Source organism: Cricetulus griseus, chromosome 4 (assembly GCF_003668045.3).
Source record: "Cricetulus griseus strain 17A/GY chromosome 4, alternate assembly CriGri-PICRH-1.0, whole genome shotgun sequence".
Classification (NCBI taxonomy): Eukaryota; Metazoa; Chordata; class Mammalia; order Rodentia; family Cricetidae; genus Cricetulus; species Cricetulus griseus.
The window spans coordinates 153097070-153385427 of record NC_048597.1 but is presented as its reverse complement, the minus strand read 5'-3'; the positions used below and the strand labels follow the sequence as shown (position 1 = coordinate 153385427).

Genomic DNA, 288358 nt, shown 5'->3' with positions numbered 1-288358 from the left:
ACTTGAAGCACATAGTCACACCCACAGGCAAGATCAGAGAGAAAGAGAGTGTGTGTAGCTACTACTCAGCTCACATTTTCTCCTCTCAATCAACCCAGGAATAAAATCTAGGAGAGGTACTGCCCAATTTTAGGTGGAATCTTCCCACATCAATTAATATAATCGACACAATCCTCCATAGACTTGGCCACAGGTCAACTTGGTCTACACAATCCCCCATTGAGACTCTCTTCCTGGGAGGGTCCATATTGTGTAACATTGACAATTAAAACTAACCATCATGGATCAGGTATTTTTTTCTGGCTATGTTAAATTGGCTATAACTGATTCTCATTGTTCTCTACAAAGGTGAGGCAGTTTGGAAATGTAGTTCAGGACCCCAAACAAAAGATAATAGTCTGTGAAAATGACAATGTCTTCTAGACAGCTTGAGTTCAGATCTCACTAGTTCCTTACTCTGAGTAAATAACAGCCTGTTCACATGTTATTATGTCTTTTTCATCTAGGAACTTCCTTAGAACACCTGCTGGTAGCTACGCCCCATCTCCACAACTAGATTTTTTTTTCTTCAATGCATGTGGTGGTTTTAAAGATACATCAGAATTCTTTTAGTTTCTCTTTCCCCTCACTGAGTGTCAGATAATTCATCTCCCCTTGATTTTAAAGACTACTTTTAGTGATTAACTTCTGGTGAGGAGAGTAGAATGGAATGATGTGATGTTGTTTGCAATACATACATACATACATACATACATACATACATACATACATACATTAGAGAGGTGATTGGATCTGTGTGGTGGAACATTCTCCCCCCCCCTTCCTCTTTTTATTCATTTTCTCTGAGAGGAGCCAGAAATGATGTCATGAGCCCTCCTGAGGAAATGACAGCCAGTTACAACTGTGTGAAGACATGTAAGTAGCCAACAAGAAATAGCTGTGAAGTCTTTTAGCCACTATAAGCTGAGCTTGCAAGTGGACCTCCTCCCAGGTGAGTTTGTAGAAAACTGAAAGTCCAATTAACAACTTGACTTCAATTTCAGGAGACTCCCTGACCCCAAGTTGACTAAGCCATTCCTTGATTTCAGAACCGTAGGGCCCATGAGATGCTAAAGCATTTACTGTTCCAGTCTCTGAATGTGTAATCATTTATTACAGAGAAATAGATTACTGAGGCAATCTAGTTTCTTTTGCATGGTAACTCCTTTGCCATCATGTGGTTTCTGGATTTTCTTTTAGAAGCACATAAAGGCTAGTAAATTATCGTAGGCTATTTCTCTGCATGCCCCTCAGAGCTGGTGATCATTATTGGTGATGGGCTCCAGGATTGTGATATGTCCTGGAAGCATGTGGAAGTGCAGTCAGATGCATGTGGATCGTGTTTCTCTGCCTTCTGTATACAGAGCTAGCATTTACACTATGTCCCCTATGCCACCATACAGCACACTTCATTCATCCCTTAAAGCAAGTCACAGAGAAAATAAATCCATCCTGGTTTCAGACTTTGTAGATGGAAACTACCATTTTCCTCGTTGTAGCCTGAGTGCAATTGATTTATATCTGTTATCACATTTAGAGCATGGGGTATCCATGCCAAGGTCATATTAATTGTGTCTATTTTAGATTAAAAGGTGGAGTGATGATGTGAATGATAAATGTCTCATATAGGCACAGGTATGTGAATACTTGGTCTCTAGTTTGTGGCACTGTTTGGGGATGGTTAGGTGTTGCAGCCTTACTGGAGGAAATATGTCACTGGTGATGTGGGCTTTGAGATTAAAAGCCTCGTTCTACTTCCATCTACTTCCATTTTTCTCTTTGTGCTTTGTGTTTGAAGTAAAAGATGTAATCTCTAAGCTTCCTGCTCCTTCTGCCTTGCCAGTTGCTGGCTGTCTTGCCCTCCGATGACAATGAACTCAATCTTCTGGAACAGTAAGACAAGATAAACTCAACCATAGGTCACTTTTGGTCCTGGTGTTTTATTATAACAACAGAAGAGTGACCAGGATATATGGAGAAAGGAGGAGAACTTCAGGTAGGCAGAGTTTTATTGGAGGTTGGTGACTCCAAACCCAAGTTCTATTATGAACTCTCGCAGATTTTGATGGGCCTTGAGCTCCTTTATTCCTTGACAAGAGAGGTGTTATATACTCCAGAGGAGAAATACTCAAGTACTAATGTTGGCAGGGCAGAACACAGACTTCTGCAAACACAATAGTAGAGCTGAAACAACTGGAACTTGGCATTTTTTTCAGTGTCTGTTCAGTCATTTTCTAAATGAATGTTTATGAGTTTCTTACTGTTTTTGTCTGAGAAGAGACTTCAAAGATAGTTTCCTTTAAGGTTACAAGTAGCACATTCGTTACTTGGCCTAACTTTAAGACTGGAGAGTGATCCCCTCTTCAAGTCACATAGATCTGGGCTAAGTCCTTCCTTTTGAAAGCTGCCCGAGGGGCTGATTTGCTGTAAGGAAAGTCAAATGGGGGCTATGTGGATGCCTACACTTCATTTCAGTCCTTAGACTCATGCCTGCCTCGGGGTGGCACATTGCAAATGCTGCTGCTGCCTTTAGCTTAACCCAGTGCACACCCTCAGTTTCCCCTAGCATTAGGGGAGCATATAAGCCCAAGTCAACAGAAGTATTCCACCAAGAGGTTTCTCAAGAGCTTTGCTTGGCAGGCTCAGTACAGGGCTCACTAGATCCTCATTCTGAGATGCAAGCCTGAACTTTGTCAAAGACCTCTCAGTTGGGGACATGTTGATCCAGCCTAATTCTAACCTTTCTTGCCAGCTTTTGCTTTTTATTTTTTATGTTTAACCTTTACTGTCATGTTATGTGTATGGGTTTTTGCCTTTAAGTATGTCTGTGCATCACATGAGTGCAATGACCACGGAAAAGGGTATCAGATCCTCTGGAAATAGAGTCATGGATGGTTGTGAGCTGCTATGCAGGTGCTGGAAAATGAATTTGGGTCCTTTGGAGGAGCAGCCACTCCTATTAGCTGATAAGCTGTTTCTCCATCCCAGCTCTCCAGCTTTAACACTCATTTTCTTGTAGAATGGACTTAGAATAATTTTAAGCTGTGAATAAAAATAACCAACACATATTTAATGACATCCAATCGGAATAAGTATATTAGTATTGATTTTTGAAGAAAACAGTTATTGATTAGGTCTCCAGCTGTGCAAGCAGCCTTGTCTACCAACTGCAGAGTGTTTCCTTGTTCTAGATAAAATCAAGTTCCAAAAGCCTTAGCTCAGAATAACACTCCCGATGTAGTTTTCTTGAAGGAAAATTCTGTTGAAGTCAGAATAAGTCCAAAGAAAGGATGGGATGCAGATGAGCTTCAGCTTTGAACCAGGCTGGCAGACCTGGGAAGCCATCAGCAAGGTCTACAACAGTTTCCATGCACAGAAGTCTCCTGTTTAAGTAGCATCTTCTAACCTTGGGGCTGGACCATTGATTGTGTCTGCAAGCTCTCTCTCTCTCTCTCTCTCTCTCTCTCTCTCTCTCTCTCTCTCTGTCTGTGTGTGTGTGTGTGTGTGTGTGTGTGTGTGTGTGTGTACACTTGTAGGCTTTGTTGTAATTCCGTGGACAACATTAAATAAAAGATTGCTGCAAATAGGAGCCTGCAGTATGATGTGATTGATGGCCTTAGGATCAGGTAGGTGACAATGTTGTCTTTTGTTTTGTTTTGCTTTCTCTTTTCTTTTGTGATGGTAGGTCGACCTAAAAGCGCATTCCTAATACATCAGGAAACCTGCACATGCCCAAACCCACTAAGCAGAGAGGAGGTGCAGTCTTTAGAAATGACCTCACTACACTTTCATTCATTCTAGTTTTAACATGTCCTCCTTCTGAGGGGTGTGTGCCAGGCTCAGACTGTCGCCTCTGCTACATTTGCCTTGTGGCAGATATAAAAATATGCTCCTTGGGCCTTCTGGAGAGTCTCTGAAAGGTGTGTGGGTTGGCTAAAGTTCCCTACGTGCTGTCCTTTGGACTTGGAACCAGATCATGTTCTCTAAGGGCGTTCCAAAGCAGTGACAGACTGAGGAGGTCATGAAGCTGGGCTCTTCTTATCCATAGCAGGGCTCTTAGGAAGCCTGTGCTTGCCTCTCTATTACACACAGCTCAAGCTTCCTCGGAGTTGTGCTAATGACCTAACCAGCCCCCTTTCACTTTTGCTTTTTTCTCTTAACATGAGTCTCTCCGTTATTATGGTTGAAGACTTCTTCTGCCTACTCCTATTCTCCCTTTTCTCCATCATTTCCTAGGATTTTTCTACTGCAATCTCTTGAAGGTTTGTCTCTGCCTTCACTTCTGCTGCTTGGGGCCTATGCTAACGAAACTCCTCCCACAAGTCCCTGCTCTCTGGGTATTTTCTGCAATGCTGGTCAACCCTTCATGGTTAGAGCAAATATCCAGATAATCAATATATGAAAAAGAAAATAAAGGTTCATATTGGCTCAATGCTTTGGAGGTGGCCTCAGTTTGTGATTCATTTGCGTTGTTTCTTTGTGCCTGTGGTAAGGAGACACATGATAGTATGAAGATATAGTGAAGTCAAACTGCCTACCTTACGGCCAGCATACTAGCGCCATTTGTGTTGCTGTGATAAAATACTCTGACAGAAAGCATTTCAAGGGAGAAAGGATTTATTTGGCTTTCAAGTTCAGGTTATAGTCTGCAAGGCAGGAACTCAAGGTCGCTGCTAGTCACATCACATCTCTAACCAAAAGCTGAGAGAAATGAGTGCATACATGATTACTTTTGCCTAACTTGATGTCTCCCTTTTTACAGAGTTCAGGACCTAAGCCCAGGGAATGGTGCTGCCCACAGTGGTCTTGGTCTTCCCCTGTCAATTAATTCAATTGAACAGTCCCCCAAAGAAGTGCTCACAGGCCAACCCTTGTAGCTCATCCCTCAAGACTGTCTTCCCAGGTTGTTTCAATGTTGACAATTTAGCTAATCATCATTGTCAAGTAACAAGAGCAAATAATAAGCACCTTGTATCTGGGGTCCCAGAATCTCCTCCAAGGCTCAGCTTCACCACTTAAAAGGCTCTATTGCTTCTCACTAATGCTGCCTGGGGACAAAGCCTTCAACACACAACCATTCAGGGAGGGGAGATACTTAAAAATCCCCAACCCCATTTTCTCTAGCTTGCAAAACTTACTTCTCACCAAAATAACTTACCTATATCCATGTCCATGTAGTTAGTTACTTTTCCAGTTTTTGTGAGCATTATCTGACAAGAAGCAACTTCATGGAAGAAAAGTTTGCTTGGGCTCATGGGTTCTGTTACAGTGGGGAAGTCACAGTGGCAGAAATGAGTCCCGGTTCTAATGGTAGGAATGTGCTTGGATCCAAGGCAGATCAAGAAACAGAGAGAGGGGATTGCCAATGCTCATCTCACTGTCTCCTACTTCCTTTTATTTAGCCCAGCCTATGGTAGGGTGACATCTGTTTTCATTCCTAGTCTTACCCACTCAGTTCATGATCTCTAGAAAAGTCCCCACAAAATAATTAAAGTGTACTTCACTTAGTTGTCAGTCTTAGAAGGCTGACAACTGAAGTTAACTGTGACAGTATAGCCAGCCCTCTGCACATTTCCATGACACAGCATGTGGATGGAGTACAGAGGACAACTTGCAGGACTCTGTTCTCTCCCACCACGTGGGTCCTCATGATTGACAGCAGGTGGCCAAGCTTGGTGGGAGGTTCCTTTACCTACTGAGCAATCTGGCCAGCCTGGCTGTGAATTACAGACATTGAATATCACGTTAACTCACCTGATGGGAACTTTGAGAGGAAAAGCAACAGTAGAAGTTCTCTGGAAGAAAGTGTATGAATGTTCATGCTCAGTCCCATACACAGACATTTACAAAGCTCTGCATGTTAAGAAATGCAAAATTGGCTTCAGATCCATGTAGGCCAGGCTCCCCCATAAGTTACTTGAATTGTTTTATCTTCAGAGTTTTTCATGTAGTTGAAGAAGGCTGTAAAGTGTCCTTTTTGCAAGAAAAGGACCCTCACTTATTAATCTTTTGCCTTGTTTCTAGCATCATCCAGCCCTTCAGTACTCCAAAGGTATTGCTTGATTCTGTTCTATCTTCAGCAGCATAGGTAGACTTTTTAGCTCAATTTATATGGGAGGAAAAGTGTATTTCAATTAAAAATGTGTCCAAGACCCAGCATATAGCAAAGATGTGAATCTTAGGATTTTTTTGAGTAATTTTGTCTGTCTCAAAAATTATTGTTCCTAACCACCACATCACATTGCTTGCCTGTGTATGGTGTTACACAGTCCTGACCACATGCAGCGTGATGTAATGGGACAAGTATGGCCTAAAAGTCAGGAGGCTTGGAAGGTAGCACAGGTTCGAACTTACAGAGTTGGACTCCTTTGAACTTCTAGATCATCACACATAACGTGAGTTTAGCCCAATCTAACTCACCCGATGAATTAAATAAGAATCAAAGTGCAAGGGAACATTTTGTGATCACACTTTGAAGAGCAAAGGACAGTGAGTGATATAATGGTGGTGATGGTAATGATAAGAGTCATTATCATCACTGGTCCTTCAGAAAAGTCTTAGAATTCTCAGTAATTGCTCCCTTGTCAATGATAAGGGTAGATACTTCATCTTCCTTGGGAAGCTTTGTGCTTGACCTACAGAGAAGGTATGGGGCATTAAGCTGATGGAGGAAAACAGGGCACTAGACCATTGAACTTAGGAAGGCAGAGCTGTCAGTTCTGAATGTGAATGTTTCTCTTAAGACTCCATTTGCTTGTTCAAATAGATAGTTATACAGATAGGCAAATATACACATATACATAGACACACACACACACACACACACACACACACACACACACACACACAGACAGACACATACCTATATAGGCTTCCAGCAGAAGGTGTGGCCTAGAATAAAGGTGTGTCTTCCCACCTCAAGATCCAGATCAAAGGTGTGTATGTCTTCCTACCTCAAAGTTCTGAACTAGAATTGAACCCATCCACTTCAAGCCATGCAAAAATAATCTCTCATGGATGTACCCTCCATTTCTGGGTTGTAGTTCATTCCAGATGTAGTCAAGTTGACTACCAAAATAGCCATCACACCAGAAAAGACAGACTTTGAATTCTTCAAATTTAAGTAGCTGTAGTCCTTGGAAGTGAAGCCATTGTCTCTCTGACACAGTGTTGCTTACAACTGTGGGTCAAAGTAATTTTTTCTCAAATGGCTGCAGTTTTATTTCTCTTTACACTGCTGTCCAAACTCTGTCATTAGTCTTTGGTCCAGTAAGGGGCACTTGATGAATGAGACAAAAGGAAGATTTTTGTATCATGAAGGGTGTGTTGCATGGGCCATAGGACAGAAAGCTTGCTGGGCAGTAGGATTCATGTAAAAAGGGGTGCTGGGTGATCCTCTGGTTTCAGAGATGAGACTCAAGTCAACACTTTTTTTAAATTATTTTTTATTTGAATTAGAAACAAGATTATTTTACATGACAATCCCAGTTCCCTTCTCCCTTTCGTCCTTCCCTACCACGCCCCCCCAAAACTAAAACCCTACCTACCACATACCCTTTCTTCTATTCTTCACCTGACTCAACCTTTCTGCTCCCTCATGACCTCTGCATCCTTCCTCTTCTTCCCTTCTCATTCTCGTAGCTCCTTCCCCCATCTTCCCATGCTATCAATTTGCCCAGGGGATCTTGACCTGTTTTTGCCTCTTAATGCTACAACCCTAAGTTAAATTATACCTTAGAAATGAAAGACATTAGTTATTAATATTATCTTAATAATCATTCTTAATACATGTAGAGTAGGTCTACTAGATTTTGAATTTTACTGTTTATTGCTATTGTATACACAGTAATCCTCAACAAGAACTGGAAACTTAACAGAGATATTTGACAAACTTATATATTTGTATATATATATGTGTGTGTGTGTGTGTGTGTGTGTGTGTATACATATATATCATCTTACATGTATTACAGCTATTTATAAAACTTCGTACTCAACATTTGCATACTAAGAATATTCTTGTAAAAGAAATAAGACCTAGCAATTAGTCCAACAAGGATTTACAGTACACATTATGCAGAGGCATGCCAACTAACATCAAACACCTTTATGCCCCATTATATTTGTTGCTCATGAATGCTGCACATGAACTAATTAAAAATTAAATTTAAATGTAATAATTTTAAGAAGCTGTTTGGGAAAGAAATCATCATTAAATCTCTGTGTCCAATGTCAAATCTTATAATCTAATAAAACTTTTATCTTATTACCCCAGTGAATTTTGTTTTATATAAACAAATAGCATCTTAAGATTTTTAAGAAACATTTAATGGATCCACAAATACCATTCTCATAGGTCTTAAGAAGGTATCTCTGTTTCTAAGTATATAATTAGGCTTTTTTTCAATTTTTTATTTGAATTAGAAACAGGATTGATTAACATGACAATCCCAGTTCCCTTCTCCCTCCGGTCCTCCCCTGCCCCCCCCCAACTAAAACCCTATTTATCACATATCCTTTCTGCTCCCCCTGGATGGTGAGACCTTCCATAGGGTGTCATCAGAGTCTATTGTATCCTTTGGAATAGGACCAAGGCCCACCCCCGTTGGCTCAAGGGGTATTCCTCTATATGGAATGGGCTCCCAAAGTCCACACCTATGCTAGGGATAAGTACTGAACTTCTACAGGAGGTCCCATAGATTTCCAAGGTTTCCTCACAGAAACCCATGTTCCTGGGGTCTGGATCGGTCCCATGCTGGTATTCCAGCTATCAGTCAAGAGTTCCCTGATGTTCAGTTCAACGGTTTCTGTGGGTTTCACCAGCCTGGTCTGGACCCCTGTGCTCTTCACTCGTCCTTCTCTGAATCTGGGTTCCAGTTCAGTTCAGTGATTAGTTGTGGGCGTCTGCTTCTACTTCCACCAGCTGCTGGATGAAGGCTATAGGATGGCATATAAGTTAGTCATCTCTCCCCAAACCTTCCCTTCCAATCCCTCCTATACCTCTCATTCCTTTTTCCCTTCCAAGATCACATACACTTTTAAAAAAAATCCAGAGTCCAGTTAGTGCTAGCAGTTTATGCATAGGCATAGGATTGGATCTTGGGCAACCTATCAGGGGATGTAGTACCTAAATCTCAAAAGAAATGTCTTATATCATGAATCATCTCTGTGTTACATGGACATAATTGTCTACAGTAAAATGAAGAGCAAAGACCTGAAAGTAGTTAGAATACAATAACCCTAAGAAAATAAAAAAGCATTGTTTTAGCCTGATGTGAATTCTTTGTTTCTCAGAGTTTACCCTTCAGGCAGAGGAACAGGACATTACTTATTAAATATAGTCCAGCTCTCCTGTTTCTGTGATCCTGGTAGATGTCTTGGAATACAAAGAGAAACAAAGGAAAAATCGGGAAAAAACTGGGATGTGCCAATGAAGGCTAGTGTCCTAGTAAGTTCTAGGTCTAATGAGACACATAATTCAGCAGCGTCTAGAAACTTAGGCCGTTGTGTGAGTATAGTAGTTCCTTTTGTTTTAATGTATTAAAATATCTTAACAAAAAGCAACTTAGAGGAAATTTATTTTGACTTACAGTTTCAATGAAATCCATCATGGCAGAAAAGACATGACAACAGGATCATGGAAACACCCTGGAAGCCGGGCAGCAAGGAGATCAAATTCTGTCTTCATATAGGAAACAGACAGAAAGCAAAGGACATGGGGCCAGGCTATTAAACCAAAAGTCCAGCCCCTATTTATATACTTCTTCAATCAAGACTCAACCTCCTAAGAGTCCCATAGCCTTCCAATCAGGGTCACCAGCTGAAGACCAAATGTTGAAACGTATGAATCTATGGGGACATTTCTCATTTGAATCACCAGAGTGGGCATTGCCATTTTGGCTAGTCACATAATTGCTTCTATCTTGGGTAGTGATGTCATCATCAGCATCCTGGTTAGGGATGCCAGGGTCACCGTTTTGGCTAGTCATGTGTTGCATTTTAGCTAGTCCTGTATTCTTCTGTCTCAGGAGATGGCAACTATTAGGTAACATGGTCCTGTCTTCCATAAGGGCATAAGTCCCCATTGGATCCATGAACCTCACAGATGAAATGAATATAGTCATTCCTTTGTAAGAAAATGGGCAGCTGATTTAGGTTAGCATAAATATAGCCAGAGATGTTACATGTGTGGCCAGAAAAAATGGCCTGAGGCACATAGGTACAAAATAGCAAAGCAAGGAGACAGAAAATAGCAAAGGATTTCACGGTCCCAATCCAAAAGAAGGGATTCCATATATCATACTACCCATTGTAACCAGGGACAGCAAACTTCTATCTGGATCTCATTTTGATCTTCTGTGGCTGATGGGTCTAAGGTCCTGGATAGGGTCCCTTCCTGTGTCCTCAGAGGAGTTTCTTTAGTAGCACTTTGTAATTGCCACAGATCGTGAGGAAAGCCAGGGTTTCCTTTAATGTGTTCATAGCCTTGTTAATAAGATGATTTAGAAATTGATCTGGAAAACTCAAGGACAATAATATTAGAATTTGGGAGACGAATAAGTCAGACTTTAAATCTGTAAATCTCCACAGCTACCCAGAATAGGGAGCTCAAGGAGGAGCGAGAAAGCCAAACTCCTTTTGCAGGGAAGGTTAGCAGGCAGCAGCATGGTGGAAGATGGCTGGAGTGAGAGGAATTACTTCAAATGAGCAACAAAGTGTCCTCAGGCTTAGGTCAGGATCTGAAAGAAAAACAGAGAGAAAAGGAGGAAAGGAGAAAGACATCTTTTTGAGTGTGGCTCATAATAGCAGACAGTCCACATAGCCAAGACTCCATGATGTTAGCTGATGGACACTCCACAAGCAGATGTGTCTCCTGCAAGAGAAAGCATTAGCTCATTAAGAGTGTAAGTCCTCTCTCTCCTCAGCAAGTCTTCAGGTGGCTCTGGGTTTCCTCAAAGCATGAACTCCTATCCAGGTAATTGAAAGGCTTTTCAGTGGCTCTAAATTAGCCACTAAAAAGGAAGCAGAAATATGTAATGATTTGGATCACCATGCAGGGCCAGAAGTAGAACATAGATTCAGTCTTTGGACAGGAAGGAACTAGCTTTTCCTTGAGGATGTACCTTTGCCTCAATGGGCCTCAAAGAAGCCCAGACACCCCCACCTTTTCCTACAATGATTTAAACTCTAAAGAGGGGCAAAGCTGATGCTTGCTTTTCTAGTGTTACTGAAGAAACAGAGGTGGAGTCTAAAGCCTAGCATCTAAAACAGCCCAGATGGAACCATTTCAGATCCAAGACAAAACATCCTGTCCCTCTCTCCAAGTCCCATGCCCACCTCACATGAAAAACCAAATAAACCTGTGTTTAGCCAAACTTCAAAAATTCCCATGATCTTAGCAGGTCCAATGCTGTTCAAGAGTTCAAAGTTGGAAGTCCATTCTGAGACAAGTGAAGCAAACTCTTAATTGTGAGTGTTTGTAAAATAAAAATCAAAGTTATATACTTCCATTATTCAATGGCAAAGAGTAAATATTCCCATTCCCAAAGGAAAGAACAAGAAGCTAGCAGGAGAAGATTAGAAAACAGTGGATGGAGATAATAACAAGCAGTGCAAACAAGGAATCCTGGAGTTCTGTGTCAGCATGTGGGATGCATGGCAGCACCAGCTGAATTTGAATGGGCTTGAGCAGCCCTGCCCCTATGTTCTTGCCATTTGTAGCATACTCATTCTCTCTCTTAGGCCAGCCCCATTCCTCGCCTGTGTATTGGCTCAGCAGATGTTCCACTTTGCTGGCATCTCTAACATCCTGAGCTAGCCAGTATAACTCACGCCTCATCGGCAAAAGCTCACACATTGCCCTGTCAGTGTCTGTGTTTCTCCAAAGGAAGTCCAACCCTGCCACACAGTCTCTAACTTCCCAGACCTTCCTCACAAATCTGGGAGAAAGCTTCCATGATCTCCAAACTTGTGTATTAATCTTACCTTAGTAGTCAACACCAAGTAGATACCATCAGTTTCAACGGTGAGTTCCTTGGGCCATGGAGGCAGAAGTTTATGAATGCCTGGGTGGGGTAGCTAATGTGGGGAGATAGCTCCCTAGGTGGCCTTGTACAAAAGCAGGGCAGGCTTCATGCTCCCTCTTTCTAGTGTGCTTTCAGCTTTAGCCCCTGGAGCCTGCAATAGATGAGGTGGCACTGCTACCGAAAGTATTCCAACTCATCTTTCTCATTGTCCAAGTGGCAATTGTTTGGCATTAAAAAATGATGCTAATTTCTTTAACAATTATGGCGTTTTAGGCTACAGCTTTCAACTTGCTGGCAGTTCTTACTTGGCCAGACTACACATTTGCCATGTCTTTCTGATCCAGTTTTTGTTCTGTATTCTCACTCTGATCCCATTACTATTGCTAAGATTAATCAGCAATGACCATGCCACTGTCTTAATACTCTTCTGTTTTGACATTTCCTCTACTGAATTAATTCTTCACTTTTATTTCAATTTCACTCCAATTTTTAGAACATGGGTAAAATACAAACAAATTCATCCCCAGATTGTAACATTAGTGGCCCTTTATTCCACTTACCAGTAAACCAGTTTTTCCCACTTGAAATTTCAAACCTTCCTTTCATTGTCTGCATTATTATTCATATTCTTATCTTCCAAAAGTCTGTCAAAATTAGCCATTAAGTTGTTTAAAACATTCTAAGACTTCTCTAGCTTGCTCTAAACTTCCAAATTCTTACCACAAACCAGTTTCAAAGGCCAAAGAATCATTCAGTCAGATTTAGTCAAAGCAGTGATGACACCTCTCCGAAACAAATTTTGTGTATTAATTATTTTTTATTGGTATGACCAAAGTACATGATAGAAACAACTTAGGAGGGAGATTCTACAATTTCAGAACATTCTAGTCCACTGTGGAGAGCAAGGACAGCAGAGTTCATGGTGGGGGTGGATTGGGAGAGGCTCTTACATTATGGTAGGCCAGCAAGGAGAGAATAAACCCCAGAGAAGGGGCTGAATGAACTATGGTTTACAAAGGCTCATCTATAGTGACCCTACTTCTACCAACTGGGTTCTGCCTCCTTAATGTTGTGCAGCTTACCAAAAAAAAAAAAGAAAAGAAAAAGAAAAAGAAAAAGAAAAAGAAAAGGAAACATCAGCTAGAGAATAAGACTTCAAATGTGAGCTTCCATGGAGCATTCAAATTCAAATAGTAAGAATGCTATTCCAAATATTGGATATTTCTATCTGGAGAGCTTATTGCAATTTGTTTTGCATCTTCTTAGGAAGTTTTCTAAAGTCATGGATGATATCTTACTCATATGTGGATCCCTAATAACTTTATCAATGAATAAGGTTCAGAAGGGGGACTTAATAGATGAATGATTGCATGAGTGAGTAAATGGGTTGGGGGAATGAATGGGAATAAGTGAATTCAGAAACAAAAAAGATGGCTCATAAATGCTTTGGGGTGGGTCTGGTATGGGAGTGTCTACCTAGTCCCTGCTGCAGCTCTTCGCTGCTCAGAACTTGGAAGTTTCTGAATTGTATTTCTATGTCTGTTGCTTTTTCCCAAATGGGATGTAGCATTGGTATGAAGGGAAAAGTCATATTGATTCTGAAATGAGAGGAGGACACACATGTACAAATGAGGACTTGCATGTCAAATGCTAAGGATATTAGCAGTAATGAAGAACATGTACTCCATCAAAAAGTCAAAACACAAGATAGAGATTTGGGATTATCTGAAAGCAGTGATGGTTAGAGCCATAAAAAAGCAAGAGGGTGCTGAGCCTGAAATGTAAAATCAGAGCTCAGGATGGAATTTTGGGGGAACATTTGAGAAAATAGCAACAAGACAAAGGTGGTCAGTGAAAAAGTTGGAACTTCTGACCTAGAAGCCATTGATAAGATACTTTCGGTGAGGGATAATTAGCAAAGTCCAATGCTAGGAGGAAATAGGGTAGGGTAAGGGCCAGAAGCATGCACCTGGACTTAACAGGTGATTATCTATGAAGCTAGGTCCTCGTGTGAACGTGTGGATAGTGGAAAAGTGAATAAAGCAAAAATGTAGAGCCTTTAAAATAATATCGCCTATGGAAAACAAGGGTCAGACTTTTACATAGACAAGAAAGGAGAAACATGCTCTGAGAAAGAGTGAGGGGAAGGGACTGAACATCAAAGAGTTAGAGATTGTAGTACAGCAAGATCTCATTGACAAGTGGAAAGGGCCCAATTGCCCAAGATGGAGGAGAGAACAGACTCTTTAGAAAATCAGAGGGTTGAGGATATGGAAACCACTCCAGCCTATAAAAAATTAGCCCCATGCTGGCAGAACAAAACATCTCATTTCTGGCTGAGCTAAGTGTAGACTTTGAGCAAAGCTCTCCCTTTCACTGTCTCCAATATAGATCCATTCTTATGGAAGAGAAAGAGTTACAAAACTATTAAGACTATTGTTCAAAAAATATCAAGGCAGCATTTTTTGTTCATCAATTCCGATTTGAAATTTAATTTCATGCTACAATGAGCCCACACACAGTTATATCTATTAAGGTCACCCATTCTGAGTTCACAAGCTCACTCTGGGCACTGATGAGTGGGAAACTCTTTAGGCGATAAGGATCATGGTTTCCTCTTTCTCAGTGGTCACGGTTTTCATGTGACTCCAGACTTTCTGATTCTGACATACCTATGGTGAGGTTTGTCACCCCAGCCACTGGTCCTGTCACTGCTCCTTGACCCACCATCTTAACAAAACAAACACAAACATTCTACAAGAGCCTCTCCAAGCTTTGAAGCAAGGTGAGGGGAAAGGGAATAATTGAGGCTGGCTTTGTTTCAGAGAGAGGCACATGTACTTTGTTTGAGTTATTTGCTTAGTTCTTCACTTCTTTTTTTAAAGTCACCATTTCCTCTTTGTGCTACTCATAACACGATGGCCAGAACCCACTTAGCTTTTATAGTACTTATTGTTATTGCAATAATGGATGGTTAATTGGTTAAATTCATTTTTTGTCTACTATCCAGTGTGAGTCTAGAATTTTCCTTGAGGGCAATGTAGTAATTAGGAGGTTGAATTTTAATTGACCTGAAAATGCATTCACATCTGAAGTTAAATGAATATGGGCACACACACAAATGATACCAATATATACGTATTATGATATATATCTATACCACACACATATGAATTACCACAGATATTTACTAGTCTTTGTGGCACATGCTATTTATATATTTATGTAAAAAAAGTTATACAGAAACTGTCTGCTCACCTCCTTACAAAGTGCACCTGTAATTTAATTATCTAAAATGCAGTACTTGCAGAGACTGGACTTGGGTTAGCAACAAGACTTAATAGAGTAGGAGGGAAACCAGAACTGGGAAAGTTCTAAAAAAAATCCATGAATGAAAACAAGGGAGCTGTTGAGAAATGACCAACACTCTCTCATCTGCTTCCACCGCACCTTAACTCTCTCTGGGTAGCTGGCCTTTCTACTTCACCTCTGCAACAGCACAGTGAGTGTGTGTGTGTGTGTGTGTGTGTGTGTGTGTGTGTGTGTGTGTGTATGGTGTGTGTGTTTGTGGTATGTATGTGTGTATGGTGTGTGTGTGTGTGTGTGTGTGTGTGTGTGTGTGTGTTCACACCAATGCACACTGATCAGAAGCTGAAGTCAGTTGTCTTTCTTCAACTGCTCCATACCTTCAGTTAATTCATTTGCAGTGCTGGGAACTGAACTTGGGGCCTCAAACAGGCTAGGCAAGCACTCTAGCCCTGAACTGTATTTCCAACTCCAGCTTTTGTTTTTTTGTTTTTTTTTTTTTTTTGAGACAGGAGTCTTTTATTGAACCTGAAGCTTCTTGATCCAGCTAGGCCAGCTAGCCAATTTCAAGGTTCTACCTGTCTATGATCCCCCCATCCCATCCTGGGTTTGCACACATGGGCCACCATACCTGTTTGTTAGTTAGTTTTAAATGTAGGTTCTAGAGTTCCAAACTTGAGTCCTCATGCTTGCATAGCAGGCACCTTGCCAACTAAGGCACCTCTCCTACCTTACAACAGTATTCTTCCTATGTTTTAAAAAACTAATTTGAAACAGGAAAAAAGAAGCTAATTCTGATGTTTTTGTTATATGTAAAACTATGAGTCCCAGTTCTCCAGCCAGACCATTTATATTTTTCTTCATATATTGTAGAAAAGATACACAGATACAGTGAAGATACAGCAAAATTATAGGGTTAGAATAGTGGAAATATGATAGTGATTCTGCAATGTCATTTAGTCATGTGAAAGCTCACCTATTTATTCAGCCAGTCAGCAGGGATTGGAGACTTGGTGATGAGACAGAAATAAGAACAAAGAAAGCCTGTTCTCTGCCCAAATGCATTGGAGATTACCCTGCATGTAAAGATCTGTAATGTCAAGAAGTAAATGCTCACACAGTGTGCATAAGGCCTAGTGGGAACACAGAGGTAAAGTGTACAACTGAAGAGGAACCAGAGGGTAGGAACTTTCAGCAGAGGTGGGTGATGGACTCCAGATGAAACTTTGCAGAGCTGGAGAGCTACACTTACAAAGGAGCAGAAGCAGGCATGATTGGGGAATTACCAGTGCTTTGGTTCTGAGGGAGAGAGATTAAAACAATAAGAAAGCGAGAGGAGGGATAGTTATGAGTATTCAAGATGTTTTGAAACCAGAGTCTAAAATTCCTTTTTCTTATCAGCTACAAATGAGACATTAAGGGCTGAAGTCTGTTTTGTGGCAGAGAAAAGGATTAAGTGTCAGTGACAAGAGTAGGTGACTGAGGAAATGTTGGACTCTTTGGCTGCAACTCTCCAGTTTTCTTGAAAGAAACATGTCTTGTTTGGATGGCTGGGTGTTGTGGTTTAACTTGGCAAGCCAAAATCTGAAAAGGGAAATGGAAGCTATGTTTGGAGGACTTTTGATTGAAGCCAAGAGTGAGAAGACATTTCTCTTGGGGACCTTACCATATCCCCAAAGAGAGTACACAGTTTCTTCCTTTGAGGTATAAGCCATAGGAAAGAGCCTTTTTCCTTGGGAAGGAAAATATGATTTCAAGAGTTTGAACATCAAGTGATTCATTCCAACCATATTTTGATGAGGTAAGTATGCTCAAATGAGAAACACATGGATCCATTTCCCTGAAGGTCCGTTCAGATTTCCAATTAGGGAACAAGGAGCTAGGGGCAAATCGTGCCTTGGACTTAATCCAAATGTAAATGTTTCAGAAATTGTTTGGCATTTCCATGAGTCTGTGTGGAAATCCAGTTGTGGAATTCTGTTATATATCCTGGGAAGTTCTCCCAGAATTGTGATCTTTTGTGTGCATTTTTTTTTAAATGTATGTTCAGGTGTGCTGCATGTGTGTGGAAATCGGAAGAAAACCTCTGGTTTATTCACTCAGACAGTTTTCTTTTTCTTTTCTTCCTTTTGTTCTTCTTCTTTTTTCTCTTAAAGGAAGAATCTCACTGGCCTTAAACTACCTAAGAACACCAGGCTGGCTGTCCCGCAAGCCCCAGAGATCCATCCATCTCTGCTTTGCCAGCACTGTAAATCCAAGTACACACCACCATGCCTATTTTTTGTTTGTTTGTTAGTTAGTTAGTTTTTTAACATGGCTTGAACTCAGGTCCTTGGGCTTGCAAGGCAGGCACTTTAGCTACTGTGCCACTTCCCCATCGTGAATCTGACTCTTTTGTGAACAGTCGAGTGAGGAAAAGAAGTACAAATAGGCTTGGGGAAACTTACCATGTCGAATACACAAGGCCCTCACATGGGTCTTTAAAAATGTCAGCTCCTGAGACAAACTCCCAATGATTCTCTGGAATCCTCTTTTATTCCCTGTGACAACATACAGTCATATGTATGGGAGTCAGGCCTCCCTAGGTTATACTGCTCCCAGGGTAGGAGTTTGGAAGAACAAAGGATTTATTTCTTGTTTGTATTTTATTGCATTGTCTGTGGGGAGTCTGCGGTCTTCTCCACATAGGTAGGATACAGAGAAGAACAAAAGCCTTACTCGGGGTCACTTCATTCTAGAGGTAAAGGAAAAGAAATCACTCACAAAAACTGTACACTGCTTCTCCAAGTAGTAAAAGCAACTTCAGCTTGTAGTTGATTGGTCAAAGAAAGTCATGTATCTGAGTCTGGAGTTAGAGAAGAAAATAATCCCACAGGGAGTGAGTTGCATCAGAGGGCTGTCCTATACTATATCTCTATAGAAACAAAGATCCCATCACATAGTAAGTGTTGTCACATAGTAAGTGTTGGAATTTAGTAGGTAAGCAACAGAGATTGAAGGGATGAATAATAAGTATATTTTCTGCTCTTCTTTTTTTAAAAATAAGCCTGTTGATATTAGTTCTTTATAGGGATTCTAAAGAGATCAAATTTTAATTAGCTCAGTTAAATCTTTGTATATTTTATTAAGATAATTGATCCTATAAATACAAGCAAACATAATTTCTCAATAAAAGAAAAGAAGAGGTCAAACGAGACAATGGGATTTCCCCCTAATGATCATTACTGATTCTGGTTTTTGAGGCTTAGGTAGGTTAGACTGCTCTGTAGACAGCCACAGATGACCTTGAACTTCTGATGTTCCTATCTTCATCTTCGAAGTGCTGGGACGACAGAGATGGCTCATGATACCCTGATTCTTCCCTTATTCCATGGCACAAGACTGAATGTTTTGTGGGAGTCATGATGTGAGCACTTTCCAGGTTGCTCAGAAAAGCTCATACCCTAGCAAGGATGCCTCAGGCTCCTCCCTAGCTTCCAGTCATCTCCCTGCCATCTGCATTATCAAGGAGCCCCCTCATCATCAGTACCTGATCTCTTCCTGAATGTTCTCCTGAGGTGAACTTGTTCTGGGATATCCAGATGTGCAGATCTGGGGTGATTTATCAAGGCTCCAAGCTCTTGTATTAGCAGGACAAGGATACTCTTTGTCTACAACCTTTAGATACCTCAGTTGCAGACAATAATGCAACTGTGTTACTTGCAAATACTTCTCTGGGAGCCAGACTTGGTGGAGCAAGCCTGAAATCCCAGCCCACTGGAAGTAGAGCCAGGCGGATTGTTTGAGGCCAGCCTGAGCTACATAGAGAGATGGCTTTACAAACAAACCTCTGTGGGAGCTTCCTCTAGTTTAAGTGACTAATCAGCCCCATGAGGACATCTGACCTGTTTGTGGAGACTCAAGAAATTTCCAATAAATGTTTGCAGATAGGAGATACAAAGGCAACCCACACTGTGTTCTCAGATTTCTCAGGGCAACAACATACTGTCAATCAGCTCTAAAGCAGGGAACTCAGAAGTATCTGCAGTCCATTTAGTTAGCATACTGCTTCTTCCACATTCTGGAGTTTGAAAGCAATGTTCATCATTAATCAGTCATCTTAGTCATCACACTGTTAATTCAAACAATGAATAATTTGGAAGCCTTTCTGAGCCTCTTATGTTTCTGGGCATTCTCATTACAATTACACATTTTTGTCTTGATGCTTTCTTTTTTTCTTCCTTGCTGGATATAGATCACACATTTTTTTTGTAGTTCCCAAACACAGACTCTGGAGTGAATCCTTTACTAATTAGGCTACTTGAAGGTCCTCATTGTATCCTAAGTTCTTGGGAAACATGGACATTTACCAGCTGTCACCCATTCACCTGACCTGGTGATCTTCTGGGGAACCTATTTCTGGGGAGCACAGAGTGCTTCGACCAGCTGCTACAGGATGAGGAATGTCACATCCCTGCATCATGGGGGGACAATGGGGTGAAATCCACTCAGGGACTGTGAATGTGTATCCCCGTGCCGTGATTGAAAAAGGCCACCATGTGTGACTTTCTTATTCTTTTCCTGGCCCTTATATCAGCAGAGTATACTACAGGAAGACAGCCAAGGAGCAGGATTTGACCAAGAGGAAAGAGTTCATTATTGACTAGGTAACTAGTGGCCATTCCCAGGTTCTCCTCTTGGGGCATAGTCAGGAGATGCTTTCTCGACCTCTTATAATCCCAACCTTATGCCAGGCTGAGGTGAGAGATGGGCATGGGCTCTGCAAAGAAGAAAGGGGTGGGGGCTGGGTTACTGTTGGCTGTGGAGTCAAAGTCAACCCTTTTCTTGCTTCTTCTTCTCCTTTCAAACATGTCAAATCCTGCCTGTCCTTACATGACCCAGAAAGCCTGTTTCTTGGGGCTGCCAGTTGACAACTAAGATTGCCAACACAAGCCAGTTGCTCTCTTCTGACATGGGAACTTACAAACTGTCATCTTTTGTTGTCTGTGGAGCAGAGAACACAGCCAAGCCAGCAGGGAGAGTCTGTCATTGAAGTCTAGATCTCGTTGAAATGATGTAATGTATTCATACACATCAAGGAAAGGTAATGAATCCTTACCCCTGCTACCCTTGCTCAGCTCCCAAATAGCCAGGGAAAATCACAAGGGCAGTGACAAGGAGAGGAAGGACCCAAGGCACTGTTTGTTTTTCCTTAGGTCAAAATCCAAACAAAGAAATGGAGAACAGTGGTCATATTGTGGGCTATTCATCCATCTGTGCATTTACCAGCATCCTTAACATCACACCCTGACTTAGGGGAGAGCAAAGCCCCTAGCTACACTGGAAGTAGGATGCAAGAAAGTAATTGATTGAGAAGGTTACAAACAACTTGAGACAGAGAGTAAGTGCAAAGAATGCAATAATTAGAGGGGGGAAGGATGAAAATGAAGATCCCGCAAAAATCAAGTACAAATTAAAAGTCCCCTCAGAGAGTTGTTGCATCGACACTGGACTGAATATTCAACAAATAACCAGGAAACTCAGCAAGAAAGTTTGAATTATCCTAAATTGAGGTGGGCTGCACAGCTGCCTGACATTTCAGTGTACATTTGTTTAGGTAGCTCTGGGTTATTTCCTTCTTCTTACCTTCTGGCTGTAAGATTCTTTTTGACTGGGCAGTGACAAGAAACTCTCGGTGGCATCAGTTGGAGATACCTGGACACATGATACATTTTCGTTCAAGAAAGCAATGGAAAATATGCTGACTCAAGGGCAAAGTGAACAGGCTTGGGAGTATCAAGCCACCAAGGGGGACCAGTGAAAAGAGGACTCCCTGAAGGATGAGGACAGGCTAGAGCAACATAGCTGAGGTTTTCACACAATCTGCAGAGAAACTGTGGGATAACAAGACACAATCTAGTTCAGGAAGAATAAGCCAGGATTACACCTGGACACTTGTAGGCATCTGTACACCTTGGGACTCTGAGTACCACCTCTCAAAGGAAAGGGAAACTTGCCCTGGTAGTGTATCACACAGGAGTGTTTTGAGGCTCAATGACAATGGTATACCAAAGCTACAATCATAATTGTTGGACAGGTAAGATACCTCTGACCTTCACCAAAAACAATTCCATCTATCTTTGACCTCTGAGCTGATCCCATCAGTTGTGAGAGTGAGTGAACCGATGTTTTACTTTCACTGTTATATGCGAAGGTCGCACTTCCCCTTTTAATTTGATCACATTACAGTCATTTGGGTGACTAGTGGGACTGGTGGCAATGGCGTCTTGGCGGTGAAATTCCTATTGATATTTCACCATCGATCTCTCTTCCCACATCCATCACAATTGCTTTAAAGTGCCTACAAATTGACCAAAACTCCCTGCTCGACAGTTCTCCTTACCCATAATTCACTTGTTTTAGTGTCAGTGTCTTGAAGCAGTCAGTGAAGGATTATCACTATATCTATCCACCTTTGTCTGTACACATATATGCACGCAGTACCTGCCTCCATGGAATACCAAACCTTCTGGAAATAATGCACAATTCATTCTCTTGGCTGCACTTCAAAAAAGCACAAAAGGGATATTTCCCCTGTTTTATGGATGAAAGGCAGAGGCCTGTTCGCTCACGGAATGAATACTACAAGGGTTCACACTGATTTCTCTGGCAGCCCAGGCCTCTCACATGTTATAGTGCTGTCTTTCTTACTCCCCTATGAAAGAATTAACCACATTTCCTTCTGCTTTCTACAATCGACTGTGGAAAGCTGCAGTCTCTGTGCTAAAGGACAGTATACAATGGGGCTGTGGGAATTGAGGGAGACAAGAGAGGAGTCTTAATCTACTGCAGGTCTCGTCTCTTTTTCTCAAGTTGGCTTATTTGACTAGTAAATTGACACTGCGATGATCTCAGTTCCATGCATTTATCTGTGACTCCCCAGCCACTAGAGAAGGAACCCAGTGCTTGGCAATTCTATCATCTACCTTGAAGGCATGGGGCTAGGCCAGAAGAATAGATTTGAAGAGCTCAGGGAAAGAGATTGTGCCTGCAACCTGTTTTCAGCCCAAGAGTCAGAGGTAGATGATTAGATGTCATTAGAAGAGACTCTCTAAGCCCCGGGACATAATTAACAGAATGGTGGCCACCTGCTGTCAGGTGCCAGCATTGGGGGTAATTAGTAAACCCAGTACCTAAGGATCACAAGGTCTAAGAAAGAAAAGAAGCAGAAAAAAAAAGAGCATTCAAAAAGGCAGAGTGAAATCCCAGAAAGAAAAAAAAAAGAGTTTAGAGTAGCCATGGGAGGGGATGCCAATTGGTTACTTTAGGAGCTGCTGATGTCATACCAGCCAAGCCTGGTGAAGTATCTCTGAACCTGTGCGCCTAGGGACACTGGCTGACCTACTCACTGCCCAAAGCCACTGTCACTGTGCAGCAGGGTCTGTCCTTTAGCATCTTACAAATAATGGAAAGGAGAGCAATCAATACACGACATGACGAAAGCCTGGGAGAGCCAGATCCACTTGGCAGGTCACGGGCAGAGAGAGGCGGGAGAGACAGAAAGGGCCCGGAGATGTCAGCCTCAGATTTCTCAAGCAACACAAAGGCTGTTGGCTTTCAATGCACACTGCTTGCCTCTGTTCACGGGCGAAAAGGGAACAAGGTGGTCAGTGTTAAAGGAAAGAGGGGGACAAATGGCTGACGACAGTCTTGGAGCTGAATTTAAAAACATCAAATTAGAGGCATGTGTACTGAAATGAGGCTCTGCGGCCTGGGAATGCACCCCCCTCCCAAACAAATGCTGCAATTACCATGGCTGGTGCTTTGGCTCCAGGGTAGCACATTGAACACTGATGGGGGCCAGGGAGCCCACTCGTTTCCCAAATCGCCTCTTTCATAACATCTCCACGGGAAAGTTAAGCCTGTCAGCTCACTGCTTTGATGGCCACTAATATGACACTGTTCCAGGAGGACAAAAGCTTAGTGTATGTTTCAGAACAGTTCACCTAGCATATTCCACAGGAAGAGTCACTAATAGACATCTTCACCATCTTTCACCTTTAAATTTTTAAAGACCCTGATCAACTTACTAATATTACTAACCTAGTCTTCACAGTGGGATCAATGAGTGAATGAATGAATGAATGAATCAATCAATCATTATATACAGATGTTCCTAAGAGTAGAGTCTAATGGTGACCCTGAATCCATACATACCAGCCCAGATTTTCTTTGAAATTCAGAACCACCTCTGTTCCAAGCACTTACTCACAGGGCATTGGAGTTGGATCTGTAACTACTGGGCTAGATTCTTGACTTCCTTCCTAGCCTAGAGTTTACAGAGACTTTGCTGTTGTTGTCCTGTTTCTGGATCTCTGGGTTTCTTCGAACATCCAGCTTCTAAGAGCCCTAGGTCTGCCTTACGCCTGCCCTGCTCTTACTCAATGTCTCCTGGTTTGTCTGATCTCCTCAGTGGAGGCTTGCAATTGCTTTTTGTCAGTATGCATTGTTCAGGGTCTTGGTGTGACCTGCATACATTAGGAAGGTGGCAGGAGATCAGTGAAAGAGAAAAGAAAAAAAAAGAGAAAACAGCAAAGCAGAAACTACAATCTGAGTGGGCCCTTTCCCAATAGAAAGCAAGATTTCTTCTGGAGTTAATAGTGAAGTGTGTTGCATGATTTTTAATGTGTTCTAGCCTTAGCGTCTTGTTTCAAAAGACTTCAAAGCCAATATAATTGAGGATACTCTAAAACAGTGCTAGAAAAGAATTGGATATACTACATTAAATTATATTTATGAAGGAGTTAGAGATTCCCACTAAATATCTTAATATTTGCTCCTTTCAATAACTGAGATTTTTTTTTTTTTTTTGCCCTGAGTAGATCTGGGTTATAGTTCTGCTTTTAATACTAACAAAATTCCCAGCCTTATCTATCACAAATATTTTTTCATACCAAAATCAAAGAAAAATATACCTGTCAATCCATCAGAGATATAGGGAAGAAGCCTATAGATATTAGGAAAAGATCAGAAGGCTGGGAGTTATAGGAAAACAACAACAACAGAAACAATCCCAGGAGAGGTAGATTCCTTCAAATGTGTGTATGAACAAATAAGTCTCTGCTACTTTCCAGTGGTCCCAATGTAACCAGACTCCTTACGCTCCTGCTACCATTCATCCCCTGCCAACATGGACTGTATCCTCCCCTCAAATTGTAAGCCTAAATAAACTCTTCCTCCCTCAAAAAAGTGGGGGTCGGAGGGATGGCTCCTCAGTTAAGAGTACTTATACCACGTGGTTCCTAGCACCAACATGGTGGCTCACAAACATCTGTAACTCTAGTTTCAGAGCATCTGGTATCCTCTTCTGACCTCTGTAGACATCTACACACAACTATCCAGGAAATAAATATTTTTAGAACATTTTTAAAGAAGTAAGTAACAGTAAAAGCATCGAAAGAGCGATGTTTTGATAAAAAATGGAAAGGAGACATTACATCTCACTGAAACAAATCACAAACCTTCTTATGAATGGAGAGGAATGCCACAATGGAGAGGAATGCCTAATGAACTCCCTAGGCTGCTTTGTGGATTGAGCACAGACTGATTAAAAACCCCATAGTATCATTTTGTGTGTGGAAATCAGATTTTAAATTTAATATATAAATGCAAGAAAGCATGGAGAGCCAAATATATCTCAAAATAAGGACAAATGGTGGGGCATGGTACTGTTTGGTGAAAGACACCATGGGAGGTACAGAAGACAGTGGGAAATTGCAGAGTCCCAGAAAGAGACCCAAGGATGCAGATGCATGAGAGTTTTTGATGGCAGTTCTAAGGCAACTAGGTGAAGGTAAAGGAAGTCTTGTTAATAAATGGTGCTGTTTTGTGAGGAAAAATAATAAGGAAATAAGACCCACCCCTTGTTCTATTAAAAATTAAATTCAATAGAGATTATGTAAACCACAACAGAAATATAACTTATGTACAGACAAGAGTAATAGAAGACACTGAAATAGAGGTGATGAATGGGATCCTTGAACCAGCAAGATGCCTTAGCAATTAAAAGCACTTGTCACAGAAACCGGGCAACCAGATCCCATGGTGGAAGGAAAGAACTGATTTATAAAAGTTGTCCTCTGATTTTTACTTGTGTGCCATGGCACCTATGCCCACATTCACTAATACACACACATCATACATACAGATATACAGATATCAATAATAATTTTTTTAAAAAAGAATGTGTCCATGAATTTAAAGTGATTAAACCAATTAAAAAGAACTATTTGCTCATTCAACAAGAGGGAATTTATGCTTGGTACTGGAAACCCAGTCAACTACGCAGGGCTAATGGAATCATGACTCTTGAAGGAATTATAAGTGTAGTTCTCACTCCTCAGCAAGGAAACTTGTCTTAGCAACAGATAGAGACCATTACAGGAAACCACAGTAGATCAAAATGCAGAGTTGTGGAGCACAGTCCTAACTGACACATCTACGACTCCAGCACCTAGGGCTTAGGAATCATTTCAGGAGATGAGGCTGAAAGATCATAAGATCCAGAGGAACTAGAAGATGCTGTGAGATTGTGTCTCCTAGAAATGTCAGGGAAGCTACTCCCACGAAGTCTCACCAACATGGCTGTCTAACCAAAATCTGAAAAAATACAAAAATAATAGACATGATAATATGGAAGCTGCAGAGCTCATGAAACCTCAGCTAAAAGCAAAGAACTACAGGCAACTAAGGGATGAGATCAGGAGAAACAGTATTCCCCAAGGAGGATTACAGCAACTGGTCAGCCCTGAAAACATATACAGGCACAAGGCTCTTTCTCTCTCTCTCTCTCTCTCTCTCTCTCTCTCTCTCTCTCTCTCTCACACACACACACACACACACACACACACGAATAATTATACACACATGATATATATATATATATATATATATATATATATTATATATATATATATATGTCAACAAGAGGCCATGAATTTGAAAGAGAAACAGGGTGGTGTGGGGAAGGTAAATGGGAGATTCAAAGGGATGAAAAGAAGAAGAAAATGATGTAGTTAAAATCTCAACAAATAGAAAAATTATTATTTTGTGGGGGATGTTGAGAGACAGTTTCTCTGTGTAGTCCTGGCTGTCCTGGAATTCACTCTGTAGACCAGGCTGTCCTTGAACTCAGAGATCTGCCTGCCTCTGCCTCCTGAAGCCTGGAGCTAAAGGTGTGCATCACTACTGCCTACCAGAAAAGTTATTTTTTAAAAAAGAACTATTGTGATACCCTCTCCCAACCACAAGCCAGAAATATAAGAACCAAGAAAAGAAACACAAAGGGAGTAGAATTAGCACAAACATGGATTTAACTACAGAGTAAGGGGGGGGGAATGTCTTCACAGAAATCAAAATTCAAAATCCAAGAAACACAACAAAAAATACTACTCCCACAATATAAATAAAAGGTATAGAAAAGATAATTAAACATGAAAATAAAACACAAATCCAAGCAGATCATTCAAATGACACAACATAAATTTAAACAAGCAGAAGAATATAATTTTAAGAGCAAAGTGGGTTTTAAGCAGAGTTAATGATTTAGGAAACAGCATCACAGAAAAACAAGTTAATAAAAATTTAACACATTGAAAGCAAGATTAACACAACTGATCAACTGTAATTCAGTTCACTTAGTGAAGATGAGAGAACACAAAAACAGAAGTGAAAAGTGTCAATTGCAATGGACAGTAACACAAAATACTCTGATGAAATGGATCTGTTTAATTTTATATGACTTTGACATATCTGGTGAGAAGAAATGATTGTGTGGAATCTATGATTTATCAATACTGATCCTAAAGTTAAAATTAAAATCTAGAGGAATCACTCTTCTTTGAAAAGACACACCAATGAAAAAAAGTACTAGGTCCCACAAGTTTTATGGGTGAGTAGCTTCAAAACTTTGAGAGACATACAATTCCAATATTATTTAAGCTGTCTCAAAGAACAGTAGAAATAATAAATCTTTCAAATGTGCTTATGAAACTCAATATTTGCTACCAAGTTACTCTTAAGATAACTGGGTTGAAAAATGATGATGGAATCTCATGATCTCTAAGCAAAATATTTGCAAGTGGTGCTGGCATAAATATTGAAAATGACCAGGGGGATTTAGTAAATGAATGAAACATGTTCTGTATTGGAAAGTTCTCTGGTATATTTAATTACATTCATAGCTTTAGGGAGAAGAGAATAGAATCTTGTGAGCATGCTCATTGATGCTTCAACATCAGGTATGACCAGACCTGAAGAACAGCTCCCTGGCCCACGATGTATCCAACAGACAGGAGCTGGAAGATTTACTCTACCACACACTCATAGATGGCTGAAGCATAAGGATGGAATTGGATGAGGAAGGCCTACCCACACATCCCAGAAGGGAATAGAAGCCCACATCTGGTGAAATACAATTCCTGGCATACACTAAGGGTTATACAGAAAAACATAAAACCTAACTTGGCTCAATTATATAGTTTAGAAAATACAGCTTAATCACTGCTTCCTTAGGAGCAAGGATCATGGTTGGGAGGTAGGGTCTGTGCTGGCTAGTTTTATGTCAATTTGACACAAAATAAAGTCATTTGAGAGGAGGGAACCTCAATTAAGAAAATGCCTTCATAAGATCAGGCAAGCCTGTAGGGCATTTTTCTTAATTAATTAGCGATTAGTGGAGGAGGGCCCAGCCCATTGTGAGTACTGCCACCCGTGGGCTGGTGATCAGGGGTTCTATAAGAAAGCAGACTGAGCAAGCCATTAGTGAACAAGCCTGGAAGTAGAACTCTGCCTCAGCTCCTGCCTCCAGGCTCCTGCCCTGTTTAAGTTCCTGTTCTGACTTCCTTTGATGATGAACTGTGATGTGGAAGAGCAGCCAGTGCTCTTAACCACCGAGTCAACTCTCCAGGCCCCAAAAGATGATTTTTAAGATCGATATATGAATTAACAATATTTAGCAAAAGTATGAAGCAAAGAGCAAGAAAAATAAGTGTAACATTTGATTTTTAAAGTCTTAACAATGTAAAGAGTGTGACCTTGTGCATAAAGAGATCATCAGTTCCTAGAAAAAGAAATAGAACTTTCAGAAAATTAAATAGATATATCAGCAGCACTACCTCAAACCAAAGGGGGAAAATAAGTTATTAAATAAAATTCATTAGATCTAGCAGGTCTCAAACCAGGATAAATTCCAAATGGATCAAAGCTTAAACATAACCACAAAAACACTGAAAGAAAATATGGAAAGATTCCATTATAAGCTTGGATGGGAAGAAAGTTTCTAAATATAACTCTAAATTTTAAAAAAAATTTAAATTGTTATGCTTGAGTACATGAAACTCAAAGGAAAAGTTGAGCATGAGGACATACTATTCAACAAAGAAAAATAAAGATGTTAAATTAAATTTAAATCCTTGCAATGAGTATCCAGAAAAGGAGTTTATTTCCCTAAAGAAAGTGAAGAGGCCTTAAATTTTTATAGCACCCAAACATGAAAATAAGCAAAAAATGTTTTTAAAATTCAAAAAATTTGCATATGTGGAATGGAAGCTTTAAACTATACTGCTACAGTTGATGACGGAGGACACATTTTAGGTGGTGTCATCAACAAGGTGTGCATGGTCCTGTAAACTGCCACTATCATTACAGCAAACAACCGTAGGGAAACTCCTTGGGTCGCACTGAACAGAGAAGAGGAGGGCAGCTGGGAAGAAGAAGGGTCAACTGATCAACAACACTGGGAACAGACCAAGAGCGGGGCAGGGAATGAATAGGATTGAATTCCATGCATGAAAATGCCATAATGAAACCCATTATTATATACAATTAGTACATACCAATAAAGGCATTAAAACAGTATACTGATACCACCAGGATCCCAGAGTACATTATAATCTGATGGTGACTCTTTTTCCTGAACAGCCACTTTTATACATTGCTGGTAGAAATATTAATTTTTGCAGTCCCTGAAGAAGGCAACCTAGTAATATGTATTAAAATTACAAGTGCATACAGCCTTTGCCCCAGCTCTTCTACTTCTATAAATGGATCATAGAGTGATATTAGGACATATGCATATATATATGTATATATATATATATATATATATATATATATATATATTCTTAATCTTACATTGTTAGCAACAGCAAAGGATTGGAAGCAACCCAGCTCTTCCATAGATGGGAAGCTGCATTTTCTTTTCACTTACTTTTATAGTCTCAAAGTGGAAAATAAAACATGATCCCTGTTTCTGAGCCCCGCACACCATAGATATACTCTTGTCCTTCTTCTGCTAAAGCACCCTCTGGACCTGGCAAGGCTGGAACCCTTTCCAGTGGGACATGGCTTTAGGCAATTTGGGGACACCAGCACAACCACTGGGATGCACAAAAGAGGAAGCAATGTAAAGCACAATGTCCCTGTTAGTCACTAAAGCAGAACTTATCTCAGCTGGGTAACTCCTACTGAAAGAATGAAAGTACTGTGAACTTTCCCTAGATACAGGAGGCATCATGAATAACTGTTGTTTTCATCTCACTCATGTTTTAATTGGGGTGAGATATTGCTGATTTACCCTTGTCTATTTTAATAAACTTATCCCTTCTGCTAAAACTATATAATCAGGATGATAATTTTGCCAAGATACCAATGTTTATGGGCACTCTGTGAGACCATAAACAGTGATAATGTCCTTCCACTGGCAGCTAGCTACCCTCAGATGAAATAGCTAGAAGATTCAGTGTTCTGAATGAGGGCTATAAAAACTGAAAGTATGCAATGATAGGAAAGACTAACAGTAGATGGTCTCCATTTCTGGGTTTTTACCTCAGCTTCCTTTGAAAGTATACCATCAATTTTAGTGCATTTGTTGTTGTTGAGAGTCTTTTGAGCTTGAATTTTTGTTGAACACAAACTGTTCAAATGCCATTCATAGAAAAAGAGGAATCTTACTGGACAGTAGACAGGAAGGACTCTGAAGAATGGTCCTGGTTTCAAATCCACTTTGTGTGAGAAGGATCACATTAAGTGGGTCAACCTGTGTTAGTTGCACCACTTGAAGCTCTGAAGATACACTTTGGTGAATACTGTGTTTGAGACCTTTGGGGACACACTATATTTATACTCTGTTAAACTAGGTCAACTCCTTTTGTTGGGACAATCCCAATGGGAGCTCTACATTTCACCTAAAGATAGCAGGAAAAGCATGGGTACTTACTGGCTTTTCTAACTCAACTCATTCCAATAAACTCCAATCCAGTTCTGTCCCCTGTCCAAAGTTACAACTTCTGCCTTTTTCGTGTAAAACTATTTGTTTAGTGCCTAGTGTAAATTCTCCATTGTGCTAGGAAATATGAATCCCTGCTGCCAGGAGGAGACAAAGGAAGGGAAGCACTTGCATGCATGCCGTGAACAAACACAAAGACAGTGGGTGTAGGGCTTTGAGATGGTGTCACTTGAGCCAGAAGAAAGCTTCCTACAGGCAAGTGGAATCTGAGACTTACAATGGAGTGAACACAGGGCACCTGCTGGAACATATTTAATTTTCAATGGTAGCAATGTTCTTTCCAGAAAAGTTAGCATGGCTCAGACATAGTTTTTCATGATTAAAAGCAATGCACAACACATAGGTAGTGTAGTTTAACTCTTTGTGGAACCACCACCCAGCTCTCAAATAAATATATAGAGATTTATCCTTACTTATGAATGCTTGGCCTTAGCTTGGCTTGTTTCTAGACAACTTTTCTAACTTAAAATTATCCCATTTCTCTTTAACTACATGTTGACGCTGAGGTTTTTACCTTTCTTTATTCTATATACCTTTCTTTCTTTCTTACTCTGTGGCTGACTGTGCGGCTTTGTGGCTGGTCCCTGGCCTCCTACTCTCCTCCCTTTCTTGCTCCTCTCTTGAGCCCAGATTTCTCCTTCTATTTTTTCTTTCTGCCTGGCGGCCCTGCCTACCCGTATCTCCTGCTTAGCTCTTGGCCATTCAGCTCTTTATTAGAACAATCAGGTGTTTTTGGCAGGCAAAGTTACACAGCTTTACAGAGTTCAACAAGTGCAACATAAGAGAATGCAACACATTTTTTTGCAGCATAAAACTAATATTCCATGGCACAAATGAATGTGATGCATCTTAAAGTAATATTCCACAACAGGTAATTGGCTAGTTTTACAATTCTAGGTATAAAGTCCCTCCCTTTGAGCCAGCCTTGAGAGTTCAATAATCGGCTGGTGGGTAATCCCAATATGTAGGTGCCACTGTTGCACCATTGCATCTATCTTGCTATGTGAGTCTTTGTTGTAGTTCTTAGTTTTGCAGCCAGGTAGAACTATTGATTGCTTTTTTTTCTTATCTTGGCAGCTTGTAAAGCACTTTGACCATATCAATTAGTCTTCAGGGAGGAGGCTTCCAGGTCAATTCCAAATCAACACTACTCTCTGTGTCTGAAGGGTGTGGTGTCTTCAGTAATAGAGCCTTACTTTCAAGTTCTGGAGACAAGGGCACTGGAAATAGCCTGTATTATTTTGGGAGTCTCTTGGAGTTCCCTGATCAAAAATTCAGAAGGATGTTTTCCATGCTTGACACTAGGGTTTGATTAGCTACTCCCTGGTTCTTGGAGGGAGTATTATCACTACAATGGCACAATGTAGTTTAAACACTATCTATACATATACTTACATATACTAATTTATTATGTATGTATCATTAAGTAAACTTAAATGTTTCCTATGGCTTTTACAAGCCCATGAACCCTAGAGGAGAACCTACTATGTTACTTTCCTAAGCCAGTATAATTTCTAACTGCATTATAGACACTTATTCTTACACTCATAGGTAAGTGCAGCCCTCACCCCTCATCAAACAAGCTTCTTTTTACAGCAGGTGAAATTACAGAAACCCTAGCTGGGCAGTAGTGGCGCACGCCTTTGATCCCAGCACTCGGGAGGCAGAGGCAGGTGGATCTCTGTGAGTTTGAGACCAGCCTGGTCTACAAGAGCTAGTTCCAGGACAGCCTCCAAACCCTGTCTCGAAAAACCAAAAAAGAAATTACAGAAATCCACAACTAGTCAAAGTACAGATAACTGCTGACTGTGGAGCACTCAACCCCAGTAGATGCACAAACAGCACAACCCTTAAATGCAAGGCTCGGGGAACTTTGTAGAAAAGAGGGGCAGGAAGATCACAGGAACAAGAGGACCAGGATATCTGCTGCAAGATAGTGTCTTCTGTGTGTGACAGGGAAGTTGCACCCATGCAATGGCAACAATGTGGGAACCTAAACATGGCACATGCAATGACAACATCAGCTGGCATATAAATATGATATCTCATGGGGACCCACTCCAGATGAAGAGCCACAGGCAATTAATGGCTGCCAAAAGAGGAAAGAAGGAGAACAAGCCTTCTTCTTGAACAAGCCCTCAGATAGTTATCTAATCCTGAACACTAAATGGTAACACTAAGTGGACTCAGCACGTGTGTGTGTGTGTGTGTGTGTGTGTGTGTGTGTGTGTGTGTGTGTGTGTGTGTGTGTGTGTGAAGGAATAATAATTTAAGAAGTCATGAATTTGAAAAGGTGTGGGAACAAAAGATGAGTTGTCGAGAAGGAAAAGAGGAAATTATGTAAATACAATACTCATGTATGAAAAATCACTAAAAGGTTTTCTTGAAGTACAGGAAACTGAGGGCAATGGAATGTACTATAACCAATCCCCCCAGGAACCCAAGACTGATGAATGACTTGAGTTCAGGATATTGAGGTCAGCCTGGCTAACATAGTGAAGCCTCCATTCCTCAAATAAAGCAAAAGCAAATATATCAGCAAACAAGTTGTGATTTCTCTTATTAAATGTTTTCAATGTAACCTAAATGGTTTTAAAAGGGATTTTATAATATTTAAATAAAGTGGCGTTAATGATGAGAATAACATCAAAACTACAGTGATGAATCAACATTTACATGTAAAACATTGTATATGAGTCTGCTGTGTTGGGAAATCTAGTGTTGTTCACTTGGTAAATATAATATTAAATTGCAAATTTGTATTCTAATCAGGATACTAACAATTTAGTATGCATTAGAAGAAGATGAAATCTCTGAAAATCAGAGTATGTGAAGAATGCCAATTAAGTGAGTCATTCGCCTTTGAAAAGAGAAGGCTGAGAACCATGATAGGTACCTTCAAATAATTAGGGTGAATCACTGTGTTAGTCAGCTTTTCATTGCTGTGACAAAAAACTTGAGCAAAACAACTTAAAAGACAGAAGAATTATTTGGACTCATGACTAAGAGCATTCAATCACTAGGCTCCATTGCTTCTGGGTTTACACTGAGGAAATACATTGTGGCCAACAACAAGCTGAACAAGATGAAAGCTGCTCACCTTGTAGCACTAAGGAACAATGGTGGAGCTGGGAACAAAGTGGGCCCTTCTAGGCACACTCTCAGGACTTACTTTCTCTAACTAGGTCTCTCATCATACAGTTTGCTCCACCTCCTACTAATCCATTAAGCCCTGAACCCACCACTCTCTATATAATCGTATATAGAGTGGAAACTCTTACGACATAATCACCTATAACTATTACTGCACTGGGGACCAAGCTCCAGGAGGATATTCTCAATGAAAATTCTGTCAAAATACTTGTAATTATTCTACAGACTAGAGGCAGAAAAGTCCTTGGTAAAAGGAAAGCAATTTTTAGCTTATTAATGGAATGACTTGCTGATTATTCTATCTATACAAGAACTGCTTGGGGTGCTTTGAGTATTTGTGAGCAGCCCATTCAACTATTGACAGACATTTAATTAGAGTACCTCTCAAACTTTAAGATGCATTGGATCACCTGGGGTCTTGTAAAAATGCTGTTACTTGTCAATCATTCTTGAGTATTCTCATGGGTAACATTGATTATCAACTTGAAAAGATCTAGAATCATCCAGGAGCCAACCATAAAGACATACCTGTAAGGGACTATTTAAGTTAGTTCCTGTGAATTACTGTGAAGGACTTTCTCCATCAGGTGAATTGAGATGGGAAGACCTGCCATACATGTGGGCAGTATCATTCCCTAGGCTGGGATCCTGAACTGTATAAATGCAGAAAGTGAGCTCTGCACTAGCATCTACCACTTTATGCTTCTTGAGTGACTGCAAGGGGGCCACCTGTTGCAAGCTTCTGTTGCTATGACTCCCTTGCTATGAACACTGTAATCTTGAACTGTGAGCCAAAGTAAACCTTTTCTTCCTTTATTTGCTTTTTATGGGGTATTTTTTTCCATAGAGCCATAGAACAAGTACCTAATGTAAGTATCAAGGACAGAAAGTGTTTTCTTTCATTGTATAGAAATTTGGGTTAACAGAATATTTGAATTCCCTTCCATCTTGAAAAGTCCATTGCTCTATTATTCAGTTAAGTCACAGAGCAAGGTATTTGCTAGATGCTCTGGGATAACTGAAACATCGCAGCACCTGGGAAACTGTGGCAAATTTTGGAACCAGGAGACTACTTAGCACATTTGGAGAGTATTAACTTGATTAAAGAAATGTTTCTGGACAAGAAAAAGCTGTAACAATAGCCTCAGAAGCAGAAGGAATTTCTATTGTAAACATCAACTTGAGAACTTCAGGCAGCCTCCAGTGGAAATGTGTGCAGTTGGCAACAGACCAGACTTGCCATTGTCTGAACTAATATCCCCTCAGGATAATGGTTTGACCATACAAATGTTTATTTCTCTATGTAAATATAAACAGCACCTAATTGAACAGCCCAGGGTTAGTGTGACAGCTGGGAGGAATCACAGGGATATATTCTCCTTTCTTCCAGCTTGGTCATCCTCAGAGCTTTCACCCCCAAGTTTATCTCCCCTTCAAGGCTCTTATGGGAGCTCCCACACATTCCAGGACTGGGAAGAAAGGAGAGGATGAAGCAATTCCTTGTTATTTTTGACAAACCATTCACAAGAAAACTGTTTCTTTTTTTTTCTTCTTTTTTATTTTTTATCATTTTTCATTTGAATTAGAAACAAGATTGATTTACATGACAATCCCAATTCCCTTCTCCCTCCCATCGTCCTCCCCACCACCCTCCCACCTATCACAAACCCTTTCTTCTATTCTTCACCTGACTCAACCTTTCTGCTCCCTCATGACCTCTGCATCCTCCCTCTTCTTCCCTTCTCATTCTCCAGCTCCCTCCCCCCTCTTCCCATGCTCTCAATTTGCTCAGGGGATCTTGACCCTTCCCCCTTCTCCAGGGGACAATGTTTGTCTATTTTAGGGTCCTCCTTGTTTACTAGCTTCTCTGGGAGTGTGGAATGTAGGCTGGTAATCCTTTACTCTATGTCTAAAAACCACATATGAGTGAGTACATATCATGTTAGTCTTTTTGTGATTGGGTTACCTCGCTCAGAATGGTTTCTTCTAGTTCCATCCATTTTTTCTGCAAATTTCAAGATTCAATTGTTTTTTTCCTGCTGAATAGTACTCCATTGTGTAAATGTACCACATTTTCTCTACTACAGATAGACCCAAGCCTTTTGCCCTGCAAAAACTTAAGTCAAAATGGATCAAAGACCTCAACATAAACCCAGCCACACTGAACCTATTAGAAGATAAAGTGGGAAATACTCTTGAATTAATTGGTACAGGAGACCGCTTCCTGAACATTATACCAGCTTGTATTAGCACAAACACTGAGATCAACAATTGATAAATGGGACCTCCTGAAACGGAGAAGCTTCTGTAAGGCAAAGGACACAGTCAGCAAGACAAAATGGCAGCCCACAGACTAGGAAAAGATATTCATCAACCCCATATCTGACAGAGGGCTGATCTCCAAAATATACAAAGAACTCAAGAAGCTAGTCTCCAAAACACCAAACAATTCAATTAGAAAGTGGGGTACAGAATTAATAGACAATTCTCAATAGAGGAATCTAAAATGGTTGAAAGACACATAAGAAAGTGTTCAACATCCTTAGCCATCAGGGAAATGCAAATCAAAACAATTCTGAGATACCATCTTACTTATGTTAGAATGGTCAAAATCAAAAACACCAATGACAGTTCATGCTGGAGAGGATGTGGAGAAAGGGGAACACTTCTCCACTGCTGGTAGGAGTGCCAACTTGTACAGCCACTTTGGAAATCAGTATGGTGACTCCTCAAGAAAATGGGAATCAGTCTACCTTAAGATCCAGCAATTCCACTCCTAGGCATATACCCAAAAGATGCACATTCATACAACAAGGACAGCTGTTCAACCATGTTCATAGCAGCATTATTTGTAATAGCCAGAAACTGGAAGCAACCTAGATGCCCCTCAACCCAAGAATGGATAGAGAAAATGTGGTACATTTACACAAAGACAACTGTTTCTTACGTCCTGTTGGTCGGAGCTTGATCAGGAAAACCGAATGTAGTTGGAAAGAAACCTGAGAAGGTTTCCTTAACTAAACAAATTGCTCATGCTTGTTTTCCTAATCAAGAATTGGTGGCTTAATGCATTCTGGGAATCATCTAATAGTCTCTACCATTAATGATTAGTCGAACTGAATTCAGAATTAAAAGGAACCATGTACACAAGACTGGTTTTTTGAAAGACAAATGTGAAAGGAACACAAAGAATAAATTGAATGCCGGAGACTCCGTAATCAAGCTGAATAGTTTTTCAACATCAAGGAACTGTGAGGATGTTGGACTAGGCAAGCATAATAATAGGTTAAATGAATAGGGGAGGTTACAGGATGGCCAGGATTATGATTGGCAGGAACTGGACAGACAGGGGAAGGGGAGAATCCTAGCTTATTTATGAGATATGCTAGTTTATTTTAAAGACTCACTGTGTTTCTGATATATTGTTGTGTTTGTTGCAATGGCAGGGTTTTCAGGAGGTTTGGAAGTATCTAAACATTCCATGGGTAACACTGAGCAGTGGTTCTCAACCAAGTGGGTCATGAACACTATGGGGGTCACAAAACCCTTTCACAGGGGTAGCCCAAGACTGTCAGAAAGCACAGATAATTACATTATGATTGATAACAGTAGCAAAATTACAGTTATGAAATAGCAATGGAAATAACTATGGTTGGAGGTCACCACAACATGAATAGCCGTATTAAAGGGGTGAGAACCACTGCTGTCGGGCTTTGTGCCTCATTGACTTTCTCTACACTGGCACTTGGAGATCTGTTAGTCATCTCATACCCTGTGTTTGCAAAACGAACCCCCACCTACCCCACCCTAGTTTATTTGTTGAGGTTCCAGAGACTATTGGTCCATTTTAATATTAATCCACACAAAACACTAAAGCACAAGCAAATGCTCTGCTGAAATGGGTTAGGATATATCCTGAAGCTAGATATAAATTATTTGTTATTGTCTAGTGTTTGAAAAATATTCCCCTCTGGATATTGAATTATTTTCTTTAGCCCACTATTTGAATGCCTTCCAGTTCAATTTAGCTATGTGCTCAAGGGGTGATATAACCCCCCCCCACCAACATGTCCCTATTTAACCAGCTTCCACAGCACTCTTCTGAAAGAGAGACTCCATTTCTCAATACTGATCCTATGTGCATTTATTAATCAAATTGTCGACAAACTTTCTTACATTTTTCTCTGGGCTAAGAATCCAATTTTTCCTTGACAACATACTCCCAGTGCCAGGAGTCAAACTTTTCTTTACCCGTTCTAAATCCACCCTCAAGTGGCTAATGAAATATCCCTAGAGTGCAGCTTTGACCTCAGTCTGGGCTGCAGTTTCTTTAATTGGGTTGGAGTTTTCCCTTTCCTCTTTCAGTCCTTTAGGCTCCAATCAGAGATGGAAGCCAGTGAGCGCTTGGGATATATTAATTACACATCTTTTACTGACCATGCCTTGGTTTTCCACTACGTTCCTGTCATCTCTTTATTGCTCTCTACCATAAAACAGCTCATGGACCCACCCACTCTCTGAGACTTTTCTATTTTCCAGCAGTGGGGAGAGGACAACCTATCCCAATGCATGGGGAAATTCCTATGATATCACATGATGAGGAAAAGGTTCCTGTTCCATATTCATAGTGCTGCCCTGAGTACAGGACATCCCTCAGGCACCTGAGTAAATGCTAGAGAATTCTCTATGGAGGGTTCTGGCCTTTTGAGAAAGGACTACAGTCTCCTGCTAAACAAGATACCCTGGAAAGTTTTTAGTAAGAATGATCATGAAAGTATAAGACATGTATGAGCTCTTTATGGTGTGGTACAGACAGAGCTTTGTGACTAGCAGGGTGTCACCCACGCTCTCACTCCTTTATCACAAGCATGGTGAATGTTGTGTTCATCCCAGAGAACAGGATGCTGAGAGACCTCAGGGGCTTGTTCAATACTTCGAAACTGACTGCACAAAGAAAGCTAAGTGTCTCCTCAGCTTTATTTTCTTTTCCTTCTAGTAAAATCATCCACTCCTGTTTACTTGCATAATAAGTGGTGCAACAGAAAATCCAGGGTGCTAGGCATGTGGAATGTAACCATGAGTCTGAACCCATTTTCTTCCTTGCTCTCAACCCTACAAACAGCACTCCTTCCTCCCAACACGTTAAGACTTTGCTGGACTCTCTCCCCAAATGTAGCAGGCATTTGGGCATTTGCACATGGTTACTGTTCATGACATCCCTTTCCCTGAATTGTTCCTCCTGACTTTATCTGCTCCCAAGCCTATTTTGCTCCATTCAGTCTTTAAATTTTGCACTCCTTCTCTCCATTGTTCCTCATAACATTGGATCATACCTTTAAACTCTTAAATCAGTAATGAATTGAATCTGAAGGGCAGGCAGGGCCCGAGACACTGTGTCTTCAGTGCCCACTGTTGATGACCATGATGAGGATGACAGCTGTCACTTCTATTTTTGGACTTAGCACAATATATGTCACATGCTGATCAACCAATAAATATTTGTATAAACCTATGATTTAATGAAGACGTATGATATTAGATAATAAAATCTTTAACAGATTGTGGTAGAGTAGATACAAATAACTGTATAGGCCATTGCTAAGAAGTGTAGTTGAGTCACAAACACAGAGTATTATAAATGTGAAGCAAACTTGAAGAACATCTGGTCCAGTTGTTTTTGAAGTATATGTCACCTATCAGTAGCACCACCCAAAAGTTGGAGATGCTTTGTGACTTACTCTAGAGACAGGTTAAGATGTCTACAGACCCCAGAAGGATGCTGACTACACACCAGTGAAACATTTCCACCCTCATCAAGCTTTGAGATATAGTCAGTTTTTTTTAGTGTTATTTCCAGGAGCATGGATAAAGCAGACACTTGCATCATTAAAATGCAGCCTGCCCCCACCCCCATAACTGACAGTTCACAAAGGTTGCATCCACTACCCCATGAGCTCCTGCATGACTTGCACGTAGGAAGGCCCATCAGAGAAGTTCTTCTCCAAGCTATTGGTTTTTTTTTTGTTTGTTTTCAGGGAGTGGGAGGTGGGGGAGGGCTTGTGAATCCTGTAATCTTCCTGAGACTTCTGAATTGTTAACCTTTTGGATCCTGTAAGTTTTGTTTATTTCTTAGTCATACCGGATGGAATCTTCCAGTTTGAAGGAAATTGCTGTAGAATCAACACACTCAGGTTTACTGAGCCAGAAACTGGGCTTTGTAAAGACAGAAATCCCTGCCTTCCCAAGCTTTCCAAGAAGTGTGATAAAGTTTAGAATGACTGAGCAAATCCACCAATCATCTAATATAGGGAAGAGAGAACTAAGGAGCAGAGGGTGGGTGGTCCTATAGCTTGTCTAAAACAGACATGAGTTGGTAACTCTCAGTTCCTGACTGTATAAACTTGCTGGGTAGTGGTGGCACACGCTTTAATCCCAGCACTTGGGAGGTAGAGGCAGGTGGATCTCTGTGACTTCAAGGCCAGCCTGATCTACAGAGCGAGTTTCAGGACAGGCTCCAAAAGCTACAGAGACACCCTGTCTCAAAACACAAAACAAAAAAAAAATCATTCTTTTCTCAGTTTAGTTACATTAAACAGTTTACTGCAGCCAGCATGCAGCCTGGAGTTTTAGTAGCATGATATGGGACTCTGTAGGTGTTCATCAAGTGACAGTGGGAACGTTGCCTGCTAAATCCACTGGCACATTGAAAATGTCATAAGTCAAAAAGTCAAAATTCGGTACCCTTACTTACGGACCACCATATCTTAGTAACAGTATAGCACAGTGTACTAGTGCTTATCCTCATGATTGCCTGGATGATGAGGAACTGTGGCTGACCAGCATCCCAATAGATGCTGCAAGCCCTGAAAGAGTCTGAGTTTAAATTTTCAAGTATGGTTTCCACTGCATGTATATCACTTTCACACCAGCCGTCATCACAAATTTCAAAACTCAAGAGTCAAACCATTATATATTGGGGACCTTCTGTATTCTCACTCCCACTTCTTCTCTGTGTCACTGTTGCAAGACAAAGCCTGATGGGATAAATGCAATCAGCCAGCATCCTCAGGCAGAATCTTAGGGATCTGTATCAATGTGAGAGCCAAGCACATGTCATCAGAGCCAGTAATGGGACCATGCAAGGACACCAGCACATGGGAAACAGGGTACGAGGTCCAGTGCATGGGTATTAGTGCATCAGTACCAGTGTGCAGCCATTTCTAAATACAGGGCTCCTCTGGTATGCATCTTTCCTTTGTGCTCTGTTGGGCTGGTATCTTTTCAGAGCTGTTCAACAGTCACAGGCTGGCTCTTCCTTCCCTCTATCTTTTCAGTGTGGTGCCAGGGTGTAGAGTCAGTCTGTGTTTACCTTCACTCGCTCCCCTGAACCTCTCAGGAGGGATGCCCCCAATTAATCTCTTCCAGCTCTCACTGCAGCATGGCAGCTGCTTCTGGAATGAGTATAAGTGACAAACTACCCTCCAGGAGCTTCAGTTTTCAGATGAACAACACAGGTCTCAAGAGTCCATTTCTGGTACAGAGCTGAAAGTGACAAATGGCTGGGACACAGTTATTAGTAAGATTATAAATATGCCAAGGCTATTATGCATAAAGTAGTCAGAGACATCTGTTGCTAGAGGAACATATCATTCATCCTTCTAGCCTGGGTGGGACCATATGACAAATTCAGACCAGAACACAGGGAACAGAAGTGATGTGTTTCCAACCTAGCACTAAAAGAGAGAAAATGTCTTTTTAAGGTGGTTACAGCATGAATTTAAGATGAAGGAGTCTCAACTGGGCAGTGGTGGCACAAGCCTTTAATCTCAGTACTCAGGAGGCAGAGGCAGGAAGATCTCTGTGAGTTCAAGGCCAGCCTAGTGTATTAGGGTTGTTACAGAGAAACCATATCTTGAATAAAACAAACAAAACAAAACAAAACTGATGAAGGAGTCTCCATAGACTGTGATTTCTGAGCTAACATGGAAGCCAGAGCAGGCTAAACCGTGCTAAAAGTGCCAGTGATAGGATACACATCAGATTTTCTTCAAATGACTGATTGCTGTCTGTTTATAAGCCCAAGGATTGGATTTCTAGCTTGGGTTCTACTTTTCTTCTGTCTTTGGAATACGACATCTTTGTGTAGACACATGCCATTAAGAAGACCACCATGAGTCCAAGGAGATGGCTAAAACATGTGTGGTGCTAGCCAGAGGACTGGAGCTCAGATCCTCAGGATCCACACAAAAAGTTGTGGCAAACATGGAGGTCAGAGAATTAATTTGTTACCATGGATAAACTTCCCTTACCAAAACATTATGTTCCACAAATGCAATATCTTCATTAAAGCCTGAGGTATTTTCATTTTAACAATTCAAGCATTTTGCAGTCTTCCTTTCTTATTTATTTACTTATTTTGTGTATAGTGGGGGGAGGGATACACATATGAAAACCAGAGTTTGATGCTGGGTAGATGTCCTCCTGAACTGTCTCAGCTTTATTTATGGAGGCATGATGTCTCTGTGAGCTGGAAGCTCAGAGATTCAGCAAGGCTAACTAGCCAGCTTGCCCTTGGGATGCCCTGTCACGGCCTTGTCTGGAACTGGGTTAGAGGTGAGCTGTTCTAACTACTCAACTTTTTGTTTGGATGCTGAGGATCTGAGCTCCTGTCCTCTGGACCTCATGTTTGCACAGCACACCCTTTAGCCACTGAGACATCCCCATGAACCCATGGTGGTCTTCTCTAGTTCCTGCATCAGCACAGAGATGAAACTGTATTTCAAAGATAGAAGAAAAATGGAACCCTTGAGTTAGAAATAAAATCCTCAAGCTTAACACAGGCAAAAACCAATTGTTTGAAAAAAAAAGTTAATTTAAAAAATTGTCACCTAGAAAAATAAAACTGGCCTTGGAAATCTATGGGGCCTCTGGTAGTAGATCAGTACTTATCCCTAGCATAGGAATGGACTTTGGGAGCCCACTCCACATAGAGGGATACTCTCTCAGCCTAGACACATGGGGGAGGGCCTAGGCCCTATTCCAAAGGATATGACAGACTCTGAAGATCTTCATGGAAGGCCTCACCCTCTGGGGAGCAGAAAGGGTATGGGATAGGGTGTTAGTGGGGGTCAGGGGAGGGAGAGGGAACTGGGATTGACATATAAAACAATCTTTTTTCTAATTTAAATTAAAAAATGAAAGAAAAAGAAAAACTGCAATTTAACTTCAGTGACTGCAGGCACAAGACTTGTGCAAGATCAAGGCAGGCAAAATCCCGGCAAGGATATAGGGGATGGGCTCATGCAATCTCAGGGTAAAGTAGCAGGAAGGGCAGAGAAGGAACTAGAGGGATTGGGGGTAGATTTGATCAAAACACATTATATGTGTGTATAAAATTAAACAAATATGCAACAAAAGGACTTTCAGAGCACAGTATTGCTCTCCATGATCTAGGCAACTGACCTATATAGCAGGAAAGATTGTACCCCACATTAGTCTGCACAGCGGTGTAGTTATATTGTTCCATTTCTTCATTTTGTTATCACAGTAAACTCGGAGTAAGGGGGCTCCTTGTTACCATTCATACACACACTGGGGGTGACTTGGCACACAGCTGTAGTGAGAACGGGCTTGTGCTGACCTTTTCAATGTTGGCATGCTGGTAAACTGGTGAGTCCTTTCTTCCAGCTCTTAGCACACAACCAACCTGCAGAAGGGCTGGCTGCTGGCCAGTCAGCCAGAGCAGGAAGTAGTGAAAGGTCAAAACAGAAGCAGACGTGAGCCCAGATTTCCCAGCCCAGATAACACTGGAAATTTCATTGCTGTCAGGCAAATGGCAAGGCAGGCTTGGTCCAAGTGCTGTCTTTTCAGGGATGGAGCTCTGCCAGAGGTATAGTGCAGAGAGCTGACACCTTGAATTCGACAGTTCAGAAGGGAGTGACTCTGTCTCTTTGTATGGAAATAGAATCAAAATGTGTAGAACTTAGTGCTTCTCAGTGACACTACTCTGCAATGTTTTCTACAGGTTTTTCCTTTTGGTTGCTCCTGGGTACTTATAACTCAACCCTGCAATCAGGGACACTCTGTCTTCTCTTGGGTTGGGTCATACATTAATGAAGGTACTATAGCTTCTTTATGGGGGAACTGGAGAAATGTTGAACTCAAGAACCTTAAAAGCAGACAACACTACATAAGGATTTTACCAAATAGAGACATTGGCACAGAGTTTACATCATAAAATGAGAGTAGGACAGGGTGATTTGAAGTCCATCATTTTTTGTGTGTGTGTTACAAATCTACATTTGATCTTTCTCTTGCTAGTATCTAGCAGTTTCATATGAAATGTGTAGCATCTCCTCTAGATACATGATGATCCATAGTATTATATTTTAGGAGACAATTGCTCTTAGCATCCCAATTCGTCCATTCCCTCCCTCACCTCCTTTTGGTACTTCCTCCCCTCCTGCAGAAATGATCGGTCTACACAGTTTTCTAGTGATGCATTTCTGTCTTAATAAGCTAATTTGGTCAAGCTACAAAAATGGATAGTTTGGTTAATTTATAAAATTGGATGATGATAGGTTCTGCTATTATAGAGACACAACAATATAAAAAAGTAAACAAAGGTTAAAAAAAAAACTAATGACTTGCTATTCTGTGTTTTAATTTGTGACGTTTGGTGCTAATGATCCTAACCTTCACAGTTAGAAGATGTGAACTTTATCACATCTCTTCCATGAATGCTCTGGGCAACTGGGCTTTGAGATAGAGTTAATCAAAAAATATTAGACATGTTCTTGAGTCTATATCCCAGGCACTCATTCCATTGTTATTGTGGTGGTTTGAATGAGAATGGTGCCATAGACTAAGAAGTTTGAATACTGGGTCCCCAGTTAGTGAAACTGTTTGGAAGAAATTAGGAGCCATGGCCTTGTTGAATAAAGTATGTCACTGGGGGTGGACTTTGAGGTTTCAAAGAGGCACATCATTCCCAGTATGCTCCATTATAACAGACAGTTTCTTTGCCTCAGCTGGTCCTGCCACCCTTCAGCCTCAAATGAACACACAGAGACATATTAATTATAAAATGGTTTGCCAGTGACTTGGGCTTCTTATTGGCTATCTTTGTCTTAATTATTAACCCATTTCTATTAATCTATGTATTTTCATGTGGTCTTATCTTACCAGAGAACACCTGGTACATCCTTTCTTACTGGTCCTAACATGGCGACTCCATCTGCCTACATTTCCCAGAATTCTCCTTATCTCCTAGCCCTAACTATACTTCCTGCCAGGCCAATTAGCCAATCAGTGTTTTATTCATCAACCAATAAGAGAAACATATATATAGAAGGACATCCCTCATTACTCCATCTGCTCGTGGTTTGAGCTGTGAGCTGTGAGCTATTCCTCCCACCATGCATTTGCTCCACCTCATGGACTGTAATCTTCTGGAACTAGAAGTTTAATTCAGTATTTCCTTTTAAGTTGCCTTGGTTATGGTGTTTTAGTCAATAGCAATAGAAGTAACTATTTTTCAAAAAGTGATACAGCTTTTAAAGGTCAAAGAGACTAAAACAATTGCATGCCCTGGTTTCCCAGGACAGCTCTGGTGTCATTCCCTACTCCCGTGTACTGTTAACACTTTCTTTAACTTTCAAAAGTGTCTTAATCTGGAAAAACCAATAACAAAGTCATGCCACATAGAGAAGGCATGGTTTTAATACTTTGTTTATAGATTTACCTGAATCTTTGTTTCCTCCCTGGTAAAAATGGGCTGCTTATTCTGGTGCATTGGTTCATGCTTATAATTCTAGTACTCAGAAAACTGAGGCAGGAGAATCACCATGAGCTTCAGGCTAACCTATGTTGCATAGCAAGAGTCTGTATGGCAATGGGGAAGGGAACAAGACACTTGGGTAAATAATCATAACAATTCCTCATACTTCTAATGTCTATTATTTCTTACACACTTACAGGAGCATTTCTGTCTGCTCTACAAGGACTGTACTGCTGTGCCACCATGGAAAAGGAGAAGGAGAATCCATTACTCTGTTTCAAGAAGAAAGATTTTCTATGGCAAAAAAGGAGGTGAAAAGAATGGCTAATACATTTACAGGCACTCATGACACAAAGCTGTCTGTTCAGGCACTAAGAGTTTGTAAGACACACAAAGCAGAGAAAGCAGACAAGGGCCACAAGACAACAGGTACATGGAATAAGTCATTGAAACCTGATTAGCAGTATCAATGCTAAGTACTGCAAGTTACACAACATTGCATTTTGAATCTTTGTATAAATGAAGAATCATGAACTCTCCATCATAGCATATTCCTTTTGCATGCTGTTTTTCTCTGCATACACAAATGTGTTTGTAAGTGCTTTGTCTAGAATATAGTTTTCACTTCCCACAGGCAAACTTCTGGGAAGCATGTCATGATAGAAAAGTGGTGAGCTTTAGGCTAGATGGGCTCAGTATTAATTTTTGCTCTGACAGTTATTAAAAACGCATGCTACTTCATCTTTATCTGAACCTGGAAAAGGAAGAAGGGAAAAATCTCATCATGGAAGCTGCATTGTGACACGGTGAGTCACGCAGTAAACCCCTTAGCCATACATTTTTACATGCAAGCATTCATCACAAAGAATCATTGGTCTGGTTCAAGGCCCCTGATCTCTGCTACACCATTGACTCTGGGTCCTCACTAAAACTCTTCCTGGACATCCTGTTGCTGCTCTGTGTTGTGGAGATCCTGCAACCCTGGGTCCCCAGAACCTACACCCTGACTCCCATCTCAACCTTGCTCCAGCAGATCACAGATGGGATGGATGTTGGGGTAGGCCAACATATAACCCAGGTTCTAGGCCTGAGTAGTGGCAGGGTTGGTTAGCCCGCCAGCTCTCCCTGTCCTCATTGTCAGGGAGCTCACCAGCATTGCCCTGACTAGATCACCCCTTGCCGTGATGAGCAAGAGGAAGGGCCAGGTTTCTGGCTTTCACATCCTCAGGATTGGATCTCTCACACGTACACATTCAGGACCAGCTCTAATGTGTTGCTCAGGTGAGGTGTAGGGGCCACTCTCCAGAGTGTCCCAGTTCGTAAGAGAGAGGGTCAGCTCCCTCACCCACCACAGGTGGCGGGCGCAAAGTGTGTGTAGAGGGGTGACTTGATTCTTGATTCTACCATACATTGATGTTTTAAGGTAGGAGGTTTTTGTCTTCTGTTTGCTGAGCTGAAAGTTTGTTAATCTTCAAAGCAGGAATGTACTTTTCAGGCAATGCTTAATCAAGAGGTCTGTCACAGCTTTGAAGTCTGAGGTACCCACCCACACCTACACCCCCTTGCACACACACACACTCACACACACACACACTCACACACACACACACACACACACACACACACACACACACACACACACACACACTGGGGTTCACATGTGTTTCATCCTAAGAGGAAGCTAGATCCACTCTCAGCTATAGCATGGGTTCTGCTCTGGATTCCACACTTTAAATGTCACCTGTGTAGTCTTGTGGAATCTGAAATGACCAGAGAAAAACATTCTGAGCAGCTGCAGCCAGGTGGAATGCTTGACAGCATTTTGGATTAATGTCTTTGATTGGAGCATCTTTTTTTTTTTTAATTCTGAGAATGCTGGTCTTTGACCTCAAAGGAGAACAGTCTTTCCTTCTGGAAACACAATATAGATAAAACAGAGGAATGAGAGGAAGACACAGACACAGTTACAGGGCAAATTGGAAACACTTAGGGAAAACAGTGATTGAGAGAATAAAAGACAATTGGTAGAAGACACTTCGAAACATCATATCCCCTCAGGGATATGTAGCACTAAAAATAAAAGACCCAGGGACTGATATTGTGATTCAAGTTCAAGTTGAAGATCAGAGAAGCAAATCGGCCAAGTGAGTAGATATTACCTCTACCCAGCTGAAGTGGTAATCCTGTCTCCACTAGTCATCAGAGGCAAAAGCTCTTAGTTCTTGTCTCCTCCACCTTTTATTTCTTTCTCTGTCCAGCTATATCACTCCTGTATTCACCTCCCTACTACTGGGATTAAAGGTATGTGATCCCAGGTGCTGAGATCACCTTTGTGTGAGCTGTTTCTTTTAGGACTAGATCAATTTCGTGTAGTCAGTGTGGCCCTGAACTAACAGAGATTGGTCTACCTCTTAATCCTGAGTCCTGGGATTAAAGGTGTGTACCACCACTGCCTGACCTCTACAGCTTGTGGATGGCTTTACATCCTGAACCCTCAGGCAATCTTTATTAAATCATAAATAATATATCACCACAATTCCCCTCTTTTGTCTAATACAAAAGAATAAGCCTACAACTAACATAAGAAAAAATATATATAATAATTATATATAATATATGCAGACAACAAGTTTATCAACAATGTCTAGTCCAACATTAAAGAACAAATTCACAAAAAAGCTACTTTGAAGCACTGGTAAAGAGAATCCAAATGATGTTTGGTGATGGATAGCAGCATAAACTGGAGACATTTACCCAGAGTACCTTGGATACTATGGAAGACAGTGCATTAATGGCATGGGAGAAGTATGATTGTTCCAGAAGTCAAATTTCAGTAGGGTCATAAACCCACCCCAATGCTGAGGGGTAATGAATGGCTGCACAGGAGTAGAATGAAAATGAAGAGCAGAGCAAAGTTCAAGTCCAATGCTGTCCTAGTTTGCTTCTCTGTTACTAGGATAACATGTTTACCAAAAACAACATGGGGAAGAAAATGGTTACTTGGCTTATAGATTCAAACCCATCACTGAGGAAAGCCATGGCAGGAACCTGGAGGCATGAACTGAAGCAGACACCACGGAGGAGTGCTTCTGACTGGCATGTTTCCAAGCTCATGCTCAGCTACCTCTCTTCTACAGTCAGGTCCACCTGCTGAAGTCTTCAGAGGGCATGGCATTCTCACGTCAATTAGGAATCAAGAAAATTGCCCACCAACATGCCCATGGGCCAATCTGATGAAGGGCATTCCTCAATGAACATTCTTTCTTTCCAGGTGTGTTGAGTTGACAAGTAAAGCTAACTGTGATACCCAAAAGTCACAGAAGCTGGAGGGGTAGCATGTCTAAAGAAGAAAATCCATGGATCTGCACAAGGGTCTTCCAAAGAACACAGACATCCCATAAAAAAGAGAAGGATAAAGTCCTCATCGAAGAAGGCCAATCACTGAGGGCAGAAAGCCCAATCCCTGACATTATATAAGCTAAAGGTAATTTAATACTAAGCAAGACATATACATAACAGCCAAATAATATAAAATCTGAATACTTTACTATTTATGCTCATTAATAGCATAAATTTACTATTTATGCTATTAATATTATGGCTTAGGTGTCAAATGAGTTGACAGAAGCTATTGCCAAAATAAGGATATGAATCTTTTTGAAATATCAACAGAAGGATTATGAATGATAACAGTTCTATCTAAAATAGACCATGTAGATACCATGCAATCAACATAGACAAAGATGAGGAACAGAAGTATAGACTAGAGTGTTATAATGTATATTGATATTTTTCCCTCCTAAGTTTTTCTTTGATTTTATTTGGCTTGGTGATAAGGCCTCAACTTGGGACTTCAAACTTATGTGCTACCCAGGAATATACTTTTGGCCTTCCCTTGAGAATTTTTGATGAGTTAGCAAATAATATACCTTCTTCAACCCTAAGTATAATAACAAATATCTGCCTTTTTAAGAGAAATGGGATATACCAGGGTTCCTTTCTACCTACATTATGGCTAACAAGGTGTGAAACAATGGCTAAATTAAAAGTTAAGTGAGACTATATTTGATGTCTGGAGTTGGAAATGAAGTTATTGCTACTGTCTTATTGGCAGTCTTAGGCAGGGTTAGTATGTCTTTTCGCTGGATCAGTGCAATCTGATTGTACATTTTCATAAATGCCTTCAAGAAGCAAGACATATTTCCCATTCTCTAGTGACTCCATCATGATATTACTACAACCTAAGGATGTAGCTCTGTGTTAGAGTACAGGAAGCCATGTGTTGAATTGTCAACACACACACACACACACACACACACACACACACACACACACACACACACTCCAGAAGGGGGTGAGACTTTGCTGAAATGCATCCCTTTCCATAAGCTAATAGCAAACAAAGAGTTAAACTTCTCACTTTGAAACTCTCATGTAGATTTTAGGCAATCTGAAGCTATGAAAATAATCTTTAAACATCATGCCTTTTATTCCAAGAATCAACTACTTGAAATAGAAAATAACTTTTTCACTTCCTGACTTGAAATGCAGAAGTGCCAAGACCTAGATGATTCCAAACACAGTGAAGAAAGAACAGATGGGGGATGTAAGCAGCACTGGGAAACTCTGAGAAAAGGAGCAGGGGAAATGCTAGAAACCCCAGATATTGTTACCAAAATGAAGACTGTCTTTGATGGGCTCATCTGTAGACTGGATATGGCCGAGGAAAGAAGCAGTGAGATTCAGTCCTGAGTGGGGCATTTGCATCACCACCTCCCAGGCTCAGAGAACATCAAGGAAGATGGGGAGGAAAGAATGTAACAGCCCAAGTATGGGAAGTTTGATAAAATGCTGTATTCTGGCTGTATTCTGACTGTTGCACTTAGTAACTCACAGCAAAACCTGCACAAGATCAACCACTCGACATTCCAGCATGAACTAGGAAGGCATTCATGAACCCCCAGCCATAGCTGAGAAGGTGTTGCCAATGCTGATTTTTCTTCTCTACATGATTCCATAGACATGGCATGCACAGTATGAGCAATGACAAGAGCCCTACTATGTGTTAACGTTTTGGTGGGTGCAATTAATTTTCTAACCTAAAGTACTGGTATTTAAGATAAATACTAACATTTTATACCACTGTTGAGAAAATCAGAAACTGGGAAATAAGTCTATACATTATTCTTCTGCTCATTGGACATAAACTTGGCATATGATGCTTTCCTTACAAAATATTCTTGGTTGTACATGGGAAGAAAACCACTGTCACAGAATAAGGTGAAAGATAAGGAAAATGGTTAAGTTATTAATATAATAAGAAGAAAGACATATTAGATGTAGAATTTATAATAAGCAAGATGGGATTAAAATCTTGGTTTGTAGGAGGAATCAGTTCATTGGAACTGGAGAAGCTGGGCTATTGCCTGGTTCTATTCTCAGTGGTTCTGCCTAGTGCAGAACCTTGACCAAATCCTATCATTTTTTTCTACTATCACCAGCACAGCCACAAGAAGACCTCACCCAAAGTGTGTGTAAATATGAAATACTAGATGGGAAGGATTGTAAAGATGTGGTGAACAAGCAAGCTGGAGTCCAGAGAGCAAGCCTTGTGCCTCCAGAGAGATGACAGGATTCAAAAGAATAAATGGTCCCAGTAAGTCCTCCAGGAGTCACCAATCAGCATAATGGAGACACATGCAAGGATAACCAATACATGGCATATCATATATTTTCAGTGAACGCCTAAAAGAGTGGGGCTGATGCCTCTTTTCCCTACTTGGCCCATTGGTAAAGGCACAGTGCCCATTCTCTGTACCAAATCTCATTAATTGTTACTCTCATTAATTGTTAGCAGCCTGGACTGGGTCTTGTTTGGAGGTGTCTGAGATACCTGCACAGGAAAGAGACCTGTGAGTTATTACTATCTAAAATGGACATAGGACACAAAGAGCAGGGGCATAGGTAAAACAACCCTTCAAACTCCCAAACCCTTTGATGTTTCTAAGAACCGTATTAAAAATCTTCCTCTTTGATGGGGTGATCCTTCTGTGTATGTTTATCTTATTGGTTATTGAATAAAGTACTGTTGGCCAATGAGAAGCAAGTTAGGCGAGATTAGGAGTCAAGGAGGATTCTGGGAAATGTAGTAAAAAGAAGTCTTGTGATACAGGAAGGAAGTGACATAGCAGGCAGACTCATATATAAGCAGGGACAAACAGAAAGTTATTCATTTTCCCTTGCTCTTCCTCCTAGTCTCTGCTCTGGAGTCGCCATGTGATCCACCAGCAAGAGAGGGCACCCATGTAAGGCATCCTCGATAAGATAATTCTTATAAAATATATAGATTTATGATAATTAAGACTGAGTTAGCAGATGAGAAATCCTAGTCATTGGCCAGGTAGCATTTCTACCTAAAATAAGTTTCTGTGTGTTACTTGGTGGCAGGCAGAACTTGGGTGGCCTGGCAGAAAGTGCCCACGTGGCGGCATGACTCCCGTGGCTATGGCGAAAAGACTTCTTGTTACACCTCTCTTTCTGGACCATATACCCATGGAAAACCCAAGTCTCAGTCTTCTTTGTGTACATATCAAACAATCTAAATACAGAGTGTTTGTGTTATATGACATGGACTAGTGGCATTATAGCTATCTTAGCTTTAAGCATTCTCTGATTGTACAATAAAATTGCCTAATGACACATTTATCAGAAGTAATGCCTGATATGATATGTTAGCCTCCTTGACAGCAATCCCACCTTTTCAGACACTTACATGGTTGACAAGAAGTTTTCATCATAGTCATGATTGGAAATGAGTGTCTAGAAGTCACATACCAGTGAGGACTCCAGACTCCCCTCATCCTTGAAGATACTCCTCTGTACTTCCATTTAACTGTCTCATTTCTATTGCAACCCTACACTTTATATTTATGTGTTTTCTTACGGTTTTCCTCTGTCTCTCTTTCCACTAGTTTCTTCTGCTCTTGACTTACCCACAATGGTGACCAGCACCCCCATTTATCTAGACACTCTTGAAAGCTGAGGATAAAGGATACCTTCCAAACTCCCATTTTGATTAGACTATTGTAAATATAGAGTCAGAAAAATTTGCCATGAGGTGGCACACTGGAGATAACGCCATGTTCTGTGGCGAACCTATGTCCACATTCCCTATAGTTGAGCTAGCTGTAACTCCCAAATCAGCATGAATGTCTCTGGGGACTTTGGAACAGCAATTTCCAGTTTAACTTTAGTGTATAGCCAAAAAGAAACAAAGAAAAAAAAAAGGAAGCCACCACAAGTTTCTTTGCCTTTCTTTTGTATGATGGTTGCCCTAGACTCCCTGGCCTCTCTGTGACCTTTGCTGCATGCATGAAGAGAAGCTGCCTCTTAGGACAGGTCTGCAAAAGAGTGCTCTGGCTGAGGCAGCTGCGCTCACAACTACAGTCTGAAGGGATGGGGTGCTTGAAATATAGGTATCTCACTTGGACTGGCCTCGGACATTCAGCTGAACAATAACTGTAACTGGTAAGAGAAAGAACAAAGCCACTTCCCAAATCTGCCTCCCTCCCTTTTCCCTCTCTCACCCAGTGTGCCATGCTTCCTGTTTCCCGAGTTATGAAAATGTGTTCATCTGTCAAGGGGAAAGCTGCCCCACTGTCTTAGGTGCAGAGAACTCCAATCACAGCAGCTGCTGGGACCAGACCGAGAGCCAAGCTCCTCATTTGTTTTGGCTAACACTGAAGAATCAGTTTAGGCATCCCCTAGAACAAAATGGTGCATGGGAACAGAGCCAAGCCATGAAAGAGAAGCGGCAAAGTTGCAACAGATTATTTGTCTGCTAAAACAGAAGGAGAAAGAGAGCTAAACCTGGATCCATTTGAGTCCAGCCTCCCCAACATATTCTCCACTTGCAACACAGATGATTTCCTCTAATATCGCTCAACAGGTGCTAAACTGTAGCTTTGCTAAAGATTAATCATGCAGCCTTGGAAACAGAATTAAAGAATAACAAGGCAGCTCCCAGGATTTGTAGGCTATTTCTGCAGAGTACTCAGCATGGAGTATATATAAACAACATGCATATTATTACATATATGTATGCTAAGTGCTTGCCAATGGCAATCCTAAGGAAAATATCATTGCCCTCTCTATCCATTAAGCACTGTGCATGTATGAAGTACACAGCATTCCAACAGGAAATTATACTTGCATTTTTGACTCTTCTTAGGCTATGAGTTCTTTATTCTATATTTTTCACTCAACTCTCATTTTCTGAAATGGGCACTCCATATATATATGTTGGATACTGCATTTGCTGACTCAAGCTGCTCCAATGTGTAAAGTGTCAATCTCTCAGCATCTTTAAGTAGGATGAATTGAGCATGGTCATTCTACTGAAAATGTACTAGCACTGTTTATATTAAATGCTTCTTTGAGATTTCTGTTTTCATATATTACAAACAAAACCCAAGGCTATGCAGTTTTAAATTATTTAGACAGTTTATTAAGTCCAAATCCAAGCTGTAGTTCATTTGACTAAGTGATCAGTGAAGAAAGTAGAGGCTAGAACTAAGATATGGCTTTACTTTTTCCATGAATTTGCCAAAATATGGTTAACCTGGAACTTCTGGTTCGATGCTGTAAATCTGATTAGAGAGAGGGAAATAGGAAGGCAAACTCTGGACAAGACAGAGAGACAAAGAAACATCTTAGGATCCTTAAATGATTCAACAACTTTGAGGAGAGATCCCAAATCTATTTTGATTTTACAAGATTGCCCTCATTGTGGCCAATATGGTATTTCTCAAGAAATAACCAAATTAGGTGATTTTCTAGGATAAATAAATCACAACCCAGAAGCAATGGATTGTGGGAGTTTTAAGGTACACAGTCTGAATTTCCAGGTCTTACACTAAGGTTGTCTGGAAAGAATGGATGAGTGTGCCCATTGTTCAGAGTCCACTCTGAACAAGTCCTAGCCTGGGGAACAGGGCGAAGGGAGTCTAGCCTGGAAGTCTTCCATGGCTGGATGTTCCACCTTGAATGCCTCCCATTCTAGAACAAGAGTGTTGTCCTAGATGAAGCTCTTACAAGAGCAGCTTCATGTTTTGATGAAAAGTGAGGATGTACCTGTAGCTGGAGACAGCCAATCCTGCCCAGACCCACCAAGAAGAGGGAAGAGAAAATTTTGTCATCTTGAACTTGTCCTATGTGTCTCCTATGTATTTCCCTAGACTCTTCCTTCCACATTATTTCGACAGTAAAAATGGGCAGTTTTTTTTTTTCTGATTGGTAATTTGTGTTCTATCCACAAAGTGATCTGATCTCATTTGGTTGGAATTATTAAATGCAGTAAAAATAGTGGAATAAGATTGTGTGATTTCAGGTTTTATTTAGTTTTCTCCCATACTATGACATCTCAGTATTGATGAAAATAATTCTATGTTCAGGTCATTGAATTCCATCTTCCTAAATGTCAGATTTGGAAGCAGGACGCTAGAGCAAAGTTTTGTTACTTCAAGATGGCCACTTGGCACTCCCTTGTCAGAGACAGTCTGTGGTAATATCTCAAAGATCAGCATTACTGGATTAGAAACAGAAGAGCGATAGCGTTATTCAGCATAAATGTGACATTTATGTCAAACAAGTGTGGATTGAAATAACCTAATTCATTTACAAGAAGCCCACTGCATTTAGCAGAAAATTCTGCATAATGCATGCAAACCTGTGCCATCGCCCCAGAAGCCAAGCTCCAAATTACCACCGAAGAGTACAACCCAACCCAACCAAATGCATTATAAATGCATGTATAATTTATAAATGTATGTATGTGCAGAAAACCTAAGTCTCCAAGACAAAAGGCCTTAAATAATGTGGCAGGTGTCAATGTGGCACCAAGGTAATGGTGGGAACCCACAGTCAGAATGTTGCCTGCTTAAAACTGATTTGTTCCAGTGATGTGCTCAAATATCAAATGCTTGCTTTTGCAAAAACATAGCCTGTTTGTTTTCCTTCTTTACGCATGCCCTTGTAGCTCTAAGTATTTCCTTGAGGCTGAAATTTAGCCCTCTGTGATGAGAGGACAAGACTTGGAAGAACTTGACCTAGTTGCATAAGGAATGGATTTTGAATTTCTGAAAACATATTCAAAATGACTATTAACAGGTGATAATTCTTGCTTGACATTGGATACTGAAAATCTGGGATGGAAATTGGTTTGGGCTTTGAAACAAGGACTTAAGTGTATTAATCCCAGGCACCTTGTCTTGGTAACCAAACAACGTTGTGTGAATTTGGTACTTCAGTGATGGGTCATGAAGGATAAAACTGAGGGAAATGACTGTTAGTCTTGAAAAACATGTTAAGAGGGGAGTTTTTCTAAGGCCTTTTTATATAGGGCCCTCTAACAGTGCCAAACTTTTAAAGGGAGTACTGACCACTAGCCCCACTCCCATATGAATGTGCCAAGGCTCTTGGGGAAGGTATATTAATTACAGTGACCACTGGGTATGTTACAAACAACTTTGTCTAGAAACTTGAAACTGTCCATTTTGCATCTCCAGCTGGTAACTTTGAGCATGACCACAGTTCTGATGCTCAATGGGGCTAAGACAGTTTTTTTCTAAACTTTGCTGCCTCAGCACCCATTCTTACTCTGGGTTTCCAGTGAACTTCTGTGGATTTTCTCTGTTGTATTTTCCACATTAGAAATTAAAATGAATTCTTTGTTTAAAAATAGTGCCAATACACTCCACAAATTTGTTGTATGCACACACATGCAGGGTAACTGAGACAGGGCCTCACCATAGCTCTCAGGTTGGCTTTTAATTTGCTGTGTAGCTGATAATGGTCTTGAACTTCTAAACCTCCTGTGTCTACCTTCCAAGTGCTGGAATTATTGGCATGCACCACCACATCCAGCTTACAGAGCACAGTTTTATAAAAATAATTGTATTTTGCAAAACACTAGAGAGGAACATTTTTACAAATCTTCCAGAAGAAGCTGGAGTCAGACGGTTCTCTCTGTAGTGGTACCACATTCATGAATCCATTGTAGTGAAACAGAAACACTGCACTTCAGCGTGTTGAAAGAAATCGTTCTGGTCTCCATGAACTACTTGATAAAGAGGCCACTAAGGGTCTCACAACACTATTGGAGAACTGCTTTTAGATATAAAACAGAGGCCCAAACAAACAATTATATCATTATGATCAATGTTTGTTGTGATGGATGAGCTATGGATGAGCTATCCTGATTTGATTATGCCACAGTGTATGAGTTTCTTAGAACATCATAGCACATTCCATAAACAATATGTAAGTAGCATGTGCTAAGTAAAAACTAAGGGGCTGGTGAGATGCCTCAGCAGGTAAGGGTACTTAGTGCTCAGCCTGATGACCTGAGCTTGATCCACAGAACCCATATGGTAGAAGAAGACTCATTTGCACAGGTTGTTCTCTGCCTTCTGCATATACTCTGTGTCATGTGCACACGTACACACACACACACACACACACACACACACACACACACACACACACACACACACACACACGCCCGTAAATGCAAAAAATTATTATTAGAAGAATAATTAGAGTTAGTGTTGCTTGAATGCTTACTCCTCTCTTGTCCCTGTTTTCTATGATGGATTGATAGATAGATAGATAGATAGATAGATAGATAGATAGATAGATAGATAGATATTAGATTGTAAAACATAGCATGCAGATAGATGAATAGGTGATAGACATAAAAGATTGCTAGTAGGTAGAAGATAGGTAAACAGATAAGTAGATGGTAGATAGAAAGGAGATAGAAAATAAATATATAGATGCAAGTATACAGCATTAAGTTTACTTTCTAAGTAGGAGTACTGAGGAAAATGACTTTCCCAAAGCTATACAGATTACAAATGATAAGGCAGCTTTGGGCCCTACAAGCAGCCTTATCGGGGAGTGTAGACCATTTATGGCAGTGGTATAAGCAAAGCTGATGGTGATGACTGTATTTGCAGGGTCTTATTTAACACTTAGAAAATAGGACCCTGTAAAGCTGTGGGTCTGTTTTTGTCCTTACAACAGGTCTATGATACTCTTCATATCAACACTGTCACCACCATCACCATTGCCAGCAGCAGTGGCACTTGATTGACAAGGAGCCTGTCTTGCTTAGAATTGCAATGTATACATAAGTTCATAATTATAAAGTTGTATTGTCACAGTAGTGAAATGTGTAATATGCTAACAGAGCATGATATAGTCTGATACTTCACTTAAGTAGTATGGTGACCAAAGAAGACACATTGGCTTTTGCAGAAGAAACCATTCCAGAGGGCTCATTTTTATTACTTTGTGGCTCAGGTGTTCAAAATGTAACTGCCCTGAAGGATGGGAGCACTGGGAACCTCAGTGTGGACTCTGTGCCTCACTCTGGGGATGCCTTCAGGGGTGTGGAAGCAAGTCATTCTATTTCCTTATTAAATAATTCAGCCATACTCTGTATTTGGACAGGTTTCTTTTCATAGTTTGTGGAATTTTCTTTCATATGTTTTCTATCTACTCTGTATAAAAGCAACAGTTTATCTTATACCCTTAGAACTTACATTCCATCCTGCTCTCTGAGGAGGCAGGCCACTACAATGCCATGCACTGTGTGTGAAATAAGAACAAATCCTACTTGAGTTTATAGACTGTGGACAGATGCTGTGATGCATTGCTCAATTCCATCTGAGTAGCCTTACCCATGTTAAGTGAGGAGGATGAATAAGTACTGGTCCTCTAAGCAACTTTGCGAACAGAAACAAGCTTTGTATAGTGTGAAGGCCTCAAGTCCATGGACTAGGAAGAGGACCTGCTTGCCACAATTCCCCCCCTGTGTTTTTATATTCCAGATCTCTGTTCTTAACTATACTTTGAAAACTCCTTTGGAGGAAACCAAGTACAACTTGTACCAGGGTTGCTTTGAATGTTTTGAGCTTGTAGTCATGGTTGACATGACCTAATTCAAAACATATTTGAAGCACAATAGCACCAAACCTGGGTAGGTAGCCTCAATATTTTCTTGAATGAGTTCACTTATTGTCTTTTTGGTTGTAATTTTTTCTCTAAATTCACAACCAGTGTTTATGACCTCTATCTGAGATACAACTTTAAGAAAAATAGGAATGCTGCCAAATTTACACTGAAGGAGGTAAGGAGGAAAAAAAAAAAACAAGAAAAAGAGCAGAAGAAAAAAATCGTAATTGAAAGAGAGGGGTAGAAAAAATGCAACAAGAAAAGAGGCCCTAGTGAGAAGGTCTAGTTGAGTAAGGGCTTGCCGTGCAAGCCCGGAGACCTGAGTTCAATACCTGGAACCCATGCAAAGATGCAAGGAAAGAACTGAACCTGCATAGCTGTCATCTGACCTTCACACACCAGCTGTGGTGTGCGTGACTACACACATTCATTAAACTCTCTCCTCTCCTCTGGCTCTCTCTCTCTCTCTCTCTCTCTCTCTCTCTCTCTCTCTCTCTCTCTCTCACACACACACACACACACACACACACACACACACACACACAAGAAAAAAAAACAGGTTTACCAGAGTAAAATTGATCCAAGAAACAATTTCATGTACTGCCCAAGGTCACTGATGGACAAGTAATGCCTTCCATTCATATTCATAAGGACATTGAGATGGTAGAGCTGGCTCTTGTGTGTCCATCTGAGATTCTACTCCTACATGTCACCATTCCAAAAAGTCTAGTATTTATAGATAATAGTGCAGTGAGTCTTTGAAAAAAATTAAAAATAGAATTTTCATGTGATCCCAAATTTCATTTTGGGATATATATCCAGAATATTTGAAAGCAACATTAGAATGGATCACTGTTCAAAGAAGTGTTATTCACAATAGCTAAGAGGTAAACAAAAAGCTAAATATAATCAAGAAATGATGGATAAATAAAATATGGTATATAAACACATTGGACTACTATTCAGTCTTGCAAAAGAAGAAAAGTTTGAAGCATACTGCGGCATGGATGAATACTAAGTGGAGCAAACAACCACCAAATCGTAAATGCTATACTAGTCCACTTATGTGAAACACCTAGACTAGTCAAATTCATAAGAAAGTAGAGGAGAGTTGGAGGAAAGGGAAAGAGAACTAGCATTCAATGGGCACAGTTTTTGTTTTGCAAGATGAAAAGTTTTGGAGATGTATAGTGACACAAACCCATGACACTGAACATAGTACTACAGCCTTATACATTTGACATTGCTTGGCTTATTTTCTGCTGTGAATGTTTTACTACAATTATAGTAAATTGTTTAAAATCAGGCATATTAAATGGAGTCAATAGAATGTATATATATATATATATATATATATATATATATATATAATATGTGTGTGTGTGTGTGTGTGTGTGTGTGTGTGTGTGTAGATCTAGATAAACAGATATGTATGTATATGTAACAACAATAATTAAAGGAGTGGTAAATTACCTTACTTAGACTGCGTTAAGCAGGGCAGGAAGCAAGTATACAGCTTACTACTACTAACAAGTTACAGGTTTGTTGTCAAAGCCCTGTGCCCTGGCTTCTGGTCCTGCACAAATACTTTGCTCTTTAAGACATATTCCTCAGGCAAGCCTGAGAGTGAAAAAGGGACGACTCAGAGAAGAGCTGGAACACATTGCTTTCCCCAGAGATAGAACTTTTGTGCTGTGCCTGGTCATGGCGGTGGCTCCCTGGCTCATGGCTGAGCATCTACACTTGCTGTTTGCCTGTTAACAGCGCTAATACTACACATGAGAAAAGATCAATTCATAAAGGACCTCCCTTCCCCATCTGGCCACGTCCTCCAGCTTTCTTGGTCCACTCAAAAAATGACAGTTGACTGCTGTGATGACCCATCTTCTGCCACCATCGATCTTGGAGTGGCTGCCAATCCCAGAGAAAATTTGAGAGAGGAGCTTGCATCTAGTGGGGTTAAGGGTGTTACTGATTCAGGCCTAATGGCTCCCCAATTTTCTATGTATCAAAGATTTACTGCTATACCAGGAAAACTCTTCTGGAAGGGCAGAATCAATTAGGCTTTGTGGTTTTTCTCACAAGTGTTCAGTCTTCTCTTGTAAGGCAAAAAGTAGGACAGAAGATAAATTAAGGAACAGAGGTGTTGGTGTTCTGATAAAACTTTATTGATAGGCACAAGAATTTGAACTTCACATAATTGTTACACAACTCAAAATACTAGGTTAAAATTTTTCTTTACCACTTAAAGTACAACATCATTCTTAGCTTGCAAACTATATACAACAAACAGGCCAGACCATGTGAAGGAACTTTTATTTGCTGACCTTTGGTTCAATCTACATAAAGTTAAAAAAATTGACCTCACTCATTCTTAAGAAGGAAGGGAATGCATTCACTGACAATTTGTTCAATAAAATTTAGCACAAGATGTGAATCAAGTTTGTCACATCTATGAGTAGGCATGCTACCTTTAAAACTTCCATGTTACTCATAAGCTAGGTGACCTTGAACTCCTGGAGCCTGTATCTTTTCATCTATATGTAAGCTGACTCCAATGGGAGCTAGTCAACAGTCATTGCATTACATGAGTTAATACTGTTGGGTGGGACAGTTATTGTCTGGGACCTTATACTATTAGCTGTTGTTGGGGCCTTCACACCATTATCACATTGGTTCCTGCCAAATTTGATAATTAGATTGCTGCTGCTTTAGACGACTTGTTTGTTAGGAATCAGAAAATACTTCAAAGTACTTTGAAATGAAATAGATTGAGAGGGACTCAGAAGCAAGAAGGACAATCTGGCTCCCCTGCCCCCATGCATACAAGAATTAGACCTAAGAGGAAGAAGCTCTCTGATGGAGCCTTCTTTAGACTGGCTAGGGATGGACTTTGTGTTTAAGAGCCAAGGAATATAAAGAAGGTAATTCAAGAGGCCAATAGCAACTGGATCCTTTCTGAGTCATTCCCCCGCCCTGCTTCCAGCTCATTCCATACATATATTCCAATCCCGTTCTTCCCCTTCAGTTGACATTTACTTATGTATGTATTTATTTATTTGGGGTGGTGAGTGTGTGTGTGTGTGTGTGTGTGTGTGTGTGTGTGTGTGTGTGTGTGTGTGTGTGTGTGTGTTTGTGTGTTTGAGCACATGCAAGCCACATCATGTGTGTGGTGGTCAGAGGACAATGTGTGGGAGTCAGTGTCTTCTTCCACAATATAGGTTCCTAAGATTGAACTCTGGTCATAGTTTTCCCTGGTCTACAGATTTTCTGAGGCTTCTGTATTATGTAAAACTTTGTTGTATAGACCTTCTCTCTTTCCCCTTTATCTGTCTTTGATTATAGGACAGTCAGCCTTAGACTTCACAAGACGGAAGGAGAGGTACTATGTTCTCTTCTCTTCCTTTGGTGCCCAAGGTGAACAGGAGGCTGGCTCTAGCTAGGAAACCATCAGCTGTTCTCTAGCTCCTTCCTTCCCTTCACACCGTGCTTTCTCACTGCCTCCTGTAAAGAATGAGGAACTTTCTACAGCTTCTGATAGTGTCAATCAATATATGTGGGCAAAACTCCTGTCCAGTTTTCCTCTCCTTTCCCTATAAACTTTCTCTTCCTGCACTTGTCTCTAAGATGTTGGCATTTTCCATGGCATTTTTTCTTTTTCTTTTTTTGTCTCTCACATTGCTCTGCTTTCTCATTAATGGCTATAATTCTGACCGTGAGCTATCACCTCGCACAGTGAAGCCATCAGCTATTTCTCTGATCCTTTTAACTTACCCACAAGACAGGACTGAAGGGTGGAAAATTAAATGGGGTGGGGGCTTCTTAGGAAGACAAGGAACCCCTTACCATAGAGCCTGATTGAAATCTCATCTGAAAGTTGAGAATATTTATAGAGTTAACAAAATTCACTGTGAAGATACCCTATATTGAAAAAAAACTAGATAATTCTTATAGAGCTATTTCAAATAAGAAAATTAAACATAGCAATCATGTTTATAGCCAAAACATACATGACTTGTGAGTATCCATATCCCTTTCCCAGCAGTAAGCCTATGATTTTTGAGACTCTCACAAACAAATTTCAAACCATATTTGCAGTCAAAGCTTGTCTTCATTTCATTGCAGCTTACACACAGCGAGGATTCCTCAGAACCTTTGAAGTTTTGTGTTTTCATCTTATCAGTCTGTTCTCTGGTCCAAGGTTCTGCAGAAACCACACTATGATCTCACTTGCTAAAGAACAAGAGGATCCTTAGAAACCCTTTGAACAATGGAAGCTGCAGAAACCACCAAAACTGTCCATACAGCTCTGTTTAGTCATTCAAAGGTGACTCACTTCTATGTTGAATGCTGTCTTTTACTTAAGCAACCTCCCCTCCATTAATGCCCATGCTTAGATCTGTTAAAACCTTCTCTTGGGGCTGGCAACATAGTTTAGGAGATTGCTCGGTCAGTAATGTGATTGCCACCTGTAAAAATATTAAATATTAGCCTTTCCTATCAAACACTAAAACTTACTATTCTTTGTGTGTGCAGTGAACTTTATTGATGGTATTCACTTCTTGAGGGCTGTCTGGGTTGGAAACTCTGAGGGGGGATGCTCAGTGTTAAGGATTAAGTTGGAACAGGGACTCCTCAGCAGCCTAGCGCTTCTCATTGCTCTCCTGTTCTTGTTGGTGTTGTGGTCCAGGGCTTTTTACTCCTTGGAGTCTATGAAGGTCTTGAGGTCTACCATCCTCTTGATGTAGCCACATTCATTGTCATATCAGGAAATGAGCTTTCAGAGCTTTCATTGAGAGCAATGCCAGCCCCAGCATTGAAAGTGGAAGAGTGGGGAGAAAACCTGATCCTCAGTGTAGCCCAGAATGCCCTTTAATGGGCCCTCAGATGCCTGTTTCACCACATTTTAAAGTCATCATGCTTGGCAGCTTTCTCCATGTGGCATGTCAGATCCATGGTGCACACATTGGGAATAGGAACACAGAAGTCCATACCAGTGAGCTTCCCGTTCAGCTCTGGGATGACCTTGTCCACAGCCTTGGGAGCACCAGTGGATGCTGGGATGATATTCTGGGTAGGTCCACACTCATCATTCCACAGCTTCCCAGAGAGGCCATCCACAGTCTTCTAAGTGGCAGTGATGGCATGGACTGTGGTCATGAGTTCTTCCACAATGACAAAGTTGTTATGGATGACCTTGGTCAGGGGCAGGGGGGGAGGTCTAAGAAGTTTGTGATGCAAGAATCATTGCTGACAATCTTGAGTGAGTTGTCAATCTTTTCATGGTCCACACCCATCAAAAACATGGGGACATTAGCAGAAGGGGCAGAGATGGTGACCCTCTTGGCCCCATCCTTCAGATGGACCCTGGCCCTTTCCATGGTGGTGAAGACACCAGTAGACTCCACAACATACTTGACACAAGCATCACTCCACTTGATATTTATGGTGTCTTCATCCTGGAGTATGGTGACAGCCTTCCCATTGATAACAAGGTCCCCATTCTCAAATTTGACTGTGCCATTGAACTTGCCATGGGTAAAGTCATACTGAAACATGTAGACCATGTAGTTAGGTCAATGATGGGGTCATTGGTGGTAACAATATCCACTTTGCCAGACATGAAGGAAGTCCTGGTAACTAGATGCCCAATATGACCAAATCTATTCACTCCAACTTCACCACTGTGTCTCAGGTATAAAGCTAGCATTGCACAAGAAGATGCCACTCTCTCTGGAACTGGAAGAACAGGGAGCCAAAACTTGTATTTATTACAAGGAATTTAAATCTTTTTATTGGCCCTACCTTGTAAGATTTCTCATACAAATGGTTTAATTCCCCACCACCACCACCACCACCACCACCACCACCACCACCACCACCACTACCACCATCACCACTTTGTTTATACAAAGGTCCTGCTGCGTTCTCGCAACCTACATGATTAAAGTTGCCTGGTTTTCCAATCTTGAAAGATGGTGAGGTCAGACAGATCACAGCCAATGGGGGAAAGACACAGTTACCACCTATGCTAGTATTCACTACGCTGTGTGCCTGTTCTTTCTAGTGCTCCCTCATGTTCAGAAGTTCTGCCATGTTGAGATGTTCTCATTTGTTTGGGTATTCCTTTGTAGGTCTTTAGGAATAAGCCTAACACACACACACATACACACACACACACACACACACACACACACACACACTAAGTACCAAGTAAGATTCTTAGCAAGCATTCAAATGATAGTTATCCAAATAGGCAAGAATACATATGAATGCACAGAGAGGGGTGGGGAGAGAAAAATAGAAACAAGATGTCAATGCCTGGTGAGTACTGGCCATGCAGACAAACAAAATAGGTGAGTCCAGGTCCCAGGAAAGATTGTGTCCCAGAAAAGTAGATCATTTTGAGAAACAACACATAAGGTTAACCTTTAGCCTTTACCCTCCCCCACATACACCAATCCCTGCCCTGGTACTTTCCTTTAATAAACTCCAACTTTGCTTCACATGGATTTGTCTTAAAATTCTTTTCTTTGGTGAAGACAGAAACTCCAGCTTCACTCGAGGAAGAAGTCTCTGAAATAACTCCTCAGCCTGCAGTAGGCAGCTGTGTTAGACTGGCTTCCACTGGCCCTGACACTCACAGGTGCACTCCAATATGTATTACACTATTGGATGTTTAGAAGACAGCATGATGGATGGATTTCTATGTCATGCTGACTTAGCTTCAGGTTCTGGAGCTACCAGTCATTGTTTGTGGGGTGCTGGGAGAATGATGCAATTGCCTTGACTCCTTGCTCACACATCAAGAAAATGGAAGGCCTTAGTGATAGCACCTAAACACTTAGAGGCAAGTTTTTAGTGTGTTTCATTTTTGTTTTAAAGCATTGACTTCTTACTTTTAGTCCACAGGTAACTAAAAGGAGAAGACGGTAAGCCTATTCAGTCTTCTTTATTTGGGCTGAAGGTACAGACTTAAGTCATTGTCCTTAACCTTTCCTATTTAGCCACCTTATATCCCCAGACAGTAGAACTTTGTTGGACAGAACATGCTTCCTACACCAAATTATGGCAATTGTGCATGAGGGCAAGACAGCCTCCTGGCAGAAGTGACCATTTCTTGAGAATCATTGTCCCCTCAAGCAGTAAGAACTTCTGGGGATCACCTTGCAGTACCTACACTGAGATGATGATCAACACACCTCACCTAGACCAGAACTTCTTAATCAACAGTACACTCCTTGTGTCCCTGTCCCAGTTCTTCTTCTATTTAAAATCAGAGCTCATGTCAATGTCTTGAAAATGGACTTGTGGTAACTGGACTCCTTCATCTGTTATACTTCTCAGTGTGGCCACATTGAATCAGTCTCTTCCTTTTCCTTTACACCACTACTTGCCCTCCATCATTGATATATTCGGGACAAAGGAGCTAACCTGTTGAGGCTGTATTATCCTACAAACAGATTATAGGGCTGTGGTAAACACAAAATGAACTGGCAGGTCTAATGGAAATAATAGGCTTACTTATTCATTTGTTCACTCATATGTTCAACAGATATCCACTGAGCACTTCTCTCTTCCATGAAGTGCATGTCAAGCAGCACATCTACAGAGAAAGTCCTACACCCTCCCCTTTCCTGCTCTGCACACCTGCTCTTCCTCCACATTTGCCTTTCACCATCCTCAGAGTCTTCCAGGTCCAACCCATAGTTCTCAGGAATATCAACTTCTGTACATGCCAGAACACCAAGTCTTACTTGAACTTAAGTTTTTCCATCCTGGGATGGAACCCATACCATCTCTGTCTTAGCTACATTTTTTGTTGTTGTTGTGATAAAATACCCTTACAAGAGCAACTTAATGGGGGAAACCCTTACAAGAGCAACTTAATGGAGGAAATAACTGGTCCAAAGGTGTAATCCATCTGGCAGGGAAGTCAAAGTAGCTGGAGTTTGAAACAGCTGATGAGATTGTGTCTGGAGTCAAGAAGCAATAGGCTGGATGCCAGTATTTAGTGGCTTTCTCCTTTTTTTCATGGATCCCAGTACCTGAGCCCATGGGCGGGAGTTGCCTCTTTTGGAGTGAGTCTTTCCACTTCAATTAACCAGATCAAGATAACCCCTCATTAGCATACCTACTGGTTGAGCTAATCTAAACAACCCCTCAGGGATGTACCTGGAGGCTTGTCTCCTAGGTGATCCCAGATGCTGTCCAGATGACAGCCAACAGTAACCACAGCAACCTCAAACTGTATTCTACTTTCAAGCCACTTATCAGGGTTCGATTAATCAGAAAGGAGCATCCCGGAAGGTTTGTGCACCGAGAAGGAAGAGATCAAAGCAGAGCTTCCAGAGTTTTAATATGTGCTCTGGGGAGTCCAGCCACAGTAGGAAGCGGCCTATGGCAAGGAACAAGTGGAGAATTTTTTAAATTTAAATACAAATGGATAAAGACTTAAATAAGGTGATGGCATTAGTCATGAGAAGAAGAAAAAGAGCCCATGAGAAGCATGGACTCTTTTTCAATATGAAGGAGGCTGTGTGGGAATGAAGGAGGAATGGGATTTGAGGCTAGAGGCACAACCATTGTCTCCAACTGGGAGACTGAGGCTATCATTTTATACATTTTATGGTGGTGCTACTCAAATACATCTTTTAAAATTTATTATTATTGTTACATGTATATATCTGCAACCAACTGTATCCAGTTGCACACACACACACACACACACACACACACACACACACACACACACACACACACACGTTTTTAGGACTAACCACATGACTTTTGATAGCCATTTATGGAGCATATCCCTGACGAAGACTGAGTCTCCTTCTTTGAGCAGTCATTAATTGTCTATAGCTCTTCATCTAGGTGTGAACACCTGTGAAACTTCCCCCATCTACGCTGGCATATCACATGCTGTTGTCATTATTCAGGTCTTCTCTAGGCAATCATCCTAGGGTGAAACTTCCTCGACCATTATGGAAAACTATACTGGTAAAAACACAGAACCATGACTGTGGGATGCCTAGTCCCAGTCGATACATCTACAACACATCTCCTACAGCTAAGGTTTTGGGAACGTCTCACAAGAGAGGATGTGATTATTGTAAGAGCTAGAGAACTTCATCTGCTGCAAGACTGTACTATCTATATCTGTCATGTTAGTCTTTTACTTACTGCTGTGGTATGTGATTTCTTTTTTGTTGATTACTGTTTACTTCTCTAACTTGGTTATGAATTCCAGCAAGTATGGCCTACCTCCTGTCCTTCTTTGTATGTAAAATTTTGTTTGTATAGAAAGCAGAAAGAAACTTCCATTGGCCTGTGCTTACTGTCAGACAGGTCCATTCTTACTGTGAATATGTAGGTGTTGTTTTGGAAATAGGAGGGGAAAGCTCTTTTTCTTGATGGAGTGGGCTCCTCTTAGCTGTCTTTCCCATACTCATGCCTGTTTAATACAGATGGAACATAATGGGAAGAGAATTAGAAGGCTAGAGATGATGTGTCATTATATTGAATTCTAATTGCTGAGAGCTAGATGGAATAGCATAGCCATATAGGAAATAGTTATAGGGCTAACATCTTTAGATGTTTTAAAATCCAGTGAAAATACTACCAGTGGCTAGATGCTTAATTGAATTAATTAGGAGGGCAGCATTTTGTTGAAATAAATTGAAGTTGAAAAGCAAGGTTGTTCCAGGAGTGCAAAGAAAATAATTGGAGTACTACAGACCCTCTTAATTAGAAAACAAACAGGTACTACATGGAAAAGAGGTCATTCCTTGCCTCATTTCCCACAAGGCAAGGTCAGTTTTATACTGCATTTAGGTTGAGTAGTTGGGCTAGGGAAATGTTTTTCTGTAATTTCTTGAAGCACAGCTTTATGCAGTGTGGCACAGGTATAAAGTCCCTAGGGATAGTAGCAGCAGGTAGAGCTGGCTGGCCTGTCACAGGAAGATTGGGGGGGGGGAATTTCTGAGCAGCAGATGGTGAGTCTAAGCTAATCACTGTAGTCATTTCTGAAAACTGAACACGATTCTTCACAACTTTAAAGCTATTACTTCTGGGGCAGAATCTCAGAATGCATTCTACTTTTTTTTTTCATATAGGAAACAAACAAACAAACAAACACAACCCAGGGTAATAGGCAGGACCAAGAAGGCCAAGGCTAAGCAATTAGAATGACACTGGCTGGGGATTGAGAATATCAAAAGGGGAAGGTAGAGAGAGCAGACAGGATTTTAGGAAAATGGAAGCTTCCTGTTGAGCTGGGAACCAGGAATACATCCAAGAAGAGGGCTGTGGAAACTCATAAAGCAGATAATCGCATGGTAGAGGCATTTATTTCATGCTTGGTAGCTTGTCAGGAAGTCAGTCTTAGACAGACCACCTTCTCAGTACTTGGAAAGGGCTGAGTCTCCAGGCTGAGTCTCAACACATTGGCTTTCATTAAGTTCTGAACCCTGTGTGACCTCAGAAGGTCACTTTACCTGCATGGCCTAGGACTCCTTATCTATTTTTGAAAAGGTAGAATAATGTATTCTCCTAGGGCTGTCGTGAGAACTAAATGAGACAATGTGTCCAGCACATCTCTGCAAACAAGGAACATTCAATAGAAACACGCTGTTTCTCCCTCTTCTTTTTTATCCTTTCCCCATAGGTAGGATTCCCCCAATTCCAGAAAGGCTGAATTGTTTCACAAGATGCATTTAGTCTAAGAGGACGGAGCTTTGTCAAGAACTGTTAGAAACTTGAAGCTGGTGATATAACCTCATGGTTTCACACATGGTGACAGGCCCAAGATGCTTGGGTCTGAGATAATGCTGAATTCCTCAGCACAGCAAGCAAGACGAACATCAATACTTTTACTGCTTCCCTGACCCCAGTTCCTGCAGCATAACGAGGAGAGAATCTGTGATGTTTATATCCACTGTGAGGTGTGTGGCTAGAGAGGGGCCCCGGATTTAGGGAACACAAGATTTGTATGAAAAACAGAAAGCATATCTGGCCCCTACTTTAGACTAGCCTTTTCTCTCAAGCCGATTCGCTATGGGACATCCTTGAAATAGAAGCCCAGAACAAAGGCATGCAGTACCTCTGCTTGTCAGACACACAAATGTGAGCCACATGGAAAGTTGGCCTCAAAAAAGGCAGAGCAGCAACACTCCATATCCTTCCTATCCTCTTCCCAAGCTGATCACCAGAGATCATGTGCCTCTAACGCATGAAGATGGCATTGCACACACCTGACATCTGCTGGCTCTTCCTCCTTTTCATCTTTTGTGTGTGTGTGTGTGTGTGTGTGTGTGTGTGTGTGTGTTTGTGTGTGTGTGTGTGTGTGTGTTGGTGCTCTAGCCCCTTGTCAGGAACTTGACATCCTCATTTTTTTCTATTTAAAGAAATGACACAGCCCACAGTTGTGGAGGTTGCTGGCTGGCCACGGAACAGGCTTTGTCTCTTGGGAATCCCATGTAAGCTAAGCCTCCATGAAAACTATTCGACAGGATGATGCAAAGGGGAGGATATAGCACCTTTATTGTTTCCTCCACAGTTGGGGAAAATTTGGTCCCAGCTTGGAAACTTGAGCCAAACTGGTGTCACTAAGATGGATTAGGAAATATAGTGCTTCAGATGTGAAACTTCAGGTGTGTGGGCTCAGGACCAGCTGGATGTCTGGAGAGAACAATAGGTCACCTACATAGAGCTATTTGATGGATGCCAAAATGTCTTCTTATTCCTGAGATTTTCATTATCATCTCTCCTCTAGTCAAGACATGGTCTAAAATGATGCTCTCCCAATATAAATATGTCATGTTGGAAAAAATACCACTACCATTTACAAACACTTCCAGAGGTGGTCCATTTATTCCGTATCAATTGGTTCTAGACATTGCAATCAACACTGGACTTCAGAAGTGATCAGTTACAGTCTTTGTCACCCAGGAAATTTTAGTGTGACTTGGAAAGTAATTAAGAAATTAGAATGCAGAGTTATAAGCTTTATGTTAAGGGAATGACAAACAGACACAGTGTGGGGAATGGGGGGGGTTAATCCTAATTTGGAAAATTGAGACGTTTACTGGCTTATTTATAGAAATTAAATTTAAGATGAAACTCTGTAAGTTAATCATTTTATATCTGCATTTAAGAGGTGAAGGACCTGAAACATAGAGTCTAAATGTCTTATCTGATGCTCGATGTCCTGTAAAGATAAAACCAAGACTCAAGCATACTTTATGTTTAAATTTCCCCGTAGATGAATTTACTGTGCTGTCTCTAAGCATGTAGGATTTTTAGAAAATACGATCTATGAGAAATAAATCCTAGACTGTAGGAGTGGGGTGATTACAGGATTCAGTTGTGAACTTTCTGAAGCAGGGGTAGAAATACAAAGCATACAACAACTGCTTTAAAAAGGCTGGAAGTAGAAGGCTGGGATAGAGGGAGATTTTGGAGAAACATTAAGTGGAGCTTGAAAATAATACAAATCATGCCATAACTTCTTAGGAGCTATTGTGGTTTAAATAACAATGTCCCCCATAGGCTTAAATATTTGAATGCTAGTCATTAAACAGTGAACTTTTTGAAAGGATTAGAAGGATTAGGAGGCATAGCCTTGTTGTAGGAAGTGTGTCATTTGTCCCATGCCAGGCCCAGTCCCCCTACCCACCATGGACTAGTCTGTAGCTTTCAAACTACTATAGCACATGCCAACTACTGTGCTCCCCACCATGATTATAAAGGACCAAACCTCTGAAACTGGAAGCAAGTCCACAATTAAAGGCTTTCTTTTGTAAAAGTTATCCTTGGTCATGGTTTGATTTCACAACAATCAAACACGGACTAAGACAGGAGGTAATGAAGATGGAGAGGGACAAGAAGAGAAACAGAGGATGACAAGGCAAAAGGAAAGGACAGAAGAGGGAGGAAGGAGTCTGTTAGTTGGCTTTCTGTTGATGTGACAAAATACCTGCTATAATCAACTTACAGAGTAAGATTATTTGGGATCATGGTTTCATAGCTTTCAGTCCATGATTAATTGGCTCCATTATTTTAGAACTTTGCCAAAAAGAACATCATAGTGACATGACGAGTATAAAATGTGTCAGTTTTTTTTTTTCACTCCTTGGTAGTTGAGAATTGAAAGAATGAAGAAGAAGAAGAGGGACCAGGAATCTCCAACCCCTCCAAGACGTGTTCTCAATGACCTAACTTCCTCCCACTGTAGGCCTCACCTCCTGAAGCTTCCATCACCTCCTAAGAACCCCTCAGACTGATGACCGAGCCTTTAGTGTAAGGGCATTGGAGCATAGTATCTGAAGCCATAGAGATGGAAAAGGATACATAGTAGCAAGAAACATAATCATTTAGGAACTCGTGCAACAGAACTTCATGTTGTCGTCAAACTTAATTCACTCTGGTTTTTTTTTGTTTGTTTGTTTGTTTGTTTGTTTTTTTGTTTTTCGAGACAGGGTTTCTCTGTGTAGCTTTGGAGCCTATCCTGGCACTCTCTCTGGAGACCAGGCTGGCCTCGAACTCACAGAGATCCGCCGGCCTCTGCCTCCCGAGTGCTGGGATTAAAGGCGTGCGCCACCAACGCCCCGCTAATTCACTCTGTTTTATAATTACACCTAACCCAATGCTCCATCTGAGACAAAGCCACTGCTCCTGGAAGAAGCCAAAACATCCTCTAAACCCCCAGGAGAAAAAGGGAGATTTCATCCAGAGCACAGATCCCCAGATACCCTGCTTATTGGGTTCTTCACAGGGTCCAGACTAGTGGGCTCACCCAGTCCTTGTCAAATACTAAAGCCTTCCCTTTGTCTAAGGGATAAGTACTGGGAATTGAAGTAACAGACAATGAGAAATGGCTTCCCCTCTCTACTTGGTTCCTATAGGAGTCCAGAGTTTCCTCCAACTGACCTTGACATCTGGAATAAGTATAGTGTGTAGGAGTAGAGTCAGATGCAACACTGAAACAATCACCCACAAATTAGGAACTGTTTTGAATTGGGCCAGGGTTTATATCCTATGCTGTGGTTCGAAACTTCCCTCCTAGCCCTAAAGCAAAGCCAAACTCCTTTGAGTTTCAAATATCACCATTTAGCAGTTGGTTGGCCTGGACTCTCCTCTTCTGACTGAACTCTCAGCCAACTCAGGCAACATTTGGATCCAATTTGATGGAAAAATTGCGTGAGCTCCTTGCCAAATTCCTATGAATCTGTGTCAAACTTGGGGATTTAGGCTAAGATTTGGGGTGTGGCTATGTCCCCAGAGGAATTCTGTGGTTGCATAGTCCACAAAATGACAAGCAAAGGCCATGTGCAGAGCTACCTCCAAGGAAGTAATCTCATCTATGGAACTCTAGATGGAGAGGATTTGACCACAGAATTTGTATTCTCATAGTGCTCTGTGGTCATCTAGGAGATCTCAACTTCTGTTCATTTTCCTTTCCCATCATTCCATCATACACCTCATTATCCATGTAAACCAAAGCAGAGAAATGCAGAGGAAAGATAAATCAATCATTCAAGATCAAAAAGCAAGACAATTGTCAAACTGGGCTATCAGTTTGAGTCAGTGACTTCTTCTGTGTAGAATGGTCCAGAACCTGGACCTTGGATGCTTTCAAAGTCTCATAATTTTTCTTTTGTGATAAGATAGTCTTCTATATCAACAACATAGAAGGCATGGTAGATGCATTTTCTGAGAATTTTCCTATAAGTTGGAGATTTGCATGCAGGGATTCATTAAGAATGCTTTTAGGAGCGACACAGGAGGTAATAAGAGAAGCAGGACAAGGCAAAAGAATTCATGAGAGGAACAAAGTGATCTCTGGGGCAGCTTTGGCAATGAGGTCATGGGTTTGTACAGTCTTTGTGGAACTACATCTTGGAAATAGAAATGACCTTGGGCAGGAATGTTCCCTTTAGTAGAGAGCAATTTCCAGGGAAGTTCTTCAGAGAGCTTAGAAGCCAATGTTCCTGGGAACTAGAGAACTTTGGTCCAGAAATAGGTAGTGTGCTACAGAGCTGCATCAGGAAGAATAGTAAAATTCTATGCTGAAAACTCAAGTACTTTTGCCAGTTGATGATTACATTGATATGTTGCTTTTCATAGGACTGAAGAGTAGGACACCCAAGGCTCAAGACAGTAAAAAGAGGCAATCTCAGGAGATAGAAAGCATTCATAGAGGTGAATAACTCTGTGTCTTCTGCAATATATATATATATATATATATATATATATATATGTAATATACATGTACATTTGTAATATAACAATATTATATTACATGTACATTTGGTGTGGGTAAAATCAGATTTGAGACAGTGACAGATGGTTGTGGGGTTAGAGGAGAAAGAAATATTCCAGGTAAGACAAAAATGGTCTGCAAGTAAAAGAAATGTACTATTGCTGAAATGGCTGTGGAACTTTTTAAGAGCTCATTGAAGTCTATAAGCTTTGAGCAGTGTCTAGAATCTAGTACAAGAATTCTAGTATCCCTAGTTTCTTTCCAAATGCTAATTTGAATCTTTTCCAAACCTTGGCTTTGGTGATAACATGTCCCAAAGTCAGGGTGACTAACAGCAGGTCACCGAGTCAGCAGACATGAATTTCAGGGTCCACTTCCAATGGGGTGATCAGTTCTATGTGTCTAGTCTTCTCATCTCCTTTCAGTACCTAAATCAGTCATTGTCATGAGATGAATGACAATGTGAGCATTTGTTTTTCTTAAACTATCTAAAAACATGAAGAGTTATTTTATTCCCCACATCAGTGGTGGAGATGGAACCTAGGACCTTGCATGTGCTACACAAGTGCTCTACCATTGAGCTACAAGCATGGATGGGTTTTAATGATTTCCTTTCTCCTTTCTTGCCTCTCTTTATATTTTCTCCCAACATGATGCCTTTTATGTCAAAAACAGGCTGTGTACTCATCTTTGCCATTGAAATTCTTTTAATTCTTTCTTGTGTTTATTCTTCTGGGGTAAATTCATTTTCATATCATTCCATGTTCTCTGAACACACGTAAAGTTTTCTTGCCTGCACCTGTGGTCTTCCCACCACCTAGAATCCTGTTTGTGGGTGATTAGTTGTAATTGTTAACTTGACACAATCTAGAACCTGTAGGAATGTGTGTGAGGGAGTTACCTTAGTTACAGTGATGGATGTGGAAGGGATAACATCCAATTCCACCCACATCAGAGGCCACGATAAGATGATCTCCAATTGTTATGGCCTATATCAGCATCACTGTGTGTTTGGTAACTTGTGGAACATTGTACATGTGACATTCTAACTGCCTACTGACTTGCATCTATTCATTTATTAACCCCTTTTGAAGTCCTTTCTGCTTTTTGTTCCATCTCAATGGGACTTGACTCTCCCTGTCATTTCTTGTATGTAACTGTCTTATACTGTCTTTTTCTCTTCTTTCTTCCTCCTCTCCTGTCTTTTCTTTTTCCCCTTCCCTCCCCTTCTTACCCACTTTCCCACTTAGGTTCTTGTCCCTTCTTTTCCTTTTCCTTCTCCTCCATTTGTCTCTCCATTCCATTCTAGTCTAGTCTATCCTGTTCTCGACTGAAATCTCCCAGATGAAAGAGATTATATGTAACCATTATTAAGTTTTAGGTCATAATACAATGCCAATAACATCTGCCATCTAGTTTACTAGCCCATCAACGTATTTATATGAGCAACCTATTTAATTGATTTAACTCCTAAAGACATTGAGAAATGAATCAGGTAAACATCAAAACAATGATTAAAATTCTATTAAAAGTTTCATTCTGATCAGAACAATGGAGCTTCTTAACCTTTGATCATAACTTAATTACCCAAACCAGAAAAGTAGTCCTAACTTCAAAGTTAGTATCTCTAGTGACCAGCTTTGTGAATTAGTTTTTTTTTTTTTTTTTTTTTTTTTTGTGTGTGTGTGTGTGTGAGAATGAGTTTTCTCACACATAAAATAGGAATAACTATCAATAAAGACAATGGTATAAGCTGGTTTGTGATAAAGCTACAAACGTCCAAATGCAGAAGGCTGTAGGGTGACATGAGGCTGTGCTGGCCGTGAACTAACCCCAAGGCCTTAGTGATAGGTCTTGACTCCACAGAGCACCAGCATCAGTGAACTATGAGAATTTGAGAACTTTGAGATCACTTTTACTGACCAGTCTCCTAGTTCTAAGGAAGATATCCTAACATTTTAAGTAACCTAAGCTAGAAAAATACCCCTTGCTAATTTACAAGGCTGGTTTACATTCCAGTCAGCACTTAATTATTCATATAGGCATTTTCCACATCTCCAGTCTCAATGGAATGCTTTCCCTCAGATTTCAGGCTGCCTTCTCCCTGCCACCCAGCATGTGGCTGCCCCACATTCTCCCTTAGTTATTTGCTGTGGGTTTAGGGAATGCAAACTCATTTTGACTTTTTCCTGAGCACAACATCACTGGGAAGGAAAGCCTGAATCCCCAAAAGCCATACAAAGCATTCCAGAGTAAATGTAAGAAACATTTTGATTGTTTTTCTGTTTTGGATTATCTGTGCCACTACTCATTTCCTCTTTTGCAGATAATCAAGAACTAGCTGTATTATGCTCAACAAGACTCTAAAAATCACAGAGAACTCTGCAGGATTGAAACATTTAGGGGGTAAAACTCATAACCCTCAATATTTGGGCCTGATAAGGCTTTAGACTAGGTGGGGGCATCCCAACAGCTCCAGTTTAGGATAGGGATTTTAAAAGGGAAGCTCAGCGTCAGCTGTTTTGAATCATACCAAACCAATGCTGATTAAAATCAGATAGAGCCTCCAAGACGAGAGGGAACAGAAAGTATGCCTGCATTGCAAAGTTGCTTAATTGTTTTAGATCAACTTATACAAACTTTAAAAGAAAAGAGAAAACAGGAAAGAGAGAGATTTTCCTTTTCAGCTAAGAAATATCTTCAGTACATTTAGCCAAATGCAGCACTCTTACTCCTTTGTTCCTTGTACCTCCAGCCATCTGAATGTTCTGATAAGTGCATTGTAGAATTGAGATAAATGGAATATTTATATTCTCATTGCCTAGTGATTTAAAAAAAATCTCCCAAGACCTAGGGAAACTATAATAATTTTTACTTCAATTAAGTTTTTCATTGAATGAAATGTAAACTCCCCAAGGTTGTAGGCATGCCACCATACAAAGCTTACGTACAGACACATACAGTGTATGTAATTGCCCCCTTCCTTCTGCTCATGTGACAGCTTGCCATTCCATTTTCAACTTCTGCGAAATCAACCCTTAAGAGAATATGTATTTATTTTTATGGGTATGAGTATCTTGCCTCCATGCATGTATGTACACTCCATGTGTGCTTGGTGGCTGCGGAGGCAAAAAAGGGACATTGGATCCCTTGGAACTGGAGTTACAGAAGGTTGTGGACCACCATATGGGTGCTGGGAAATAACCCCAGGTTTGCTGCAAGAGCAGCAAATGATCTTACTGCTGAGCCACCTCTCTAGCCCTGAGACCAACCTTCCTGTATACCACATATGAATAAGATTATATGAAACTTTTCTTTTTGTATCCAGTTTATTTCAGTTACTGTAATACATGCTGTGTCTAATGAGAGGGTTTTATTCTTTTTCTGGCTGAATCATATTCCACTGTGCATATGTATTGTATTTTACCTGTTGTTTCGCTAACAGTTACTTAAGTTGCTCCATTTTACAGCTGGTGTGAACAGTGCTGTCCCAACAATGGGATGCAGATTGTTCTCAACATAGGGATTTCACTGACTTTTTTAACCTATAAAGTGTGGTTCCTAGAAGTTAGTTCCATTTCTAATTTGCATCAATGTATCAATTTGCATTCCTGAGGACAGCATTCAAGCCTCCCCTTCTCTGCCAGAGTCATTGTCTCTGACAATATTCACTGTTACTAGAAGAGGAAGAGAGTATCTCAGTGTGGTTTTAGTCTGCACTTTCTGGTTTCTAAGGGACATTAAAACCAGTTTTCATCCATCAATTGGCCAGTTCCCTGTTTTCTTTTGAGCACTGTCTTCTTAGTTTTATTGCCCATTTAAAAACTGGGGTTATTTGACATTTTTGCTCTTGAAGTGTTAGAGTGCCTTGTATAGTCTAGATACTGACCTCTTGTCAGCTATATAGCTTGTGAGCTTTCTCTCTCTATCCCAGGCTGTCTCCTCCCCCTGATGACCGTCCCCTTTGCTGGAATCCTGTGTGTCCATTTTTCTTGTTTCCTGTGCTTTGGAGAATTAAAAAGATCCTTGCTCATTTCAGTGTCCTGTGATATTTCTTCTGCTTTTTTCTTCTTCTAGGACTTTTGTAGCTTCAGTTCTAATACTTACATTTTAATACAATTTGAGTTGATCTCTGTAACAGGTGAGGGATAGAGGTCTGCTTTCATTCTTTTGCAAGTGGACACCTAATTTTCCAAGCACCTCTCTGTTCACTCAACAACACATTAGTTTTTCACACATTTGTCAAAATTAGTTATCTATATGCTTATAGCTTTACTTCTAAAATAACTGTTTTGCTTCATTTTTCTTTGTGCCTGTTTTAAATGCCACTTTCCAGGCTGTTCTCATGATTATAGTTCAATAGCATTATTCAAGGCAGGCAGTCTACTATGTCCTGTCTTATTATTTTACCAAAATGGCTTTTGGCTTTTAACAGATTTTGTGGTTCATATTCAATGTAAGTTTAATGTTGTTTTTCTTGTGTTAATAATGTCACTGATATTTTGACAGGGGTTACATGGAATTTAATAGGGTTCTCTGGACAGTGCCATGGTCATCTTAGCAATATTGGTTCTCCCAGGCCACAAACATGGGATGTCTTTGTCATCTATGTGTGTCCTTTTCAGTTTCTCTCATTTGTGTTTTCACTTTGCATGGTAGAGATTTTTCGACTTGTTCAGTAAATCTTTGGGTAACTTTGTTTTACTTTTTATAGTTATGGAAGCCAAAGAGCAGATGAGTAATCCCGTGCTTGCTTTGATGAAGAACCGACATTCAATATAGAAGTGTGAGTGGACAAGAAGGGTGTGGGACTTCACAACCAGAAGAGACTTGACAAGGCCTGTTCATTCAGGGTCTTCTAGCCTCTTGCATTACATCCTTATCTTCTGGCACAGAGCACTGCACCAACCACCTAAGTTCTTAAGAGAGAGGACCAGAAGGTGCTGCTGTGGCTGTGGCTTCAGTTTGAGAGTGTGTCAAGATGCCATATTTGACTTTCCTTCACTGCATCAAAAGGCAGGAATAAACAGGGTGGGGGCGGGTGAGCGATAGAGTCCCACAAGGCGTGCATGAGAAGAGTATGAGTAGTGCATGAGGAAGGAGCATTGAGTAACAAGCGTACCGTGAGGACAGCGAGGGTAAGAAAGGTAACAGGGATGAGGAATTCGTCCACATAGGAAGGGAGGAGGTTAGTGGTTGTTTAGTTCACTAGAGACCTTCTGAAGAGTATTCTTCTTCCTGCCCCAGTACGTCCTTCATTGGGATTTCCTGATGGTGAAATTATTATACAAATAGAGCTTTTTCTTCTTATTTTTTCTCTCTCTTTTTTAGCTCAGAAGCTGAGAGTGTTTACTGCTCTTCCAGAAGATATGAGCTTGCCTATTTCATCCACTTCCTGTGCGCGTCCGCATACACACACACACACACACACACACACACACAGAGAGAGAGAGAGAGAGAGAGAGAGAGAGAGAGAGAGAGAGATGCACAGACACTGGGGGGATTTTTAAAAATTAGGACAGATGGGCAGTAAAGAATATGCTATATGGGGAAGAATCTAGAGGTTACCCAAGGAGACAGTGCTGTGTTTGCAACATCTACTCTTCCTCACACCTTCCTCAAGGAGTGATGCTGCTGTCCCATTGAGAGAGGAGTGTTTGCTTGGATTTGAACCTGCCATAACTACCCTTTTACAAACTTTTCAACCTGAAAATTCACTTGTTCTAAAATACTAGTAATATAAATGTTAATCTTGGAAACACTGCCTAAGTGTATCCTTTTTGCCCTGCACTTTTCTCATTTAGGGCATTTCCCTATTGTATGTGTTGCTATTGTATGTTTATAAAATCATTCATTGGAATAACTGTATAAAATGTTTTTGTAAGTAATTCCCAGCTAAGAAGCAGAAGGCTTTAGAGGTCCCACCACGAGGATGAAGAGGAAGACAGCAATGATAGTAACCAGGATGGTAGGTGATAGAATTGCAATAATCTTGGAGAGGATGGCTGAGAGGAAGCTACTTCTTACAGTTTAAGTTAGATGTGGTAGAGAGGGGAAAGGCTAGGCTTGGGAGTAGGAAATTGCTTTGAATTCCAGCTTGTTTCCAACACAGAATAGGGCTTATGCCATGGATTATAACAAGATTAAGAACCATTATAGCATATAGAATTATATCCACTACAGATGGGTTTATTTAATATTGCCTTGGAAAAATCTCAGACAAAAAGGATAACAAGAGAAAGAAAAAGGGAAAAGGGAAGGGAGGAAGGAAGGAAGGAAGGAAGGAAGGAAGGAAGGAAGGAAGGAAGGAAGGAAGGAAGTGCAAATAGCAAATGGTAGCTAACTTCAGGGAAAACTAAATAACAACAAAACAACCTATAGAGTTTGTGCAAAAGACTCTTTCTCCACCAGTCTTGGGAAGCGATAGCTGGTGCTCACTGAGAGACATCACTTTAATCGAGGTACAGAAACCAGGCTTCTATTATACAATGTGTGTTCTTTCTAACAAAAGTGTTCCGGGCTTGCCCTATCCATGGCACATTTTCTGAAAATCAATCAAGTTCTCTCATTCAGCTGAAGTCCAATGGCATTGTCTGTCCCTTCCTCCAGGAGCTGATCTCTGCCAGGTAGAAAATTAAGTTTCCTTCACTCTTCTTTTTAGACACAATGCTTCAGCATCACAGAACTCTGGCTCTGTGTGGGAAACCGACTTCCTGTCTCAATAAACAAGCACACACAGGCTTTTTCTGGACACATAATGGAGCCTTTTTTATTTTATACAAAAATCATTCCACACTTAACACATCAATGAAGCCACTTAAGCTCTACTGCATTTGAATTAAAGAGGAATTGTGTGATCAAAGGGTGTGAAAAGAACCACACAGGGCGTTCTTCAGATCCTCAACTTTTGTTACATTTGATACATAACAAGCCCGATAAATATGCTTATCCCAGGAACTAGGTTCATTATCTCATACCCTTAAGCCCAGAGAAAGGACCCCATATTCCTCTTCATCCTAGTGTTCTTTAGCTTCTTTTGCTGGATTTTGATGAAGAAATGAAAAATACTTGAATGTTTTAAGGGGTTGTGGGTGAGGTTGCGGGATGAAGTAATTTTCTCTTGGGATTTTTCTTGCTAATTTTTCTTAGAAATAAACATGTATATACATATTTTATAGGGATATGCATAGCTCTTCCCCATTGATGAATATACATACAAAATAATATGCACACTTCAGATGTATGCACTGCTAGAGTCACAGTCATACATACACACAAACAATAACTTGGGGAGTTTCTTATCAAGAGGTGGAGTATTAAGAAAAAAAAAGACAAGAGAATTCTCAAATGTTTAGAATTGGGTTGGTGGATGGACATTCAGTATCTTTGACAAGCATAACTTCTGGGAATGTTACTAAGGATTTAACATTTGTAGTGATCTTTTTTGGTACAATGCCTCCTAGAGAGATTTGGAGATGCTCTACAGAGAACTCAGGATTTCACAGCTCACAAGCAGGGTTTCACAGCTACACATGTATAGAAATGTAGTTTTTGAATCATAACCAAAGTACTAGGAAAGTATGTCTTATATAACTGCATAAAAACCCAAAATGCTAACCATGTAGCCAGTGAATTTGAGTTGATAGAATAAATACATGTAATCCAATCAGAATTAGGTTGAGATTAATTCCTATATGAACATTGGGTAAAAACTCTGAATTGTTCAAATTAAAAAAAAAAAACAAACAACTTTCTTATCCAAGAAGTTTAAATTGGAATTAATTAACTCAAATATAATAGAACAGCAATTGCAAGCCAATCACTATTCTCTACGCAAGGAAGTCAGAGCTGTGAAAGGCTCACCTTCTGTTCTATAGAGGAAGAGATGTGGAGATCGATGACGACAGTGTGGGTGTGGGAGCAAATCTCAAATGGTACCTGTAAGAGGAAAGTAGACCCCAGCACCTCATAGTCAGATAAAATGTACATAAGAAGAGGCATGGTTGACATTGTGGAAACCTGTTAAGTGTTCTTGAGTACTCAGATGGTGTATATGATCTCCAATGGGCTGGTTCACTGAGTGAAGGGTAGCCCAGCTGAGGTAGGAGTGACAGGCTGTGTATCTCTAAACAGCAGGGGGCCTTAAGGATTTCAATTAGTCATCCTTGTTCCACTCAGTTGTCTATCCAAGCCATCCTCTGGATGAGTACTCCAACCTGGTGCCTTTCATAGCTCTAAATAACTCAGCTAGTTGCATTTTGTCTTCCTAACGTTTGACTTTTTAGTACTGTGTGTGCCAGTCATGTGGATGATGGACTGGAAGATTTGTTTACATCCAGATGTTTTCATTGCTGTGTAGACAATCACAATCATTGAAAGAAAGAAAAAGAATTCCTTGGGGCTGAAAGCCTCTATGCCATGCTTCCTACATAAATAGCTGTTGATGGTGTCACTAATGGCAGCCCAGCTCTGTTTAAACACTGTTATTAAGAGCAGATGACCGTCTGTTTCTGCTACAGCTTGGGTCAGGCCAACCTTTCCCATGGATCTTATGGACTTTTCTCTGTGGCAGAGATGAGAAAAACTCAGTGAGGAACCATAAAAACAACAGGAGATGCAGTTGTCTATTTCTTCTTAATAGAAGAAATAGGTTAATTCTGTGCATGTATAAATTCAAGGTTCAAGCATGCCTTATTTCTTCACATTTTGGCTTTGTCTGAAAAAAAGAATAATTCAATAAGACCCCTGTCCTCTTGCACAGATGCTGCCCCAAACTGCCTGTCCAGTTCCACTTAAAGTCTCAGAACAAAGGGATGCCCCTTCTGCTTTGCGATGAAGTATTCCTTGTTTTCACTTGGAGTTTATTTATTCTTGAATTGTATGGTAGCCTGTGCTTGATGCTATAATTCAAATGAGGTCAGAGATGGGCACTTTCACTCAGGAGAGCACAATGTTTGACAACATGGAGAAGGGAATGTTTGAGTAAACAAATGCTTATAAATATGCTATGTTGATATAATAAGCATAGAAAAGAAAATAGGAAGGAAGGAAGGAAGGAAGGAAGGAAGGAAGGAAGGAAGAGGAAAGATGAAGGGACTCATATATATTAAAATAGGGACTGGAACTTACAAAATAAAAGAAACTATGTCTACTGTTCACTTAAAAAGAAATGACCCCACCTTAGATTTTTCAAGTTCTGAGCATGAAGAGATCTATACATTCATTCTAATGAGCACATTTAAAGGGCAAGATGACAAAAGAAGGGTTTTCAGAGGAAAAAAAATGAAAGCGAAGAAATTGGAAGTTATACCATGTGAGGAAGAGCATAAAAGTCTTCTGTAAAATTTTTTCAACTAGGGGAAAGAGTGATAGACCTCTTAGCAGCTGTGTCCTAATACTCAGAGTGCTGTGAGGTAAAGAATTCAAATTCCTATGGATATCTGTGACAGGAAGATATAAGAAAGGCAGAGACAACACTGATTCAATGTAGCAAGCAAAACTTCCACAGTCAGAGCTCACTTGTACAATGGCTATTTCAAAAAGCAAAGAAGCTCATGTGTGGTGAAGTGTTGGAGTAGATGTTGGTGTGCCATGAGGTGCTGACTGGAGTCTTAGGATCCCAGCAATCATAGGGTATAATCTGCGTGCATCTCAATTCCCATCTTCCTTTGGGTTATCACAGGATTATGAACTGTGGTGCATTCTCTCCTTCTGCAGTTTAATGTCCATGCCCATCCCAAAAATTGAAACTCCAAGATGATAATATTCAGAAGTTGGAGAGGTCAGGTCACAGAATCTTTGCCTTCATGAGGGAGGTTTAAAACCTTATAAAAAGTTTGGAGAGAACTAGCTAGACCCTCTTTGTCACTCATTCCCCTCATCTAAACTATGATGCAATATCAAAACACCTTCTGAGAGAGAAGCAGAGGCCATACCCTCATGAGCTCACAAACTCTCTTGAACTTATCAGTCTCTAGAAATAGGGGACAGGAAGTTTTGTGCCTTAGGAATCACTCTGACTCAAGTGTATTGTTATAGCAACTCAAGTGGATAAAGATGAATGAATCTGGCATGCTCTGCTCCTGAGTTCATCAGCCCTACAAGTCACTGAAGGAAGTCGTACTCACTTTATAAGTCTTGGCCCTATTTTTGAGTCTTGTATTTGGTTGCTTTTGTGTTTGCTTGGGTTTTCTAGTCAAGACACAAAGCTGACACCAGCTTCTTCTGCCTTGAACAAAGAAACAAAAGATAAGCCAGCCACCCTCTGATACAGGGTCATCACAGGCCATTACCATTTCAGTAGGGAAGAGTGTTGTAGATTCCTGAAATGCTGGTAATAGCTCTACATTATGAAAGTATTTAATGCCACTGACCCATATATTTAAAAGTGAGTAAGGTGCTAAATTTTGTATGTCTAACTTCATGTGACTGTGTGTGTGTGTATTTATGTGTACCGTTTTACATGCAAGAACCCAAAGAGACCAGAAGAAAGTGTTGATCACCTAGAACTGAAGTTTGGGGTGGTTGTAAGGCAACGTGTAGGTGCTGAGAACCAAACTCAGGACCTCTGTAAGAGCAGCAAAGGCTCTTAACCTCTGAGCCACATCTACAGCTGTGCATTTTATTTTAATTATGCTCACCAGAAGTTCCTAAAAAGCAGAAGAACAGAAGTTTATCATGGGAATTTTACATGGAGAATAACACAATCCATTCATTCAACCATGCATTTAAGCTCCAGTCCTTCACAGGAACTGATAGCCTAGTGAGAAAGATGGACACAACAATAGATGATGGTAGCTGTGTGAGATGGGAGGTGCTATCTCAATTTCTTTTCTGTTGTTTTTGTGATAAATTACCCTAGCAAAAGCGACTTATGGGAGAAAGGCTTATTTATCTCACAATTCTAGATTACAGTCAATCACTGCAGGGAAGTCAAGGCACAGAAACTTGCAGTAGCTAGTCACATTACATGCCCAGTCAATAGCAGAGATCAATGAATCCCTGGATGCATGCTACTGCTCAGCTTACATTCTCCAATTTTATGTAGTCCAAGACCCAAACCAAAGGAATGGCACTGCCCACAATGAATGAGTCTTCTCATCTTCACATAATCCCACCAGATATGCTCACAGACCAACCTGATCTAGAAAATCCCTCATGGAGACTCCCTTTTTGGGTGATTCTAGACTGTGTAAAGCTGGGAATGAAAATTGACCAGCAGAGATGCTCTCTATGACTGTCATAGTCATCTCATACTGGGTACCTAAAGAGGGATGAAAAAGGATGAATAGTATTCCTGGATGAATGGATGCTTGGACCAAAGAATTAAGAAATAAGGTGGGAAGATAAGAGAGTTGGAGTCTGTTGGGGACCAAAAAAGTTCCATTATGGAATGTCTTAATGTCCAGCCTCTGGTTTCAGTAAATGGGAGCTCCGGCCCACTATTGTATTACTAATTCGAGCAGGTCTGCTATTGTATAGCATAGCCTCAGTGTAGAATACCTCCTAGTTTGCATCTCTATAGGAGATGCATTTGAATAGGCCTGCTCCTGGGCAGGAGGTTAGGTGTGTAAGTTACAAGTGAGGAGAGAGAGTTAGGAGCCAAAGAGCAGAGAGGGGTCAGGAGGATAGAAATGGCCTCCTAGTGGCCATGGAAGCATGGTTAAGAAACAGCCAAGAAGATGCTAAATAAACAAGAGACTCCAGTTTTGCAACATGGAACTGAGAGCTCTCTGAAGATGACAATATGCTTGTGTTTGGTCTTTATCGCCGTTGGGTTGCTAGGAGTTTCCAAGTCCACACTCCTCCACTCAGGTCAAACCTCATGGCTTCTGAGCCTTGGGACTGAGACAGGTCATGACAGGAGTCAATGGTAGAGATACAGGGTTGGAGAGAGTTTAGTAAGAATATTTCTGGAGGTTTCAGTTTTCAGTTGGAGAGTAGGTGGGTCAGCTAATACTGGCAAAGTTGAGTGAACTGGGTCACAAAAGGTCATGCATGCCAAGTTAGGAAACTAAGGATAGACACTGGACTTAGCTTACACTTGGACGTCTGTTGGTAAAGTAGCAGCTGAATATGAGCACAGTTGGGTTAATAAAAGTCCTTGTACATGTGTTTTCCTTCCACCTGTGCACGTTTCTTAAAAATAAACTCATGCATCCTACAGGAAATTAGGGACAGGAAAGTGGGTGGGTAGAGATTTACTACTCAGTTTCCAGCCCTGTGTTAGCATTTAATGTTACATTCCTCATTGCTTACTCAGTGCTGCTCAATCATTGTGCTTTCCCAGGCCCTTGTCCTCCATCTGCAAGCGAGAGCATCCTGATCTGTTTCAGATGTGTGGCTCATCATTTGGAGACAAGCTATTTGACTACAAACGCTCTCGATGTCCTCATCACAGTGTATGAATAATTCATGGTGAACATCATGTGGGACTGGATTATATTTGGATATTTTATGTTGATCATTCTTTAGCCTGGCTGCTGTGACTCATCACAACCTTTGGTAGCACTTTTCAAGGGTGAAGAACATGAAACACAAGGGTTCATTTTAAAGAAAAGAAAAAGCAGTGTTAAGGAACTGAAGACACAGACCAAAAACACAGTGGTTGGTCCCATATTTGTTTAAAGATCGTTAGTCATAAAAAGAGTCTGGAACAAATACAGAGAAAGCACTTCTTAATTCCCCTCCCTGAGTCTATAGTAACTACTATTCTACTTTGTTTGCATGAGTTCAACCTTTCCATAATTTGCATAGGAGTGAGATTTATACTGTATTTGTCACTCTGTGTGTTACTTATTTCACCAAGCGTAATGTTCTCCAGATTCATCAATGTAGTCACTGATATTGCGATTTCCTTCTTTTGTAAAATCTGAATAGTATTCAATTGTGTGTTTGCAGTACAGTTTCCACATGGCTTCATCTGCTGATTAAACACTCAGGTCAACTCTGTGTCTTGGCTACTATGAAGAGTGATGCAGAAAACCTTGGAGGATAAGTATCCCGTAGATGTCCTGATTTCAAGCCCCTTCAGATACTTATTACATAGTGACATGCCAAACCATATGGTAGAACTCTTTTTAATTTTTGAGACCTCTACACATTTTTTTTTCTATAATGGTTGTATTACATTTCCATCAACAACATTTTTAATATGACCTTCTCTGCCTATATTTTCCTACTGGGGCCACAATCTTAATGAATATATGTTAACAAAAATGGGATACTTTATACAAAGTGAGTGTAGTGGCAGACAGCAGGACTCCATATACAAGAATGGGGCAAGCCTCTATGAGGCTGGAGGGTAAAATCCCTATTTTCCATAAAGGACGTTTTCTTGTGGGGACTGGAGAAATGACTCAGCAGTTAAGAGCAAGTTGATGCTCCTGCAGAGATCCTGAGCTTGGTTCCAGTATCCAGTCTCTTTCTGCACTTCAAGGTCACCTGTACTCAGACATGCACAAACACACACATAAATGAATATTATGTGTAAAATTAAATATGCATAAATAATTCTTAATTTTTTTCTTGCCCGCCTAGCTACCCAGTTAAGTAGTCATCTATAACAGTAGTTCTCAACCTATGGGTCTCGTGACTCATTTGGAAAAACTCTATCTCTAAAAATATTTATGTTATGGTTCATAACAGTAGCAAAAAAGAATTATGAAGTTGCAACAAAAATAATTTTATGGTTGGGGTCACCACAACATGAGGAACTGTATTGAAGGGTTGCAGCATTATAAGGGTTGAAAACCATTCATGGAGAATAATTCATAACCCACAGCATTAGGTTCTTGGTTGTCAAGCTAAAACATGAGCTCCTGCTAGCTCTTACTCTTGAGAAGCTGAACAGCTGAGGAGCTGGCTCACAGCATCCTAACTCCGGAAGCACTGGGCCTGTGAACTGCAGAGGAGCACACACACTTCTGCCCTCAGCCTACTATTCTCCTCCAGTCTTCCGCTGTTCCTTTTCACCACTTGCAAGTCTTACTTCCGTGACTCACTGCACCTGATTTCTCTTCCCACCATGCACCGTATCCTCTCCTCATGAAAGGTGCAGCACAAAGAACAATAAAACACATGGTTGGAATTTTGTCATTCTCTTGCCTTCAAGTAAATGTTTTCATAAGGGCTGCAACTTCTATGTTGTGGATTGACTCGAATTTCTTTAAAACAGAAAGTTGATTTCACTTTTTAGTGGAAGGACTTATTTTAGGCATATACCTATCTTTTTTCATGCCTTCAGACAAGGGCATCAAATGCCCTGGAGCTGGAGGCATAGATAGTTGTGAGCCACCCAACCTGAGTTCCTTTGCAACCAGGTCCTCTGCAAAAGTAGCAAAAGGCTCTTAACCTCTGAATCATCTCCCCAGCCTTCACTTTCACTCATCTTCATTTCATAAGGATAGTCAATTTTACTGGAGTAAAGGGATGTTATTATGTAGGCTGGCCCTTCCCTTTGGCAACAGTTATCCTTAAAATTTGCCTTTTGCTCACTTATCAAGCCTGTTATAAAATGATACTACATAGGTTTTGCTATAGCAAGAGTCTAAGACAAACAAATATACTATAAGGACATATATTATGGCTTATTTGATGTACACTTGTTAGTTAAATCTGTGTTATGTTAACTGTGCTTCAATTTATATATTGATCTCTAAAATGAAGACAGTTAAGCACCTACCACCAGGAACTGTCATGAGGATTAAACAAGAAAGGCAGACGTTGAATGTTGGATACTATGTCTAAGGTTGAAGCACTCAGTAAGCATGGCTGCATCTGTATCACGCACTCCAGGTAGCATCCTTCACTCAGGAGTATCCACTCCCCGTCTATCCTGATTTGTTAAGAACCTCCAAATTTCACACTCCTAGCCACACATACAGAAGATTTCTCAGTTCCAGGCAAATGTGGATGGCTGGTCATCCCTCTCTGTATATGAATATCCACAAATACTGATAATAGCACTATGTTTTAACACTTATTGAGTAGCTCATAAAAGTGAGAAGGTAGAAATTAATTGAAAACTATTATTTATAGATACTGTCTGTGTGGTAACAGTAAGTAAAATACTTCAGTTGAGCTGAAACAATGTTTGCTATGGACTGTGGATGAAATAAAAGGACCCTGATAATATGTCTTCATAGCTTCTCTGTGAATTAAAGTGCCATATAGGCTAGCATATAATTTATGATAAGTAATATTTTTAAATGTTTATTATTGTTTGTCTTGGTATGTGAATGCTACAGGTATAACTGTATATATGTTTCTGTATGTGTATGCTACATGTATACGGGCACTCTTGGAGGTTAGAAGACGGTGTCAGATACCCTAGAGTTAGAATTACAGCAAGTTTTGAGGAAACCAATATGGGCTATGCGATACAAACTCAGATTTTCTGGAAGAACAAGAAGTGTTATTAACCACTGAGCCATTCATCCAGCCCTAAGGGGTATATACTTTTGACAATCAAAGAACATTATCAAAATGTTTATTTTCAAGACAAGTGAAGGAAATCTAAATTGACATAACATGTCTTCTGTGTGTTTGGGCACTGTTTTAGTGTGTGCCACTCTTGAAGTTACATTCAGGTATTCTCAAAGATGTTTATGTTTTCCTGTCAGCTTCCTCCTTTCATTTTATCAGAAGTACCTTTATGTTTCTGAATAAAGTATCTCAAAAGGAAAACGTTATGCTTATTTGCTTTCAATGTTTTTACATAGCTCTTACCTACTTAGGAGGTTCTGTGGAGCTCTTGAATCTCAAGGATACTCTCTTCTGTACGTCAAATTGTAATAATTCTCTTGTTCATTTTCCTAAAGACCTGTGCTTCTGCCATCTTGCTGAAGCTGATTCCAGTAAGTCCTTATTCAACAGCAGCATGCATAACTTCACAGGTTGTCTTTTAAGAGTCCAGAATTTTTAAAATATAAAATTAACATATGTTACTAACAAATTAATCACTTAACAATTATAAGCAAACACATTTCTTCAAAATGTCTATCTGATGTCAAAACAATTGGTCAATTTTATGAAAAAATAGCTAAATAAGATCATACAAATGAAACTGTCTACTAAAATTTCTACGTTTCACTTAACTATTTCTTTCAATTTGTGATAACATATCTTGAATATATGGAGCTTCAAGAACAAACAAATATTTGGCAGAATTTTAAAACACATCCATTTATATTTTCATGCATATATGCATGCACTTTAACTATATATGTATATATAATGGAATTATTTCAGAAAGAACATATATTTATTCCTAATGTTGTTATATTTAATATAAAAGGAAATCATGTATTACATCTATAGTTGTATTTACTATAAAAGAGAAGGATATATATTTTATCTATACTGGTTATATTTAACATACCTATGGCTATATTTGAAAAATCTGAACACAATTTTCCATAAAGAAAGTGTTAAATACCCAAGACACATGTTCATTTTGTCTGTAATATGCCATCTGTTAAAAGTTTCCTTCAGACCAGACATACATGCAACTTGAGAAGGTCTATTTTCTTGCTATAATCTTAGATGAAGGAGGATGTCTGCACTGAGAACACTACTTGATTCCAACTTGGATTTTATTTAGCTTTGTGAGGATCACAAAAATGACCAGCGTTTGCTCCTTACTTGAGTTTCAGCTGCTCCATCAGGGAGGCCTGAGACTATGAGGCAGTGTATCTTACTTCCTGTCTACAGGAAGGCAGAGGTTCCAGTGCTAAGAGAATAAATGTTCTCATTTAATTTTGAGAATCCCCTCAACATATTAAGAACCGGACAAATGCTTCAGATGAGAAATCTTCAGTGTCTTGTAGTCTGCTGTTCAGATCTTTAGGTGCATGTGATGCCATACACTACCCACTGAAGTGGAAAATTAACCAGGTGCTTAGCAAGGAGTCTTAGGAGGTACATAGTGACTGAGAGTCAATCTATGTGTTATCAATGGGAAATATTCCTGAGAGCAAAACTTCTTCATCCAGTACATAGGTAGAAGAAGTTAGGACTGGAGGAATTGGAGGAGGAAGAGGGAAACAAAAAGGAGGAGGTAGAGGAGGAGAAGGGTTGGACCAAACCCATAGTGTTCACTAACAGCCAAGGTTCACTTTAAGGCCAACAGGTACAGTATGCAGCAACACTACTATTAATCTTCATCTCCTCTCTCTATGCTGCTACTTGAGGCCCAATCTTGGAATCTTCTAGGAAAGCACTCTATCACTGAGCTACATCCCCATCCCTAGTTTATCTTTTAGAGGAAAATGTTTCCTAATTGGCCAGGTGATACATTTCCATGGGATGAGTAACTGCTTCTGTGTTTCTAAAAGAGAAGATTAAAAGGCAGTTCCTCAAACTCTTCATTTATGCTCTGCTTAATGAATATGGTTGTTTATATTTACATCATGGCAAGGCATAGGTTGTCTCTAAAATATGCTCCATTCAGTGCCAAGTATAGTTCACCTACCATATTACTTGGTCCTGAACACACAGTTGGGCTGCAGGCATAGCTCAGTAGTAGCGTGCTTGTCTATTATGTCCTAGGCTTTAATGAATTCCTGGTCCACCAAAATTAAAAATGCATCAGCTGCATGACTAGAAAATTTAACAGTACTAAATAAATGTTCATGTTTATATTATTAATAAAGTCACAGGTAAAGAACCTTGATTTTGAGCATAGATTCTAAGAAATCTAGGCTACTACTAGGCACTCAACACTTACAAAGCTTAAGTGAAACCTATACCAAAAAAAACCCTTAAGGAACATTGCTAATAGGTTCTACTTATTTGATGTATTTGTCTAGACTCATGATAGAAATTAGGTCCAAAATAGTACCAGGTAATGTGTGGTTCAAAATAATGGCCTCTGTCGTCGTTCTGGTTGCTTACAAGTTAATTATTCAGCAACATGAATGAATACAGGTGAATGAAAGAGATTCACTTGTTCCATTGATCTGGATACTCCAGCTGGTGTCTCAAATACTGAGAATAGGGCCCTTTGTAAATCAACCTTATGAATTCAAAGAGAAAACTCACTTCACATTGCATTTCATGTAAAGCCTGTCAGGTCTATTAGGGTCTGATTGACTCTACTTAGTCCTCCCACCAACAGAATTATAACAACCTTGTGAAGAGAAAAGGAGTTTTTTGTTGAGAAAAAATAGCACAAGTCTAAATGATGGCTAAGTGAAACTTCATTTTTTTTCCTACTTACATGCACATAATTGTATTCTTATCTTCAAACTAGGCTCCCCGTTACAAATGCGACTGAACAAAATATATTAAATGGGTATTTTAAGATTTTTGAACAATAGGCAATGTAGGCTGGTGATTAATAGATGCAAAAAAAAATGGGAAGCATCTTCCGGAGATGTTTTCTACTGTGCAAAGCAAGAAAACATATCATGGTCAACCTTGACTAAAGAGATAGAGGCCAGTATGAAACTGCCATATTGATGAGAATTTAAGGGTCAGCATCCCCAAATCAAAGAAGAGGTTGAGAAATCTATATAGGGGAATCCTTGGGTCTGTGGCTGAGCACATGGCTTCACCTATGTAGAGATGGAAGCCAAAAGCCCCACACAAAACTAAACAATGAACACAGTCAATTGGAAGGAAAACAGACTAGTGAGGAGCCGTAAATAGAACAAGTGCTAGGGGTGCAAGGAGGGTGAGAGGCATTCCAGGTTCAACCATCCATAGAGTAGAGGTCACACTAAGCCCCCACAGTGTTGATTAGGGAACTCAGAAAAGCCATTCCTTAGGAGAAAAACTGTTTCTAAAGAAGATTCTAGAGAATCCTTAATGAAACTTAAAAAAAAAAAAAAGATTCAGAATGAAAATGACTCCCCTTCTCTGCCTTCCAGAATACAACTCAAAACCATTAAAGAAGATAACAAAATCCATACACTGAGCAACATTCAGACCTATAACCCTCAGCATCAAATCAGAAATTATTTGATGTGTACAGACTGTAGCCAAAAGGAAAATCAGTCAGTAGAAACAGACCCAGAAGTGACAAAAAAGAGTGGAATTAAGAGACATGAACATTAAAACTGTCAATATGTTCAGGTACCAAGGAAAACACAAAGTAAAATAACAAGTAGAGAAATATAATGCAGAATGTAAGTATTATAAAAAGAATATGAAGGCATCAAAGACAAAGCCTTCTGGCAAAGAGTGATTTGACTGTGTGCACATGCTCGCGCGCGCGCGCGCGCGCGCGCGCACACACACACACACACACACACACACACACACACACACACACACACACACGAAAATATCCAAATTGGCATGTGTGACAAGTGGGAGAAGGGCAGGGGGAGGCTAAAATGTTAGCTATCACCGGCCCCCTGAAAATATTTAATTTTACTCTTAAATTGCAGCACCAGGAAAGGAGATGTTTTCTCAAAGCAAAATCATTGAGGGTTCTCTAAATTTGAGAAAAAATATCAATTCTGAGATCTTACAGGCTTAATTAATCCCATAGTGGATAAATTCCAAGGAAAACTACTTTAAGACCCATCATCATTCATCGGCAAAGATCAGTAATGTTAGAAATTTCTAAAAGGCCAGAGAAAATGACTACATCCTAAAAAAACCTAATGACTTCATGTCCAATTGAAGCTAGAAGACAATAGACTGTACGAAAAATCTTGAACAGTTCCAGAGATGGACATAACTTGGGTAGCTAAAGTAAGGAAAGTAAAACAAACAGATGAACATACAGAAAAGCTCCAATAGGATGAACTCAGATAAGAAACAACGGCACCCTAGAAATTCAGTGTGTTTATTAGAGACATGGCTACTGCATACAGTTGAACAAGTGGATGGGGTTATTACATATAGAAAAGCAAGAAGGTTTATGGTATGCAGCTGGATCAAGGAGACAGATTTAGTTAATCTTGGTAGGAGCAGGGTCTACATGGGAACAGTCTTTAAGTCATGGATATACAGAGGGGAGAAAGCTGTGATGGACATTTTTTTGCACATACTGTCAACACTCACAATTGTTCCTCTGAGAAAGACTTTGCTATTTACCTCTGAGCATCACCGCAAGGGGAAGGATTTCTCATTCATTTTCTGCATGTGTCTGAGTCTATGGGGTCCCAGACATCCTCATGCCTACCTATGTCAATAGCATTCACTCAGGACTTGACTCACTTATGACTTCCTCCACTTCCTAAAATTGACAAACTTTAAATGACAGAAGGAAAAACAGCCAACAGAGTTCTATATGGAGTGGGAAATATTTTTAAAAAATAAAGATAAGCTAATTCTAGTCTTGATAAAAAGCTAAGAATGTGTCGCCAGCACATCTGCTCTACAGTAGAAGAAATGATAAAGGAAGCTTTTAAGCTGTAAAAAAAAGAAATAAACACCTGATTTCAGATTAAAATTCATATTTACACAAAGAAATGGAAATCTCTGAGAACACTAATGACATGGCTAAATATAAGCTATGCTTTGTTCTTTAATTTCTTATAAAATCATGTATTGTTTAAAGAAAAAATAGTAACAATAAATTGGATGTTTTGTAAGATGTAGAGATGAAACTTGTGAAGACTAGGAGACAAAAACATGATAAATATTTGCGTTCCTTGTGATGGGTGGACTGATTTCAATTCAAGGCAGCCCATACTAAGGTAAGGTACCTGATAATGCACAATTACTCAGAGGACCAGGGCATCTGCTGTGAGAGACTGTGTCTTCTATATATGACAGACAAGCTACATCATGAAATCTGAGCAATATGGTTGCCTAAACAAGATCTGCAGAAATGGCAACTCCATTTGGAATGCCAACGTCAGTGGGAGAACTCTCACAGGGCCACACCCCTAAATGAAGAGCTAGAGGCAATTAATTAATGGCTGCTGAGAGAGGTAGGATCAATCCTTAGGGATGAGTCCCCTGGTGGGTTATGAAATCCCAACTGGTCAGCCCTGAAAACATACACATATGAGCAACAGTAAATGTACTCACTCAGTGGGGCTGTGTGTATGTGTGTGTGTGTGTGTGTGTGTGTGTGTGTGTTTGAGTGAGAGAGAGTCTGTATGTGTGCCTGTGTGTAACTATAGTGATTAAAGAAGAAGAGATCATAAGTTTGAGAGGGAGTGGAGAGAGCATTGGAAGAGTTGGAGGGGGAGAGGGTGAAGTAAAAATGATATAAGCACAGTACTAATGAATGAAGTTATCAAAAATAAAACTTATAAAGGTCGACTTAAACATTGCAAGCTTTTCCAAAAAGACTTCAAATAGCTGGTAAATTCCATCAAATAATTAAGGAAGAAATAATTGTATATACTGTGAACTTTATCAGACATACCAAGGATGGCAACATTTCTAAATATAAGTACCATGTTGATACCAAAGCATTCAAAAATATTATGAACACTACCAATTAATATCTCTCATTAACACAAACACAGAGAAAAAACCAATCAGCTCAAATTCAGCAATACATAAACAGATCAATGCAACAAGGGATTCTCCCAGAAATATGTTTTTAACATTTGAAATAAAATCTATGTTTATCTATAGACTGAAAAGATAAAATTCAAATCATTTCATTATCTTGTCAGTTGAACTGAATTCAGTGCTGGGCTATTATAAAAACAGCAACTATCGGACTATCGGGGAATTAGACATGGATACAAACTTTAACCTGATGAAGGACACTGATTATCAAAACTACAGGTGACATCACATTTAATCAAAATACTGAACTGAATTACTTCCCTTCACATAGGACTCAACAGCGCTAGATGCTCATCCTCTCACTCTCCCCACCATCTTTGCTCTGGAGATCCTAGCTGCTGCAGGAAGACAACATCAGGAAATGAAGGACACCCAAGGTGGTGGTGCACACCTTTTACCCCAACACTTTGAGGCAAAGACAGCTGAATCTCTGTGAATTGGAGGTCAGCATGGTCTACAGAATGAGTTATAGGATAGCTAGAACTACAGAGAGAGACGCTGTTTCAAGTAAAGCAAAGCAAAACAAAACCCCCAAAAAAGGCAAAAAGAAAGAAAGAAAGGGTGCAAGAACTGACTGAAAAGACAAAAGCAAAACTGTCTTGCATTGTATACAGAATGTACAGAGATTTCTAAGAAATCCAAAATAAAAAAACATGAAGTTGATAAATTACCATGAAATGCACAAAATCAGTTACATTTCTAACATTAGTAATCAAAGGTTGAAAGACAGCATGGTCTTAAAGATTAAAATATATACTGATAGGTAGAAAATGAACCCATTTTGCATGATTTCATTTACAAGGAGTCAAAATAACTGAATGGGAAAGGCATTATTTTCCACAAATAATACCACAATAACTGGCTGTCTGTACAAGGATGAGGAAGTGGGAGGAACACAAACTTAGGCTTTATATTATATATAGACGTTAACTAGTGTCATTAGGATCTCACAATCCAATTCTGATAAGTATAGACTTTATAAAGGATAGCCCAGTGGGAGAAGCACTTCCTATGTTCCTATCCCCAGAAACCACCTAAAGCTGGAGAGAGTGGTGTCCTATGACAAAATAGGAAGCAGAGAGCAGAGAAAGGATAATCCACAGAAGCTTATGGGCTAATTAGCATGGTATACACAGTATCGAGCAACAAGAGGTTCTAATACAATGAAAAATGAAGAGGACACTGTGTGTGCTCCCTGGCATTCATGTACACACACACACACACACACACACACACACACACACTAAGCAACCAATAAAATGAATGCAAGTTACCTTATAAGGGAAACTATATGAATGGTCACTAGGCACAGGAAAAGTATTCAATGACATTATTATGCAAGAAATGCAAATTGCAATCACAGTGCACCTAGTAGGAGAGCTGGAAGATCAATCACACTGGGTAGTGGAACAACTACTGGTGAAAGTATAAAGAGATGTGTATTCTTCTGAAACCTGCCTGGCCATTTATTACATAAAATTATCCATATGCTTCCTCTATAATCCGGCCCCTTCACTTCTAGGTATTTGCCAAAGAGAAATGAAACTATATCACACAATCAGAAGTACGAGCATCATTCATTGGAGCTTTTAATAGGATAGTCTCAAACTGAAAACTGCCGTAATGAGCACCGATGAGAAATATGGGAACACAGTGATTGTATATTTACACAGCAGAATGCTCCTAGGCTGTCAAAAGAGTTACTAAAGACAGCAGTAAGAAGGAACCTCAAAGACATTGGAGTAGAAGAAGCCAGGTCCCAGTTGTAGGAGACTGCATGACTCCATGCAGCGTAGGAGGCCCAGAAAGGGTGATAGTAGAAACCAGGGAAGTGCATGTTCTTGCAATTAAGAGTTGTTGATGCAGACAAAAGCAAGGAGGATCTTGGGGAGCAATAGAAATGCCCTAGGGAGTCCCCCTCCTCCACCACTGTTGCATTGGCTGTGAAATGTCAACCTGTTCTAATGCAGCTGATAGAAATTTGAGCTTGATGCAGGGTTTTTCATTTGCTCATACATGATTTTATCTGCAAGAAGTATTAAGAGACGCAGGAAACTGCACCCAGCTGAACACAACTGTGCAGAAATGTAAAATCTCTCTCTCACACAATACCTCAAATCTATGCTAGCTCTCTGCTCACCAATGTTGTTATGAAATAACCTCCCCCTTCAGCTCTCACTTCCTTACAACAGCAGGTCTTTCTTAAGGTAAAGTAGATTCTGATTTTTGAGACAGCATCTGTTAGCCCAGGTTGGCCTTGAACTTGCTATGTAGCTGGGAATGACCTTGGTCTCCAAATCCTTCTGCCACCACCTGCCAGGGAGCACTGCCACCACCCTGGTTTGGGGGAGTGCTGGGTGGAACCAGAGCATCATGCATGCTAAGTATCCCCAGCCTCAACAAGGATATTTAGTAAGGTAATTTTTAAAATTCTTAATCATCTATGAATCTATGAAACTCACTTTTTCAAAACCAGGCTCCTATTTAATTTTGTGTCATTGAGTATTTTGCACCAACTTTATTCTTTCTTCCATAAGCCTGATATGACATTCTTGCTGCTTGATTTTGCATGACAAGCGTGATTTTTTAGGAATAAACATTCAGGCTGAGATGTAGCTCAATTGGTAGAGTGTGGGAAGCCCTGGCTTTGACCCCCAGCTCCACACGAAACCAGGTATGATAGTACATGTCAGTAACCCCAGACTCAGAAGACGGAGACAGGAGGATCAGAAGTTGAAGATCATCCTTGGCTACAGAGCAAGTCCCAGGCCAGCCTGGGCTACATGAGACTCTTAATCACAATTAATTAATTAATTAGTAAATTAATTAAAACATCCCCTCCACAAAATATATATTCACTCTAAAGCAAAACTGGTGGGTCCTGCTTAGGTGAATACATTTGTCCAATTGAGTAAACTTTTCCAAATTGTATCCCTGAAGTCTGCACTTTATGACAGGTAAGAGATGATGGTGGTAGCATTAAATCAGTGTTAATGCTCTCATTTTTTTTCTAAGGCCATTCGTCATCCACATGTAGATATTAAGCTTCTGGTGCATCTTATTTTACTTCCCAGTGAGTCCCGAACTACTCACAATTCTCTGGCTATGTCAAGTTTGTTCATGACTCTCTGACCTTGACATTACTTATGTTTACAACATTACACTCTCATCTTTGTCAGGGTAATTATTAACAGTCATTAAATTTTAGTTAAAATATCACTCCCTTTGGGACTTTTCCTGACTGCCTCCTCCTCAGTCTGATTAAACACCCCTTGCTTAAGGCCTCACAGCTTTTGTACTTACTTTTAATTGTAGATTTTTGACTCATTTTGAAGATGATAAATATTAGTCATTTCTTTGAGATCATAGTTTTCAAGTTGAAGACTGTGTTTAACTCAGAGTCTCCACTCCAAGCTCAGTGCCTGGCATGTGTGAACCCCACAGTATAATGTTATCTGAAAACTGTCTGGCCAATAGAGTGAATGTACTATTTATTGAGTTTGTTCCCTAGCTTCCTATTATAGAACAGTCTAACACAAACACGGTGGCCTAAAATAATCCACATGTGTCACCTTACATTCTAGCAGTCAGGAGCCTCACATGGGTCTCAGAGGGCTCAGTCAAGGTGTCCTCTGGGCTGTGCTTCTGTGGAAATGTTGGTTGGAAAGTCCACCTCATTGCTTTCACTGTTTTCTTGAGTCCCATGTTTCTGTTTGCATCTCCTTTCCATCTACAAAGACAATAGCCACATCTCTTCAGTTCCCTTAACTGTTTCTCCTGCATCCTTACCTCTTCCTCTGGACCAAAGGACTGATGCCCAGTGGATTTTATCTGGAGGAAGGTACGATGGAATTCAAAATTAAGAAGAAAATCCCATATTATCATGTCTGGATTCTATAGACTCCAGCCACTGTCCATGATAAATGGCTGGTGCATTTCTGTTGTCTTAAGGAGAGCTATCATTTTTCTTCTCCATCCATATTTTTTAGCAGAAGGATGCTTGTGATGATTTTAGACTGACCTGGCTGATCCAGAGTGACCTCCCTAGTGTAACATCTTTAACCTTACCCTATCTCAATGTCGCTTTACAGGATAAAGTACTCTATTCATGGGTCCCAGGAATTGGGATATGGGTCTACAAAAATGCTCACTATCTTTTGTGTTTTGCAGTGGCTGTTCCAGCTGCCTGGAATACCCCTTCTATGTATTCAACTGTCAGACTTCCTCTCAGACCTCAAGTCTTTGCTCTGTTATTGAGATTATCTCTCATCAATCTTATTTTAAATCCCGAAAGATTATATGAGTCAGTTAACTTTGCATTCTGCAAGCATATACCCCAAGTACCTAGGCTACAACCTGGAGCGGTAGTGAGTTTGAAGGCACCTAATGCATGCCAATGAAGGAGTGACTGACTGTATGGCCACACCTCTAAGGTGTGCAAACATGATCCTTACTGCACATATAACCAGAGATGATGATCTACAGCAAAAATAAAATCCGATGATCTACAGCAAAAATAAAATCAGAACTATATCCATTTTGCAGAGGCTATTGTAAAAAAGTAAATTCTTTAAAATTCTAGATACTGAATTTCTGTATTTATGAAATCTAAGATATTGTATTGAGATATTGCAGAACCAGAGGTTGGAGCTTCTCAGAAAGGCTCAGATCAGGGGGTCACTCTAACACAGACTGTCCCAGACCAACATCAGCAAGGGACATTGCAGAAAAGAATTGTTAACAAAAGCAAAATACTTCAGAGTTAGTCAAACAGTAGTGGGGCTGCTGTGTGGATGTTTGTCATTTCAAAACTTAGAAAGATTTGGAATTTAATAATCAAATTCATAGATGGAATTAGTCATGATTTTTGAGAGTACAATGGCCCCAATTCCTTTTTTTCTTAAGTATCCTGTCATACCATTGTGTTCATTTCAACTGTTCCTTCTGTTGGCTGCATTCACACAGTCCAATGATAAAGAAAACTAATGTTGAGCTATTCCTACAAATGCAGGAAATAGACTCACGCTTATATTAGTCATTTAAAGCAAGATGACTATGAGAATGGGGCCTTTCAAATGCATACTCTCTTTATAGCAATGCACACACTATAAGTGATGTGTGTGTACAGATAAGTGTTTGTACGTTTGTACAACTAACATATAGTGTGTGTGTGTGTGTGTGTGTGTGTGTGTGTGTGTGTGTGTGTGTGTGTGTCCTCAGTTCTGATCATGGAATTTTGAAGAAATGAGATCTTTCTGGTCCACTGCAATCTGAAAGTATAGTTGATCTTATCGAGACTTTAAAATGTAAACACTGAGCACCATGTTGATATTATAAAGTTTAGAAAATGAGCTGGATTGTAGCTGCCACACACAGTGGGGGTTGCTCTTATTTGGACTAACTCTGGCTTGCAGAAAGTATACTTTTTTTTTTCTTTTTCTTCATTACAAAACTGAGCCAAGTAGTTCCTTTCCAAATATCGGTACATAATGAGAGAAAGCAAAAGGAAAATAAACAGAGTGGTAGTGGTGGCAGAGGAATTAAAAGAAATCAGCTTAAAAGTTAAAGGGCTCTGATCCCACCCCAGTTTCTTTGTCTGTATTCTAAATGCTGTCTCAAAATAATTGACTCCCATAAGTTCCAGAAAAAGCCATATGATGCAGACACTTAACTGGTCCCTCATCTCCCACTCCCAATCCATTGCTTTGAAATTAAAAAAAAAAATCTTTATCCTGTGTCATTATCAAACCTAAAGTCCAACATTGTTATTTGTTCTAAGGGTGATGCTTTTTCCTTATTTGAGTGACGGCTTCCAAATTATACCTCATTTTATATCCACAGAAAATGGAACAGATCCTGTAAAATAACAAAGAAACACTAATCTGGTAGTTGAGTAACCCAAATTCCTGTCCTGGTTTTCTCACAAGCTTAAAACTTGAAATCTCATCTGTGAAAATAAAGCAACTGACCCTGTCTGTCTCTTGTGTCTACTCAAGCTCTGTGTATTTATGATCACACTTACCTAACATTACTGATATTCTTCTAGGTGCAAGATACTTAACAAACAATGACTCCATCTTTATTTATTTATTTTATTCCCACCCCATCTTAATTTTGAGACAGAGTGCCCAGTCTGGCCTAGAATTCTCTGTGTTATCCCATCTGACCTTGAACTCATAACCCTCCTGCCTTAGCCTCCTAAATGCTGGATTTCCACTATCACATCTGCTTCTGTCTTTGTTGTTGTTGTTTTGTTCAGTGCTGGGAACTGAACCTAATAACCTCACACTAGCTAGTGTTTGGCAAACACTAGCATTGAGCTATAGTTCCAGTCATTTCTATCTCTATTTTTTAAAAAAATTAAGATAAAGAAGCTTTGCAAGGTCTAGTGATTTTCTAGTGCCATACCACCCATAAATGACATAGCTCAGACTGCCTTGCAAATCTTATCTGTGCAATGTTATGCCAATTTTCTCCAGAAAGACAGCTCTATATTTACAGATGGAAAATAAACCAGGTGATGGACATCTGGTACCCCTTATATCCACCATTCATCTGACCTTCTCAGGAATGGTCATATTTGAAACGATCTTGGTGGCTTAATCTTTGCTGGTTAGTTTATGGGTAGACATGACCTCATTGGCATTGTAGAATCATTCCATGGGGTTTGTAAATATGGGTGGAGATACATCCTTATGAAGTAACAGAAACTGGAAAATGGAAAACTCAGGTGCTGGCAGAGAGTATTTCTTACCAAGTGAAGAAAGTTGACTTTCCATTAGAATTGGTGAAGTAGATAGAGAGAAAGGATGCAATAGCTAAAACTGGTCCCTGAATTTTGGTTGTTCATGAGATATACTTCCATGCATCACCTTCTAAGAGTTCAGTCACTCTGTCTTTCCTTGAACTCTGTCAATTTGCTTCTTTTTACTCTCATTGTCAAATAACCCCATATTGCTTTCTTAGGGCTATTGTAAATATGTGTGGTAAAATAAGAGTACTTCCTTGTCACACAGTTCTGAAAGCCTGAAATCCAAAAGCAAGGTGGTTTCTGCTGGAGGCACTCATCCTGAACCCACCCCACGTGTCTCCTCTAATTTTTTGTGGCTAGTGTCAATTCTTGCCTCTGGGCCCATATGACCTCCCCAATGTATGTGTTGTCTCCCTTTGCAGTATCTTAAAATAAATTGTGTTATTGGATTTAAGACCCATCATTATTAATGATGCTCCTGGCTTGAGAGTTTCTTAGCATTGTAAATCCATAAAAATCTTCCCCAACAAGGTCTCATCATGGGTTCAGCATAGATGCTTAGGTGAGTCACCGTGGACTCACAGGTTCTGTGAAATCTACTTCAGTAGATTCATTTTTGCCATTATATTTTAATCTCATACATATAATTGTGACATTATAGACATCTTCAGTAGGTTCTTTCACAGATTTAATGATCCTTTACCTACTGCCACCCTTCCCTATCTCTTATTCTTTTGTTTCTGTCTAGTCATTTTGGCTTTTAATTTTATGCTGAAATATCCATTCAGAGACATTTTAGATTTTCCTCTTTTGTGTGTGTTGAAAAGACAAGCGTGATGATCAAATCTGCCTGGTAGAAAAATCCTATTTTGCTTACGTCCTCCACAGACAGCCTAAAACTCATTTATTTAAATGATTCTGGACTGGTTTATAAATCCCAGAAGAATGCCTTACTGGAGAGCTTCATATAACCACAGTCCTTAGGTGTTTTGTTTGTAGATTTTTAAAAATTAAATAACTAAGAGGAGGTAGTATGTCTGTATTTGGTCTTTTGAGTGATATAAAGTGTTTTGTTCAGGGAAATGTTTCATGTTATATGAAGTCAATTTCCATGGAACCAGCCATTTGCTGGAGTGAGAAATTTCCCCTATTCTGAAATCTCAAATTAAAAAAAAATCAATTGTAATGCTGGTATACAGCTGTTTTTGTGTTTACTGGCAGCTGTCTTCAGCTCTTCACTGTTGCAGAGTTAAACTATTACATGGCATTAAAAATATATTCCCATCACAACAGCAGCAAAATACAAAGACCCTGTTTTACAAGAGAGGTGTTTCATTGAGAAAATTCTGAAGGATGGATTCAATTTTTAAAAGAAAATTAGAAAAAGAAACCATGCCTTCCACTCAGCTTAATCTTATGGGTGCCTTCCACCTTCCCCATTGAGGAAGGAGGTGTAGCATTGCTTTACAGGGGATATCTGCCAGGTTTGAGCTTTATGGGGCTTGCATTCTGCCTCTATTATAGACACCTCCCCATTGTATTGCATCTGGACTAAAGAAATAAAAGCCTGAATTCATACTGAACCAGTCCCACAGGCCTCCTCTCAGATAAGAAGTCTTCTGAGATGTACACAAGGAGACTCCATCTTCAGCATGATCAACTTGCAGAGGTGTGTACCCAGTCTCTCATATCACAGCTCAGCATCTGAACAAAGTAAACCCACACTGGGAATGCTGAGCTCCTGCCACATAAAATCTCTCGGTGTGGCTCCAGAAAAAGTGACAGCTCTCATAGAGCAACAGGGCTGCCCTCAACACACACTGGCAGATCTGTTTGGGGAAAGTTCATTGCTACCTTGTTAATTCCTTATAGAACTTTGAAGGCTCTTAACCAGCTTACTTTTGGTTGTTGAAATATCTTTTAATATCAAGAACCATATATTATTTTTGTAAAAAAACAAAAAACCACACTTCTCTTTGTGGGTAACAGTCCCAATTTTAACAATTTTCCCTCCCTAAACTGACTAGATCCTTTTTAATGGCTCTCATGCCCTCAATCAGGGCTATGTAAACAATTCATATTACAGATTTCATGAAGACACATGTGAACATTTAACAGGCTTTGGGAGACATTCAGAGTTTAAAATGTCTAGGTGGATTTTCTTTCTTGGAGATTATCCGTTCCTGTAACAGGCAGAGAAAATATTTCCCATGCCTGCGAGTATTTAGGCCTTTCTTTGTATGCCTAGATCTTTTTCTTCCATAAAGGGGAAGTGGTGTGCATTGGGGGGTGGGCAACAGAAAAATGATGAGGGAGGTGAAAACTCTGTGGCCGGAGGATCAGATTCCAAGCAGAATTCCTTCATACACTTCCAGTTGTGTGAGAGCACCGGGCGGTGTTCATTTTCACTGTATCTGCTCGCTTAATTGTTTCTGCCTGTTCATTTCATTCTTCAGTGAAAACACTAGCCTAAGGGATATTTGAAAATCAAAAGGTAGGTTTGAAGTTTAACAGGAAATGAACAGCGGCATTACTGCAGCATTAAAGGGAAAGCCCAGAACCAGAAAGAAACAGGCACAATCCTAAGTCCAACATATCTGTTTTCTTTTTTGTTGTTGTTGCTTTTTAGTCTCTAAAAGTCAAGATAAGAAACAAACCGAACAAAACACATTGCATGGGCCCTGTGTTTTACATGGCTGGATATCTAACAGCACTGTGAGGTATGCCCTAATGGACTTAGCTTATATGAAAGGAAAATCAAGGGATTTTGAACTGTTTTGCAGGAATTTATAAAAATCCTGGATGGATTTCCTGACAGCTATAATTATTTAATTCTTTCAGAATTAGCCCTCTCCACCCCCAAACCTCCTCTTGCCAAAATTATCAAGATAATTAAGGAAGTAGTGGGAAGGCTAGAATCTGAACCATCTCAACACCAAACTGACCAAATAACTGCGCGTCCTGCTTTATTTGCAAAGGGATGGTGCCTCTGCTTGCTCCATGCATGTACTAGCTGCATCCGACCTCTAGTAGGGAAACTACCTTCAGAACAGAATTGGGACTTCGGGTATCAATGTTCCTCATTCCAACTGCCCACACACACCCAAGGCAGTGTGGTTTAATCTCTGCTCTGCCAGTATTGCATATGCTAACTGCTGCACTGTTGCCCACTCAATATGACTATAGACATTGTCCATCTTCCTCCTGATCACAGACACAAAAGAGGAGATACTCAAACCCCACCCTTCGAGGTCACATTTTAGAATACTGCCTGTTTTACAACATTCTTCACCTTAACAAGGAAACTAAACATTTCCCGGAGAGCAAAGCAAGCCATCAGCAAACTTGTTTAAAACGGCCCAGCCGGATACAGACATTTTAAGAGTTGAATAATGAGGTGGAAAATATCAGACTTGAAAAAAAATAAACAAAAGCCTAGGTGTTTCAACATACAGAAGTCATGAGACCACTTAGTTTTGGAAGTACTTTGGATTCATTCAGGTGGCCGTAATGAGGACCAGCCAGATAATAAGCAAGAGCCCTTTCCTGCCTTTGAAGAACAATCGGTTCCATGTAGGTCCAAATTTGTCAAAGAAAGAACCATGATTTTATGTGTGATTATCTCATGAAAAGACCGCCAGAGTTTGGAATTCTTTGGCTGGCACTGTATTTCATAGACACGGCACACCTGGAGAAATAATTTAATCAGTAGTTAGATTCAATTATTCATTGGTCATGCACTGCACTCATCAGTTTTAGGAGCAGCAAGACACGGAACTGTTGATTATGAAAGGGAGGGGGGAAGCTGGCTCGGCTAGCTACCTTCACAGCGACCATTCTCCGTGGAGAATGTAATCCTTCGGCGGTTTCTATTCCTGGAATGGACTCAGTATTTGCGGTGGGAGAGAGTGGGGGTGCAACACTAGTCATGGGTCTGAAATGGGAAAAGCAAAGCAAATGGACAAATTGCACGTTAAATACGTTGAAGGGAGGGGCTGTATTTTTTACAGGTATCAATTATCACCGTTACAAGTAATAAATAATGCTAAATAAAACATGTAACTAAACGGGCATTAAAGGGCCTTTACGTATATAGAAGACAAGAAAAGCTTTCCCCCCCCTTCCTATGCTGCAGACTGCAGGCATTTCCCTCTGCCTCTGTCAAGTGCAATTCTTTCTTGATGAATGACAAGGCAGGATAATAGGCTGTGGTCACCATAGCAACCAGACAGCAGCCCTGTGTGCCTAGCATTTTTTCATCTGAAAATGAAACCAGAAGCAAAGAAAAGCTGAAAATGTAACCAACAGATTAACTGATACAAAAAAAGAAGAAGAAAAGAAAGAAAGGAAGAAAATAGGAACAAAAAGCCAAGTTAGATTACAAGCAATTAAATTATAGTACCTAGTCTTCATACCCTACCCGCTCACTCTCTCACACATCATCCAGAAATCTGAAAACACTATTTGATGAACATGAAAAATGTGTCTTATCTCTTTTCCCCAAAAGGCTTCATTTCTTTTAAAATCTAAAAATCACTGGATTTTTGTTGTTGTTTCTGTTTTAAGGCAGTTAATTCCATTAAATATGGCAGTTCATTAAGTGTCATGTGTTGGTTTATTCTGGAATTTCTAAATTCTTCCCCATGATCCCTTCCCTGGACTCTCCAGAGACCATAGGCTTCATGTGCAACAGTTTTATCTGGGGCCTGGATGTGGTGGGCAAGGAGGGATACTTGGAGCTGAGCAGTAGATAACTGTCTGTCAACCCTCATGGATATTGTAGACTCCAGACACTGGATGCCATCTAAGAGTGTTTGTTAGTCAGGGTTGGTCCTATCTGCAGCTCTTCTGCTCCATCTCCATTCCTGCTCAGGGAAGGCAGATGAGCTCCAGAGCATTGTACATTCTGATCATTTGCTCCATCTCAAAATTCTTCATTGCAGTTTTTCTCAGAGATGTTTCCAGTCTCTACTAGACACCGATGAACAAGAGAGCAGACCTAGAGAGGAGACCTAAAGGAGTGTGTCCTGAGAGTGATTGCCCTTGCACTGGATATCTGGTACAGGTAAAGAATTTACAGCTGGTGCTTAGAGGACAAATACCCCATCAGGAGCTCAGCCCTGCAACTCCAGAAAGATGAAGCACAAGACAAACATGTCTCTGGGCCAAGATGCCTTGTGTGAGTCTTAACTCAGCTTTTCCTTTGGTGATATGATAATGCATATCAACACTTAACGTCAAGGAACCAGTTATTAACCTCTGTGACTTACAGCATTTTTAAGTCTCTAAAACTGGGCAAATCTCACCTACTTTGCAGGAATGAGAGGATTTCTTAGGTCATATGGCAAGAGTCATTCAGAGATTCCCCTTCTCATGATCAGAACCTAGAAATGCCCAGGTAGTATATGTGCATGCTGTGGGTTAGGTAGATAATGAAGAAAGAGATTATGCATGCATAACTTTTAGAAGGGTGTGGCTCAAATAAGTTATCTCACACAAGTGCTTTGAAGATATGAGGTCAATTGTGAAAAGGCAAGTGGATCACCCAGTGATGTCGTAAACCTTTATAGGAGAGTCCTAAGACTGGACACTTCCACCTGTCCTGAGGCTCAGAAAGGGACTGATCAACTCTGGACTCCCTTTTGGAAACTTGCCCTTGATGGGAAAGAAGGCTGAAATAAAGAAAGAGGCCCTCAGAGCAGTTGACAGATGCTAGGGAAAGCACCAGGCATCCGGATACTGACAAGTGGCCCAAATGTGCCGGTACAGAGTCCTCCCAATTTCCCTCTCCATGCCCAGTGGTTGCACTGGCCACCCACAGCAAGGCCTAATAAATCCTTCCTTTGTCCCCACTTCCCCAACAGACACAAATGCAAAGTAAACAGTTGGATCAAAGCTTTTAATGTGCTTTGTACTGTTTTATTTGAAAAGATCAGGTCTGATATTTGAGAGGAAGAGTCCATCTGGCTGGGCTGAGCTCAAGAAGCCTCAGACAAATTGTAAACAAGACCAGGGCACAAAGTCCTCACGGCCCACAGCCTGCTGCTGCCACACCAGAGCTTGTGAGCTGGATTTCCCTTACCTCACATGCAAAGCGAACTCAGTAGGATTGAAACTGACCCTCACAAGCTTCCTCTACAAGTCTTTAGCTCATATATTGCATGATACCATTGGTGGCTAGTTCTTTCTAAACTCCTACAGGCCTAACATGGTACACATCAATAGTTTCAGAGTTTGTAGTTAGAACAATTACATGTTTTACACACCATTAAAAACCTTAGTTCTTCAAATAAACTCCTTAATAGTGAGAGTAAAAAAAAAAAAAAAAAAGACAAGGAACAAAGATGAGGGCAAAGAAATAATTGCTTTATCAAGTGTGACATATATTTCTAAAGAAGGTTTTTTTATTATTTATCACTTCTGGAATATGGGAGCACACTTACCTCATCTTTTTTTTTTCTGGACATTTATCACAATTAGTGTTCTCACTAGTCATGTGTCTTCCTGCAGCGCCTGAGCTCTCCACAGATTGCTCATGGTCATCTTATTGCACTGACACATCCTTAGGTCTTAAGAGAAGGCTTGGCTCATAGCAGGTAATTAAAATATCTGCTAATAAAATGGATGATCATTCAAGTCATACTACAGAGTTTGCCTTGATAATGCAGTATTTCCACAAACATGATTGGAGGAAACTTCACTTTCTGAGCTTGAGTAATCCTCCATAAAATGAGAAGAAAACTACCCCATCCTTCTTTGTGTGTGTGTGTGTGTGTGTGTGTGTGTGTGTGTGTGTGTGTGTGTGTGTGTGTGTGTGTGTACAGGTACACACCTGTGTCAGTGCATTACATATGTGTATAGAGGACACCCTGGGTGCTGTTCCTCAGGAACATCCACCTATTTAATTTTTGAGACAAGGTCTCTCTATGAGTTGGAACTTGCCAAGTAAGCAAGGCACACTCACCTGGGTACCTCAGGAACCATCCTGTCTCTGTGTCCCAGTCCTGGGATTAAAAGAGTATGCCAAGGCACCTAATTCTTTCACTTGACTTCTGGGGATCAAATACAATAGCCAGGTCTCCCTAGACGCAGGAGGAATAGTCTTAGCTAGATTGTTGTGACTCCTAAATAGGCCACATGTGAAAGGCTTAGCACCTGACACAACAATATCAGTCTACACTGGCTATTCCTTTTGTTTTTTAAACTCAGTGCTTGACATTCCAAAAGATTTTTCCTGAGTCTTTGGAGGTCATAGACAAGTTCATGAAAGGCTTGTTCCCCAGAGCGTAGCAATGCCGACCTATTTGCTGAGTATAAGCACAGAAGAGCAAAGGCTGTCTGTAATTATCCAGAACAGGGAAGGTGGGCCATGATGGGAAACAGAACAGAAAGAAAGCATAGAACCACAGCATTGCAAGGGTTAATAGACAAAACATAGATGCATGGTAGAGTAGACATCAGTCAAGAGATGTCCTACATTTGAGCATCTACTGAATAAACCATAGATGGCAAATCTAGAATACAGCTGACATCAAAGAAAGAACTGGTATTTGGATATTTATTTAGTAGCTATTGCACATATGACAATGAATGAGTGTGAGTGTGTGTGTGTGTGTGTGTGTGTGTGTGTGTGTGTGTGTGTTGTCACATAGTACATCTCAGGCACTATTAAGACTAGGTTTCTACCCAGCTTCTTCTGCTTACCTGCTCCATGAAAAGGCATACTGCTTAAAATTTCTTGTAGCTGTTTTCTCATCTATAACCTAAAAGGCAGCAGTAGTTATGTCTCACAAATTTTTGTGGTCATGGAGCTGTTCAGTGTATACAATAACACTTAGAAGATGACTCAGTGGCTAAAAGCACTTGATGTGACAGCAAGAGGACCTGAGTTCAACCCCCATTATTCATGTCAAGCTACACATGACTGCATGTCCCTGCAACTCCAGCATTTGGGGAGGTATCACAGTTCTGGGGAGCTTGCTAGCCAGGTGAAATGATGAGCTGGTGGCGTAGTGATAGGCCCTGTCTCAAAGACAAAAGTGTGCTGTGGAATATTATTTGAACTATGTAAAGATATTTTACATTTGTTCATGCTTCAGAAAATGATTTTAACTGTATAGAGCTATGTTACATTTGTTTATGCTGCATTTGTTCAATTATGTAAGGATGTGTTCCATTTGTTTCACCTTGCCTGCCCACAGATCCTGATTGATCTAATAAAAAACTGAATGGTCAATTTCTTGACAGAGAAAAGGATAAGTGCCTCTGGAAGACAAAGAGAATAAATAGGGAAAATCCAGGCTCAGGAGGAATGAGAGAAGAAGAAGAAGAGAGGATAGAATGAGGGAGACACCCAGGACCAGCCAGGAAGCTGTCTGCCAGCAGACACAGAGTAGTACATACAGAAAGAAGAATAAAAAGCCCCAAAGCAAAATGTAGATGAGTCAAAACAGGTTAATTTAAGTTGAAGAGAAAAAGCTTGCCAGAAAGGAGCATAAGCTAAGGCCAAGCATTCATAACTAATAATAAATCTCTGTGTTATGATTTGGGAGCTGGTTATTGGCCCTAAAGAAAAAGCCTGGTACAAAGGAGGAAAACAATAGTGGAAGACTCACTATATCATCCTTCCAGCTTCTGCGTACATGAGCATGGGTGTTCACTCCTGCATACAAACATACACATACACATAACACACACACACACACACACACACACACACACACACACACACACACACACACACACACACACACACACACACAATGTGGCATACATACATGGTCAGGACTCATTAAGTTTTTACCACTGTAGTAAAACTAAAAGTGAATGAGATAATGAACCAAATGCCAGTTCCATCTTTGACAGAAAAGAGTAAGGTTTGGAAATTGGTTCTGTCACTTACAAGTTTTATTGGTCTCATCTGAAAATAGAAGTCGGAAGTCCCAGCTCCAAAAGATGTGTGACAAGCCACCCATTCATTTCAAAAGATCAAGACCAAGTATCAACAGTGACCATGCAAATGGCAAATCTCTACCCATAGGCAATGAGAATCTAGGAGACTCATCAGCTAATGCCGAGCCAGGGCAGCAGAGGTTAGGGTCCCTATTCTGGGAAATGGGGAACAAGCATGGATATAGCTTAGTCCGTAAAGTGGTTTCATATTAACACAAGGACCCAGTCTACAGTCATGCCACCCCAAACACTAGATCTCCTCAGAAACAGGGATCATTGAAAATATCTGTGCTGATACGATCAACACAGTGGAAAATTTCTAATGAAACTAGGGAGCTGAGTGAATCTTCCAAACTAACCTTTCAGATTAATTATTCCCACAGACCACCTATGACCAGACTGGCCTAAGAATAAAACACCTGAGCTCCTGCAACCAGCATCTAACTCTTATCAGTCTCTGTTTTCATCCTTCCCTCTTTGCACTGTCCAGTCACATGTGTGTGACACTCTAGGGAGAATGCTGTTCCTTCCACCTCCACCTGACAAATTCTCTCTAATCTGCATGCCAGCCACAGGCTACCTCCTCTGTGCAGACTCCCCTCCTCCTCCCGGCTGTAAGCCAACTTCACTTCTCTTAGGCAGCAGGCAGTTTCTGCTTTGAATTAGAATCATGTACTATCTGCCTTTTGTCCTCCACACAGTGGCACATTTCCTTTATGAGACCATAGTTCCATTTCATTCTTGTTTTCTTAATCCAATCATCATCATTTTATGTGTGTGTTGGTGGTGGTGCTGCTGCTGTTGTTGACAGATGTGTGGAATAAAAATGCATGAAGGAATGAACAAGTCAATTTATAAATGTCTTTCCAATAGTCAGGCTTGGTTTTATAATAAAGGCCAAGCTGACCATAGGTTAGCATTAGTAATAGTGAGTATGAATTAGCATTTATCAATCTATGAGCCAAGAATGAATTAAGACCTAGCAGAATGAGTGGTGAATGAAAGACTCATATCTGCACCCACCCCTGAGCCAATATAGCCAGTGCACAGACATGCATTTGTCAAATCCCAGCCCAAATATATAATTGCAAACCATGAATGATAGAGGGAAAGACATTACAGTAAGTTGTGAGAACACAAACAAAGGGACAAGATCTAATTGGGGGCAGGTCATGGAAGGCTTCCTCAGGGAACCGATGTTTCAATTCAGATTTGAAATGATGATAGCAGTAGCTCAGACAGTTCTGAGGCTTGATGGCAGGGAACGGAACAGAGTGGCCATTAATGGCATCTTGCCCTGCAATCAGTTTCTAGGACTGTGTGTGGATGAGCGGTGGCCTGCCATCCGTGCTAATAATTCTGAGTGTGTGTCGGGGGGAAAAAAAAAGGAGGCAGGTCATAAGAGGAATGGTTGAGAGAAGAATGTGATAAAGGAGGAGAGAGATAAGACTCAAGGGTGGGGGCGGGGAATAGCTCAATGAATTAATAATAAACCTGAGTATGTAGAGAAAAAAATCACAAGTAAAAATGAAGCGATGTTGAGGATGTCATTAGTCTCTGTTGTGGATGTGCCAAATAAATCCTTTAAACCTTCAACTGTGACTATTCTGTTTTTGCAGTTAAACTTTCTGTATTTGAATTGAAGGTTAAAAAAAATCCTACAGTGCCTTACATTCGAATAGGCACCTCTGTATCCACATCCACAGCCCGTGTGAGTTAACTGCCTATGGGGCGGATGGAATGACAGGATCCAGTGAGTAAAAAGGTTAGATGGGATCAAACGTGAGAGGTGAGGCCAACGTCTTGATGTCTTGGGCTCAGGCTAGATTTTATTTATAAGCACTGTTGCCATTGAACTTGGGGAAATAACTGGGATGGTGGGTTGCACCTGGACAAGGAGAGGGGAGGTAGAGTTGTATTGATGGTTTCTAGAGTTCTTTTCCAATGGTTAATAGGTTAAGAATCAAAAAAGGGGGCCAGCAAAGGCACAACAAGACTTCTGAATCAAAGCACTAAGGGTTTGCTATGTGTGGTGAACTGTGTACAGAGTGGTGTCCTGGGCTCCAGAAGACTTCAGGTATGCTTAGAAGACCTGGCTAATCATTGGATTTCCTCCATGCGATCAGATGAACTTGTCTAGCTTTGCTGGCATGATAGCACGGAGCTGCCTACAGCAAAGAGAATTCTGGTCTGGGTATACCTGTGCATTTAGACTCCAGTGGGTTTGGACTTGAAGATCGGTAGAATAAGAGGGAGAGTGCTGAGTGTCTAGACTAATGAGAACACAGAGTAGAGAAAGTGGAAGCTCTGTGAACAAAAGAGGAACATTGTCTGCTTAACCATTTCTCAAAGCTAAACGGTGTTAGGAAACATGAATAAAAGTGATTTATCCAGGTGCCTCCCTTCACCTTCACATCTTCCACAGTGTCAAAAGATCTGTCTTGGGAGAACTCTTCTCTAAGCTGTTAAGTCTTTACAGTTTATAAGGCTCCTTTATTAAAGCATTGACACCCATGGGAGGAACCCACCTTATTAAATAATATCTCAGAGAAGGATTAATCCATCAGTTATTCTCATAGGTACCGAGAGGAACCCTGAGGCCCTAAAGGGAGGCAAAGTGAGGGAGCTGGGGGCTGGGCAGAGACACTAAGGTGAGGAGTGGGAGAGCACTGTGGGAAATCCCCTCTAAGTTCAACCTTGTGGGAGAGCATCCATTGGCTCCCAGAAAACAGCTTGCATCCTGACACAAAGTTGCTGTGTGCACAAATGATTATCACAAAGGTGCCGTGTGCATCAATTACACAATAAAAATATACCCTATTAAAGGCATTTGTTCTGTAGTACTCATGGAACTTCACATGGTTGGATATTTAGCCAGAGGCAAGAAAAGTAAAAGCTACTAACTGAATGAAGAGGGTATGGGAGACCCACTTAGTGCATGCATGACTGCCTCACCTACTGTTTACCATTGTGAATGGGTTCTGCTGACTGGCATTAGAACCAATTGCAGATTGGTAAATCCCAGTCAGTAATGCTTTTATTTCAAGCTTCACCTCTCTGTGTCTGTTTCTCACTTTCTGTTGCCCCCCCTCTCTCTCTCTCTGTGTGTGTGTGTGTGTGTTTGTGTGTGTCCTCCTTCCTTTTATTGCTCCCTCACATACTGTCTTCACACATATATACACACACAAAACATATATACAACACACATATAAGCTAGGATTCAGAAGATGGTAAAACTTTGAAAGTTATTCATGGCATAACTTTATAAACAACAGCAATAAATATTCATCTGGAAGGAGGACTTGCTTACTCATCAAGAAGAAGCCTGTCATCACAGCAAATCATTCTAGGAGGGCTGAAAATGGAGATCAGCTCTCATAGAGAAAATACAGGTGACTGATTATGACTTGCTTTTGTATGACTTTTAAAGCTTTCAAAACCTACTTTTATATGTTGCATGGCTTTGGGTCAACAGGGATTATTCTTTGACCTCTGGAGTCCAGGGGACACACTTAACAAATCACAGGTTACATACTCTGTGTTGTTTTAAATGGGAAATGTCCCCAATAGGCTTAGGCACTTGAACATTTGGCCTCCAGTTGGTGGTATTGTTTGGAAAGATTTGACTTTGCTGGAGGAAGTACATTGTTAGGGGTGGACACTGAGGGTTTAAGGCCTTGCTCCACTTCCAGTTTGTTTTCTAAAATGATGTGATCTCTTAGCTTGCTTCTCCTGCTGCCGTGCCTGATTCTTCCTGTCATGATTCCCCAATATGAGGGCCTCTTATTCCTCTAGAACCATATGCCTAAATAACATTCTCTGAAAGTTCTTGGTCATGGTGTTTTATCATAGCAAGAGAAATGTAATGAAAACAGACCCTCTTCTCCAAAGGCCTGCAGAACATTTCTGTGATCCACCTTGGGAGAGTATCTCAACATTAATTCAATATGTTGGGCTGGTAGTATGCCTTTTGTTCATTTACAATTAGGTGAGTTTGTTTTGTTTTGTTTTCTTCAGATCAGATCTCTCTATGTTGCTTAAGTTGACCTTAAATTCAACCTACAAAGGTTGCCTCAACCTCACCAAGGCTAAGATTACAGGTGTGAGTTACACAACTGGCATGGAGGTGTGTGTCTTTTTAAAAGACATTGAAAAATTTCAAAACATGAAGACACCCTTTTCTGTCACCATAGTACTTTACAATTGACTGATATAACCTTGGTATTCAGGGGGTCAAGTTTGATCCCTGCACAATCAAATCATTTCAACTGCACTGACACTTGTCTGTCCTCATTATATACTGTGATATTAACTAGGAGCTGCTGAGAAATGCCATTGTTTAAAAGAAATGAGGGTTCCATGCATAGACTCCCATTACATTTCAGTGTACACATCTTTGATGTATCTATTTAGCCAGATGATTCAACAGCAAAACATCCTATTACATCAAGGAATGAGCATTCTACCAAGTGAATTCATTTTATTGGGAAAAGAAAGACAACTCAAATATTGTGCATGTTTTCTCCACCCAGTGACTCTTTTGCAAATGTGTTTTAATGCACTTGACATAATTAGGTACAAGAACAGATGGAATGGAGTCAGAGGTAACAAAGTTTCCTAGAGCATCCGAGAGCCATTTTGATTTGACTTTGGAATGCAAAATTCACCATTTATGCTTGCTCACCACATTCATTAACTTGCTAGAGAAAGCACTGGGCAGCCATTCTTCAGTAGACTCTCTCAAATCTGTCTTTTACCATTCTCTAGATATTGCTTCTCTTTTCGGTCAGGTAGAAACCTACACTATTAATTTTCCTGGCATGTCTTTACATTCCTTCTTACTCCTACTGGGTTAGCATTTTGTGGCTAGGTTATGTATTATTCATTGTTATAGTTCCAGAATATAGTAAGTCTTCAATTAATCTTCACTGAATGAGTTAAATACAACATACATAACAAACAATTGAAGTATTATAGAGCCAGTTGGCACTATAATTTTTTAAACTGTTGGCTTAACACAAACTACATTGCTTTGGACAAGCAAGTAAGTAGCTGTTTACAAAGCAGACTTATATATAATTCTGTGCATTGCATTACAATGACGTTAATTGATTAGGTTAGCCTAATTTGGATGAAAGACATTCAGGCCATTGGTGCTACTAATGTTCTTTATGACATTTCTTGAAATACTTTGTGTGTCAGTAGAATACTTAAAGCCTTGACTTTTACAACAGTGGTTTATGGTCCAAACAATAGGACCCATAAAAAATTATCCAATCCAGCTTTGAAGTTTCATAAGCTTTTCATAAGCTGTTTCATAAGTTTCAGAAGAATATTGATTTGTTTTGTCATGGTGGCATGGGATGTGACAAAGTGGAGAGAACCATGGAGGCAAAAGAGTAAGACACATTGAGAGTATATGAATAGTAAAATTGATATGTTGAGGAATGTCTTTCCCTTGAATTCTTGTATTCATTTCTGGAAGTGTGCATAAAATCTCAATTCCTGTTCCAAAAATTCCAAACCATCATTATGCATCATCATTTTGTAAAACAATCATTATCAAGTTGTAGGATAAATTAGAAACTGTCTTACCACAAGGTAAAATCTTTGGACAAACTGCCCTGGTTATTAATTTTAGTAAACTAAAATCCAGTGGCAGGATCCTAATTAAAATAGTTCTTTGCAAATATAAGATACAAGTCAAAGGAAATTCATCTTGGTTTTATATATACAACCAATAGCAAAATTAAGGAATTATATGACTTTAAAACAATTTATGCATATGGTAAACACGTGTTTTGTGGGTATTTGTGTCCGTATGTGACCTGGCACACCTATGTGCAAGTGAACATGCCTATCTGTGCTCCTCTATGTGAGACTAGAAGTTGGTTTTGGATGTCTTCCTTAATCACTCTCCAGCTTATCTCATGAGGCAAGTTCTGTCCCTGAACCCAGATCTAGCTGTCCTTGCTAGTCACCCTGGCCTCCTGGCTCTGTGGGGCCCTAGTCTCTGCCTGTAGAGAGTGCTGGAGATCAATGGGATGCCATGTCCACCTGGCTTTTATGTGGCACTTATAATCAGAACACTGCCCATCAGGCTCACTCAGCAAGCATTTTATCCACTGAAACATCTCTTCAGCTCTCAGGTTTGGTTTTCTTTTTTTTGCAGGGTGGGGGGCAGGGAGTGTAATGCAGCATTAAAAGATCAAGACATTTGATCTTAATTCTGTGATTTGCACTCTATTTAGGATTCAAAAAATTAAAAACAAATTCTCCAAGATCTCAGCTAGACCTTGAAATCAGAGTCAAAAGAGCAGAGTCCTAATGTAGTCTTATACATCTTCATGCTGCCTGTTCCTTTCTTCAGCATCCCCTTTATCAAGATGAGATAGTATCTCATGGGTGTTATGCACACAAGGTAATAAGTCACCCTGATCTTTGGTCTTTGGAAGTCAATTATAGAGGATGCATTTGGAGCTGTGTGTGTGTGTGTGTGTGTGTGTGTGTGTGTGTGTGTGTGTGTGTGTGTTTAGAAAAATTCATAGAACCCCTGATGACGAGATTATGCATCTGGGAGTGGTGACTCATGCCTGTGATCCCAGAATATGAGAGGTTGATGTAGGATTGCTGTGAGTCAAAACCCCCAAAAGCAAACAAACAGAAGGGTCCTAGAAATTTGTGTCATTGAAGAAGGGGAAAAGAACAGTCTTTGTTTATCCTATTGAGGAAAAATTCAAAGAGGATGAAATGATGGTTTTGAACTGGAGCAGCAGTTCCCAGGATCTGCAGTAGCAGCCTGGCAAACTGTGAGAAATGCCAGCCCTGGTTTCACTCCCACATGTAAGGAGTGAAAAGGTCTGGGTGGGTCCAGGCAAACAGTGTCTAGTTGCCCTTTAAGGTCACTTCCTGATCCCAGTGCTGGTTGTGAGGAAAGCAGTGGTAATGAGACAGTAAGCAGTACTGTCCTTTGGAAGAGAAAAGATTAGGTACCGGGAGCAAAAAGATGGAGGATGTCCTTCTGTATGCTGTGAATATGTGTTCCTCTTATTGTTCGATGAATAAAGCTGTTTTGGCCAATGGACAGACAGGATATAGCCAGGCAGGAAGAATAGGCAGAGCTGCCAGACTAGGAGAATACTGGGAAGAGGAACACAGGGCTTGAGTTTCAAAGGAGAAACCATGTAGCTGCCAAGAAAGCAAGAGGCTCAGGTATCCCCACTAAGCCAAGACCACATGGAGATACACAGATTAATAGAAATGGGTTAATAATTAAGGCAAAGCAAGCTAATAAGAAACCTGAGCCATCGGCCAAATAGTTGGTAATTAACACAAGCCTCTGTGTGTTTATTTGGGACCAAATGGCTGTGGGACTGGATGGGACAGAAACTTTCATACACAGCAAAAGAGAGAAAGATGAGCAAAGGAATTCAAACAAAAGGACAGTTTAGGATCCATCTTGGGAAGCCTCCCCTTCCCTTCTCTTCTCTCCCTCCTGTCTTTCCTTTCCCTATTTTTCTCTCTTTTCATGTTTTCTTCTTAGATGAAGCACAGGTAGAGTCAGATGATTTTTTCCACACATGCTTGTATCTTGATATGACATATATACACTGTATAAAGGTGAACTCTCAAGGGAGTAGTAGAAGAATAAGAAATGAAGCCACACAAACACCACACTCAAATGGTTGTAGCCTTTCTTTATATTGGTGTGCAGTTCTGGAGATCTCATCAGTAACTACAGCTCCAGGGACCCAATGCTTTCTTCAGGCTTCTGTGGGTACCAGACATACATGAGGTGCACACATATATGCAGGCATTCACACATACACATAAATGAACAAATAAATCTTTTTTAAAAAGAGAAAATAAGGGATGAAGACAGGAAGCAAGAAGATTGGGAGAGGGAAAGAGGGAAGGAGGGATGGAGGGATGGAGGAGGGCAGAAAAAAATAAAGATTACTAGCAAATGGAAAAGTAGAGGGAAGTTGCCAAGTCTCAATACAGGAAGGACAGGGGAAAACATGGAGAGGGGCTTTTGAAGGTTCTAGCTGCCTCTGGCACCTGATAGCCTAGACAGACCCTTGGAGCCTTGGAAGAATTTTGTCCTCTCGGACCAGACTGTTTAACAGCTTTTACATGGAGTTCCAATTATTTAGAGAATCTGAAGTGAGTTAAACTGCCTTCACATGAGCTCCTTTGTAACTAAGTCACCTGGGTCAGTACCAGCCCACAGCCACTTCCCATTATTCTCCATCTCACATGGAGAATCCTTACTCAGAGAGAAACCAGAAAGATGTACTCTGAAGGCTTATTTGCTTACACTCATTTTTTTTTTTTTGAGATCACAAGAATCCCAGTGCCAGTTGCCCTGCAACTCTTCTTTCAAAAAGGGGCAATAAACCTGAAAGAGAAGAATAAAGAGGCAGGCACAGTTACTAAAAACACCATCTCATGAAGTGGCCACCTCCATTCCTCAGAGATGGAGTTTTCCCTCTTTTGATTAACTGAAGCCAAGTGCGAATCCAACCAACTTTCCTTTGTCACTGTCGGCAACCTACACATCTGCTCCCTAGCCTGACGAAGGGAATACTCTGAAAGGGACAACATTTTTTTTCCTTTAACTTTTTGAAAAACACACCTGTAGTTTTGTGTGCCCATGTACTCACACACACAAATATTGGCATGAGCTATTCTGATATAGTTTTGTGGCAGAATAATTATTGACATGAGTTATTCTGATACAGTTTGTGGCAGAATAATATCTCAACTTTAATTTCCAAGAGTCACTTATTATTTTGCTTCTTTGGTATAATTTTGAATGAATCTTGTCAATTAGAAAACTTAGAGAAATATTTAGCATATCTAATATACTTATTTTGGGGGAAAAAGAAGACCTGAGTTTAATCTGAGTGGCACATAGCTTAAAAGCAGGCATGGTGATGAATGCTTTTAATACCATCTCTGAGGAGGAGGAGAAAGGTGAATCCCTAGGGCTTGCTGGCCAGCCAGTCTAGCCTAGTTGGCAAGCTCCAGACTGGTGAGAGACCACATCTAAGAAAGAAGAAAAGACAATGGTGCCTGAGAAATGATACTCATGTTTGTCCTCTGTCCTCCACACACAGACTGTGTGCAGGTCCCCTCACACACTCAAACACATTGCCGTTGTGCACACACAATAAAGTAAAAAATATATATATATATATATATATATTTTTTTTTTTAAAGGAGACTGATCTGAGCTGAATATAAGGATGAAGAAGTGGGTATTTGGCAGGGCCATGTGTAAAATATAAAAGACTCACATAGTAAGGTTATGTGCATTAATGCTGTTAAATGTTTTCTAAGAAGATGACTGTTAATCTTTGTTCATAAATGTAAGACTGCCACCATTATTCTCCCCTCTCTATTTATGAATGCATTTCTATAAAACTTTGTTTGATTCAAAGAAACACATTTCAGGGGGCAGGTAGACACACAGTTGTGAAGCCCACAAGGATGATGAAGAAGTTTGCTTTAGTGCTGTGTTGTCTGATGAAGGGAAAACATTGGAAGGGACATCCTTTGTCCCTTTAACTCTCTGAAGAATTGATGAACAGAGGGGAGATCAGACACTAGGTATCATAAGGGCATATTGAAGAGGCCTCTGTGGTTTAATCTAGGGAACATGTATTTAAACCATCAGTGCAGGACTTCCTAATCAGGGAGGTGAATTTCGGGGGTGGCTTCCTCACCTCTGAAAGTCTGTGAACCTGTACTTAAAAAGGAAATTTGACTAAAACATCTGCATTCCGTTCTGAACATTGTTGCCTTTTGTAGTGTCTGTCTTTGTTAACTGGGTATCTAAAAGCCAGGGGTGTGTGTGTTTTAAGGGTCTCCTCAAAAATGCAGCTATACTTACTTCTAAAATCTTTGCAAGATTAATCTGTTAACTACTGTGTTTCTCATTGTAGGTAAAAGCCAAGTCAAGTCCAGAATGCTTTGAAAAATATTAGTTACAGATAAATGGGGAAGTCTGTTTTTAGAAATTATGACAACACAGTATTTAAGAAGAAATGTGGTTTATTTGCACCATGGGGATGGAGGCTGAAGGTTCCTTCCAACTACAAACTGCAAGGTGTTATGGAGACCTTCTCTTGGTTAAATCACTTTCTGGCAGAAGCATGTGTGGGAAGAAGAGGTGAACACCTGAAACAGGAGAGATTAGGCAGGCCCAGGCTCGGGCTTTTGTTATAATCTTTTGAGAACTAATCAGGTTTCCACAAGAAATACCTTCATGCTTCTAAGGGCATTCACCCAAATAGCTTAAGGATATTAAATAGGGCCACATCTTGAAAGTTCCAAGCCACCTCCCTAAGTCACCTTGGAGAACACATGAATCCTGGGGCAAACAAGCCATACTCAAACTATAGCAATAGAATTGGATCTAGAACCTGGGGCCTTTCATTCATGAAGATCATGTTTTCAACACGCCCCTTGGCTTTCATGATATGGTATGTGATTCAAAATTCTCCCCCATTGAGGGGTAGGATAGTTCATGTATTCAAGTTCCTTGAGTATCTCCTGTACTTGTAACCCACTTGTCCTATAAACACGGTAATATTTTGTTTGAGTTCATGTACTGATGATACTTCAGGTAGACCAGGAAGTTGAGAGGGTTCTGCTCTCAGGGTCTACATGATACTGTGGCTATTCTGCTGTTGGCTAGGTCATGCTTTCCCGATGCTTATCACACTCTGGTAAGAGTGAGAGCATCTGCAGGACCCAAGAAATACTCGTGAGCTTGTGTGTTATAGTGTAACTGGCCTTTATTTTTTCTCCTCTGTATCAGTCCCTGCCCCCTCCACATAGCATCTGACTCTATGTAGCATTAGTGGGCTGTTCATAATCCACATGGGACACATTTATTTTTACTTTTCAGCTTTCTTTTTTTAATTCTTTAATTACTCATATTTACATATCCATGCCCCCAATTCTCTTGCCCTCCCATCCTCCCATGTTCCCCACCAACCCCCCGCCAATGCATCCCCCAACTACTCCCCAGGGATAGTGAGGCCCTCCATGGGGGACCTTCAAAGTACATCATATCATTCAGGGGAGGGCCTAGGCCTTCCTTGTTGTATCTGGACTGCATTCCCTCCATAGGGAATGGGCTCCCAAAATCCATTTGTGTTCTACGGATAAACAGTGGCTCCACTGTTAGAGATCCCATAGACTGCCTTGGCATGGGAAGATTTTAACCAAACCAATAAGAAAATAGATTCCTCCAAGGGTCCCTTTAGGGCTTGAATTTATCTCAGATTCAAAATTGAGCAGTTTCAGAGATGTTGGAAACAACACTGGTCTTTTGGCAATTATTACCCCACACAGTAATCAGAAAGTTGAGAGGAAAAGCCTACAGTGAGAGTTTTCTGGTGGGCAAGATTAATGATATAACCAAAATTGGGCTTAAATCTCATGCCTGAGATGTAGTATATACATTATATACTAGCATGCATACACATTACTAGTATATATAATATATACTACTAATATATAATATACTGCTACATAGTATATACAACTCTACTCTATTAGATAGTAATACATAGTTATATATAATATATTATAATAGTATATAATATATTATATAATGTATATTAATCTTTTATGTAATTATACTTAATATATAACATATGGTTATAATTGATATGTAATGGTAATATGTTACTCTATATAGTACTATATCTTATATATAGCTATGTATTACTATTCAATGTATTTATTAGAGTAGAGATTATTCTAGAGTTCCATCCTCTTTAAGATATGCCACTTGACAATCTTCAACAGGCTGAGGTTCACTGCATCACTATAGCTCTGTTGCATCATAAAAACTCACCAGGCTCTGTTAAGCCAGAAAAACAAATGTCTCAAAGCATTGAAGCAGCTGGTGGCCAATATATGCATGAACTAAGTTATGCATATAGATTAATAGAAGTAATTACACACATACATGCAAACTCATGCACACACATATACACATCTGTTAAGGCTGGCTTGCCTGACATTTTTGGCAATGTGGAATGTGAGATGACTTAAAATGTGGTTATATAAGCTTTAGTGGTGAACAGAAAAGAAAGTGGCAAAGAAATAGGTATATGTCTCTCCCCTCCTCTTGCCATATGTTGAATCTTTCTTGGAATTCACAGGCACTACAATTCTAAGATCACCTAATGGCACACTCACCCTCTCCCACAGTTTCCTTTACTTACGAAATCTGAATATTCTAATGAGATGCTAGTGGATGACAGCAATAATATTGAAAAACATTAATTTTTAATTTGGGAGTGTCTCTCTGTAACATGGAAAGACCTGGAAAAATACATGCAAAGCAAGTGTTGACACATTATAGGAGTTTCGTGTTTGGATTCCCTAGCTGCATATGGTAAACTACATGTGGTTAGCCACACGTGTGCAACCCAGGACAGCTTGATGTATTCTGGGATTTATTAAAATGTAAATGACAAAGCAGAGAAGAATGTTCAGACAATGGGATTACTCCATTGACTGAATGCCCTATACTGTATCTATTTTTGTCCAAGCAGTGGTGGCTCCTGCTGTGGAATGCCAAATGGCGTATTCCATTGTAGGGCAAGGGGTGGGGGGTACTCCCTTTTAGGAAATTGAAAACTGATCATTTAATTTTTAATTTGCCTCTCCAAAAGCATCAGCTTGTCAATACCTTGTACAAGAAAATATGGTAAAGTTTGGCCTGTGACTATTAGAAGACAATCATTCTTAACTATTTATTCAGTGTCCATTATTTAACCTGTAACTTCATTCATGAAAAATAATGTTTGGTGTGCTTGTTTTCATGCTGGGCCTTGGCTTGGTGGAAATAAGAATGTTATGCAGTGAGCATGCATACACATGACACAGCCACAAGTATGCACACCCCAAGAGATAATTTCCTGATGGGGAATTACTATTCATTCCAGAAAGGAGAGGGTAGAGATGTAGGTGTCTTTATGAAAAGATTGAATTTAGAAAGAATGGGAGCCAGCTGTTTTTTCTCTCCATTGGGAACAAGAGAAAATGGGATTCGACAACAGTGTGAGGAATTTGAAACAGAAATATGAATTTCCCAACTCTATAGATGCTCAAACACCAAAATACGCATCAAGGGAAGTGTGTGGACACTGACTTGACTTTTGATGGCTTTAGAACAGTGGTTCTCAACATGTGGATCATGACTCCTTAGGGGCCAAACGAACCTTTTATAAGGGTCACCTAAGACCATCAGAAAACACAGATATTTACATTATGATTCATAACAGTAGCAAAATTACTGTTTTGAAGTAGCAATGAAAATAGTTTTATGACTGGGGTCACCACAACACGAAGTACTGTATTAAAGGGTCGCAGCATTACGAAGGTTGAGAACCACTAGGCTAGACAAAGGAAAGGCACATTTCCATGTGTGGACTTACATGCTGTGATAATGGGGCCTAGAGGACAGGTGTCCAGGATTCTCTTCATCTCTAAGAGGAATCTGAAAGTTGGGCATGGTGGGCAGGTCACAGAAGCTATTTTTAAAATAGTAGTTATTTGTTAATGCCAACTTTTCTCTTGGAGACAGACTGACAAATTTCACCTGTACTGTGAAAAGTTAAACTGAACAGAATGTCATGAAATAAGGTAGGTGAGAACCAAGTACACTAGAGCACAATGCACTTTTTCATTTTCTCTTCCCACTGTGATTTCTGCTATTCCAAGGCAGAATGTCCTTCCTAGTCCAGAGTGGAGTTAAACATAGGCACATTTATCTTTATAAGAATGTTGTTAGAACTCCTAATCTTCCTCTTCCTGGAGAGGAGGGGGAGAAGGAGGGTGTGTGTGTGTGGGGGGGTGTTACACATATGTACATGTGTGGGTTATGTTTTAACAAAGAGAATTTACAATGCTCACATTTGATGATTAGCTTTTAAAAACTATGATGGCAGTGGATACTGGTTCTTTCCTGGTTTGAAGATAATTTTATTTCCTGGGGCAGTTTACTAAAGCAAAAAGATAATTTGTTAAAATTAGAAACTAAGTTTGGCTCTTATCTGAGTCATTATTTTGCTGATCTGGTCAACTCAGTGATTAAGTATTGATTTGTCTTCTTAGGTAATTTGACAAATAAAAATGAAATGAAAGATATGTTAAATAAATGATTTTTAATGTTCTCCTTTTGGCTCTAACTTGATAGCAACTGCCAATACCAGATTCTTAGTTTTCTTTGTAATTTTTATTTATTTACTCATTGTACAGAAGAGTGAATCTAGGGCCTACCACATGCTAGACAAGTACTTTACCATTGGGCTTCATCCATACCTTGCCTTTCTTAATGTTTTATTTTGAGATGAGGGCTCACTTAGTTTCATAAGCTGAGCCTGAACTCACTGTACTCCAGGTAGCACTTGCATTTGTAATTCTCCCACCTAAGCCCCCTAGGCCTGACATCAGAGCTCATTTTAATATTATATTCCCATAGGTCAAGAGTTTTCAGCATTATCTGCGTATTCAAAGCTTTATACAGGCTTTGGAAAATAAAAATCTCAATTCCCAGATTATTTTTTGAAGAGACCTGGGTATCAGTATTTTAACAGCCTAAGTAGTTACCAAGGACAACTGAAGTGAGAACTTACGTATCGGGTGCTGCCAAGAAACTAAAATAGTTACATTCATATTATTCACTGCAGTTGTAAGGACCACATTTGTCCTATTTCCTGCTGCATCCCTAAGACCCAATAAGTACCTGGCCAGTATATGCCATACATACGATAAGCATGTTTCCTATAAATAATCAATATTTTAATAAAATCTAGCTAATCTTTCACTAAACTGGGACTGATCAAATTTATTGTCTACTTGAGTCATTCTCATTTCGACCTCACTGACTAAGTAAGAGTCCAATTTTCTTCTTTTGTTTGCTTGTGGATACATAAAAACAAAGTCATTGGTAAACCTATTGGGTAATACCACTCAGCTATCCTTGGGATGAAAGGAAGGGAATCATCTGTGATTACGTATCCTCAAGACAAGCAGTCTGTACATGTCCAAAGACACATCTCCTACATAGCACCATGGCTCAGGTGAAAAGAAATCACACTACATCTTGCTACGGAGCCAGATGAGCCACTGATTAAGCAGATATTCTGGGAGAACTAACACCACACTGTGAATGGCTGTTGCGGACTTTCTCAACCATACTTTTATGCTAGTGCCCTGAATATCTTTACCTATAGTGAGTTAATGTCCTTTGTATATAGTCCTGTTTTGCTATATTTCAATCATGGGGTAATTCAGAGTATAGTCATACAAGTCATGTTTTTGTGCTCGCAGTTCAAATGAAAAATCCTAGTTTTGAAATCATCACTGATAGAGAGTGAAACAACCAACAAATCAGAGTGCTTATCTTCTAGAACTGGGCTGGACAGGAAGCCCATATCAATGAGAAGTGTGTAGCCATGCTGCTGATGGGGGGTGGGCACTGGGAACATGTGGCCACCATTCATTACTTCTATTGTAGTCGATACAGATGATGAACTGAAATTCATTTAATATTAATTCACCTAAGTTAAATAACTACCTATGCTGAATGGCTACCATGCTGGACAATACAGGTTTAGATCTCTGACAGAGAGAGGAGTCTGGCATGGAAGCCATCATAATACTCGGTAGAGTGTCTAACCAGATGCTATGAAAGCCCCTTGGTGAGGAAGCCAGCATACCATTGGTGATGTTTGGGATGGAGTCTTCTGAGAGGAAATGGCTACTGGGATAAGACTTGAAGGACAGATGATAGAATTTGCAAGAGATGGTAGAGAGGTATAGACAAAAGGTTACATGTGTGAAAAACTGAGGAGATGAAGGGAATAAGAGGAGATGGAGATAATGGCATGTGCCCAGGAGGGAAAAGGTAGATGGTGACTTCATGAGTCTAGAAAGCTCTGCTGGAGGAAGAAGCCAGAACATCCGGTTCTCTTGGTGCCATGCTATCTCAAGATCAATGGTAATTATAAAGAGTTTTAGTCCCTGTAGAATGATGTTTGTAATTTTAACAATTCTCTGGATTCCACTTGACACTCTGCAGGGAATCCTGGCAGGATGAGGCAGTACTCCAGGTGGGGAAAGACAACATTTTCTTACTAAATTAGCATAGGAAATGGGAAGAAGCTCCCTTATCTGAGTAGAAGAAAAGGGGGAAAGCCAAAGGCGAACACTGAACACCCTGCCGTGGTGTGTGGAAAGGAAAGACTGAACTTGGACTTCTGACTTGGGTAGATAACCATAGCATTTAAAGGTGATAGGGGATCATTTGGAAATTGTCTCTAACTTAACAATTTTTTTATCCCATTAGATATTTGGTCAGTATGAACCACACACTAGTTTTTATTTATACATATACAAGTGAAATCAAGCTATGATAGCTGTCTTTTCCAATAAATCAACACAAGTTCACAGTTAATGCAACATTTCTTTTATTGTGAGTCAGGGAAAAGAAAGTCTCATAAAATGTCAACACAGTCACACTCTGTCCTTGGGCTACTTGTTAACAACAAACCTGTTTGTTTATGAACTCAGTGAGAACAGAGTAAGACAGAACCAACAAGCACTTTGAAAAAACAAGACAGCTAGTGCCATGATGGGGGCTACATATGATGTCAAACAGCTAAGTAGAAAGTTACAAAAGTTAAATATCCAGATCTCTCAAAAAGTTACATGTCTGTCCCTTAGCAGACCTAGCTTAACTGTCTCCTTTAAGACAAAAATCACAATTTGGATATCTATGTTATCTAGATGGCCATTTTATTAAACACTGTTAAATGCCAATCAAGTACAGAGTGACTGGAAGTGAATAAACAAGGATTACAACACAAAATGACTAGTGGTAATTCTTAATACTGAATTGCATTACTGAAAAAGTCATGGATAAGCATTCTCAGCATTCACAAAAGTTGGTCATTTCCCAAAGGCATTGATAAGATGTACAATGGGAGATTGGATCAGTACAAGTGAAGCAATGACTTCATGATTGGGGATATCATTAAAGATATAATATACATACAACTGTGGCTATTCTATATTCTTTGGGGACAGATCATTGACAACTTCTTGACCCAAATACACTAATCCATAGCTGTATTTCATATTGACATGAAGTGCCAGAGAGGGGAAGGAAATGGTGAGATCTACTAGATCCAGTCTGTGAAGCATTCCTTAATCACATAGACAGAATACCTCTTTTAATCAAATAAAAGTTCATGTTTCTTTAGGGCACAGGTAGGGTGGAGTAGTTTAAAAACTACTGAAAGATAACTGAGGGCCTAGTTTCTAGTCCTTGCTGGGATATTTCCAAATATGTGGTTTGTTTTATTTTGTTTGTTTGGGTTGGTTATTTTTCTAAGTAACTCTGCTTTCAGACTATAGATTTATGTTTTCCATCAAAAAGATATTGTAAAAGGTAACGTAAGGCCCACTGCTCTTAAAACTTTGAGTTTTCTTACAGAACTAAGTAAAAAAAATCTCATGATGTCTAACCAAAATGAAAAGGAAATGTCTAAAATACTGGCTGGCTTGCCACCATTAACTTTTCAATTTGCTGTCATAAAATACATTTTATCATTCTGATGTAGTTAAAATACAAAAGTATTTGAGTAGACCATTGAGGCCATAAGTAAGCAGAAGAGCTATTTGTTTCCAAAGAAAGACTTTAAGGTCTGTAGGGAAAGTGACAAAAGTGTTGGTACTGATCACAAAATTCTGACTTTAGGCTTCAGCTCATGAACTTTGTTACCACAATCTTGAATGTTCACAGCTGCACAAAGCACCTTGCCCAGGCACTTGACCTCATCAAAATCAGTTTCATCACCTGGGAAGTATGGATAATGTGTAATTTTCATGGTTGTCATGAGATTTATTAGGCAAAATACATTCTACATGGAATAAACTTGGTAGCTAGCAATTATGAACAGAAGAATCATGAGTTCTGCACAGGTGCTACCAATCACCTTCATCTTTCCAGTGACAGAGAACTGGAACTTTAGTTGTAGTTTGGTTTAGGTGACTTCTGGGGTGCTGAGTATTGGGTGGAATCAAGTTGACCTGAGTATTTGCAACCTCCAAAACTCACCCAGTGGATTTCCTCTGCCATGTCCTGGCGTACTATTATGCTCACCTTAAAGACTCTATTTTCTTCTACCTTCCCATTTATCTATTTTTTTTTACATCCTTTATGAGTCATTTCATATTTCTCTTTAGGGCAACATTCTCCCTTAGGCAAGCCATTGTCTTTCATTTTATTTCTACTCTATTGTCTACTGACTCAGTTTATCACTACATTTTAGGTAGCTTATATACCCTTGTCCAGTTTGATTTTCACCCTTGGAAGCAGCTGCCATATGTCACAGAGGCAAGCTTGCTGCTCAGAGTCTGGGGGCATGATGTGGTGTTTCTGCATGATGGCATGAGCATCTCTGTGGGTCACCTGTGACAACACTGTTTTTCATTTTCTAGATCTTTCTCAAGAACAAATACTATGTGTTGATAAAAATTAGTCTCCACAGAAAATTCAGTCTTTTCATGCATGAACACACATGTGCAAAGTTGCCTTTACACAAGCACACTAACAAGCATATCCATACTAGTATAAAAAATAGAAGGCAAGTGAATCTGAACACAGACAGACAAATACACACAAGAAAGCAAGTTTTTGACTCATTAATCATCTGGGTCTTCCTGTTCTTGCAAAGATTAGTATTGGCTGCAACTGCACCACATGGGTGGCTGCTGGGGTATCTTCAGGTGGTCACTTGCTTTGTTTCAACTTCACAGTTGGTATGAATGTCCATCAGTCTAGCAGTCTCTGTAGTCTTTGTTCTTTCACTGGGGAGATATTCCTGAGGAAGGGGACTATAGGACCAGCTGAAAGGAACATCAGTACAACTACAAAGATAATAGAACATGTCACAGACAGTTATCACATTGTTTAATGGAGATGAATTTGTGACACCTTAGGGACAATGCTATTTCTAACTACATCAGAAATGTTACATCACTTGAACAACAAAAAAGTAGCTTTCTTTCATTGTTCCCCTTGATCAAGGATCAGTCAAGCAGTGGTCTTGTCCCAGTGTGGATGAGAGAGCTCTACCAAGAAGAATGCTTCAAATCTACCCTCACTGAAACAGGACACACAGGCAGATAGCAAAAGACAACAGGACATATTCAAGTAAGTCCTAGGAATGATGATAAACTAAGTTGGCTGTAGGTGCTTAACTGTTTAGCAATTCAGAAGTGAATGAAGGCAGTGGAATGATCGAGCATTAATTATCTTGGTATTTCCAGAGCCTGGCATTGATACTTAACTTGAACTTGGCAATGATACTTAAAGAAAAAGAGAGTGGGAGAAAGGGAAGGAGGGAGAGAAGGGGGAGGTGGCAGAGTAGTAAGAAAGAGAAAGGAAGGGGAAAGAAGAAGAAAGAAAGGTGCATGAATGGAAGGAGGGAGGGGAAAGGGAGGGAAGACGAGAGAAAGTAGGAGAAAGGAAAAGAGGGCAAACGTAATGAAAGAGTGTATGAGTTACTGGAATACTGAGGCACACGGGAAGAAAATTTGTCAGATGTAAGCATATTAAAGGTGTCAAGACTGAGGAATGAAGTCTGGCTTAATAAAAGAAGGGGTTCTACATTCCAGGTGGTTTGAGAAAAATGAGGTGGGGCCATTTTCAGGAGGCTCTGAACATGTCAGTGTTTCATTTGGGAAGTGTGTTTTGGTCAACTGACCATTGTAGGCCCCTGAAAGAAACATTACCACAATTCAAATGAACCAAGAAGAACAAGAAACACAAAACTTAAAGGCATCAATCCAATGGAGAAAACAAACCACGCTACAAGCAATGACAGGAGAACAGAAGGGCTGGTGGATAGGGTGTGGCCTAAAACAGAAAAGCAGGTGTCTGTTTGGGTACTTTCCAAGTCAATATTGAATGATGTGGGTTTATAACTGGGATCAAGAATTTACTTCTCCCACTGGGTAGCTTTATTTTTATTTTCATATTCTTTTATTTTGTCCCTAGGCTGTTGCTTTTTCAGTCACATCCCTTCCTGAATATGAACTCCAATCTTCAGTGCTTTCTCAACAGGGCAAAACGGATTAATAAATACTGAACCCAGAGGTGTAACTTTGAAGGACAACTGATGATTCCAACAGACTCTGGGTTCATGGGTTCTGGCTTCCTATTACCCCTATACTGTAAAATGGCTTCAACAATTATGAGAGCTGTAAAAGAACTAGGAACCTACCTAGTCTGACACACTCACTTCACAGATAAGGATATTTGAGAAGAGGTGCATTAATGTTACTCTCTTACTCTGAAGGAGTTGTTGTGAATGAGATGTACTTTGCAGGTGGTTTTAATTTAACTAAAGCCTTTGACATCAGCTTTTCCATTATACTCATACAATGAAAATGCATCAATGAGCTAGGCACACTGAATGGGATATACCAGGACACATCAGTGAACTAAATACTGAGTACACTGAGGATGCTGGTTCTCCAGAGGCCAGATCTAACTAGTAGAATGACTTAGTTTTAAATATTGTGAATGTGCACTGCATTTTATAAACAATGATATCGAGAATGGGGCACTAAGCTTTTTGAATCCATGCAATAATCATTTGTGAATAAATTAGCATGATATTGTAATAAGGAAAGGCATTGTATATAATACTTTTATGATTCATATAGGTAGTAAATAATGGAAAGTCCAAGAATATGTAAGAAGATAAAAACTAAGCTATACATTGCTTTGGAGTTACATACATCTACCCCATGCAAAAATGGCTTTTATATAGTATAAACACTATTAAAAGGAATTTTGAGGATTGAATAGGCAGCAGACAGTAGGAGAATGGGCAGGTTTCGAATGTTTGTCACATGTTAAGATTTTATGGACCAGTTTTACTTTTTGGTTTTATACCTACCAACTTGCATTGAGTAGTAGAATAGGGTCTTTTACTCAACACAAGGTTCTCTTGGGATCCTTTTTGTAATTTGAATGCAGAAGGAAAAAGTGAGACCCTCAGATTACCTTGCCCAGTAATAATCATTCTCCAAGTTTGTCTTGACAATCTCATCACCTACTGCACATAGCCAAGTACCAGGCTGGCCAGCCAACTCACTGTGCTTCTGCCTGGCTTTTTTTTTTTTTTTTTCTTGATAGGTAGATCTTCAGAGGGCAGCTTGCTGGAAGGGGCTCCCCAGTGGAGCCATCAGTAGGTCTCTGGAATCACAATGAGGCCCCAAAAGGGAACTGAAGTTAATGCATAAGAGTTTCATTTACTCATCATGTGACATGCAAAATGGAAGGGAAAAGAGAAAAGGAATTGTTTATTATTTATAATGGCTTGATTATTTTGATTAAGTTAAAAACTATTATCTTTGCCTAATGTCATTTCTCTAATTCCAACAAAGGAAATGTATTTCTTATGAGTAATATTTACTACTCTGATGTTCTCCATGCTTCCAAGTTATCCAAAGTCAGGATAAAGAACAAATCCACAAAGAATTGCAAATATTTTGCAAAGAATTCAAGTGTCTCCAGTGACAGTCCTTCGAGAGATCATTAGTTTTCAATATCTAGGTTTTATACTTTCATTCTCACACAAGCACACAGGCTGCAAAGTCCTTTTATTCTTATATTAATTAACAAGGAATTAAAAAAAATAAGCTGGCTTAAAAAGCATTCTACTCAGGGGCAATTTCAAGTGATGAAACATGCCCAAGGGTGGGGGTGGTCGACAAACTCAAGTAGGCTACATGTAAAGCAACGCCCAGCTATATGCACATTAGGATAATTACAGATTGCAAATTATATCGGATGTATCTAATATCTAATTTTTTGAAAGCTGATTCCACTTGAGACTTCAATAACAGCATCAACATTTTGCAGGTGGCTCCTTCTGTACAGTATCCAAGGGGAATTAGTCTTCTAATGTGCTTATAGCCCTCAAGTTAAAACTAGATCTCCTGCTTAAAGGACCAATGAACAATGAACACTGAGAATAACACCTTGACAAAGGAAATGGGGAGGGGTGTTACCCTGGATAACACTGAGTACAGTTACTTATTCTTTCTGTACTGTGAACATGATACTTGCTTCAAGCAATAAGGAACTTCAACATGAATCATTAGGAAATGTGGGAGAGGCTACATACACGCTGAGGAAGCCAACTGAACAGCTAAGGGTTGGCCATCTATTAGATCTATAGATAAAAGAGACATACATCTGAGTGGCATGTTATGCCTTTGACTGCAAAGGGAAACTCTTACATTAAATTCAGATCATTTAAGACAGACGTTCAGTTTGTGTGTCTAAAGAAGATCCAAGCTTTGCGTTGAGGAATTGGCTTTTGTCCTCACACCCTACATGAATCAATCCCCAAACAACTAAAATATATTTTCGGTCTCGGAGAATAAAACATATTCTTCGAGTTGATTGGATCCATTTTCTTGATTCCCCTTTAAAGATCTTTCTGCTAATTAGTCGGGTTTGCTGTTGAATTATTTAATTATCTGCACTTTTGTGCAATGAAATATGTTGTCATAGCACACACTTTACTGTGCAGTGACTGTTCACATCTAATGATGCCTCTATAGTTAGTACTTTCCTTTGTTCTGCTCATAAGTGGTTTTAGAAAAAGGGGTGGGCTCTGAAGGAGGAGCCTCGGGGTTTGCAAAATAAAATCATACATTCCCGGTGATGTGCAGACATTGATGCATTTATATGAATTCCATCTTAGAAATCAAAGTGGAAGTTCCATTCCGAATAAGCCAGGGCACATGTTGGTGACCTCAAATGCAGCCACGAAGCTGTGAGTGCACCTTGAACATCTTTCCAGTGAATACTCACTGTAATACCATGGGGAAGGGACGACTTTTTTTTTTTTTTTTTTTTTAAATCAGCAAGGAATGTCTTTAACGAGGAAGAAGTAAATTATGATAATTACTCTGAATGGTCGGATCCTTGAGCATTACTAATTAGCATTTATTGCCTGGATTATAGAACAATACAAGTGAAACCAAACTGCGATTGCTCTTTTACCTTGAAGACTTGAAAAGGCAATGGAGGAAGAAGTGGGCAGCCACCTCCCTGGTGCAGACTGTAGTCAGTCCACCTCTCCTCAGCCTGGAGACTCCCTCCTTGTGGAAACACACCCATATGGTTCTCAGCACTTCCGGCCCATTCATCTTTTTGTGTTAGGCTCATATTTGCATGGGCTATCATAGTTTCAGGAGACTGATGACAGGCGAAACATTTTGGCTATAATACCATCTGAGGACAATATTATCAGTTGGGAGAGCTTAGCAATAAAGAGCTGAAACGCCATGCTCCATAAAAATATGGAATTCTTCCAGAGAAATATTTGACTTAAAAATAGAACAAAGAACTCAGCTCTTGGCGAATACAATTTTACATTCCTTTTCTCACTTGCCCTTAGGACTAAAGGTTAAAAAAAACAGCTGAGAAAAGATGATGGGTTTCTGGTCTAAGGACCATTTATTTATTTATTTATTTATTTATTTATTTATTTATTTATTTATTTTTCCATTAGGAATCTGTGATAACATGGGTTCTGAATTAGAAAACAAAAATTAGATGTTGATGGTCAGGCTGACAGCACAGAATCAATGCTGTTCATATAATTTGGCAACTTAATTTTTTAAATAAGGCAGCAGGTAGAAGAAAAAGGGGAAAAAATTCCCTGAGCCATTTATCATTCTGCAATCCCCGCTGTTCTCCACAACCCATTATATCGAGTAAGGAGAAAATACTATGTGCAGCCAGAAAACGGGCCCAAAATACAGTCACTAGTCTTCCAAATACCTTCCGAGGTTTAACCACCCTGCTCCCTTCTAGTTTGAAAGAATAAGTTTGACTAAATCTGTGAGGAGATTTAATAGAATGGTGGAAGAAATTAATTCTGCCGAATGAGCAAAAGCATTCAAGTTGCCCAGATGCAAATAAGACAGATAATACTTTTCTTTGCCTTTGACATGCTAGGCGGATTAGTTTAGAATGTTAAATCTGATTTTATTAGAATATATTAGCAGTGTTTTAATTAATACCAATCAAACGTTTTCTTTCCCTGGGGCTTGATATGTTCCTAACACTTTCTAAATCATCTGTTTTTCTCCCCCATAAAAGAAGAGAGAGAGAGAAAAAAAAAACTACCAAATCACTAAAGCCTTCTGTTACATTCTTCTTACTTTACTGTATTCAATGGAAAACTGTAAACTTTTTCTAAAATGGTGTTTTGCCCATAAAATTGGTTCCAGGTGCCAGATTTTAAAATGAGTACTCCTCTCTAGCATGTTTCCTTAAAACAAAGCAAAAATCATTAGAGATTTGAAAATTAAGCATTTTCTATATTTTTCTCTGGGGTAAATATTGCAAAAGGAGTTTCAGCTGGTTCCTCCTGTTATCAGTGAGGCTTTTAAAGGCTGTTGGATTTCAGCTGCAATGGTTTTGAGCCAGCCAAAAAGAAGAACCTTTTAAAAGAAGGAAAAGAAGGTGGATATGTTAGTGAAGGAGTGTGTGTGTGTGTGTGTTTGTGTGTGTAAGCTAGTTGAAAATACGGTGAGCCACTGCGCCCTGTGAACCCAATTGTAACTGTGCTCCAAGGAGGTACAGGACTGCATTCCACTCATTATCCCCCCCTTTCTCTCCAGCTTCCTGTCCTTCTGGGCCAGAGCTCCAGTTCCCTCCTCTCTTTTCTTCCCCTAGTGCACCCCCACTGCAGCTCTCCGCCTTATTTTTTTTTATCTGCCAGGCTGGATTTGTGCTTTTAAAGATCAGTATCAATAATAGCCTGCTTGTTTCGGTTACACTCTCCCTTTAAAAGACAGTCCCCTCTAATTGATGCGTCTGGGCTAGTCTAGACTGGTAGTGATTGAACCAACCACCAATTATGTTATTCATTTCACTGAACTGCACTGATGGGCTCCATGAGGAAGAGGGGCTGTTGAGAAACCTGCCCTTGCACTGAAGCAGTTGCCTGCTGAAATACAAAAATCTGTGTGTCACACGCACTACTGAATGCCTGGGCAACTAGCTTTACAGTAGCAGCCCGAGAGCAGGAGCAATCCACTTGAAAACATGGAAAAAGCAGTAGTGCCTCCTAGCACAAACTGAAACATTTGTATTGAATCGTGTCCCTCTATCATTTGAAATCAGAGAAAAGACGTCTATCATATCTTTATTGATCCATGCTTACATTCCTGTCACATCAGCTGCATTCATATCTTGCCTTCAAAAAGCACCAAATGTTTGCCAGTCTTTCATATGTATGATGTAATAATATATTACCCATAAGTTAAACTGATGCACCACCATAATTTCCACATAGCTATGCATGCACATTAGCTGAAATGGGATGGGGAATCATTAATCATTTTATATGTACAAGAATGGAAAATCTCTTAAATAAGTGTAAGTTTCGAAGCACATTCTACCAAAGGCTGCCAAGTAATAGTAAAATTACAGCTGTACAAGAGGTTCCAACAAAAGACGTAGCACAATTGTTGCACGCTTCTCAATTCAGTGTTTTAATGCAAAATGCTTTCTTGACTGCAATTTGGAGTAAATGGGTAAAATTGAGATCAGCACTTAAAAATAGGACAAGAGCAGTTTCCTTCAGCTTCCACTCCGTATGTACAATGAGGCTTCAACCATTACAAAATCTTTCAAAGGTGAAAGCATTTGGAGTCTGGGTTGATTTAGGTATTTTCCAAAAGTGGAGAGAAATATTGGGCTGAGAAGAGCAAAAAACTGTTTCAAGGAAACAGTACGCCCGAATTTTCTGCAACAAAGGGAAGGTAAGCCTCGTCCTTCTTCCCAATATGAAGCAGACCTGAACCACTGAAATTACCCTTCCATGAAAAGTTATAATCCCAGAAAACTGAAAACTAGAAAATGCTAACAATTTCCTCAAGAGAAGATTATTTTAAAATGTGGTTTGGAATTACCAATAACTTTGTCGAGTTGAATTAGAATCCTGATTAAAAAATCTTTCCAGTTTATAAAGGAGAATCTAGGCATTTATTTTCCCCCAAGAAATGCAAATATCAATGGATCCAGTTATTTCTTTCATTCCACAATATTTAGAAAATCCATTTCTATCCTTATCACCTTTAAATTCATCAAGCATAATATTTTTAAAGAAGTATCAAACCAAGGAGGTTGGATTCCTCCTACAATTTTTTTTTAGAGAAATCTCGCAAAGAAACATATGTTATCTTTCTTAGTCCCTTAATTTCCTTTCTTTGTATTAAATACAAGAGTTGAATATTTAACCTATTAATTTATTCCAAACCAGTGATTCTAGCATACTTATGTCAGAGAAACCACTCTCTAGCCACATACGATACTTGTGCAGACAATGCAGATATAATATATTCTCATACCATTTTAATTGAGCAGAATTTTGAAATTAACTGTTGAGTTTAAAAGTTGGAGGCATGGGGCATGCTGGGACTTCAGCTGAGATGTTCTGAGGTCAACCACCAGGTACTGAGCTGTTGGTGTTACGCTCTGGTAGTACTGCGTGTTGCTCTCAAGGAATAGACCCTGCCGATGAGTTTCCACCAGCCTCCGTGTCAGCCATGTACACAGGCGTCCATAGCAGCCAACACAGGATGCTAACAGTCTATGCCTACTTCAACAGAAGCCAGGAGCTGCCACACTCTGGTCACCTGATCCCATCTAACAATGGAAGCCTCAGAGGTGTACTCTCATCACTTCTGACAAACTTTCTTTTCTTTTCTTTCTTTCTTTCCTTTTTTTTTCCCCTTTAAAAGACAAAAAGTTCCTTCGGGCGACGCAAAGGCACCACTCGCAGCTCCCAAGAGCCTAACCCGTGGATTTAAACGGTAAACATCACAAGTTAGGGTCTCAGGGACTGAGGGGAGCGCAGCACTTTTTTTCCCTTTCTTGAGACAAAACAAAGCAAAACAAGAATGACAGTCAATTTTGGTTGCAGACTCCGGACTAAAATGCAGCAAACAGGTGGTCCAGTGTGGCGATATCCTGGCTTTCTAACCCTCGTCCCTTCACAAAATTTAGATCATTTCTGACTCCATACAGCCCTGCATACGCAATACATAGACCTGAACATGCAAATGCCAGTTATATCAAAGAAAACTTTAAAGCTTTGGACAAATAGTTTACTAAATTGGGAAATAATATGAATAGACTCAGAAATGTCTATTTCTATTTGGTTAATAAAACAAAAAAAAAACCGTAATCTACGATCGGGAATAAGCATCTTTTCAAGGCTTTCATTTGTAACTTGCTCGAATGACTAAGGAGAAGAAAATAACCCTCTGCCTTCCCCCAGGGCAAGCGTGCCACATGCAACAATCCTAAGAGGGTTTGGGGGAAGCAGGATTCGGAGGTTAGAAAGGTTTTTGAACTCACCCATTTGAAGTGGAGCCCGGCTGCAGAGCTTCCAGGAGCGCCATCCGGACCCGGGGGGAGAATGTGAGCTCGCAATGCGCTAGGCTGGGCGAGGTGTTCAATAGGACAGAGAATGGGGCGGGGAGGGAAGGCGGGGGCAGGAAGCGATACTCCAAAATCGAGAGAAGACCGTAACTCTGTGGTTTATGCTTTGACCGAGAGTGGGGGTGGGGGGAGAGGCAGTTGGGTGGGAGTAGAGGGAGGGGCTGGGGCTGATCAAATTTGGAAAACAGTCGGTTAAAAATTAAAATTGAATAAATCGAGAGAGAAAGAGAAAATTTCCCAAGGATTGCTTGTAAAAAAAAAATTTTTTTTTTCCTTCTTTCTCTAGCATGCAGAGTTCTGTCAGTCTTGCAAACCCGGCCCTCCTCTCCATCAGCTGCTTGGCTGAGGCCAAGGCCAAAATCACCCAGAGCGAGCACCAGCCTGTCATTTGGTAGACGCAAAGTGGGAAGGGGTGGGTGCAAGCTGGGGAGATGCTCCCCCACCTCGCCTCCCGCTGCGGATCCTTTGAAGCCTTTGGCCAATATTTCAGAGGAATCCGAGGCATAATCCCCCTCCATCTTCGCAGACAGCCACTAGTGCTGTACCTGATAGAGTCGCTTTCCCCAACCTCCTCTGCTTAGAAGCTGAGCTTTCCTGTGCAGACTCAAAAAAAAAAAAAAAAAAAAAAAAAAGAACCGAAAGGGAGGGGAAGCCGACCAGGAAGATGCTTCTTTAAAAAAAATTTCTTTCCCCTCACCCCTCCTTTCTTTCTTTTATCCCAGGCCTGAGCAAAGTAGATGGCTGGCTGGGCACACAGAGTAACAAAGCACCGGCCCTAAGGAAGACACTGGAGGGGGCCCTTCTATCCGAGTTAAAAAAAAAAAAAAAAAGGAAAAGAAAAAAGCCAACTATTTTTAATATACTTTCATATACAACTAGGAACAGTGAAGAGCTCCAGGCTTGCCTCCTCCCCGCCAGAAGAACTAGAATCATGCCAGCCAGCCCTCTAAACCCTGTCTCTTTCCCCCAGCACAGGGTCTGTTTAGAACACCCACACACAACTTTTTTTTCTCACCTCTGTAGGTTCTGCTCATGTACAGTCCACCGTTCAGCTCTCCGTCTGCCTCTCCTTTTTTCGCCTTTCCCTTTTCCTCTCCAAAGAGCCAGTCCGTCATCATCATACCTAGTCTCTCTCTCTCTCTCTCTCTCTCTCTCTCTCTCTCTCTCTCTCTCTCTCTCTCTCTCATTTTATTAATAATAATAGCCCTTTCGACATAGCAGCATGAAGTGGCTGCCTTTGAGAAAGCACATTTAATCTTTACTGGCTCCCCTAGGCTTCACTGAAGAAGAAGGCAAGGGGAGAAAAAAAGGAGAGAAAGGAAAAAAGCATGTAAGGGAGGCTGCTGACGGACAGCAAGCATCAGGCACAAATCAGCGACAAGTTGAATTTTCCTAGACCACACTGCCCCCTTTCTTCTCGGCTTTCTCCCTGGGCTCCTGGAAAGCCCCAGTGTCTGGTTACAGGAGGCAATGGGTCTCTCTCTGCCAACCGTGGTGCAGGCAGATTCCTCACATGCCTGCTTAAACCTCTGGCAGAGTAAGGAATCGATATCCTCCTCTAATCACCTTTAGCTCTTTGATGGCTTCCCCCCTTTTCTGAGAACCCACTTGGCTTCCCTTGCCTCTCCCCCGCCCTGCCAGGCTCCTGCATACAAAGCTTGCAGCACTGTCATCTCTCACTTCCTTCCATATCTTGAAGACAAGCCTCTTCTAATATTCTCTCGCGCTTGCTCTCTCTGTGTTGTAGCGTGTCTCCTCCCGGACTAGCAACACCGGATGCAGGGAGATAGCTCCCTGACTACTAATGAGATCAAAAATACACCATCAGGTTGGGGAAACTAGACGTTGTACTCTACAGATTCAAACATGTGTGTGTGCACATATGCATGCATGTATTCTTTTGCTAGACCTACAGTTCAGGTAGCTCATTTTCTTAAGTGTGCGTGGGGGGGGGGGGGGGACGGGAATCCAGGTGGAGATTGTGAAGAAGTGAAACCTCGGGCGCAATGTGGTTATTTGGCCAATTGTCTGGCATCCACACACATTCGTGAATGAACGCAGGTGAGGCTCCTTGTGAAATTTTTCCCCCTTTATTTTTTTTAAATGGACAGATGGTCAACAATGCCCAAAACATTTCTTTGAAATTGTTGTGTGAAAGCATAAAAGAGCAACAACTCAAGTCTATATTTAAGATACATAGAGACTCTTCAGGCACATAATGATCACAATACTAACCTCATGCCTTTCAATGACTGGGTTTTGCTGGTTGCCTCCGGTTGCAGCATGCACCAATTTGCCACTTAGGTTCCTGGGATTTGGAAAGCCACTCTATCAGTCTCCTCAGCTCAGACTAACCCTTGGCTTCCACTGCAGGCATTCTCCTGATTCCTGAAGCGTTTGTAGCCTCCCATGCCCATCAGATACATGCATACTTTATTGATCAGCCTAATGTTCTTCCATAATGATAAGCAATACTTCAGATGGCAAAAAAAAAAAAGAAAGAAAGAGAGATAGGGAAGGAGGGAGAAGCACCAGGAAAAAAAGGCATCTCCGAAAGATGAAGGGAGCAGTGTGCAGTGTTTCTGTTGTCACCCATTTTAAATACTTGCTTTCTATACAGTGTCCTCTCAAAGAGGGCACCACCCCCAAAATTAGGGTCTCTACCTAGCTATAAACACAGTGGGTATATTGCTATCTTAACCCAATTTTCCCAATGAGGCTAGAATCCTAGAGACAACAGACAGGGCTGTGTTAAAATAGAATACGGGGTTCTGCAAATAGCAGGAAAGGAGGGGAAGACAGCCAAGGACGCAGGTTCCCTGCAAGTGGGTGTTTTAAAAGGTAGTTTCTTTGTGCTCATCACAGACATTCATTGTGCTTTGTCTCTGATGGTGAGACTTCAAGCACGGCTGGATGCCAAAGGAAGGAGAAGGAGGAGAGGAAAAGCACATATGAGATGAAGCAGAAGAAGGGGGAGAGGAGAAGGGGAGGCAGGGAAAGGAGGAGAGAAGGAAAAGGAAGAGAAAGGGGGAGGAGGAGGACAAGCAGGCAGAAGAGAAGTAACAGAATGTTGGAGTTATCTTTAGCACATTTTTTCCTTATTGTCATGACTGGGAAGGAGGAAGGCATGTGCCAGGAGTTGGTGACTGGGTCAGAATCTTTTTCAGATTTGGCTAATAGCGTGTGTGATGAGAGAAGAGAGAGAGAGAGAGAGAGAGAGAGGCTAAAATAATCAAAAAGGGTGTAGCTGTCAAAAATCTTTGACTCATTGGGTGCCTCCCTGTTAGACCAAGATGAACCATCACTGAGGAGAGTCCTTGATCGTCTTGGTGTACTTGTATATATGAAGGAACAGGCCACTGTATCCAACTGGAAAGGAAAGAGAGATGGAGAATTTCATTCTCCTAACCCCTCTGATTTGTGATAGCAGTTTAGCATGACTTCCACACACTAAGCTAATTCATACTTGTCTGTGCTCACTCTGCTTACAAAGATACACAAATCTGTGACTTATGAAAGTTAGGCTAAGGAACACATCATTTTCTCCATACAACTCAGTGAGGTCTTTGGAGGATACTTATTTGAAGCAGTTAACACCTGACCCCAATTTCTGTGGGTAATTAGTGAGCTAGATAACCACACAAAGTGGGTAATTATTTAGTACCCAAGGGTACGCTAGAAGTGGGTAGTGGCTTTGTTAACAAAAGCATATCTCTAATTATTGTATCTATGATGGGTGTTTTAAAAATACCAGTTACTCTATCAAGTGAACCATGACAGATAAGTAACGGTTTTACTGTCCTCAGCATATACATACATGTCTTCCATCATAGTTCAGAATATGTCCCTCTAATGTCCAGAGTGTAGAGAAGATTAATTAGTTAACGTCTGTCAGACTCTCAGAAGGTGAGATGAACTAGAGGGCTCCTAACTACAGTGTTAGTATTGTTATGGGTACTTTGGCTACATTATCCCTGGCTGAGAGAAGCTGAGGGAGTAGATGCTATTGTTCAGCCTATGCCTTGGTCTGATGGTAATGCTGAGACCACAGAAACAATAATTGTGATCATGGGAAGTGGGCAACTGCCTGACAGTCTAACCCGGTTGCAAAGGTGAGGTTGACAGTATTGAACTGTTGGTTGACTCAGGTTAGGTCTGAGGAGCTGGGCTGAGAGGTGGGAAGAGGGAGGGGCAAGGAGTCTAAGGGGAATTGAATCAGCTGGACCACACCCTCCTTCTAAACTCTCCCTATCAGTCCTCCTTTGAGGGAGCACAAATACATCCAGAAATCCCTCAAGGAAGACATCTGTGCAAGTTCTGGGATAAACTTAGTATAATGACATCAGTTATATAGTATTTATTGTGAAGAAGAATTTCTGTATACATCTTGTATGCTGGTGCAAATGTTTTTTAAAATATTTCTGTGTTGAGGATAGGCACATATAGACCAACCTCGGATATCTTTAGCCCAAGATTGGAACAGTGAGGAAGAAGCAGTTTATTGCTTTTATAAATCATTCCTAGGATGAGAAGGGTACTATTTATTTTTACTGAGAAGGAAAAAGAAGAAGGGGGAGGAGGAGGGGAGGAGAGGGAAAGGGGGAGGGAGAGAGATAGAGATGATAGAGAGAGACAGAGAGAGAGTCCTGCATGCTTCTTTGGGGACCCTGATATGGAGATCAACCAAGCTTGGAAAAAAAATAAACAAGAACAGCAAAAACGAAAACTTACTACTTTCTCTGTGAATGTCCATCACATTGAGTCTGTTTTCTGGCAGAGGCAGGGCAGACAGAGACCCCTGGAGTCCACATCTTCAAGTAGGTTCCCCACACTTTCTTTCAAAAAGATCAACCTGGGGATCAACCCTAGAGGTCTGAGAGATGCAAGTATGTGGGAAGGGTTTAAAAAATATGCTAAGATGTTGTATTCCATGCAGTGAATGATTCTAGGGAACTGGGAAGAAAGTCGACCCATCCTTCAGGCAACAGGTATCACTGCCGAAATCTGAATCTTCGCTGGCCAATGCTCCCAGGACTCAAGGCTGAAGCTGCGATTGGAGGCTAACTTTGGGGTAAATATATTTGAAGAGCTAAGAGGAAATTTCTCCAAAAGCCATCCAAGCCAGTCTTGTGACCCGAGGCCCAGTGCTTGTCACCCCCTCTCTGAGCTCAGAACTACAAAGGCTAACTGGCATTCTCCAACCCGCCCAGCTCCTTTCAAACCCACAGACTGTGCCAGACTTGGCCCCACCTCCCCCTGCAACAGATTCTGTAGCCCTGCTCCACACTATGCTGCAGGGAGCCAGATTTCCATTTTAATTGTCCTACCTGGCTAGTCCCTCTGTCACTTGTCCTGGTTCTTGGTTCTTGGCAAGATTTCAAAGGCCCAATCAATTGTTTTGTCTCCCACAATCTTAATCTTCAACACCTCCGGTTCCTACTTCCCCCAAATGTGATCCTTTCAAACGCAAAAATGTGACTCTTCTGCAGTTTCTTGCATGTATGGACACCACTACCTCCTTTCTTTGGCCCTTTTTCACTCTTGTTTAACTTTATTTTTTCTGCCTCATGTAATGGAGGAGCCTGAAGGAAAGACAGAGCTAGCACTTCTCCTTTGCCTCTCCCTGGACTAGAGAATTTCAGGCAGCCCAAAGCAGCCCAGGGCATTTCCTAAAAATTTACCTAAAAAGAGTCAGAACCAGCCAAAGAACAGGTGTGTGTGTGTGTGTGTGTGTGTGTGTGTGTGTGTGTGTGTGTGTGTGTGTACAGAGAGATACAGACAGAGCTACATTTAGAGAAAACTGCCCTAACTATAAGAATGCAGTAGCAAAGGCTTTCAGGCTGATGAGTTACCTGTGGCAAGAACATACAGATCTCTCTCTGTCTCTGTCTCTGTCTCTGTCTCTGTCTCTGTCTCTCTCTGTCTCTCTGTCTCTCTCTCTGTCTCTCTGTCTCTCTCTCTCTCTCTCTGTGTGTGTGTGTGTGTGTGTGTGTGTGTGTGTGTGTGTGTGTGTGTCACACACAGTGAGAAAGGGAGAGAGAGAGAATCAGCACCTGCAGTAAGCAGTTCTATCACAGTTCCCTTACACTGGATGACTCTGATAAAGTATTTGCCTTTCTGTGGACAGGTGGGGTCAGCTAGAAACTGAGCCACAGCAGCCTCTGAGATGGAATGGAATAGAAAAGAAAGACTAACTTCTTTAATCCACTACCCCTCTCTACCTCTGTCTCAGCTTGGGAGCTAAGACTAGAATGGCACCCCTATTCATCTCCAAGATGTCATGACCCTGGAAATTGCTCTTTCTTCCTTGGTTCCTGCCTACTCTTACTACTTAAGTCCTTATGCTTCACTGTTGCCAACTTCTTTTCATGGTTCCTCTAATAGTGATCATGGGGGTGGGGGTTCTGCATCCTAGATGCAGAGAACTTGCCTTAAAGTCCTTGCCTTTAAAGACATCATGAATGTTTTATAGATGAAGAGAATAGCATCCAGAATAAGCATCTCTGCCACAATAGTGCGGGACAGTGCCAGGATTTGAACCAGGTACATTTGCTTAAGTATAATTTTGCCTTTGCATTGTTACAGCCTTTTGTTGTGTGTTAGTGTAATCAAGCTTTCTGATTGGTCTCTGCACACTCCCTTGGTTTCTCCTGTGTATTTTGCACTTTACCCCATCCTCACAGTGTTTTCAGTTTGATGATTTTATCCAATTCATTATTGTCTTGCACTTAAGAATGTGGCAGGCATTGTGCTGGGCTGTCTCATTTTTGTAACTGGGAGACAAGCAATGGCTTCTCTGCCCTGTTGTCTTTACCGCCGAACTCTAGGGCCATGATGGAAGGGGCTGTGACAAGTTTCCGAGGTGCTCCCAGGAAAGGACATAACACCTAGATGCATAAGGAGTGCACCAAAAGTTTGAATAAATTTTTATGTTAATATGTTTTATATTGAAGCTTTACTTTTTTTTCCTTTGTTGTTTACTGTGGGGGATGTCAGAGAATTTCTTGAAAGGGCCAGTTCTTTCATTCTACCCTGTAGGTTCTAAGAAGGAAACTCATCAAGCTTGGCAGCGGATACCAATAACTGCTGAGCCATCTCGTCAACCCTACTATGGTTTTTTGAAAGAACTGAGCTCTTGTTTAAAATAACCTTTAGAGGAAAAAAAAACACATAGCAAGCTACCATATAAAACTAGCATGTAAGAAATCATAAGTCTCAGCCTGAAGTTTTAAAGACTATATACACTGTCGGATGTCCCATATACAGTCACAGTCATAGTTCGTTCTACAAGCTCTGAGGCCATGTGGTTTCTTGTGTGAAGCCACTGCACTGTGGCTTAGGAGGTCTTTTCAAGTGATAAATTGTGTAGGGTGATGTGGTAGTGAAGGAATATTCTGGGCTGTATGTGAGGAAGGAAAGGGCTCATACAAGAGTGTGTACAGAAATCCGGGTCTGCAGTAGGCGATCCAGCTAGAATGCCCTCATTTCAGAAAAAGGGTGAGGCACTTCAAGTGTTTCATGGCCATCTGGCCTGAGTGTCTCCAGGGTTTCATAATGTGTACTCTGAAGAAAGATTAGACAATTCCTTCTTTTGCCTAAGGAAAGAATATTTTAAGTACGTCTAATTGCTGTCTTTGCAGGCTAAAATCTATTCTGGTCTTAAAACAAAACAAAAGGTTTCACGTATTTTTCACTTGAACCCATCTACCAGTATAGAGCACAGTGATAGAGAAAAACCAAAATTCCCAGAAAAGCAAATCCAAGCAGTGAAGACATTATCAGGTTAGTATGGCTGGCTGATGCAGACCTTGATAGAGAACACACGTGTAAGGCACCTTAGGTATAGTTTCCCATAACTCCTGCCTGGTTCTTTGACAATGTGTCTCCTCCTGGAGTTCTTTCTTACTCTATTACCACCTCCTCTCTGAATCCAGTGGGTTCTTTTATTTTTGTTTTTTGGAAAGGAATATCTTGTCCCTAATAGGCTTCTGAAAAGACATGACGAGGTCCAGAGTCAAATGCATAAACCACCGTGGCAGGCAAGAGAAGGGGTGAAAATGGGCAAAAAGCATGATCAACGGGTATTGCTTAGCAGTGGGGTGGATTAGACTGTTGGTCATCCATTGTCTGCCTCTGAATAGAGGTGTGGGGGTGTGTGACTAGGATGACGTTCATTCTGTCCTTCTCTATCATATGGATTATTCTGACGTCACTGAATTTAGTTACAAGCTTGCTGCTATCTTCACTGACTGGGAAAATTTTCATGCTATCAATCCAGAACACAGTTTGTAAAGTTGTATCCTTTGGGCTGCTGGCAAGGTTCCTCAAGTGAGAGCTGAGTGGGACGCTACAGTCATTCTATCCCAAATGCACTCATGATATAGATTGTGCAAATTCTTCTAGCGGGAGTCCCCCAGGAATTGGCTGCTCTTCACAGAAAGATGAAGAATAGAAAGATATTTGCATACTGCATGGTCAGCAGAGCCGCTTTCCTTATGCAATGAGACTGAGTTGAGCGAATAGGGTGTGGCATGTGGCTCAGGTTATATGTGGCAGAGGTTGAATGTGGTTCAAGTGTACTTAAGGCCTGTTGTTTTACACTCAAAACTGTACATCAGTTCCAAGTATCAGTTCCAAGTGTCAGGCTGAAAAATCGGGAGTTTTTCTTCATAAGGAAAATTGACTTCTTTTTGTTTGGGGAGTATGTTATGGTTTAATAGAAGATGTCCCCGTAAAAGGTTTGTGTATTGAAGACTAAGGTGTTATTGAATGATGATTGGGTCATGCTTTCCTCATTAAGGGATTAACTCATTGAGAAATCCATAGGCTGAATGGCCTATTAGGAGGTGGGGCTGGACAGAAGTGTGTGATGCTTATGTGTGTGTGTGTGTGTGTGTGTGTGTGTGTGTGTGTGTGTGTAGGTGTGTAGGTGTATTTGAAGAGCATACTATGTCCCTTGCCTTCCTATCACTTTGAGCTGAGCAGCTTTGCTATGACAAACCCTCCTTGTCATGATGTTCTACTTCAGGACAAAGGGCCATAAACCGAAACTTCTTAACTCTTGAGACAATATTTCCTCCTTTAAAATGGTTTTCTTCTGGTATTTTGGCATGGAGACTGAAAAACCAACACACTAGGTATTAGGGAAACTCAATAATCCTCCGGTATATAAATGTCATACTATTTGTTGCTATGAATTTAGAAAATGATTCTGTTGCCCCCTTCTGCCTCAGTGGGTGAGGTTGGAAGACTCTTGCTACCTTCTAACCTAACCCTGCAGAAGACCTGCTGCTTCTCAGATGGCACTGCACCAAGCCTGCAGCTTCCAGAAAGTAATGTACAACAGGTCCATGGATTGTACTGGGCTCCAGTGAGACCCATTTAGACAAGAAAGGTGAGAGAGAAAATGTCTCCATCTCCAGGATAATGAGGAGAGAAAAGAGAGTATCCTCCCAAAGTTGGATGCCTATTACCTATCCACTAAAAGGATGATGTGTGACATAAAACCCATTTTTCTTGGCCAAAGGGTGCCATCTGGGAGCCAAGTTCTATTTCTGCCTAGTTTCCCTGCCATTCATTCAGTCATTAGGTTCAAGCTGCTAAGCCAAGAGATGCAGATCCACCCTTGGGGCTTTGGAAGGTAGAGATTACTGGGCCAAGATCCAAGAGAGGATAACCAAATAAAGACACAGGCCAAAGATTTGGTCTGGAGTCATTCCTATCCTTCTGAAACTGCCACGGACATACTGAGAGTTGGGAGACAAAAGAGACAAGAGGAAGGGGAAGGCTAGGGAAGCTGAGAGTATTCATATACTCTCAAGCTTATGGCTGGTGTGGCTTCTAGAGAGATCATGACTGGTCAAATTAATGCTCCTTAGAAAACTGGGCCCTTTATGGTAGCCATCACCCATGGCTCTCTAAGCACTTTTCAACAGAGGCAGAGAAAGAGAGTTCTATGACCCATCAAGAGGGGGAAGTTAGACTATGACTGCTCTTCACAGTTTCCAGTCAAATTCTCAGTAACATATCTCATAGCAAGTGTTCGTACTCAAAAGAGTCAAGGTAGGGGCTCAGGGGATGGACTTTGGGGGGGGGGATAGTGTGTTTGTTGTGCAATATTGAAGACCTGAATTTGGATCCTGCACTTGCATAAAACCCAGCCTTAGTGATATGTGAGTGCAACATCAGGGTCGGGAGGAAACGGGTGGATTTGAGTAGTTGGCTGTCCAGAAAGTACAACAGAAAAGGGGCACTCAAGGTTAGTGAGAGAGCTTTCTTCAAAAAAAGTAAATTAAGGTACAGACTGACAGAGGATAATACCAGGGGCTTACCTCTGGTCTCCACAAATGCAGGCTGGAGCAAATGCACCCCCTTCCACCACACACACACACACACCCAATACATATGGTAATTTCCTCACATATATCCTTTTCATATTGTCCAGCCTTTGCAGGTCTCCTGCTCTTTCTCTTTTCAGCCATTTAAATTCTAATAGTTTAGGACAGAAAGGGATGGAAGTGAGTGTCCCATGTCACCCTCCTGTCTCACCAATGGGAACCAAGACTAAGGGCTTTGCTCAACAGGGCTGTGAGAGCACTGGCTGTCAAATCTAGGTCTCATCCCAGCCCTTTGTGAGCTAGCATGTGTAAGTTGCACCAAATTCATTCAAAGAGTGGGTTTGCATGAATCCGAGGTGTCTTTAATAATAACCACACTCCAAGCATCTTGGTTCCCCCTGTTATTAATAAATGACAGTGTGGTGAGGAAGGGCTTTCAATAAGACACAATTAAATTTACTCAAGCATTTGTAAAATAGATGAGTCTCCAAAGTGCTGAGCATGCAGAATTTTTAAAAATTAAAAGAATATAGAAGCATAATTTGAGATACATTCTCGGTCCAAAGCTCTGTGGTGGACTCAGAATTCCTACAGAGATTCAAATGGCAAGGGAGGAATAGGAAGCACTTGGGGGAGAAGCTGAGGAATATTTTAAAGGCAGAAACTGCTACCTCGGAGATTTTAAATTTGGCACATTTGACACTTCTCAAGGAGTCTCTCTCTGCTAAAATAGCAAGGGCATGAATACCAAAGAGAGCTATGTCACAGGAGCCAGGCCTGTTTAATGGGATCCAATGATTTGACCTCCTTGGAGGTTGGACTCCGATCTAATACAGGACAGCACATGGCAAACTAGCTGTAGCCTGTGACACCACACCCTCCAAAATCTGTGGAAGGTGAAACCATTTCTATTCTTCTCTTTGTTTTCATTCTCAAGACTTTAAAGACTGGCTGTGATATTTTGATTACCTACTCCAAGTCTGGACAGCTCAATTAGGTCTGTGGGTCTACAAGCTTCACAGGTGTGTGTGTGTGTGTGTGTGTGTGTGTGTGTGTGTGTGTGTGTGTAAGTGAGGAAGCCAGAGCAGAGCATCAGTGTCTTGCTCTATGGTTTTTATACTTATCCTCCTTGAGACAGGTCTCCCACTGTACATGAAGCTCCTAGATTTCAGCTAGGCAGCTAGGCTTCCCCACCAGTGAACCAGAGCAATTGTTTCATCTATACATCCTCATCCTGGGATTCTGCTATTACAGGTGTACACAGCCAGATCAACTATTTTGATGAGGGTTCTGGATATCTGAACTTATGTCTTCATGCTTGTGCAGCAAGCATGAAGCAACTGTAGCAAATGAGACAACTCTCCAGCACCTTGACAGGATTCTTCTATGTATGGAATGAGGATATGTTATGTTACTTTTTGGTCCTACTGAGGTTTAGCACTGTGCCAGCTTTCTGATAAGAATTTTATAGATGATTTTTTTATTCTCTCTTCTAGGATGTTAGCAAAATCCAGAGTCATGAAGTGAGGAAGAAATACTGACCAATCAGCTGATTAAATACAGATTAGCCCTCTTAAATTTTTCTTTTGATTTTAATTTTCTGGGGGTTTTGTTCATTGGTTATGTGTTTATTTAAAGACCAGATCTTTCAATGCAGTACAATCTATCCAGAACCTGATATGTAGTCCAGGAAAACAAGCTAGCCTTAGACTTGCACTCTGCCTCAGCCTCCCGAGTGTTAGAATTATAGTCATGTGCCACTATTTCCCATCCAGAAGAAGCAATCTTTAATTGATCATTTTCCTTTCCAGTTATGATCTCAATTACCCATATACATATACATGTATATATATATATATATATATATATATATCAAAATTTATGAAAGAGAGATGGAGAAAGACAGAGAGAGAAGTTAAGAAAGGAGGCAAGTACTTTGAACATAAAATAGTTCTGCTGACATTAACATTACATTGGATGATCCCAGGGCCCTACCCATCAATAGCTTTAAAGATAAAATAACAGGAAAATTGAACTTGAAAAGATAAACAAGAAAAAAAGATAATCCCCCCAATCTACATGCACATATATGTCTATGCTCAGATGTCTTGTTTTCCACTGTGTAGAAAGAACTCATCAAAATGCCAGGAAATCCATTTTGTTCAACAGATTTATGGAGAACTGCTGAGGTATATACAGACTGGATAGAGGGCATGTGGGTAGGGGAAGAATCCTATAGATTGTTTTAATGAAACAGAGTTGTGTTTTTATAAAGTTTTTTTTTATTTTATACATTTTAAACAATTCTTAATACAACTTGTTTTTGGTTTTTCGAGACAGGAATTCTCTGTGTAGCTTTGGAACCTATCCTGGCACTCGCTCTGTAGACCAGGCTGACCTCGAACTCATAGAAATTTGCCTGCCTCTACCTCCCAAGTGCTGGGATTAAAGGCATGCACCACCAATGCCTGGCTATACAATATATTTTTATCACATTCTTCCCCCGAAAACTCCTCCAAAATCCTCCCTACCTAATGAACATATTTTGCATGGGATCAAGCACAAAAGTTAAGAGAAAGAGAGGCTCTCTGAAGAAGTATGGGTGTGGGACTCACTGACTCTCAGGAAGTAGCACATAGCCAAAAGTACAGGGATGGTCTCCTCATGGAAGTGCTGCCAGAATCCTGCATAGGCTGTCTCTTCTTTTGGAAGCAGGTGGAGATTACACTGGAAGTTATTCATGCATAATATAAGCTTCTCTCTCCTGCTTGGGCTTAATTATAGCTGCTTGACTGATGTCTCAGGCTTCTTATTGGCTAGCTCTCTCTTAATTATTAACCCATTTCTATTAAACTATGTATCTCCATGTAGCCTTGGCTTACCAGAGAATGCCCAGACCTGTAACTCCTTCGGAGGCTACATGGCTTCCCCCTGGTGGCTGTTTTCTGCCTCCTTTCCCCAGAATTCTCCTGCTCTAGTAGCACTACCTATATTTCTTGCCTGGCTACTAGCCAATCAGTGTTTTATTCATTAACCAATAAGAGAAACATATGTACAGAAGGACATCCTCCATCACTTAGGACAGGGCAGAGAAACAGGAGAATTATCATAAGAGCTCCAGAGTCTTTTCCCACTACTCTGTGGTCTCAGTCTTGAAGTCTTCCCTGAAGTCTTCACACTGTAAGCCTACCTTAAGCAGGGTATGTGACACCAAGATAGATTACAGTCAATTGTCTGTGAGTGTTGTAATTAAGTCAACTTACAGATACATTGACAACTACAAGATGAAGTGAGACCATTTCCATGATAAACAAGGAAAAGTAGGGGTTCAATCAGATCTAGATAGGGGCTAGATCTCTAAAAGGGAAGGAACTTCAGCAAGAATGAATCTTCCTTCTTCTGTGAAGATGCCAATGTCTTGTCTGCTGAGTTATGTATACTTGGAATCTGGCCCTGGGGAAAACTGTCTGATCTGCTTGCTTGAACTTCTGGTTCTATTTTGGTCCCTATTGGTCCCAAGACACATGACCCAGTAGAAGAAATAAAGAACTGAAATTCATGAGATTCTGAATTCTCTGCTTAGTTTGTCATATGACCTTGGATAAGACATCTCACCTCTAAGATCATGAAAAACACTCGATAAGCATAAAATGAGAAGACTGAACTGGACAAACTCCATCCTTCAAGAGAACTTTAGGATTGCATCATCCCTCTTTCTGTGTTCTCTCGTCTTACAAGGACACTTTCTGAACACCTATAGTACAGATGGGATTTGTATTTTAAAACTAGAAGAATGAGGAGATGGCCCATAGTTAAGAGTGTCTACCACACAAGCATCAGGACATGAGTTTGAATGGCCAGGGCCTCTGTACTTGCTGGGCATGGCGACTTCTATGTTTTTAACTACAGAGGTGTGGGAACTAGGGGCTGAGCCAGATGGATCCGAGGAGCATTTTGGTTACCCAACCTACTTGAAATGAGGAGCTTTAATTTTAGTGAGAGACCCTGTCTCAAGGGAATAATGCAGAGAATAAAGAACATAGTCAGTGTCCTTCACCCACCTCCACATTTGTGACAGAGGTCCCTGTGCACCTGAACACACATGTGTACACACCACACACACACACACACACACACACACACACACACACACTCACACACACACACAAATAAATAAATATAATCAACAAACCACATTTTCTGACATGAAAAACAATTTAGGGTCTTAATATACTAAGGAAGAGGAGAAAAATGTTCAGATTCTCCTCAGGGTGGGATCCATCGTAGCAGATGGGGTGATGAAAAGGGACCACAACTTGGCTGTCTATAAAATCTCCTGATACTTGAGTGGAACTGCAAAAGCCTATCTTGACAAGATTCATAGGCAGGAAAAATAGCTTATTAAGAAAGGACAAGCATTATTTCTCATTTGTAATATTGAAGTCTAGAAAGAATAGCTGACTAATCAAAACTGTGCTGTGAAGATGAAGTCTGGCCTCATGCAGAGTCATCAGCCTGACTTCTATTTAAGTACACTGTCTGCATTTGTAACTGAGAGAAAGAGCAGTGCTCCATGGGAGCAAAACACCCCTGCCTACAGTGAAGAGCAGTGCTGCATGGGAGCAAAACACCCCTGCCCACAGTGAAGAACAGTGTTCCATGGGAGCACAACACCTCTGCTCACAGTGAAGAACAGTCTTCCATGGGAGCACAACACCCACTGCCCACTACAAATGGGCATTCCTGACCCAAGTTCATCATTGTGATCTAAGTTGAAATTCCACCTGCTAACAATGCTGGTTATGCCAGTAGCTAGAGAATGCAAGCATAGCCTTCCTAGAAAATTCCAGTGGTCAGACACTTGTAGTGGCAGTGGATCAGGGAACTTGTCTTTCATTCCAGCTTTTCCACTGCATTCTGTCTGTCAATTTCCTTCTTCATGAGCTAAAATATTTTATAAAACTCAGAAACGCAAAATAATCCCAGGTCAATATATGAAATCTTCTCTTTTTATTTTTTTTTACCGTTTTAAGATAGTATTTTCTTTTTTTAATTTTAAAAACAATCTTATTTTACATACTAATCCCAGGTAATACATGAAATCTTATCATAAGAATTTTTGTGTAGCATGTTTATTGTAAGGAAATTGCTGTTATCTGATTTTTTAAATGTGCACATATGTTTACTTAAAATGTATTGATACATAGGTTTTTAGTTTATTTTTAAAATTAGCATAGAAGTGTCAGGTTTTGTTACGGTATTTTCATATACATATGTCATCATTCTTTGTTGTTATTTATCTCCCTCCGCGCACTAACATCACCTCCACTGTTACTTTAAAAAACATGTTCATGAGTCCACTATCATTGCAAAATTATCTATGTGCATATATGTATTTACAACCATGTATACATGTATGTATGAGACTGCATAATTATTCATGCATATGCTAGATAAGCCTGTCTCCCCTCCTCCTCCTCTTCTAGTCCACCTATGAAATCTGTTTGGAGATCAGCCGCCGAAGCTGCCCTCTCCTTGGACTTGATATACAGCCTAGCAAGCCATCCTCGATTAACACAGCTCTCTCCCGGGAAAAGCCACAGAATAACTTTATTGATTTCCCCTTCCCTTTTTCCACATTTCTCTGCTGAAACATTGCCTTAACTCTTAAACATTAGACGACAAAGAAACAAGAGAAAAATGAAAACCTTTAGATCCCTGGGATGAGGTTGATTTTTTTATAGTCTCATTTGAAAGAAAGAAAGACCATGAAAATTTGAAAAAACAAAACAAAACAAAACATAAAGACAACAGTTATCCCTGTGGGCTATCTGTGCAGCAAGGAGACAGTGCTTAATTTCCTGCTCTGCTCACACTGCTGAACGGAGCTCCCTGCCTCATCCTCTGTGAGCACACCGCCATCTTTGAAAAACACCATGATTTTACAAACACCATTTTCTCCCACACTTCCAGGCACACATCCAGCACACCAGAGGGTGGGAAAACAGGATATGTTTCCACTGGTCAAGTTTTTCTTTTTACCGCTCTTTGGGCAGATTAAGAACTCTTTTTTCATTTTTAATTGTCGGATGTTGTTGTCTTTAAACACACACAAAAAAAAATATATACAAAGGCTTCAGGATCCGTGGTGCAGTTTAGAAGTTTCTCTGGTACAATTTTATTCAGAGTTCTGAATTGCCAGGTTTTGGTGTTGGGGTGTTGGGGTGTTGGGGTGTTGGGGTGTTGGGGTGTTGGGGTGTTGGGGATCCAGGCCTAGACAAACACACTACCTCCCACCACCCAGCTCTCTGATGCAATTTTAGAAACAGAAAATGCTTGGGTTGCCAGTGGTATCCTTCTGCCTCCAGTTCATTAGATAGCAGGGGAAGAATGGCCCAGCACCTCATTCCTCCTTTCTTTCCAGTTTCTGAGCCATTCTGTGGGATATGTTCTGAGAGTGGGCAGGGAAGGGTCAAGGCAATGGAGAGAGGCAGAGAAAAGAGGACACTTAAGAAGGCAAAGCAAAAATTTCTAAAAACATCCCTTTCTGACCATTCATTTACTTCTGCTCCCTCTAATAACAGAGTTCATAAAAATCTAGTGGAGTTTCTATAGCTATCAAGTTCAGTGCTTTCAGCACGCACAGTTTTTGTTTGTTTGTTTTAGATATTTTGCTCCCATTGTTTACAGTAAATCACAATAAGCAAATAAAGGTGACAAGTCAAACAGATTCTGTCATTTAAAATTGAAAACTTGGCTGGGCCAGCTACTTGAGAGGTTGAAGCAGGAGGATGGCAAGTTCAAGATCAGCCTCATCAACTTAGTGAGGCTCTGTCTCAAAATAAAAAGCTAAAGGGATGGGCTTCTCAATGGTAGTGCACTACCCTCCAATGGGCAAGACCCTGGGTTTGTTCCTCAGTGCTGTAAAAATCAAATCAAATCAAACCAAGAGCTCCCATGAACCACTCACTACTCAGAAACAAGGTTAAGAAAATCACAGAAAGGAAATAGAGACCTTGCAACCAAGCAAGATTACTATAATGCCCAATGCTGGATATATACTTTAGTACTAACAATATGTCACAAACTTTTAAATATGCAAATAGAAACACTCTGAGCAAGGACAGCAGCTCACCATCATGCTCAAGGTATAGGCTTTCTGTCTTCCTGGACTTATAAACTTAGTTTTAATTAAATCTATATAGATTTTAGCTAGCATGTTTGTCTTCTTTTTTTCTTTGCAAAATTTGAATGAAAAGATTGCCATTTATAAATACTATGGGCAAAAAAAATGGGTGGGAAAACATGCTAAGAGTAAAGCCATCTTGTTGAAATCAAGTTCAGTCTGTGATGTAGAGCAGGTAGAATCTGTTCTAACCACCAGCTGCACTGCCTCAGCTCTCTCTGTATTGTCATTGAACTGTAGGGGATCTAGAGCCCTACATTTTCAAGAAAGACCCCTTCATGTTGCAGGACTGAAGACTGCCATTTTTTCTGGGCAACAGAAGTCTTCTCTTAGACCCCACAAGTGAATTCCAATTGTAACATCTGTTTGCCTTTGGATTCATGGGACTACCAGGCATTTATCTTCCCAGGAAGACAACAGCACTCTTTCAGCTTCTAATGGAAGGGCTTTCTGTGGCATAGATAAAGAACACAAAAAATCTACCATCCTTTGAAGCTACTTATGAAAAAGTTCAGAATTTAACATCCATGTATCTATTTATCATTAACACATGATTTTTATAAGGTAACTCTCACACTTACTGTGTCTGCCTAGGCTCATTGCTAGCTGGTACTACAGTTTGGGTTTTAAATGTCTCCCCATAGGCTCATGTCTGAAATTCTTAGTCCAAAGTTTGGGACATTATTTTGAAAGCTATTGAACCTATAGGAGATGCATCTTGGCTGGCAGAAGTGGGTTCCTAGAGGCAGGATTCTGAAGGTTGTTCTTCTTGGTTCTGCTCTCTCTCTCTCTGCTTTCTGGTTTGTCACCCTGTGAAGACATACCATCACAGGCTGTAGATACACAGAAGGAACTGCTCCAGCCAACCTTTGATTTCCAAGTGACTAATCATTGGGTCAGGAGAGATAGTTCCGTGGTTAAGAGCACTGTAAGAGTTCTTACAGGGGACCAGAGTTTTGATCGACCCTAGTGATTCACAATTGCTTATAACTCCAGATCCAGGAGATCTGATACCCTTTTCTGGCCTCTGAGTACAACTGTACTCACATGCACATACCACCACAGAGACATACATGCTTACACGTGATTAAAAGTAAAAATGAATATTTTTTAAAATTACAAAATAAAATAGCAACTCAGTAATCTTCAACAATACAGCCCCCCCCACACTTGTTATATGTTTACTTCATTCTGTCCTCGGACATATTCATATGATCTCAATAATGTTTTTCTCTTACAAGATTGATGTAGACACTGCAATGAAGTTAAATCTACTGTATACACTAGGAAAAGATTCTAATGTTAATTCTTAAAGCTGATTAAACAAGGATGGTTTTTAGATTTTATTTTCCCTTTAATGTGGACGAACATAAGAGTACTTGCTTTGTTTCTTAGAAAGAACCCAGAGCTTTGGATCCTAAGAGAATTTATTCCAGTGGAGACCACAATATCCAAGAAAGACCAAACCTTGATCCAGCCCTCACTTGCTTCATATGTCCAGACTATTAAGTATCACCCTTCCTGCAGCAGGTCAACAGAATGACCACTGTGAATTCTAAAGCCTCCTTTCAATGATGTGTTGTAAACAATGCCCAGGAGAGGCACCAAGTTCCCAACCACATTGTAAGCAAATAAATAAACACAATGCAATTACTTTTTCTTTCCCTCAGGAAGATTTCAGGAACATGTTGTTTAATTGAGAGTCTGGTATCATTGAAAGACTTTAGTCTGATGTTTCCTTCCTGATGCTTGCTCTACAATGCATTGGGAAGATGGTGCATCAGTTGTATTGCCAATTGGGAAAAGCCCACTAATTATAAGCAACAGACACCCAGACAACATAAAATACTCTTGTGCCAAGAGAGACAAGAGACCAAATGTACAAGTTTCTTAGTAGCCACACATACTACGATAGACTCTGTCATTTCACATGGTCAAGCCAGAAAAAAGAAGGAAGTATCTCATATAAATTAGTTCACAGACCCTTCCTTCCAAACAAGTATATGTAACATATACAAAGTTAAGATGTCTCCTTTCACACCAAGGTATGGAGATGCTTGAGTCAGCATAGCAATGTCCCGGAGCTTCCTTTTGTCATTTCAATAATATCTCAGTGATGCCTCAAACTGCCTATGACTATGATGATAGCATATGACAGCCAAGGAAGAATGCTAATGTTGTAGACAAAAGGCTGATGTGAATCATGGACTAGAATAATACAGTGTAACTGGAGATCAATGTCTGTTTCTATGCTCCTTTTATGCTAAGGGCAGAACTGCCCGGGGAATGCATTGGAACATTCCTGAACCCACAGAAATTCCAAGACTCAATTAGAGGGATGCCAGAAGGTTTCAGTCTAAGGAGTTTAAAGATAACTTGGAAAAATCCACTAAGTAGGTTCTAGAAAACTAGATGAACAAAGTAGAATTGAAAGAAAAAAGTGGGTGATGACTGGGCTGGAGAAATGGCTCAGCTGGGAAAAAAATTTGCAGCCAAGCCCAGCAACCTGAGTTCAATCCCCAAGACCCATGTGATAGAAGGAGAGAACTGACTCCTGCAAGTTGTCCTCTGACCACAGCACTTGTGACGTGCCCGCACATCCATAGACATATATACAAAACCAAAATAAATGTAGAAACATGTAAAAATGGAAGTAGATGAGGAAAACATTTGGGCATGGGTTTGTAATCTGAGTCTGCCACACATAATAACTCTGTCAGCCTGGAGAGACTACTTACTATGACTGAACCTCTGATCTGTGATCTGTGAAATAGATATATAATATTCTCTATGCTAATTACTGTTTTATGTTTATGTCATATGCACACATGTGTAGGGGTGTACACACACCATGATGCAAGTGTGGCTGTGAGAATAACATGTGAGAGTTGATTCTTTCATTCCACTATGTGTATCCTGGGGATCAATTCAAGTCATCAGACCTGATGGCAAGCACCAGTACCCACTGAGCCATCTTGCTCACCCTTCTATGCCAATTATTTTGGGTTTTATTAAGATGGGAATGTAAATCAACATAGTTGATTCTGTCCCAATTTCCATTTTACTTCTCTTCCATGAGTTAATAAGATACACATTTTTTGTACTGTTTGGCAAATCTACTAGATATATTGGTTGAAAAGTTATTCTAACTGAAACACAAAAGGAATATGAACCTTAAATTATACCCCCCAATTTTTCTTTTGTTGTGAATACACTTTAAATCTATTGCAGAAGTTAGAAAAATTCTTGATGTTATAATAAACTACACAATGTTAAGTGGAATGATTTAGTTATTTAACCATTTGGAGAGAATATTATCCATTCTGAGGCAGGCACAAACAAGCTAGTAGGTACTTAAAAATGTATGGGGTATAACCAATTGAACTTCAGATTTCAGGTGAAGATCCTTAGGTGAACTTCATCAGCAGGGAGAGGTGTGAGTAACACTGACAAAGCAGAAACACAAAGATTAGGAAATCACTTCTGTTGGAAGTGTTGGGGAAAATTTTATAGAAGAGAGGCTATCTTGGCAAGGTATATAAAAGGAAGTAGGTGGGTGTCAGAGAAAATGAACCAATTTCCTGAAAAATTCAATTTACTAAAACTGACACAACTGCAACAGAAAAAAATAAGCAGGTCTACATTTATTAGAGAAATGGATTATCTACATTTCCCATCCGGAAAATTATATGAATCTTCTCATTGGGAAATTTTGCAAACTTTCTATTTAGTATTGCTGATGATTTCTAGCAAACAGTCAAGTGATGAGTGGCACAACTCAAATATTGAAGGATTTTAGACAATAAGGAAGCAGGAAGAAGGGTTGGAAAGATGGCTTGCTGGTTAAGAGCATTTCCTGTCCTATTCAGAGGACCTGAATTCAGATGCTAGCACCCACATGAGGTGGTTCACAACCACTTATTACTCCAATTCTAAAGGATCCAACCCCCTCTTCTGGCCTTCATGGGCTCCTGCATGTGTATAAAATACATTCACACAGGCAAAGTATATAGACATAAATTGAAAGAATAAGAGCGAGAACAACAAAATACCTAGTGATCTAACTTAAAGAATGTCTTTCTAAATTCCCTTCTTGGACATAACACCAATGGAAACAACTCTCCTTTATTTCCAAGGCAAAAATATCTATTTCAATGGAATGAATTCTTAATTAGTAAAGTATGCTCAGTTCTAGACCTTGTTAAAGTATAATGAGGCCCTCTCAAGAAAAGGTGTGGTCCTTTGGCTTTGAAAGGAGAGGATGAAGTACTGTAACCTTAGGAATGAGATGTCATGTGATATGAAGATGCTTAATGTCACAAACCCATGGCTTCCTCATCTGTTAAGTGAACATAAGTAACATTTTTTTTCAGTTCTATAGTGGTTGGAGAAGCTAAACATGGAATGCAAACAAACACAGAACAGTGACTCTACAAACATGATTTCCCTTCACCACCACTACGGTGGTAGTGATGTTAGTTGAGACTGATTTTATTTCAGTATCCCCAAGGAGTGTTGATTGCCACTGTTCTCTAATAAGCATTTTGAGTTATTTATTTGGAGTAAGAAATTAATTGATTTATAGTTTGGGATGCCATGTCTTTGATAGTTAGAACCTCTCCTTTCCAAACAAAGTTCGTGGTGCTTCTCAGTACTATCAAATACCTACAGCATCCCGCTAAAAGCTCTGTATTTCTTATACAATTCTTTTGGGAGTGAACTTAGCAACCGTTTGTTCCGAGGAAGAGTTTTCTTGCAAGTGTTCTCTTCTCACTATGTTTCCAGAATCCTGGTGGAGACCTGAATTCTCCCATCTTCTTGAAACCTTTTCTTCCAGCACATGAGGAAGGAAAGGGCCTTTCAAATTCTGCAACCCATTTCATAAACTTATGGGAGAAATTGTGCAGTGCATTTAGGAATATTACATCATCTTCTGCATGCCATTTCAATAGGCTCAGTGACGAAACCATTCTCATGTCTCTGTTCTTGCCTCATTGAGTGTCATGACCTATCTTTAGGTTTCTGTGCATTTGAACAATCCTAAGGCCCACAGCCATTTGTACCAGCAAACAGCAGAAAGCTGAGTGGAGGGAAGTTTTGTCACTGTTATCCAGTGCTGCCCACCCCAGTATACCCATCCTCACCTGCCTTCCCCAGTACACCCATCCTCACCTGCCTGTCCCAGTACACCCTCCTCACCAGCCCGTCCCAGTACACCCTTCCTCACCTGCCTGACCCAGTACACCCATCCTCACCTGCTTGTAGAGCCAGGACCTTATCTACTTGTGTAGGTTTGTTCTTCTCTTGAAAGTTGATGCCCTGTGCTTCAGTCTTAGACTTCTGTTGTGGGAACTCACTTAGTCAATAGTCAATGAGGTCTTGGCCCCTTCTGGGTGGAATCTCAGATGCTATGGACTGGGAGGTGAGTTTTCTCTCTTGGGTAGTGGTCACAGATTGGATTGCAGCTTTTACTACTCTGAGAAGAAGACTTTGGCAGTTTTTTTTATCTTATTTTTGTTATTTGTGAGTGATTTTTAAATAAATATCTAACTTTTTTATTTGTGTTTTTGTGTGGACTTTATTACAATAGTCCATTACATTCTGATGCCCAACATGGCCAGAACACTATAGGTAGATTAGTGTACCTACTTGTGTGCGATTTTAGCAACTATTAGTTATAGACAATTTACATTGATTTCAGATTCTTGTATATTGATACATATGTAAAATTAATTTTATATTCCTAAGATAATTTGTATATTGATACAAACTTAAAATTATATTTTTTTGTGTATGTTCCCTTTTGTGTTTACAATGTTTTTATATGCTAATGTAAAATTATTTTTGCCATATTCTATGTTTGCATGTTTCTACATATTCTTAAGATATTTTGTATATTTGAGGCAATTTTAGGATATTTTTATATATTGCATACAGATTTCTAACTCTGAAATTTCAAGGTCAAGGTCAATGAGGATTGCTTCACATCTGTTTTTATTTGTGAAGCCTTAATCTTTATAGGTTGTAGTCACTCATGCTTTTCATACCTAGTTGTGTTAGTCAGGTTCTCTAATTGCACAGAGATGTACTGTACATGGTTAATCTTCAAACTCTTCAAAGACCTACAGAATATGGCATTTAAATGTTTTGATAATTTGGAACTTTGTTGACATGAGACACAATTGCTCCTGGCAGAACCAAACTATTACCAAGAGTATGACGGGTACCAGAGACACTCCATTTGGAGTTTATTTTCTTCTTGGCAAAACTGGCCTATTGGGCAAAAACCTGCATTGGCCTTAACTGCTGACAATGGACATGCTGTCCTAACAGTACAAGCAGGAAATAAACAAAAAGAAACTACTAAACCTTGCCAAGACAGGATAGGACAGTCTTTTAAATCTTTCTGGTTCTAAAACTGGTCTGACAGATATTCTAGGTCTTAGCCAAAGTTGGTTGCTCCAACATTTCTGTGAGACTTTGGGTCATTTTCTGGGTAGCCAGCTCTTTCTGTCATTTCTTATACCTTTGGGAAGTTGCCCACTTACACTTCCTGCTTACTCAGGTAATATTATTTTCCTTCTCAGGTCTTTGATGGGATTCAAGACTAGATAGTCTCAACTACTATCCTCTTGTAGTTTAGCTAAGACATTTTAGGTACAAGACTTAGTCTCCTCAGGATGGAATACTCTCTATTATTTGACATTTACCCATAGCCTGGACATTTAGTACGTGTTTCTTGCTTGGTAATGTTCTTGTTGGTTATAGTTCTAATTTTGTGCATGTTTCTCACTCTTTTCCTGGACATTACTCGGTATTTGTTATTATATATAGTTTTGTATTAGGTTTAGAACCCTTGTATATAGACCAAAAGGGGAATTGTTGTAGAAACTCATTTAACCAATAGTCTTTGAGGAACTGGCCCCTTCAGGTGCTAAATGCAGGCTGGGAGGTGAGTTCTCTCTCTTGGGTGGTGGTCACAGATAGGGTCACAACTTCCAGTGCTATAATGAGAAGACTTCAGTGGTTCCCTACCTTATTTTTGTCATTTGTGAGTGATTCCCAAATAAATACCTAACTTCCCTTTATTCAGGCTTTTGTGGACTTTATTACAATAATCCATCACAGACTGCTGCCACAAAACTGCTCCTTAATTGTACTTCTGGTTTTGTTCCATCCAGACCCCTCTAGCCTGTTGCTATCTATATCCCAGGCTGGCCCTGAGCCCATGGTTCTGTCCAGGTTCTAGTTTAGCCACATTTGAAATGGGAGTGCTGGGCTCTCAGGGACTCTGTACAGACACACTAAAGTCAATTAAAGGGAATACAGACATTACTCATGTGTTTAAGCAGAACATGGTCTCATTGCTGTTATTAATACAGGAAGCCTAAGTGGTTTCTTAGGTGGGGCACACTGTCTCTGGTAATGTAATTCCAACTCATATGTGGAGTGGATGGAACAAGTTCTTATTTCATCTACTGGCTCAAAAATTCTACTCAATATATCATCCTCAGACAGAGGATATACAAGCTATTAAAACAATAAAATAGATACTGGCTTCATCTCAGCCTAAATGATGATTTTAATAGAACAAGTGCAGTATCATTTTTAAACTAGACAATCTAGAGGTTATTGTACATTTAAAATCCTGAAGTGCATTTTCTTTAAAATAGTGCATGCCTTGCAGAAACACTAACATACCTAGAAGAAGCTAGTAATAGCAAATGTAGAACAGAAAGCTATACGTCACTGGACGCATGACCGAGCTCACAAGCATACTGATAGGGACCCACAGGTATCTATCAGAAGGCTTGACAGAAGGTCTGAAACTCAGAGCCAATCATGGCTTTTCTTGATCTTCAAAGCCCCTTTTCTGCACCTCCCACACAGGCCTGTGTAGCTCCCCACCCCGCACTTGGCTCTCTTCAGCACTCTTCTGTAACTCACAAGGAGCAAGTATTTTCTAAAGCCTTGAAAGTGAGAGTTGCCAGTTCCATGGAATGAACACTGATTTGCTCTAAGTAAATGGCTTCCTGTCATGTGACTCCTGTCTGTACACACATGCATTTGAGAAACTGTGTTTGTGAGAGTTCAGTTCCTTAATCACAATGACAAAAATACCTAAGAAAACCAATTTAAAAGAGAAGGAGGATTTATTTATGTCTTGGCTTCAGAATATTCAGCACACAGTCAGTGGTTTCCATTGTTCTAAGAAAGCACACCATGGCAGAACAAAGTAGCTCACCTCACCAGATCCAGGAAGCAGAGAAAGCCAGCAACAAAAGGCCCAGGACCAGATACATGCTTCAAAAGTATCCTCCCAGTTACCTACTTCTTCCAGTTAGGCCACACCTCTTCACAGCCCATTTAGCTCTTAACTCATCATGAGAATTGATTCCCTGATAAACTTAATATACTCAGGAACCAACCCTCACCAGCTGGGACCAAGCCTTCAACATGTGAGCCTTTGGGTAGATACCTAATATCTAAACCATAATAGCATTCAAAACAACAGTGGTTATCTTTATATTTATATTAATAGGTTAAAAAGTCAGGATGATTATGCAAATGTATATAATTTCTCTCCTTCACAGACATCAGATTTTGCTTTCTACCACTAAACTGGGACTAATATAGAACTTGATAATCTATAGTGTGAATGACTAAAAAGCCTTTTTGTACCCAGAGGTCAGTATTTCATCAGACTCAACTTCCTGAAGTTCAGCCTTGAATGTACAGGTGATCAAATCAGACACTTTTGAACCAAGTAGAGCTCAGTATACATACAACGTAATAATGCTTTCTTCTCATAGGCTGCTCAGAACTGTCCTCTGACACCATCTTATAATTTATCACATGTCTGATTATGTTTAGGAACAATCAACTTCAAGTGATGTTGGAGTCAGATGAAGTATGTTCATAAAAAGGTTCAAAAAGGCAACCATCACTGCTAAAGACTAGAATGGCTGAAAAGCAAAAGGCAGAGAAAAGCATCATGAGCGCAAGATTCATCTGCAATATTCACAAGGATAACCTTTGGCACTTGTTGCACCATTCACAAGGGTGACCCTTAACACTGTTCACAAGGATGACCCTATCTCCATTCATAAAGATGACTGCAACAACATTCACAAGGGTAACCCTTAACACCATTCATTAGGATGGCCCTTATCTCAATTTGGAAGGGTGACCTGTAGTACTATTCACAAGGATGTTCTACAATCATCAAGGAGGTGAGATACTGGAAATTTAAAGAGATGGAATCTGAGCCCTATGGCACAAACCTGGGAAGGCAGAGGGAAGTGAATCTCTGTGAGCTCAAGACCAGCCTGCTCTATATAGTAAGCTCTAGGACAGATAGGGCTACATAGTGCAACCGAGTCTCAAAAACAAAGAATTAAGCCTCTTATAGAAGATCAGTACTTATCCCTAGCATAGGAATGGACCTTGGGAGCCCACTTCACATAGAGTGATACTCCCTCAGCCTAGACACAAGGGGGATGGCCGAGTCCTTATCCCAAAGGATATGAACGAGTCTGAAGACCCACCCCATGGAAGGCCTCACCCTCCCTAGGGAACAGAAATGGTATGGGATAGGTAGGGCGTTATTGGGGGTAGGGGAGGGAGAGGGAACTGGGATTGACATGTAAAACAATCTTGTTTCTAATTTAAATTAAAAATGGAGAAAAAACAAAGAATTTAAAAAGAGAGGGAAAGGGGGCAGAGAGATGGTTCCATGGATTAAAGTGCTAGCCCTGTAAGCCTAATAACCTGAATTTGATCCTTAGGACACATCTGAAAAAGCAAAATGGAGTGGCACAAATCTGTAAGTGCAGCATTCCTATGGCAAGATAGGAGGCACATACAGGAAGCTTACAAGCCAGCTAGCCTGGAGTATGCAGCATTTGAAACAATAGTGAGACCATCTCAATAAAGTGTAAGGCAAGCACTGACTCCTGAAAATCTGTCCCATGATTTTCATGCATGTGCTGCACTCACCCCTATACACTAAACAAACAAAACATGTCTTTTGAAAGTGGAGTGAAAGGTAGAGGTTGATGTGGTGCACAGACATCTGAGCTTTTGCTTTTATAAAACAAGAAGTTTGCTCACATAAGAAGGGTGATTGCTATAATAGCTGGTGCTTTTGCTATGTAAACGAAGAGGCATCATTCAAGCACTCATCTAATCACTGTCTTCATGCTTTCTCTTTCAGGTATGATCCATATGCCCAAAGATGACACTGCATGTGACATTTGCCTTGTGAGTGTATATAATTTACAAAAAACACAAGCAGTTGCTTAACGTATACATACGAGGAACATTGGCTAAGCCAGTAATAATGGTCTTCTCCATGACTGATCAATAAGGCTTTAAGTCGATATCCTTCAGTGCCCTCCTTGTCTTCATTGCAGAGCAGAAGGTCTACAAATTGAGTATCCATTGAAAGAAAACAGCAATACTGTTCTACTCAGGAGCAGGAAACGTTGGCAGGAAAATTGCTGATGGGATATCCAAAATTTTACTTCAGTGACTCATCCTGTGATTTGGACATATTTCATCTTAGCCAGTATCCCTTTCCAAGATTTTCCTAACCACATTTGCTGTTTGCAACATCTGAAATGGATCTGCAAAGAAAAGGTCCCTGGTTTCACCAGGAAGAATGCACTCTTGCAATCACCCACCTTTGTGCTGGAAAATCCAGGGGTGCTGGCAGTGGCTGGGACCCTACAGTTCTGCCTTGCCAAACTGGAGGGTACCTAAGTTGCTTCTTGACTTTTAGTCCACAGAAAAGCTTCTTTGCATGCAGAGTAAAGACTATTCAGTCTCAGGCTCATGTCTTCTCATTGCCATTAAGCAAGCAGAAAAACTACAAAATGAGCCTTATTCCATTCACTGTATCTCCAGACTTCCAGATTGAAAAGGTGTGTGTGTGTGTGTGGGGGGGGGTGATTTCACTCCTTCCCTCCCTCTCAAATACGATTTTAATTACAAAGTCCCATTCATTGCTTCTCTGTGCAGTTTTCATTTTTTATCCATCCCTTCCTCTCATCTTCTGTCATCTCCCCTCAAGCACTTTGACTTTATTCCTTGGGTAACTACAGAAGCCTACTACCACTAGAAAGCAGGCTCTAGACACTACCAGTCCATCTAGAATTTCAATAACAAAATCATCTTAAATTCTGCTTTGGGTTTGTCATGCCCAAGCCCCAAATCTTTCTTAACAATTGATCTGGTACTATTTTGTATCTATGAGACCATGAGTTTTAGGAAACCCCATCAGCTATAAAACAATGTAGACCTGTCATTCATAGTACTAACTCTTTCTGGATATGAACTACTTTTCTGAAGTATAACATGCCACAGTAAAGAGGTTACTGCTCATGAGTGTGCCACATTCTCCCTGCCCCTTGTTCTCTCCAGAGAAGAGCATCAAGACCACCCAAAAAGCAGAAAAGTGCTTTTCATACTATAAAATGAGCAGACCTACCAGGCTTGCCCAAGAGCTCTGTTCTTGACCCCCTGTCTTGTTCATCTTATTAGAATCTAGAGTGAAAATAGATCACATTCTTGTCTGCAGACCTTAAAAGTAAGGAAAATACAAGTGACAGATTAAAGTTCATGGAGAACTCCAAAAGAGGGCAAAATAAAGAGCATAGAATGTGACATAAATGAATAAGTTTTGAATGTGAGGTTCCAAATTCTAAGGGGATTCGATGAGGGAGACCCCACAAATTTATTATACTAAACACATTCCAGGGTAGGAGGTCGGGATGAGGGGGAAGGTCATAAATTATTTATAAGGAAAATATTAACTGCCAACAGTTTTCTTCCAAGCCAGCAAATGCATATTTAAGTTACATTAATGGACTTACATTGCCTAAAACAAATGATGAGCTGTTACATGGTGTTCACTGGTTTGAGAGCACAAGGATATTTTCAGTTCTTGTTGAGATATCAAGTGAAAGTGAAAACACAATCATGAAGAACTATGATGGATCTAGAAATTACATGCAATTCATAGACTTCCTTATGTTACTTGAAAAGATGGACATTAAGGAAATAGAGTGTCTGGTTTGGAATTTTCTGTTTGTTTGATTTCTATAATATCTCAGTATTTAGCCCAGGCTGGCCTGGACCTTGCTAGGTAGCCCAAGTTGACAGTGAACTTAAGATCTTCCTGCCTAAGCCCCCATCAAAGTGCTGAGATTATGGGTGTGCATTATCATGTCTGGATGTAATGTACATTTTAAGGACAACCATGAAGAAGGAGTAGATTTATTCCCTGTACTGAGGAGAAGAACAAGAGCCATTGGTGTAAGTTTATGGAAGAGGTAAATCAGTAGAAAACAATTATTTACTTTTGGTACAAAATGAAATGGAATGGTGACTTGAGAAATAAACTTCCTATGACTAGAGATGTCAGTATAAACTAAGTGACATTATTATAGGAAATTTTTATGACAGTGTCATTCTTTGAGTATATAACATTTAGTTACCTTCCTCTAACTTCCCTGGGAAGTTCCCAGCCCTTGTAATCCCTTCTCCCCTGATACCTATGTAGATGCTGGTTGTGTTTGCTCCATTGGCAGGTGCCTTTTTAGACTGTACATTCTCTAAGAGTAGAGACACTTAGTGCTGTATTCATATATACTGACTTCCAACACACTTCCTTTAGGAACTGGGATACAAAATATATTTGAGAGCACTAAGGAAATCATGAAGTTCTATCAAGAAAGACCCTATCTGTTCATGAAAGTCCAGAACAAGTTTCTCAACACCATTCCCTTGACTTTTGAATAGCTTGTGCCCTGTGTCACATGATTTGACACAGCATGATTTTTCTCTTGTACAATAATGCTTAATATGTGTCCCTGACATCTCCCTAACTAGACTAAGCTCTGATTGCCTTTGTAAAACTACGTCAATGGCATTATCGCATTCAGCATAGAATAGGACAATGTTAATGTGTTTACTGGCTGGAAAAGTAACACATTTTAGCATGAAAAATAATCCCTTTTGGGCTGGCAAGATGACACAGTCTGCAAAGTGCCTTCTGTATAAGTGTGAGGACCTGACTTCAGATTGCTAGCACTCGTGTAGAAAAGTGGTATGGCTGCTTGTGTGTTTGTAATACTAGCAAGGGAACTGGGGGGCAATGGGTGGATCCACAAAGTTCAGAGGCCAGCCAGTTTAGTCAATTGCTAAGTGCTGGGTACAGTCAGAGATCTTATCTCAAGACAAGATGAAGGGCACTTGAGGAGGATACCTGACACCAACTTCTGGTCTCCATTCACATGTACACATGACTCTGAATGCACACACACACACACACACACACACACACACACACACACACACAGGCGTGCACACGCGTGCGCGCAAAAAACATTAGTAACCTTTTAGGGAAAAACACATGTCAACTTAACCAAGAGACAGAAACACATAACACATGTTTGTAAACATGATGATTGGCTGATTCTAGAGCAATGCTCTATAAAGGGTTCAGCTTCATTTCCATAGTATTCTGGATGCAAATGAATAATCTTCACCTAAATGTGAGGGATCACCACACAAACCCAAATTGAGGGAATTTCTACAAAAGACGTGACCAGCAACAAGACACAGAAAGAATTAGGAACCTTCCCAAACTGAGGAAACATGGCCCTACATGCAATGAGTGGGAACTTGAGTTAAAAGGGTAAGAAATTCTAACAACAAATATGGATCAATTAGTGATATTATCACAGCAACATTTTTTTAAATCTCTGGTACTGTATTGAGATGTTAAATAAACATCATAAAGAATAGAATGGTATTTTAGCACCTGTCTATACTTCTAAAATGAGATGAAAATAAAAGTTGAACAAGTCCCATTTCAGTTTCAAATGTACTGGATAATCAGAATAGCTGCCTTTCACCAACACAAGCAAGTGTGCTCAAGTCTCATGACCTGCAGTGGTTATGTTCTGCATGCTTGCTGCGGAGACAGACTTAGTAAAAACTAGAGACTTGCTCTTCAAGGAAATGGAGCCTTCATTTTCTTAAAGCCTCTGATCAGATAGTTTTCAGCCAACCAACACATATGTGTTTTATGAAGGTTTCTCTTTAATGACGTGTTATTTGATGAATTAATTAACACAGAAATCATAGCCAATATTAAGGTAACCCATACTTGAGGACAGTTTATCTAGCATTCATATTTTTCCCCACTAGACACATCACAGTCTTCCTGAACACAGACACACCAGAGGGCATTTTAGTTTTTCACTTGGAAGCCACATTAAGTAGCAAAACCACCAATAAAAAGTTCACAATTCAAAAGCAGACAAGAAATGCAGCATCAAGTGACAGCTTCTTTTCTTTTTCTGTTCTTCATGAAATGGCCACAAAAGCTTTTGCAAATTGTCAGTTACAAACAAATTTTAACAAGTGAGCACATTGACCAACATGGAATCTGTGGGAAAGAACCAATTGTATTTTTAAGCACATCCAGTGACTGTGAATTTAAAGGCCTTTGCCTTTGGTGAATAAGAGAATAAAAATAATATTTCAGGCCGGTGTTGGTACACCGCCTTTAATCCCAGCACTTAGGAGGCAGAGTCAGGTGGATCTCTGTGAGTTTGAGGCCAGCCTAGTCTACAGAGTGAGTTCCAGGACAATTCCAAAGCATTACAGAGAAAGCTTGTCTCAAAAAATGATGATAATAATAACAATAATATTTCACTTGAAATGATAAACTAAATTTTTGAAAATTTAGTTAAGAGCCAAGAACTCTTCAGCCACACCAGAGAGTGAGAGTTAGTAACTGACATCAAGACATATCAAGAAAAACCACATAACTTTCAGTTTGGGGGCATTTTAATTTTGCAACTTAGGGCTAGGGACATAACTTAGTGTAAAACACCTGCCTAACCATATACGGGCTCTAGATATAATCCTTTTTCCACTAAAAAAATAAAACTTGTAACTTATATTCTAGTTCTCAGGCTTGTTCTCCATCCTAACTATTCTGAGAACATTGAAGTTTCTGGTTTCATCAACTCTAATGCTATCTGCTACTTCCCATTTCAATCCCCAGTGCACATGGCCACAACATGAACTCCCCCAATGACAGGATTTCCTTGACCATTAGGGAAATTTTTCTTAATTATTGTGTATCCCACTCTCCATTTCTCTTACATATATTTATTTTCAACTTAGGATATAGAAATTCTAATATTCCAATCTCCTTTTACTCCTAGCCCTCTACCAATTTCTCTCTCCCAGTGATACCTAAGAATCCTGTCTAGTTGGTCCATAGCCCTTGTGAAATCAAGCTGAAGATGCTTTCACTATCATGATTTAGTATCTTTTGGCTTTACCCTTTATATCTTTAATTTTGATCAAATGATCATCTTGAATAATTTATCCTTCCATTGGTAGTTTGTCAACTATTTTTGCAAATATTCACAAACCATATTGCTTAAAGATACACAAATTAACTTGCCTAATCACCTTGATCACATCTTCCCCATTCTCACTGCTACCCTTCACTGTTGAGATCCATTCACCCGTACAGGAGCTGTCAGGCACTCTCTGTGCTGCACAGTGCCAGGGCTGTAGTTTAGAATGGTATACAGATCACCTGAGTCTATGGTAATAAGTTCTTAGCTCATCTTCTCACATCTTGTCCTGTCCACTTTATAAGCTAATTAATCATATAAAGCAGACAGTTAATCAACCTAGATGCTCCCCATTGCTGCCTGGCAAAACTCCAAACACCTTCACATGGTATGCAAAGTCCCTCTATGGATATTATTTATAAAGACTTCCTCTTCTAAACCTATTTACAAACTGTGACTAAACCCAACAGATGATTCGAGTTCTTGAATACATCCTACTCCTCTCTAATTAAGTCCTTTGTTTACATTTTCCCCTTCTTCAGGAATATTTTGCCCCCTAAATTGGTCCATCAACATCTTATCCATTCTCCATGCTGAAAGCTCATCTCTTCCACTAAGACTTCTCTGACCCTGAGACAGGAGTAGCCTACATTTCAGACTCATCGAAGTACCTCAGAATCCTACATAGCTCATGTATTTATATTAATGTGAAATTATTTTATACTCTCCCTGTATTTAGACTTGAGGGAAGAAAATATCAGCTCTACCTTGCATTCACTACAACACCTCACATAAATGCTCAGTAAAGTGATATTTAACAAACTGAATAGTAAGAAGTGTGGTTTACAAGAGCTAGTTCCAGGACAGCCTCCAAAGCCACAGAGAAACCCTGTCTCGAAAAAAAAAAAAAAAAGTCTCACATACCTAAAATGTACATACATAGGATATAATTTGCCTATATTCCATGTAAAACAGAATAACCAAGGTACAATGCATTTTAATGAGTCATGTTAGCAAATTAAAATTATAAATATGCACCAAGCAATAGTGTACTAGTGTACTAGCAATATATATATATATATATTATTAATGCAATTATAAGCAATTAATAAATTATTGGTGATTAATTTATAAATTTTATTATTAGCAGTTTTATTAGTAGTATTGTACTGACTGGTAAAATTAATTACAAAAATTCACAATTAATAAGTAAATTAATAATAACATAATAAAATCAAATTCAGGGATAATGTGTGAGTAGCTAACTATGGTAACGTTAACTCTTTGGACACAGTGGTCATGAACTATTCCTAGAGACAGAGATGTATATACTTCATTCCAGAGATATCAAAATAGCACATTAGAAAAATATATCCAATAAACTATAAATTTTATGGGCATTGCTAGCCATCACACCATAATGGCACATCACCTAATTTGAAAGGCTTTCCACTGTTGACTAAGTAAAAAAAGTAACACTGTGTTTGTTCTCTGATCCATTGGCACAATGGATACTAATGAAATAAATCACCCTCATTACCATCGCTAGCACCATTGTTATAAAAACATATTCCTTAGTTAAAAAAATAAATTCAAAAAGTGACACTGAGAAACATGGCTCAGTTGGAAGCCGCAACAACTGTGGAAGCTTACTGACATCAAAGGAAAGCCATTCATCATGGCCATGATGGTTTTATTTACAAGCAATGAACAAAGCAGAAAAGGGAACACTGGGTCCTGGGCATTTAATGAGGCATTTCTCCCCAAGTGTGTTCTGTCTTGTTGTGGAGAAATTGAATCTATTCCTCTAAGATAAGGGTAATAGTTGATGTAGTGGAAGCATGTCAGTACTGTACTGATAATCGGTAAACACACTCTTCCTCCTTCTTTCTGTAACTCACATTTTAATTGATCTTTAATTTCTGGCAATATTCAAAAGCTCTGGCCCTAAGCTGCACCTGTTCTTCACTTGACTGATGAACTCGAGATATGATCCTGTACACAACACTACTGGACAAAAACACAATGTCTGTCACTACTATGCAAACTGAACCAACTTACACGTATGAAGGGATCCTGAGTTTCCAGCCTCTGAATCAGAGGCCTCTTTAAAGTTGCTCACTGAAGAGAGTGTAAGAGCCAAAGGACCAGGGTAACTACTACCCAATAGTATCTTCTCGACATGACAGGGATGCTGCACCCAGAAAATCTCAGCAGTGTGGATGCCCAAACAAGACCTGCATGATGACAACACCAGGCAACCTGCCAGCCTCAATAGAGGAAATTTCACAAGGTCCTACTCCTAGATAAAGAGCTACAGACAATCAATAGCTGGTGAGAAAGGGAATATCAGTTTTGTTCAGGGTCAAGTTCACTCATAGGTTATCCAGTCACAAATAGTCAGCCCTAATCACATGTATATATGAGCAACACTAAATAACTCAGTAGAATAAATACATGAGTGAGTATACACACTATAGATAGATAGATAGATAGATAGATAGATAGATAATACAGATATATTGATATATGTATCAATAATAATTTAAGACTAGGTCATGAATTTGAGATGGGGTTGGAGAGACATGGGAAGAGTAAGAGTGGCAGAGGGAGGAACAGACAGGATCAATGTAAATAAATACTGACGTATGACAGTCTCAAAAAATTAAGTTAAAAAATAAATTTCAAATGTTCTCATTACAAAAGAAAAATTACTTACTGAGAAAATATTTGGTGTAATAGAACAAACACTTACTGAGCACCTACTGTCTGTCATCCTGGGATTTAACAGAAAATTACGTGTAATGTAATTGTGCCTCATTGGCCATGGTGCTTTATTCATCAACCAATAAGAGACTCATATGTACAGAAGACATCCCCATCAATTACGATGGTGTCCATACTGTAAAAGAAGTCACAAAACCTAACAGTTGTCAGTCACACAACATCATTTAATACAATATGCTAGTTGTCTGAAGAAAACTGAGAATGGCAGAGAGGGTGGTCCAGAGGTTATAAGCAATAGAAAGGATGACTTTTAAGCTAGGATTTAGAAGACAAAAAATAATTAAAACAAGCACATCTTCAATCACAAGATCAGCTCTCAGCTGATGTAGTTTTAGGATAATTTCAAAACATGATCTATGTGAGTGATTGACAGTCACAGGTAGAATATGTTCTAACACTGAACTGGGATGCACCCTGTTCATGAGGGTGGCATTCTCCTTAATAAACCATACAAGTATAGGGTGAGGACTAAACGCTACATTCTACATTGAATGTGTTATTGGAAACAACCTTGAAAGATCTTTGCACTTGACCAAGAGCAGGATGGGATAGACTTGTTGATAGTTTTAGCATATAGTACACAGAGCCTGGGAGAACAAATTATCTTCTTTAAAGATTTACTTTTGTTATTTTTAATTGTGTGTAGTCGTGTTTTTTTAATTGTGTCTGAATGTGGGTATGTTTATGTAAGTGCAGATACCCTAAGAGACCAGAGACATTGGGTGTCCTGGAACTTGAGTTACAGATGGTTGTGAGCCACCTGACATTGGTACTAGGAGCCAAACTTGGGTCCTCTGGAGGAGCAGCAACTGCTTTAACCCCTGAACCATCTCTCCAGGCCCCAGGTTACATTTTTTAAAAGTGAACTTTAGTTTAATGACAAGCGAAAAATCAATTTATCAATAAGTCATAGGGTGTTAGTAAAAAAGAAAACAATCAAACAACCACAAACATTTATAAGCCCTGTCTTCTCAATGTTAAAATAAATCACATCTTTGAAAGAAGGGGACATGGTGGAGATCAGTCACAAAGCCCTTCAATAGAATCCCTCACCATCATTATCTTCACCTGAAACAAACAGCATTCAATATAGCAACCCCGTTGTAGTCTTCTACTTAACCATTTTTAAATCTTGATTTCTAATTGTTAACCTATTTCCCCTTCCTATTATGCAACATTTATGAATTAACAAGAATCTTTTAACCACAAATAGTTATAAAAGGTCAACATTGAGCCTCTATCTCTAAAATGAAGACTGACCCATAACCTAGAAACATTATACACATGAATAAAAATATCATAATGAAGCCCATTATTCTCAAAAATGAATATACATATGATAGATCTAAACCATTTTTAACATAACATTAATTGAGATTATATATGTGTTTTATATATAATATGTATACACTTATAAGACACACACATACACATCCCTACCTATCAAAATGTATGATGAAAAGAGAACAGCCTACAGGTTTATCCAATGGTCTTAGTAAGATGACCTAGAGGTGATGCTAGGACTTGTTTTCATCTACCTTTTTGTTGTTGTTGTTGTTGTTTGAGACAGGGTTTCTCTGTGTAGTCCTGGCTGTCCTGGAACTCACTTTGTAGACCAGATTGGCCTGGAACTCACTGCCATTCTCCTGCCTCTGCCACATCTTCTTGATGATCTATCTTGACTCTATTTTTCTCACCCTGCAACCCAGAGTGAATTGAGCAAAAAACCAGCTAAGTAATCCCAAGCTTTCCTGAAGCAAGGTTTCTTGGTTTTGCCTATACTTGTTTGCAAGGGGCCTAATGCAAGATTGGAGTATATTTGATTTAAAAAACAGCATATCAACAGCAACAGTACAAATAGCTATGTTTTATAAGGCTCAGGAAGATCATTCAAAGTATTAACTGATAGAGAAATCACAAGATGTTTCTAGAACACAGGGGAAACAGAGTCCTTAGAAATGTTTTTGACAACCTAATTGTAGAATAACAATCTTTTACTAAAAATGTTGTAACTTCTCCAAAAGTTTCATTTGTCTAGATAAATATGGCCTGCAGTGCAAAACAAACCCTTAATAAGGTTGAAATGCATGGTGGTTATGCTTTATTTATAATAGGCTCATGTTTCTCCAGAAATTTTTAATTTTTCTCTCATTCTCAACATTTTTAATTTCCCAAGTGCCTGGGACACAACTTGAAAGTAAAACACTTTTAAAAAATCGCCATCAAAGAGAGGTCTTGATAAGGGACAACAAATTTTTACTGGTTTCACAGGACAACCTATTTACAATTTGCTTGGATGGAAAACAAATTCACTACTGAAGCATTCTGATCCTCTAGCTCTACATGTCTAGATGCTGGTGAGAAGCTAGAGGGAATGTCTGGGCTCTTAATTTACTTATCCTATTTAGAAAGAAAGCCACTTGAGTCACCCTGGCTCACTTTCCTCAGTATTCGTCATATTGCATTTCCTTCAGCCTCTGAGTGTGTTTCTATGTAAACAAACTACGGAGTTCACTTGGGGATAGAAGTCACAGTATTTGAGATTACAAAGACCTATTAGATCATCCGGTCTGGCCCACAAGAGATAGTCTCAAGATAGAGAACACAACCATTGGTCTCTGCCAAGAGGTCAAGAAGAAAGAGTTGGCAAAAAGATTTTCCATGCTGTTTTGGTTTTGAACTTATCTAATAGTGCTTTGGTCACTTCCCAAGTGGGCTAGTAAAGTTATCGTGAAGCAACTATGCTTATCTAGGTTGATAACCTTCCACACACCCCCATTTGTTGAAGAAATGATCTTGTTTGCAAAATATGAAGCATGAAGGCACTGCTCTTTGAACTTCCCAAGCACTTTCCTTGCAGTAAATAAAGTTAAAGGGTAAGTTCTTGTCTGCTGTTTCTCCTCAGCTCTATGTCAGAGAAACCTGATATCCCACCATTGGCTTTAACAAAGTGGGAATGGAGATAATAGAATACAGTGTGGTTAAGGCTTAGTGCTCCAAAGTAGTGTCCATTTCCATTTCCATTCTTCAAAGAATCAAGTAGAAAGGAATTTAGCATTGTGATAAATGACAATGTGAAACAATAAAGGAACCCTAAGTAACTAAAGGCAACACTCAGTCAGATAACTATCTTCTTTGTTCTGAGTTCTTCTGTCTTATTTTACATACAATTGACAGGTTCCACTTATCTAGGTTATATCCAGAAATATTGTCAATATTACTAAAAAAGTAAGAGCCACATGTGAGCTAAACATATATACAGACACATGTACACACGGGCACATATGTACAGAGGAAATAATAATATGGAGTAGGGAATGATCCAGTGACATAAAAGATAAATTAGGAGAAAAAAGCAGATCCAAACATTTTACACATAATTATTCCCCCTTTACTACACACAAATCAACATAGCCCTGAACGGAAATACGTTTTTATTGAGTTAGAACTTCCAGTGTCAGCAGTGAGTTAGATTATTTTGATAGAATTGCTGTGGGGGAAAAAATTGTGGCCCTTGACATCCATGAGTTTACATCCCACAACAAAAGTTTACATTCCATTTTAGCATATAACAAATCTGAGGATTTAATGGGAACTCTGCATGGCTATCCATTGGCCCCAAGTTCGTGCTGCAAACTAAGCCCTTTGCCAGGTTTGCTGGAGAATGAGAAAGGATGTGGTCCCTGCCGTTCCTAGTCCCATGGTTTTATGGAAAAGACAATCATCTACTCCCACACCCCTGTCTCCTACAGCATGGAATGTGGTGACATTTATACAATGACACACTTCTGTTAACTTGCCTATGTTAACTTTAGAAAATGAACTGAAGTTTGAAGAAAAACAAACTTCCCTCTGTTTCCCCAATCTGAATGTAGCGACACATAGATTGCTTTATAAAAATTGGGCAGAGATAAAAGAAGTCCAGAAGGATAAAGGGTCCTTAGGCTAGGACAAGCAGGAAATCCTTGCACCCTTGGGCCTGAGAGAGTAAGAAGAGGAACTGATAATTAGAAGCTGAAGAAGTCAAAGCTGGAGCTACCAGGGATAGCTATGGTCAGTGAGGTCCTGTTGCATCTGTGGCCTTCCAGAAGACATCCAGGGGGATGCAGAGCCCAAACTTTATTCTAGAGCTTCCCTCCAACTCCTTTCTGGTGACTTCTGTGGTTAAACACAGTGAGAAGCAATAGGGGAGGGGTGCTGTAGAGGTTCTACATGAAGGAGTCACTGAGGCACAGAAATGCATAGGAGAAAAGAACTGGCAAGGAAATACAGAGCCCACAAAGCCAACTGAACTTAGAACCATGCAAGGTCACAGGACAATGTGTGTGCTGTATTCAGAACTGAACATGTCGGTAGATTGGTTAAGAGCAATGCTCCATTTGCAGCGTAACATTTTGGCACTTTCCCACTAGAAGACTTCAAAGCCAAATTTGTGTGTATTTCCAACTCAAGCCATAGAGCATAAATGGTAAAGTTAAGCTGAGCCAGTATTCTGCCAAGCTGAGGTTTGTAATTGGCACTTTTACATGTCAAATAATTCCACAGGATAAATTTAGCTTTATAATGCTGACCTCAGAACACACAAGGTTCAGAATAACTTACAAACCTTAAGAAATGTTAAACTGGGTTCAGAATGTTTTTTATCTCTAATTAGAATATATTCTTTATTTTAATAGGTATTGTCCTAGTTAAAGCTATCATTGTTGTGATGAAACATTGTGACAAAAAGCAAGTAGAGGAGGAAAGAGTTTATTTACATTTCCACAACACAGTCTATCACTGAAGGAAGTCAGGACAGGAATTCAAATAGGGAAGGAACCTGGAGGCAGGAGCTAATGCAGAGGCCACCGAGGAATTTTGCTTACTGTCTTGCTCTTCATAGCTTGCTCGGCCTGCTTTCTTACAGAACCCAGGATCATCATCCCAGGGTTGGCACTATCCACAATGGATCACTAATTAAGAATATGCCATATAGGCTTGCCCACAGTCTGATCTTATGGAGGCATCTTCCCAATTGAGGCTTCCTTCTCTAAGATGACTCTAGCTTTTGTCAAGTTAACATAAAAGTACCCAGCACAGGTAGTCATTCACACATCTCATATAAGAACAGCCTAGTAAAACAACTAGCTAAAAATCTTTGATTTTTAGACACAGCAGGTGATAAAAGTTTATTTTTCAGGAAGTCATTTTTTAACTTTCTGTTCGGTGTTTAGGGATATTATTTTCTTAATTAAAATTATTATTATTATTTGTATTTGTACATGTATGTGTGCTGTGTGAAGACAGAGATAGAGACACAGAGACAGAAAGTGAGACAGTGACACACAGAGAGAGAGAGAGAGAGACAGAGCATATGTCCCATGGTTGTCTGAAGAATTCTTCCAGGAGTCACAGCTCTGTCCTTCAATTATGAGATCAGGGAATCAGACATAGGTTGTTTGGTTTGTGCAACAAGAGCTTTGACCTCCTAAGCCACCTCATCATCTCTGCATTCCTTTAATTATGCTTGATTCAATGGGTTTCACATAGAGATTTCACCATATTGGCAACACCCAATTATATAATAATAAAGAGCTACAAATAGGTTAAGACTCTCCACCTTTTAGAGTTTGTAGAACATGCATTTGAGAACACCATCAGGTCTCCACGTGGCTTGTCCACATGACTATAGCAGGTCAGCCTCATTACTGAACATGAGTTGCCCCAGTTTGGAATTCCAGTTATGATTTGAATTCTATACATTTTATTCAAATTTACAAGTGGCAACCACAGAACACTTGGGGCCTTATTCATCAAACAATGAGACATTCTAGAGTTCTTGGAGCTGATAAACATGTGGTCTGGCTGCCCTTGATGCACAGGAATCAACATTTAGTGTGGTATTGCAGTGTATTGGCCTAGTGTGGAAATGTCTCTGCAAGTTTCCAATTCAAAGTCAGAGCTGAATCTCCAGCCACATTCTTCTGTCCCCACTATCACCAAAACCAACAGTACAGTTAACTCCTAGGTATCACCAGCAAGAGCTATCCTCCAATGTTTGAAAGATCAGATGTACCACAGGAATTTTGAGAACTGTTTCATAAATCTAAACTGGCCACATAAACCTGCAGACAGATTCCTGATCTAGAATTTGCCACTGAACAAAAAATTCTTTAGTTCCTAAAGAAAAGGAATATCTTAATTTTAATTTTTTATCACAACCATAAGTGTTAAAACGGAACTCTTTTTAAAGTTCCCTGGGAACAAGAAGAGAGTTTGACTAAGATTCATTCCCCCCAGGGTCAACTGACACATAAATAAATAGTAAAAGCACAGAATATGACATCATGTGTTCTTTCTGCCATCATGTAGATTACAGAGTCCCTTGCAGGTAATTTTAAGAGTGAAACAACTCATCAGAGCCATAACTTACTGGTTCTTTCTTTTCTTTCTTTCTTTCTTTCTTTCTTTCTTTCTTTCTTTCTTTCTTTCTTCCTTCCTTCCTTCCTTCCTTCCTTCCTTCCTTCCTTTCTTTCTCTCTGTCTTAGTTTCTTTCCATAAGCATATCCATTTGTGCTCCTTCTACCTGAAGAACAGAGCGGAGGAGGAAAGCACGATGCATCTATGTGCGATAAGAAGGAAAAAAACCATCTGTGCATCCGAAACCTTTTAGGGTCACACTTAAGAAAAATACCACTTGGAGCTTTTCAGTGTGTTTGTTCATAATCCTCTTTCCCTAAGTTACATTTGTAAAGGTTGCATCTCCTCCCCCCTGATAGAACCACAGCATTTATTAAAGCAATACAGAGAAAACTGAGAATACTGAAGCCTACCAGTAGACAATGCCCCAGCCTTATCAGACACCATATTAGGTGAACTTCTCCCCTTCTCTGCCCTGCCTTAATGCACCATATAGAGAGGGCTCTCATGTTGTAAAGATGTCACATATATTTTCTCTTCACTCAGAGCTTCCTGAATAAAGAGAGATCATTTGTCTCCATGGTGTTTTGCCATTAACAGTATCAGAGCTGCTGGAACACAATGGGAGATGTGTTTTCCCTTAACCTCTTGACTCAGAGATGTCCTGATGCTAAACGTTATTGCATTTTGCATTAGCCCAGAACAGTGGGAGATCAGCAATGGATGCAAAAGGGCTGAGAAGAGACAAGGCAGCTCTCATGTGCTCCACACTGCAGTTGGTGGCAGAGCACTAATGCATAATATTCATTTGGAGAAGGCACAAACGGAAATGAAGGAAGGAGGTGGTGAGTTGTGCCTTTCTCATCCTTTCCATCACTGAGATAATATGCCCTGAAAGTGATCACAGTGCTTGATTATACATGTTACCTTGGCAGAGGCTAATTTACTTTTTTCTGTTACCCTAGTGATCTAAAAACCATGGAAGGAGCAACGGGATTCTCACTGCCTCTCTGGCTATCTCTTCCACTGCCTTAATGTTACCCTTGGGGTCAGTAGCCTGATATGGTAACCATTGCTGCAAACTCCTCCCTACCATCTTGCCCACGTCTCTTTGACAGTATAGGAATTGAATTGGGAAACTATCTTCCCATGTTATAGGACGGGTGTATGGCAGAGACTCAGAAGTAAGGGTCTACTGTGTACAAGCAATGATTCCTCAGTGAGCATCTCAGAATTGCACATTTCTCAACACTGCAGGCATCTCAGAAATTATCTAGCTCTATTCACAGCTGTTTGCATTTGGATGATGAATCTCAGGAATTCAAATGACTTGACTATGGCAACATGAGTGACAGCAGCCATACTCCCAGATAGATTCCCTTTACACGGGCTGTGGAAGGGTATTCTGTTGAATGAGTGATAGTGTAGTATGATTTTCAGGAGTATACTTAATGTTATGATGTCTCTGTTTCTAAAATACAGCTTCAGTGCCATACCACAGAGTCGTCTATTAATGAAGGGAACAAAGGTATAGCTTAGGGAAAAGACCTTATCTTTTTATTAAATAGTTTATTTTTATTTTATCTGCATTGGTGTTATGCCTGCATGTATGTCTGTATTAGGGTGTCAGATCTTGGAATTACAGACAGTTGTGAACTGTCATATGGGTACTGGGAACTCCCCAGGTCCTCTGGAAGAGCAGTCAGTGCTCTTAACTGCTGAGCCATCTCTTCAGGCTTATCTAAGGAGGCCTGAAAAGTGTGATATTCTGACCTGGAATTAGAGCTTGTAATCTACTCAGTGTGGGTGCCAGGAACTGAACTTGAGTGCTCTACAAGAGTGGTGTGTACTCTTAACTCTCCACGTTGTTTTTTACAGGGCTGTTCTTTTTTCTTTTCATTTTTTTCATTTAAATTAGAAACAAGATTGTTTCACATGTCAATTCCAGTTACCTGTCCCTCCCCTCCTCCCCTGCCCCCTATTAACACCCTATCCCATACCTTTTCCTATCCTATACCTTTTCCTATCCCATACCTTTTCTGCGCCCCAGTGAGGGTGAGGCCTTCCATGGGGATACTCAGAGTCTGTCCTAGCCTTTGGAATAGGGCCTAGGCCCTCCCCAGTGTGTCTAGGCTGAACTCTCCACATTTTTTAGAAGAAGACTTATATGGACACTAAAGGAGCAGTTGAACATATCTATTTAAAGACAACAAGCCATTCCCAGGTATCTTTTCCCCCATTTGTGCACCCAGAAATTTGAGGTTAAGAAGTATAAAAATAAAATTCCATATGACCCCACTATATCACTTCTGGGTGCATAACCATAGAATCTAAGTCAGCATAGCACAAAGATAATTGTATACTCATATTTATTGTAGCCAGTCTATGATTGTCAAGGAATGAGACAGCCTAGAATAGCATCAACAGATAAATGGATACAGAAAATTCACCACCTGTACACAACAAGATGTAAAGGGGAAACAAGATGTTATTCAACCAAAGAGAATGAAAACATGGGGCTGGGGATCTAGTGTAGTCAGTAAAGCACTTGCCTGGCACCCAGGAATCCCTTGGTTTAATCCCCAAAGAAGGCATAGAAGTACATTCCTGTAATCCCACACCTGGGATGCGAAAGCCAAGGGATCAAAAGTTCTAGGTCATCTTTAGCCACATAGAAAGCTGAAGGCCAGCCTTGGGTGCACTGGACTGTGTCTCAAAGCACAAAGGAAAGAAAGAGTGGGGGAGGGGATCAGATAATTTGCCGAAAATGAATGGAATGAGAGACTATCATGCTAAGTGAAATAATAGACTTGGGAACACAAGCTTCATGTGCTTTCTTGCACATGTGGAATCTAGAAGAAAAGGGAAAAAAGATAAAATTGGAAGGGGAAATATTTGGGAAGAGGAAGGGGAATGTTAAGGAAGTGTGAAAGGGAGACGAATATGGGAGAATAAAATATCTGAAAAACTAAGTATTTCTTATGCAATATCATTGCTGCTCAGGGGTATGTACCGTGTGCTGATACGATCAAACTCACTTAAGAGTTGACTAGATACTGAGGACTCATAGTGATTGAACTGAGTTTCTTACTTCTCCTTGAGGCTCCAGAGAGCCAAGTGAGGGATGGGTCAAGACCAACTTTGAGAAGACAGTGCCGTGTCTTTGAAGTGCATGCTCAGTACAAAGATGGGACTGAGGCATTAAAATCTATAGCAATGAACCGAGAGAAAGGGTAATCAGATAACTAAAACTTCAAATTTGTGAATGAGTTGTCATCAAGGAAACTTTCAAACTTCTCCTAAAAATGTCCGGTTTCCTTAAACTGCTTTGGTAAACATACCATACACAGCGAAGATCAAGACGCCAGCCACAAGGAGATGTTTTGAAGATTGTCAGTATATATTAGAATATGGCTGGATTGAATAAATGGATTATAAAATAAATTGGAATTTCTATTACCAATATAGGTCTTTCTTTTTTAACTTTCTTTTGATTTATTCTTTGTGTCTTTCAAAGTATCATTGGTCTGGTTTGAGGCCCCTGGTCTCTGCTACACCATTGACACTGGACCCTCACTGGTACTCTTCCTGGGCATCCTGTCACTGCTCTGTGTTGTGGAGATCCTTCAGCTCTGGGTCCCCAGGACTGACCTCACTCCCTCTCCACTCAGTGCTCCAGCAGATCACAGATGGGGTGGATGTTGGGATGAGCCAACACATAACCCTAGTTCTGGGTCTGGGTACTTGCAGGGTTGGTCAGCCCGCCAGCTCTCCTGTCTTCACCACCAGGGTAAGCTCTCCAGCATTGCTCTGGCTAGTTCACCCACTGCAGTGATGAGCAGGAGGTGGGGCCAGTTCTTCTGTTTTCCAGTCCTCAGGGTTGGCTCTCCCATACCTACACCTTCAGGGATGGCTCTATGGTGCTGCCCAAGTAAGGTGTAAGGGAAACTTTCCCAGAGTGCTGCAGCTAATGAGGGGCAGGAACAGCTCTCCTGCTCTCAAGACCTCAGGGCCAGCTCTCCCACCTGCCTCGAGTATTGATGGGGGCAATATAAGTCTTATAATTTTTATCTTTCATACCTTTTGTTTTGTTTTGTTTTGTTTTGTTTTGTTTTGTTTTGTTCAGACTAAGTCTTACTCTCCAACTCAAGGTGAACTAGAATTCACTATATAATATAGACTGGCCTTAAACTCATGGCAATCCTCCTGTCTCACTCTGCTTTTCCAAGTGCCAAAATTACAAGGAAGACCACCATGTCTAACTTGATATTTAGAAGTTATCCTGCTAAAGCTTTCTTTATTCCTTCACAAACCCCAGGATTAATTCCCAGAAGATATTATGAACATTTGTATATTGGTATGTTTGAGAGTTTGGGGGCTACGAATGATCTTTAGCTAAAATGCAGTGAAGAGTTGTCCAGGAACAGAACAAATGCTTACCTAAAATGAAACTAAGGAGTCTTTGGACACACACTTGAAAACCCTGATGAAATGGATACTAAGATGTAGTTTCCAATGTATTTATTTATCTTGCAGTTCTAACCTCTGCTCTACCATAAGCTGCTGAGTAAAAACCACTTCACTGGAAGTGCCTGGACACAATGCCATAGAACACTAAGGGCCATCACTAGAACTCAGGTGGATGCAACCTATTAACAAAACAGTAAATGAGCAATCATACCAGCATGGCTTTGTCTTCAGAGTGGGGACCATCTCAGCACTCAGATGCTTGTGGGCACCACTGGTATGAGAATCCACCCAAGTTTATGCTGCTGAAAGGAGGAAACTTTATTGTCTTACACAGGGGATGATGACATATAAAGCTTTGTAGATGCATAAGCAGAACCAAGTAGATCCTTGTATGTCAAGTGACTGCACATGTCAAATGTACAAACTGTTATTCAACACATACAGGTCATCAATGTATTGCATGTCAAACTTGCAGTTAATGTTGTAAAACCAAGTCTTTGTATTGAATGTTTATTCTAGCTGCCAGAAATTAAATTACTTAACTAAGTACCCTCTGACTAGCTATGTGAGTTCTCGGACTGGTTGTGGTACTCAATGCAAGCTGAGAGGTTAGTCTAAAACAAGTGGCATGTCCCCCATTCCAGGCACTGGCCATCACCATGAAATGACCCTGCATTTTGATATAATCAGTATTGGAGTGAGCATCACTCCAGCCTCTAGACATTGTTCTGTAGAACGTTGGGGCATATATCATCAATAAAGTTATAATAAGGAAGTCAGAGGCCAGCTTAGCTTAAAACATAAACCATGAACTCAAAACATTGCTCTGGAACCTGGAGGGTTCCTCTCATGGGGGGAACACTATCATTTTCAATTCAATGATATCCAAAAAAAAGGTAACATAGTGGCAAAAAGATGGCCCAAATTTGTATCTCCTTTCTTAACTTACATCTTTTTCTGTGACTCTAAAGGTATTCCTCCCTGCCCCCAACCACACCCCTGGCTTCGGGATTGGCTATGTGTCTTCCTTTGACCACAAAGTACTAGCAGACAAAACAAGCAGAAGCTTACAAAATCCTCAAGACTCCTGGATTTATCTTGCTTTTACTTCTCCAGCTTTCCTTGAAGACATGCTAGGTCTAGCTACTTGGAGAATGTGATGTGGCCAAGAACTTAGTTACCCAAGCAGCCCATCCTACACTGGAATGAATCAGCCAATCCAAGGCCATAACAATTGCCACATTAAAACAGACTCATAGGCTAAGACTGTTGTTCATTATTGGCTATCCATATAGCTCAATATGCAAAATTATTGTGATGCTGGACAAATGATAGTCAATTTGTGAAAATAAAATCCAACCCAAAGAAACTGAACATGAAAATACAGCAAGGATACAAGGATGAAACAAACTTGAATTCTAAAATACCAGTAAAATAACTTCACTCAGTCTTACCTTTCAAAGGCTTTCCTAGGAAAAAAAAGACCCGGAGAAATCATGGTTCGTTCTTGCCATGTTGGTTTGTGCAAGTCCCAAGGAAAGCTAGGAGGCTGTACAGTTATCTCCCTTGATGTAACTCTAAACTATACAACCTACTACCTCAACCTGGGAACATGCCGTCACAATGGCTGGAAAACTACCATTTCTTAAGCTCTGCAATTTCAAGTTAGTCTTACAAAGGTCCTTCATGCCTACTTAGGTCATTCATAAGAAATAACACATTAGAGTGCTGACCAAGCAAAAAGGTAGAGAAACCACCACAGGAACTCTGGCTTGATATTGCTCTGTGGTAGGAAAGGGACATATATTGGGGACTGGTACCCTGGAAACTTTATATTCATAGACATTGTAGTAGTATCATCTAATGGTTGTTCTGATCAGTATAGCAGTCTCCGATATCCATTGAAGCAACGGAAAAACTGGTGTCTAAACTTAGATAATTTGGAAAAGAAGTTTTTGGAAACCATAAATTTCTTGAACAGCTTAAACTCTGAAATTTCATGAGGGTCAGTAAAAGAGGGGAAATGGATGAAGTCAAAACAGTGAAACAATTGAACACAGTATTCTAAACAAAGCAGAGAGAACATAGATGCCATGTCAAACCTGTAAATATATACAATACAACATTCTCCTACTGATAAAATGCCCTCCTTCCCAGAGTTATTCCAGAATCTTGTAATATTTGTTCCCCTGATGATTTATTTAGCATCTTATGAAAATGAGCCCTGTTCTTCTCATTATAAGAGAATGAGGTAAACATCTCTGATGGAATGTTGAGATCTCGCCCTCCTCAGTTCCAGTGAGATGCTGGTGCGGCAGAAAGACTCATGCAAGATGAGTGATCCCCCAACTACACATCTACTTGCATTTGGTCTGATGTTTGTGTGGCCTGTGGCCATTTCTTCTCTTTGCCTAGCTGAACTCTCATCATGACTTGTCATGATGTGTGCTGGTGTGTCTGAACACACTGGGAGCCTAACTCCATCACACTGGTCTGTTCAAAGAGATACTCTACCCCAAGGACCAAGAAGTATTTGTTCATGCTCCTCTCCTCTCCTTGACTGGGATGGGTTTTCCAATTTTGCTAACTTTAGACTCTTGCCCTGCCTTCCAAAATAGAGATGCTTTCTGAGGAGGCTACCTTTGTTGGATCAAAGCTACCTAGTTTCCTGAGTGTTTGGGGGAGGTAGGAGGGTATTTTTATCAAGGAAACTTTGATGCATCCTTTAGAACTCAGTACAAAGAATTATTTCTCTGATTACCTCACAATCTCGAACCTAATTGTCATATCCTTGCCTTGTAACTTATCTGTTGTGTCATTCATTAGACCCTGAGTTATACTTTTAACATCTAGGACTACCATCATAGCTACTACTTGGTACTTGGCAGAAGAGGATAGACAGAAATACAGATAAATTATACACACACACACACACACATATATATATAATATATATATATATTATATATATACCAAAACAAGAATATATATGAATGGATACATGGGGTATAAAAAAATCAAAGATCAGAATATATATATATATATATATATATATATATACATATGTACATATATATGCTATGGATATATATTCATATACATATTCAAAGCAAAAATATAACATGAATGGATAAATGGGGTATAAAAAATCAAAAGATAAGGGCTGAGTGATTTTTATACCCAACCCCTTATTGTTTTCCTAATATTAGAACATCATTCCTGGTAAGATGGATTTGCTATCACGACTCCAAATGGGAGAAAAATCACAGTGAGTGAATTCATCCTGACCAGGCCACTCGAATTCCTGGATCTCATGTGGAAATACACAAAGGATTTCTGATTCTTCTGCCTCTAGACTTTCAATTATATAGAAGATCTAGTAGTCACTGAGCCCAGAAAGAGAAAATAGAATTTTTCTTTTTACTGGCAGTTTCTTTTATTATGCTGCATGGACAATTAAGCTGATGGTATAAACAAAAGAAAGAAACAGGCAGGGAAGGGAAGAATTATCAGAAAATGATGAACAAGAAAGGAAAAGCTCTTAATGTTCTGATGTGCTAGAATGCTGGGGGATTCCCTCACCGTACAGCTCAGACAGTTTTATAAATACCTGCAGATCAAAACATGGTTTCCTTCATGTGCAGCCTTGTTCTGGGGTCAAAGACTCAAAGAAGCTGGTCTAAAAACACTAATGGTTTTCAATATTCTGCTCTTTGGGTTGTGTGGATTTTCGTGTTTATTTGCACTGATTTTAGCCCATTATCATGTATTAGTGCAATTATAGTTCATTACGTAATTAGTGTAAATATTTTCAGGCATGCAATAACAACATGCAATTAAAATATGGAATGATGTCATAAAAATTCTTATTTAAAAGTGGCAGTAAAAAATTAAGTAGTATTCACAGCAGCTGTGTATCTTTAGCTATAATCTTTTATAGCCTGTAGCTTTTTTAAAAAGTACCTCCCATAGGTACTCTGAACACGTGAAATGTTGATCCCAACAGACTAAATATTAAAGTTTCCATGGTTGACAGCATCTCAACCAACACAGACACTGTGCATAGTGAGTGTGTACTTTATCTGCTTAGATATTGGGAAGCTGAGCACAGGCTTTAATTAAAATGTGATTCACAAGGGTTGTGTCTCTGCAACACCCATACACCTCTGCAAAGGGCTAGGGAAGCAAAGTCATGAAAAAGAAGTCTGAGTCATATATTTGTCATTTAGCAAAGGGATGAGCACAAAGTGAGCATCTATAAAGGTTTGTTGAATGAACGAATGAATGAACAAATGAGTGAATGAGTGAGTGGGTGAATGAATCTGATTTTTTTCTAGCTTGTGGCTACACCAAAAATAAAATGTAGCATTTTTCCAATCTCATGTTAGATACAAACATATCTTTGAAGAACTACTCATGTTGACTACTGTGCAAAATCTCAGTGCCATCTACAGTTACTTACAGGGGGTAAAAAGCATCTAAGATAGAGAGGCCAGGTGCTAGTTGAAGAAATGAGTCATAAGACAGATTCAGAAGACTCAACAATATGAAGAATGACAGGGAAACACACTGAAAAGAGAAATCACATTAACTTAAAATGTAAAGTGAACCATGCCACTTTCTCCCCCACATTAAGAAACACAGGACAATATTTTGAAATAGAAACAAGAAATGCTTTCAAAGCCCTTATCAGTTTGCCTCCCCACAAGCCTGATGGTAGAGGGCAAGCTATTGGACCAGATGCAATTTTTAGAGTAGAAATGAATTTGTTTCTGAGTTTGAAAAAAATTAGACAATACTCAGGTATGATGTCTTCGTGGATGTGTTTTAGCAATGAAGAGTTGGGGATTTTGCTGAGTTTGTTTTCTGCCCATTTGGCCCATGCCAAACTGGCTGTTAAAATATATTTTCAGAGCCTTTCTTGGGAGATCCTTGACATTATTTCACTTTCTGCTTCTTCCTGTAGGATACTTGGTGCACTGGGAGGGGGGGATCCCAGAGGAACAATTAACATTGAAGAAAAACCATTCATTCATGAACATGGAAGAAGGGAAAAATACTGAATTTCATCATCATGTAAAATATTTAATATCCTGTTTCTTGTGGCCGGGAGCCAGAGGCTTTCGGCTTCCTACTACAATATTTTCTAACCTGATGAATCAAATGTCTGAGGCTTTTAGAAATTTTGAAAGAGTAATGTGCCCCCCATTCCCCTAGTTGATTTACAAAACCTCCTTTAAAGAAGAAAAAAATCCAGCAGTCCAATTCTAGTTACATATTGTTCCTATACAAGTAACTCTGAGAGCTCAGGGTCCCTGTGGCTCCAACTCCCCAATCCCTGGTATACCTAACAGCAGCAAGCGAAGGGAATGATGGACACAAGTGTGACACTGCTCCATGTATCAAACAAACATTTAGGCAGCAGAGGTGCAGGCTTAACCTGTGGGCCATTTACTCGTTCCAGCCACTTCAAAGAGGCATATAAAGCAGGCCAAGTAGTGTTTGCAGAGTGGGTGGATAAAAGGCTGGGGCAGACAGTTCTGCAGGACACACATCAGTAAGGACAGTCGTTCTCTTCTGGATTAATGTCCCACCATTCCATAGGAAAGCTTTCTTGATAAGTTAAAAGTTGAGTCCTACAGACAACACTCCTCCATGCAAAGCAAAAAACCAAAGCACACATGGAAAGTGCACCATCTGTGTCTGGCCATGTTCTACTCTTTATACATACATGAGCTATATCAAGTCATTCCTGATGCAGAAATACAAAAATACCCAAAAAACAAAAAACAAAAAAACCCACAAACCCTTCTCATATATACTACAGAAGACTTCTAGCTGTCCTTGAACAGGGTGCCTCTTAAGAGGTGACAAAGTGTATCTATTCACAAGGGTTTCATATTGACTCTTTCTATTGTTATTGCTGAGAGAGCCTGCACAGAGAAACAAACAAAGTTCTTAAGGGAATTCTTGGTACCATGCTTGAGCAAAAGTGAATGTGAAAGTTCCAGAGCCATCTAGAATCCCATCAACTTTTCACCCTGGCTTCTGTTTAGACTCTTCTGCTCACATTGTTGGAATGAGACAAATATAGCCAGTTTTGCTTTGATCTGTGGTCAGCTTGGCTTTCCAGCCCTGGCACAATGGTGACATTTAAGAGGGGAAGGGATAAGATTATTTTCATTCCAGCCTTTTAAGCATGATAAAGATTTCAAAAACTGCTCTGGGCAGAATATGAATTTGGATGTAAACAGAATATCTTTTTCTGTTATTTTTTTGTTTTGTGGGTTTTTTCTTTCTTAAATTAAAAGGTCCTTCTTGGCTTGTTGCTGGGTATTTACAGTATAATTAGGCAGGTCAACTTGTTCATCTCCTTCAATCATTTTGTTTATTAACTCAAGGACCCAGTGGCCTGCACTTGCTGAATGATGGGGGAGGGGATTGCTGCAAGGTGCAACCCACACCACAGCCAGAACCCGAGCAGCGCTGTCAGCCAATCTTTATCACTTTCTGAAAAAGATCATCATAACTTTGAGAACAATTAGGCTCCCAGAAAACAAAACAAACCCTTGTGTATGTGTCTATCTACTCAGCACTCAGCAGTCAGCTGTCTGAATCCCTGGAATTCTTGCTGCCTCATTGCCAACCCAGTCTCCTAATCTGACAGCTGAGACCAGTTAGAGGCAACATGGGAGTCAGGGTGAGCCTCTTAATTAACCTCATCCATTGTGGCATAAAAAGGTCTGTTTCCTCCTCTTCAGACCCACTTTCCATTTCTACCACGCTGAAAGGCAACCGCAGGGAGACAAGGAGAGCAGGAGAAGGTGAGTGGATACTAGTTGCAAACAGGTAAAGCCCATGGACTGTGAGATTGCCTACCAGACACATACCTATAGACACAAGCTTGTGTGGACGATCAACACAAGTTCGGATCTACGGGTTTGTGGCAACAGGCTTCAGCATCTTCTCCTGTGTGGGGGTTGATTTATCTGAAGATAAAATGTTAAAACCATTAGTCCAAAAAAGAGTTTGTCATTGGGTCATATAGTCCAATGACAGATTATGCGATTGGGTCATTTCATGCCAGAGATGGAAAGGGGTTCAACCTACTCTCAAAAGGTGACCTTGGGATGGTCTCCTATTGTCTCTGGCAAACCTAGTTTTTTCATTCACTTGATGCATTGGCTTTGGGTGAACCTCATTTTATCAGAACCCTCATCTCTTTAGCCCAAGCTACTGTTAGTATGGCCAATTAGCAGAATGAGATAGAATCTGAAAGAGAGAACAAGTACCCTGATGCAGGGTAATTCTTTTAATTTCTGCAATTCTGTGGTAAAGGATACTGAGGTTGCCTCTTTGTAATTTTCATGTCAGAGAAAAAGCAAGTGGAATTAACTAGCAAGCACTGCTAAACAACTTGGAAGAGAGCTTTCTCAGCACATCCTAGCAGACATCTCACTATCCTACACTGGGAGGCTCAGCTTCAAGAAAAGTTGTGACTTTGCATCATCCCTTCCCAACCCCATTACTGGCCCAAATATGAACAATAAGAAAGTTGGGTGTATTTTGAAAGTTAAGCTGTCAGAAGACATATATTACTGCCACCCCTAACACTATTGAAGAGCATAAGGTTGGCTCTATTCCTTTATTATAAGTGTAAGCAATATGCAATCAATATTTCTGCAAAGCTAAAGTCCCATAGGAAGAATGGACCTTCAAAACAATGGACTTCTGTGAACGACCCTTCCTGTGAACTGTGTGGCAGACATGGTCATAACAAAAACCACTTCAGGGAAGCTCATTGGACATTGAGACAACCCCTTCCTGGGACATCAGGAAAAGCATGTACCTTGTGCGTTGGAACAACAACTTTACCAGAGGGATTTTTAATATCTGTTAGCAGGAAACTATGGCATTTGGCCCTCAAAAGGGTCCCTTCACCTTGTCAAGTGGACATTCACGCTCTGAGAGCCCAGAAGAAAACGGAGGCTCCACTGACAAGAAAAGCTGAATTGGATTGCTGTTCATAGAGCAGGTCAGACTTCATGCATGCATCCTAACAGGTAAAATAGGAGCCTAGGAAAATAAGAGCGCCTAAGATGCTACCATGGTGTTCCTCGGCAGCATGATTCAATCCAGAGCCACGCCCACCAGTGTTCAAAGGTGGGTGATCATGCAGAGATTGCCAATCTGAGAACCATACCAAGCAGTACCCAAAACATGGAACCCCCAAATAGTCTCTACATCGTTTATTTAAAAGCATTCGTTTCCTTTATAAAAACATTGGTGTTTTACAGAATTATTGAGCTTCTGATTTTCCTTTGATCTATCTGACAAAGGAATGGGGACTGAACTTTGTGGAGCATTGCTGAAATATGGGAATTATAACTCCTATTGAAAGTCCAGGGGGATGGGCTCCAACTCCCCAATTAATGAGAACTAATTTTTAATATAGGCTAAATCATCCTCATCCAAATAATTTGAAAATCTAGCCCCTCCCCGATTTTAGGCAGAGTCTCATCGTGTTGCCCAGACTGACCTGGAACTCCCATGGAGCTCAATCTTCAAAGTCACAGAGATCTGCCTGCCTCTGCCTCCTGAATATAGGGAATCCAAGAGGTGTGCCACTATGGCCAGTTAAAATTCAAAACTTTTTGAGCACTGACCTGATGGCACAAGAAGAAAAACCCACACCTGACACCAGGGACATGCTATAGTGACAATATAGATGCACTGAGAGCCTTGCATATAATACCTCCAGGCTGTGTATACCTGATGTCCCTGAACAGTAATAACTTTGTGTTTAGGCTTGAGTCCTATTATCAAGCCATCTCAACAGATTTTAAAACATTTTAATTTTTTAAATCACAAATATGAAACATTTCTCAACAATTTCAGATTAGGAATATTCAAACTAAACTGTGACTAGTGCATCAATATCTGCAATATTTGTCACCAATGAACTAAGATCTATCAAGTGGTACATTGTCTCCTTCTCATAGTACTGCCTATACATTCCCAAGATACTTTGAGACCACAGAAGAACTCAACCCTGTGTTTCCTTTAGGGCCACCTTTCCTTTTTTCAAACACAGGATAAAGGGCTATGGATTCAAATATACTAAGATTAGCATCCAAAAACCTAACATTTTAAATTCAATAATCACAATAACGATTGTTTGACTTTCCTGAAGTAGCCATTGAATGCCTTCTTCTAGAAATTTCTTTGTGCTGGAGACTAACATGGGAATTCATTTTTTTTTTCCCAAAGGATATTTTGGTTCATTCCATGAGACAAGATTTCACTGGGCTCTATCAGATAGCAACCAAGTGGGAAAGCATGAGGCTGGCATTTACAAACAAAGGGGAAGGTCATTTATCAAGACCCAAGATCATGGATGCTGTAAACCTTTCAAGTTGTCAAGAAGTGGTTCAGCCGGGTGTTGGTGGCCCTCGCCTTTAATCCCAGTACTCCGGAGGCAGAAGCAGGTGGATCTCTGTGAGTTCAAGGCCAGCCTGGTCTCCACAGCGAGTGCCAGCATAGGCTCCAAAGCTACACAGAGAAACCCTGTCTCAAAAAAAAAAAAAAAAAAAAAAGTGGTTCAATGACACCAAAAGGAAACTGCCTGGATCCTGAGAGCTGGGTTCAATATGTACCCACTGGGTGGATATTGGAGAGTTCCTGAAAATATTAATTTGTAACCAAGTTGAATGGAAGTTAAAATATCAATAACAACTTTCTGAGATGTATACGAACCCTGTATGGTGAAATTTAGAATATGTATATCCAAATAGTCACCAAGTTGAAAGACAGTGCCTATTACTTTCAAATGAATCTTGCCTAAATTTCTTTCAAAAGTAGCAATCACTATTATGAAATTAACTTTTAAAACTCCCAAACTCCATAGACTCAAGGACCAGTACAGATAGGCTGTTTGGTTATAAAATTATAAAAATTACATATTAAAAATATGTTTTCAGTGCCCTTAAATTTGCAGTATTTGAGGAAATGGAAGGTTTGGGTGTAAACAGAGAAAAATGTTATTACCTGGAAAAACCAACTTCGTCTGAGTAACTTTAAAGTGGCCTCCATGTCGCCAGTGTCTTAAAAATCATCACTCATGCCTGGAAAACAAGACATTTAAAATATTTTTGTAAGTTGATCCGGAGTAATCTTACACAACTTTTGGTTTTTGGTTTTTTTTTTTTTTCAGTTGATTTCTTTTTTGTCGCTCAATTCTTTTGTACGTTAAATCATAAGTAGCATCAGATGAAGGGTAAAAAGAAATATTTTTTTAAAAAAAAGAAAAACCCTAGATCTATTCCTAGAAAAAAACCAACACTGGGACAGGCCATGTTTATTTCTAGAGTAACCCATAATAAAAATGTTCTACAAATAAGTAACTTTCACATCCCCCACCCCCTGGAAATTCCCTGGCTACCAATGGACTGTAAAAAGGATTTTTACCAGGAAAAAAAAATCATCAAATAGGAATGTGAAGTCTCAGAATATTCCCAAATTCCAATGTTTTCTACCAGACTACTTGCTTAAGAAATGTGGCAGAGAGGCCACTAATAGTCAAGGATGGGAAGACATATTGGGCATACAGGGTGAGGATCACTTGGCATGATGAGAGAGAGAACCCTGAGAGAGAGAACCTTCTAAATTTCAGCTTGGGAGATACCTAGTCTCCACCAACAGGGCTGTGCCAAAGGAACTGGTCTCGAACAGTGATTGGTTCCCAGGTCTGGCCCTCTTCTCCCACAGTAGTGCTCTTGTGTCCACTGTACCACAGCTTCCACTGAGATTTTGCTTTATTTCATTGTTCCTTCACTAACGGAAGGCGGACCTATTGTGTGGCTCCCTGATGACAAGGACTCTGAGTTCTGCATGTCTTTGGACTTGAGCATCCAGTCTGTGGTGATGTCAGCAGCACTGTGCCTACAGAAAGGTGTTGCCTTTCATTTTTAAAGATGTATGTCCTATGGACATTGTTTATTCTGAAATGAGAGGGCCAGTATACTAAGCAATTTTTGATGAAGAAAAGAAGGAAGATAGGAAGAGGGAGAAAAAGGGAAAGTGAGACTTATGATAAGGAAGAGGAAGAGATGGAAGGGGGAAGAAAGATAAAGAAAAAGAAAACAGGCAAAGAAAGAAGAAAAGGGAGGTGAGGAGCTTGTTACACACACCCTTCAGCATTCTCCCTGACACCCAGCTTCTTGAAGCAAGGAGAGTTTGGGGTCTCCTACAGCTTTTCTGTTTTTCTGATGCCTTTTCTTTTACTCTCTGACTTCACTGTCATGTGTGTGTCTCTCTGTGTGTGTATCTCTGTGTGTGTCTCTGTGTGAATGTCTGTCTGTGTGTATCTCTGTGTCAGTGTATGTCTGTGTCAGTGTGTCTCTCTGTGTGTCTGTGTATCTCTCTCTCTCTCTCTCTCTCTCTCTCTCTCTCTCTCTCTGTGTGTGTGTGTGTGTGTGTGTGTGTGTGTGTGTGTGTATGTGTGAAGATCCAAATGCTTCCACAAAACAAACACATAATACCAGCACTCAGGAGGCAGAGGCAGGAGGATCTCTGTGAGCTCGAGTCCAGCCTGGTCTACAGAGTGAGTTCCAGGACAGCCAGGGCTACACAGAGAAAACCTATCTTGAAAAACAAACACACACACACACACACACACACACACACAAAAAAAAAAAAAAAAAAAAAGAAGCACACCCATCAGATGCTGATCTCAGGGTAGTTCTCTGGTGCCCTCCCTCCTCTAATATTGCCATAAGGTCCCTAGACTGTGGTATGGGAAAACCTCCCTAGAATACAATATGGCACCAAAGCCAGCAACTTTAAGCTGAATTAAGTCTTTTCCCAGGAAAATCTGTATTGAAGGGAGGGAAGGAAGACTCATCCTACAGCAGGGCATGGTGGTTCTCCGCTTCTTTCAAGCCAGGCCAGGTCAGACATAGCCACTTAGAATCCCCCCACTACACACTCCCTGTACAAAAAAAGAAAGGAAGAAAGAGAGAGAGGGAGGGAGGGAGGAAGGAGGGAAGGAGGAAGAGACAGAGAGAGAGAGGGAGAGAAAGAATTTAAGAAAAATGCAAATGACAGCATGTATAGGTCAACTGAAGAACAAAGACATGAAAATGGTCTGATAGAATCAAGTCGGGTGAAAAATAAGCCCTCGGATCATTTGAGTGGTGTAGTTCTATTTTTCGTAATTAAGGAAATGTCTGAGCCTACTTAATGTTCCCTGAAAACAGATGTAGAGCTGAGATCAAGAACTGGAGAGTGAGGACTAGGACCAAGTTTGCTTTCGACACACTTGGTGAAACAAAGGAGAAAGAGGCTTCGCCAGCCACAAGCTGCTCTGTGTGCAGCTGGCTATGAAAGATGGCTTTCACTTTGGGAGGAACCAAGTTTGCTCACAGTCACAACCTTCCTTCCTTCTTAAGATGCCAGCCCACAACTTCTTCTCTAGCTACATTGTCAACAAAGCAAGGGAGGAGGATGCAAATGAAAAATAACAGGACTCCAATTCTGACACAGAAATATTAGGCATCTGTCATTTCTTTAATATTTGAACTGAGTGCGGCACAAATGTTCCCAGGAGGCTGGCCAACCTTAACACTTTCTATTCAAAGCCAGGTTTTGTTCTTGAGAAGGCATGGCACAATTAGATTAGAATGTGGGGGTGCTGAAGAAAAGATGAAGTTGCTTACACCCTGTGAGGAAGAGAATACACAATCTACAAAGGGCCAGTACATCTTCGGAGCCATGTCTGTTACAGTCAGATCCCTAGTCTAGAAATGCCTGAAGCCTCCACAATGATGCACTCGAAAAGAAGCAACCACCTGCCCTGAGTGACTTGACTAGATTCTTATGAAGTAGAATGCCCTGTGCTTACCGAAGGGTACAGAGCCACTTACAGGGGCACACAGAGTTACCCTACAGACCTGTATTTCACCCTACCACCAGGAAGGTCCAATTGTCTCATCTGGGCCTCCTGATTTGTAGGTTTCCTTATTTATAACAATGACCAGCTAAGCAGATTACAAATTTATACAGACTCTAACAAATAAGGTTTAGAAGACCCCTGTGTTATCCATGTTAGTTCTTTCTAGTCATATTCTCTCTCCCTCTCTTTTTCCTTCCCTCTGTTTCTCTCCCTCTTTCCCATATACATACCACACACACACACACACACACACACACACACACACACACACACACACACACACACACAAGCTGTTGCCTGCTTAACCATATCAGAATGACAAGCAACATCTGTTTGTAAAAGAGATCAAAAAAATCAAAAAAGAGATAAAAAAAATCAAAATCAAACCTTAATTTTTTTGGCTATGTTTCTCTTCTCTTTTTCCCCCTGACTCTAAAATCAGAGGGGAAGAAAGGACAGTGTTAATATCTCATCAGGTGTGGGTCCCAGGGCAGTGGGCTCAGCAAGGCTGGCAGACAAAGTGGTTTCACTCAGTACAGCAGTATTTAAGGATGTCTTCCTAGAGTATGCCCAGCCACACCAAAGCCAGCCTAGCAAAGCCCCAAAAGCTGGACTCTGCTTGTGGCTTTCCAGTCATCTTCTCATCGAAGTTGTGAGGGCTTTTGGCATCTGGCAAGAGATGATAAGAGAAAGGAAGACAAGGCAAAGTGGGAAGGAGGGACAGAGAAGATGGGAGCTCATTTGTGTCTTTTGTCACACAAGACCATTCCACACATGTCACACACAGAAACACACGAGGGACAGCTAGAGGCCTAGGCAGGAATGCATGAAACTGGCCATCAGCAAGGGCCTCTGTCAGTCTCCTTCCCCTCACAGGGACCTAGATTTCTGGAAAGTCCCTAATGATCCACAGACTCAGTGTAAAGAACCAGAGCTGTGTCTATGGGTTGGAGGAAGGAAGGATCTAGTAATGAAAGCCTCCATCTTCAGCGTGAAAGATTTTGCCCCAGCAGAAGGGAAAGAGCAGCCTGTTAAGACTCTCAACTCCCATTTCACTTGGGATTTGGAAGAAACCCACACACACACTGAGGGAGAAATAAATCCAGACAAGTTGCTAAGGAGACTTGTGTAAACTCCAAGCACAGACATATTTCTTGGCCTTTCCCCTGCAAGGCATCTCCTATTCTGAGCACGCAGCTCTGCAGCAGCCTTGCACCAACCTTCTGCATTAATCTTGGCCTTAGCTGAGCAGACTGGCAGAGCTCGCTGGCTGGAGATATCATATTCTTCAAAGTTAATAAGTTAAAGGTGTGTGTGTGTGTGTGTGTGTGTGTGTGTGTGTGTGTGTGTGTGTGTGTATGTGTGTGTGTGTAAGAGAGGGAAAGAGAGAGAGAGGAATGTGAGAATGTGTGTGAGCCTGTGTACGAGAAAGTGTGAGTGTATATATGTGTGTGAGTGTGTTTCTGTGAGAGAGTGCATGTAAGAGAGAGAGTGTGTGTGTGAGTGTGTGAGAGAGAGAGTGTGAGTGTGGGTGTGGTTGTAGGGAGAATGTAGAGGAATCTTAATTTGAAGTTTTTAAAGTATCAGTGTTGAACAAAGCATATTCACACTGAGGAAATGGGTAAGTAGAGCTCGAAATTCTGGAAAATTCCCTTTGCCTCTACATTTGGCTTTTCTCTTTGCTCCTAGAATTTCCCTTCCTGTGTTTCCAGATAAAATCCTGTCCTGTTGTATATGTGAGCAGAGCTTCTACCCCTGTGCATGTTCGTGCAGGGACCCAAGTTTCTAGAACACAGCACATTCTATCGAGGGGGGATCTGCCCTTCTGCCTTCCTGCCCTGCAGAGTCCTGTAGTGTTCAGCCCTTGCAAACACATGGGGAAAATCCCAAAGGCCTAGAGCTCCATCCTGCTAAAATGTGATGGCAGCTAGCCTTGGGGAAGAGAGATTTCAGACTGAGCAGTCTCTTAAACAGAGAACTCCTCCCAGAGAGACACATCTCCAGCCACAGCTGATATCTGTCAACATTTGATTTAGGGGGAAATTAACATTTTCTTGTCAGACAGAGATGTTTGTGCTGCAGAAGTCAATATTTTCTTTTCTCAGCCTCCTCTATTAGAATTTCTGTGATTTTTCCCAGGACGGAGAGAAAGTAGAAAAATATAGTCCAGACCATTGTTCAGGGTGCAGTGATAAACATACGTATTCCAAAGTCTGGCCTAGAATATGTCTGTGTTTTACTTGTATATTGGCATGCAGGTTCACATGAATGTATTTGGATATATGTTTTTTGGATATGTGTGTATTGGATATGTGTGTGTGTGTGTGTGTGTGTGTGTGTGTGTGTGTGTGTGTGTGTCTCAAGAATGCAAACATGTGTATGTATGTATAGCTTGTGCATGGGTCTGCATATATGCACCTGTGTATTTCATATATTTGTTTTGCAGATTTATGTCTGTTTAATATGTTTGTGTATAGTTGTGTACTTGTGTATTTTCTTGGTGTGCATGCCTCTCTTGGTGTATGTGTGCGTTTCACTGCCTTGCCATAGATGATGCTATTAGTAAAGCACACACAAAGATAGCTGAGGGATGGACATCTGCTCAGGGCCTCTCCAAACCAGGAAGATTTACATTTGCCACCAAATGTAATAGATAAACCACAGTGACGGGCCACCAACCAAACATCCTGATGTTACAGTTTTTGGATGGTTGGCCATGGATGAGAGACGGTTGAAAGAAGGGACAAAGTCTCTGCATTTGTGCAGAGGCTTGGGTGTGTCCCTTTGTGATCTAGGAAGGCTATGTTGCTGCCATTGCTTTACTCTGACAACCTTTTCTTGGCTTCACACTTGAAGACTAAGGCAACTGACTCTGACTGGGTTAAGTCAGAGGGCCAGGCAACTCTGAGGCTGACTCTTAAGTTAGCAAAATGGAGACTTTGCTCCTGTCATTCTGGAGACAAGAGAAGACCAAGTAACCAGTCCTGCCTATTCACCTTTCACCAACAAGACTCCAGGTCACTGGGCCTCTATTCTAGGAAAGGGGGCATTTATGTGTTTCTTCCTACAAAGTGTTTCTCCCTCAGATGTCACCTGGCACTATGCCCATCAAGACTCAAAGTGAAAGCTGAACTGGGGGATTTGATCAGGGTGGGCAGGCCCCAGCAGGTGATGGGACAATTGCCCAGAGTCCTGACTAGCCTGGAGGCAGGAGGGGGATACTTGCAATTTTTTAAATATTTTTTGAGATTATAATTATATCATTTTCCCCTTCTCTTTCCTCCTTTCAACACCCCCTTATGTCCTCCACCTTATTCTCTTTCGAATTTATGACATCTTTTTCTTTAATTGTTGTTATGAATGCATACACACACACATTTCTAAATACATAAATGCAATCTGTTCAGTCCATATAGTATTACTTGTACATGTGTTTTCAGGGCTGACCATTTGATATTGGATAAACAATTGGTGCTCCTCCCTGGGGAGCACTATGATTCCTACTGTCAGCATTCTTTAGTTGCCTGGAGTTCTTTGTCTAGGACTGAAGTCTTGTGGGCTTTCTTGCTTCCATGTCAGCATGTCTTTTGACATTCATCCTTGTTCAGATCATGCTTAGGCAACCTTGCACATTTTTTTTTCATTTGTCCTTGAAGCTGCAGTGACCAGAACTCCAGAAATCCTGCCTAGCAGCCCATTGGCCTGCTGGAGCTGAGTGGATTGCTTCCCCATAATGTAGAGAAATATTTGTCAGGAGTGCTGTATAGACTTGCATCACTGAAGAGAGGAAGAATTGCTTGACAGGAACGGCACTGTCTCCATTTCTGAAGTGAGGTTTCTGTCTCACATTTATTACCCCCAAATGCTTTCCTTGGTAACCTAGCTTATTACTTTCCAAAATTCTCCAAACAACAAAAAACATATGAGATAACTTTCATTCCACTACACCTGCCCTCCCTCCAACTCTGCCATCCTTTTCGGAAAAGATATTAGTAAACAAAAGATCAACATTGCCAGGATAACCTTAAGGGGAATCCATCTATATGTGTACACTGTGAATTCAGATATCTTTCAAATTTCAAAGAAGGCAGTTTTCACATTACATTGGGAAATTCTTTAAGGAAGCCTTTGAAATGTCAGAAGAAACAGGAGACATATCAACAGTGGCTGGCAAACTAAACTGTCATTCAGATGTATCTCAAAAAATGAAGTAACTCAACTTCTATTTGGAACATGGATATAAGTGAACATTCACATACATATGCTATGATGGTTAATATTAATGTCTAATTTGATAGAATCTAGAAACACTGGGAGATGGACTTCTAGGTATATCTGTAGGGGTTATCATTTTTGAAAGATTTATTTTTATTTTTAATTTTGAGTATGCATGTATTCTGTATGTAGGTGTGTACAGATGAGTGTAGGTATCTGCACAGCCAAAAGGCAGTGGCGGATCCTCTGGAAATGGAGTTACAGGCAGTTGTGGGTCACCCAACATGGGTGCTGGGAATTGAACTTGGGTCCTTCATATGAGTAGAAAGAGCTCTTAACCAGCAAGTACCTCTTCAGTACCAAGATCATCTTATGTTAACTGATACAGGAAGACTTGCCAACTGTGGTTGGTGCCTTTCCCTGTCTGGGATCCCGGACTATGTACATGGAGAAAGAGAACTAAGCAGTCACAAGCATTCTTGACTTTTTGTTTCTTGGTTGCAGATGCAATGTAACCAGCTACATCAAGTCACTGCTGCTGTGGTTTCCCTGCTATGCTGGACTACATTCTGGGACTGTCAGCCAATCCAACCTTTTCTTTTTAAGCCATTTTTTTTCTGGGGTATTTTATCATAGCAATGGAAAAGAGACTAAAACCTATGCAGATGTGTAAACAGGCAAACCTATCACTATTAACCTTGTGGTGAAAGACCACACTTTTTTTCACATTTTATAAACTGACCCTTTTTTAGTCCACTCTGAGATTTAATCTTATGGGATGGATACAGGAGAATAAATGAAATGTTCCACCTTTTTTATCTTGTATAAACTAATGTTTCACATCATCCAGCAATTCTCTCTAAAACCCAAAGACTCCATATTAGACAGGAATTGAAACAAAGAAAAGCTGAGTTTTTCCAAAGCTGAGGCATTGTTACAATGACAACAGCGGGATTCAGATTCCTAGGTGTGGATGAAGGAATCTGGGTGTGCTTCTTTGTTCATTCTGCTTTCCTTGTTGGTCAGCCACGGCAGGTCACCTGGAATCCCAGGGTACAGGACACACCAGCCACATGTACTCCTGCAGTCACCAAATTGGGTAATGTCAAAAGTGATGAAGTACCCAAATGGTCATATTGAGAACTGGCACAGAGAGCAGTCAAGGCTGAAATGGATCCCAGACAGGGAAAGGCACCAACCACAGTTGGCAAGTATCAGTTAACATAAGATGATCTTGGTGCTGAAGAGGTACTTGCTGGTTAAGAGCTCTTGCTACTCATATGAAGGCAGTGTATTCCAGTGAAGCCAGTGCAACTGTGCATTCCTCTAATTCTGACAAAGAGTGACTAATAGCAGGTAATTGGCTTACCAGTCTAGAAAGTGGAAGGTGCATGTCTGTTACATGAGGTGAATATTCATGCTAACTAGGTTTCTACTTGTTTTCTCAATGGGGCAGGACTGAGAGCAAATTCAAGATGGAAAGAGAAGAGTGCTCCAAGATCAAAGTGTCTCCTGGAACATGTTTACTTGTTTCCTATATATACACTTAAATCAAGTGGTTATTAACATATAATTTAAAAATGACTAGTGCCCCCAGGAAGAGTTCAAATGTTATCAAATGTTATTCTTAGGCAGAATTAAGCCCCTGCTATAATCACATCTATATTTTCATCTCACATGAATAATGTATTGGTGACACTTAATATGAACCAGACATCACCTCATGGATGGCTTATAAAAGCACGGTCATACTTTCACCTCCAATGGTGTAGTATTTTGTGGTTGGTAGATAAGAATAGGTGGGTTTTGTGTGCAGTCTCCCATGTAAAGGACTCCCCTTGAAACATCTTCAGTGTAACTTGAAGAACTCTGATGCCAACCTCTTTTTTTGTTGTTAAGTAAGTCACTTTTATCAGTTTGGACTGACTTGAAGAAAGATTCTGAACTTGAGTACAATCTCAGTAGGAATAAGTTTTATCAGAACTAGCAGTCTGTTATCCTACAATGGAAGAAGAAGGTTGACAACAATGAGATTTTGTCATTTTCAATTAACCCTTAACTTTCTTATGTCACCATGTCTTTGCCTTTTTCATGACAACAAGGAAAAGGTAGTTATGAGCTTCTAATGGAAGACACTTTGAGATGCCTGAAAACAATTATTTTCACTACTGTATCATCTCTGAACATTCTACCTAATAAGGAAGTATAATTTTATCTTACAGGAAATAAATCTTATAAATGTCATTTACAACCCTTTGAGTATACAGCACATTATATAGGAGCAAATCAGGAAAAGAAGGGCCAGACAAGTCCTGTCATCACTGTGAGAAGTATGGCTACTGACGGATAAATCTTCATCAAAGGCAGAAAAAAACAAAATGATTAATTTTAGCCCTGGCTCACTTAAAAACAGCTATGTTAGAAAATACATTTTTTACAACAAAAACCTCCCCCAGGATAATGCAACCAGAGAGACCAAATGGTCATGGTCATGTCTCTTGCAAAGCCTGGAGGGGACCTGGCAGTGGTGAGGAACAACAAAACAGTAGCACTGACACTTCCCAGCTCCTTTCTGCTAAAAAGGTAGACTGTAATGACAGAACAGAATAGAAGGACAGCAGTTTTGTCCTTTACTGAAAACACTGTTACAGCAAAGGATCATGAGACCTTGGGCCCTAAGAAGCGTTAGCCCTGGTGGAGAGTTCTCACAGGAAAGAATTGAGTTCATTCATAGATTAGTACCCTTAAGAGGAGGGAAAGTTGCTGCCAATGGTCAGTGTGAAAAGTCACTTTTCAGATATCAATCCCTAAAAATGACCACATCAGAGACTTCTTCATCATCTAAAGTTCCCTAGTGAGCTCATATGATGGGCTATGAAATGTATCTTCCAAAGAATATAGGTGGGGAGCCTTGATAGGGAAGTCAGGTATGGATACCTACCTGAGGGGTAAACAATCTTATTTCTACTTTTCAAAAATGCAAATGAAGGCTTTTACTGTCTTGGTCCCCAATGAACCAGCATCCTGTCTATAAAGATGGAGGCCTTCTAGCCAATGAACACTGGCAATCCTTCCTTCTTTGAACAGGCTCACGGGACCTCATGAAGTTAGACCATCATCTAGCTAATTTCCTTGTCACTTAGGAAGACTTTCAAATGTGTTCTACAGTTCAGCTCTGTTTTCAGTGCGTGTGGCAAATGGCATGAAGAGTTGGGGCTACCAGATGTTTCTCAGTGACCTGTGTGTATACATCAAATCACTGATGAGTTTTCCTTGGGACCCAGAGCTCTGGGCAGAAGTGGTGACCACAACAAACATGAGGCTCTATCTCCACCAGCAAAGCAGGGATTTTCAAGAAGCCTTATAGGCTTGACCTCCAGGGGGGTAAACCTGGTTAGACATTGGAAATAAGATACAATAAAAACTCTGTCTGGAACAGGTTTACACAAGCTCCCCTGAGTAAGAGAAATTATGAGAAATTCTATCCAGAGTTCAGCTGGGCATCAAGACCATCCTTACTTTCTGCACATCTGTAAATCCTATTAGTGCTTATGAAATAGGATTGCCTGCTGATGGATTTGGGAGCTGCTCCCTCTCCCCACTGAAGAGGCCATGAAGACATGAACAGTAACATATGGTTGCCGCCACTCCCTGCTCATAGTTTCCTTTGTGTGTATGTGTGTGTGTGTGTGTGTGTGTGTGTGTGTATGTGTGTATGGGTGTGTGTGTTTGGGGGGTTACTTGCAAGCGACGACAAAAATTTAGGGTGTCCCTAACCTAAATGCTATGCCTATGCATGTACAGGAGCAAGAGTCTCCGTCTCTACAGCAACTACAGTTGACATTTATTTGTTGCTATGTGCCTTCTCAAACCCAGTTCTGAAATTTCCTCTTAGAAGTTCTTGGCCGTTCTAGACCCATGGCTGTCAGATAATGGTATCACCAAATGCTCACCAAGCTAGCATGGAAACCCCAAGAGAGAGAATCCTCCATAACTGCCTTTCTTGTGGTATCAGCATCTTAGCGGAGGGTTCCGGAATGGTACTATCTTCATTGTGCATTTCTCCTTCCTATTAGACTTCTAGTGGACTGGTATGCCACTTCCCTGTGCCCATACATTCACAAATGGGCTGTGCCAGATGGGCTCCTAATCACAGCAATCATTTGGGAAATGAAATGCTAGAATGACCATTTTACCACTTGAAATTGGGGCCTAAGCTGTCGCTGTGTCCTGTATGAGACCCAAGTTGCCTCTTAAAGAATGCCATGAATCCAACATGGGCTTCGTGCTTTATGACGTCTGAGTTTCTTTCCCAGAAAATGACTGCAGCTCAATTCAGTTTTGTTTCTGTTCTGATGGCTGCTATTAATACTTCCTATTTACAGAACACATACCTCAGAGGAGCTCAAAACATTTACAGAAATTAGCCAAGCCTTGTAATATCCTGTCAAGTGGGCAGGCACTAAATATTACTTTCTTCATTTAAAAGGAAGAAACCAGGCTATAAAAAGGGCAAATATCTTTGCTTGCTACAGACACAGGACCCCATCGCCCACTCACTTCCAAGGTTCTACTGAGGTGCCAAATGGGGTAAGTATTTATTTACACTGTACTCATAAGCTTAGGACTCTAGTGGTTTTCAGACACACATATAAGGCTATAAGAATCCTCCCATGCAAATATCATGCCTGCTGTCTTTCCAGAAATAACACACACACACACACACACACACACACACACACACACACACACACACACACACTCATAATACAAGCTTCCTCAGCAATACTCATTTTGATTGATGGATTTGCAATCAGCCAACTCCTCCTTCTAGAGCAGTTTCCTTCCTCTCTTCCAAGACAGCGCCTAGATTCTGTTTAGTTGGCAGTCTTAAAATGACCTTGAGGTCCCAGGAGTAATCAGGTTGTGGGGGTTGTAGTCCCCACAAGTCCAACATTCAGCCTGTTATAATCACTAGAAAGTAGTAACATATAAGGAACTTCTGGTTTTGAGGCAGGTGGGACTATGCTGGCATCCTAGTCCTGCCACTGGGAAACCTTGGGCAAGGTCATTAAATTTTCTCCATCTCATTGTCTATAAGAAGAGTATCATATTTGCTCTGAAATTCATACGGGTACTATTTGTAACAGATGACATGCAAATTCATGAATATGATAGTGGCCAAAGACACAATAGTACTTCTATAGTGGATGCTCCATAGCCAGTATGAAGAAAGACTGGGCCAAGCATGGTAGTTCATGCTGTATTTTCAGAACTTTAGAGGCTGAGACAGGTTGATTGCCATGAGTTTGAGCCCAACACAGGCTATGCAATGAGTTCTGGGATAGCTTAAATACGTAAGCACTATTTTGATAAAAAGTAAGAAAAGAGACTAATAGAGTAAAGGAGATAAGATAGTCACAAAGAACTGACTTGATGAAGAAATATTGTGAAGATACATAAAGTATACAAAATGAGATGCAGAGGGTTTTATGATTGTCTGTACAGCGAAATCCCTCAGATTATGTTCTTGTTCAGGACAGGGTACCAGAAGGTAGAGGATGAAATAAGATATTGAGATAAACTTCATGGACGGTGCAATAGAGTGTCGGAAGAACCATTGTTGCTGTTACTGCTGTTGTGTGGGTCCAGTGGGGAGGGCGGGATTCCCGTCTCTCCAGCTCCAGGCACAGAAGAGAGAGGTCAAGTGACTAAGCTAAAGAGAATTGCTCAATGAATGACCTAACCGGGAATTAATTGTTGAGTCAGAAAATAAGGACACAAGTGTGAATCACAAAGAATCTTATGTATTGTTTGGACATCTGAATGTAGTGAGGACACATCATCCTTTGGGAAGAAACAAGGCTAGAAAGTTCTGAGGCTTAGATTCCACAGGAGTGTTTCTTCAAGTGCAGCCTCAGGACCACCCAGCCAACTCCCCTGGGAAGCTGAGTAATCACTGAGATTCCTGGGACCCACCCAGATCCACATCAGATTCTTTGGGATAGAGATCCAGAAATATGGATTGCCTATAAACACACCGCTCTTTCTTTCTCCCTGCCACTGATTTTTTGAACTGCCTGTATTTAGAATATATAACCTGATGTTCTGTTATGTATATATACATTGTAAAATGATCAACACAAGCTAATTAACAGATCTGTAACACAGTTGCCATCTGCTCCCTTCTTCCTACCTCCCTTTCCCTCTGTCTCTCTCCTTTCCTCCCTCTCTCCCTGCCCCCTCCCTGCAACCCTGTCCCTCCTTCCTTCTCTCTCTTCTCTCCTTTCTTTCTCTCTTTCTCCTTTTTTAATGGAAAGGATACAATCTTTATCCATTTAGCAAATGAAAGGATATTCAGAAAAACGGACTAAAAATTATAACACTACTAAAATGTACATTCCTCCCAGAGAGATCTACAGATCAATGCAATCCTTACCGCAACTCCAATGCCATTCATCACAGAAAGAAAAAGGAAACCCTGAAATTCACAAAGAATACAAAAGACCCTTAATGCCCAAAACAGTACTGAAAAAGAAGAACAAATCATTATTTCAAAACATGCTACAAAAGTACAATAATCCAAACATTGTGGTTCTACATAAAAACAAAATTAAATAGACAAATGGAGCATGCTAGAAAGCCCAGAAAGCTATGCCTTGTGGTAAACTTATTTCCACAAGGTGGAAAGAACTTAGAGTGAAGAAAGAAGCACCTTTTGTCTTCCAACCAACAGTGTTAGGAAATTTGTTTACACACATTCAGAAGAGCTAATTGGACCCTTATCGAAAACTATATACAAAATCATCCCAAAACGTAAACTACTAGAAAAAATAAACTTTGAGTAGCTTATTGAGGCCTATATGGGCAGCTGAGGAAATTCGAAATCTGGCCAACTCTTGAAAGGGATGAGCATTGGAGATTCTTAGCAAACTTCAGTCTGCCTCAGAGTTTGTTCTGAAATGGGGCTACTCTTTGTTTTAAGTTGTTCTTGTGCCAAAGAGAGACAGGCCTTGGGCAGCTCCATGTTTCACCTCCTGATGATTAACCCTAAGATGACCCTGAGTGTGGGCGTACTCCTTTCCTTGAGGCTGGGAGGTGTCTAGAAGGGTCACACACTTGCCTCATCAGTGCAGTGATTCGCCCTATTGACGTTAGAGGGAATCAAGGGCCAGGTGCTGTATGTCTTGACTGACCCAGAGAAGCTCTCTGGAAATTCACATTTTATGGAGGTGCCAGGCTTAGATGGTTTGGACCAAATGGAAATTATTATTCCCATAGGAAGTGAATTTGGGTTTGAAATTCCTGATCTAGGTGCAGAGATAGACATTAAAGTGTCTGCAAGAAAATATAGATTACTTTGCAGAAAAGAGGGGTGTGTATAAACCAAGTATCAGACCTTCTTTCTCTTAGAGAGGACTCAGAGAATAGTGGCAAGTGCCTGGAAGACAGAACACATGGGCATCATTGCCAACTGACAGCAGCCATATTGGACCTGTATTTAAATTATCTATTTTATCCTTTGAAAATAAGTAATTATAAAACCTCCCAAAAGCCCCTTATTCATATTTCACTTGTCAATAAATGTTGTGGTTATAACATCAAAAGCTTAAGCAATAAAAAGAAAAATAGACAAGTTGTTTGATTGAAGTGAAAATCTTGACCACAAATGACATGGCCAGCAGAATACATAGGCAAATTAAAATATTTTCAGACTGTATGTCCTGTGTCTGCTATGAGATTAGCTCCTTTCCTGTCATAGGTAATAAGTCTGAGGATAGTGGAGTTAGCTCTTTTCCCAAGTCTGTTTGGACAAATCATAACCTTTCCAGAATTTAGCTCCTTTGCTATGATGTAGGGGCTACATTTGAATGACACTTTCAATGACAGAGTTCTTTAGCCATGGCTGCTTCTGTTCCCTCACTTGAGGTACAAGGTGGACTATTCAAGTCCTGGCTTGAGCAGTCCTGAATTTGCTTGGTGTCACCTGCACATCTTCAAATACAGAGGCTGACTGTCATTTGACTTTGCTGCTCTACTCTTTAGTTATTAAAATCAGTGAGTAGGGATTCTCTGAGCACTGGTTCTAAATGGCTATGCATACAAATGTTATGTTTAATGCATTGATAGTTTAATTATAATACATGTCATAACATAATAACTCGAACCAATAACTACCCCTCTCTCTCCACACACACACCACCTCCACAAAGAAGACATTTCTTTCCAGCCTAGGGGAAGGATGGAATAGCAACAAGGCATGCAGCCATGTTAATGCGACAAACAGCCAAGGGAATATGGCATGTCTAAGGATGGCAGACCCAAAAGTAGCAGGTGATAGTGTCCTCGATAAATCCATGTTTTGGAAGGCAAAATCCATCCATCTCTGATGGAGACAAGCCTAAAGAAATGGAGAAGAGTCATGGACAGAAGGCTGTGAGTCTCCACACAGAACTTCTACAGGAGCTCAGCCAAGGGAGAGGACTTTGGAGCTGCTGTATCTGGAACTGTCATCCTTACCTGATTTATTAAGGAAATGGGCTGGGTGACTTAGTCACCCAGAGCCCCAATTTCCTTGAGTATAAAATTGGAAAAGTAATAAATGGGCTCTCCTAAGGTTAAGGAAACAACTGGATAAAACAGCCCAAGAGTTCCTAGGCGTGTGACTTAGACACATCAGGAGTGAGTTTCAAAAGCTAACTTTCACACTGTATAGTGGTCTGTCATCTGTGACCTCTGATCTTGCTTATAGACTCAAGAATGTGGAGTAGTAATGTGGTATTTAGGACTACCCAGTGCACTGTGCTTTTGGAGTCTTCAAATCATTTTAATTTTAGAGTTCCAGTGTTATTTGTGTGCTCTATATTACTCTTCATAACTAAAACAAAACTTCAAACATGGATGGTGAGTCCTTTTAACATAGAATCTAAAGAATCTTTCTAAGATGCCTGAAAGTGACCCTACTTTTTAAGGCCAAAATTATTACAGAAATAAAAATTCAATGGTTCCGAGCTGTTGAATTCTTAGGGTCTAAGACACTGCATAGTAAATACCAGGTAAGTAAACATTGCCTGAACACATAGCTGATGTATCTATCCATTGCAACACAGGAGTAGACCTTTCACAAAAAGATCTGATAGCATATGAATGCCAGGGGCGTTATTGTACATCATTGGTCAGAGTTAAGGGAAACTGGACATGAGTTACCATTCCCACAGTAACTTAGAAGATTATCATCATTTAACAAAGCACATTGCTACAGTTCGTAGTGCTGCCTACAAACTTCAGGGGCTGCCAATGGGATGATATTGAGAGGTGGAGGAAGGGGACTTTGGGAGGTGAGTAAGTCACGAGGTTTCCTTGGCATGAACAGGACCAAGTTCCACTGAACAGGCTTCATATACCACATGGTCTCTCGGCCTTCTGCTTTCCGCCACATAAGGACACTTTATTTCTTGTATAACCTATCCCTCCATGGACACTTCAATCTTCCCTCATCTCCAAAGTAGTAAGAGATAATATCTGATTGTTATAAAGAACTCAGACTGGGATTGGAGAGGTGGCTCAGTGCAGAGGACCTGAGTGTAGTTCCCAGAAGGCATGTTGGGTGACATATCTACCTATAACTCCAGCTCCAGTGGATCAGACACCCTCTTTGGGCCTCTTTAGGCATCTGTATTCACATGCACAGACACATATATACAAATAATTAAAAATTAGAAATAACTCCTGAAAATATAAGTAAGAAAATAACCCAGAGTGTACTATCCTCTTATAGAAGCCCAACACAGAGCAAGACATATCCGCCACTCTGACAATATCCAGCTTTTTCTTTAAAAAGTATCTAAGGGAGAAAGTTAAAATGTCTTAATTTGTAGCCATCATCTTTGCCATCTTGGACCTAGAAGTAGAGGAGCAATATGGATCTCTTGGATATCTTCTGCTATTCATTGTCCCTACTTCTTTCCTTCCACAGTCACTTTTGTTTCTGCTCACCCCTACTCACCCTCCTTGGCACGCATGTACTAATGGCTTGCATAGGCATTAGGAGTTGGTGCATGCTCCTGTTTACTGCCAAGTGCTAAGCCCTGGTATAATACTGGGCATAAGGATATATAGAAAATGTATTAAATAAGTTTAGTATTAGCTGAGAGGATCAGGGGTATTTCACACAAGGAAGAAAAATCTGTTGTTTCATCTCTGCAAGAATTTCTATCCACTTTCAGTCTGCACCATTATTTCCTTTTGCTGTATTTTTATGTATTTATGCTTTTGGTTATTTGCTTCTCTATGAGTTGTGAAGGCCTTGAATTAAGGAGAATTTATTTCTCCCATGTTTGTTGTAGGTTATTTGTACACTCTGTGAAGAGGTATTGTTGTGATTGTTGTAATGAAGAGGTGAACTGCCAATAGCTAGTAGGCAGGAGGTATAGGAGGAATTTCCAGGGAGAGAAAGGAAGAGAAGGAGGAATCTGGGCATGCAGGAGATGCCAGGACACAGAAAGGAAGCAGAAGGTGCAAGATGGAAGAAAGGCAATGCTATTTGATAAAACACAGATTAACATGAATGGGTTAATTTAAATTATAAGAGCTAGTTAGGAACAAGCCTAAGCTATAGGCAGAGCTTTCACAATTAATAAGAAGACTCCATGTTATTATTTGGGAGCTGGCAGTCAGAACAGAAAATACTCATTACACTTGTCTCCTCCTGCAAAGAGTCATTCAAAGGTTCTGCCCATGGTAATTGTGGTCACCAAGCATGGCTGATGGTCTGGAGACCAATGTGATGTGTACAACCCTTTCTGAACTTCCTATGGTGGGGGTGAGAAGGGGGAACACAAAATGTGTCAATTATCCTGGCATCTAGACCAGTGTCCAGGATTTTATAGACAGTAAATCTGAAGACATGTCAGGACCCATGAAAAGGAGTCCATTTCATCTTGCCACAGGTTCAGAGAGCTCAAATATGTCTTATCGTCCATAAGACATTAGTTTGGAGGCTATAGGATGTTTTGGCATTGGTGGTGGATGTCTCTTATCTAAATACAATAGACTTGGGCCAGATGTGTTTACTTTCAACCCTGAAGACTGGTTGGCAGCTGTGGCTACAAACTACCTGGAGGATTAAAGGAAGTAAGTCTCTTTGCTCCCTATACAGGATAATAGAAGTCTTCTGCTGTTTTGTCCTCACTGTTGATTGAATACATAAGATCATGAAAGAATAAACTATGGAACATTCGGTGTGGATTGAATGGCCTTCCTGACAGCTATCCTGATCTCTGTCTTGGATTCTTAACCCCTTTAGTTAGCTTTTCTCTCATCTACACTCCCCCTCTCAGGCACGAACCTCAGGCTTCTCGGCTGGCTCCAATGGCAGCCCCACAAAGACAGCTTCTGACAAACAGAACAGAAGCAGAATGAATGAATGCTATCCACCATGCAGCGAAGTGAGCAAATGTGCTCTTCTATTGGTTCCATGCTGCAGCATTTATTGAATACCACTTTGTTCCAGTCACTGTGCTACATGCTACTAACTTACAGATGAATTACATGAGGAAAAGGGAAGAGATGTGCATGGAATCCCCTTTCAGATGGGGAAGGTTGATGGGGCACATGCACTGGCATTGTCAATGGGCAAGGAGAGAATGACACCCTCGTATAGGTGTTAATGAGGCACAAAGTAACAATGGATAAATAGGAAAAGACTAGTAAAAAGACTAATGAATAGTCAACACACCCATCCATTCTTTTAGCAAGGAACTTCTTACAAACACAAATGGACTCAAGATATTAGTCATTCTTTAAACTGATGGCTTCATGTGTTGCCAAATTTTGCTATACCAAACAGGCATCTGTCATGTAGGGTGATATTGACTCTGACAACTCCAAAGCCTCAACATTCCCATTTGATTGACTCATTGGACAGATTCAAATGCCTGTGGTGAAGTATGGGCTGACCTCCCTGACCTCGACATCAACACAAGTGGAGTTTCAGTCTATTCTAGTAACTTTAAGGATGAAGCTAGCTTTTGTGTCATTTTACCCCGATGAAGCTAGCTCTTGTCATGCATCTGCCACTCAATGCAATATTTCACACCAGGGCTTGATGCTCCATAGGGAAGCATAGAAAGGATAATGAGGCAAGGTTTGAGAAGTTATCAAGAAAGAAGCACAGGAACTTTAAACACTAAGTTAAAACTACTTTGAAATGGAATAGAAATGAGTTCCCATGTTGACATAAAACAAATGTTTGAAATCAAGTACAAAGGCCTTGAATGTCAAGGTGGGTAAGAAGAAAAGCAAGGTATTCCTGTTTCTGGTTAAAAAAAGAAAAACAACAACTCACAACTCTTTGGTCTGGCAGTCAATTCCACACTTTTACATGCCACCCTGGTCTGCTCATGCCAGAGGTGTTGCCACCAAGTGTGACCTTCTCACCTGGGAAACAGAGTTGTGGTGGTTTTGCAAAAGGACAGCAGAAAAGTTCAAGAGCTCCCATGCATGGTCATACCTATGAGGACCTCCATGTTAGTCTGTTCATAAAAGGAGTGTGAGGAAGCAAGAAGAAAGTCTTCAAGTCAACAGCAAGCATGAGCTTGTCAATAAGCCTCCCAGAGAAGACTCTGTCCAGAGGCATTACCATGGTGTTGAATCCAGTCTTACCTGGGGGGTGGGGGGTGGGAGGTGGGGGTGGGGTAGTGTGGTCATCCTGTGTGAGCTACTCCACTTCATCATGCTTAGTCTTACTTATCCAGATGTTGATGGGGAATGTACTGTGTATGTTTATCTTATTGATTGTTAAATAAAATACTGTTTGGCCAATGAGACAGCAAGTAGACGGGACTAGGAGTCAAAGAGGATTCTGGGAAATGTAGTAGAGAAGTGCTGATCCAGGCAGGAAATGACATAGCAAGAAGACTCATATTTAAGCGAAGGAGAAACAGGAAGGGCCCTCTTTTCCCCTCCGCTCCTGCTCCAGCGGCAAGATGTGATCCCAGCAAGGAGGGACACCAATAAGGTATCTGATAAATTAAGTCTTATAAAATATATAGGTTTATGATAGTTAAGACTGAGTTAGCAGATGAGAAGTCCTAGTCATTGGCCAAGAGGCTTTGAACCTAATACAAGCTTCTGTGTATTCATTTGGGCCTAACTCGGGCAGGCAGCTGGCATAAAGCTCACACGTGGCAGTGGGGCTCGGTGGCATTTGGCGGAAAGATTTATTGTAACAAGATGTGCTGGGTTAAAGAGCAAATACACTTACCCTGTACCTCAGAGAAGCAGTTGCCTCTGCCTTGACTTGACCTTCTGGTTTTGAGTCAGGTAGGCTTATGGCATTCTGGTTTTGCTTCCTGATTTTACTATGAGAGGCAAGATTTTGAGATAGAGAAAGGAAAAAAGAAAACAACTGTTCTTTTTTAGGGAATTGTTCTATATCAATGGACACAACTGCAAAAGTTAACTGCTAACTAAGTGGCAATTTACACACAATCAAAAAGGCTCACTTAAAACTTCACACCTAATCTTCAACAAATGGGGCTGGCATAACTGGATGCAAACATGTAGAAGACTATAGATAGACCCAAGCCTTTCGCCCTGCACAAAACTTGAGTCAAAATGGATCAAAGACCTCAACATAAACCCAGCTACACTGAACCTACTAGAAGATAAAGTGGGAAATACCCTTGAATTATTCGGTACAGGAGACTGCTTCCTGAACATAACATCAGTAGCACAGACACTGAGATCAACATTTAATAAATGGGACCTCCTGAAACTGAGAAGCTTCTGTAAGGCAAAGGACATAGTCAGCAAGACAAAATGACAGCCCAAAGACTGGGAAAAGATATTCACCAACCCCACATCTGATAGAGGGCTGATCTCCAAAATATACAAAGAACTCAAGAAGCTAGTCTCCAAAACACCAAACAATCCAATTAAAAAATGGGGTACAGAACTAAATAGACAATTCTCAATAGAGGAATCTAAAATGGCTGAAAGACACATGAGAAAGTGTTCAACATCCTTAGCCATCAGGGAAATGCAAATCAAAACAACTTTGAGATACCATCTTACTCCTGTCAGAATGGCTAAAATCAAAAATGCCAATGACAGTTTATGCTGGAGAGGATGCGGAGAAAGAGGAACACTCCTCCACTGCTGGTGGGAGTGCCAACTTGTACAGCCACTGTGGAAATCAGTATGGCAACTCCTCAAGAAAATGGGAATGAGTCTACCACAAGATCCAGCAATTCCACTCCTAGGCATATACCCAAAAGAAGCACATTCATATAACAAGGACATATGTTCAACCATGTTCATAGCAGCATTATTTGTAATAGCCAGAAACTGGAAGCAGCCTAGATGCCCCTCAACCGAAGAATGGATAGAGAAAATGTGGTACATTTACACAATGGAGTACTACTCAGCAGAAAAAAAACAATGGAATCTTGAAATTTGCAGGAAAATGGATGGAACTCGAAGAAACCATTCTGAGCGAGGTAACCCAATCACAAAAAGACAAACATGATATGTACTCACTCATATGTGGACCTGCTTTATGATACATAGTAGTGACCATGCTTTATCAGAGCTGTTTTTAATGATGTTTCTCAGAATGGTTTCCTCCCAGATGATGATTGAGAAGATAATTAAAAAAAAAAATGGTGCCAAGTACCACAAGAGTAACAGAACTGTGCTGTTTTCTGGGATTTTGTTTTTTACTTTGTTGTTGTTGTTGTTTGTTTGTTTGTTTGTTTGTTTGTTTTTGTTTTTTGTTTTTTTAAAATGGAGAGTGCTAGATGTCTCTACAATTTTGTTCAAATGATTGCAGAACCTGGAAAAGCTGTTGCTGCTATTGATGCATAACATATTGCCATTATTGATATATATATATATATATATATATATATATATAATTGAAACTCAAATATGTGATGAATCCAAGGTGTTTCAGTGAGTGCTCACCTGTGCATGCAAATTTGATTTCATCTTTAGTAAGTAGTAAAGTTATATGCTTGCCAAAAAAAAAAATCTCTATGCAGATGCTTCGCAGGGTCTTTCCTAGCCATCCGCCATGGTGGATGGATGAAAGACCCGAGCTAACATGGGGTTAGCTCGTTAAACAACTACAATAAAGCCTTGTACAGTTTGCATTAAAACAAACTTCACACCTGTATCCTCTAATACATTTAACAATATTTTGTTTTTCTTTTCAATTATGTGTACATATGCATGTCAGTGTCTGGGTGTGTATATGTAAATACAGTTTTTTTATGGAGGCCAGAAAATGTGTGGGGCCTCCCTGAGCTGGAATTATATTCCCTTAAATAGTACTTATTGATGAAATTAAGATACAGATTTTCTGAATATACAGCTAAGCTCACTGTCAAGTTTGGACAGCATATCACATTGGCTTTTCATAACTTAAGATTTTCATGATGAATGTGTTCTCTTCATTGTTCCTTAACCTAAAAGAATGGGATTCCCTGTTATGATTTTATATTTACTATGAAAATAACAGTTCAAAAAGAAAGTGTGGCATAAACTGGTAGATTAGAAGCTGCCTCTATGTGACTCTCTCCAAGATAAGAACAAATAAAAAAGACCCTAACTCAGGAAAGAAGAAAAAGGAAGTCAATATAGACACAGCTCTAGGCACATGATTCCCCAGCAGGGGTAGGGAGGCACAGGCTTCATCCAAATGATAAGGCAATGGTGAGAGGACTGGCATCCTCTCCTCAAGGCAACTTCAGTGCCCTCACAAGCCACAAATTCAGCTGTAGTTTTTGGTGAGAAAGTCATTCCTTCTGCATACGGAAAAACAGCAGAAAGAAATACCATTTTGAAGATCAAAAAAGATCCATTCACACCCTGATATCTGAATCCCAAACTCCAAGGATCAGAAAAGCAGATCATCTCCAACTTGGCACCCCAAAGTTTGAAGATCCAGAAGCTGTTACTCCAACACTGCATCCTTTTCTCTGTGTGTGCTTTCTCCTACTTTATCATTTAAAAACTGTTTTGTATACATAGTGTCATAAAATTTTATTTGCATATTTGTCTTCATTACTGTGTAATGACTGTTCATTTCCTTTCTTTTATTCTTCTTTTTTGTCCTGTATTCCTGCTTTTGTTCTTTTCATATACTTTTACTATTTTGACTTTATTCTATTTTGTTAAACTACAGTTTTTATTTTTCTTCTCTCTTACTGAATATATCAAATTTCATTTTTGAACCTCCTCATTGTTATGGTGTTGCTGTTGCAATAGTTCATTTTCTCCTCTCTAAGTGGTACTGGAGATTGAGCCCCCAAGGAAAACAGGAAAGTATAGACTGATATTGAGCTCTGAAAGTAAATTATAGCTAACCAAGATTTCTATACCCAGCAAAACTATCTTTTAAAGTCACCAGAGAAACAAGGATGTTTCAAAAGAATTACAAACTAAGACAGTTTATGACCACCAGTTAAGCACAGTTAAAAATACATAAGGGCATACTAAACATAGAGGATGGAGGACAGTTTTGACCACAAAAACATAGGGAATAATTGTTTTCATGAGAGGATTAGGTGAACAAAGTAGAGCTGGAAAAAAAACCAACAAAACCAAAGACAAAAACCCACCATATCCAGCACAGTAGTAACCAACAAACTTCTAGTATTAACAGAGGAAAAGGAAACAAGAAACAAACAGTAAACAATCAACCAATGAAATAACAGGAACCTGAGATATCTCTTAATGGCTTAAATGTAAGCAGCCTCAACTTAATGTCATAGAGATTCAGAGCAGCTGACCAGATCTACAACAAATCCATCTATTTTCTGTCTCAAGGAAACTAAGCTCATTGGCATACATACCCACAGAGAGTCAAAGGATGGAAGGTAATCTACCAATAAATGGAAGCTGGTGCATATAAGTTGATATCTGAGAAAACAGACTTCAAATCAAAATTAGTCAGAAGAGATAAAGAAAGCCATTGTATGTTAACAAAGAGAATGATTCATCAAGGGCTATAACAACTGTAAATCTATATACCAAATGTTGGGATTCCCAATTTTATAAAACAAATACTAATAAGCATAACAAGAAACATGTGTCCTGATAAAATAAAACGTGACTTCAGCAGTCCATTTCCATCTTTGTATAGTTCTTTAAACTAAATGCAGAAGCTTCAGATTTGAACAAAAGATCAAGTGGATTGAACAGGCATCTATGACTCTTTCACCTAACAGATAGAAGATGCACATTCTTGACATCCCATGAAACCTACTCTAAATACAACACATTCTAGCTCACAGAACAACTACTCATGAACACAAAAGAGTCTAAATGATTTCTTGCATGCTATCAAATTAGGAGAATTAAATCTAGGAATCCACAGCCAGATAAGCACAAAACTACACAAAGGCAAAACGATGGAGCAAATCAGTCTTGAATAACTTGTGTGTCATTGAAAAAAGAAGGCAAGGAAAAAATTTAAAAGTTCTCAGAATCAAATGAAAATGGAAGCAAATCCTACCAGAATCTCTGGGATACAGTTCAGGCAGCTCACAAAGAAACATTTGGCTGTGAGCACTCACCTTAAAAAATCAGCAAGATCTCAAATTAATCTAATAGCGCATCTCAGGGCCTGAGAAAAACATGATAAAGCCAAACCCAAAACAGTATGGGGCAAGAAATTATAAAGACTAGGCAAAAAATTAATGGAATAAAGACCAACAACTAACTAACAATAAAGACATAGGTCAATAAAACATAAAGTTGGGGCTTTTTTGAAAACATAAACAATATTGACAAACCTTTAGCTAAACTAACCAAAAGAGAGAAAAGGCTTGAATTACTTAAGAAAGCTGTACACCATGATCAAGTTGTTTTAATCCTAGGGATGCAAGGATGATTCAACATGTGCAAATCAATAAATACAACACAGCAAGCAAACAGACTGAAGTGTAGAAATCACATCATCATCTCTATAGTTGCAGAAAACTGCCTTTGAGAAAGTTCAACATCTCTTCATGGTAAATAGCTGTGAAGAAAGGAGGATGAGAAGGAACAGCTCTCAATATAATCACGTTTATATAGTTTATATATGATAAACCTATAGCATACAGTACACTAACCAGGGAAACACTGGAAGTATCAGGAATGAGATAAGGGTACCTAGGAAAGGAAGAAATTACAGTATCCCTATCTGTGGATAACATGATGCTGTGCAGAAGGGAAGAGTGTGGGGATGGATAGGAAGAAACAGCAAGGGTCAGACAAGGGAAATGGTGAGATCAGAGGGAGAGGGGATAAATAAGAGCAGAGGGCAGTGACATATGTGCACATGCACACACACAAACACACACACATATAAAAACAAAACCAAAATAATGTCTCCTCATCCAACTCAACCCAGCTGTAGAAATTCTCTGTGATAAGCAATTTTTTGCACGAATAGAATTGGCCCTTCCCTAGAGTCTTCTTCATAAGGCTATCACGGGAATTATAAATGTCTGCCTCTTTAGGATCCTCAGTAAGCCAGTAGCAGTGACTAAGGGAATAGCAGACAAAATTGTTAGTATGTATGTCAAGCCTGAAGTGTCCTTGGTCATGACCTTGAGGCCTTGGAAAATTGGTTCAGACAGTTCTCAACCAAGTAGCCATTCTGCACACAGCCCATAGCCCAGCAGGTTGCCACTCTCGAAGGCTGTCACCCTGACAGGCCATCTGCAGTATCTGAGCTGAGGGTTATCAAGACCAAATTTATCACACCCAAGATTCCATCCTTATATAAGAATCACTTGTCACTGGTCCATAAATCCCAGCTCCTCACAGAGCCAAGGGTAATCAAGATTTAAAAGGAAGGGGCCTGGATGAATATCCAACCGACTTCCTCTCTGTGAGGCCCAGTTCTGAAAAAAATCTTTGGCCCTCATATGCCCCACAGAAGACAGTCATTTTTCTCGTTTCCATCTGTATCACTACTATCAAGGGGACAATGTTCTAAGAGCCGTAGGCAATCTGTCTTCCAGAAGGTCCTGTTTGAGCTATGATCTCTGTTCTTTCCAGTTTATGTGTCTCCTCATGAATTTCAGCTTGCTTGCCTCGCCAGATAAATTAACCATAAAGCAAAGCCTTGACTCATGCTGCTGAGGCCTGATAGAAATCAGTGTGAGCCTGGAGTCATGAATCTCTGATAAAGATGGGAGAGCTGCCCCTTCTATCCTCATATTCATGCCACTTTGAACCATCTGGAAGATTCCCTTGACTTACAGTCTTAGAGTGGAGGTGCTAGAGCCTTGCCAAAGGCCAAAGAAAATCCCATTGGCAAACAACAAAAGGAAGTAGACTTGTGTGAGGTGTGGTAGGGTGAGGATGAACATGGCAGGAAAGGCTATGGGAAGGATGACATTCCCCTAACCTAAAACCAGAGCAGAGAAATTGTCCTCAGTTTTGTTCTACCAAAGTTTGGGAAAATTCAATCGAGGTTAGCAAATATCTGAGAAGGTTTAACTCTGTGACCTTGGGCAAACAATCCCCTCCTCTGGGTTTCCATCTGTAAGATTCAGGAACAGAACGAAACCTTCTTCCTGCATGGCCAGGCTGAAGGAAGGTAGAAGAAAAGGCCTTTGAAGCCAATATAATTACTCCTCTGTCCAGGGAAATATAAACAACAATAACTCCAACAGCCTTCAGCTCTGCTTCTGAATGAGTTCTTTGCTTCAGTCTGAGAGGTAAAGTAGTTGGTTCCTTGGGGAAAAGTTGACTGTGGAAGGGTAAGCCATGTCCCCGCTCACTCCGCTTTCATTATGTTACATGGAACTACTATTAATACAAAGGACATTCAATATAATTTAAGAGTTTACTAAGTGTCCACCATGTGCCCAGGGCCGCCGTAGATCCTGTGGGGTAAAGAATGAGTGTGTGACATATTCAGGGAGTTTCCAAGGGTCAGAAGTTTGTGTGCTCCGAGACAAAATGAGCCATTATATTTTTAAAAATCTTCTTTAGATGAACATTACTTCTTTCTATTAGCATAAGGAGCTTAGTCTGACTAGATTTTCTACTGTTTTTGTTCATGCCACTATATACTATATACATTTTATTTGTCTTTGCTTCACCCATCTGCAGGAAGCCTAACTTTGGTGGTTAAAGGACGTGCATTGATTTAAATTCTGGTTGGTTGCATCTAGACAAAAAAGCCAGAAACTCGTGAATTTTGCAAATGCACACTACACACAATTTCAAAGTTCTACTCTGTATGACAGGAAAGCACACTGCATGAGTTGGGATTTGGACACTGCCCTAGCCCCTGAGTGGGTTCTTTATTTAATATTTTTGTTCATCTAAAAGTCAGTAATTCTACCTCAAGTTAAATCCCAGCAATGTGTTACTATACTTTGGTCTACATTTATTTATTTTTCTATTTTGTGTTACTGTATGTCTGTGTGCATGTGTTCGTTGTGTGTGTGTATGTGTGTGTGTGTGTGGTGTTTATGAGCCACTCTCCTCATTTTTTGAAGCAGGGTCTCTTACTGGAAACTAGGGCTTGCTGGTTAGCTAAGGATAGTTGGCTAGTGAGCCCTAGGGATATGCTTGGCTCTGATTCCCCAGTATTTCAATTATAAATGCATATTACCTTGGTCAGATTTTTACATAGGTGCTAGGGATAAAACTTAGGTCAGCAGGGTTGTAAGACAAGCATTTTACCAACTGAGCTCTCCCCATCCCATGTTTTGTATTAAGGTACCAAAAAGACTATCAGTTACATTGTCTTCCTCAGACTTCTTTTGTTTTTATTTCATGTTTTCTAGGACAAACGAGTAATCAATGTATCCTAAATGGGTATCACTTCTGAAATATGTCTTGGGTGTAAGATGAAACCTTTAGAGAAATATAGTAATCAATATGATATCTAACACTTTCCCTCCATGTTCTGAATGGATATGCGCATATGTATTTTCAACCAGATTTATATGAATGCACCAGCATGATATAAGACAATAGAATTTTACAGCCATATTACTTGTTTTTTAGGAAGCTCTTCTTCAATAACCAAAAGTACTGTTTGGACTTTATATGTTCAGAATTGGTCATACTCTTTAGTTCATGAACTGTGAAGGTACCTCCATGTCTAGTGTGTCTATGATGACTACAAGAAGAGGAAAGTAACATGTATTTAGGATGACTGACACTCTTGGACTTTCCCAAGACTGAATTGGTTCCTAGGACATACCTCTATCCATGGGAATGTTCTCGGCAAATAGGGGACAAATTGGTCTCTCTAAGGAGTTATGATTTCCATTTATAGGAACCACATCACTTTGATGCATACATCTCAGCACCCAGAAGAGCCTGGTGTGATTGAGACACACTGGGTAAACAAGTTGTGATGATAATTAATGTTAACTGTCAACTTAAAAGAATCTGGAATCACCTGGGAGACTGGCCTCTGGACATGCCTATGGGGAATTACCTTGATTATGTTAATTGAGTTAGGAAGACATGCCCACTGTATGTGGTCATTCCCCAAATGGGACCTTAGACTGTGTAATTGGAGAAAGGGCATCCTTACTCACTGCTTCTCTACTGTGGCTACGGTGTGACCAGTTGCTTCAAGTCCCTGCTGCCTTGACTTCCCTGTCATGACTTGAACTGTGAGCCACAATAAACTCATACTCAATTAAGTTGCTTTTGTCAGAGAAATTGGTGAACGCAAAAGGAAAAGAAGCTAAGACACTGGGCAAGGCATTTTCTTTTTCTGTGCTTCTTTTTTCCCAGATAAAAATCAGAGACATGGTACTCAGTCCTGTGTGCACCAGAAACTGAGCAGATCCCTCTTCTTCTGCTCACACTGAACTTTTAGATATCCATATGCATGCCATCTTTTTGCCTTCTTTGTGTGCTATCATTCCAAAAGAGTTGTCTTAGAATACCAGGCCATCAATGACCCGATCCTGTCATTGTATTATTCAGAAATGGAACATCATGCTTTGTGCTTCAAAGAGCAGGATGACTGATAAGTTGTCATTGTGGTTCTCTAAACCCTCCAAATTACCTCCAAAGATCGCTAACCAGCTCAAACAAGGCTGAATAAAGCTCAGGAACAATGACCAGTTGGTCACCTTTCATCTGCAGTATGGAAGCAGCTATCATTTACTGGAGCCTCCTCTAAGCAGCACACAGTGCTGGATGCTTTAGCTGGATTAGGTCAAGTCAATCTCATAGTAAAAACTTCCATAAAGTAGCAACCACTGCTCCTGTTTCATAAATGAGAAAAAGCTAAGTCATTCACTGGGGTCACAAAGCTCATAAAGGTTAAGAGGGGGTGGAGTTAAATCCACACAATTTGATTCTAAAATTGGAGCTTTGAACTGCCTGCCATACCACCTTTAAGAAAAATAGCCACATGGCATCCCTTTCTAACTATGCCCCAAAGTCTAAGCATACAGGATATTCTGAGAGGTCAGACTATGTGCTTCTGAGGCCCAGCACACGTCTGTCTACCTATTTAGGTCAAAAGGCATGAGGCTTTCTGGGCATAGGTATTAAAGGATCCGAGGAAGAGATTTTATCTGTTGATTAATTTGAGAGTGAGATAAATTGCCCTGCCAAGCTGATGTGTTATTTCTTTAGCACTTCCGTTTCCCTTTCTGAAAACAAGTAAAAATAAAGCATCTTTGATATCTATGAGGAATGACTGCATGAAATAATGGGAAAGCACCATGCAAACTGTAAAGTACTTTAAAACAATTATACCATATGCTAAGCAGTTTCTAAAATAGCAATGCCTTCAGATGTCCTTGCAAAGCAAATGAGACCCAGCTGCTAGAATGTTCTGCCAAAGAGGAAACCCAGCTCTTGTTCAAGGGGAAGGGCACACGTCAGATTATCCCAAAGATGTGTTGCACAAGAAGCAAGGAAGTCTCATCAAAAATTTTGGTGGTTAATGCTCAAAAAATTGTCGGTGTCTTAAAGATCAAACAAGGCAGAATTTCCAAGTTCTTTCACATGAATTTGGAAAAATACTCTTGAGTGGTGTTTGCATAATAGAAATACAAATTATACTCACCTAGGGAGACATGAGGTAGCCAAGTTTACCAAAACTTCTCAGTATCTTCCCAAAAATAAGTGTGTTGGTAAAAGATAAAGGAAGGCTTCTAAAAAGTATTTATTTATTTGTGTGTGGAGGGTATGTGTGTGTGAATGTGTTGGGGGGGGATTCATGTGTTTCCATGTGTCCATGTGTTTGTGAATACACATATATAGAGAGAGGCCAGAGGACAACCTTGGTGTTGTGCCCAAATTCTGAACCCCCAAATCACCAAGAGACCCATTCCAATGCAAAAGCAAAGAGTCTTTCATTATTTAATGAGAGTTAACTGTCTTAACTCAGTTCCCTCATCTGTCCAACACAGACAGCGGTTGTCGTGAGAAGGACCCAGAGGGGTTGAGAGTCAGGAAATTTATTGGGGTATCTGTTAGGACATACACTTGGCTGACCCTGCTCCCTAATGACGGGCGGGCATACACAGGGACGTGCTACATCACCCATCACGAATTACGGCCTGCATGAGGACTCTGCCCATGTATGGAACCTTAGTGCACATGCACAGTCTTCCCTTTAAAAGTTCCAACTTCCCCACTTCCCTCTCTCTACCTCTCTCTTTCCTCCTCTCTTACTCTCTGTCCTGCTCTGTTCTTTTATTTCTCTCTCGATAGCTTTCCTACCCTTCTTCTAATTTAAGCAGAAACCTAACAGTATGGAGGAGAGTGTCTAAGGGTAAGCAACAGTCTCAGAATTCGTGCACGTCAAGGCTTGGGTGACCTGTCCTGTGTTGATTGGTTAACTGGTTGCTATGGTCTATAGGCCTTCCCAGGGTGGTTGCATCTATGCTCTGTACAACACTGTTACCATAAAGCAGGTCCAGAACCTGCCAGCTAACTTCTGATTGGTTTCTTGCCACATGTGACTGGGAGGATGGGCAAGGTCAGGAAGCTCAGCACATTTTTTTTTCTGAGTCAGAGGCCTACATCTTGCTGGGTCTTTTCTGCAGCCTGTCATGACTGCTAAAGCAGGAGGCTAAGTGAGGGTCTGATCCCTTCATTTGGAGCCATCCTCAGTAATGGCCGGTCTGTCGTTGGCATGGAGCTCACCAGTCAGGCTCAGCTAGCTGTCCAGAGAGTCCCAGGGCTCCTTCTGCCTCCACTCCCCCAGTACTAGGATTACAAACCCATGACAACATGTCAAGCATTTTTACAGGCATACTGGGGACTGAATGCAGGTCCTAGCGTTTGCAAAAGAAGCACTTCACCAACTAAGCTATCACCCCATCCTCAGGAGGACTTTGGTTGTTGTTGTTGTTTGGGTTTTGTTTTTTTTTTTTCTTTTTAAGAATGAAAGTAAAGATAATGAGGTGTCTCTGGAAGGTTGAGACTTTCAGAGTGACTCAGCACTTGACATGGCGAGTGACAACTAAAAGCATGTGTTGAAAGAATGCTAATGAGACTGAGCACTCCCCTAACCTCAGAAGAGACTGAACCACCATGGACAAGAAACATTAAAGGCATCTGAGGGACTGTGGGTGGAAGCTGCCTGAGAGTAGAGCAAGTAGGAAGTGAACCATAGGCCCTCGGGATGAACTAAGATCATGGCCTAAAGACTAAACAAGCCAGTTTGGATCTCAACACTCTTCATGTTCTTTTATGCCCTCTCTCAGACCTCCTACAACAAGCTAAAAGGAACAGGTGAGCTAACCACTGGGCAATGAGACATTATGGAACAAATAAACCCGCATATGCACTCACTTGTAGCACAAGTATAAAATGTATGCATTTTATAACAAATCTTGAGATGTGGGGGAGGGAAGACATTAGTTCCATCTGGAACCATAAGAATCCTCACTGAAGAGACATGTTTCTGGATGCAAAAGCAGGAGTCTGTCCATAATGGATGAGAAACTGATTTTACAGTCTTTCAGGATAAAGAACATCCCAAGCCCTAAGTAGCTGGTTTTTATCTTCAGCTACACTTGGCCATTAAGCTCTGCATTAAAACCACCTTCAATTTGTCCTGTTGTAACTAAGCCTCTTTAGACAGGTGAGTGTGTTTATTTTCCTGTTGAAGACTTGAGAAAAGGAGATTCTTCACATATCTGTACCTAGTTAGTTCATACCTAGTACCTAATAGAAATTCAGGCAGTTGTCTTCCCCAGTCCCCATTGAGAATGTCTGCCACACCCATGAACCAAGTCATAAAGTGAGCCACTTTGATGCTTGCCATAGCTTCTCCCACATGATGTGGCCAGGTTCAGACTGAATATGCAGTTTATTTTTTCACATCTTAAAAAAATTGGCCGGAAAGGGGTAAAACGTGGAGGCTTACCATTTCCCTATTAAGTTTTCAAAGTGCTTGCATTGGTTTCTTTTTTGTGCCACAATAAAAGCAGGTGTGAAATAACATTTGTAAAATGTTCTGTCAGCCAATGTGTTCTTCATTCATAAATGAAACTCTTCAATGTTCAACAACTGATTACCATTAATAAATGAGGTGTGACATCCTTCGAATTCTCCAAAAAGCTACCAGAACCCACAGCAATTGGCTTTCCCCTTGAAAAAAAACACACTTACTGATCTAGTTGATATCCCCTTGTTCTAAATATTAAAACAAAACAAAACAAAAACAATTAATTTGGGCTTCTCATCTCTCTTTGTTTAGGCATTATTATAGAAGAGGGAGGGAATGTTCTGTGTTTCATCAGCCAGCACAATACTAACCTGATGTTGAAACAAGTTCTGAAGAAAACATCCTATGGTTTTCTGGGACACAAAGGGTTTCCCACATGACTTTCCTTTGTCCTCAAGCTTGATAAGTACCAGAGCCAGAGCACGCCGCACACTTGTTCAGAAGTAGGGACTGAATGCCATGAGCAACAGTGAAGTTGTCACTGCCTCCAACAAGCTGACTTCCTGGATCCGGCTGAATCAGTACCAGGTGTTTGAGTTAGGGGTGGATTGAGATGAGCAATTCAATAACTTAGTAGAGTGAAAAGAAGCCTGGAGCTTAGGAATCAAATCCCACAGTGACCTTAGTCAGGATTTTGCTCTTTTTATGGGCAGCTTAGTGGATAGGGTCAGTCTTTTAATATACTTAACAATTTGCAAAGAGCTTTCCAATTGTAGTACCTAATTGTGTCGCCCCAACTCAATTCCCTCATCCAAACAACTGGGTTAATACAACTTATTGTGCAGGCCTATCACAAGAACCAATCAAATGTTCATTTAAGATGTTTCCTCTAGTATCTGACATATGAATGATGTGTTTGTACCCGAGTGGCTCTTGAATAGTTCTATAGCTATCTTGGTTCTCAACAAAATAATGTTGGCTATGGAAACTTCCTTGCCCACTTCTTGGAAGAAAAAAGAAAAACAGCTAACGCAGAGCAATTCTCTAATTTCGACAGTTTAACTGGGTATTTCCTAAAGAATTCAGGCTCCTTATAATGTTATCATAGTTCATTTAATGTTACTCCAGGCCTTGTACTATAATATAAATATTTTAATACAATAATCTCATTTCCACTACGATCCAGTGAGTTCAATACTGGCATGAGTCCTCAACATTTTGCTTTAAGTAGCAATGTAAAAACTCCCAACAACAACAAATTGAGGGGGCAGGGGGCAGGGCGATTGAGACCTGTTTTTGTTTGTAGTCCTGACTGTCCTAGAACGGAATCTCCTGCCTGTGCCTTCCTAGTGCTGGAATTGAAGGTGTATGCCACCATGCCTGGCCTCCAACGGTATTTTTAAAGCATCACCCTTCGGCAGGTATGTGTTATTATTGCAGTGCTTTGAATACTCTAGTCTCTCCGGAACTCACATGTTAACATCCTAAGACTAAAGTGAGGAGGCAGAGCCTCTGGAGAAGAAATAGAGTATGAGGACAGAGGCCTCCTGAATTAGTAACTTCCTTCTTAGAAGTACCCCCCCACCAGAGTACTTGAATCCTCTGTATTCTACCATGTAAACGTAAAAGGAGAAGCAGGCCATTGTGACTCAGATGAGGGCAAACTACAGTAACCATATTGTCACCCTAATCTTGGACATCTAAATCCTAGAACCATGGAAAATAAATTTCTGTTGTTTGAAAATTTCCTAGCTTATGGTATATCATTATAGACATCGAACTAAAGTAATTATTGAACTTATGGAGCCCCCTGCTAGGTTGTATTTTTTTCCAAGCAAAACTCTTGGATACACTTTCTGTCCCCCAGAAAGTGACATGGCTTTTTCTCTCATCCTCCGCTTCTCTCTTTCCAGAAAAAAATGATTTAGGTTAAAAATAAAAGTTCTCTCTCTCTCTCTCTCTCTCTCTCTCTCTTCTATGTCATATAGATGCCCCTATCTCTGATGTATTTGAACTTATTGTGGATACAAATGTCCTAAGCTCTTAGTTTCTCATTTCTCTTTAAGACATACAATCATCTCAACAAAGCAACTATACCGGCAATGATTATAAGATGGCAGATGACAGTCCTCTTGTTGAGAGGATTGTTGAGGGAAAGTAATCTCATAGATTACTCACATGTGACTTTAAAGAATGCTGTCTATACCCATGCACACAAATACCAGACTTGAAATCTCTTTATGCAGAGATCCCTAATTATTAATAGCCATGAACATTAGCAGAGCATTCTAGACTCTATTGGCCACAGATATGTGTGCCAGCAAAGAAGAGGCCTTAATTGAGAAGACATGGACTCCCTTTTGAAAAACCCTAGCCAACTGGTCCACTTAGAAAAACTCCTTAAAAAGGAACATTTAAGGCATACTTTCTGTATTATGCTTGGCTCCGTTCTATTTTTTTTGAACAAATATTTGTAGAGCCTTATACTTGGGCCATATTTTCTTTTGAACAGTTATTGAGATTCTAAGAGATAATGTTCCCTACTTTGTGGGGAAACTGAAGGAACCAAAAGAAATTATATGCAGGGTATCAACCCTATATCAACTCCCCTACAAGTTGTATTCCTGTCACTACTAAAGAAAACATGCAGTCTCTTAGCTGAAGCCAGATCTGTGTGGTCACTAGATACCATCACTGTTTGCCAACCCAGCCAAATTACTTAAAGAACTCTTTTTGTCTGTCCTAAAACATTATTCCAACTTTCTCTGCCAGAACACTTGCATTACCACATACAATGCAATTTCTCTTAACTACACTCAAACAAGTAAAACCTTAGGCTTGACATGGTTCTTTAATCTACCTGTTTCCATCTCGTTTCTTTGTCTCCTTTTGTAGGAACCTCAAAAACTGGCTTTCCTTAAGGTTTCCAAATCTTATACCATTCTTTCAGAATCTGCTTAAGTCAAGCTTTCCCCATCACCACTCCATCCAATTATGTTCTTATTGAGATGACTAAACATGTCCAGCAGGGAAGCCCCACCACTAATTTTCACTCTCCCTCTCACTGAATAGATCAGTACTGTTGGATGCTATTACTCATTGCCCTCTTCTTGAAGCACATCATCTCTTTTTTATGTATATATTTGTGTGTGTGTGTGTGTGTGTGTGTGTGTGTGTGTGTGTGTGTGTGGTGGGGAGGCAGTATATGCATACATGTATGTGGTGCATGAATGTGTGTGGGTGTGTACATTGGAGACAAGAGGAAGACATTATGTGGCCTACTCTATCATTCTCCACCTTACCCCCTTGGAATTGGGTCTCTCATTGAACTGAAAGCTTCTAATTTTGTCTAAGCCAGTGAGTTTCCAATATCTGCTTGTCTCCATTTCACAATACTAGTATTGCAGGCACATGCAGTCATGCCCAGCTTTCTTGGTTTTCTTTTCCGTGGGTGCTGGGGATTCAAATTTAAATCCTCATGCAAGCAAGGGCTTTTACCCACTGAGCCATCTCCCTAGCCCCCAGACATTTCCTCTCTTGAGTCAGAATACTGAACCTTGTTAGTGCAAGTGGTCATGTCTCCGTGTTAAATGGTGTCTTCCTTTCCCTGCTTTATTTCCTTCTTTTTTCTTTCCTCCTTTTTCTTTCTTCCTTCTTCCTTTCCTTCTTTCCTCCTGTCTTTCTCCTTCCTTTCTTCTTTCTTTCCTTCTCTCCTCCCTTTTTTCTTTCTTTCCTTCTCTCCTCCTTCCTTTCTTCCTCCTTCCTTCCTTCCTGCCTCCCATTTTATTTTATTGACTTTTTACTTTTTTATTAATATCACATGTCAATCCCTTCTCCCTCTCCCTCCCCTCCCCCAGCCCCCACCAGCTCCCCACTCCAGCCCCCCTCTGCTCCCCGTGTCCTTATATTTCTTGACTTCTTAATACTGAGGACACACAGGACTGAGAGTCCCTGTCTTCTCTGCTTTAGATATACCCACACCATTAATAATCTCACTCTATCTCACACGTTTTAATATGTAGGAACCCCTGTATCTCCACTTTTCATTTATTTTATTACCTTTTACTTATTGATTATTTGTATGTGTGAGTGTACACATGTGCACTCATGCATGAATGAGAATGTGTGCATGTGTGTAGGTCAGAGAACAACTTGCATGAATCAGTTCATTCCTTCTACCTTGTAGGTCCCAAGGACCACACTGATGATGTCAGGCCAAGTGGCAAGTGTCTTTACCTATTGAGCCACCTTACTATCTCTGACTCTCCACCGTTCAATGCAGAAATACTCAATATATAGTTTCACATGTACACATCTACAATTAGCTTAACATACCTCCAATAGACTCCACTGGATCCAACTTATGCCAATTCAACTGACACTCTGACTAGAGCTTCGAGAACTGACTTCAATCAAGTTGAGGATTTCTACCTAGATCTTCAATCAAACAAATCCCATCTAATATGGACTGGATATAATCAGTTAGAGACTTTCACTATACTAACATTTTCTTCCCACAGGACCCCACAAGGCTACAATTGTCCCATTTCAGGAGGAAGTAACTTGGAGGATGCTACACCCCCATTCCCCATTATTGTCTATTAGGGTACTGTAAGCCTAGTTAGGAATAAATTTCCTAGTGTTTAGGCTTGGGATTGGAAGGAGGTATTCAAGTTGGACACCCCTTTCAGATGACTTTAGGGTTTAGCTGAAATAGATATAGTTAGGATGTACTATAACAGATTATTGTATTTTCTTATATTTCACCTTTATTTATTTTATTTTATTTTGGTTTTTCAAGACAGGGTTTCTCTGTGTAGCTTTGGAGGCTGTCCTGGCACTCGCTCTGGAGACCAGGCTGGCCTCAAACTCACAGAGATCTGCCTGCCTCTGCCTCCCGAGTGCTGGGATTAAAGGCATGCACCACCAACGTGTTAATTTTGGATATTTTACACTATTAAGTTTTAATCCTCTTTTAGACTAAAAGGGGAATTTTAGGAAGACACTGTAACCACACCTCCTAAGGGCTGGCTACAGGTGTGCCTGACCACGCCTGTCAAGGCATGGTCAAGGTGAGGTCAGGATGACTCGGGAGCACTTCTTAAGAGACAGGAGCACATGGAAAGCTATTTCTCCTTTCCCCTTCTTCCTGGCCTCACTGCTTGGGTGCCCCTGGCACGCTCTGGCTCGAGTTTGGCTGGTATTTATCTAAATAAAGGTATCTTAAATCTATAAGCCTTTTCAATCACTACAACATGAAAATCTTAAAAAAAAAAAACATTTGGGTAACAGATTTTTCAGTTGATTTAAGGTTGAATTTGCACAAGATAGAGTAGCTGACTCCTGTGATCCTGGCCCTTGTGAGGGTGAGGCAGAAGGATTGACCATGAGTCTGAGGTCCTCTCAAACTATATAGTGAGTTCTATGCCAGTTTGAGTTCAGAATGAGAATCTGTTTCACAAAACAACATAAAAAATCACAAATAAACAAAAGAATGAGTTTGGAACAGACCACATTAATGAGTTCTACAAAGGCAGAAGAAGATAAGAGCTTTATTTAGACAAAAGAAAGTTACCTCAGAAAAAAGGCACAGTTTATGGACATTTTCTCTTACTCTTATTGGTATGCACAAATATGTGTGCATGAGTGCATGCATATGTGTGTGAGTGCCTGCTACATGTGCATATTTGTTCATGTGGATGTGAACATATATGTGTGCAGTTATGAATGCACATGTCTGTACATTCATGTAGAAGATGGATTCAATGTTGAGTGTCTTCCTCAGCTGTTCTCTGCCTTATGTTTTGATGCAGGGTCTTTCCCTGAGCCTGTATGTCACTGATTCTGCTAGGATGTATGGCCATTGAGTTCATAGAATCCACTTGTCTCCCCCTCTCCCATGCAGAGATTACCAGCTTTTCACATGGGCATGAACTCAGCTCCTCGTGCTTTTCATAGTAAGCAGCCCTTAGTATTGACCTCTTAAGGAAAATCAAGGAGCACTATGTTCTCAATGCATGATCCTATTCATGATTTTACATTACTCGGCAGCTTGTTCTTTTACTGAAATTGTATTTATTATTATTAGTGCATGTGTTTGTGTGTATGTGTGAGTGTATGTATGCACACATGAACACACTCATGTTGTGGCACATGGTCATGGGCATGCATGTGGAGATCAGATGACAACTTTCAGAAGTTGAATCTTCCCTTCTGCTGTGGGTGTCATCACACTCGGGTCATCAGGCTTATGCAATAAGTACTTTCATTCACTAAGCCATCTTCCTAGCAATGGTGATCTTGTTCTAGTGGCAATTTCTTATTATCCAACCTGCCTTGAAGTAATCAGAGACTTTGGGAACCGTGCTCAAACGCCTGAACTAAGTCTTCCAGGCAATTCTGAGATCTGCCTGTGTTTATGAACTATTGTCACATGAATGGCTCTTTTGTACATCTGTGATGACTTTCTTTGTCAGGCCACGTTAAGAGGCAGGCTTCTTTCACAGACAAGTGCAATAACTTTGCTATGTCATCCAGCACCCACCAGTGAGTCAATGAACTTCTCTTAAGCACTAACCTTTGTGAATACTCTGTCTGGGTGTTCTACCTCAGATTAATGAGAGTGGTAGACAGCTCACATATTCCAGAAGGCTAATTTAACTGATTTCACAACACTTCTGAGTTGCTTGGCTCCAGCTCTTCCTGTTGAGATTTATGAATCTGAATTTTAAGAAACCATTTCTCAACATACCTTCAAGTTGACAATTTCATTGCACCAGTGAATATGACCACACTGGAATGTGAAGTGAAGGGATCAACCCTAGAAATTGAGGGTTGTAGGAATTTGTCATAAAACCACTTACTAATTACAAATGCTGACCCACAAGTGAGTCACTGAGAGCCTCATTGCTTTGATTATTCACAGGAACCCCATCAGTTCGAGAGTTATTTATTTAAGGAGCAGAGATTTATTCAATCTACAATAAGTATTCTCAAAGACCTTGCTTCCTGGGACTCTCAGATTCCCCTTAGTCCTTTAAAGGAATCTGAAGACCTCATCTTACAGATGACAAAGATCAGTTAACCTATCGAAGACTCCATTGTTGTGGATAAAGTCCCAACTTTGTCTTAGAGTCCTTTGGTTGCTTTTGTAGATGTCTATTCTACATAATAAACATGTATTAAATATCTGTTCATGGCCACCTCCTGGATTTGGGGATGGATATTTATAAACATTGAATACAGCCGCCTGGAAGGACCTTAATGATTGAGACCTTGTCCCCTTGATCTGTAATATCTATCATTGGCTTATAGAAGAAGTAATGAAAGGAAATGGAACCATTATTGATTTCTGCAATAAAGAACTATCAGAGACACACAGATTTCATCCCAAGGTGCCCAGTGCCCTTACTCTGACAGCCAGTCACTTGATGGAGGACATCTTGGTAGTAAGATTTTTAAAATTAGGGACTGTGTTTGTGGAAGGGGGCTTTACTGGCATGTGTGAGGCCCTGGGTTCAATCCCCAGTGCTATAATGTAAAATATAAAGTTAAATAAATAAAAGTATTATCTCATGTCATATTCATATTTTATACACATATATAATATACAAATGCTAAGTTTGTAGAAAGGCAACTGAAATTTGAGTTAAAAGCCAGCAAAGAATGAAAGCTAACTTTGGACAAATTGTACATTGTGTTCACACACACACACACACACACACACACACACACACACACACACACACACACAAATAGATTCCCAGCAGAAAGAATGAGATGATAGAGGTGGATGCCAGCATTAAGTCACGGCTAAAAAAATAAATAAAGATTGATGGAGAGATGCTGGCTGTTTTTTTCTGGAATGCTAAAACTGGCTATTGAAAAACTGTAATTTTGAACATGATTAGCTAATTCTCCCTCTTAATGAGTTTAAAGCTATGACTAAAAGTAGGATGTAGGATACTCATTTTCATTAAGCTCCCTTCTAGAGCTCTGAATGGCAACTAGGTGGGTTGTAATAATCTTTCTTCCCTCTCCCTTATCTGGCTGGAGTGTCTAACTCCGGATTTGGAAACTCCTAGACATTACTGTGAAATGTATCATAGGCCATGACTCACTACGAAAAGGACAAGTGTGTAAATTGCCTTACCAGAGAAAAATCTTCTGCCAATCGCTCCCTTTCTTCCTGTGACAAGACTTCATTTCTTTCTCTCTGATTCATACCCTGAGGAAATCAACATGACACAAAATGGCTGCTGTGTTCAATTAAGAAAAAAATGTCTCCAACACACACTTAGAGCACATAAGCATTTTAAAATCCAGAGAATTTGTTATCTTCCCAAGAAGCTTTCCTCCCAAAGGCCTTGGTGCCATGTAAGAGAACAGAATGCCACTCATTGACTAGTGCTCTCTATGAAATCCCTTTGGCCCACAGACCTGCACCTACATGGGGAATCTGCCTCACTACAGTTCTAAAGGTGGAAGGCAGCAGGAGGAAGAGCAACAATTAATCTGGGCCCACTGCCATCAAACTTCTAAAGTTATAGTTTGCATTAATTGGGTACTTATCAGAATTCAGGTTCCACTTTATGTTTTCCACATATTATTTCAGTGAATCTAAATAACTCTATGAAATAAATTACTTTGTGGACTCTCACCACAGTTAAGGGGAAAGAGACACGGGGTGGTGAATGAATTTTCTCAAAATGATGTATGAAGTAAGACACGCATTGGGATTCAAGCCTCCAGCTGTTGAATACCAAAATGCCAATTTTCTGATTCCTCAGTTAGTCCTTGGGAAGGTTGAAGCACTGGTGTCTCCATAATGCACATAAGAAAGAGAAAGGAAGTGATCTATGAACAAGAACATAGGGATCACTGACATGTTTGATCTGAAATCTGAACTCAGTTGAGACAGGGTTCCCCAGAGTTCATATTCTGGCCATGGATATAAAACTCAAATAAGTCCATCTCCCCATACACTCGCTTCATGTCAATCATTCCCAGACCAACTCAGATAAACAAATGTGTACTCTTCACACTGCGTGCTTTCAAAGTCTCATGACGCAACAAGAGCTACATATGGTATAGCGTGAATTGAATACTTTCTAAAGAGGTTCTAAAAAAAAAAAAAAAAGTGGGATTGGAGAAGAGAGCTCCTTACGGAAGAGCTAAAATGATACAATGATGACTAGAGTTGACTCTGTTTCCTGATACCTCCCTCGCTATTTTGTGGGATGAAAAAAAATACATGGCATGGAAAGAAGGCATAACCTTAGCACTTAGTGTGAATGCTCTGTTACAGATATGGCTCGTGGTCAAAGCAGTGAAGGGCTGAAGCAGAGGAAAGGATTATTCTGAGATTACAGGAAAAGCTCCTAGCGACTATTCTTTCCCTTATCTAGCAGGTTTTCAAAGGGTCCCATCAAATACAATGTAGAAAAGTTATAAATCAAACCCATACTCCCACTTTATAAGGAAATGCAAAAGGGCAGACAGAAGGAGGGGGACTCTCAATATCAACATTTTGTAAGGATTTTCCACACAATACATCCAGTTGAATAGGAAAGAAGAATTTTGAAAGTTTCATTTTGGTAACAGAGCTTTGCTGGATGGAGTCAATTTTGATTGTCTACTTCAGAGCTGCTCACAGGCAAACCTCCAGTTTAATAAAGACAGGGTTGTTTTAAAGAACCCCTGAGAGGGTAAACATGTCTTCTTATTGTCAATTTACATGGGGCTCAGTAAGAGTATTCATACACTAAGACTTCTATAAAAACATTATATTCAATAGTCCATAATGTTTTGGGAAGTCTATGGGGCCTCACTGTCCAACAACCCCAAAAGTGGTAGTCTAGTCCTGGCATTAAGCTTTTTATTTGTTAGCCTGTGGTATCTAGTAGAATCTACTCTAGTACTCTGCTAAATGGACATAATATTAAACTGACTCCTAATGACTTACTTACTGTTATATTCATCAATTAATATATCTCTCAACCCTAATTAGAGATGCTTCGTTTTGCAGTATATAGAGATCAACACAGAGGCCTGCAACTGGTCAACAAACAGAGAATACAAGACTGGGATATGGAATAGTGAGCTCTAAGCAAGACATCCACATTGTACATGCTCCTCTGAAGGCTTGGGGATCATTGTGGAAGAGAGCACTGAAAGACTGTAAGAGCCAGTGGTGGTGGATTACTACAAGAAACCTGTTTTCCTGACACAGCAGAACAGTTGCAAATGCACAGCAGTTGAGACAATGTGAACATAACCAGCACAAGCTCAAGACACGCAAAATGCCAGCATGGGGAGAGGAAGTGGTCATAAAGTCCCAGCCCTAGTTAAGGAGAAATTGACAACTGGTAGTCACTAAGAGGAGAGTAAATTTAAAGATATGGCCCCTGATGGGTTGACCACATGCTAGTAGAAGGTCTCACACCCAATGGGCAGCACAAACTATACTTAATGGTTTTTTTAAAGAACAAAATTTAAGAGAACACAAGGTTGAATGGGTAGGGACAGAGATGGATCTCAGGGTCAGGGGAAGGGAATGAATAGGATCAAAATACATTAGAAAATCAGAGAACTAATTAAAAATGAGAATAAAATAACAGTATTTTCCTACTTGCTAGGAGTTAGGAGGATTTCAAACTGTCCCCAAGTACTCTGACATAAAAATTCTTCATGAATGAATTAACATGATTCACTAATGATTTGGGGAAAGTGAAGTCTGTAAATAATTCATTTTGCATCCTTAGCTGTGCTTCTGTGTATCTTGTCTACAATAGGGCATACTCAGCATTTCTCAAGCTTGTCTGATTATAGAATATCTTCTGATTTAGTAGCACTTATACCAAAATCTCATTGACCTTGATTCCAGAAAATGAAGCTTGCTCTCTGCTTTCATACAGTCTAGAAAGAAAATCCTTAGTAGCATTAGAACTAGGAAAATGAGATAGAATATAGATGATGAAGACTGCCAACTGCCTATGCCTTTTACTGGAAGACCTGGGCCTCTACTTTAGATCCTCCAGAGTAGTCAGTGGACAGGAAAACGTGAAAATTCCCCAGCATCCCATGGCATGCTTTCCAGTGCCACCTTCATGGCAGTAAAAAACAGTGGAATCCTTCTCCCCTATCATGCTAGTGTCAGAGGGTAATGAGGGACAAGACAGGCACTCTTCTCATAAGGACTCTCCAGGACTAAGAAGCACAAGGAGGGAAAGGTTATTTGTACCATGTTCCTGAACACATATGTTGATTACACTTCTTGAGATCCCTTGACACACACTGAAAAGAGCCCAAATTTCTTTAGCAGGTTGTTCTGTTGGGTGGAGCTCCTTGGTCCCTCCCACATCTAAGACTCACCTAATATAATGAAATCGTACTTCTCTGTAAGATCATCTGTAGGAATAACTTTATAATGCTACATCATTTATCCTGGACTACAGGAGAGGAAGCAGATGTCCAAGGAAATGATGCATCTGTTAGAGTTTTATGAGAGAGGAAGTCTGTGGGTGAAACTTCTGTCTAAAACACACTTTCTTCACGGGAAGAATACCTTATACCCAATATCCAGACCACTTGACAAATTCCTATTGCATATCACATGGGCATCAGAGTCGGGCTGCCTTGTTCCTGGGCTCAAATATGTATAAAACATATAATTAACTCATTGATATGTTGTGCATTTTGCAATGACATTAACCAAGATTTTTGTCCAGTAAGTCAAACTAACATAAATATTGAAACTTTTCATCCTCAATATAACCATGAAAGACAGATTTTAGTGTCTTCAAATCATGATGTAGAGATTAGGGAGGGAAAATTGTCACCAATGTATTACCTGGCAGAGTGAGAGTGAAATCCAGACTCGGCTTTCCAATTTAGCCTGTCACTAAGTGAGTCAAAGCCCGCCTTCCTTGAGAGATTTCCAGTGTAAGTTCATGACTAGCCTAACGTTTTTTCTAATTTTCTCTTAGTATATTGTGCTATAAAATTAGTACTAATTAGAAGCTTATTAAAATTATTTTATGGATTTCTGTTTTATTTTTCCTATTCAAACACAGAGCTCTGGCCTAGAGCTCTGCATCCCACAGCGTTTTCTCATCTTCTGTTCTTACCCTGACAAATGTCCACTCTCCAGGTCCCATGTACATTCAGCACTCAGCACAGATCAAGGATGGTTCCCTTCCACCCCTGCAAACTCTCCAGCCTTTAACACCATTGATCGGGAAGGAAGGCTGCTCAGCTTTGTGTTCCTATAGCACTCAGTGCTCGTCCTTCTGCATTCATTCTATGCAGCTGTTGCCATGCCTCTCCCTACTTGACCTCAGTTGGCTTGAGAACAGGAAGTCTTAGACTATTTCTCTTGCAACTCCAGATGATAGTCCAGTGAAGGAACTTGAAACTGATCAAGGTAGCCAGCAGCTTTAAGGAGTTCCCAGTCTTGTGGGGATGGGGGGGAGCATGTAAAAGACCACGGGAAAGTGTACTTCCCACACACCAGTGGGTTCAGGGTACTTAGGAAACAGAGATAAGAAAAGACTGCTTATCCCCACAGTGAGGCCTCAGAGAGCAAAACTGAACAAAGTCTTGAAAGAAGAACAGATAGTGTTCACGGAGCTGAGAGGAGTACGTGGGCAGAAAAGGGGGAAGGCAGGCTCCAACAGAGCTGTATTGTGTAATGTACAGTACGCCCGACTTTCCCTGGAAGAACGAACCCTCTCCCCATCTAGCCTGCTGGTTCTAATAGCACTACCTGTCACATTCTCTGCTTTTCTGCGGGCACAGAGTTCCCAGAGGTTTTGAAAAACTATGCAGCTTCCTAAAGGAAGTAGACCTGAGGGCAGAGTTGGTGGCTGGATACAGGGATCATGGATGAGATGGGAGAAAGGGCCACAGTCTTTCGTTCAGGTAATTTCTGGAGCCTGGTGTACCCTATGTCTTTCTGGAGTTTGAATTTATAACCTGACTTATACTTATAAACACAAGATCCTAGCCAACAACAGCAAGACCTTAAAAATTAACATTTCTTACTATGTATACACAGAAATAGGCCCAAAGAGCTGCTTGTGACTATATTCATCAAATGGATCTTTCCTTGTTGTACTGTTCAGCTTGTGTCAACTTGAAACAAGTTAGAGTCATTAGGGAAGAGGGAACCTCAACAGATAAATTCCCTTCATGTGAATGGCCTGTGGGACATTTTCTTTAAATTGCTAATTGGTGCAGGAGGACCCAGTCCACTGTGGCTGGACCACCCTCACCCAGGGCTGGTGGTCCTGAGTGCTATAAGAAAGCAAGCTGAGCAAGCCATCAGGAGTAAGCCAGTAAGGAATGCTCCTCCTTGGACCCTGCTTCAATTCCTTCCTTAATTTCCTTCAGTGACAGACTTCAAACTGTGAGATGGGATGAAATAGACCATTTCTTCCCCAAGCTGCTTTTGGTCATGGTGTTTATCTGGCCAAGACACCTATCATTTGGCTCAAACTCTTCATTTAAATATGGAGACACAGGCTTGTATGTCTATCTCATTGCCTCCCATCCTATTCCCAACAATTTATCTGGATCCAAACTCTTCCCCAAAACAATTGTTCTATCCCCTAAACCACTTTCTCTAATTCCTGCCAGCTAGTTAGACTTGAGGTGATCATGGGTTTTATATTTGGTGAAAAAAAATATCAAAATAGACAAAAAAAATCATGACATGACCACAAGGTAATGACTTCATTGTTTTTTAATTTACTCAACAACTTAGTCCCAGCATGCACCTGCTCTGAAGTAGGCTATTTGGAAACAAACGAGGCATTCTTCTTGGCCTTAAGCAACTTAGCAAGTGGAGTAAGAAATAACACAATTTCCCAGCATTCATGTACCTCAAGTTAGCCATCTGGGAGGATGTGAACTTATTATTTTTATAATTTCTGGTAAGCCTTTTTTAAACCAGTCATGATGCAAATGAAAACATCCGCTCACAACTTTATAGCTACATTTAAATTTATTTTTAATAAATAAAAATGGCCTCATTATCTGGGCCAATTGGATGTGACATTTTGGCTGTTTTTTTGAAAATATAAAATATACTCCAAAGAATTATTTTTCTCTCACTAAGTATCTGAAAAGAATATGCTGTAGGTTCTGAGTCCTACCACCGAGAGGAGATACAAAGCTGTTTTGCCCAAGGCTAGACTGCATCACTACCCCAGAGGGATTTATAGTATTCAGAATAGATATGTTTTAAAGCATTTGTTAAAGTAATGAGTTCTGGAATTTGTATTAACTTTCCAGACAGGCTTATATCTGCCCAGAGGCAGGTACCAGGATCACCTTAGGTCACATGGAGTGTCTCCCAGCTTTGTGATTCTGCAGTTGTTCAAACTGGATTTTGCCAAGTCTGTGATGAGCTGGGTAACTACTATTCCTGCCCTGGTTCTCTTCCTATGTAGGTCAAATCCTATCCCAGTGAGGACCCTGCCAATAACCACCTCATGACCCGGTTATTTTAGATAGCCTGATAAAATGACAATCAAACTCAACCTCCAAGCCAGAGTTGCTTGTTACAGAATTTGACCTGAATACTATTTAAGCAAATTGTGTCTGTGTCATAGTTTTCCTTTTTTAATCTTCAAGATACGAAGTGAGTACAGAGCAGTCACAGGAAAATTATCAATGAGTACAGAGAGTCCTGATCACTGACTCCAGTTTCCTGATGGAGACCGCAGAGTCATGCAGTTTGGGGGCTCAGAGCTATGCATGTTCACATAAGAATGACTTCCATCTTAGCAAGGCCAATGGGGCATGCTGCACTCATGGCAATCACCAGGCAAAGACAGGAGAATCACGAGTTCCAGGCTAAGCTGATACATGTAATAAGGTCTTATTCCAAACACACAATAACACAGAAACAACAACAAGGGCTGCAGATGTAGTACAAAGTTTACCTAGTATGCCTATAGCTAGAGTTTGACCCCCAGTGCCACACACACATACATATGGACACATGTGCATGTACATAAATGATATCCATCTTATGTATGACATTCACTCAAGTCTAAGAGTAGCAGGGAAATTTGCCCAAAATATGTCAGGCATATTAATAAGCTTTGTTGGCCAGCAAGCTCGCTCAGCGGGTAAAGACACTGGCTGCCAAACCTAACAGCCTGTGTTCAATCCCCAGAAGCCACATAGTGGAGAGTCAGAACCACCTCCTCAAGTTGTCCTCTGACCTCCACAGGCAAGTCATGGCATACGCACATACTCCCATAAATAAGTAAGTATCAATTTTTTTTTTTTTTTTGGTTTTTCGAGACAGGGTTTCTCTGTGGCTTTGAAGCCTATCCTGGAACTAGCTCTTGTAGACCAGGCTGGCCTCAAACTCACAGAGATCCACCTGCCTCTGCCTCCCCAGTGCTGGGATTAAAGGTGTGCACCACCAATGCCCGGCTAGTATCAAAATTTTAAAAGATGCTCTTTTATCATGTTAGGTACCCCACACCTGAGGCTTCTTTCCCTACTCACTCTCAAGGGGCTAGTTTCTTGGCACACATTCTGTTTTCTTGGAATGAGGGGCTAGCTCTTGTTCTCTAAAATGTCCTTTGTAAGAATGGAACTCCCCTGAGAGGAGGCTGCTTGGTTGGCTCTTACTATATTTATTGAGTCTTCTGGTTAGAATGGAAGTTCTACCAAAGTATGAAGCCTCATGCTGAAAACCATGCCCCAGTCACAGACAATGCTTGATATCAGCTTGCTGAGTTATCAAATAAAGACTGGCATTCGTTAAGACACAACTTCAGCCCTCTCCTATTGCTGTAGTAAATCTTTCCTCTGACCCTTTAGTATAGCTTAAAGTTCTCCAGGATACTTGTGGGACACTATCTTTGTGCTGTCATTATTATATCCAAGTTACCAACTAAACTTAGGAGTACTTTGCGGCAGGAACTGTGTTTCATAACATCACATCCTTTGTGTTTAAATAGCAAGCATTCAATAAATGCCTACTGCCTGAGCAATTGAGAGAATGGAGAGAAATGTTTCTCTTGCAGTTACGAATGCTACAGATTTATGGCTGAACATCATATCTCAAATTCTGCCTGGACTCCAGAGCCTTCTGTAGACCAAACTGAAGAAGCCATGAGTCACTGTGCTTGGAGGGGAGGGGCATGTGTTTGTGCAGGATTTGTTTCCCGACCTCGATGAATCATGTGTATAATCACCCAAACTGCATCCTGTCTGGGGAAGTAACCAAAACCCCTATTTCTGGCCCCAATGGCTTCTTGGTTTTATGAGTAAATGCCACTGGCATGCCATTAAATAAATGCCCTCAGAAAGCCCTCAGCTAGTGCCATAACCTACAATAGTCTGGGTTGTGACAGATCAGCCTTGCTTTGAGAATATGAGGTGATGGCCTCTCTTTCTCAGCTTGTCTCTATCTGGTGGTCTGCCTCCAAGTTCTGGCTGAATATTATGATGCTCTCTTCCCAAACTATAGGTCAAGTCATTCTCCTGCACACAGTCAATGGGTCTTACCATCTACAGCAGAGGTTCTTAACCTTCCTAATGTTGCAACCTTTTAATGCAGTTCTTCATGCTGTGCTCACCCCCAACTATAAATTGTTTTCATTGATACTTCATAACTGTAATTTTGCTACCATTATGAATCATAATGTAAATATTTGACATGCAGGATGGTCTTAGGTGGCCCCTGTGAAAGGGTTGAGAACTACTGATCTACAAAAACTAAATTAATGTCATGTGTGTGCATGCATGTTCATGTGCGCACGTGTGTGCATTTGTGTGGTGGCCAGAGGCCAACATTGGGTATCATTCTCAATTGCTCTCTATTTTTATTTTTCAGACAGGGTCTTTCACTGACACTGGAGCTCACCAATTCAGCTAGACTGACTGGCCACTGAGCCTCAGGAATCCTCTTGTCTCCACCTTCCCCGAGCTGGGATTACAGATATGTACTGCTATATTCAGAATTTTTCTACAGGGGTGCTGAGGATTTAACTCAGTTACTGGTGCTTGCACATGGAGAATTTTATCATCTGAGCCACCTCTCTAGTGTAGTATCTAACTTGTTCTTAATTCTAAAACATGTTATATGTATAAATGGTTGCCTGCAAGTATGTATGTGCTCCAGGCGCCTTCCTGGTACCAAAAGATACAAGAAAAGGGTGTTGGAACCCACTGGGACTAGAGTTATAGATGGTTATGGGCCACTATGTGGGTACTGGGAATTGAACCCAGGTCTTTTGCACTAACAGAAAGTACTCCTAACCACTAAGCCATCTGTCCAGCCCCAAGACCTAATTTTTAAACCTGTTTTCCAAGGTTTTCTAGAATCTGGCCTCCATCTACTTCACTTACTTTTCTCTACCTTCAGTATCATAAATTTCTATTTACCACCTCCAGTGGATGACTTTTCTAAATAAATACAAAGCTTCCCCTTCACTCTGTAACTTTGTTCCCTCTATCCCTCTTTTGTGCTGGGATTAAAGGCATGGGACACCACTGCCCGGCCTCTCTATCCCTCTTATGTTAAGTTCTTCTCTAATTTCTAAATGTCTAAAATATGTACTTTCTCAAATCTACACTGTCTGCTACACTTGTCCCATGAGGAAAAAGGACTTCTTGGAGGATGCTGAAGGCTGTCAGTTCTCCCAACTGAGCTTTCTAAAGTGTTTGGCTGTGTAACAAATCACTGCTTGGAGAAGTTAGAATCTTGGTCAGTACGATGATCTTTCAACTAGCAGTTTGAGGGAAAATGAACAGTCAATATAAAATTTGGTTGAATGGAAAATTGAATTTTTTCCCTCAGAAATCAAGGAAGGCTCAATGTAGAAGCTTTTTATTCTCATCTTTCTCCTTTCATCCTTTACTGCGGTTCATGAAAATGTAAGATTAAGAGAAACTCTGGTCTCTGAAAACAACCATTGTCTTGTTTTATCACCCAGGCTTCCTTCCTCCCAAGATCCACCTCCTTGTGGCCTACTTTACCAGCAGATGTCATAAGCTCAGGAGGGAGAGATATAATTTTGATATTAACTTGAATTAAGAAAAAAGAAATGTAATTAAAAAGTGGATCTTCTGTCTTAAAAAGCAAACTTTTTAAAAGATAGCATATTCTGCAAACAAAGCCCTTCCTGTGTTTTCTGTTGCAGGGTATCTGTGCTACCATGCCCATCTCTGGGCAGATGGAGAAGTGAGAATTGATGCAATAAAGCCTTGCTTTGTTTGCTCACAAAGCACGATGCTTTCTTTCCATTCTGCTTACTTGCTCAGCACTGGTCCTGAGAATGGGGACAGAGAAGATAAGCCAAGGTTCACCCAAGCCAAGGATAGATATAGTGGGAACAGAGTGTCAAGAATTCTCTCCGTTCAGTGACAGCATATAGGGGAAGACTCAGTGGCACTTTTTCCCTGACTCTCTAGTGGCCTCCAGCCCCTACCTGTGCCACTTAGTGACTGCACCACCACAGGCAAATCTGCCATTTCTTTCTCAGCTAAGAAAGTCACGTAACACCCACTACAATAGAATCATGCAGACTTAGTAAATTGTGAAGTGCTGCCCAACTACAAATTCAAAACTACCTATTTTTTCCCATTCCTCTACCTTGGATTTACAAGCATCTTTGGAGGCCCAGTAGTAAGTATTTTCATTTTTGCAGGGTACACTGACTCTGTCATAACTTCTTAAAGTTTTCTAGTAGAAAGTAGTAGTTATAGACAACATGTCGATGGATGGAATTCTGTTGCAGTAAAACTTTGTAAAAACTATGGTTGACCAGATTTGGCCAATGGGCCATCCAAGCCAAATCTCTGCCCTACATGTTTGGTAAGAACAAAACATCTGAGGTAGAGAGAGAACTATCTGAATTTGTTTTCTGGCATAAAGAATGAAACTGTTGAATTTTGTGACACTTCCAGATGTCTCCTTAAGGTACCATTTTAAATTAGGGTCTCAACCCCATCTAGTATCTTCACCACCATCAGGAAAGGCATAAAACAATCCAAATTTTCTAGACCTTCCTCTGGACCACACTCTTCTCTGGGAAAGACAGCTCTGATATTGTTAAAGAAAATATCAATCACACTTGTGGTAAAAGGTCACTACGTTTTTTTAAACAAATTGGTCCTTTGAGAAAGATGAATTTTAATGGATTGGTTTATTAACCTAAAGGTTGAACCAGACTGAGAGTAACTAAATGATTTGTTCATAATTAGTATTATTTATAAGTATTTTGCTTGGGAAAAATATCACCTTAAATGTCAGGATGCTTTTTTTTTTAATTGCCTCAGATGAGATTCAAAATAATTGACTTTGCAAATGTATTTTTTAAAAAGTCATTTAAAAATATCTGAAACTGCTGACAGTTTGTCTAGAAGAGGCAACATATCGATATTCATTACTATGGACCGAGCAGAAATTGATCCATGATTTTTTGAAGCTATGTGAACTGTGGTCACTTCTGTATTCTAAAACAGTTGAAATGCTGAGGGAGGGTTACATATTCTTACTCTCCGTCAAATCTGCACTTTGAGTGCACTATGTGAATATTTACACACAGCTTTCATTAAATGCAGGATGGACATATTTGAAAGGGGAAAACATATATGTGCTTGAACACACATATGTACACATATATGCGCGTGCATATGCGTGTGTGTGTGTTTGATACTTTTAGAAAAATACAGTTTTCTATATATTGTATACATGGATAGATATTAACTTTTGGAGCTGAGTAGGTGTGGGACTTAAATCTAGCCTCTATAAATATTCACTCCATCTATTGTTTGTTGGCGGTGTAGAGAACTAGGGGAAACTACCTTTTGTTAGTAGCTGGAACAAAAGTTTAAAATAATTTCAAGTGTGGGGCAATCAATAGAAGAGGCTCACTGGAGTCTTGATGACAGTACGGCGCTAGCTAAGTCACAAACTGTTAATGTCTGCAGGTCAATGGTGATCTTCAAATGGACATTGAGGTGCAAGGAGGAAGATCTGTGAAAACTCTAAGGGACAGATAAAGATAACAAATGCTTTACCAATGTTCTACACTGCCTTCTCCATATGCCACACTGCCACTCAAAACTGAGGGAAAGAAGAAAGAATACAGCTACAGGTGTCAGAGCCAGCTAAAGTTCTCCTCAGTGACCTCCACCAGCCTGACCCAGGCCGCAGACCCAACTTTATGTCTGACACATTTCATTTCAGTGAGAAAAAATTGCAAGTGACCTGGAAAGAACATTCTAGAAAGGGGGGAGAGTGACAGGATTATTACTATCACAGTCTGTCATTTCTTTCTTCCAAATAGTCCGACCATATGCCCAAGACATGATATTGACTCCTGTGTCCAGGACACAGAAAACTCACTCCCCCAGGCACCATGTAGACGCCATCAATCATTTATCTGCATGAGAAATAGAGCTGAGGCTGGAAAAAGAATATTTGATTCTGTCAAAAAAAAAAAAGGAGTGAATATGAAGTGTCTCGTTTATCAAAGAGATTAGTTTTAAAAGTCTGGGGAGTTACATGTGTAAATTGTCCAAAAATTGTAGAATAAGATATGAGGGTAGATTTGCATGTATACCGTCCTCTTCAGGACTCGGCAAACTCCCTGCTGAGAATAGCAAGGTTCTATTAACTGATTAATTATTATTAATGCCAACTTTTATTTAGCTAGCAATTATAATCTATTAAGAGCATTTCTTCACATCCTCTTACTTATTCAGTCCTCGGAACAATCTGTGAAGCTCGTCAGTAATATATTATTATCTCCCTTTTTAGACAAAGGAAAGGGAAACTCTGGGGTTTCCTTGCTTAGGCTAATGCCGACAGTAAGTGGCAAGTTCTAGACTAGAAAACAGAATTTCTGATTGCTGGTCCACTTCCTAGAGCGGCTGTGGAAGATCCAAAGGAAGAAAGGGAAAGTGGGAAGCATTGGTTGAGAGTGGAAAGAACCTAGAAAAGCCGGCAGACCAGAATTCCTCCTAGTTTAGGTCAAAGTGGGAGTAGGTGTGGCTATATGACACACAACTCGAAAGATTTGATGCACTGTGAGGCACATCTACCCACTCTCAACTTCCTTATGCAACTGGACATTCCACGTTGGCCTCCCACCCACCCTTTTAAAGTCAAGTTTCTTAAGCAGCCTAGTTGGAACCAACTTCAGACTGATATCTATTCCCAAGCCCTCCCTCTCTCAGACCGCAACCTTTTTTCTCTCTTTTGTCGTCTTTTGAGCAACCACACCCCTGACCCTCCTCCCTTCCTTGATGTTCTTAATCAATGCCCCTCTGCACTCCTTCCCCCTTAAACTCTGCTGACAGCTCTCCTTCTGGTCTATCCATTTTCCCAGGTCAGGAGCTCTGGGCCTCTTTACCCATAAGCCCCCTGGTCATCCTCCCTCTGGCTCTCACCTGTACTCCACAGCCACAGGCACCTCCTGGTCGCCCCTCAGCTGTCTTCCTTCTGTCGGTCTGAGGACTCCAGCCTCCCTCCAGGGCCTACAAGCTGGAGCTGTGCAGTCTCCAGGCTCTTCGTTATTTCACTTCTTGGTTCACAGCGCTAGTAAATAACAACATACAATAAAAGATGGTCTCAGCTATGTTTCTCGACTGCAGCCTCCAGCAGTGTTATCTCAGGCCCCAACATTGCAACAAAGAAATCTCACAGTTGGGTTAGTGAGAACCAGTACAGGACAGGAGCAGAAAACTTCAGCGCTTCCCCAACAGCTCAGCCCCAGCTGCCCTCCAGGGGCTCCCCCTAGTGGGAGATGCTGAGCATGGCAGGTCAGGTCTTGATTTGGGATCGTGTCTTCGGGTGGGAGGAGGGGAGTGATGCAAAGGAGAGAGCAACACTGTGTTCTCTGTGAGCGAGCTGCAGCCTCTGTGTGAATTGCAGGGCGGAGGTCCTCTGAAATCAATCAGGGAAATCCTTTGGAAAGCCAGAGTTCTTGGGATCTGAAAGTCTCTGAGTTTAGGTGGAAATGGTCTAAGTATTAAATTAGCTTACAGGGCTTAAACTGTATAAGGGACAAGGTGATTGGCAATCATTTGCTGCTGCTACTGCAGCACGTCCACTTTGAACTGGTAAAAAGGGATCTCAAAGCCACACTGTCACACACATGGCTGTTCTGGAGAGACAGGCATAGTCTCTGAAGTCTGAGAAAAGCATACTAGTCCAGTCTCCTGGGCTCTCTTGGCCTTTTGGTGTCATAGGAACCTGGGCTACTTTCTGCCGCCCAGTGTGACGAATACAGACTGCATATCCAAATAGCATCTTTCTCCGCAGAGATGCAATCTCATTCATTCTAACCTACCCAGCAGGCAGATAGGAAATAAGAAGCCGATTATTCTCTTTTGCAAAGAGGCAAACAAGTGATGCTTCCAGTTCCACCAGGCAAACCATCAGAAGAGGGAACATCGGGACTGGGTTTCCTGACATCTTCCCTCCCAGGACATCCAGACAGTGTTCCACCTCTGGAGATGAGGGGAATAAAGATTGATTTCAACCTCAGGGCAGGGCAGGGTAGTGAGCTGCACCCCTCAGCAACCGAGATTGGCTCGCCCCACACCCCAGTGTGAGGAGAGTGTGCAGAGCTGAACATGATGCAGAGAGAGGGACCCAGTCTGATGCTGCAGACAAGAGTTCAATTCATCATTATGTCAAATTGGGAAAGGAAGCGATAGGACCAGCGGGAAGCTTTTTATTTACCAGTAACAGGTAGTAAGGGTAAATGAATAAAAAGACCTTACAGGGTGATGACAGTGAGTTGGTGTTGACTAGGTAACCACATGCTTTGTGATACAATCACCATCAGACCAGTTGGGAGACCTTAAATGTGAGATTAGAAGAGCCCTGTTTCACTGATAAAGAAACTGAGATCCGGTTGGTTAATGGACCAGCTTGTGATCAAATCAAAATCTCTGAAAGCTTAGAACCCATTTCACATGCCATAGTGCTATATGGGCTCTTCTAGCTATCCTGGGTGGGGTGAGAAATCAATATAAAATACTCCTATTTACTCAGCAAACCAAATCACAAGCCAAGTCTCACCCATCTCTATTAAATCCCACTGTCATTCTGATGTTGGGAGTAGCACTGCACTGAACCATGTGGGAAGCTTGAACTTGGTATAAAATGGTAAAGTTATGTTGCTTAAGAACCACACCTACTTTATGGGCTCTTTCTCCCCTGACAACATGGACACTATGGGAATTAGCTTCCAAATAGTAACAACAACCCATGAAAAAGAAGCTTATGGTGGTGGTGATGATGATGAAGAGGAAAAGTCAGTTAATGATATGGTTATTGACCACAGAGTCAATTATTATTGCTTAGATCTGTCCTGAGACCTTGGGTTGAGCACGTGTTCAACGACTCTGACTATACTTAAGTTCTGTTATAAATAAACATCAAACAAAAAAGAGAGAGATTTAAAGGTGGGCATGGTAATGCAGGCCTATAATTACAGAATGCAGGTGGTGAAGGCAAGAGGATTAGGGGTTCAAGCCCAACTTCAGCTACATAGCAAGTTGGAGACTAGCCAATGCTGCATAAGACGCTCCACCCAGAAAAGATGAAAAGTCAAAGAAAGGTAAGAAAGCTGCAAAAGCACAAATATTACGGTCTATTCAAATGTGTCTTCAGCTAAGATTTAGTCACACTCTACGATAGAGTTGGCATCCAAATCTAAAAACACTGCTCAAGGTGTAAGTGTCATGTGTATTGAGCATAGAGGGAATGGCAGATCAATGGTAGACAGTCAAGGAAGTAGATGAGAAAGTGGGGCAACTATTATTCCCTTGGAGCTATTTGGATCATCCATTTCTGCTTTAGACCTCACCAGGCAAAATGGGGTGGACTGAGGATTCAGCAACCAGCTTCTCCAAAAGATGTGAAACCAAGTCATGGGAAATTTTGAAAATGGGGCTACTTAGACAAGGACCCAACTCTGTCATTAATGTTTTCAAATGTTCAGGGGACTCACAAGTGGAAAGTGGATGATATTTTCTCTATCAAGCTTTAGGGAATAAAATGGGGCCATCCTCGGGAAGAAAGTCCAAACAGAACGACGTTCTATGAGGCATAGTGGTAAATACCTATAATCACTGTCCTCGGAAGGTAGAGAAAGCAGAATTGCCAGAAATCCCATATCAAAAAAAAGAAGAATTATAAAAATTAAAAAATATTCTTCCAGTTCCATAGAAATTAAAAGTCACTTCTTCTCTAGAAAAATCTAGGAGGGCTCTGCCTTTGGTCAAAGAGAAGACCCAACCATTGAGGCCAGCTGGAATGAAATGACATTTGAGAATATTTCTGACTAGGAATCTTTGAGTTGAAAATGATCTGGGGCCTATAGGAGAAGCTAATAAACAAAACAAGCAAACAAAAACAACAACAACAACAAACATATGAACTGCCTGCACAGCATTCTATCTCCTATAAGGAATCAGCATGGTTTAATCTGACAGCCACCTAATGCCAAAGTGTGCTTCATTTCTTTTCCTGTCCTTCACTAAAATGGAGTAATTCACCCTCCCAGGTTAATTCCACAAGCTTAAAGAACTTCTTAAACGAAACAGTTGCCCTTCCATGTGGTGGAAAATATCAAGAAAAAGAAATGTTTCTGATCTCTGAATAAGCCACAAAAGGAGCAACTTAGGGTTTAGGGAGGTGTTAAGAAACCATTGCAATAGCAAGCTACCACCTCCAGCCATGCCTGAGCTCCTTCCACTACTTCCTCAATTAAGAGGCTATAACAACTCTGAAGTCAGCCTCAAAGATCCATTTGGCTATAGAGCATGCTTACTGGGCCTAAAGAATAGCCACTCACATATAATATGTGTCAACAAGACATGGAAACAAGGGAGAAGAAAATGGTACCCTCAGAATGGTTCCAGATTGACAATTTTTAAAAAGTTGAAGGTTGAATAGCCCCACTAGTGACACTGTTAGTTTCCCCTGATCCGCCCCCTTTTTGCATTATTGATAATCTTTATAATGCAGGTAGGGGAGATAGGGAAAAAGAAGCAAAATAAATAAAGAAGGGTGAAGATTGCTCGAGAGGAAGGCAGGAATATTAAGGTGCATGCTGTCTGCTGTGAAAGAAATGAAGAGTTCCGGAGAAGTGCAAGAGGAGAAAGAGAAAGAACATTGAAGAGTTAATCTCTGACCAAAGAAAGGAAAAAGCTGGAATTGGAGGATGAAGGAAAAGAACGGAAGCAGGGGTGGAAGGGCAAGTTAGAGGGATGGCGACAGGAAGTGACGATGTCCTATGAGAGGTGTCAGATGGATAAGACTTTTCCAAGGTCACGTGGGATATCAAGAGATGATGGAAGCGGGGGGGGGGGGGGTGAAGACAGATTCACATTGTAGGCAAAGGAGGAGGCAGGAAAGACCAGAGCAGAGAGATGGAAGGAAGTCAGAGCCATCTCATGACCAAATTCCTCTGTTTCTCTGACTTCCTAGATTTTCAGGGAAACACACCTAAGAGCACTCTCCTGTAGTCAAGCACTATTCATACATCACAGCCATATCCATCAGGTGTAGCTAGAACACCTTGCATGTGCTCATATAAGCCACCATAATGGACTGGAACCCCGCTATAAAGTGCCCCATAGTACCCAGTGGCCCAGTCAGCTATTGCTCAGAGTACTAATAGCTAGGGTCAAGGTATATATATGTTAGGAACCCAACAGGACCCACCAGGCTGACCCTCATGGTACTAAGAAAGGACCAGGAAAAGGAAGATGAAGTAATAGCTAAGTGTCAGAGTGGAAGGCTTGTGAGGTACCCTGGGCATCAGCAGCAGTCAGTCAACAGGAAGTTGGCTTTTAGCCTGAGACTGTCAGAGAAGACCCCAGTCTCTCATGTCCAGAGATAGGGACATTACAAAGCCTCTGCAAAGCCAGACTAGACAAGAAGATGGCTTAGCCTTCAGGGAAGTAGGAATTGGCTTTCCAATTTTTTTTTTGATAGATCTGTCTAACCTGCCTGGCATGGCCAGACTCACTGATGTGCCAAAAAAGTAAATTGTCCGTGTGCAGCTCTCTGCTTGCTCCCCACCCCTGCTTCCTGTCCACTTTGCTTGTCTGTTTGTCTAGTTTGCAGATGAGCCCTTTCTTCTCATCCACCCCAAATGCCTCTGTTTCAGGGAAGCCTTTACATTTTCCTTGGCATAAGTACAGCTCGAAGAATTCTTTTAGGCTCGGCCAATTACAACAAGCTCGAAAATTGCTGAGCCAAGTGGTTTCTTCAGAGATCTGCTTACATTCCCCCACTCCCTGCACAGGTCAGGGCCCCCTTCGTGTCAGAGCTGCACACAGAAAGTCCACATTTTTTGCTTTTAAGGTGGAGCAGATCTAAGAGGTACTTTCTCTCCACCCCCAGGAGAAGATAAGGCACAACCAATTTTCTTGTTGGTTTTACACTGTTTGATTGGGTTTCACTCAGTGGAGGGAGGAGGACAAGATGGCTCTGATGTGACTTCCTTGATGACTGTCTTGAGAAAGAGCTAGAGAGGTTTTTCAGATTAAGCCCCAGGGGATCTCAAGTTGGCAGGAGAATTATATGTGTCAATTCTCTCTCACTCCTAAACTTCCACTTGGTTTAGGGTTCACTGCTGTAATTATATCCTTGCAAATTCTGGCACTAAGAAGAGGATCGAGTAGGTATATGAAGTTTTTTTATTATTATTATTATTGTTTTCATACTTACAGAGAGGTGTTTGAGCAGTAATGATGCAATTTCAAGCAGGATTACTCCAGTCATTCTTAGTGATTTACGAATTGTTACACCATGACAGCTCAGTAAATCTACCTCTGCCTATTTCCTTCCTTGCTAACATTGGAAAGCAAGGCGTTAGCGTGTGCCTTGTTTAGGGGAAGATATTGAGGGATAGCTTCATGAGAGCATGCCAAATAACAGCATAGCCAGATTGGAATGAAAAACTATCTATGGATGATCCATAGAGCACATGATCCGTGTGGGGGTCATTGAGAACTGGCCACTCTTGCAAAGCATTTGCAAAAGAAGCCCAACTATGTCTTGCCCACACAGAACCAGTAGCATAGACATGCAGCTATAGCTGCAGCTCCTGCATTCATGGCCAACTAAAGCAACAGCACTGCAGGACCACACTCCAAGTCTGAAAGCATTAAATTTGAACACAGGAAGTTTTAGATAGAAAACTCTGAACTCACTCTCATAGGCACCATGGCCTACAGGTGTCTGGGGACTCTAAGAGCGGTCAATCAGAATCAAGCTTTTTTTCTCAGATAGAAACTAAAGGGTCACTGAGCTCAAACTGCCATGGTAAACTAAGAAGCTAAGAAATCATCAGGGCACGTCTCATCTCCAAGTGAGTAAATAACTCCTAGGGACCTATGTTGATCTCAGCATGCTTCTCGGAAAGCTTCCCATTGTGGATAAGAAGTGTATGGTGACAGTTCCCTAGGAGTGGGTTCTGCCAAAGACCCCCAGCAACATGGGGCTCTTTCATCCCACTGGAAATATGACACTTGACATTCAGACATTACCATATATCCATGCGTTTTTTTTTTTTTTTGAGGGAAATTTATAAATTAGTGTGACTACGAAGATGGTTCATTCTTTTTTTCCTTTTTTTCTGCAGATTTTTTATTTGAATTAGAAACAAGATTGTTTTACATGAAAATCCCTCTCCCTCCCCTCCTCCCCTACCACCTCCCTCCCCCAACTAAAACCCTACCTATCACATATCCCTTTCTGCTCCCCCTAGATGGCGAGGCCTTCCATAGGGTGTCATCAGAGTCGATTGTATCCTTCAGGATAGGGCCTAGTGACCCCCCCCCCGTGTGTGTGTGTGTGTGTGTGTGTGTGTGTGTGTGTGTGTGTGTGTTGGCTCAGGGAGTATTCCTCTATGTGGAATGGGCTCCCAAAGTCCACACCTATGCTAAAGATAAGTACTGAACTACTACAGAAGGTCCTGTAGATTTCCGAGGTTTCCTCATTGAAACCCCTGTTCCTGAGGGAAGATGGTTCATTCTTGATGGACAATAGATTTTTGCATTTTCACACCAAGAAAGGAAAAAGGCACCAGAAGCTAACAGTAGCCCTCAGTATGGGAAAGCAAAAGGGTTATGAAAAGAGGCTAATTTCATCTTTGATGAAAGATACAATTGGACTTTCAAGAGCTGCTCTTCTTTAGAGGACTTCAAGGGTCCTTGGCCAGGGACCAATCTGGGTCATAGAGACATTAAACTCCCCCGAGACTGGGTAGGTCTCTAAAGAAGGGGCTTTAGTTACCTTGCCTTCATTTATCAAAGCAATGTTCTTTCTTTCTTTCTTTTTTATTCTGGAGTCAACATAAAAGAACATGTTGTTAGGTAATCTGAGAGGCTCATTGGGAGGTGCCAGTGAGTTAAGCTCATGACTTCATAACAGACCTTTCATCTTGGAGCCAATGAGATGCCATCCCCACCAGAGTCCTGAAGCTCACTGTTGGATGTCATGGAAGAAAACTAATAGTCATTTTCCATTTCATTTTGAGAGTTGAAGAAGCTTGGTACCAGAGTAAGGAAATGCTGACAAAAGAGAGGATGGGACCCAAAATAAACCATAGCCATGTGGGCCTGCACATTAAATAGGACACCACCATGGCATTTAGATTTTTCCTATTCCCAATTCATGGCAGAATTCTTCTTACATTTGTGCAGAGGACCCCACTAACTAAAAGTTAGCTGGGCATTCCACAGCTCCAGCATGAAGAGCTATTTTAGGACTGTGACAATGGCATCTATGAAGTGCCATCATTCCTTGGGGGAACATAAACCTGCATCTTCCACCTTGCCTCTGACTTTGACTCATCCTACATCAGGGTCATGTGATTCCCATCATCATAGATTTAGGGGTAAGTTTGTGCAGCTGCTCTGCTAGGTAGGGTACAGGCCCTAGCAACTTGTTTCTTGACTGTTTCCTGGAAGGAAACAGCAGAAAGTTTAGTTGCTTGCGTTGGCCAGTGCACAGATGCCCAGTCACCTTCTTGGGGAATCTCACATTGACTAAGTCATAACAAATTCCTCCCTGACTCATCCCTCTACCACTGCCTTTAGTTGCTCTGTCCATTCTTTTCCTCCACTGAGTTTCCTGAATTGGTCCATTTCTTTTATTCCCCATGCAGCTACCCTTGGTGAAGCTTATCTCTCCTCTCTCCCCAGTCTCTCCCTCTCTCCTTCCTTCCCTTCCTCCTCTCTCTCCTTTCCTCTCTCCTTCTCCCGCCCCTTCACACTGGATTACAGTTATACCACCTACTTTGGTTTACTAAGACTACCCACTATAATCCTGCTCATATATGACTTCTGGCTGGTCTTCCTAATAGCTGCCTTTGGTGGTATTTCTCTTTGAAAACCTCTGGCAATCCCGGTCGCCTACTCATCACTGTCCTGACAGGTGATTCCACAGTGTCTGCCAACTATGGCTAAGAAGTAAATTGACAGTTCTACTGAACAAAGACTGAATTCTCCAATGACTCACATGTTGCCCTATGAATGAAATATTTAAACACAGGAAGTTATTCAAACTTCATATAGCCCAAGCATCAGAAGTAAATCTCCCTCATCTTATCTAAATGGGTTTGTTTCCTATGTATTCTCATTTTCTCTCTGTGTCTGTCTCTGTGTCTGTCTCTGTTTCTGTTTCTGCCTCTCTCTCTCTCTCTCTCTCTCTCTCTCTCTCTCTCTCTCTCTCTCTCTCTCTCTCTCTCTCTCTCTCTCTCTCTCTCTCTCTCACACACACACACACACACACACACACTTTCCTATTTCCTTCCATGAATTGTTCCTTAATCTCTTGTCCTTATTGTTTGTCTTAATAGTGAGATCTGCTCTCTCTGAAATTTGACTTTGTTGAAAGGTAGTCTAATGGGTATGCATAGTTCATTCTGACTTAATCAATGTCTTCCACACTCCAGACCTTAATCATCTACAGATTAGTCATCACAACCTTTTTTATTCTGATTGATATTTCTCTGTTGGCCTTATGTTTCAGTTAAACAAAAATACAAGTATTTCTCATCTACCATGGCAGTCATATTGCACTTCTAATTCATAGTGACAACAATGGTATAATGGAAAAACATACTTAGGTAATGACTTTTAGGTATCAGATTGAAATATGGAATAACAGGAAGCACCTTGAAGAATGGTGCACAGAATGATCCTTCTATCCACCATGTCAACCCTGCTACCTCTGCCATTGTATGCAGTGATAGCTCGGGGTACAAGTTGATTCTTCACGGTGAAGGGCAGAGCACATAAACCACATGCAACTGGGGATTCAGTTCTACTGAGTTTCTTTTTGGTTGTATATTAAAGATGGATGTTAAAGGCCTCTACATCAGAAAATGTAGCCCAGTAGTAGAACACTTGCTTAGCATACTAAATACCATGGACTCCATCTTAATTTTTAAAAGTTGAATATCCCTCTGAGAGGCAATGCTATTCCTCTATTTCCAGAAAGTATGGCTATATGGTCAATAAATAGTCAAGACGGTTAGAAGGTCAACTTTCTTATAAAGAAAAGACAAGAGCTGGGTGTGGAGGCTTGTATCTATTGTCCAAACTACTAGTGGAGGAAGATCCTGAGCCCAAGAGGTCAAGACAAGTATCAGCAGCATTAACGGACTTTGTCTTAAAGAAAGAAAAAGGCAAGGAAGACAAGAGAAGGGAAAGGTGGGAGAGGAAAGGCAAAGAACTCTAGGTTTCAGACAACACTTTACCAAAGCACACAACCAGGAACTTCTGTGTTCACTTTCGTTTCTGGTGCTGTTTTTATTTTGTGTGCAAAAAGATGCAGGCCTTCCCACCTGGCCATTTGGCTCAGCCATGGTCAGCCATTTTGGGCTTCCAAAGGGGTCATGCTTAGAGTTTTGTATGCTCCAGCATTGGTCCTTTCACACATAAGAGAAAACAGGCAGGGGAAAGTAAATATCACCATCACCACCAATTTTATCTACTAAGAAAAAAAAATAAACAGAAGCAGTATCCCTATCTAGGCAAGGACAGCCCAGTGAAGGAACATTCACTGCCTTAGTGGCAAGAGAGAACAATAAATTGTGTAGGCAGTGGCAGGGCTGTAACCACCAACATCAGGAATAAAGAAAGAGCCCTGTGCTATGGCATTTGGTGCCATTTGTTTCCTGGTTTCTTGGACATGGCAATGGGATTCTTTAGGCAAGGTTTGAAGATGAAAGTTGTCCACACAGGTTTCTTTCTACATCTGTAGTTTCTTCCATCATGTAAAGTAAAATGTTATTCTCAACATGACAGAGCACAAGGGGTCATGGAATAAGGACGATGGGATCCAAGTGAGCACAAGCCTGTCTGCATTTCCCACACTCAGCCTCAGCACCCAGGAGTACAGGTGTCTCTTGGACAGCTGGGTCTACAAGTGGCCTGCAGGTCTCAGTACCTTGCAAGAGATACCTTGAAACCTGGAAAGGGAGAAAGAGACACACCGACAACTAATCCTGTTTTTATGTTCCTGCTCAGAATTCCTTGGGTGCAAGTGAGTTATCACCTCAAAACCTTGGTTTCTCCACACATAGAGTGGAAACTGTGAAGTAATGTATCTTGGAGCATGACTAAGCAAGCTGGATGGAACAGTACTGAACTGTCAACACAGAACCAGGCTTCTAAGGAACGACCAAGTATTATTGCCCCTTTTTATGAGTATTACCATGGCCATGTACGGGTGACCAGAAAGCACAATGAGAGAAGAGAGAAGAGAGGGGAATGAATGAAAGAGAGAGGGAGAGAGAATCTGCTATTCCCATAGCCTGTCCATGATACTCTTTACAGGAGTGCAGAATATGTCTCCAAACAGCACCAGAAAGTCCGGCCCTCACAAGATGGGCACCATGCCTGGCTATGCCTGGTCCTGAGGAGACATCGCTAAAGCATTTCAACAGGGCTCCTCTGAGCCAGCTCCTGGGGCACACACAAAGACCCATTCAGGGTGGCTGCAGTTTTGAAAGCCAGCAGATGCTCTGAGGGGCCTGGGAAGGGGTGGAGAAGCCACACAGCGCCTGGCACCAACCCTTTGGGCCCCGCCCACCCTGGGCAAGTGGGCCTGGAGGGCTTGGGTCTGCAGCCACTCCACAATCTTTGTTTCTCCCTGGATTTCTTTTACTGACCATGGGTCCAGGGCAACAAGGACACCAGCTGCCATAGTGTAGATTGAATAACTCCCTGAGGAGGCTGGGAGAACCACCCTTCTAATGCCAATCCAGTTGGCAGGGTATTCAAGTGAAACAGGCCAATTCCAACTGGCCTACTATTTCCAATTGCCTCTTTTTAAAGTGTGTGTGTGTGTGTGTGTGTGTGTGTGTGTGTGTGTGTGTGTGTGTGTTCATCTGTCTGTGTAAGGGTGTATGTACACAGGAGGATGCTGGTGTATAGCCTCAGAAGTCATCCTTGGGAATTTAGTGCACTCCCTTTGAGACAGGATCTCTCATTAGGCCAAATGGGCCAATAAACTTTGGGGATTCTCCTGTCTCTGCCTCCCTTGAGTTGAGATTAAGCATCCACCACCATGCCTAACATTTTTACATAGATCCTGGGGATCAAACTCAGAACCTTAAGTTAGCAAGGCTAGCATTTTACTCACTGAGCCACTGCCACCACCAGGCTACCAAGTCTTACTGCAAAACACGCCTCTCAGAGGTTCCCAGTCTTGTCAGATATAAGCCAGAGGATAGATGTGAATTATCCCAAAGATTATAGGTGGTTCCTTGCTCTTTAGCCTCAGCCTTCCTACCTGTCAGATGATCTGTTAGAACTCTGATTAGCTACATATATTTCATCTGAGTCTTGATCTTCTCCATGCCACACTGGCTTGCATGGAGAATTCCTGGGCTAGGTCCCCAGCCATATGACATCAGGAACATCAAGTCTTCTTCAAGCATGTCCCTCAGATGCAGAGAAAAGGTTCCTTGCCTCACCCTTTCCCTTCTAACATACAGAGAGCTATTATGCCAATGTCACAAGCCAACCAAGAAGCAGAAAACTGAGCCTCTTGAAGTCATCATTGTTTATGAGACAACATCTCCTTCTAGAAAAAGAACTGAAAGGACTTCCCAGTATCTGAAGGTGTTTGTAGATCAACCACCCACTGCAATTCCCTGGCTGTGTGTGTTCATCGTAATATCACCCTCTAAAGCTGGACAGCCTGAATCAGGGATCTTCCACGCCATCTAGGCCATGCCCTCTCTTAGCCATTAGAAAATTGTACTGAAATTGTCCACTTGTCTCTGTGTTCTCAGAGACAAATGCTCTCTGTGTCAAATGCTACATTTAACACCAGCATCCCCCAGTGCTAACACAGAGCAAGTGTAAAGTAAGTGCTTACTGATCAAAATGAATGATTTACAGTAGGTATTAGCATAGACGCTCCTCTTTCTCAAGTAACCTTTGCTCTCAGGAAGTTCAAACTTGTGTTTAATCTCAATTCTTTTTCATATGCATATATTTCTGTTTTTTTCCACCTGATTTCAAGAAACAGTTGCTGGTCACATGCTCCCCCTCTTATCAGACAAACAGCAGAAGTCACTCTCCCCCTCCCCCAGAGACAGCTTTATTTAAAGAATTAAATCAGGAACGAGCATTCAAGATCTCAACGTTGGCTTTCCCTTTTGATGGACAACTCGGGAAGGAGTCTGGAGGTGATGAATTTCGAAACAGACCCAGTGGTTCAGACCTGTAACCTCATCACTTTACAGGCTGAGGTGGGAAGTCATCAGTTGATGGTCAGCCTGGGCTGCATAGTGAGACTTGCCTCAAGAAAATGATTTTGATCAACTAGAGTCTCCATATGGATATGGATATTGGATATGGGCCTCCAATATGCCAGGCTGCTCATGTATAAGAATATGTATAAAGGGCTGATCAACCTACAATAGGGAACCATGGGAAGGCAACAAAAACAGCCCTTCTCTCTCCATGGTCCCTTAGCTAAAATCACTAACTCACTGGGAAGCATGCAGAAAAGTCCCAAGTACCAAAACAAAACAATGAACCAAAAACCCAACTTCAGAGAACTCGGGAATGGTGTGTGGGGTTGGGGTGGGGGGTGAGCTCAGTTGGGATAAGTTGGAGAGATGATGGAAGTCCACTAAAGGACAAATGCCATATTCCTGTCGCCATTTCAAAAGAAGTGTGTGTGCATTTTCACTGCTAAAGAGACAGTCTTCTCTGATCACACATTCAGAAAGCCCTCAAGAACTGCACTCCAGCAGTCCTGAAACTGGCAGACCCCTTGCTTCTGGCCAGTGAGCTCAGGACCTGCGTGAATGCAGGCAAGTCATTTGGGGACACTGGAATTCTGAGCTAGGAGCCAGCCAAGGCAACACAGATAAGGTCTGGACAGAAACCTGGCAGTCTAAGCAACATCTGCTGGGACTAAGGGTTTGGCTCTGGCTTCTGCTGCAAGCCTGGGGCTGGGGATGGGAAGCCGGTCTGTGGTGCTACTTACAGCAGGTGGCGCAGGAGAGCAGAAACCTACCCTCAGAGGACCCAAGAGGAAGCAGGAAGCCCTGTGTTCATCCGGCCTTTCCAAGTAAGCACCATTGTCAAGGAAGGCCAAGAAGTCCAGGCACTCCTCATAGTCCTGAGAAAGATACATTTCCCAGGTGGAGTACAGAGTCAGACATGGGTCTTTCTCAGCAAAAGAAAACCCAAGACCAGACCGGAGATAAAACTTTCAAGAAATGCACCAAGAAAATAAAAAAAAAAAAAAAAAAATCAACATAAACTGCTTATGTCGGGAACAGAGTAGACGCTGCTGGAGCCGAAAGGTGCAAACCTCTGTGAACTCTGAGACAGGGCTTGAACGAAGTTCACTTTCCCATGTTCTCCAGCCACAAAACAAAACCAGAGCAGTAACAAGGAAAATGCCCACCTATGATGACTGGCTACAGTCTAGAAGCCGCAGCAACAAAGAAAACATGACTATGTCTTAAAGTGACTAGAAGAAGCTACCTTGATGCTTCTATGACTTCCTAAGCTTGTCTCCGACCACACACTTAGTGGGAGAGGGCAGTGTGGAGGCTCCCTTCCCAAATAAATACCCAGAATTCTTCATAGTCTGTGTTCCACAGGAAAGACAGAATGGTCCTTATTGGGTTGGTTACACAGCATCATAAATTTAAAGACCTGAAGCAGTGAAGGATTCCAAACGCTGGTAGTGAGGGTACACCTGACATACAGGGTGTAAAAGAGCTGCTCTTCTCAAAAACATAACATCTCCAAACCCCGAAGCAGCAGGGAGCTAAGATGTGCTTCAGCTGTGTGGGTTGGCTTGGGAATAAACCATGGGGAAATGCAAGGAATTTTCCTTATTTTTTCCATTTGCTTTCCTTTCGTGTTGGGATTTCTCTCATAGGCGAGGAGCTCTCAAAGCGTGTATTATATAAAACAGTACTCAGAGTTTATATAAGCACAGAGAACAAAACTCTGCGTGGCTCAGAGAACTGTTGAAACATTTAGTGCATTTGTCTTCCGTTGTCCACCGGGAGCATCTGGATTCTTTGTTGGACCGGTAGCTGTGTTCTGTGTTCTCCAGAATTGGTCCACGCTGTAACTGTAGTCCTCCCTGACCAGCACCTTGACCCTCAGAAATCTGGAGTAAATCTCCCACAGGAATGATACTCACATCTTCATCTTTCTATTACACTCTTCACTAACCACCTGGGGCACTATTTGGATTGTTTCTTAACACTTTTCTAGAACCTTCACCTACAATTGTCCCCTAAGCAGAGTTGCTAGATAAAAACAGAAGGAACAAATTTGCATTTCCAGCAGACAACAGTTTTTTAGAGTGTCACCAATATTGCATGCTTTGCATTTTCAATATTTTTCTAATTGTAGCAGTCTTAACGCCTGAGACCACAGAGGTCCCGCCTTAAACTTTCCTTGCCCTGTAAGTAGCCATTAAAGGCTACAGGTTCATCTCCTCTACAGTGGGTCTCCCCACCCTATCAAAAGAAAAGGAGTAGTCCTTCCACCCATTCCTAGCAGTCGAAAAGAGTAAACTAAGGACAGTTTGGAACCCATTCTGTGTGGTTGTTTTTCCTCCTACATTTAGTATGTTTATTCAATAAAAATGAGGTATGAATGTTTCACTTGTGCATGATAGCACTTGTTCATTTAATTTTAAAATAAATAAGGACATCATTTGCCTTTTATTTCAATGTAGCTTGATGAATTGTAGGACTGTGGCACTTAGCAGTCTGTTAAATCTATGCTTAATTTCAAAGACTGCTAATGCTGCATGTGGTTCCATTTACCTTTTGGAGATCTGCTAGCTTGTTCCACCCATACTCTTCTGAAGGAAGCTGGGAGATCCAGGTGGCGAGGAAGGACTCTGCAAGACATAAACAGACCCATGAGAATGTTCCCACTGTTAGAAACACCTTTCCCTTTATTTTCCTGTGTAGCAAATGGAGACTTAATACATGGACTACAACTGAAATTTCAACAATCAATGGGTTATAGAGAGCCCAGATCCAGTGGACACATCCACAGCATGCATTGCTTTTACTTCTGTGGTTCAGGGAACATCAAGGAAGAGGGGGATGGAAAGATTCTAAAAACCGGAATACCAGGAAGTCTGCTATGAGATTGCATCTCTTAGAAGTGGCTCCATAAACATGACCTGAACAATGACAATATCAATAGACATGCTAACACAGAGGGGGGAAATCTCATGAAGGTCTCACACCTAAACAAAGAACTACAGGCAATAATGACTGCTGGGAGAAGGAGAATTAGTGTCTCCCACGAATGAGCCCCAGATAGATTACCCAGTACAACATGGTCAACCCTAAAACTATATACACACAAACAACAAATCTAGACTCAACAGGTTGTATTTATGTTTATGTCTACATGTGTAACAATAGTCATCAAAGGAAAAGAGACTATCAATTTGAATAGGGAGCAGGACAGGGGTTTGGGGGTGGAATGGGAGGAACTGGAGGGAAGAAAGGGAAGGTGAAGTGATGTAATAATATTTTAATTAAAAATGAAAATCTTTAAAGGAAGTGTATGTAAAAAATAATGTATAATAATGTAGCTATAAAGTCCTAAATTCAGATTTTAGTTAACTCTAGAAATAAGTCCCCTAACATAGGTCATCTACCACTACAAAAAATTTTTTCAACCATCAGGATCTCAATTCTTAAGACCTGGAAGTTCCTCCGGATATCCCAAAACCACCCCAAATCCCTGGTACCTCAACCTTATAGCAAGACATCCTATCATGCTTACGTCCTGGTTTTGGTGCTGTGAGAACGTCAAAGATGAATGGATATCAAATAAGAGAAATGCTTTACCAAAGGAACATCTTTGAATGTGAAGGACTTTAAGGTAAAACACCCATGTGATGCTGGCTCTTTGACCACCTGGCTGTGTGGACAGAGCCAGGCAGTCATTGCCTTGTATCACACATACTGAGTGATCATGGAGTGCCAGGCACTGGGTAAGCCCTGGAGAGATAAGAAGTTCAACCCTTAGTGGTCTCTACGAGAAACTCACTATTCAGGGTGAATTATGGGAAATTTTATCTGCATCAAGTTCATCACCAAGTTCCATGATTCTTTATCCAGAGAGGGTCTCAATTTGTAGCCCAGGATGGTCAGCACAAATTATGTAGCCCAGGCTGGATCTGAACTTCAGGCACTGCTCCTACTTGAGTCTCCCAAGTGCTGGAGCTACAGGCAGGCCAACAAGTTCTATGACTGTTAAGATCCAATGATTCTTAAGCTATCCCGAGTTTATGCTCCAGCCAGGCACACGTCTCTTAATAGAACATCTTGCTGCCATTCTCCTCAGTAACTGTCTTTCCCAGAGAAGCTCCTCTGCAACTGACTCTGAAAGTTTTTCTCCATGAGAAAACAGGCTACTTTCCTCCTTCTCACTTTTAGCTAGGCCAGATGGTTGCTAAGCTTGAAGGGAAGTGGGACAGCAGCACCAGATACCCTTCTCTTACTCTAGTTTATTCCTATTGTACCTGGAACACAGATGCAGGCAGCTTAAGAGAAGGGTTGAAAATAAACCCAACAGTCCTCTTGCTCTGCTTCTAGGTTTCTGAAGGGTTTAGTGAGCAGGTATCCTTGAAATTGTCCCCCAGACCTATGCCTCTCATAATCCTGTTAGAAAGGCTCACAATGACTGAGCCATGTGTTTCTTAGCTGTCATGAATGGCACATCCATCAGGGAGTCCCATCTGACTGCCCAGCAAACCAGCCTAACTAATGCACATAAATTAGCACATCTAATCTGGAGAAATGCCCAAACTCTCCTTACCCCCCACCAATACTTGACCATTCCCCAGGTTTCTGTCAGCCTGTTTCCAACAAGGATCTTTGAGCTCTTTTTGACCATAGTGTTAGTTTATCTAATACCCTTTATACTTGACCTCTGACATTTCGGAGTCAGACAATGTAGAGGTTTTATTGCCTTTAGGTTAAATGAGGAAAATAGGGTACAGAGTTCAATGTCGAGCCCAAGTCACACAGCTCAATCTTGAAGGGCCAGAGATGGAGCCAAGATCTTCTGATGTGAGTCCAGTGTTCTTGGCATTGAACCACTTATATTTGGCCAGGGTTGAGAGAACAGTTTGAGAAGACTAACACAGAAGGGTCTACTAACTTCCTTCCTTGTCTTTTGAATCTCCAATTCACAGTTCACTAGAAATGGCTGACAAATGCCCCCTAAGGATCTGAATCATCTTCAATGCCTGATGATTCTGAGAAAAGCTATACCCTAATGTGACACTGGTATGCATGCCCATGAATTCATTTATCTATATGCAAAATCTATAATCCCACCATTGAAAACTCCTTACCATACTCCATGCTGCTCTTTTTAGTGGTACAGCAGATAACTATATTAATTTATCCATTCAGCAGCAGCTGTTGGCTGAGTGATTAAGTGAATTGTTCTCTTGCCTATGTCTAAATCTTTCGCTACACCCTGGAATTGCTCTTCTGTTTCAGTCAGTCCCACCTCATAGCCGCCCTGAACAATCTTACTGATTCACCACAGATAATGGGATAACCCATACATCTGAATAGCTTAGACCCAGAGAGAAATAAATCAGCAGGCTCTCCTGCTTGTCCTGATGAAACACAACCTACAAGGTCCAACTTCAGAGGCACCTGGGATTGGCAGATGTTTCCAACCTTTGGGACAGAGATCTTTTGAATTATAGACTCACACCCCATTTTGTAGATGAAGAGGCCTGAAATGGCTACTCAAGCATCATGTAAACAGGCAGGTGACGGAGGCAGGGCTTCAGTTCATTTCTCATTGCTCCACTTAGTGTTATACACCTGGGTCTGGCCTGGCCACCATCTCCCTGGTGCTCCATGAAGCTCTATAGAACATTCTAGAAGATTCCAGTTGGGAGCCTGCATGCTGTTTACTAAGCTGTGCCTCAGGCTTTTGCTAGACAATGCTTCTTTCACTTCCTACTCAGAAGTCCTTTCCTCTGCACCCTGCCAGCAATCTACCCATTCCTCTCCCCACAAGTCCAGAGGCCTCCTATCTCACTTGGTACCTTTTCCACCGGACACATGACTGTAACATCACATAAAATTCAGTTCTTTATTGTTGGCAGGTATTGCCCAGATGCTTTGTTATGGTGTGGTTTTATTGGCTTTTGTTTAATGCAGGTTTTCATAGAGTATTTGCTAAATTGAGGGAATGGCAGGCAATCAGTCAATACCTACAAGGGTGTGGAAGGGAAGGAGTCAGGACTTAAGCAGTCCTCTAACTAGATCCCATCCATTAAGCATCTTCTGTATGCAAAAACACATTGACATCTATCAGATCTCATTTACTCAACCTGCCAATGAGACTGAGACTCACGCAGTCTCAGTAGAGGCAAAGAAACACAAACTCCATGAAATTATCCTAGATTCAGAAGCCAAACTTGGTTCTCTTTTTACCCTGAGCTCAACATCAACCACCCTGTAACAGAACTTCTTAACTTCTTAAGATGCTGCCCCATAAAGGGAATTTTGTCCCATGTGAAAGGTGAGTTCTGGACCATCGTAGTGAGCATTCCTTTCTCCTTCAACTCAGGTAAACTTGAGAGCTTCTTGGTCCCTGAGATGATGTCCTTGCCTCCTCCTGGTGGTGATTCTGGAGCCAGGCAGCAAGGCCTGTTGCTGAGGCATCTGACAGTTTGCATTTCTAATCATTCAAGAATTTAATTGGTATCGTGGCCTCCATCAGGTGTGCTGCAAATAAGGCTGATGTCAGAGCTTGCTTAATTAGTTTGAAGAAAAGAAAGGCTTTTTTACATCCAGAATCTGCTTCCACTGATATAAAGGTGAAGGCCCTTGGGGCTCCAAGGAAAAGCCAACTTAAAAATCTGAAATCTGTGATTAAAGACCTTTCTTTTACATTACCTGGGAAGGAGTCATAAAATTAAAATATCACTGAAATATGACTATGAAATTACCAAGTGGCAATTTCAACCATGTTTCATAAATTTACTGATGTGTAATTTTCCCAGCATCATATTTGCCTATTGTGAGGGTGCCAGTCAATGATTAGCTGTAAGTTTATAAAGCCAAGTGAATCACAATCTAGTTTTAGAACATGTTCTTTAACCTCTAGAATTCCCCAAGCCTATTTCTAAGTCACTTCTATCTTCTGCCCTACTTTTGTCCAGTTCTAAGCCCCTTTCTCTGTCTCTGAATTTGTCTTTGGGCAATTTTATGTAAATCTAATAGTATTGTATGTACCCATTCCTCTCCCCACAAGTCCAGAGGCCTCCTATCTCACTTGGTACCTTTTCCACCGGACACATGACTGTAACATCACATAAAATTCAGTTCTTTATTGTTGGCAGGTATTGCCCAGATGCTTTGTTATGGTGTGGTTTTATTGGCTTTTGTTTAATGCAGGTTTTCATAGAGTATTTGCTGAATTGAGGGAATGGCAGGCAATCAGTCAATACCTACAATACCGAGCTTCTTTCATTTAGTATGTTTTGTTTTCTATGAGATTTATTGTGTTTTTAAGTATGTGTATGTATGTGGAAGACAGCATAGGTATAGATGTGAACATGTGTGAGTGTCTGTGTGGATAGACACCATTTTGTCTCAGTAGATGAATATTTGAGTGTTCCCACTTTGAGGGTCATGAAGAATCAAGCCACTATGGGCATTGGGCAACACCTCTTTGTCGACTTCCATTTTCATTTCTATCCAGTAGATTCTTAGGAATGAAAATAATAGCACATATTCTATATTTCAGCTTAACTTTTTAAAGAAACTGCCAATCCATTTTCCCAAAGTGGCTCTTCCATTTTACATTCATACCAGCAATCTATGAGGGCTACTATTAATTTATAAACTGCTTTAGATGGTAGAGTTTTTGTATTCAGAAAGGAAAAGCAAGTGTGAAGTATTCAGATTGCACTCTATGCTGCTAAGAGAAGAAATGGTGGGAAATTAATTTAAATAAATGAGGTTTAGCTAAGAGAAGGGATTTGTAGCAAATGAGTGTTCTCGAGGATTATATGTTCAGTGTTCATTTGCTAGGAAATTAAATCAACCAATTAAGTAAGAGCACTTTAAGGAAGGATCAGTTCAATTTGGCCTACAGTTTGCTCATTTACCCATATTCTCTGTGAGGCTGAAACAACAAAGACACTGGTTTCATTTCTTCTGTTCTCCTTTTTGTAATCTGTGCATCTTGGCATCAGGGAAGGGACAAATTTTATGGGCTTCATCTGCTTTTAACATCATTTAGTAAAGCTGAGTAGAGCCTGCTCACATATGGGAAGATACAGTTAATTCAGTTTGTCTGTGGTCTTCATTTTCTTTGTATTTTCGTGTGTGTGTGTGTGTGTGTGTGTGTGTGTGTGTGTGTGTGTGTGTGTGTACGAGCACGTGTGCGTGTGAGTGCCTTTGGGGGCCAGAAGAGGGCATCAGAGCCACTAGAGCCGTAGTTCCAGGCAGTTAAAAGTTACCTTATATAGGTTCTGGGAATTCAACTGAGGTCCTCTAGAAGAGCAGTGAGTATTCATAACTACTAAACCAGCTTGCCAGCTCTTGTCTATGATCATCAGACAAAACTCGTAACATGTCTGCAATATCCAAAGAACAGTGGTACTACCAGGTCTAAGGCTGAAATTTTACTTTGCAAATACATTTGAACTCTCCATTGCATAATTCATGGGTACATTCATTTACTTGGGAAGCAGAATTATGTTTACTCCGGGGAACACGATTAGGTTCTTTGAGATACTAAGAGCAGAAATACATGGGTTTTGCCTTCAAGGGAGAAGAAGAGTACTGTGGTCAGCTGTTATAAGTTCTACCATCAGTCGGCATAACTGGATGCTGGCATGTAGAAGACTGCAGATAGATCCATATCTATCACTGTTCATGAAACTTAAGTCCAAATGGATAAAAGACCTCAACATAAATCCAGCCACACTGAACTTAGAAGAGAAAGTGGGAAGTACCCTTGAGCGAATTGGTACAGGAGACTGCTTCCTGAACATTACCCCAGTAGCACAGACACTGAGATTGACAATTAATAAATGGGACCTCCTGAAACTGAGAAAATTCTGTAAGGCAAAGGACACAGTCAACAAGACAAAATGGCAGTCCACAGAATGGGAAAAGATATTCACCAGCCCCAAATCTGACAGAGGGCTGATTTCCAAAATATACAATGAACTCAAGAAGCTAGTCACCAAAACACCAAATAATCTAATTAAAAAGTGGGATACAGAGCTAAATAAAGAATTCTCAATAGAGGAATCTAAAATGGCTGAAAACACATAAGAAAGTGCTCAACATCCTTAGCCATCCGGGAAATGCAAATCAAAACAACTCTGAGATACCATCTTACTCCTGTCATAATGGCTAAAATCAAAAACACCAATGACACTTTATGCTGCAGAGGATATGGAAAAAGAGGAACACTTCTACTCTGCTGGTGGGAGTGCAACCTCGTACAGCCACTTTGGAAATCTGTATGGTGACTCCTCAGGAAAATGGGAATCAGTCTACCACAAGATCCAGCAATTCCACTCTTAGGCATATGCCCAAAGGATGCACATTCATACAACAAGGACATCTGTTCAACTATGTTCATAGCAGCATTATTTGTAATAGCCAGAACCTGGAAGCAACCTAGATGCCCCTCAACTGAAAAATGTGGTACATTTATACAATGGAGTACTACTCAGTAGGGAAAAAAAAAGAAACAATGGAATCTTGCAATTCACAGGGAATGGATGGAACAAAAAGAAACCATCCTGAGTGAGGTAACCCAGTCACAAAAAAAGACAAACATGATATGTACTCACTCATAGGTGAATTTTAGACATAGAGTAAAGGATTATCAGCCTACATTCCACACTGCCAGAGAAGCTAGTAAACAAGGAGGACCCTAAGAGACATACTCGGTCCCCCCCGAAAAGGAGAAAGGCACAAAATCTCCTGAGCTAATTGGGAGCATGGGGGAGGGGAGAGGGAGTTAGGAGAAAGAGAAGGGGAGAAGAGAAGGGGAGAGGAGGACATGAGAGAGCATGAAGATTGAGTTAGGGGAAGAATAGAGGAGAGCAAGAAAAGAGATACCATAATAGAGGGAGCCATTATAAGTTTAAAGATAAATCTGGCACTAGGGAAATGTCCAGAAATCTATAAGGATGACTCCAAGTAGCAATCTAAGCAATAGTGGAGAGGCTTCCATAAATGCCCTTCCCTGATATGAGATTGATGACTACCTTATATGCCATCCTAGAGCCTTCATCCAGTAGCTGATGGAAGCAGAAGCAGACACCCACAGCTAAACACTGAGCTGAACTCCTGGAATCCAGTTGCAGAGAGGGAGGAGTGATGAGCAAAGAGGTCAAGACCAGGCTGGAGAAACCCACAGAAACAGCTGACCTGAACAAGGGGGAGCTCATGGGCCCCAGACTGATAGCTTGGAAACCAGCATAGGACCCAGTCAGAACCCTTGAATGTGGGTGTCAGTTAGGAGGCCTGGGCAATCTATGGGGCCTCTTGTAGTAGATCAGTACTTATCCCTTGTATAGGAATGGACTTTGGGAACCCATTCCACATAGAGGGATACTCCCTGAGCCTAGACACACAGGGGAGAATCTAGGCCCTGCTCTAAATGATATGACAGACTTTGAAGATCTCCCATGGAAGCCCTCACCCTCCCTGGGAGCAGAAAGGGGATGGGATAGGGGGCTAGTGGGGGGGAAATGGAGGAGGGGAGGGAGAGGGAAGTGGGATTGACATGTAAAGCAAGATTGTTTCTAGTTTAAATTTTAATAAAAGAAACAAAATAAGTTTTACCATCAAAGTAAATGTGTACCAGGGGGCTGGAGAGAAATCTCAGTGGTTAAGTGCACTAACTGCCCTTTGTAGAAGACCTGAGTTCAGTTCCCAACACCCACATGGCTGCTCACTCCACCTGAAATTCCAACGCTAAGGGATCTGATGCCTTCTACTGGCTTCCATGGGTTCCTACACGTGTGTGGCGAACTTATATACAGTCAGGCACATACCTACACAATAAATAAATTTTTAAGTAAATGCAGATCATTCTGAGTAAAGTGGACACAATGATGGAACTGTGTTAGGAAAGACAAGGGGATTCTGGAACTGCTGTGTCAAAGGTTGATAGATATTTCCCAGGGACTCCCAACTGGTGTAAAGATGAGGCAGTCACTAGCCAGAGCTGTAGCAGGAGCCAAGGCTTGGGTCTGAAGTAGGAGAGCACTTCAAAGGGCTTCTGTGTGGTCATAGCATCCAGGGGACAGTTGAGGGGTTGGAGAAAGACAGGAAGGCTGGCCAGGCCTTAATGGTCTTAATGAAGAATTGAAGTTATCCTAAGCTTTTGAGATGAGCCTCAGCAGACATTTCACATCCAAGTCATGGCAATAGGCCTGGATTTTGGCAGGAATTGTCATTTCAACAGCTATCCCAGGAGACTCTGAGCACCTTCCCTGCAGATGCTCAGATGGAAAATGAAAAGACTCACAACTCAGAGGAGCCCACTGATGTCAGAGTTCTCATGGGAACCAGCAGAGCAAGGAAGACCTCAGATAAGTAGACTGCAAAACACCAAGTGAGCTCCACCATGGGAAAATGCTAAACTGGCCCTTTAACTGCTGTCTGAGCTGACCCTGAGAATGACAATGGCTTGTCAAAGAAAAACCAAAATTGATTAACACAGGCAATTAAATCTATCTGAAGTCTCTACCCATGTATGAGATTCCAAAGTACATAACCTTTAGTCATATGGAGTGAGTCAACATATCAGGTCAATAACTGCATAGTGCTGGGAATTAGCCTGGTATAAAAATGTTGTGGCAGGGTCAGTGAGATGGCTCAGTGGGTAAAGGCATTTGGTACCAAGGCTGATGACCTGAGTTCCGTCCCCACGACTCACATGGTGGAGGGAGGGAACTTCCACAAAGAACTGTCCTCTGACCTTCACGTGCATGCTGTAGTTTCTCTCTCTCCCTCCCTCCCTCCTCTCTCCTCTCTCTCTCTCTCTCTCTCTCTCTCTCTCTCTCTCTCTCCTCTCCCTCCCTCTCTCTCTTCCCTCCCACTCTCTCTTACATGAGTGTGTGTGTGTGTGTGTGTGTGTGCACGCGTGTGTGCGCGCGCACGCGCGCGCGCGCACACACACACACACACACACACACACAGATGTAAAAGAATAGAATGTTGTGCTGGTTTTAAAACTGTTTTCTTATCTACTGTAAGAGACATTACAATATTGTCCTTTTTATGTCATAAAGTCCAAAAAGATAAGAACTGTGTTTATCAAAAAACATTTTCCTCTGGTTTGCCTGTGGATAATAAGTGCAAAATAAATGATATATGATTGTGAATCTGCAAATATGTTGATGTTTTATTTGCATATCACCATCTATGCTGAATATATAATTTGCATTATGTCAATTTAAGAGAGTGGGGACTGTGTTGTTTTGTTTTGCATAATGTTTTTAAATGTAAAAATACCAGAGTAATAAATTATGCATTTTAATTAAGCTTCCTAGCACATATTAGCATATTTTGCTGTTTCACTGTGCCATGTTCAGATAACTGTATGTCAAATAATGTCCTTATTGAATATCTACATTCATCACAAGACTGATAGAATATAACTAGTTGTACCCAGTAGATTTTTATAATACCTTGTATTAGTCAGGGTTCTCTAGAGAGACAGAACTTATAGAATGAATAGATAGATAGATAGATAGATAGATAGATAGATAGATAGATAGATAGATAGATTACATAGGGGATTATTTAGAATGGCTTATAGGTTGTGGTCTATCTAGTCCAACAATTACTGTCTATAAACAGAAGTACCAAGAACAGTAGTTTTTCAGTACACAAGGCTAGATATCTCAGCTGGTCTTCAGTATATGCCAGAATCCTGAAGAAGTAGGCTACTGCCAGTGAAGGAATGGATTTTCTGGCAAGAGTGAGAGCAGGCAGGTAGAAAGAGAGCAAGCTTCCTTCTTCCATGCCCTTTATATAAGATGACAGCAGGAGGTGCAGGCCAGAATAAAGATGGATCTTCCCACCTTAAAGATCTGAATTAGAAGAGGGTCTTCCAATTTCTAATGGTTTAATTAGGAAAAAAAAATCTCTCACAGGTGTGCCCAGCCATTTGGGTTTTAGTTAATTCTAGATGTAATCAAGTTGACAACCAAGAATAGCCATCACATACCCTCTAGCTAGAGTCATAAACACTGACTAATGAAATTGCCTGTATTTGCTGCGTAATTATTTCACACCTGGTACAAATTGCTTTACATGGAAGATCCATTGGATGGTCCCAGTGATCTTAAGTCACCAGTGTTGTTATTGTGCCCACACTATAAATGAGAAAGTCAAGACTTAAGCTAAGAAGACATGGCCAAAGGCATGTGAGAAGCAGTTAAAGACAGAGGTTTGAACTTAGGCCAAGCAGGGTGGGTTTTAAAACCATCCCATATTGCTTCTCAAGTTCTAGTCTCTATAAGCAAAGCAGAAAGGGGAGAAGACAATTGGATTCCTTAAAATTCTGTTTCACAGTGGTTATGTGTGGAATTTATCCCACCTCTCTTACAATATCTAACTTACTGATCCCCAAAGGAGAAGATGAAGGGAAAAAAAACATGATAGGTAACCATAACCCATTAGTTGCCAGTTCTAAAGGTGGAAGTAGGAAAAGAGGACTACACAAGTTAGCTGCTCAGAGCTGGACCCGGGATACCAATATGCACATTTCCCTACCTCAGAGGGCAAGTTTCTCTCAGTGTTTGGACAAGACCCAAGAGATCTTGGACCAAGGAGAAGGTACCCTCTTCTGGGGCAGGGAATTGTGCATAAGAAAAGGATGATACGTCCCCAACCTCAGTAGAGTGCTGGAATGTGTGTGCCGCCAAGCTATTTTTAATTAAAAAGTGATGACAGCTGAATATATTCCCCGAGTCTGCAGCTAATAACTTCCTGACCTAGACCTCACTTGTGAGACCCACTCCTGAAACCAGAACGCGTTAGCCCCGTGGGGCTTCTATTATTGGCTAGTCATCTCAACAGATGCAGGTCTAACCAAATCCATGTCTAATATAAGCATGCAAGTGGGAAGATGAAAGGGAAAAATTTATGTGCTAAATCACCATTGCAGACGGAGAAGTGAACACAGGCAGCTGTCTGGGAGAGAGAGCACCAAAGGTCATTGTCATAGGGGTCCTAAAAGACACCAGCACTAACTGCCCAGATATTGTCTACAGCTGGGCCTTTATCTATCCATTTTTCATATTAAAACTATTTGTCTGACTGCACTATCCTCTCTCTCTCTCTCTCTCTCTCTCTCTCTCTCTCTCTCTGCGTGTGTGTGTGTGTGTGTGTGTGTGTGTGTGTGTGTGTGTTGGTTAAGGCATGGCTTTGGTTTTGTTGTTGAATTTTCTGAGACAGTCTCATTGAAACTTAGTTTTCTGCATGAGACAGCTTTTTCTCCTAGTCCAATATCACTTAATGAAGTGATATCCATTTTACAGCTAAGGAAACTGAGTCAAGAAGACAATAATAGTAGTTCTGAGTTGAAAGCAAGGGCCTGAGATTTTACAGTCCATTATCTAGTAAGTAACTCTCTTCCTAGGTAGCAACTCTCGTCCCTATGTATTTCAACGGCCACACTCATTTCTTCTAATAGTCTGTCAGTATTTTTACTTCAGCCTTGAAGGCTGCCTCCTTCTTCCTGGGCCATTTACCAACCTGTGCAAGCTCTATCTTTGTTGTTGTTGTTAGTTCTAACCAAGGCAGATCTACCTATTAGCCTATTAGTCCTGTCTTCAATTTCCCTTATTCTCCACCCCTCCTTCTCTCTCTGGACACTCCCAACAGGTCTCAAGTATCCCAATCTAGCTTTGATGGTCTTGAACTTCTGGTCTTCCTGCTTCTATCTCCTCAGATTACTGGTGTGAGCCACCATGTCTGGTTTTTGTGGGGCTGGGCATAGAACCCAGGACTTCCTTCATGCTAGACAAGCACTCTCCCAACCTAGCTGCATCCCTAGCCTCACAATTGCTCTTAACTTTTGCCTTGCCTCAGTTGCCTCTTGTTTTGTAATTTGCTTGCTTTCTTTTCTGTCCTAAAATACAAAGTATTATGTCTCATTCTTGTAGATGTTCAGAATGGTTTCAATTAACTTGCACTACTGTGTTCATATGTCTGGTGAGTGAATGAAGCTGAGGGAATTCAAGAATTGGAAGATTTAACCAGATTGTCTGTTGCTTGACTGTCTCCAACTCTTTCTCTTTCATTATGTCCTCCTTTTTCTTTCCTTCCTTCTTTCAAATAGGGTTTTGTGTGTATATACCAGGTTGATGTGGAACTCACTTTTCCCTAGCCTAAGCCCCCAAAGTGCTAGGATTACAGGCTTACACCTCGACATCCAGCAAGGTTGAATATTTTTTAATGTAAGCATACATGCTAAGCCCTCAGCTGAGCATTTTATACATATGATGTTACTTAAAACTACATGGTAGTGTAATGTCCATTGTGCAGATGCTTTTTAAAGGCCTAGGGGAGCTGTAAGTTTGTTTACATCCCCTCATTAGACAGCTTCAAATCACGACTTAAATCTAGGCCAGTCTGACTGCAGCATCCATGATGCTGTCACAGCATGCCCAAGTTCACTGTCCATCTATTTACTGCAGTGTTGGGATTGGAATTCAGGGTTTCATGCATTCCAGGCAAGATCTCCATCTCAGAGCTACATCCCAGCCTCTCATCACATCTACTCCCTTGCATTGATGGGAGCACAGTTTGTCAAAACCTGAGTGGGTGGGGATCAGTTGCCTCAATAGGAAGACCCAAATGGCCACTTGTAAAGGAATCTAGGTCCTCTTTACCCTGACATAAAAAAAAAAAAAAAAAAAAAAAAAAAAAAAAAAAAAAAAAACTGGGCTTCATGTCTGTTTTCTTCCTTTCTGTTTCCATTTCATGCCGTTCCCCTCTGCTTTGTAGTCAGGAAGATGGAAAACAGCTGGTTTCCTAGCAGATAATCCTTCTTGGACTGGAAAAAATGCCTATGACATCGTCTCAACTTCCTTCCCTCTGGCATAGGACATGGCTGCATGCCTCCTAGAGTGAAGGCCGTCCTCCCTGATAGGCTCTTCTACCCAGACAAAATTACAGCTGTCAGCAGGGAGTGCTGGTAAGAACACCAGCAGGACTGGCTAATCCATGGCCAGATGCTCCTGGACCAAGGCTGAAATCCAGCACCCGGGCAAAGAAACCAAGAGTATGGCAGAATAAATGATGTTGGAAATAATGTGCCCTCCAGTCACCTGCCATCCCCACTGTCCTCCAAATAGCCTCTAAGCCCTACAAAGAGCTTGGGGGATAAAAATGAGGCAAGAGGTCATGTCAGCTGCTAGTTGGGGGGGGGGGGACACAGACCAGGGACTGGCAAGCAGCCTCCTTCTCCTGGTATCTGGGGAACAAGGGAGCTGCTGGGGAAACATAAAACACAGAGGCAGGGAGCCTTTCAAAGGAGCCTGGTAGCTGAGAAAGATCTTGCCAAATGTTACGGGAAAACAGGAAAGCTTTTGAGACTCTGCCTTCGGAGGTCATAGAACAATGAAAAAGGAAGCTTATGAGGAAAATAACAAGCACTCGGGAGCCTGCTCCAGCCCCGCAAAATTCATCTGCCATTCTTACAGAAAGCGCGGGGCGGGGAGGGGGGGGACCCACCTCCAGCCCGTGGGCTCAGTCCCACACCACAGCCCCTTCCCCATGGCATGCTGGGCAGGAAGGGCAATGATGTGGCCCTGCTCCCTGGAGACCAGAGCAGTCCATTTCCAGAACAAAGCCTGTGCAGTTTACCTGCAGATCAAAGTTCATTCTTAATAAGGGGACTGTTGGAGGGGGCTGGGAGCGCAATCAATGTTGCCCTGCATTCCATTAAAAAGGGATTATGGACTGTCTGACCAGGTAGGCAGTGTGCTGTGTGAACTGAAATTTGTCCTTTGGAGGGGGGTGTGGCAAGACAAAAGCCTGAGGAGACACAATCGGCCACTGTTCACAGCAGCAGGGTGGTGGCACGCTGTCTGTGTTTGTGCGTGTGTGTAGGGCGTGTGCAATATTTTCTGCTGTTGCTAAGATGGTTTCCCCCTTCACTGGCCTCTCATCCAATCAGAAGGTAGCTGCTTCTTATTGGTTGCCTGGCTTTATCGAATGACCATGACGAGCTGGAGTCAAGCCCATCTCATTGGTTTATTCCGATGGCCCATTGTCAGGGGACAGCAAATCAGACACCTAATCAATATTTTGTGAAGTGGCACTAGACTCCTGATGAAATTTGCATTAAATTTCTCCCTGTCTGTGCCTTTGCTCACAGATAAGCATCATATTAACTTCAGGGACAGAGAGAGAGGCAAGCAATCAAACCCTGTCATCCTTCAGCCATTTTGGATTTATTTCTCAGTCTAGGCAGGCATTGTAGAATGCTTAATATGTGACAGAGGAATTAGTTACAAACGAGATGCAAATCGCCTGAGCAGAAACATATTTAACCAGTCTAGAATGGTGATCATCTTTCTAGATTAAAAAAAATATGAATCTTTTCTTCTTCCCGCTCTCCCTCCATCCTTTTGTGCCTCACCTTGTTCATTCCTTTCTTCTAAAATTATGAGTCAGGTATATAGTTACCCTGGATAGACACCATTGTGCCAGGTGAAAAACATTTCCTTCCTGAGCTGTCCAATAGCAAAGTGGTGTCTCTGAGGGCCAGGGTTCAACATATTTTAAGCTGTCTTTCTCTGAAGTCCCTAGAAAGAGACAGAATTGCAACTCCCCACATGGTGTCTTCTTGTGAGAGAACCAGATTCTGAGCCAAACCTTGGTTTAGTGGCCTGTCTTCTCCAGAATCCTACATATGTCACAGTTAAAACATGGAGCAGGTAGAGTGAACAGGAGTCTTAATGAAGGGATGGGAAGTGGGTAGATGCCCTGTGTTGCATAGAGAACACAGCCACAAGCAGAAAAGAATTCCCATGTGCCCTGCACCTACTATGGAGAAGCTAAAATGTCTGTATCTCTGCCCTCAGTCCTCTGTGCCTCCTGCCTGTTGTAAACAACAGAGGCTGTATGTCCATCAAACTTCCTCTTCCATCACCTATGTGATCCCTCCAGCCACATTTCCCCACTCAAAGATCTCTAGAAATCCATGCTTTATTATGACATCAAATTTTCAATTCTTTTCTGTTTTCTAATCATGTCAACATTACTAAAATACACTGTAAATTTGTCACAAAACACACACACACACACACACACACACACACACACACACACACACCCCACAAAGTTAAAAGAAAACCCCTACACCGGTACCACTATGTTGATTATTAAAGCAGAGAGCATTCTGGATGTGTTACTCTGGATGTGTTACTCTGAGTTCCTTGCTCACACATTTCTCAACCTAGCTTCTCCCCTGGAATCACCTAGGTAGCCCATAATAAAGCAACGCAAAGGTCATTGTAGGGTCACCATAACACTTGGTCAGTACTACAGCCAGCATTTTATCCCACCATTATTCTAACATCCCTGTGTAAGTTCTAAATCATCTTTGGGCCTCTCTGCTCTCCAGTGCTTTTCCTACACCTACAGTAGGACTCTTGAAAGAGCTGTGTTCTAGATTTATTTCTGATGATATAGTAAATGAATGCACAGGACAAAGTAACTTAAAGGAGGAAGGCATTTTATTTCACCTTACAGTTCTAGTTTCAGTTCATCATTGTAGGGGAGGTCATGGTAGGAACTCAAGCAACTGGTTACATTCAGTCACAGTCAAGTGTAGAGAGAAAAGAATGTACCCAAGATGCCTAGATGTCTTTCTTCCTATACAGTTCGGTGCTCCTTGCCCATGGAATGATGCTACCCATGGTGCTTGCTTGCATGCCAAGCTGATCTAGATAACTCTTCAGTTAAGGTCTGTTTCCTCCTAGGTAGATCTAGCTTGTGTCAAGGTGATCTTTAGTGCCAACAGCACAAGCTGTCTGTTTTTACCATCTCCATTCCTCATCTGATGCTCTTCTGAACCCATTCCAGTCTGCTCAGCAGCACAGCTTCTGTCAGGGTTGCCATCAGTGGCCTCTGCTATGGCCAAGGACAAGTCCCAACCTTTGTTTTGTTTGGTATATTAGCAGCATTTGACAATCCTTGCAATTTCTTACTTTCTCATCTCAGTGGTACCACTGCCTCACTCTCCATCTGTCTGCCCTTTGTCCTCCTTTGCTGGCTGAAAAATCATCCTGACCTCTCCCACTGAAGTGTTCTGAGGCTCCATCAAAATACCTGGCCTTCATTTCCTCCTCTGTGTGCTCTAAGTCTCTTGACTTTGAATTCTAACTGTGTGTCAATTCCCAGATTTCTCCTTCCTGCTCTAATATTGCAGCTGAGATCCTGACTTATATGCCCAGTTGTCACTCTGACTGTACTTGGGCAGCTAACACACATCCAAAACTTAACTGAATGAAAGTGAAGCTCCTTACCCCACTGTCCCTCATCTTAACAAGTACCAACTTCAGTCTTCCTGGGACTGAGATCCAAATGCTTGGCATCAGCCTTAACTCCAATCTTTCCCTCTCATCACACTGGAACCTGTCAGCAAATATATCCAAAGTCCAAGCTCTTACTGCCACCTTCCACCACAGCTCAAAACACTTTTGAAGGTCTTCGTTGCATTGCAATGATCAGCCAAAGATCTCCCTGCCTTCTTCCTATTCCATCAACCTTTTCTTCTTCACATGGAAGCCACATAGAATTCAAACATAATCACTTCGTGATATCCTACTCACATTTTCAAACAGCTTCCATATCATCAAGAAGAAAACCAAATTTGCTGTATTTAGGCAAAGGTGCCACATGCTTTGCTTTTGTCTGTTTGAGCTTTAGATTTACAAAGCAAAATACTGTCACCCAATGGCTTTAGAGTTACACCATAAGACACTACCACCCAATGTTCCTTGTGCACCACAGTATAAAGTTATCCCTTAGTATATACACTTTGAACACATTCCAGAAACCCTGCAGACACCAAAACTCATGGAGGCTCAAGTCCTTATATGAACTAGTATAATGTTTGTCTGAGGACAGATTAATTTGGAACCTAACTAATAAGCTCATTTTATTTATGTGTAGCCATTGCACATTCTCCTCCATACACTGAACCATCTCTGCATCACATATGATTCCCAATGTAATGTGCATGCTATGCACACAGTTGTTGTTAGACTTCACTATTTGGGAAACTGGGACCAACAGAAATGTCAATAATGATTCATTTCCAACCCAAACTTTCAACCCATACTTGGCTGAATTCTCAGGTTCCACCTCTGGAAGGTCAGCTGTCTTTGCAAGACTGGATCTCCTGGAACTAGAGTGTCAGACCATTTTTAACTTTCATATGGGTGTGGGGATCAAACCCCATTCCTCTGCAAGAACAAGTGCTCTTAAGCACTGAGCCATCTCTCCAGCTGGAGTTTTAGATCCCAACAGTAGTCTGCATGGTCTCCGTGCTAAACCCTCAATGTGGCAATCTGATGGTGAGCCATCATGTATCTGTGACACTTTAAACTTGTGAACACTTTCATCTTTATCACAGCAACAAACTCCAAAGATCACATAGAAGCAAGAGGATGGTGCTATAGTCCTTCTGAGGGTGGGCTTGAAACCCCCAAAGAGACTCAAGGTCAAATCCTGGCTTCTTCTCTTCTCTCCACCAGTTTCTCATGAGTCCTTACCTATAGTTTGCTTAGCTAGACAGACAGAGGTCTATTTATACTTGGAACTCCTGAAAAGGTTTCTTAGAATCCATAGCCTCAGGTTTGGATTCTAAGTTTACAAAGCACCTTTCTCTTCTGCTGTTTCAAAATGCCAGTCCCCCCCCCCCATATCCTAGAAAATATAAACATATGGCACTTTCTGGAGATGCTTTGGGGCCTATTGGATGCTGAACCCAATTTGATCATCATTTCCCACATCAGTTTGTGTGTGTGTGTGTGTGTGTGTGTGTGTGTGTGTGTGTGTGTGTGTGTGTGTGTGTGTGTGTGTGTGTGTGTGTGTGTGTGTGTGTGTGTGAGAGAGAGAGAGAGAGAGAGAGAGAGAGAGAGAGAGAGAGAGAGAGAGAGATGTTTCTGGATGATACACATTTGTGTGCATAGCTGTAGCTGCATGTGAGCCAGGACATGTGTGCAGAGGTCAGAGGAAAAACTCAGCTGTCAGTCTTTGCCTTTGATTGAAGTATGGTCTCTGTTATTTTCTCCACTGTGCACACCAAGCTAACTGGCAAGCTTCTAGGGATTCTTCTGCCTCTACTTCACTAGAGATTTGGGGTTAGAGATGATTATGCTATGCATTTGGCTTTTTAAGTGGGTTCTTGGGATCTGAACTGAGTTTTTACATTTGGGCAGTGAATGCTTCTACCCACTGAGCCATCTCTCCAGTCCATCAATATTACTAATAGTAAATGCCAAACTTCAATAATAGATACACTTGTAATAAAAAAACACCCAAACATACTCAAACTGTGAGCATCTATTTTATATTCTGATGTAGTTCAATAATGAATAATATTTCGTGCATGGAAAAATCCATCTATATTTCATGGTATCTTTGTGAATCATTTAAACTAATCATACTTTATGTTTATTTTCAAAGAATGCACCTTTTTGTCAGAAGCCACCAAGTTTTATCAATTTTCTGTGGTAAGAAGTGAGTTCTATAAAGAGAACAATGAACTAATGAGAGTAGCCTCCTCTCTATTTGTGATAGCTCTCATATATATATATATATATATATATATATATATATATATATTAAATCTCCCATTCTCCCACACCAGCTAATAATGCAGCACAAAATTGCCAAATGACTCAAGATAGAAGCTTAGCTATTAAGAAAATATATAGTTTCATCTCAGTTGCCCAATGCAGTAATTCATGAGCTCTGCAATGGGGTCAGCAAACAAATGACTTCTTCAGTCAGTCATTCAGCAACCCTGTCTGTGGCTTTCAGTTCACAGCTGTCAGTATGGCAAAGGCACTTCCTTTGCAAAGCTCAGCATTTCCCATGCAGGTGTACACAAACAGTCATATAGTTGGACTTTGCTCTGAAGCATTTCAGCCATTATAAACCTACATACACTGTGGAGACAGTCCTCCACAGAGTGATCAGTGATGTGAGGTAATAACATGGTGGCTGTCCTGGTGGGATAATAATGCAGTGACTGTCCTATTAATGCAGTCCTCAGAGAGAATTTTACTATGTAGAAATACACAATGATGACTAATGAAGCCAGGTGTGAATTAATTGCTAAGGTTGCAGGCTACTCAGAGGAAAGACTTTGAGATATACATAAGCCCCATAGATTCATAAGTTAAATATGCCCAGTTCATGAGCAGGAAGTCACATAAATGTACTTTTCTTAAAATGAAAAGTATGTTAGGTAGGGCCAAACCAAGCCCCCAAATGTGGGTGTCAGTTGGGAGGCCTGAGCAGTCTATGGGGTCTCTGGCTCTGGAACCAGTATTTATCCCTAGTACATGAATGGGCTTTGGGAGCACATTGCCTATGGGAGGATAGTCTCTCAGCCTAGATACATGGAGGAGGGCCTAGGTCCTGCCCCAAATGATGTAACAGACTTTGACTATCCCCCATGGGAGGCCTCACCCTCCCTGGGGAGTGGATGGGGGTGTGGGAAGGGAAGTTGTTGGGGGGCATGGGAGCACATGAGGGTAAAATAAGATTACTTTTAATTTAAATAAAAATTTATTTAAAAACAAAAAGTATATTACGCCCGGTTTAGATTACTGAAATTAATCTTACTGCTGATTTTTCAGAAATCAATTTTTGAAATTTTTAATTTTGTAGAAATTATGTTTTTATATGTGTATCTTAGTGTGGGTTTATACAGTGCATGTAATGTCCACAGAGGCTGGAGAGGGCATTAGACACCCTAAAGGTAGAGTCGCAGGCACTTGGAGCTACCCCACATGTGTTCTGGGAATCAAACTTGGGTCCTCTATAATAGCAGTGTGTGCTCTAGAACCATCTCTCTAAGCCTAGGAATTAAATTTTCTTAAGATGACATGAAGCCTAGAGACATTATAACTGGATGCTGCCATGTTTCCATAATTTACGAACTTCCTTCTGTTTTTTTTTGTGTGTGTGTGTATGTATGAGTTACAATCATATGGTTCCCAGGTGTAACTTTGGGGTTACTCTTTTGGTGGGACTTCATCCTTGAGCATTTTGAGAGTCCTGAGTATAAAGGGGACTCATGGAGAAATCACAAAGCTTCTCACTAGTAGGGATGTTTCCACCTCATGGAGCTGCGTGTCACTGAAGAAAATTGTTTGAGGACAAGCGACACAGCTCATCTTTCCATTTCTCAGGTAGAAACTGAAACCAAAAAACACAAAATGGTTTATCCAGAATCCATAGAAGTAGGTATCACCAAGTTGGATCTAGTTTCTTGATTTCCAAGAGAGCACTTTCCCTCCTGCCAGACTTCTCTCAGCTCCAATCCCCGTGCTATCGCCCTAAAGCCAACGTTCCTGTCTATTTCAGGCACCAGAGCAGGCCAAACTGGGTCTGAGCCACCCAGAGCCATTTGTCAGTGCTACTCTCCCACTGCACAGTGCCAAGCTGGCATCTGGTCCTGGGCCCTAGTACTTATGCTCATGTAATTAAAGAGCTGACGTATCCAAACAGCAATAACTTAAATGCTTCATGGTCAAGGAGTAGAGGCCAAATGTGGAAGAGTGTGTTGACTCATAAGGTTAGAAGGATCCAGTTTATAAATTTCCAGCCTTGTTTTTCTCTGGTGACAAGTACATAAATACCAAAATCGGTACAGATGGCTTCTTATAAAATTGAGCTCCAAATAGTCCTCAACCTTAGGCGAGGTGAACAAAACTCACTCTATTCCACCCTGGCTAGATGGTACTGTTTGCAGGCCAGTGAGTTGGAGTCAGTTTCAGACTTGAGTCTGGGCTTGCTTACTCAGTGGCGATGTGCCAGGGCCAGTGTGGTGAGAAAAACCCTTTGTGGTTCTTCACGAGGCACCATAACAACCTTAATGGTGTTACAGAGTATAGATGGCTCTCTGAACTCTCTTCTCAGAACAGCCACCCATCCCAAGGGACCACACTCAGACCAGATTTGCAAGCAAAAGCTACAAGATTTCCCGTAGCTTCAGCTAAGACTCACTGGTTTTCTCTACTGCACAGTCTGGTTATGGTGATTTTCTTGGGCTAACAAATTTTACTTCTCCCTGCAAAACAATGGAGAATCTTGCTATTTAAAGTATGGTCAAGTGTGTTAGCAACAGCCAGGAATTCCTTTGACACATGCAATCCCTCCCTTCATGCAATCAGACCAACTTAACAAGAATATGCATTTTGACCAGATCCTCAGATGATCCTGAGTGTACTTGAAAATCACTGATCAAAACTTTTCAGATTGTTGTGTTGTTGTTTTTATCTATAGCTCCATCTATACGCACCACCCCAGTCTGAGATATGCACAGAAAGAAAAGAGTCCAGTGCAATCCAGAGCTCCCTTTAAGTGCATTCTATTTTTTTTTTTACTTCTGCAGGTTTATTCCTTTTATTATCCTCTCTAGTATCTTTTGTAGCAGAATTTGTTTTTGATCATCAGTGGAGATCTCAAGGCAGATGATGGGGGACATCCTTCTGTGTATATGTTTGTCTTATTGGTCGATAAATAAAGCACTGTTGGTCAATAGGAAAGCAAGATAGGTGGGGCTAGGAGATGAGAAAGATTCTGGGAAATGTAGTAAGGAGAAGTTGCCATGTGATCATCAGGAAGATTGGACACTAAGGTCTACGTCCTCGATAAGATAAGTCTTTATAAAATATATAGATTAATAATTATGGTTGATAATTAAGACAGAGATAGCATATAAGAAATCATAGTCATTGGCCAGCAGCATTGTACCTAATATAAGTCTCTGTGTATTATTTTGGACACCCACGTGGTAGCGGGGCTTGGGTGGTTGGTGGAAAGAGTTATCGTTACAGGCAGAGGGTAAATATTTCAGACTATGATAACTGCTAGTCGCTAGGCTGGACACTAAGGAATCAGTCCTTCAACTGAACATGTGATTGGTCAGCAAGTCCTTCTGGGTTTACTTTCTGAATTTTCTTGTACTGGTTCATATTCTTGTCATCTACAGAATAAACATTGAAATGTTCTTTCATCTTTATTAATAGACATTCTGTGTGGCAGTGTTTGAACTGCCTTTAGGAAGAACATTCTGAAAAGCAAATCAGATCTTAATGCATGTTTCTTAAGCCATTAACATCCTACACAGTCAGTCCTTTGAGTAAGTGTGCCCTGCAAGCTTTTCAAAAATAGTGCATTTTCCTACATGCTTAATCCAATTTCTTCCACTTTCCCATTTTCTCTCCAGCCTCTTAACACATGTTTCATGCCTCCCCTTTAGCCCTAGCCTCCTCCATAATGAGCAATCATTTTTAACCTCTCCTCTCTCAGACAATTTTTTTCTAAGACTATGTGACTCTTTCTACCACTTTTGTAATCCTTTCCTTTGTCATCATTCTCTAACACTAAAGTACAGTAAGCATCCTTAGTGCCTAAGGGCACCTCGACTTTGCTCTACTTGTGGTGCTTTTCATACATGTGAACACAGTGTTTTGAATATACCACTGCCCTTGCAACAGGAACCCTGTTATCTTGTATCTTGAGAATCAATAACTATTATTGTTAACATGCAGATAAATATTGATTGGATTATAACATTAAGCATAAATAGTTACCATGCAAAATAGCTACCATATTATACTTGGAAACTGAAAAATAATAACAGAACCTCAGAAGTAGTGACTGGTTTTAAAGGATTAATCTTTGAGCTTTGAGCAAGGTATAGTGGTCTGTACATACCTGTCATCTAAGCACTTGGGGGTCTAAGGAAGATGGGCTGTCATGAGTTTGAGGCCACTCTAAAGATAGAAAATTTCAAGCTATCCTGCACAACAATGTAAAACCCTATCTCAAAAAAAAGAAACTCTTTTAATTTCTCCTTAGAAGTCAAGTTACACTCACATTCTGTGTCCCATCCATCTCTACTCATCATTTGTAAGGTCTAAAACCCACCTTATACTCAAGTTTATGTCAGAAATAATAAACGTAGCTTTATTTTACATAAATATAACCTTATCATATGGTAGGTGACATTCTGGAAACTCTGCATGTACTTACAAGCTTAAACTTCTCAATTTCTCTCTTAGGTACTGGATGTAGTTCGTAGATGAGGAAAACAACAGCACAGAAAGCTTCAGGAGGTTGTCTTGCTTTCTGTCATTGCAATTACCGACTTTAGAATCCATACCTTGACTGTGTTGGCTGCCTTGTCCTTCAGATGTTATACCCTTACCTTTTTTCAGCAAAATCTGAACACCTGTCCCTAAGTTCCCCTGTCTCTTGTCTAATGCTATCTGCTTGTTTAGCCACATACTTATCTGGCCACCTGCCTATTCAACCAACCTTTTGCAGATTCACCTGCTCATTGTTCTCTCTTCTGAAAAGGAAAGAGAAAACTAATCATAAGATCATTTACTCTGATTTAAATAGGTATGGATATTTAATTAATGCTGATATCAAGAATTACACTAAAGAATGCATAGAATACCTTGTGGTAACAACCACTCATAATGTATAAATATAAATTAAAGTCTGAAGATAGGGAGTGATTTAAAAAGGATTGATTGTAGACTTCTCCTAGATATCCCTGTCCCATAAATGCTCTGTGAAATATGATACAATATGCCCATTAATAAGCTGAAACAACTACACAGAGCAAGAGCCATCACTGCTGCATTGCCTAGAAGAGGAAATTCCTGGAAACACCAGATTTAGGGTTTTTTTCTTCTCCTAAAGGCCCTTTCCTACAAACAGCTTACT

General features: G+C 40.7%; 2 long non-coding RNA genes and 3 other non-coding genes across 13 annotated transcripts; 1 reads left to right on the top strand and 4 right to left on the bottom strand.

The window, feature by feature from the left end:
* Window positions 1-127577: 127577 nt before the first annotated feature.
* LOC103164390 lies at window positions 127578-264217 on the bottom strand. Of its 9 annotated transcripts, XR_004769591.1 has the most exons (6): window positions 249234-249629; window positions 235960-236034; window positions 215679-215775; window positions 208854-208895; window positions 195295-195371; window positions 127578-132403 (listed from the first exon to the last, which is right to left on the bottom strand). It is a non-coding gene; the product is annotated as an uncharacterized LOC103164390 (long non-coding RNA). The 9 variants fall into 9 exon arrangements; XR_004769593.1 differs by lacking the exons at window positions 208854-208895; window positions 215679-215775 and adding an exon at window positions 264140-264217 and having other exon boundaries at window positions 249234-249381; XR_004769592.1 differs by lacking the exons at window positions 208854-208895; window positions 215679-215775 and having other exon boundaries at window positions 249234-249381; window positions 249488-249631.
* Window positions 138020-138082, bottom strand: Mir125b-2 (microRNA mir-125b-2). Its single transcript, NR_162746.1, has one exon. It is a non-coding gene; the product is annotated as a microRNA mir-125b-2 (primary transcript).
* Window positions 140637-145745, top strand: LOC118237853. The gene is made up of 4 exons (XR_004769594.1): window positions 140637-140743; window positions 143619-143753; window positions 145155-145225; window positions 145510-145745. It is a non-coding gene; the product is annotated as an uncharacterized LOC118237853 (long non-coding RNA).
* Mirlet7a-2 (microRNA let-7a-2) lies at window positions 186782-186853 on the bottom strand. The gene has a single exon (NR_162736.1). It is a non-coding gene; the product is annotated as a microRNA let-7a-2 (primary transcript).
* Mir100 (microRNA mir-100) lies at window positions 192124-192199 on the bottom strand. The gene has a single exon (NR_105094.1). It is a non-coding gene; the product is annotated as a microRNA mir-100 (primary transcript).
* Window positions 264218-288358: the final 24141 nt, after the last annotated feature.